The 288358-nt window shown below is 41.8% G+C and overlaps 1 protein-coding gene and 3 long non-coding RNA genes across 5 annotated transcripts; 2 read left to right on the forward strand and 2 right to left on the reverse strand.

Annotated features, from left to right (window-relative positions):
- Positions 1–3377: 3377 nt before the first annotated feature.
- LOC128326491 (uncharacterized) lies at positions 3378–80232 on the reverse strand. Of its 2 annotated transcripts, XR_008308079.1 has the most exons (4): positions 80067–80215; positions 54591–54757; positions 28286–28338; positions 3378–3921 (listed from the first exon to the last, which is right to left on the reverse strand). It is a non-coding gene; the product is annotated as an uncharacterized LOC128326491 (long non-coding RNA). The 2 variants fall into 2 exon arrangements; XR_008308080.1 differs by lacking the exons at positions 3378–3921; positions 28286–28338 and having other exon boundaries at positions 54512–54757; positions 80067–80232.
- LOC128326492 (uncharacterized) lies at positions 68874–83333 on the forward strand. The gene is made up of 3 exons (XR_008308081.1): positions 68874–68924; positions 75290–75415; positions 83059–83333. It is a non-coding gene; the product is annotated as an uncharacterized LOC128326492 (long non-coding RNA).
- A 6597-nt stretch (positions 83334–89930) lies between these two features.
- Positions 89931–117616, reverse strand: SLC38A4 (solute carrier family 38 member 4). The gene is made up of 16 exons (XM_053253413.1): positions 117465–117616; positions 109348–109587; positions 106360–106450; positions 105680–105795; positions 103408–103481; positions 102884–102976; positions 101529–101610; positions 101168–101250; positions 100990–101048; positions 99522–99800; positions 98670–98749; positions 97776–97876; positions 96401–96525; positions 93763–93907; positions 91980–92077; positions 89931–91879 (listed from the first exon to the last, which is right to left on the reverse strand). Exons 2-16 carry the CDS (start codon positions 109464–109466, stop codon positions 91778–91780), a joined length of 1647 nt encoding a protein of 548 aa, XP_053109388.1. The 5' UTR covers positions 109467–109587; positions 117465–117616; the 3' UTR covers positions 89931–91777.
- Positions 117617–130748: 13132 nt separating this feature from the next.
- LOC128327529 (uncharacterized) lies at positions 130749–213636 on the forward strand. Its single transcript, XR_008308658.1, has 3 exons — positions 130749–130813; positions 212592–212745; positions 213481–213636. It is a non-coding gene; the product is annotated as an uncharacterized LOC128327529 (long non-coding RNA).
- The last annotated feature ends 74722 nt before the right edge of the window (positions 213637–288358 follow it).

Below are 288358 nucleotides of genomic sequence, written 5' to 3' on the forward strand. Positions count from 1 at the left end.
TCCAGCTACCACTTCAGTCAAATGCTTTGTTCTCCTGCATGTGTAGACCATGGCCTTGTGTCAAGAAAGAAAGTGATCAAGTGCTATTCGTTGCCTATTTATTGACTGAAATGAATACAGGTGTGAGTGTATATGCAAACAGATCTGAATATATACATTCTACAGAGTATGATGCTCTAATTATAACACCACGCAGCTGTTCACATGAGCAGTCCTACCCAAACTTGGGCAGCCTTAGCTGGGTAGAACTGCTCATGTGAAACACCAAGATCAAGGCTGATCCTGGTGCTGCTTCCCTGGGTAGCCTGGTAATTTCCTCCAGCCATTTACCAGGTCTGGGGTCATGTGTGTACTTGGGCTGTTCACGTGGTGCATTTAGGAATATCTGGAGGCCCGGCTTCATTTTCCTGGCCTCCAAAGCTCTGTGCTGCTCAGAGCAGCGCAGATTGTGTGGGCATGTGAGCCGTGCTCCACAAAGAAGATTAATAATAATCTGGGGGCAAGGTAGGTTCTATGCTGCCTTCCTCCTCTCACCCTCCCTGCCCCAGTAACAGTTGTGTGAACAACCTTCATGTCTGCTCTCCAGGCAAGGCTCTTGTTGGTGTGATGTGACTTTATACAGCTTCTCTACATTTATAAAAAGCTCCTTCCAGCTTTTCATATTTGTTTATTGTGTGTTCATATAGGTTGTGTTATTTATGAACAAGTGGATTGTTGCTACAGAAGCATGGGTAATTTGGTCTCCACCTAACTTACTGGCCACCATGTTTGAAAAAAAGTCGCATGCAAAAATGCAATGTCAGAATTTCATTCATTCATTCATTCATTCATTCGTTTATTGTTAAATTTATATACCGCCTTCATTAAAAACAATCCCAAGGCGGTTTACAAAAGTTAAAAAACATATAATAAAAATGACAGTTAAAAGTATTAAGCTAAAAATATGACAAATCTGATTTAAAATATATAAAATACAAACATAAAAACTGTACATGGATAAAAACACACAGAAGCAGCAATAAAACAATCATGTGAAGGCCTGGATAAAAAGCCAAGACTTAACAAGCTTTCTAAAAACTGTGATGGACTCCGAGAATAATACACTATTTTTGTTTGAATGAAATATTCCAGCAGCTGACTAAGCCAGCATTGAAATAATGTTGAGAAATCACATTTCTCTGCATTTATATCTGTAGAATAATGTTTTGAAATAGGTGAGGTATATGATATTGAGGTTTTAGATTCTGTACCTCAATATTATTCCAGGATGAACAGACATTTCTGATAAAGGATCATTGTGATAGATGAGACTAATATTGATCCATCTAGTCTTTGACCAACATTCCTGTATTATAATTAATCATTATTATCACAATATTTTGCACAATACCTAGAACACCACTGGTATTTAATCAATGTCCGTAGCACTGCTTTATTATATAAAGAACTGTACAACTGGTAATTACACACTTTCTGAGGCAGTTTTTAAATATCAAAACGAAGTGCAGTGTACTGTAGACTTAGGGGAAAAAACCAGAGATCTGCAGCAAGATAACCCAACTTCTCCAGCGTGCCAGCGTGGTGTAGTGGTTAGAGTGCTGGACTAGGACCGGGGAAACCCAAGTTCAAATCCCCAATCAGCCATGAAACTAGCTGGGTGACTCTGGGCCAGTCACTTCTCTCTCAGCCTAACCTACTTCACAGGGTTGTTGTGAAAGAGAAACTCAAGTATGTAGTACACTGCTCTGGGCTCCTTGGAGGAAGAGCGGGATATAAATGTAAATAATACTAATACTAATAAATAATAATAATACCAAAAGGGATGTGAATTCTGTGCTTGAGTCAATTGCTGTGCTTGGGTACTTCAATTGCACACATATACCCAGCCCCGATTAAAGTGTCCACATTACATCCACGTGTGAGCTAGTATCCGACTTCAGTATTTATAGGTCCAATCCAACAATCTTTTCACTGGACTACATTGCCTTGTGTGAGCAAAACATTAATAAATGGTTTGCCATAAATATTTTTTTCTTAAATATCATCACAATTCCTGACTCTCCCACCCACTGTTTTTGTTTTGCTAGAGGCTGCCAGTGTGAACTGGGAAGTTCAAGAATACTAGCCATGATGTTGTTTGGTTGGGAAGCTTTTGAACATATTTTAATAAAGGTGTTAAATGGCTCCAGCCTGCTACACAAACCAGGTCAGCAAGAACTCATGGAGTTCAATTCCCTAGTTTGCAGGGGAAATGCTGTGTTTACACCACCACCCCAGCAGTCACATTGGATTGATACTGGGTTACTGGGACCTGGGTCACTAAACAGCTTTCACAGTATTTTGTTCCCTAAAGCTCTCAGCAAGCGATCCCAACAGGGTTATGGCCTTTTAGCCCAGCAGAAGCATCTTTATTTTTCCTGCAGCGTGTACTGGAGTAGACAAACATACATAAAAGAGAGGAATGGCTTAGCCTAGTGTTCAGCAGAGTGGATTTGATACAAACTCCTAAATAGAGCCCCTAGAAGTCAATATTTGTAAATGCTTTACAGGAAAGATAAATGTGTTTTTAAAAGGAGCAGAAAGTGTTATCCTTATCCTGCACAGAAAGTGTGCAGAAAACAGAGCATACAGTGTCGTAAACACGACACTTAGTTTTCTATTAATTTGAGGAAATGATTCATAAGTAAAACATTCATCTACAGTAAGTACTTCAAGTACAAAACGTTCTGGTGATTGAGTGGAAGAAAGGAAATACTGTCATTTAGGAATTTAGTTAAGTCATTCTTTTTTTACTATATATAAACAAACTAAAAAATCTAAATTGATCAAACTGACCAAGTTAGACCTGCTCTGATAAAAACAATTATGAATGTGATGGTTTTGTGGTGGTCCCCCACCCCAAGTCTAGGCAATTGGTTTTATTCAATTATATTTATTGTCGGGGGGGACAGGCATTTCAGAGGATTTGATTTTGAAAAACTATAAAAGTGGTGTGTGTTTTTTTTAAAAAGACATAGCAGAGAACTGGGTTCTCTGAGCTGCTGCCCAGTTACATTCTGATTAATCCAATCCAATCCAATCCAATCCAGTCCAACACTGATATGGAGTGCTCTGCAGTACAAACTCTGTTGAAAGTAATGGTCTTTCCATTACAACTAAAATCTCTCAGTGCACTCCTAAAATATAACAATTCGAGAGGATTTCTGCTATCAGTTTTGGTGTGATGGGAATCACACCAAAAGGCATATTTATTTATTTATTTGGCATATTTGCTTAGCATATTTGTATATCGCCTAAAACTCAACTTCTTTGGACAGTTTACAATAAAATGCAGATTTAAAACAAAGTTAGAACATTAAAACAATTTGAAACAATGATATATTCTATAATTATATTTATTTTTGTATAGTTATACAAGCCTAGGCTCATTAAGTCAGTACAGATATGGAAATGGATAAAGAAATACAGCAAAAGCTACAATACAGGTTGCAGTTAAATACATACACCTCTTGAGCTGATTTCAGTGGAATTTAGAGAATGCCTGTTTCTGGGAGTGTAGCCATAAAATCACTCACAAGCAAATGTTTTCAGCTTCCTGTTTTTCCTTGTACCTTTAAACCTCTATTGATAATAGACCCCATTGGGTGTAATTGCAGATGGCACTAAACTATTGAGGTTAGGGAAATCCAAAACAGATGGTGAGAAGCTCAAAAGGGATCTCTACAAACTCGGAGAGTGGGCAACAAGATGGCAAATTGATTCAATTTAAGTAAGTAATGTAAGAAATGCACATTGGGACAAACCCCGACTCCAGCTTCACATATAGACTGATGGAGACTGAACTCCCAGTGACTGTTCCGGAGAAGGATCTTGGGGTCGTGGTGGTCAGCTCATTGAATGTGTTGACTCAGTGTACGGCAGCTGTGAAAAGGCAAATTCTATGCTCAGGATCATTAGGAAGGGGATTGAAATAAAAATGCTAATATTTTAAGGTGCTTATACAAATCTATGGTGCAGCCACATTTGAAGTACTGTATACAGTTCTTGTCAGCATACCTCAAAAAGGACATTATAGAACTGGAAAAGGTGTAGAAGAAGGCAACCAACATGTTCAGAGGCCTTGAGTATCTTCCTTATGAGGCAAAGCTACAACATCTGAGGGTTTTTTAGTTTAGGATGCCTCTGAATACCAGTTTCAGGGCAGCAACAGCAGGATAGAAGGCATGCCTTCATCTCTTGCCTGTAGGCTTCCCAGAGGCACCTTCTCAGAGGTCACTGTGGAAAACAGAATGCTGGGCTAGATGGGCCTTGGGCTTGATTCAGCAAGGCAGTTCTGATGTTCTTATGTGCTGGACTGGGACCAGGGAGATCCAAGTTCAAATCCCTGTTCAGCCATGAAACTCACTGGGTGACTCTGGCCCAGTCACTTATCTCTCAGCCTAGCCTGCCTGACAGGGTTGTTGTGAGGATCAACATAATCATGTAAACTGCTCTGAGCTCTTTGGAGGAAGAGCAGAATATAAATGTAAAAATAAATAGAAAAGAATAGAAATAGAAGGAGAAACAGCACCAAGATGTATGAGCAGGTCAAGAAGCACAGGGAGTATGGGCAGTGGCTGAAGCAGCAGCAATAGGACTACAAAGAAGTTCATGAAGTCTGAAGGAACATAATCAGTGCATGTATTTCCAGGACTGAATGGTTGATCTAGATGTAAAGCAGGAAGAAGGAACATGAGCTACCTTGTCCATTATAGAAGTAATATGCTTCCCCAGGGTGCTGTCTCTGGTCATTTATACTTAAACAGAACCATTTCAAAGTGCAACCTCAGCATGAGGCTGCAGAACGGGAATATGCACACCAATCTAATTATGTTTCTCAGAGTTTGAATAAAGATAATGGGTGGATCTTGTTGACATAACTGCCTCAAGGGTGATTGGTTGGCACCCCCAGTTTGGGCAAATGTGGGGAATTTATAGCTCAAAAGGGAAGACAATTCCAATTGCCAGCATATGAACTCAAGAAAATCGGCTTGAAAGAGAGGTTTTAATTAAATAAAAAAGAAGTTTATTGAGAGCAAAATAATAAGACCAAGTGTCCCTAGTGTAAAAGCAATAAAAATATGTTTAGAAACAGACTATTGTAAGGCACATTTAGCTTAAAGTTCCAGTTATGTATAAATTCCCAGATGGGCTAGAGAGAGGTACTTAAAGATAGAGGGTTAAGATTTTAGAAATAAGAGAAAGGGATAGATTCAGCCCTGAAGGAGCCGGACAAGAGGATACAGTATATCATCTGCCCTATATCATGAGGATCTGACTCGGGCAGCTGGAGACAAGTGTTCATCCTGTGAGGTGAAGTGGAAAGCAAGAGAGTTGTAGGAATTAGTGTGGAGGGATGCCCACAAGAATGGCTTCTCAGTGGACCCAGTTTCCTGCGCCTGCTAGGTAAACTGGATGGATTTGTACATGGGCCAATCCAGGTAGTGATTTCAGCTCAGGTGGCCTCAATAGAGAGGGACACACCAAGGTGGTCTGCTGGAGTTCTTGTTGCAGTGGAGTCCCAGGTGTATAATACACGAGAAAGCACACTGAGTCATGGGGTTCAGGATACTTATATCCCAAAACACGCCTTGGGGGCACTTTGCTGTTGTCATGCTCTGATGTATAGGGGAGTCCAGACAGGCTTTTTCGGAATACATTGTGTCTGATCCTGAGTAGGAATCGCCTATTCTGATTGTGAGGACTGATTGTGATTGTGATTTGGAGTGTTCAGGTGTGTCCAAGTATCCTGTGCTGGGAAGGGCTTCCCAATAGTTCTATCAAAGATTTTGATGAGCATCTCTTCAAAGTTACCTCACTAACTCATTCCTATTGTAATGGAGTCTGCTGTTGCACTTGTCTTATCTGCCTTCCCTTCCTGGCCTAATTGCTTCATTAGCATCAGGTGTTATCTCTCTTTTATTATTTAATGTTTTTTGTCATTTTGTATTTTACATACCTCTTTCCCCATTTCCCCCCATCCCTTCCCCCCACCCTGCCAGGCCCCAATTCCGAGCCGTGCAAGAGGATGAGGGGAGTTTTAGAGTTCATCCTAAGTCCATAATGACCTCAGATGCCAGATAACTAGCAGTAGCTAGTTCTGGAGTCTGCTTATCCGGGCCCCCACGAAGGGAGAGGGTGTGTGAAGCTAATCCCCTTTGCAATTTGTGTTACTTGCATCCCATATCTAGGGACGACCAGTCCACTGCCAACTACCCCTGCTAACTTGGCAAAGAGGCACCTTTTAACATGGTGATTCTCTTTATTTAGCAGGGGGAGAGTAACTGGCCCTATCAACCCCCAGCACAGTACCTCCAGTGACTGTTGCTGGTGTCTATTGTGTGTGTGTGTGTGTGTGTGTGTGTGTGTGTGTGTGTGTGTGTGTGTGTTTTAGAATGTGAGCCCTTTGGGGACAGGGAGCCATCTTATTTATTTATTTATTTATTTATTATTTCTCTGTGTAAACGTCCCTGAGCCATTTTTGGAAGGGTGGTATAGAAATCAAATAACTAAATAAATAATAATAATAACTAAGTGACTTGTCCCCATGTATAACATAGACTGGGAGCTCACAATGCGGTACAGCTCCTGAGCATAGCAAAAGTGCAATCTCCAAGCCTAGAGATGCAGTTGCAACCAGGGAGGCTTCTGGGAGCAGGCAGAATAAGTTCAGTTTGTAACAATCTTGCACTTCAACCATGTTGTCTCCCATTTATGTGTACCACAGATTGTTTTAATCTACATGTAATGCTTCACTGATTAGAATGTATCTGTATTCTCATTTTATTTTACATTGTTACATTACAATGTAAAAGAGTTTGATAAACTCTCATCTTGTTAATATGCCTTATAGTCCATTGTCCATGTGTGTGTATAAAATGTATAATTTTGCCAAATGTTAGACGTTTCCATCTGGATATGTATCATCAATTTACATTTTTGAAATTTCCTTTCCATAATGTATTTATTGGTAGATGACCAGAATAAGCCTTATGAAGCAATCCTTTCTGACATTCACTAGTAAATCTAAAGAAAAACCCTATGATTTAGTGGAGAAGTCTAATCAACTTTCTTTTCTTTATCACTCTGGATATTTCCCAGCATATGTGGTAAAGTTCAATATTTATTGGTAAATGGCAACAGGCTGAAATTGGTTCATTTTTCACTTAATTATTATCTTAGATTTCAGTCTTAGTACTTCAGATTAGAGTAAATGTCAGGAATGATTGTGAAAAACGTGACAGAAGACACCTTTATGTTATCTGTTTTATGGTATGGATTCTTTTGGAGCAAGTACTGCTACACACTGTAGAAATAGTTGCTGGTCTCAATTTCTTATTCACAGGCTTTTCTTGGTTTTTCTCCCTGCTCACAGTCAGACCAACACTTATTTTATAATATTTTTAAAAAGCTGTCTCTGTTAATTCCTATGCAAGGGAACATGAAGCAGTTAGCAGTAAGGTTACTGTGCTGCAAAGTGTCATTTATATTCATAAGGTCACAACTCATGGAAGTTCTGCAGACAGGGAATCATTGCCAATATACAAATAAAATCAGTTAGGAGCCATGAAGAGGTGAAAGGCAAGCAGGCAGTCTTGAGCAACAGCACTCCAATCATTGCAAGTGGGTGAGCGGGGGCGGGCGGGCGGCCTGCCGACAGACAGACAGGTCAGTTTCTAAAGGCACAATCCATGTGTACTATTCTGTCACAGGATGAGATAAGAGATATGTCAACAGTATGCCATATCCATGCTGCTGAACTGGTTTGTTTAAAAAAGCAGGTTGAGGGCACAAGTGTGCAGGCTTGCCTTAAGATAAATGCCTACTGTGGGACCACCTTTATATTTTTATATTTTTATTTTACATTTTATATCTCACTCTTCCTCCAAGGAGCCCAGAGCAGTGTACTACATACATAAGTTTCTCTTCACAACAACCCTGTGAAGTAGGTTAGGCTGAGAGAGAAGTGACTGGCCCAGAGACACCCAGAAAGTATCATGGCTGAATGGGGATTTGAACTTGGGTCTCCCCGGTCCTAGTCCAGCACTCTAACCACTACACCATGCTGGCTCTTTTGTTACTGCAGAGATTTGCTCCCAGGATAGTTATTCCATAATTTCCACACCAGTCTGCACTCTCTCATAAGAAGTCTGCACAGGAATTTTGGTTAAAAAAAACAGGTAAACATCCTTTGATGAAAAAGCAATGATCTGTACATAATGGATCCATAGGTGTGCACAGGACATTTTCTGAAAATCCTCCCTGGAAGTAGCACTTCATATCTGTCACTTGTTCCTACCAACAAACTTCTAGCTTCATTAACTCCTGAGGCCTCTCCACAACCTTAAGCGTGTGGTGGTTAGCATAAGTAGGCACACAGAGAACAGCTGCAAAGGAAGATTGTGGAAATTACTCAGGTGTACACCTGAAACTTGGGCTTGTAGACCGTGGGATTTTGGCCATTGTGTGAATGAGAATCATGCCACGGAGTCAATGGTTATTATTAAAACACAGATACAGTATATGTCTGTTCTGTCAGTTTTATACAAAAGCATCTTCAAGGGCAACCCCCCCCCGCAACTAGCCAAAACAAAACAAAACCTTCCATAAAGAGCCCGAGTTTTGTTTTTTGTTTTTTGTTTTTTTAATCTGGACAAACTGTAACACTAAATACTCTCGTGCAGTTCTCACTGTTCTGACAATGAGACCATTTATAATGTTCCTTTTGTTTCTGGAGACAGGAGCTTTTACAATGATACCTATTTCTTTTGCTAGGCACTAGAGATCTTCTACTAGTAATGGGTAACTTCACAAGGGCAACACATATGCCTAGAAGAAATGTAAAGGAACAGGTTTCATTTAGAACTGTGAAACATCATTTGAGAAGCCACTTTTGCAAAATTTACAAATTCAAATACACTAAAAACCAGGGAAGGAAGGAGGGCTTGTTTTCTCAGAACGTCCAGTTTGTAAGCAGAGTTGTGACTGAATATGCAGTAAAAAGAAACAAAGTCTGAAAGTTAATACCCTAGGCGCCAAGTGCATGTCTGTGAAAGAGGAATGTAACCAGGCATTTCCAATATGCAATACATTAATTCCTAATGTGTTTATTATCTTTTATAAAGACCTACATTATCATGATTTGACTGGAACGTACACAAGAACAGTGGACTTTTAATGTACATATATTAAATGCACACTCTGCTCTTCATTGTGTATGGAGTTAAAGCAATTGTACATGAGGTGGTTTCACATTTCTGATCAGTCAGATGAAGAGATGTCTCTGGTCAGGTTCAGATGAAATACAAAACCGGAGGTCCATTCACCTCCAGTTTTGCTAGCCGAAAGTCCGAATCTGGGGAAATAGAGTTAAAAGAAAAAATGGACCCGCAGTTTCCCTCCCCAAACTCCATTTGTCACCTTAGGTTCTCTCTAAGTTTCATTGTCCCAGTCTCTGGTTTGCCTGCACCAGCTGTACGTTCAAACACTGGCACCTCTCCCAAACCAGAGTTGAGGGAGGAAGCTCCTCCCTTGCTCCGGCTGCTATTGGCTGTGCAGGCTGTCCTTCAGCAAAGAAGGAAGCTCACACAGCCAGCTCCCCCGCCTCTCTGCAGTCTCATTGACTGCAGAGAGGATGCTCTCCAGTAGGTCTGAACGTGGACAGGAGAGTCCACCGGAACCCCGGCTCCATATTTAATCTGAACAGGGCCTCTGTCTTGCCTATGCCTGCTACATATTTCCTGTGTTCCTGTGTAAGTCCTGGATTTACCTTCATTTTGCTCAGAAATAACAAATTATTTGCTTTCTGTAGTTCATGCTGAGAATGCAGAACAAAATAATGTCAGCTGCAATGTAAGCAAGAGAAATCGTACAGAGGAACTGGCCTCTCTCTGGGCTCATTCATTTAACTTGTCTCAATGAAAAATGCTAGTAGGGCAACCTACAAATCTACAACAACATAGCTTGGTTGCGGCTTTCCCTGATGTGTGTTAAGCAACTTTCAGTCCTACCATAGATATGGATACCCATATTGTGAAATGGCACAATATTATTTCTTGTTTACACAGACAGGTGTTATTGACTGGTTTGTTTTATCCAGACATCGAGTCCTTCCCAAGGACCTGGGATGGTTGAATCTTATTGTCAATGTTGTTGCTGTTGTTATAGATATCGCCGCAGAATATAGGCTGCTCCCAGTAAAGCTGCTTTTTGTAATTGGCTGATGGTGATTTCTATGGCCCCTATGGTGTTGAGGTGCTCTTCAAGCTCTTTTGGAACTGCACCCAGGGCGCCAATGACCACTGGGATTATTTTGGTCTTTTTCTGCCACAGCCTTTCAATTTCAATTTGTAGGTCTTTGTATTTTGTGATTTTTTCTATTTCTTTTTCTTCTATTCTGCTATCCCCTGGTATTGCTATGTCGATTATTTTAACTTGTTTTTCTTTCTTCTCAACTACAGTTATATCTGGTGTATTGTGTGGCAGATGTTTGTCTGTTTGTAGCTGGAAGTCCCATAATATTTTTACATCTTCATTTTCTTCAACTTTTTCAATTTTATGGTCCCACCAATTTTTGGCTACAGGTAGCTTGTATTTTTTGCAGATGTTCCAGTGTATCATCCCTGCTACGTTGTCATGCCTTTGTTTGTAGTCAGTCTGTGCGATCTTTTTACAACAGCTTCTTCTTCTTCTTCTTCTTCTTCTTCTTCTTCTTCTTCGTCTTCTTCATTTGATTTGATTTCTATACCACCCTTCCAAAAATGGCTCAGGGAGGTTTACACAGAGAGATAAATAAATAAGATGGTTCCCTGTCCCCAAAGGGCTCACAGTCTAAAAACAAAACACAAGATAGACACCAGCAACAGTCACTGGAGGTACTGTGCTGGGGGTGGATAGGGCCAGTTACTCTCCCCCTGCTAAATAAAGAGAATCACCACGGTAAAAGGTGCCTCTTTGCCCAGTTAGCAGGGGATATGCAAATGAGAATATATGATTCACAAAAAACCCATTCACACATTATGTTCAATACTCATAAAATGAGTATATAGTGTATACGGATACAGATCTGTACACAGGTAAGTCATATACATGTTATGTTGAATATAAGGACAGACATATGCTTCTTATCTGTACCATGTATTTGAAGGGCCTGTATCCAAGTTCACTTTTAAAATGAACACAGGTACAGTCATTCACACAAACAGGCATCTGTACACTCATACAGCATAATGTCTGGATTGGGCTCAAGACATAGATGAGACTGATTTTGGCTGGTGTGTTCTCAGTTGTTTCACACTCTTAAAATGTGTCTATAGGTAGGGAAGACCTTGTATGATGCTGGAAAATGCTTTGCTAACAGATTTTTCAAATTGTTCTTTTTGTTGTACCACCTCACAGATAAAACCTATTTACAGATCAAACCTATCACTTCGTAGATTGCCTCTTTTTTCCTTCTTATTTTTACTCTAAAGTGTTTATATCTAAAAGAGATTTGTTCAACAGTATTACCAACTGTCCAGACAAGGTTTTACATGAACTGAGTTGATGGATCAAAACCATACTTATTAGTTCTTCTATATGTTATGTAGCACAATGAAGGTTAGCAAGAAATATAACTGCATGCTTATTAGGACATATAATAATAGAAAACAAACAACACAAACCATCTCATTTTGCAAGCGTTTAACAAAAAAGAGCTTTGATTTATGCTTTTATAACTTTTTTAAAAAAAGGAATACATTTCCAGCAAATTCAATTATACTAACCTAGTTTTATTGGTTTTACTTTCAGTGTGGCTCAGGCACTACATCATTATGGAGGGGAGCTTACATCTATCTACCTCTACTTCAGCCACAATCTGGCCATGCTTAAGTGCGGCCAATTGGTCTCAATGTGTATGAGCACAGTTTGCTCTGTATTGGATTGCAAGTTTCAAATGTTGACTGATAGATCTTGAATGCCAGCAACACCCATCTTGAATGGCTTAGACTCTCGTGCTTCCACATGATTCATGGTGGAGCTCATGACACTACTTCATTAGCCTCTGAGATCTGGTAATATGGAGCAAGGGAGTTTGACCTGTCAATAGACTTGTTGAATCTCTCCTTAGTTGTTTCTCCACATTTTTGAATTTTCAACCTCCTTCTAAACTTCCTTCATCTTTTGGCCATTGCGCCTGGAGCTTTACAAGCCATTAATCCCATAGGTCTGCATGCAGAGATTGTTGCATGTATTCCACCTTTTGCTATGTGGAAGGATCTGTCTGTGCGCAGGAATCTAACTCTGGCAGTAGATGATAAGATGACATATCCAGCTCTTCCAAAAATGATCATTAGAACAAAGCAGCCACTGTTCCTGAGTATCTTTCTTCCAAAACCTGTTTGAATTTGAGATGATAGGACAGTGGGGTGCAGTGATTCCCTGCATATCCAATATTTTTAAACTTATCCAGTTCTTGGCTTGTGGGGATAGGAGGACTCCAATTGTTCAAGGGTCCTTTTCCACCTCAGAATCTTGCACTTCCCTCCCTCCAGGTATCCCATCCAGGTGTCCCACAACCATCAGTTTTGAGAATGGTTTCACAGTACTCATTGGTCTGTACAGTTTTTCTCATGGGATAAAGAGCAAAGGCCCCAGGGAAATTCACAGCACCCTGACTCCCATGGGACCTTATGAAAGCCTAAAAGATTACAAAATACCTTGGGAACTGCAGTAAGTTCAGGTGTGAAGTGCAGTTAATCCCATTGGTAGATGTCCTTGTATGCTTCTCAGTTGTGGGACAGTTACACAACATGTCCTGGTTGCATTTGAATGAGTGACTACATGTGAGCACTGTAAGAAATTCCCCTTAGGGAATAGGGCTGCTCTGGGAAGAGCACCTGCATGCTTGCAGGCAGATGGTTCCAAGTTCCCTCCCTGGCATCTCCAGGATAGGACTGAGGGAGACTCCTCCATGGCAGCTGCTGCCAGATTGTGTAGACAATACTGAGCTAGATAAACTAATGGTCTGACTCAATATATGGCAGCTGCCTATGTTCCGATGAGCAGGATGAGCATTAATTTTCTTTAGGGAGCTAAATAACAAACAATCATGTTCCTTAAGCGTCACCAATCAACTGTGGGGTACTGAGACATTGTCTTTCATTACAGCCCAAGATTTAAAAAAAAAAGTGAAACATTGGGTGTTGATTTCTAGAGTTCAGAGAACCTTCTAAACTTTTTGTTTATCCACCTAGGCTTTGAACCTTGAAAGGTTTAGCCCTAGTTTCTTTGCATTTCTTTCTTTTTAAACAAACTCAAACCAGTGGATCCTGCCTTGGTACAAGGCACTGGGTTAAACAGCATTTAAGGTGCCTCGTCTGTTTTAATAATTGTCAAAACCATATGTGGTGATGATAAAAATCTGATGATGAAATCACCGGTCTCAGAGTCATGGCCTTGGAATTCTGTGAAATGTACAGTCATTCTCAAATACAGCTACATGCCAATTCATGACATGACAAGACCTATGGAATCAGACAAGTTTTAAAATAAGTCATGTCTATACAGAAATACTTCTGAAACAAGCTGCTCATTTCAATTTGGCTCCCACAGCAAAGTTTTGCTGTAAGAAATGCATTTTTAACACTAGAAAACTACCAGGCCTACTGTGCCTTCAGGCACATTTCTAACTTGTGACAAAACTGGGAACACACCAGCAAAGTTGTGCAACACTTTTGGGTTCTTTCCTATATGTCCTGATGAAGATCTACTAGAGTAACTTCGGAGAAAACTCCCCAGGAATGGTTCTTTTGGGATATTAAATGTGAGGAAAATGGCTAATACTTAAGATGGTTTGCACTAGAACAAGTCATAAGAATATAAGAACAGCCCTGCTGGATCAGGCCCAAGGCTCATCTAGTCCAGCATTCTGTTTCCCACAGTGGCCCAACAGATGCCATTGAGAAGCCCAAGGCAAGAGGGGAGGGCATGCCCACTCTCCAGCTGTTGCTCCCCTGCAACTGGTATTCAGAGGCATCTTGTCTCTGAGGCTGGTGGTGGCCTATAGCCTATCCTCCATGAATTTGTCTAAGCCCCTTTTAAAGCCATCCAAGCTAGTGGCCATCACCACATCCTGTGGCAGAGAATTTCATAGATTAATTATGCACTGTGTGAAAGGTACTTCCTTTTGTTGGTTCTAAATTTCCTGGCCTTCAGTTTCATGGGATGACCCCTGGTTCTAGTGTTGTGAGAGAGGGATAAACATTTCTCTCTGTCCACTCTTCCAGCTCCATGAATAATTTTATACATTTTGAGCATGTCTCCCAATAGTCTCCTCTTTTCAAAACTAAAAACCCCAGATGTTATAGCCTTGCTTCATAAGGAAGGTGCTCCAGGCCCATGATAATCTTGGTTGCCCTCTTCTGCACCTTTCCCAGTTCTACAATGTCCTTCTTAAGATAAGACCAGAACTGTACTCAGTACTCCAGAGGTGTCCGCACCATAGAGTTGTATAAGGGCATTATAGTATTAACATTTTTATTTTCAGTCCCCTTCTTAATGATCCCTAGCATGGAACGTATGACTGACCAAGCCAAATGCAATACACTAGACATATGTGTTTTGGCCTTCCAGGTGAAATGCCCCCCTTTCATTTTTGGAAGCTGCTGTTGGAAAGTTCCTAAGTTTGGATTGAAGCTCTGCTTACTGTCACCCTCTGTGGAAGCTTGCTAGATTGAAGCAAGCATTTGAGCCTCCAAGGGTGTCTCTGAGGGGTGGGGGAGGCAAGGGAAGGCAAGAAAAAGCAGTTTCACACCCAGCTGCCCCTCATGTCTCTTTAATCCATCTAACATGTGGGACCAGTGGCGTAGCAAGGTTGGAGTGGGCCTAGGGACAACAAATGAATACGGGCCCCCTAATTCCCCATCTTCTTTGTTTTCCCCCTCCCCCATATATTTTTTGGCAGAAAAACTGTAAGGACATGATGTAAACAAGATTCTTAGCATGCCCTCTCTTTCCCTTCTGTGCATATACTACACCCTCTTCATATATGCATACACTTTCACACACATACTTGTGCATGCAAGTATTCTCTTAGCTCAGAAACATTTTTTTAACAAAATGCCTGCTACTGTGATCTGATTTATACATACATACAACCCTAGCAATGTTCCTATCCCTAATTGCCCATTTGTGCGCTCTCTCTCTCTCTCTCTCTCTCTCTCTCACACACACACACACACACACACACACACACACACACACACATCAATGTGAGAAGGAGAAAAATACACATTGAGGCTATTCACATGATGGGAGAAATTCAGGCTAGCAGAGGCTAGCCCGATTTCCTCCCATTGTGAGAACCACCGGGCTTGGCTGTGAACCCGGTGGTTCTTAATCGGGTCACCCGCAAATCCAGGTGAAGCGCTCTGCAAAAAGCACTCCACAAACCCGGTTTTTCTGATCGTGAGTTGCTGTGGCATGGTTCCGCGCTGCAGCAACTCATGAGGAGACCCCTGGAGGGGAGGCAGAAAGCCGCCTTCCGGCTCAGGGGTCTCTCCAGCATGCCCTGCACACTTGTGCAGGGCATGCTGGAGCTTCCGGGGGCTAGTCGACCCCCGCTCCCCCCAGCACCCCCCAGCACCCCCCAGCTTTGTAATGGAGCCAGCAGTCATGTGGGCGGCCGGTTCAGCCACCCGGAACAGACTGCTGGGCCGTCTGCTGGAAGAGTGGGCACTCTCCCTGCTAACCCTCTCTAGGCAGCTCCCATGGATCATGGGAACCGCCTCATTGGCTTCTGACGGGAGAAATCACATTCACAGAAAAAACAGTAAGAGTTATTTGTTTGTTAGACTTTTCTTTGCAGCTTTCCTTGTGGCCATGCTTCCTTCCTGCTCCCTCGCCAACTCTGCATTGAATTGCCGAACAGGGGAGGAGTACAACTTAAGGAGGACCAGTCAAAGACAGCTGCTGCTGGGCTGGTTTGACCGTTTCCTTTCTCAGCAATTGTCATTGTCCTCCTGTCTGAAAAAAGAGAAACAGCTCGCTGGCCATGATTGGGAGTCATGCAGCAGGTGGGGGAGAGGGAGAGAAAGAGAAATGTTTGGAGGACAATGTCATATCCTGGCCACGGATCTGTAGAGCCTTGTGGGGCCCCTTGACCCTCTGGGCCTGGGGGCAATTGCCCCCTTGTCCAACGGTCCCTACACCCCAGTGTGGGACACACTTGTTCACCCTGAAATGCACATTGTCCTTTCTGTGTCCCCCTCAATTTCCCCCCAGATGCTGCCACTGTCCAGGTTCTGAAAAAACCCTGCCCAAAAAGGCATGCATTTGTTCTCTTTACCAAAAGAAGGATATAATAAACTTCCTGTTTGAGGCAGGCCTTGCCTCACTTCCAAGTCTTCTCAACCCTGGAGGACTATATTTGCTTATTTTGGCTAAACTGGTTGCCATCCTCGTCCCTATGGTTGTTCTTGACCATAGCTTGCTGCTTGACCCCTGGCTCCTGATTTGTGTGCTTGGCTTGATCCTTGGTTTGTTCTTGACCATTATCTTGCTGGTTCTCCCATTAGTCTCAATTAATGTGTTCCATTGATTTCAGTGGGACATTGGGCTACTTTTCACAAACAGCAGGTACTAAGGAGTAAACTTGTTTCTTGATTGCGACAGTGAATAAACAAACTGGATCACATTTCTCAGTCCTTCTCCGTTAAAAAAATGTTCCTGCACATAGAAAACTAGAAAGAGATTAGGCCATTATCCATCTTCCCAACATGTCGGTTTCCTCTGCAGAGAATGCTTTGTAGAGAGGAACAATCATTTGTGACAGCTCCACCTGCACTGAAGTAGTAAAGTCAAGAAACAGGTTTTCCTGTTTATCTCTTTTAGAAAAATTAGGCCTTATTCACGACTAACTTGAGCTGACTTTGACCCAATGTATTTGTTTAATTAAACTTAATAGCAACATTCATGGTGTGTGTGGACAGAGTAAAACACAAATATGTTTGAAAATACTAAAGTATCATACTGACCTCAGCCATAACATGTGCAGGTCACTTCTGCAATCCATGTTTGTCTGGATGAAAGCTCCTATTCTGACTTTCTGTGTGGTTACCACAAAGAACACCATTTTGTCAGTAATATACTTGCTTTGATTAGGAAGACATGGAAGTCTTCCTAATCAAAGGAAGATTTATTATGTTCTATTCAGTTGTTTCAGTTCTGTGGAGGCAGTACCCAGGTGAAGTGTCCATGGAAGCACACTTGGAAAAAAATGGATCAATCCAGCCGCTCGCTCATAATGCTTACAGTGCTTGTCTGAAGAGGCAAGCACTCTACTCAGGGACAGTGTGACCCTGATCACTTTGTGACCTGTGATTAAAATGCTGCCCCCCCCAAAGCATTCTGAATCACATGGAGAGGCTTTCCCCACATACAGCCTTTGTCTCTTCAGACAAGCACTGTTGTGGTGAACAGGGAGTGAAGTTTCAGTGTTGGCTTGGGGTGGGATTTGAGGCATGCTTCGTAGACACTCTTCAGACAAATCTTTCTTTGATCTGAGCAAGGGGTGGGCCGGGGTTTAAAACTGCATCACCATAGGGCTGGGCCTTCAAGGTGTCGCTCCATGGATGATGCACCTGAGTACAGCTTTCATAGAATCTGAACCCCTGAATGTATCTGATTTAGAGCCTTCAGATAATTTGACAATGAGGGGCAATAACCATTTCTTCCTAATCCAATCTTTATTGATACAGTCACAGACCAGCAAACATTTCTTCCTATAGATGATTCATAAATTAGGCGGTACAAAAGAGAGTGACAAACCTATTCAACTGCATATTCCCACAAACACACAATATCTTCTGTGCCTCGTTTTTTAAGCCTTGACTAGGCCACACCTTTGCCCTCCACTCCCAGGATAAGGTGACTCATCTGGAAAATTCCTAAATGTACAAGTATATTGTGTTGACTGGAAATATCAAACGTTCAGGTTTAAAGTAGTCTTAATTTTTGGTGGCACCAAGTGCCATGGTTTATAACACATGATTTATAACTACATTTGCCTGTAGCTGTAACTCCTGTAATTTGTGATTTATATGGTCCTGAACTAGTTAGTGATCATAGTGTTGTGTGGTTGCCAATTGCTTCTGCATGGCTGGCAAGCCATGTGGCTATGGTAACATTTGAATTGGAGTCCCGGTTATGTAGAAGTTCAGGCAGCAACTATACTGTTTCCTGGTGTGTACTGTGATTGGTGGGCCCTCTAGTCTGAGCTGACTATTATGTAAAACTAGCATTGCCTCAGTGCTGTTCACATGAGGAAGTTGTTCAAGAAGAAGAGCATACACTCTAACTGACAGTAATATTTCATAGCTCCTGTTTTCTTGACATAACACTTTGCCAGCATGTTTACACAATTTTTAGCATAAATTGTGTTGTGGAATACATGTGGCTTGAGAAGTTATCAAATTCTTCTGCGTACTCAAAAATATTGCATCATCCTGTAGCCAGTGAATGAAGTACAGAAACATTGCTGCAATCGCTACCAATTTTGCAAGGCTGAAGGCTCATTTGAATTAGCATGTTCTCCATTACTAGCACTGAGTAGTGAAACAATTCAAACATGCTATTGTCGCCTTCCCTGCATTGTGATCTTAACATTAGGCTGCTTGTTGATTGTTACTCAATGGAAGGGAACATCCGAGCAATCTGTACAGTTGTATAAGAGAAGTGAAAGTTGTTTAATATGTAGAAGGGTGCCATTGAATATAACCTTTACTCTGGTTGTATTTTGCAATCATGGATGATGAAACTACATAGACGCAAATCAACCTGGAACAGGAGTGTTCAGTTAATGATTTATAAATGAGACACACGCAGTTCTGCCTTGGAGTATTTACAGTGTTCCATGGAAAGGAACATTTATTTAATTGTGTCATTCATCATTTAACTTTAAAATGAAAGATGTCAGAAGCAAGCCTGATTTGAAAGAAATCATGTCCACCAATTACTCCCAGGTAGTGGAGATGGATTGTGATTTCTCTGTGGTGATTGATAGGCACTTTGCATATGCTCAGAGACACTTTTATTATTTCTTTGTATGCACCAGGACTCAGTCCTGGAATTGACACACATAGCTGAAACTATTAACAGTTATGGATTATATTAATTTTCATTTTAAATTGAGTCAGTTTTTGTTGCATTGGCCTATAGCTAAATATAATAAAAATGACTTGACTTGGATTAGGATTCAGCATAAGTGACATAACTTTTTAAAAAAGCACTTATCTTAAGGTTTTCTTATAAAGTGATCTTTGGATGGGAGTTTTTAATAATAATAATAATAATAATAATAATAATAATAATAATAATAATAATTATTATTATTATTATTATTATTATTATTTTGATTTATATACTGCCCTTCCAAAAAAGGCTCAGGGCAGTTTACATCAAAATAAAAACAATTAAAATTATTAACAGTTAAAATCAAAATTATAAAAGCAGCATAAAACTAATTAATAGTTAAAACATTTAAACAGTTAAAAACCCTGAAGAACCAGGCCGAACTCTTACAGCAGCTAAAAACAATTTATAACAAATTAAAAACCCTGAAATGCCAGACCAAACAGATAAGGGCTGTTTTAAGGGCTCTCCTGAAGGCCAGCAATGAATTCAGATTACGGATTTCTTCTGGGAGTGCATTCCACAGCCTCGGGGCAGCTACAGAGAAGGCCCGCCTCTGATTCACCACCAGATGAATTGGTGGTAACTGGAGAACGACCCCCTCAGATGACCTTAACGTGCGGTGGGGATCATTTAATCAAAGTCATTTGTTAAAATGTCAAATATTCCTTGATCTCCTTTCTCTTTCTGAATTTGAAGAATTACTGAGATGTTTTGCACGTTATCTATTCATGGAAGACAACTTTAGCATGTTTACCAAGAGCCAGCATGGTGCAGTGGTTAGAGTGCTGTACTAGGATCAGGGAGACATGAGTTCAAATCCCCATTCAGCCATAAAACTAGCTGGGTGACTCTGGGCCAGTCACTTCTCTCTCAGCCTAACCTACTTCACAGGGTTGTTGTGAAAGAGAAACTCAAGTATGTAGTACACCGCTCTGGGCTCCTTGGAGGAAGAGTGGGATATAAATGTAAAAATAAAATATAATATAATAATAATAATAAAAATAATAAGTTCCACTGAGTTTACTGAGTTCAATCCCAGTAAATATGCACACAGATTGTAGCCTTAGTAAATGAGTATTTCCTTAACAGGCTTGATTTAGAAATGGGAAGTATGAACGCATAGAACTATTTGTACCAGCAGAGAAATCAATCTTGCAGTATTAGCCTTTAACAATTATTTTTTATCAATAACTTGTTTCACATTGGCATTGAGCTTCCATCTGCAATATCCTAAAGATGAAGTATATTATATTCTTGGTTTTGAAGATTTTGTGCTTGTTCTTTTTAAACTGGCTTTATTTACATTGGCCTGCATCCAAAAAGCCTTGTGGTGCCCTTGTCTCTCCCTCAAACTTCTTTGTTCCCTCATTCCAGACTGCACATTCATTGTTGGCTTCAGGGGTGTAGCTATAATTGAGCTGATTGTTTCAAAGAACCTGGGCCCTCAGTTCCTGAGGACACTCCAGCTCCACCCCTCCCTCTTCATTATATCTCTCTTTCCAAGGTCCCCCACCCCCGGATAGGGGTCAATACGGGCCTCTTCTCCCCTAGCTACACTCCTGGCAGGCTTCCTTTGTTTACACCTCACAGTCTTGTGTCTTTGCCTTCTATCTGCTCACCATGGGCACAATCCATAACTTTGCTGTGTGGTGCTAACACAATATCCTCCAGTGCCACTACAGACAGTGAAACCCTAGTAAACCCAAGAGATACCTGGGAGTTGGGATACCATATGACCCTGTGGCCCACAACAACCAGAACTATGTAATTGGTTGGAGCAATTGCATAAGCTCTTGCCCAGGCCTGCACCTGTCTGTGGGAGGAATGGGAGCCAGGCCATGAATTTGCATCATCAGACTGAGCAGCTGCTTTGATTTGTTGCACCAGCATGAAGTGGTGTTACTAGGGCTGTGCATTCATTTTGGAACAAATGAAAAATGGAACCAAACTGAACCCATTCACTTCAGTTTTTGTTTGTTCCAAAACAAATGGCCAAAACTCTGAAGGAGTTAATATTAATCACAGATGGGTTTGTTTTCATTGCACATTCATGACTCATTCAGAGTGAGGGCAGCTTCCAAGCAACAACCGAGATCTTTTCAACAACTGCCCCCTCATGCTATCATTTTGTTGTTCTACATGTCCTGGATGTTACTACTACCACCGGCAGTGGATGGGGGGTGGGGGGAAAGGAAATGAAAACAAACCTGGATATGAAAATGTTAAAATGAAATGAATTTCAAAATGAATGTGAGTACAAAGAACTAATGATTAAACAAATGAGGTTTTTAATATTGAAAATAAATGGAATAACAACAAAATTATTGTACTCCCCTAGTTTTTCAGGGCCAGTGGTTTATACAGTATCCTCATTAGAATTATACCGTAGTACATAAAGGGTAATGGGTTGTGTCTAAAGTAAGCAGTATGGCAGCAGACATGAAGGCTGTTTTTGGACGTAATACCAAGCCAGACGTAAACGTGACAGAGGTTGAGTGTGTGATAGTCCAAAAGCATGAAGCCATGGTTTTGTCACCCAACTGCAGCTCTGTTTTAACTCCCAAACCTGAATTTGAACCTTCAGTTTGTACTGAGTTTTGCTACTGAAACCTGAGGTTAGAAGGGAGCATTGTGTCATCTGAATTCTGTTGCCACTTTAACCTGGGTTTTGCATGCAAGCTCCTCCTGCCACCATGCTCAGAGCAGCCCATAAATGTTGAGTTCCAGGGTAGCTGCGTTTCTTGCAGGGGAGGTGCCAGACTGGAGGGCATACCCAAAGAGTGTGGGAGAAGCCACCAGTTCCCGGACCACACAATAGCCAGGGCTGCTCATCTGGTACTCTAGGAACAGATCTTATTGACTTCCTAAGAGGGGATATTATATTAAGGCAGGCAAAGGATCCTGGGGATTGGTTCCCTGTAACCAAGGGTGCCATCAGGCTTTCATACCCAGGCAAAGCAGTGAGAAAGACCCAACACACTCTGGTCATGCCGGCTTGCAGGCTGAGGCCTTCTCATGAGAGGGCCAGTCCACCAGAGAAAAACTAATGTGTTTCAGCTCTCTGTTTGACTGTACATGAAGGAAAGCTTCTAACTATAAGCCCCCCCCCTTTGGAGGCTCCCAGTACCACTGATTAACAATAGAACATATTCCATGCCTTCCCCATTCCACCTAATCCTCCTGGACTTAAAACTGGTCCGGATCACTTTGTGTGTTTGAGTGGTTCTGGATTAGCTGGGTAGACAAGGAGAGACCAGGGATGAATCCAACTCAAGCTAATCAGTACTGGCTGGGCCAGATGCTGCAGCGAATATGAACCAGCCATCACAGGCCACCCTGGGATGGGATACCCGTGCATTTCAATGGTCCCTAGCCAGCCAAATGACCATGAGCAGCAAAACTGAGCATGGAGATGTGTTGCGGGGAGACCAGACTCTTTTAAGGAGCATTTATATTCTTGGTTCCTGACAGTTGCTATGACTGGGAGGGATATTGCTGAGGGACCCTACCCGGGGCTTTGGTGGAACCTTACAACCAGGTAAAAGCCTTCCAGCCCGCATGTGTGTCTCTGTGGCCCAGCACTCTCATGAGAGTGGTCCACTCTGGAGCAATATCTGTCTTCATTGCATAAGAAGAATCTCTTATGTGATTTAATCCTGCTCTAGATGGACAGTTCTTCTCATGAGGTTTGGCTGAGACCAAGCATGCATGCATCAAGGGGAAGGTCTGGGCCCCACTTCCCCTTCTTGTGCAAAAAATAGAGCAATACAACAAAAAATTGAAGGGGCTGAGTAATCGGACCCCTTTCCTAGAAGTTTCATCCTGTCCATCCATTCATACACAGGATAGGGATGGAGGTCTAGGGGAAGGAAAAAATAGAAATCCCTGGAGAAATGGGGAGGGGGGCATGCGTCATGGCATATCTGCTGGAGAATGGGCTGGTGTGGTGTGTCACAAATGGCCATTGCTAGTAAAAAAACAATTCTGCGAACATATGAGGAAAAGTAAAGGGATGGCTTATGCAGTCTGTCTTTAACCAAAACAAGTGGGAAGAGAGGGGACCAATCCTCTCTTCCCAGGGGAGGAAGAGGGGTCACAAGACGCTTCCTCCCCAACTGCGGAAGACAGTGCTGCGAGCAGTGTGAGGGAAGGGTTCAAATGTCTTTCCTTGCTGAGGGCAGGCAGACACTGGGACACTGCTGCAAAGGCATGATCACACTGAGCATGCCCCCTCTAATGTCATGGCCAATGGCTGTATCTTCACTAGCGTGCTGGCACTTTGCCGATGGTCTGGTGATGTGGGAGGAATGGAGCTTGCTGTTATGTAGCCTGGGCAGCCTAGGAAGAAGGAGGGTTCCTCTGCCCAGAAGCTGGAGGTTGCCCAACTGAAGTTGATCAATTGTCTGTTGTATGATTTTCGGCTTCACAAATTAAGCACAGCTTCATCTACCTGAGGTTTCATGCTATGTCCTAACAGGGCCAAATGTACTGGGCCTGTAGTCCCCCCCCCCATGACTAATAGCAGCTACAAGATGTTTATTTGCATTGGAAAATTAATGTGGGGGCAAAGAGATAACCCAGATCATACCCAATCCAAATTGCCCACCATGGCTGCTTTTGGGACAAGAAAAATATGTTGGGGGCTCTAATCATGGAATTCGTATTTAGCTTGACCCTTGGAGTGCTTCTGGAAAACATATAGGCACAGACTGAGGTGAGTATGTAGAAAAATAGAATTTGACAGGTAGTAGAACAAAATAACCCATGTTGTATGTTCTGCATTGTAATGTTTGAATCAATTGTTTCAATCATTGGTTGTTATTGGAATGTTGTTGTTTTGTGCTTTTTAAAACTTTTGACTATTTTTAGATTTGAATAATTCTCAAATTTAAAAAAACATTTATTCTAAGATTAAATATTTTAAGAATACAAGGAAGCTACCAGGGATGTAACTATAATAGGGCAAGGGGAGACAGTTGTCTGGGGGCCCACTGCCTTGGGGGGGGGCAGAGGCAAGTCACATGACTGACTCCCCCAGCTGTGCACCTGCCCGGGCTTCCTTCAGTTGTATTCATCCTCCAAAACTGATGTGAGTGTTAAGACCTGGAGCTACCAGAACAGCATGTCTTTCTCTAGTACCATTAAATGACTTGCATCGTCCCCATTATACAGTACATACATACATATATAAAATTTTATTATGTTTTTTGTTATCACTAAAAAAAAAAAAAAAGAATACAAGGAAGCTCTTCTCACATTCAGTGAGAAGAACTTCTGGTGGGTCTGCGGGGAGGGCGGGCTTAGCCTGCTCTCCCTGCAGACAATCATGCCTGCAGCCCTGGATGGCTGGTCGCCCATATGACTACCGGCTCTGTCATGGGGCCATTGGGGGCTGCGGGGATCGGGGGCCGTGTGGCCCCTGGAAGTTCCAGGATACCCTGCGTGAGTGCATGGGGCATTCTGGAGAGACCCCCGAGGCCGGGAGGCTGGCTGCAGCTACCTGGTTAGGGGTCTATCCAGGTGCTGCCGTGCGCTGCAGCAGCACACAAGCAAAAAAAAAAAAAAAAGAAGTTAACAGAGTGCTTGCTCCGTTAACCTCATTTAAGGGGAGGGGGAATTAGGCAGGCTAGCTGCCTTGGTGGTTCCCATGATCAGTAGAAAGCGGGTTAGACTCCCTTAGCCCGCTTTCTACTGATCATAGGAATAGCTTCAATACTGAGATTACAAGGTAGTTAACATTAAGGTGAATATTTATAGGAAAGGGTGATGTCTAGGGAACACAATGCTTTAGTTGAGCTTATTAAAATGTGTTATATCTTTTGCTGGATGGATGTTGAAGGAGCGGAGACTAGCAAAGGAGACTAGCAAAGTTCAGGAATCATGAATATGAACATTGTAACTGCATGGCAAATATTTCAGAGGCTGCCATATCTAATTTTCAATGTAGAATGTGGGCATTTTGGCCTTATTCAGCAAACATTTGCACATGGTTCAGGCTGGACATATATGTAGTTGATAAGAATATCTATGTGTGATAAAATTATTGAGGGCTCCACAAATGCATTTATGGGTCAAGTGTCTCATATCTCTTCCAAGAGATATCCACCTTATATTTTCTTTCATGCTCAAGAAATGTATTGGATAGCTTGCTTAAATTCTTCAAGAACAACGCCCTTGAAGGACTGTGATGTTTGGCCCTTGCCATGTTTCTGGAGGCTTAGAGGTAGCTAGCTTTGGCTTCCTATCCTTTTCGCTGCCTACAGAGCATGTGCTATGACAACAGTTGCATGCCTCTGCGATATCCATAATGCTCAGGCCATGGAAATAGATAGCTTAATTTTGATAGGCAATGAGAATGTTTGTTTGAACTGCTTTAATTTGCATGTACCAGGCTGAGCCAAGTTCTGCTCCATGGGAACACGATTTCATCTTGCAACTGGAAGAAGGATTTAGTGAACTCATTTCTAACAAAACTGGATTACTTTTCTCCTTTGATACTGCAGTGTTTAAGGGAAATGCTCACATGTGTGTCCATGTGCCTTTTAAAATGATATGTAGTTAGTTTATTTTAGTTTCTATGAATCATTTTTCTTTGCATTGTTTTGGATTATTGCAATACATATAATGCTTGCTTGCAATTCTGAGTTGCAGGCAGATTATGATTTGCTGTAAACTGGGACCAGAAGTTTCTAATCCCGGTATGCAAGGAGACAACATAGGTGGAATCAAGAGTGCATAAGCCCACAATTCATTTTTTCAATGTCAAACCATGGTTTGGTGTTACATCTGAACGGTCTCTTTGAGTGAGGACAAAACTACTTTGGGTAGTGGCAGAGATGCATAACCAAGGTACTGTATGCCTTATTAGTTCCTGCAGTGTATTCTACTGTGATGAGTCCTCTAGGCAAATGTGTTGATATGATCAGAGTCAGACACTTAGAACCAAGGTTCCTTGTTTTGTAATTAATCTTCTACTTCATTCACATTTTAGTAAATTAGATTACTCGGGGGATAAATTGGATTAACCTCTGGGGGACATTTCCATTTGGGAAATGTCCCCCAGAGAGAAATTTTGGGGATAAAGAGAGAGAAATTTTTGGGATAAAGCAGCAGTCTCATAGCTGAGAGACCCACACTGGCACTGCCTTGTTTGTTTTATTTATATACCTCATTTCATCCTAGACCCCAGAGGGGTGTACAAAAATCTAAAACAACAAAATTCAAAATATACATCCACCCTGAGAGAACTAAATTAGAGAAAGCAAAGTGGGAGGGAGCCCATTGACCGATGATGAGGAAGAAAGGTGTAAGAGCCAATGCTGTTGATTCCTCAGTGGCAGCAGTTCTGTCCACCCCATTGGTACATGGGGGCATATGCAGCAACAGTGGCAGTTTGAAAGGGGACCTGCTGCCATTCTGTGCCCATTCCAGGGAGGGTGTGGGGAGAACCAGTCCATGCCTGCAGAGGAGGACCTGTAAGTCCCCTGAGGAGAAGGAGGTAGCCCAGCCAGCCAAGCAAGAAGAGTTGTAGCTGCTGCTGCTATAGCCCAAGCTGCCATTGATTTCTCACTCACCAAAGTAAACTGTCCCTGCAGGGGCTCCAAATCAGAGCTGGCCCTGATGGAATATGACTGGTTCTTTAGGCAACTGGCTAAACTCATTGCAAGGGTCTTGGAATTGCCGACAGAAAGAATGTAGGCAATTGTGAAAGGCCAGGTGGGACAGGGCTGCATCTGACAGACAGAAGCAGAATTATATTCATATGTGGGAAAGACTCACAGAAGCTGCAGACAAGTGATTTCTTAGAGGAATAATTGATTCTTTGGTTTCTGTGGAAGCAGATCACACAGCTGCACATTCCTTGGCACTGCCTCTATTAAAATGAATGTAGACACAGATATGGCAAATGCCACTAGTTTAAATTGCTTTTAAAAGGTTTAGAGAAATAGATGGAACTTGTCTGTCAATGGGCCATTTCAGACCTTAATTTTGGGCTGATCCATCCCATCCCATCGAGGCCCAGGGTGCCATCCCTTTCTCCTCCACTTGTCCCCACCATGCACATACAGGGTGTGCACATAAACCCTAACAAACATAGGCCTTTGTGATATAGTCAATTTCCCAGATTTCTTCTGGAAGCTGACTTTGTGATTGAGGCTTATTACACATGTAAGCCACATTCTTTCTGGATGTGTGGGAATGACAGGCTAGCACACAAGCCCTCCATCTGATAGGTCAGATTATCCTGAAGGTATCGTCTGAGCCAGCCCAGTAGTAATTAGCTATGATAGCTAAATGGAATCTCACTGTTCTTTTGAAGTGTTCTTTTTCCGAATGAACATATGTCTTTGCATTCCAGATGAATGGGACATGCATATGGGAACGGCAGTCTGGTGTTACTTTCATGCCTGCTTATGTGCTTTCCAGAGCTGCTGTTGGATATGGAATGCTGGATTAGATGAACACTGGTCTCATGAAGGCAAGCACTGGACAGGTTAGGATTTCAAGTGGATTTCCACAGATTCGGGTAGAAGATTGTGCAGAATGCTAGGACGCAGGAGCAGTGCAAGGAATATTCAACAAAGAGGGTACATTATCTTGCTCAGTGTTTTGGTTTAAAAAATAATAATTTGTCCTGTCTCATCTATATTGCTACTTGGAGGATGTAAGGCTATTATTGCTATAAAAATGCTTAAAATTTGGTAAAGGTAATAAATAATATGTAAAAAGCACTTCAATTATCTTTATTACAGCACTCTCTATTGTTCCTAGGATCTTTGATTTGTTGTGAAAGCCATTCTTCACACTTTTCTATTGGACTAATTTACCCTAATCCTTGGATATATCAAATCAAATCAAATTGTTTTTAGTTTAGCAGATGGGTAGAGATGAAAGTTAAAAGTTGTATTAAAGGCTAAAATAAAATACTACTCAGTTCAGATTCATAGATTGCCTATGGCATGATTCCTTTACATTTATTAATGTGAAAAGTAAAGCAAATCTCTAAAATAGCTCTGGAAAGCTTTAAAAAGACAAATCTCTGAATAATTTCCCACAAGAATGAGAACCATACCTTAGATCTTGAATAGCTGGTTGATATTTGATCTTGATAGCAAGTTGTTTCTTCTGTTTGAAGCGAGCGATAAAAATATCAGTTAGTTATGTGACACAAAGAGGAAAGACATAACGAAAGACAGGCTGAATTCAAGAAAACCACATGTTTAGCAATTTAGGCTTTTTTAAAAAACAGTAATCCTCTGTGTTGCATCATGACAAACCTGAAACTTGAGGGACTCTTTGGGGCACACACACAGACTTCATGGGGCCCTTGGCAACCTACTCTTGATGGATCACCTCCTGAGCTCTGAGACAGTTGCACCACTACCACTAAATAAAGGCCATAGTGTAGGTCAGGGATCAGTAGTGGGCCCATCAGCAGATGTGCTGTCATGCTGACACCTGATCCTGGACCTGGACTCACATGTAGAAATGGTTTGTAGAGGCTGTTTACTGTGGTACCAGGATTTTGCTTTTCAATGGCAGGGAACAGGTTGCAGTTCCAAATAGGGTGGAACCATGCTGGGATCTTTCCGGAATCCAGCACATTTCAGTTAAAATTGTGGAAGCATGTGAAGAGCCTCTGGAGTGTCTGCAGCCTGATAGATTAGAGAAGTTTAAAATGCAGAACTGGCATGAATGCAGAACTTAGCAACTTCAAGACTGGCATTTTGTTTTGCCTAGACATGGGTAGCAGTTCCGCTGAACCACAACCAGAGTAGAACCCAAAAGTTGTGTCTACCTTTAGGCAAAACCTAAGAGCCATTTTGGATAATATGTCCAAGCTAATTCAATCCACTACATGATTAGTGATGAGCACAGCACATTCCACTCACTATTCTGGCTTCGTTTCCCCTTCTTTTTAACGGGTCATCCAAACCACCTCATCACACATGATCTAAATACTTTATTAATGTAATGTAGATTGTATGTGATGGGATGGTTCAGACAACTTCCTTTCCCAGTTAGAAGAAGGAGAACGGAGCACCGGGAGGGGAAATAGGACATGTTCATGATGAACATCCCTAGCAGTGTGGCGGGCAGAGCCAGCTCAGATGTATTGTCAGAACCGGCCCTAATTCTTAAACCTTCAGTATATTATAATAAATGTCATTTGGTGGTTTTCCAGTATACATCCAGTATGCATCACTTGTGCCATTATACTCTGGATAGAAGGCAGAAATGGAGTAAATTCAGTAAAGCCATACAGCTTTACTGAAAATAAAGGCTCTGAAATATGTCAGTAATCCCTAGTTATTCAGACATTTCAGGTTTTCTAATCACTTTATTGACCAATTTAAACCAAAGCCAAGCTTCATGTGTGTAACCACTCATCAAGCCTAACAATAACCTATTAATTCAGTAGACTAGAGCTGATATTTCAAAAAAAAATACTATTTATTTATTTATTTATTTATTTTAGACTATTAACTACTCCATTTAGGCTTCTTATTCCCTTCAAATTGGATGGATTAAGCTCCCAAACTACTTAGGCAATCTGCATGGAATGTTAGATCTGGGCTCATAATGTTGATATATGGAGTATGAACCTAATAATGCACTGATTCCCAAAAGACATTCACACTTTCCCTTTGCCTGCAGTGGGTCAGATATCTGCCAGTCCTTCTAAAAAAGAAATCATAGTACTTCCTATTCATTCTATTTTGTTAGCATCTCCTAATCATAATACTCTTAAAACAAAAGGGTGATTCACAGAGCAATGTTTTGTGTCAATGATGTGTTTCAAATAAAAATAAAGGGACTTTTTGTCCCTAAATGCACTGGGATTGCCCAAACATAATGGAAAGTACTGGCACATTTATTCAATAATAATATTATGAGTGACAAGTAGAAAGCAGACACTAAAGGGGAAAATATCAATCTTTGAGAAAATAAACATTCCAAAAGTAACTGGTGCTGAATTATAAGTGGGGAAAAAACCCCTCTACTTACATTGTAGAATAGCCTGTTCGCTCTTCTGCTGATTTGCAGACCTATATTTTCAGAACTAATATTTGATGCATTTCCAACATGGATATTCTGCTTCCTTTTAAGTTTGCTGCCTATGAAAGGGAATATAGCAGCAGCACAGCAACTATTCCAAGGACGTTATTTTAAACTCCCTGGATTTTGGTCTATTTACACAACTATGCAAGACCTGCTAACACATTCCTTTAAGGTAAAGACATGAAAGAAATTACTTATGGAAAATTCCACCCTTAAAACATTATGATGTGTCCATTTTCTCAAAATTATTATCAGGTTTAATGTCTACATTGTGTTTTTATTATTCTCTGATGTCTAATGTTGCTTTAGGAACTGTATTTTTCTGCAGTTTAATTTGCGCCAGAGGTGCTAGCCAGAGTTCAGCTCTGCTGCTAGAACCTCTTAATGAAGCCATGCAGCCTTCACCCCAATGAGACCCTGAGCACTGATCTCCTGACAAAAGATCACATAACTGGTAGTAGGGCTTGTTCACTCTTAGCAGGAATACTTTCTTGTTTGGTAATTCTGCACATTTCAACCTCAGTATTGTCACTAAGGTAAAGTGTGCCGTCAAGTCGATTTCGACTGCTGGCACCCACAGAGCCCTGTGGGTTTCTTTGGTCAAATACAGGAGTTTACCACTGCCTCTTCCCATGCAGTATGAGATGATGCCTTTCAGCATCTTCCTATATCGCTGCTGCCCAATATAGTAGCAGTGGGGATTTGAACTTTTAAAACAGTAAAACCACAAGGCCAAGGATGGCGTTTCCTATACTTGATGATTCGGAGATGCCTACTGGGGCTGTGTAAGAAGCATGCTCTGCTGCTGTTTTTGGAAGGACTGTAATTTGTGTATCTATGTCCATTACCATCTGGGGCCACTAACAGCTGCAGGGTTGGGAGAAGTAAGAGGATCATGACTATAATGGAGGCACAGGGTTAAAGACCCTCGCATCTTGTCATAGTCACATCCAGATCAGGGTAATTAGTGAGTGAAATATACTGTAAGCTTGTAGGTGCTGATAATGGGCTTCATGTAGCTGGTAGGTTGGCCCAGAGAGAGCACAACTGAGAGAGATTTTGCTTCATTTGCCAATGGCTGCGCCTGCACTGTTTGGTTAGAGCGCCTATAATCTATGTTGTGGGATTGCATTTGTTTAAACTGTCTTTTCTGTTGGTTATGGTTATGCAGTACAGCTGAAAAACAGAGATATGAATGTGTGTTTTGTAAGACGACGTGAATACGAATTTAAAGCAAGAGATAAATCTTAGCAACGGGTGGGGTTTTTTATTTCCTGTTTTTTGTGTCTACATCCATTTACAGCCAAATCAATATAAAATGTTCATAAGTATTGTTAAAAGTCAAAATATAGTAAAGCAAAGCTTTATCTGGATTTTTTTGGGAGTGGGGAGTAATTCTCTTTCTGCAGAACCAACAGCAATTATCAGGGCTATTGTCTTCTTCCATATGAATCCTTTTTGCTTGCTTGCTTTGTTTTTGTTACAATTATTTCATGTGGGCTTTTTGTCCTAATTTTAATGGGCATTTTTCTCATGGAACACACGACTTCTAAGCAAAATAATAACTTTTTGGCCAAACTAGAATAATTTATTTTGAAGGTTTTGAAGAAATACCAGAAATCTACACAGTGAAGGAACAACATGATGTGCTTCTTGCAGTATCCAGTAGGAATAAAGGGGTGGATGTCGTCGGCAGAACATGTATGTATGTATGTATGTATGTATGTATGTATGTATAATCTATCTATCTATCTAATATTTATTCACTCAACATTTATTTATTTATTTATTTAATATTCATTCATTCATTCAATTTCTATACCGCCATTCCAAAAATGGCTCAGGGTGGTTTACACAGAGAAATAATAAATAAATAAGATGGATCCCTGTCCCCAAAGGGCTCACAGTCTAAAAAGAAACATAAGACAGACACCAGCAACAGTCACTGAAGGTACTGTGCTAGGCATGGATAGGGCCAGTTACTCTCCCCCTGCTAAATAAAGAGAATCACCATGTTAAAAGGTGCCTCTTTGTCAAGTTAGCAGGGGCCAACATGTTGCTGGCAAATTTAGGGGGCATTCAAAATTAGCCTCGTGCTTCGGTAGCTATAGCTTTCAACCAGTGATTCTCACAGGACACACTGGTGTGTTGCGAGATGGGATGACAGGTTCCATGAAAAGCCACCATGCTGGATGCAGCCACTACTTCCTGCTCCTCAGAGCAAAGAGGGCTAAGCAACACTGGGGGTGGGAGGGGAAGCCTCCGTGGATCCCCCACCCCGCTACCTCCAAGAACTCCCATGAAGGGGATAAGGTAATTTTTTAATTTTTAAAAATAAAATAAAATAAAAATCCCGAAACCTCCCCCCTCCCAGGCCGAACCTAACCAGGGGGTGGGGGTTCAAAGGGGTGCTGGACTGAACTGTCCTGGTCTGGTTCAAGTCCATGCACACTCCTAGAAGATGGGCACAAATAACTCATTTAGCTTCTCTGCAACCTCCATATGCTCCTTAATAATCCCCTTCACTTCTTCATTGTTCAAGGGTCCAACCACCTCCCTGGCAAGTTTCCTGCATCTGATGTATTTAAAGAAGTTTTTAAAGAAGTTTTTAAAGAAGTATTTAAAGAAGTTAAACTCTCTTTTTGCCTCCCTTATTGTCACCTTGCATTTCTTTTGCCAGAGTTTGTGTTTCTTTCTGTTCTCTTCATTTGGACAGGCCTTCCAGTTTTGGAAGTTTTCTTCCCTCATATGGCTTCCTTGATGTTACCTGTTATCCATGCTGTCATCCTCCTGGACTTAGTGCTGCCTTCCCTCCTTTTGGGTATACAGTCTAACTGGGCTTCTAGTATTGTGGTTTTGAGTAAACTCCATGCATTCTGGAGCGAAGTGACTCTCCTGATCTTCCCTTTCAGCTTTCTTTTCACCATACTCCTCATTTTGGAGAGGTTTCCTCTTCCGAAATTCAAAGTGTCTGTGTTAGCCTTCCTTGGTGATTCTCTTCCCACATGTATGCGGAACTCCAGCTCACTCAAGCATCTTGGCTCGGAGGCTTCTGGCATTGGCATATAAGCACCTATACTCAGAATCTCTTACCTGGTGTATGCTATCTTTCTTTTGACTCTTTGACCAGCTGGTACAGGCTTCTGTCTGCTCTTTATGTGGTTCTGCTCTGTCCCCTTTTGTTTTATCTGAATCCTTTGCACCCTCACACTTTAAAGAATGGCATTTGCTGAACCTGATAATGTCCAGCTCCTGTGGCTATTCCCCAAATGTCATTTTAAAAGCTGCTCTGCAAACCTTTTGATTTTAAGCGCCAGCAGTCCCTTTTGTACAGGCCTTGCTTGCTCCAAAATGTTTCCCAGTGCCTAACAAATCTAAACCCCTCCTCCCGGCACCAATGTCTCATCCACCATTGAAACCCCTCAGCTCTGGCTGTCTCACTTTACCTGCACTTGGAACAGGTAGCATTTCTGAGAATGCTACCTTGGGGGTCCTAGACTTCAATACACCACCTATCAGCCTAAATTTGGCTTCCAGGACTTCCAGACTACATTTCCCCACATCGTTGGTGCTGCTGTCTCCTCCCCAGCACTGTCTAAGAGCCTATCTAGATGCTGTGCAACCTTCGCACCAGGCAGGCAAGTGCAGTCAACACATGGGTCACAAACCCATCTCTCTATACCTCTAATGATCGAATCGCCCACTACAAGGCCCTCACCACCCCCAGAGGAATATCACCTGTGTGAGAGGATATGGACTCATCTTCCATGGAATGGGTCCCCTCTAAAGAGCATTTCCCTCTTCCTCAGACAGATGTCCTCCTTCCCTGAGACCTTCATTCTCCCTGACAGCAGAGGAGCTATCAGCCCTGGAGTGGGATGCCTGTACCACGTCCCTGAAGGTCTCGGCCACATGCCTCTCTGTCGCTCTAAGCCTCTCCAGATCTGCCACCCTGGTCTTGAGGGAACGAACGTGTTCCCTGAGAGCCTGGAGCTCCTTGCACCAAGCACACACCTATGACTTCTGTCCATGGAGCAAATAGTCATACCTGTGGCACTCTGTGCAATACACTGGGAAGTGCCCCCTCCCCTGCTGACTTTCTTTCTTCATACTAGTTTTGTTGGCTGTTTATAGTATTTAGAGATAGTTTATTAGAAGGATAGGTCTCAGCTGTAATGGTCAGCTATTTAACTGTCCAAGCAGACTTTCTCAAGAATATGAGGGAGAGATCAGTAATTATATGAGGGATTCCCCATTACCTTCTCTTCTTCACTGGGCTCCTTGTGATCCCAGGGGCTTGTTGCAGGTTCCCCCACACACTTTCTGCTAAACTCCAACGTCCTGTTTGCTATCCCTGTCTGCTATGCTCTGTTCATTATGCTCTCAGGCCTTCACCTCTTATGTAGAGAGTAGGCTTCAAACAGAGACACAGGATGTGGATCAAAGGAATCTGGGTCCTCCCACAGCTCTAGCTGACTCCACCCGCTCCAGGCAAGGACAAACAAAAACACTGGAGTTTGCTAGCCCTGTCAAATAGCACACACACAGACTAGGACTTTTCCCTTAAAGAGAAACCAGCCCCTCAAAATTTCGCCTCCTCCTCTTAGTTAGTTTGAAGGGCGGAAAGGCTAGATGTTTAAAGGTGGTAAAGGCTAGATGTTTTTCTGTTTAGAAAAGTTTGTTCACCTCCTGAAGTTGCTTCTGCTCTTCCCAGAGTAGGCTTCAAACTGGCAGGACAGGGGGAGTGCACTGCTTCTCCCTTCTCATGGGGTGCGTTTGTCTTTGCAAGACTTTCTAGAGTTTCTAGAGCTTTGCAAAGGGGTGGTGGTGATGCTCCCACACTTTTGCAAAGTGTTTGGGGGAGGAGGCTGTGGGCAGCTTTTTATCCTCATGTGGTGCCCTTCGTGGATTCAAAAATTTTAAAAGGCCACTTGGGGATGATCCCACCCAATCTTTGAACGGCTTGGCATGCAAGGTTAAAGAGAGGAGGCTGCTTGCTGGCAGTTTCTTTTTATTGTCTAGCACCCTTGCCAGCCTTGAAAGTGGCGGAGATGACAAGAAGAGCCTGCCAGAACCTCTTCTCCATATATTCAAAATTCAGCAAAAGCAACAGAAAAGCTCTATTAGTTTTCCACTTTTCAAAATAAAGAACATAGTTGTTTCTAAAAATTGCCTTCCATAGTAGCCAACACCTACAGGGATGTTTGTGGCATTGCATGAAAACTGGAACTTCTACATGTCTGAAGTGGAATAGTCACAAAATGCTGAATATATTTTCAAGAATAAACAAATTCCTTTTCAGCTGACTGTTTTGTTTGGAATGGTTACACCTTTCTTGTCCTTGGAACATTAAGGCATGAGAAACTTGGTGAGCAGAAATATTTCTGTGCAAAAGTCTACAGCAGTATAGTGCCCTTGTGTTCAATAAGTCATGTTCCCACCAAACAAAAACTTGATATAGGAGTGTCAACAGTATGGAAAAAAGAGTGGGAGGAGCTTTTGAAAATAAACAGGAGTGATGGGAAGTTTGTTTAAGGTAAGTTCTTCCTCAGATTTTCCAATGAACTTGTGGGATCTGAGTTTTTAAGTTGGCAAACAGTGTTACATCACTTAGGGCAAATTTGTAATGACAGCGACTTTACTGTGACTTTACTTTGGGAGGGTGGGTGCGCGTTCACATATCGGCCAGATTTACCCTGAAGTCCGTGCGATATTTCAGAGAGCACTTCACACATGATTTGGGTTTCCCCCTCTGTATTGGAACCTAGTCTGATTTATGTCCGGGGTAACAAAACAATGAACTTTTTGTGTCAGAATATCTGTTATGCCCCAAACATGCAGTAAAGCCTTGCAGAAAACTTGTGGTAAAGCCTGCTGTCTGAAAAAGCTCCTGGAGATACCAGAGATTGAACCCAGGGCCTTCTGCATGCAAAACAGGTGATCTATCACTGACTTATGGCCCATCCCCTGAGGGGAATATCTTACTCAGTGCTCACATGAACCAGTAGTTATTGATCCAAATGAAAACCAAGACAAGTTAGCAAAGGGGACAATTCACACTTGCTACCGCGAGACCGTCATAATCCCCAATGCATCTACATTCTATGTACAGTGTGCACATATATAGATCTGTACACACATACAGTTTTTCATATATTATGTTCAATGCACATACAGTAGTACACTTCCTATCTGTACCCTGCAATTGAAGAGGCCTGTACCCAGGTGTGCTTTTACAATGAACATGTTTTCAGTCATTCACACAAAACATGTATGTATGTACATGCTGAGATTTGTTATAGCATTGTCTTTGTTCTTTGTATAGGACATGCTTGTTTATTTGAATGTATCATTGCACTGGCTTGGGGGAGAAGTCTGGATTTGTTTGTCTGCTCCTTACTTGCTATCCTGAATTCAAACTGAGAGGTCTCCCTCTCTCTGCATAAGACTGTTATTCTGTTTATTGTTTTCTCAGCCTATGCTTTAGTTAGTAATAAATATCAAACTCTTGTTTCTCAGTTAAAGTTGCTTCCTGTTCAATTACTTATAGAAGATAAGTAATTTCTCTGCAACAGTACAGGCACCTATACTCATGTACAGCATCATGTCTAAACAGGCCTATAGTGTGAATGGAGGGTTGCAGAAACAACATAAAGTTGGTGTTTCCCTTGCTTTCCATAAACCATGTGAAATACAAGAGTAATGAAAATTCTTTAAAAGAAGAAAATTGAAACCTCTGCTAATATTAATATAATATAAAAATTCTAAAACAGCTATCTAAAGCACAGAAAAAGTTTGCTGTGGAATGTAAAAGGACCCATATTGTTCAGTTGACAGTGGAAATGAGGGCCATAAAATTGTAAGTGGTCCACCTTAAGTGGCGCAGCGGGGAAATGCTTGACTAACAAGCAGAAGGTTGTCGGTTTGAATCCCTGCTGATACTTTATCGGGCAGCAGTGATATAGAAAGATGCTGAAAGGCATCATCTCATACTGCACGGGAAGAGGCAATGGTAACCCCACCTGTATTCTACCAAAGAAAACCACAGGGCTCTGTGGGCGCCAGGAGATGAAATTGACTTGATGGCACACATTACCTTTACCTAAAATTGTAAGTGACAGAGAGCAGAGCCCATGAAGTAGGAACTCTTGTTTTACCTTTATAGAAAGGACAAAGGTGAGATAGAGAAATAATCACCATCAAAAATCTAGCAAGAAGAATGTGTTTCCAAAGATCATAATTGTTCTGTGAAACTCATTGTAAGACTGTAATTGTTGGCTTGAGTGAGTGGCTGGCCAGCCATCTTACCGGCTTTTTTCATGGGTGCGAGGTTTCCATGCAGGGTGGGAAGAGATTTCAGCAGAGAAGAGAAAGATTTACAACAAGGCTTGATGTTGAATGTAAAAAGAGAAATACAAGTAGCAGTGTATTTTATGAACATTTGGTATGATTACTAATTTTTAATTTTGTACTTATATCAACACAGGGGTGTGTGTGTGTGTAGGAACTAGGTTTATGCCTGTGGCACACCTTGCTAGTTTGCTATAGTAATCACTCATGCCTGTCTCTGACAATCTATGGATTAGCCAGTAAGCCTGTTACTTGCCTGTACGACTTCCATTAACAAAGATAATGCGTGCATATGGAAAACTGGATGTCAGGGAGATGTATTCTATACTAGTGTTCTCCCTGACATGCTAGTTTCCTCTGTGCAGGTTATATATATATAGAGAGAGAGATGGGGCGGGGCTTTCAGTTGTGTGAGCCCCACCTACAGTATGAAACTGTACAATCAAGAAACACACTTAAGACTGAGTTGTTTTTTCCTCTGTAATGGGTGTTATTTGGATAAAGACAATTTCTTAAAATGTCCAGACTAAATATCTGAAAATTTAAAAGCTTTAATTGCTTTCTCCAATTATTAATTTTGATGAGAGAAGTGCCAGGGTTTTCTGTAGGTGTGGAAAGTTTAAAAATACTCTGTACATGCTTAGAGGCAGTTTCTACTATGGCACATGCAGCAAGGATCAACCCTAGTCCAAAAAGACTCTGGGGTTGATGCTCTGGTTCATTACTGAAAAAACAATTGCCTTATTTGGTTTCATATTGTGCTCACATTTAATGCTGCATAAATTGTTCAGTACTTATGCTTAATGCTGCAGTAAATATATTGGTTATGTTGCCCATGATAATACCAGCCATAATAAACCAGCTCATATCGCAGATGCTGCAGTACCTCTCTGCCTTTTGCTACTACCAGTGAACACAGCTACTCTTCTTGAAGGTTGCCTCCTTCGTAGTGTACAAAGAATGCAAAGATATGCCTATTAAAAATGTGATTATCTTGTATTTAATAACAGACACATCATACAACGGCTTTTTGAGGAACAAGCTGAGTGTCCTTTGGAGGTTCTTCAGAAACAAATCATGCAGAGTGAGTAGCCCCTTCCTCTTCTGATTAGAAAACATACAGTCTAGATAGCAATAGACAGTGACAGTGAATAATTAAGAGAGCAAAACTTACATTGCTGCACAAGTGCACAAAATATCTGAATTTCTAGCTTCTGGCATTAATTCTGCATTTAATTGGCTTGACCTTGCATGCCATTGTTGCTGCATCAGTCATATGGTAATAATGAACACATTAAAAACTTGTTTGAGTTTAAGAAAAATGAAGACATTATTGCTTTTTACGTAAAGACGAGCATATCTTGTGTATAGAAGAATTAGTTTAGGTTTGGTTGACGCAGTTGGTTTGGTTTCAAATGTCAACTGCAATGAAGTCACAGTTTTCCGGAATCTAGTGCATCCATTACCTTCTGCGGTCAGTTGTCCAACTTTTATTTCTGAGACCTTTGTTCAAGTGGTAAGGCTAGACTAGACAAGTGTGGTGCACGCACGCGTGCACCCCCACCCTCAAATTAGATATGTTGTTGCTCAGGCACAGAGAAGTGCATCAGCAACTCTCAACTTCCATAGGTGGAGAGGAGGGATGTTCATTCCAGCTGTCATCAACTTATTCAAGGTGAAGTCGATGGCTCAAATGTTATATGGGGCACAGATGGAATCCTATGTTAACTATTCCCTCCTGGAGTGGGTACAAGCCAGGTTCTTAAGAACATTATTTTTGACCCCCAAATGTATTTCTAATGACACTCTGAGACTGGAAGCAGGTATTATCTTGAAAGAGGCCAGAGCTTCGTATTTAATACTAATAAACAGGGCAAGAATCAACTTAATGCCCTCTGGTCTCCTTCCCTTGTTATTATTGGATAGGTACTGCTCGAGTTGGTGGGAGAATTGTGTTAGGAAATTCTGTACCTATGGTCTTTCGCTTGAGGCAATTCTCTCTGTGGGATTGGTTAGGGCCAAATAAGTTATTAAACAAGGATCTGAGATAATGAGTTTCAGAATGACCTGTCAAGGACATCTAGGTAATTCCACCTGCTCAATGGAGGGATGAGTACTTGCCCAGCAGATTATTTATTCCTCTTCATCTTTCCTAAACATAGATGGGCTTTCTTGAGGTCCCGTTTGAATGCCATCCCTTCGAACTACTGGCTGGCAGATATAGCAGAATTCCAATTGAGCAGAGATATTGCCCCTGTAACTCTGAGGAGGTTGAGTCAATTGCACATGTACTCCTGCAGTGTGTCTTACATGTACGTCTTAGGCGAAGATGAATTGACCTTGTTTTACATAACCTGCCAGGACGATCGGACGAATTCTATGTCAAATATTTGTTAACAGATGTGAATCATCTGTCACACACACAGTTGTGAAATTCTGTTGTTTTGCAATACAGGTTCGATGCGTTCTGCTCGCTGACAGTTAGATCCAGTGTACGGATATGTTAATATGGCTATGTTTAAATTTTACATTTGTTTTAGATGTTTTGATATTGGTAAAAGACTGTAATAAAGATGGACTGACTGACTATATCTCGTTCTCCTGGAAACCAACTTTTGCTATCTTCTGAATAGTCTAGTTTTGCTTTGAGATCATCCTTTCGAGCAGTTCTAGGCAAGGCAGAGCCATTTCTATTGCAAGATTCTTTCATTAGTCCTTGGGTCACTCAAAAGTAGATGAGGAGTCTTTCTCACTATCTAAAAAGCAGCCTGTCCTCAATCATGACATCTGCCTCCTGGCCTTTGATCCTTGTCTATCTGATCCAGTACTAAATCCCAGCCTACCTTGACCAAATGCTGCCTCTGGCCCCTTTGATCATTGCCCACCAGTACTAAATCCCAGCCCAACTTGACCAAATGCTGCCTCTGGCCCCTTTGATCATTGCCCGCCTGTTTCGGAATCAGACCCTTTACCAGGCCTTGGCCTGCCTTGGAGTTTGGCCAAGGCCTGACAGTTGCAGTCATATTTACCTTTTCTCTTCTGGTAGCAATCCTCTGAAAAGCCTCCCTGAAGGATGGTAGGTCCAAAATCAGGACCCCATGTGGTATGAGGGGCTCTTGCTCCCCATATGTGATTAGCATGCCCACATGGGCTTCCCTGGATCCAAACCATTATCCTTCGGTAGTTCATATGGAAGTAAAACATGAATGATGATTTTTATTCTTGTCTGTCACACTATAAATCTGTTCTATTTTAAGTAAAGCATTTTGAAGCTCTGCTCTCTTAATTCACACTGTCATTGTCTGTCCCAGTTGTTGATTTAGTAGCTTTTCTGATGTAGCCTGGGAATGATTTCTTTTGGGCTTTCACATTATCATATTACAACATACAACCCAGACTATTTATACTGGTGGTTAATGACATTATCTCAGTGGAATTCAGTGGACTTTATCTATACAAGATAGGATAGTTGTCTTTTGTAAATTAAGAACTACTGTGCATCATTCTTATCATTAGAATTTAGAAACCATAATAGTTATTGGAACTCACAATTTTGCCTTATATTAGTATATCCAGAGATATTGAATGCTGGTGGAAAAGCAAAAAACAAAACAAAAACCTAATGCCTTTTAAAATGGCAATTAGATACTGTTTCTGTTTGGTTAAATAAAGAAGCTAGGTAAACCAAAAATAGATTTTAAGTGCTCCTAAAGTTATAATGAGTGTCTATTCTGATATATTTATATTTTTATATATTTTAAAACATTACATGTCTTTTATTTGTTCTAAATTTAAAAAGAAATCCAGCCAAAAGGACAGTATATTTTTTTGCTATCAATTTAGGGGATTTCGAATCGTTTTGAACAAAAGATAGGCAATGAGGCTGTTGAAATACGACAGTGGCTTTAAAATAATGCTACGGAAATATTACATTTGCTCATTGTGTATAAACTGTTGCAGCTCTTGTTTGGTTAATGTTTTCAAGCTGACTACAGATATTTCAAAAGAAATGTGAGATCATGACATTGCATAATTCAAGGACCACTGGGCTTTAAAAAAGATCAGATATAATACAACTCATAAACATCTGACATATGGCAATGCTGCATTGCACGTGTCATTTTTTTTTAGCATCATGAAGGTCTTTTAGTACCAGACATCTAAAGGAAAAACAGATATGCAGTGATGTTTTCATGGTTTCTAACAACGGAAAACATCCAGAATACATATGTTTGTAATTAACTCTCCTTCCTTAACTATGGATACAATCTACCAGGAATGTCTATTGGGCAAGTCCCACTGAATAAATTAGAACCATGTAATAATTTTTGATGTGGAAGCCATTTTATTCATAACCATGGCTCTCTCATCTTCTTTTGTGGTGGTTTGACCAAAATGATACACATCACAAAGAAGACAATGCACTTAAAGCGCCTCAGGATCTAGTTTTCTAAAAGAGATATAGCTGCAGCTGAAAAGAAAAGAAAAGAAAAGCTAGCTATTACCTGGGGCTGCACATTTTATGTTATGCATATGCAGAGGTCTTGCACATATGGGCTTCCCTATTTATTTCAGTGGAAGTAGCAGTGGTGTGTGCATTCCTTTGTGTGCATGGGGCTTCCCCTTCCACTGAACTGAATGGCAAATCCTGTGCTTCCACAGAAGCCAGGTGCATAGTGAGGCGAGAGGGGGCTCATGTTCACTTTTCTCCTTGGTGGCACCTCATGCACATCAGCCACTACCCCTATATGTAATGTCATATACAGGGTGCACGACCAGCCTCTGAAAGGGCCTGCATGGCCCTCAGAGTTCATTTCCCAGCTAAAAATGAAGTGAACGGAATGTTTTCTTCATTCTCTCCCTCGCTCTGAGCCTATTTCATTGTTGGCTCAGAAATGGCCTGGCTGGCCTTTCCAGGTGCTAGTCATGCCTCCTGCATGCATGTTACATACAGAGGGCATGGCCAGCATCTGAATGGGCCAACCTGAGCTCCCAGCTGTCTTTCTTGCTGGCTGTGTGTTTCCTTCATTCCAGGGGCATAGCTAGGGGAGAGGGGGCCCGTGTTCATACCTCTCTCTGGCAGCCCCCCAGAGTGAGGGAGATAATGAACAAAATAGGGAGGGATGGAACTGGACGGCCCTCAGGAGCTGGGGGCCCATGTTCTTTGAACCCTTTCACTCAACTATAGCCATGCCCCTGCTTCATTCTCTCCCTCACTTGGAGCAAGGGAGAGACTGAAGAAAAGAGGGAAGGGGGAAGGGCTCTCAGGAACTGGTGGCTCGGGTTCTCTGAACCCATCTGCCCAATTATTGCTCTGAGGGGAGCTCTTCAGGGGCAAATGTGAATTACGCACATACAGTGAAAACTGCCACCTTAACAAGTGCTTCAGATATTCTAAAATGTATATACTTTTTATATCTGTTCTTGAGCCAAATAGGATATCCTATATGTCTCAAAAGATCTAAAATACTTATATTTGGAAAACAACAATTCTTTTCTTGAAGCTTAATTTTAGTTTTAAAACCTCTTGTGTAGTTCCTGTAAATCAGGATCAGGAAACACATTTGTCCCTATATGGAATAGCAGCAGTAACAGTTACTATTATTATAGAAAGCAGCTGTGCTTCATGAACATATGAGCAGGTGTTCACATGTTTACAAATGCCCAAATTCTTTTCATATCTCACTTGGTGATTATAAGATTGAGGAAAATGTGTTATTGTTTTATCACCTGGGATTTATTTTTGAAAATTGCCTCAGCGATTTATATTACCTCAGTACAAGTAAAAGTGAGGCAATTGGGAAATGTTTGTTTACTTTGCTCATGTGCAGGCAAAGGAAATTCTCTTAACATCAAAAAACAATAGTTTCCCACTGGATTAGGTGTACTAGTAATATTTAAAAAGAGGATTAACAAGAACTCTTTCAATCGCATGAGGAAATGAATGAATGAATGAATGATGCCTCAGGCTGCCCCTCATTTTATTTTGGTACAGTGCACAATTAAAATACACTTGACATATCAGCGTCACCACATGACACAGCAAGGCAGGCTTCCTTAATGCTGCTGCATAGGAAATGTGTACATGGTGTATGACTCACATTCATGCATATCAACAAAAGGTAAAGCAAAGAGCTGGGAGACAAGACAGGGCAGTGTTGTTCAATAGTGTGTTGACAAATGGTAATGAAAGCAAACGTTGTTGTCTTCAGATTCCCCCCTCCCCCTCCCCATGGAACCATCTCCATTGGCAATTTGCTCAGATAACATGCACGTATGAGCACAACACTATAGCTGTGATTTTAAAACCAAGTGTGTAGTTTCAACTTTATTTGTGTGGTTCATTCCCACTGCTGAAAAGAAAAGCTGCTTTTTCAGCTGAACCGTGTCTTGCCCCTTTGGCAGCAAGAGTGTTTGTTGTAGAAGCAGCAAGCAAACATCTAGCAGTGTGCATGTCTCCTTCTCACATGCACATATTACCTTTTTGGCTCATGGCTGTGTCTCTCATTTAGAGATGTTTTGGGGCACTGTAGCTTAGTTATCCCTGCCTACTGTGTGCTGGTGCTGGACAGCCATTTTATATGCCATGCCTTAGGGCTGAATGATAGGTTCACATGTTCTTGTTCTGCTCTGTTTGCAAATGTTCATCTTCACAGACTTGTCTTGTCTGTGACTTTTGGCAATGTTTGGTTTGCTTAATTTGCTTTCTGATGAGCTCTAATCCCTGTTTAGGTGCTTTACAAAATAGGTGCAGGTACCTGAGTACAGGGGGAACAGGAACACAGGGACTAGCCAACCTCCTATGTTGATGTGTTGTGTAGCCTTGTGCCCTGTTCTCCCTGGGTCTTATCTGCAAGACTGAACCTAGGAGAGCCTCGTATAGCCAGGGGTTCAGCTAAGTAATTTTGGACCCTGGACCAAAGAGCTTACAGCCCCACCTTCAAAATAAGCATCCTCTCTCTGTGTCTACACACACACACACACACACACACACACTCTGCCTGGCTTTTTGTTTCTACATATCTATCTCCCTAATTGTTAGAGAGCTCGGTAGGGGAGATTTCTTTATCTGCCCCAGCTAGAGTGGGAGAGCACAGGTAAGGGAGCACTGCTAATAAATATTGTCTGGAGACATGGAGTTAAGGTTCCCAATAGTGTATTTAGGAAACCCATTAAGGAGATAGATTAAGACCTATATGCCTTGCTGCTAGCTACATACAGGAAGAGGAGAAGGAGAAGAAGGAAGTCTCTTTCAGATGAGATAATGAAACCTGAGACTATTAGTCTAACAAAGGGGAATCAATAGAAGAGAAAGCATGGTTGAGTGGGGGAATGCTCATGCTCTGGCTATCTCTATGCCTCTTGCCCCTAGTGGTCAGAAGGGTTGCTGGTGATGAGTCGATGCCATCGGGAGCTGCATCTCCAATACTAATGTCGGTGTAATGTCATTTATCTCCTGAATGTCATTGTGTCCTTAATGTCATTGTAATGTCATTGTGATAATGTGAGCAAGTTTTTTTTAATTATTCTTATTCTTGGCTTTCATTTTTTATGGTTTTTTTCTCTTTCTTTTTCTGTTTTCTTTCTCCTTGTTAGCTAATGAAGACTCAGTCCCATAATCATTGTGGCTGCACAACCGCCATTGATTTCAGTCTGGCTTGTTCAGGAGTCCCTTGGAAATGAAGAGAAATTGCCCTGGAGAAGCGTTTGTATATTGAGCTTCCTTAAAGGCATCTCTTAAAACCTTATCCAGAGAAAATACAAGAAAAGGCCTTTGTTGAGGACTATGTACAAGGAGAGGGAAGAGAGCTGGTCTTGTGGTAGCAAGCATGACTTATCCTCTTAGCTAAGCACGGTCTGCCCTGGTTGCATATATGAATGGGAGACTTGATATGTGAACACTGTAAGATATTCCCCTCAGGGGGTGGGGCCGCTCTGGAAAGAGCATCTAGGCTCCCAGTTCCCTTCCTGGCATCTCCAGGATAGGGCTGAGAGAGATTCCTGCCTGCAACCTTGGAAAAGCCGCTGCCGGTCTGACAATACAGGACCAATGGTCTGACTCAATATATGGCAGCTTCCTATGTTCCTATGTTCACAGAAAACATGCATAGTTCTGATTACTTTTTAATGGCATCCCAGAAACAAATAACCATGAGGACACCACAGAATTCCGCTGGGAAAATGTGCAAAATTGACAAAACAGAATAACTCTGATCGTAAGCACATTGCTTGGAAAGTCAGCTCACTAAAATAAATCCGAAACTTATCTAGAAGTCCATTTGATACATTAAATCAATAGGACTTGTTTCTAAGTACTGTGTTTGAGATTAACTCCTTACATACAATGCCCCAGTGAAAATCTTCATTAGAATGGTTCATGACAATACTTGAGAAGCATAAGTCTCATTCAGATGTTATTAAAAAGGACTGTGTACATGGTCACCTTAAGTGGCGCAGCGGGAAATGCTTGACTAACATGCAGAAGGTTGCTGGTTTGAATCCCCCCTGGTACTATATCGGGCAGCTACCTATATCGGGATATATTATTATTATTATTATTATTAATTTGATTTCTATACCGCCCTTCCAAAAATGGTTCAGGGCGGTTTACAAAGAGAGATAACAAACAAATAAGATGGTTCCCTGTCCCCAAAGGGCTCACATTCTAAAAAGAAACATAAGACACACACCAGCAACAGTCACTGGAAGTACTGTGCTGGGGGTGGATAGGGCCAGTTACTCTCCCCCTGCTAAATAAAGAGAATCACCACGGTAAAAGGTGCCTCTTTGCCCAGTTAGCAGGGGATATAGGTAGATGCTGAAAGGCATCAGCTCATACTGCACGGGAGAAGGCAATGGTAAACCCCTCCTGTATTCTACCAAAAGGGCTCTGTGGACTCCAGGAGTCGAAATCGACTTGACGACATACTTTACCTTTACACTGTCCCAAGTGGGACAGATGTCCCGCCCTACTCCTGCTTCTGTCTCTCGCCTCCCACCCCCTCCCAGGACACTCACATGTACACAGCCTTTGTATGAAGCAGCAAAGGCAGAAAGTGTGATGGTGGGCGGGTGCATCTCTGAGCAGGAGATCTGAGCACCCAAGCCTCCTGCTCACGGAAGTACCCTCCATCATGCTTACAGCCTTTGCCACTTCAGATAAAGGCTGTGTAAGCATGAGCACCATTTAAAAGGGCTCTCTTATATTTGTTAGGAGGTACTGTCCACAACACAGGGTCCCTCCCACAGTATCTGTTGCTGCTGTCTTCTTTGTGTTTCTTTTTAGATTTAAAGCCTCGTCAAGGCAGGGAATTTTTTTTTTAATCCTTTGGCTGTGTAAACTGCTTTGAGAAATATTAATATAAATATTAATTATGTTCTAGTTCTATGTCTAGTTTCATATTTTCTCCTTGATGTGAATATTAAGGTCATCATCGGCATCCAGACATCCTGTAGCAGCCAGCCTTGTTTTTATCTATCTATCTATTTATTTATTTATTGTTAAATTTATACCCCGCCTTTCATTAAGAAAATCCCAAGGCGGCTCACAATAAAATTTAAAAACACAATGATAAAAAATACACATTAAAATATTGAGCTAAAAAGTATAAAAACAAATCTGATTTTAAAAAAATAAATAGAACACAAGCATAAAAACCTGTACAAAATACTAGAAGCAGCAGTGGAGACAATCATATAAAAGCCTGGGTAAAAAGCCATGATTTGACATGCTTTCTAAAAGCTGTGATGGAGACTGAGGAGCGGATACCCACTGGGATAGCATTCCAGAGGCTGGGGGCAGCAACAGAGAAGGCCCTGTCCCGAGTGCACGACAACCTAGCCTCCCTCATTGTCGGCACCCAGAACAGAGCCCCCTCAGATGACTGCGTCAAGCAAGCAGCAGCCCTTGGGAGCAGACAGTCCCTCAGGTATCCTGGGCCCAAACTGTTAAGGGCTTTAAAGGTCAAAACCAGCACCTTGAATTGGACCTGGAAATGAACTGGCAGCCAGTACAACTCTTTCAGAATGGGTGTGATGTGCTCCCACGAGGCAGCTCCAGATAAAACCCTAGCTGCCGCGTTTTGCACTAGCTGCAGCTTCCGGATATTCTTCAAGAGCAGCCCCACGTAGAGCACGTTACAGCAATCCAGCCGTGACGTGACTAAGGCATGGGTAACTAAGGCATGGGCAAGGCATGGTTAAGTGGGACAGCCACATTTCTAGGTGGACTTTTTCTTTTTTGCCAGTACATAGCTGCAACCAATTCCCCCTCGCCCCATTTCTGGAGGATAGTATGAGGGGGAAGCTAAAGTCAGTAACGTTCCTCCTTGCTTCTCAGTGCAGAGAAAAGTGGAGTTAACAGAAAATTCATTATGAATACCAGGAATTAAATTACTGGCATTTTTGTTTTTTTGATAAGGACACTAAGCTTTGCTTTGGTGCTGGACCAGATATCTCAATTTCAGATTCCACTCACGTGAATAACAAACTTGTCTATATCACAACTCCTAACAGAGAGGAAATAAAGACCTTGGAGTGTGTTGTAACTCCTCACTGGAAGTTCTTCATAGGAACATAGGAAGCTGCCTTATAAAGAGTCAGACCATTGGTCCGTCTAGCTCAGTATTGTCTACACAGACTGGCAGCAGCTTCTCCAAGGTTGCAGGCAGGAGTCTTTCTCAGCCCTATCTTGGAGATGTTGGGGAGGGAACGTGGAACCTTCTGTTTTTCCCAGAGCAGCTCTATCCCCTGAGGGGAATATCTTACAGTGCTCACATGTAGTCTCTCATTCTTATGAAACCAGGATGTACCCTGCTTAGCAAAGAGGACAAAGTCATGCTTGCTACCACAAGACCAGCTCTCCTCCCTTCTCTCCTTCTCCCTTCTAGTCTTTTTTCCTGCCTGCCCTTTAGATGTTCTTTCCTCTCAGAAAACCAGGGAAAACTTTTAAATTGCTTGTGATATATAGGACTAACTAAGCAACTGGAATTTTTTACTGGCTGCTGGGTAGAATATTCCGGTCAGAAATCCCGAGAAGTTGCACACATTCAGGGGGAAATCAGAAATAATAAAGCAAGTGGTGCAACTCTAGGGTGCCTGAAGCCGTGGCCTGAGTACAGCCTAGGTGGCCAGCCAGCCCTGTGCTTCCCACATTAAAAGGTGCCTCTTTGCCCAGTTAGTGAGGGTTAATATCCATCTCATAATATCCATCACCTATCGAATAAAATCAAATTCTAAATGCATGCCAACTGGGGATGTGCACGAGCTGTTCATGCAACCACTGGCAGGGTGGGGAGCGGTTCACTTAAAAAGCAGGTAAGGAACTTTTTCAGTGGTGCTGCCACATGGTGTTGCTGACCACGCAAATGTGTGCCAGCCATGTGCATGCTGATGCCATGCATACGCTGCAGGGAACAGTGCTGCAGCCATGCACGGCCTTTTGGAGAGCGGCGGCATCTGCTTTGGAGAGCGCGTGCCGCCAGCAGAAAAGCAGTGGTGTGGGGATGAGCAGGTAAGGAGTAACTTGCCTGTTTTTAAAGGGAATCACTCCCTGCCCTGCTGAGCTCGGTGCCCAAGCCAGTGCAGTACTTCTCAGAGGAGCATGGCCAATTCATTCTATTCTACTACATTGCACATTCATTTTAGGCAGATTTTTTAAAAAATCCAACAGCACATGGACAAGAAATAAAACCAAATTTGCAATTGTATGTATTGGTCCTTCACGCGAATGCCCATCATCTATGGCTGTACTCCAAGGTTCATACCGTCCTCTAAAGTTACTGTTCTCACACCATAACTTGAAATAGTGCAGCAAGGTTTATTTTCTGGGAATAACGACAGGGACATGATGTGGATGAAAGGGTCAAGTCAAGAACAGCCCTTCCTTCCTCTATATTCCAAAAATGGAGTTCTTAGCAAGCCATAGCAGCAGGTTTTGAAGATTCAGTGCTCAGCTGAGTTTGTGTTCTAGGATTACAACTCATTCTTCCTTCCTTGAAATATTTAATTACAACTAATTTGTTTTTCCTCGAAACATCTGTAATTTGTTTATGTATGTATGTATGTATGCATGCATGCATGTATTTAGTATATTTGTACACCGCCCCAAAAATCATGTCTCTAGGCGGTTTGCAACACACATAAAACAAATTTTAAAAGAAACCAAAACATTAAAACAGTTTAAAACCACAATTCTAATTAAAAAGCTTGGATGAATAAATGCATCTTACGAGTCTTTTTAAAAGCTGTTATTAAAGCGATCATGCATTGGCTCCTCCCATGCAATCTTAATTTTCTTTTGTCACTGTAGGGCCGGTGATACTTGTACTGGTGACTAACCAATCCTGCAATGTTAGAAGTAGCCCTGGCTCATTGTGATTATGAATCTGCATTAGGATCTATTCCTTTTAATCAATTAATCAGTCAAATTCTGAACAGATTCTCACTAGCTGTCTCCAATATATGCATTGCTTTTAAATCTATTTGATGATAAGAATGATTATCCATTTTAGCTGTCTTTAATGTAGCCTTTTCTGTGTCTGTAGCAATTTGTCTGTAAAGGTTCCGTTTTCTATGAATAAATGTAAAAGAGGAACTACAGAGCTCCTTCCTCCTCTAAAAGGAGGAAACAAGAGCTTGCCTCAGCCCTCAGGGGGATAGGAATGAGAGGGCGAGAGACGATCATGAGGGCCCTTCATGGGCAAGGCATGCTCTCTTATGACATGCACCCAGCCTCTAAGCCAAGGAACATATAGGCTGCGGTTCGCATCCAGTGCCATCTAGGGGCACACACACAGGGCTGCTATTTAGAGCGGTAACAAAGTGTGCTCTTTGGCCTAATGAAAGGCGCCACAGGCTGGTTGGCAGCATTCCTGCAGCAGACAAACCAAGGAGCACAATCTCTTTTCTCCCTATGGTGCTGGCTCAGGAAAATGTCACATCCTTTTTAACCTTGTCTCAGTATAGTTAACTGGAGACTTCAAGCTAATATTTAGGCTGGCAGTTTCCAAGACACACAACCCTTCCTCCTGCTCCTTAGATCTGATTTATACAAGATGGGGACATGGTAAAAGCCTTCCACGTACTCTTGGTCATGTTTTACTAACATAGTAGCATAGGAAGCTGCCATAAACTGAGTCAGACCATTGGTCCATCTCGCTCAGTATTGTCTACACAGACTGGGCAGTGGCTTCTCCAAGGTTGCAGACAGGAATCTCTCAGCCCTATCTTGGAGATACCAGGGAGGGAACTTGGAACCTAGATGCTCTTCCTAGAGCGGCTCCATCCCCTAAGGGGAATATCTTACAGTGCTCACACTTCTAGTCTTCCTTTCATATGCAACCCCGGCACACCCTGCTTAGCTAATGGGACAAGTCATGTTTGCTACCACGAGACCAGCTCTCTTCCTTAAGTACTGACTGCATGTACTGGCTAATTCACTGGTAACATTAGCATGTGAGCATGGTGTGCTAACATTACATGCAAAAAGGCAAGCATGCATAGAATGCTTCCATGGGTAATGGCGTTACTGATAACCACTATTCTGATGTTCAGATGGTTCAGAAGCTCCTCAGCTAATATCCATGGTGTTCTCTCATTAACAGAGATTTAATATAATGTCTCTTCCACCTCCCCCTTTCTCTTCCTCATGGGCCTGTTCATTGTAATTGTTAGCCTGTGGGCAGGGTTTTATCAATGTTAATCTAATGTTAGTCAAATTCTGTACATTGTTCTTAGGTGCTTAAGAAAGTAATAACAATAATCCTGAATGATCGTATCGTAATAAACAGATGGTGCCAGAACTTTTCATTCTCTCCTCCATCTAGCCCTGTCCACTGATGAATGCTTTGTTTTGATGAGCTGTGTTTTGTTCTTTCACTCCACTTTATGCCCTATCTCATACATGTTCCCAAGTCTTCTATCTCATGCAGTTATCTGAGCAAACAGGCACCTTTTAAAAGTGGTGATTCTCGTTAGCAGGGGGAGAGCAACTGGCCCTATCCATCCCCAGCACAGCATCCCTCCAGTGGCTGTTGCTGGTGTCTATCTTATGTTTCTTTTTAGATTGTGAACCCTTTGGGGACAGGGAGCCATTGTGTTTATTTATATCTATGCAAACTGCTTTGGAAACTTTTTTTGAAAAGCAGTATATAAATATGTATTGTATTTGTATAAAATGAGTCAGTACATTACTGATCTACCTTGCAGGTTTGCTAGGAATCAATAAGCACAATACTGTAAAGAACTTTGAAAGTATTTGTGATAATACCTGTTCTGAAAGGGCAAATGCCTTTGATCAGTACTTGTAATGGTATAGAACATTTCTTATGAATTAACTTTCCCAATGTCAAAACAGTTCTTAGTGTTATTATTAGTGTTATTATTATTATTATTATTATTTTGCTCAAACCTGGATTTGCCAGTGGGCATTTTAAAAGCTCTTTGTTCACAGGACATTGCAGTGCTTGCTGCATTGTTTAGAACAGTCTGGAGAACAATGCTTGCAGTGTGAAGTATGAATGGCTTCCTTTCCTGCAGTGTGATGCTTTCTGCAGTCATCTCAAAGGAATGCAGATATCAAGTAACTCAGGGTTTCTGGTTGCAATTGGTAAAACAACTGTAGTGGAAAAGTACCCAGTTGCTTAGGTTTGTGTATCAACACAAAGAGGAACAGGATGCAGCCAACTCCCTTGTGGAAGAGCAGCATTTAGAGAGTGTTGCATTTAGAGGCTAGAGACCCAAGTTCATTGTGGCCAGGCCTGTTTCAGATGCCCACATACACAATAACATTGGAGGTATGCTCAGAGTCTCAGTGCAGGACATCCCAATGTATTCTCAGGGTATCCTTTAATCACATGATTAATCATCTAAATTGCCCCTCTGCATATGCTCCAAAACCCTGGGTTTTGGAGCATGTGCAGAGGGACAATTCAGATAATGCCCCGCTCATATGATTAAAGGATGCTGCAAGGGTGTGTCAGGGACAGCAGTATGGGTGCACTCTTGCCGTGTCCCCAGTGTGGCAGTCTATGTCCATCTGTACCAGCCCATTGTGAGTCAACAAATCCAGAGGACCGCCAGGCATTTCTACCATTTCTGTGTTCAGGATGGCTCCCCTGTGGTGAATGGGACTTCTAGCTCACTGCAAGTACAAGTGGCCAGAAACAAACAACTGTACTTCAGAGCTACTGCTTTTATAGGTTGGGCCAGTTATACTTTCTAAACACTGTACTAAGTCAGCCTCATGTAGGTCACACTATAGTGGTTCAGCCTGGAAATTATGATAGTATGTCTGACAGTGGTCAAGTCCTTTCTGCTCAGGAGAAGGCTCAGTAGTCTACCAGCATAAACTGGGGAAAAAATGCTCCCAGCCAATGTCACCACCTGGAGGTTTTTCACACATGGCTTTATGCCTCGGGGTATCTGAGGAGCGAATCTACTTCACAGCTGCTTCGAGGCAGTTTAATTTGGGGAATTAGATGGACAGTTCACATAGCCATTGGCTCCCCACTTCACTCGCTGCCATCTTTCTCCTTTGTGCCTTCTCACGGATTGCTCTGGGTTTTTTCTCCATTTCTCGCATGATTGGGCTGGGATGTTTGGAGAAGCCGGTGGTGCTCCTGGAGTCTCTCTTGCCATGGAGGCAAGGTGGGGGTGTTGGTGAAGGGTAATAGCGTGGACGGGGTTGCCTGGCAGGGAGGGCATGCCCAGACCCCCAGCAGCAAGGGAGGAAGGCTGCAGAAGCTCCTCAAGGGAGGAAGGCTGCAGAAGCTTCAACTTGGCACCTCCCTGCTGCTACTGTGGGTGCATCCCTGCGGTTCTTGCTCGGCGCGGGGAGTCGATCCCCAGCATCGTCCTGGTTGGTGTGCCCCAGCGGTGATTGTTGTCGTTGCTGCTGCCGCCACTCCCCAACCCATGGTCCGATACAGCAGGCGGCCAGAAAAACAAAACAGGCACACCCTACAGGTGAGAGGGAGGAATCAAAGGCAGGCAGGCGGGACGCAGGGAGGTCTTCACAGCCCAGAGGTGCTTTGTTCCCAAAGCACAAATGGTGAGCAGGGAAAGGAGTCACATGGCGGTAGCCGGGCTGGCTCTGCTTCCCACAGCAGACCAGAGATGCAGGCAGGCAACCTCCTGACCCCCCAAGGCAGGGGGAGGCTGTGAGGAGTATCAGCAGATGCTCCAATCACATCATAGACCGAGGAGGAGGTGAGTGAGCTTGACAGCTGGTTACGGAAGAACAGTTTTCAGCAATCTGCCACAACCCTTCTACCATGCCCCAGCGCTTTCAATTGCAAATCACTCAGAGTAGACCATAATGCGAATTACTGCCAATGGCCAACCTACTCATCAAAGGAGAAGTCCTGTGGCATTCAAGAAACCTCAGATTTTCAAAGAAAAGCTGATACAAATTGAGGTTTCCCCCCCTCCAGACATAATTCAGGCCAAGCTAGAATGCACAGTAATTTTTAACAGTAATTCAGGGAAAAGCAGAGTCAGTTGTGTACTTGTACAATAGCTTGCAGGGACTTCGGGGTTAATTCTGCTGATATGTGGACTCGCAGCCTCCATTCAGGAGGGGATGTGGGCTAAATGTCATGTGTGAAAAACCTCCTTGGCATCCGGGAGCAATGCCAGTTGTAGTAGCACCCCAAAACTGCAAACCTGATCCTTAGGGGAACTGTAACCCTGTCCAGAACAGAAATACTCCAAGGCCATCTGATTGCCCAGCTATCAACACCTCTTTCTTGTTGTCTGGATTAAACTGCAGTTTATTTGTCCTCAACTAACCCATCACTGGTTCCAGAAAGCAATTTAAAACCTCAGCTGCCCCACCAGGGATAAATAAACTACTGATGACATACTGATGACAGAACATTCAAAATGTCTACACAATCTCACCCAGTGGTTTTATGTGGAAATTAAATGGTCTGGAAGACAAAATGGATGGAATGTTGCAGCACCTTGCAAGGCAGTGGTCCTAGGGTAGAGCAGTAGATTCCTATAATCATTTTCTGAAAGTTAATGAGAGGCCAGGAGAACCAATCGGTTACTGATATGGAGCACTTCTTCCTTTCTTCTGCATCGTCTCCAAACTTAGGTCACAATGAAGATGAAGGTAACTTTAGTCCTGAAACCAAATATATAAGTTATATCCAGTGATATGGGTTTTCCAGAAATTTTTGAATTATAAGTTTTCCAGGTTTTCAGGAAAATTTCCCCATATAATATCTCCTCATTTGCATACTATTTGCATAGCTTTTCTCAGGAAAAAAAAAATCCTGTGTGGTTTCCCCCCAACTAAATAGATTATAATCTGATTAGGCGTGCTATTTGACCTAAATATTTTACTTTAAAAATACTTTAAAAGCCTTATCATAATTTTAAAGTAAAGATAAAGTGTTCCGTCAAGTCCGTTTCGACTGCTGGTGCCCACAGAGCCCTGTAGTTTTCTTTGATAGAATACAGGAGGGGTTTACCATTGCCTCCTCCTGTGTAGTATGAGATGATGCCTTTCAGCATCTTCCTATATCTCTGCTGCCCAATCTAGTAACTTTGGGAATTAGAACTGGCAACCTTCTGCTTGTTAGTCAAGCATTTTTCCACTGCACCACTTAAGGTGACATATAATAACTGTTTAGATATTTCAAGTGCTTTTAAGTAGGTATATTCAGTTCATATTCATATTCAGTCACTTTCAGTATGATGGTGCCAATTGTCTTTTCCTTCTTCTTGCATTATTTGCATAAGTCTTTTAGGGATGCGCATGGAACTTGCAAGGGGTGGTTTGCAGGCAGGGGGCATACCTTTAAGGGTGGGGGAGGGTGCCCTTACCCCTCCCGCTGCGTTTCCCCACCTGCCCCTTCTTCTCAGCTGGAAGTAAAAGGAAGTGCCTGGTACATGTGCGGACGCTGGGCGTGCACACGCACATTGCACTCACTTGTGCTCATGTTGGGCCTGCATGAGCAAGCAAGCGTGACATGCACGCACACATGCCCGGTGCATGCACGCACACCAGGTACTTCCTTTTACTTCCGGGCGAAGAGAACACCAGGGCGGCAAGGAGATACACTGCCTCCCCAACCGAGAGTTTTTAAATGGAGCATAAGCGGGGGAAACGTGGCAGGAGGGGTAAGGGCATAATCCCCTGCCCTTAAAGGTATGCTCCTGCCATCAAACTGGTTCTGAGGCCAATAAAGGGCCTCCAAACAGGTTCTGTGCACACCCCTAATGTCTTTCTACTATATCCACAACTGCCAACTATCTTCCGTCAATCCACTACTATAATGAAGCCATGTTCAACTTAGTTTTCAGATTAGGCGTTATGGCTATGTATACCAAAATAATCCAAATGCAAAAACCTACATGAAAATAAACCAAAATCAAATTTCACCAAAGCCCTAAATAGATTGTGATCCAATCTGACAACTAACTCAGTGTTTGATTCCACCCGCCACAGCTCAAGAAAAGAAACAAGACACTGTTCTGTGCTTAGTGCTGGGTTCCTTTTCAGCTATCTGATGCAATCACAAGTTTAGTTTTTGTTTTCTTTTCAGTTGCAGTAAGTTTTAGAAGTACATTTTTTTCTAAGGAAAAATGCACCAGTGGCTTATTTCCCATGGAAATGTTTGGTAGCAAAATTTCTGCAAATTTCATGTGAAATCATCAGTGACTGACATGAGGAAAATTACTCAAAGGAGCCCCATTGAAATTAAAAGGAAAAGTTAGTTACACTTTAAAATTTACTCCCAAGTAGGGATGTGCCTGGAACTGCTCCTCCGTGTTTTGGAGTTGCTCCCTTAAGGGCAGGGGAGGGTGCACTTACCCCTCCTGCCGCATTTCACCCGCTGGCACTCCGTTGTATCAAAGTCCCTCGGGGTGGCAGCGTACCTCCCTGCCGCCCCATTGCCATCCTCGGCTGGAAGTGGCTGGATGTACCAGGTGTGTGTGTGGCATAAGATGATGCAGTAAGAGATGATGCCTTTCAGCATCTTCCTATATCACTGCTGCCCGATATAAGTGCTTCCCATCATCTGGGAAACATACCAGCGGAGATTCAAACCGGCAACCTCATGCTTGCTGGGCAAGTCATTTCCAGCTGTGCCTTTTGAACAGTAGCTTTCTAGAATTTTCCCCACTTTAACTCCCTCGACACACACAGACCCCTTTTCCCTGAGAGTGTGGCACAGCGCTTCCCTTGCTTGAGCCATCTAGGTTTAATCTCCTTAATGTATTTTTGTTCTTTAAGCACTTTCAGTGCTGTACACCTTGGGCACTGCTGTTTTCAGTTTATTGCATTTTTTAATGTGGATGAATGATCCTGCCTTAGTTGAGGGGATTAAGGAGAAGGATTGGGGTGAGTGACCTTCAGAGGCATCTTGGCTACATAATTCTATAATTTTATAGCTTCATTTACCTTCCTGCACTGTTTGCTAAGCTGTTAGCGGAATATCAGGTTTTAATTGATTTACTTTCCCATCTGTGATATTTACCTGGCCAAGATAAACAGAATGTTCCTGATCCAGAGTTAATAGTTACCGAATGAATAAAGTCTACATAGACACTGTCATTTTCCAGAGTTGATACAAGCACCAGAGTATGATGACGCAGAAGCTGACATCAGCTCGTCCATTCTAAATAAGGAAGGAAGACTTTTACTTGAAATGATTTCAGTTAATTTGCAGAATGTTGTGGGTTTTCTGTATGAGAGAGAGAGAGAACTCCTCCTTGAGATGAGACTTGGAGACATTTTGTATCTATGGAATGTTCTTTAAATCAAAGTCTCTTGGTGCAAGAAGGATGTCCTTTAGGGTTGGAAATCTACTAAAAAGCCTTAATATAATGTTTTAATTTGGCAGAACCCATACTGTGGGACCAGTATTCTCGACCAGGTTTGTGTGTATACACAAGATTCTGATAGTCTATGTCCATCATCAGGCCAATTACACACACAAGAAGACATGCTGAAACACAAGGCCTTTCAAATTACAAAACTAACCGGCATTGGTCTTTCATCATCTATCTGGAATCTGAGCTGTTCCCTTATGCCAAGATATCTGTCTTTGGTTCAGTGCTCCTACTTAGTGGTTCTGCTTGGGTATTCTTGAATACCCATCATGGAGTAATTCTATAATGGCTATCCCAATCATTTTCATGGCAGTTGTCTTCTCCTGTATTCTACTTTCCACAGGCAGCCCCGAGTTACAGTCTGTCCTTGTACCAAAGGTTTTGTGAAGCCTACATGCCTCTTCTTTTGCTTTGCCTAGTGAAGAATGAGAATGAGAAAGCAACTGCTTGGCAGTGGACCATTGCTTCTCATAGCTGAGGCTGGTTTGGGGATGTGTGAAGACTCGAGTCTGGCAAAACATGTTGATCTTTTCTTATACTTTTGAGGTAATAGTCATTGATATTTTAAAATAATAATTATTTCTATTTTGTTAGCTGTAACATTCATGATGAGCCACCTAATGGCACAGCAGGGAAATGACTTGACTAGCAAGCCAGATTTGCCGGTTCGAATCCCAACTGGTGTGTTTCCCACCTATATTGGGCAGATACTGAAAGGCATCATATCATACTGCACGGGAGATGGCAACGGTATACCCCTCCTGTATTCTACCAAAGACAACCACAGGATTCTGCGGTTGCCAGCAGTCGACACAGACTCGATGGCACACTTTACCTTTAACATTCATGATTCTCCTGTCTAATGGAACAAAACTGTATTTGCAGCACTGAAAAGGGAATTACCAATTTAAACCTAGAGAATGGAGGAGAGAATGGGTACAGACTAGAGGGCCATATGGAAGCTGCATTGAAATGCATCGCATCTGTTCACCCAGGCTTTTAATTAATATTGTTTTAATGGTTTTAATGCTGTTTTAAAATATTGTTTAAAAATTTTTAAATTGTTGTAATTTTTTAAACTTTTTGTTTTTGTTTTAACTAATGTTTTACTTTCTGTTTTTATTTTTTTGTAAACCACTCAGAGACGAAAGTTTTGGGTGGTATAAAAATATGTTAAACAAACAAACAAATAATAAAAATAAACTGTACAAGTCTGTGCCTGAGTTCCATCTTGAAGATAGCCATAAACTCTCAATCCTTCTGTGTTTCAGTGGCACATATATATAGCAGCTGCTGCTAGAGATTCAGACCACTGGATACAACCTTTTCCATTTTAGCACAGGGTTTGTCATTGGTTGTATTTGTGTATTAAAAATACTCCTCCTGCTTGGGAATTTTGCTTATTTACTGTTCACTTTGTTGGGCTTACCCTTGAAACTAGGATGTGTTCTTCAGGGATTGGCTCAGATCCTAATACATTATGCCAATTAAGTATGGTAACTGTGTTGAGACTGGCATCTAAGAAGTTGGATTCCTAATAGTAGCATTATGATCTTCCATCTCATAATTATCTCAGGACATCAAAGAGGCCATAAAATTGTCTTGCATATCAAGACAGCATCATATGACTATAGAAATATTTCAGAGACCTGCTTTCAGAGACTTCTGCTTGCAAGTCTGTGCAGGAATTCCTTATGTATATTACTCATCCATATAGTACCTTTGCTCAAATACACTAGAAGTGAATCATGAGAGTCATTCTATTTCTGAAAGGTAATGCGAGATGAGACTATGTGCATTGAGTTATTGATAGCTGAAAATCAGCCTCTTAAGACTAATGTATGCAGGGAAGGCATAAGAAAACATTGCTCATATATATATATATATATATATATAGATATAGATATAGATATAGATATAGATATAGATATAGATATAGATATAGATATAGATATGCAGCCCATACCACCCCATGGGCTGAGGCAATGTAACAATAATTTTACAATCATTGGAAGGGAGTAATGCCCTTATTTATGAATGTTAGTAGTGGTTTTCATTATATGATGATTAATGTTCTGCTCACCAATACCACAGATTCAAGAAAATAATAAGAATCCAATGCTGAACTATCACCTGAAAGACAACTTGTGAGGTTTTGACATACCTATAATGATTTTATTTACTATGTTTTGCCATGGTTTCTGATAGTTGGACCACTTACTGGTCCTGAGCTCAGCCTTGATGATTTTAAAATGGCATTTGAATCACAACATCACCATCTGTATCTTTGGCAAATGCTGGGACACTTAGCAGAACACAGTCAGCTGCAGAGTGATGTTGTAGTCAAACGCTAAAAATAGAGGTGAATAATTTTCATTTTAAATGGGACAGTGGTTCAGATATCACTTTGATAACATTTCCATGCGGTAAGGGAAAACATTCTTAATGAGGGAGATAATCTTGAAGGCCACATGATTGTATTTCTCAGGAACACTGTAACTGATGACACACTGACATTTGTTGTGTAACCATTGGACATGGATTCAAACTCCACAATTGTTACTGAGTCTGATGCCAAGGTGTCCAGCAGCTCTTCTTACGTGATAACCCTGGATCAATTTTGGTTTGTGACTCCTGAGGATGTGGATAAGTTGCTCGGAATGGTGCAGCTAACCACCTGATCTCTTGATCCTTACCTGACATGGCTTATACTATCTGGCAGAGAAGCTGTTGTAGAGGGCTGGTAGAGATTAAAAATGCTTCTCTGAGGGAGGGCAGGATGCCTCCTTGTCTTAAGGAGGAAATCGTTAGACCGCTTCTGAAGAAGCCTGCCTTGGATCCCTCAGAGGCAGTAATGGGCTGGATGAGGGATAACAACTGAGGCTGAATCCAGATAAGACGGAAGTACTTATTGTGTGGGGTCAGAACTCGTGAGACAGTTTTCATCTGCCAGTTCTGGATGGGGTCACGCTCCCCCGGAAGGAACAGATATGCAGTCTGGGGGTGCTTCTGGATCTGAACCTCTCCCTGGTGTCCCAGGCTGAGGCAGTGGCCAGAGGTGCTTTTTATCAGCTTTGGCTGAAATGGTAGTACATATGCTGGTAACCTCTAGGCTGGATTACTGCAATGTGCTCTATGTGGGGCTGCCTTTGTACATAGTCTGGAAACTGCATTTGGTCCAGAATGCGGCAGCCAGGTTGGTCTGTGGGTCATCTCGAAGAGAGCATATTATCCCTGTGTTGCAAGAACTATACTGGCTGCTAATATGTTTCCAGGCAAAATACAAGGTGCTGGTTATTACCTATAAAGTCCTAAACAGCTTAGGCCCAAGTTATTTAACATCTTCTTCACCATGAGTCCCACCGCCTGTTAAGATCATCTGGAGAGATTCGTCTGCAGTTGCCCCCACCCTGTCTGGCAGCTACTTGGGAACGGGCTTTCCCTGTTGCTGTCCCTGGACTTTGGTATGCTCTCCCTGTTGAAATAAGAGCCTCCCCATCTCTGGCAACTTTTAAAAAGGCACTGAAGACACATTTATTCATCCAGACCTTTGATTAGATTTATAGTTTTAATATTTTTAATGTTGGGTTTTAAATAATCTTAATGTTAACAATTTTAATGTTTAAATGATTTTAATTGTTTAATTGATTTAATGTTTAAATGATTTTAATTGTAAACCGCCCAGAGACACAAGTTTTGGGCGGTATAGAAATATGTTGAATCAGCAGGTACACCGTTACATATGTCTGAGTAGTGGCTCACAGCTTGAGCCACCATGAATACTGACTCAGAAAGGCTAAACCACTTCTGGATAACCTTAGAATAATAGTGTTGGAGAAGGCCACGTAGCTTCAACACTTGCTCAGTGCAGAAGATCCAGAGCTAAAGCATTCTGAACAGAAGGGATAGCTGTCTAGCTTCTGCCTGATGACTTTCAGTGTGAGAGAACCCATCATGTAACTGGTCCTGGTCCTATTTTCAAGCTGCGATTACCATTAAAAAGTTTCTCCTAATGATGAACTGAAACCTATTCAGTACTAACTTGAGCACATTAGCTCTAGTCCTACCTTCTTGGCAGTAGAGAACAACTCTAGAGGACAACCGGAGACGTAAGTTTTGGGCGGTATAAAAATATGTTAATTAAATAAATAAATAAATAAATAACGCCTTGCCCTCTTCTGTGAGACAACCTTTCAGATATTTGAAGAGTGCAGCTGTGTCTCCTGAAGACTTCTTTTCTCCAAGATAAACATATTGTTCCTAGTTTCAACGTTCTGCCATATATCTTGTTTTCCAGAGACCTCACCATTTTTGTTGCACTCCTCTGAACCTGTTAAAAATTGTCTATATCCTTCTTAAAGCTGGCACTAAGAACTTGATGCAGTACTCCAGATGACTATTCTGACTAGTGCAGAATAAAGTGGAACTATTACTTCTTGCTTCTTGAATCTACAGTTCTATTAATGTAGCCTAAAATCACATTAGCCTTCATTGCTCATGACTCATGTTCAGCTTGTGATTATCCATAATAGCCTGAGATCATTTTCATATGTACTACCAAGCCAGGCATTCCTCATGCTGTATCTGTGCATTTGATTTTTTCTTTTTTCTTTTGGCCAAATACAGAATTTGCTTTTGTCTCCGTTGAATTTCATTCTGTTAGTTTCAGGCCAATTTTCTATTCTCAATGTAATTTTGAATTGTATTCCTGTTTTCTGAAGTGGCTGCTGTTGCTCCTAGTTTTATGTCATCTATAGATTTGATGATGGTTCCTTCCATATCTTCACCCAAGTCATTGATTAAAAAGCTGAAGAATATGTGGGGCCCAGGACAGATCCCTACAGCAAACTACTTTAAACCCCTCTTCAGTTTGATGATAAGCCATTGGAGCATTTTTTGTGTATGATTTTCCAACCAGTTGTGAAGACTCCTAATATCAATAGCACAATACCAGGTGCTTCCAGGTATTTTGTGGCATCATAACTGGTCATCCCTCTGTGAAAGGAACTTAAGAACATAAGAACAGCCCTGCTGGATCAGGCCCAAGGCCCATCTAGTCCAGCATCCTGTTTCGCACAGTGGCCCACCAGATGCCATTGGGAGCCTACAGTCAGGAGTTGAGGGCATGCCCTCTCACCTGCCATTACTCCCCTGCAACTCCTCTGAACTTGACTAGCTGGTGCAGAAATTCATACATGTTGGAAGATATGGCTTTTCAGTGTGGAGGGAAAAAAGATGAAAGTGAACTATGCTAAGGTAGGTCACTTCTCTGAGCAAGCACTTCTCTGAGCAGAACTTCTGTGATGGACCTGCATGGACACCCTAGCAGACAACCACAGGGGCATAGCTATAATTGAGCGAAAGGGTTCAAAGAACACGGGCCCCTAGCTCCTGAGGGCCCTCCAGCTCCATCTCTCCCTATTTTCTTCATTATCTCCCTCACTCTGGGAGCCGCCTGAGAGAGGGATGAACACGGGCCCCCTCTCCCCTAGTTACACCCTTGGACAACCATTTGACCTTGGTTCTGCTACAAGCTACACATTCCAGCCTGGTGCACAAAGTGAGAGCATTTAAATCGGGCTGGAGCCAAATGGAATGCTGGCAGAGATAGTTTTCCTGTGAATCACATCATATTCAAACTGATATTCTTCCTCCTTTCATTGCTTCTCTCAGGGTTGGTAATATTTGGCACATTCAATACTCTTTTTAAGCAATTACAGAACACAAGTGCACGAAACAATTACTTTTGAAAAGTCTGTCCACATAACATAACAGAGAGCAAGTGTGGTGTAGTGCTTAGAGTGTTGGACTACGACTGGGAAGACCTGAGTTCAAATCCCCATTCAGCCATGAAACTTTCTGGGTGACTCTGGGCCAGTCGCTTCTCTCTCATCCTAACCTACCTCATAGGGTTGTTGTGAGGATAAACATAACCATGTAGACCACTCTTGGAAGAAGAGTGAGATATAAATATTGGCGGGGGTGGGGAGAGAAATGAGAAAAAAAAAAAACATTTTCAGAGATAGTCTGTGAGTAGGATCTAATAGGCATTTAGGTCTTAATAAAATAATCTATCTTAATGGAAGTGTCTAGGGTCACTTCAGAATAGCTCCAACTGGGAATGAAATTTAATGTTAATGCAATTGGCTTTGAGTCCCTCATACATTTCCAGAAAGGTGCATTTCCCCTTTCTTTTCCACTTTGAATCATATCAGCACTACATGTAGGTACTGAAACATTCCTGAAACATTTGGACCATTATCAATACAATGACATTGAACCAAATAGGCCTCAGATCTAATACAAGATGACAAATCTCACTCAATGCTGTCATGAATGAGAGGAAGAAGGTGATGTGAAAGGATCCTGCATTTGATGGTCAGGATTTCTGATCATGATTTGATGATCATTAAGGCCTATAATGTCTCCCAAATCGTAGGTAAACAAATCTTCAGGGCCCTCATAAAGGTTCAGGCATTAGAAATACTGAGAGCTGCTTCACCACTACATGTTTATAGGTACATGTACAATATTTTATGTGTGCCTCTAAAACTGTATTGTGTGCTCATGGCAGACTCATGTTTCTGACTGTGTGAATCTCATAGCTATGCATGCTAGAGAGACTGATTGTCAGTTCAGACCAATAACAGATCTGGCCTCACAGCTTATTTTGTCTTGGCTTTAGTTAGTATTATGTAAAACATAAAGTTCTTTCCACCCGTGGTACAGCTGCTAGCAGGCTTAGCCTTGGGAACAAAGTGTGAAATACAGCAGCTAAGGAACTCTGATTATGTTTCTTTTTGTAGCCAGTATTTTAGTACAATGTAAAACTAAAGGCATTTAGTCTTCATGCATTTGCTGTTTGTTATCTTTTCAAGATCTTAAGTTGTCAATATGGAATAGCAGCAGGAAAACAATACAAAAGATGATGGGAGGGAAGATGATAAATTATAAATAATTCAAGAAAATGAATATGACACAATGTTCATTATCTAATAAAATGCAAGAACTAGGGGTCATCCAGTAAAGCAGAAAGGCAGACGGCTTAAGACAAACAAAAGGAAGTACTTTTCCACACAGAATTCCTTGCTGGCTCCAAGATTCTCCGACAGAGACTTTCAAAGCTATGGGTGGAGTTCTTTCCCCTTTCCTCCCTCTCATGAACCTTAACACGTTTTCCTCAGAATTTCTGGTAATAAATGTGTGACAATATATCATCGCACTCCCAATTTCCTCATTCTCAGTCGACTTCATTGACTGGAACACATAAAGTGCCATGCCATGCATTTGTATTATTAAACTTTGCCAGGAGGAGGGGATTCCAAGCTCCTTTCTTTAGCCAGATCTCCATGTTTGCTATTCTAGTGTAAATTTATATGGTGATTAGTGGTTATCAACATGATAATAGCAAAAGAGCAACCTCTGTGTTCAGGGGCAAAGCAACTTTTGATTACAAGCCACGCAGCACAATATATAGGAGCGGGGGTGGGGTGGGGAATAAGTCCATTTTGGATTCTTGGGAACTTCCTATGAGGTGTTTAACTGGCCATGGTCAGTGGCAGATTATTGAGCCACAAGGACTACTGTTTTTGACCCATTACCAGCAGTCCTTGCATTCTTACCTTATATGAAAGCTCTGGCTGAGAGGATGGGCCCCAAGAGAGAGTATTATGTTGGATTATGGCCTTGGTTTTCAACCACCAGTAGCCAGGCACTGCTAGTATCCTTACAAGCCCACATGGAGAAAAGAAAAATGCTGACTCATTCCCTCCATGTTTGCTCAACAAAGGCTGTTCCTTTAAAATGTTACAGTTCCTTGGTAGTTATATCACTTTCACCACACTCACTTTTAAATAGAGTTTAATCCCTCCCTGGTGTGGGTGAAATTCCTGGGAAAACTCTCCTTCTCTTTGCCAATGGAAAAATACAAAAACCCCTCCACGTGCAGCTCCCACGTGGTGAGAAAACTTGGTAGGTTGCTGAACAATTAACACTGAGGCATGTTTGCACCAGAGTAAAACCCCTTTTCCTGAGTTAAAAATCCACTCAGAGGCAGGTAGAATACAAAGAACAAAAAGAGAAAAACTTTATTCAAAATAGTACAGACTGCTTCAGTCTGAGGCTCTCTCAGCTTTAAGCTACAGGCAGGGGCGTAGCAAGGTTGGAATGGGCCCAGAGACAAGATTTTAAAATGCCCCCCCCCTCAAAGTCCAGGGCCTCCGCACACCCCAGGCCCCCAAGGATTTAAGTCTGATATTCCAAAATAAGTATGCTGCCTGGAAATACATTCCACTGAATACACACATGCACACGTCACAATATATAGAGATATACATTGAGTACTATACATTTGTTTTACTTTTAATGCCTAGAACACACTAGAAAGATGAATGATTAAAATGGACCCCTTCCTGCAGATTAGCAAAGGAGACTTTCAACCATGCAGGGTGAGCCTATGTTTGTTTTCTCAGAATTCTGAACAAATTCAGTCAAGTTCGATTCCAGGAGGTTTTTCACAGGAGGCTTTTAAAGCCCTTTAACACACCTCTCCTCCTCTGGAATAGAGGTGCTGCATTCACATGTTGGCCAGATTTACCCTGAAGTCCCTGCAAGTTATTGGGGAGCAGTTCACACACAAGAAAAATAAAATAAAATAAAATCACAACACATGCTTCACAGTTCTCACTCAGACCTTCTGGGTTGCAAAACAACTTGAACATAAGTGCATTTATAAATGAATGAATGAATGAATAAAATAAATATAATACTGTTTCTTCCAGAAGTTTTTGTAATTTTCTGCCATGAAACAAGCCACTTATTTTAGATAGTTTTTTTTAAGCCAGCAAATTTTCCAAGCTGTTTCAAAATAAATATTCAGAGACTTCTCAGTCCCTCCCCCCCATATCAAAGCCCTATGGCAAGCAGATGCCTATATATCCGGGGCGGGGAAGGTAACCACAAAAAGGAGTTCACACTCTACCTGGCAAATGCTGGGCTGGGCAGCAGGGGGTCTGCTGCAGAGAACAGTGGTGGCCACTCTGGCTGCCTCCTCCTTCCTGGCTGGCTTGGGCCCTACTGGAGTTCAGGCTTCACAGAGGCCTACACGGAGGCCTCCGTGGAAGCACCGCCCACCCGCCGATCAGCTGAGAGGTGGGAGAAAAGGAGCTCTTTGCAGCTTGTCTGCTGCTTCCATTGCGGGCCAGGAGAACAAGCAGGAGAGACGGCGAACAGGGCAAGTGGCTGAGGGGCCTTGGGGCTGGGCAGGGGGCAATGGGGAGTCACGTGAGGTGCCTCTGGGGGGCCCCTCCAGGCAGTGGGGCCCCCAGACAACTGTCTCCCCTTGCCCGATCGTTGTTACGCGCCTGGCTACAGGTAAAAGGAATACTCAATAACAACAAGAATACTTCAAAAAGCACCCTCAGATGATATTGGGGCAGCACACTTTAAAAATCATGGTTATCCAGTAGTATAGAACTTAAATGCAAGAAAATACAAAAAGCCCTCTTGAGCATTTACAGAGACTTTTACAATGCCATAGTTGGAAAGGGGCATTGGCTCAGTTTGCCTTGATTTGTTATGTTACAAAGAAAAACACAATAAACCAGTTGTAAGGATTTGCATAGCAAAAAAGGAAAGAAATCGAATGCGCTCTAACAAACTGTTCCCTCACTAGACCCTTCAGAAGCCCCAAATAGGGATGTGCATGGTCCGGAGCAGTCCGGACCAGCACCGAAGGGGGGCCTGCATTTTAGGGCGGGGAGGGCTTGTTTACCCCTCCCGCCTCTTTGCCCCCGCCAGTGGCCGTAATCTATGGTAAAATTGGGGCGCTGGAAACCAGCCGCCCCAGCCGCCGCCGCTTCCGCCGCCCCCCCCGTGAGCAGATTAGAGAAGGAAAGGCTACTGCCGCCCTGCCGCCCTCCCGCCCCGCCACCCCCCCCCCACGAGTGCTCACCAAGTTTAAAGAAATTAGAGAGGAGCTCGCGAACAGAGCTCCTCTCTTATCGAAGCCTCCGGCCCAACTGGGGCTTTGGGCGCGCGTGCGCGCGCGCTAAAGCTCTTTATCCGCTAGAGCTTTTGCCGGAGCCCGGTCTACCCGCCGGGAAGAAGCCGGGTAGACCGGGCCTCCGGCGATCGGAGGCCCAGCAGGTAGACCGGGCCTCTGATCGCCGGAGGCCCGGTCTACCCGGCTTCTTCCCGGCGGGTAGACCGGGCCTCCGGCAAAAGCTCTAGCGGATAAAGAGCTCTAGCGCGCGTGCGCGCGCGCCCAAAGCCCCAGTTGGGCCAGAGGCTTCGATAAGAGAAGAGCTCTGTTCGCGAGCTCCTCTCTAATTTCTTTAAACTTGGTGAGCACTCGTGGGGGGGTGGCGGGGCGGGAGGGCGGCAGGGCGGCAGTAGCCTTTCCTTCTCTAATCTGCTCACGGGGGGGCGGCGGAAGCGGCGGCGGCTGGGGCGGCTGGTTTCCAGCGCCCCAATTTTACCATAGATTACGGCCTCTGACGGGGGCAAAGAGGAGGGAGGGGTAAGCAAGCCCTCCCGCCCTTAAAGTGAGACCCCCCCACCCGGACCTGGACTGGCCCAGTCCGAACCGGTCCGGCAGTTCGGAGGCCATTAGAATGGCCTCCAGACCGGTTCGGACACACCCCTAGCCCCAAAGCCCCAGCTTCCTTCCCCCTTGAAACTCACCCCAAACGCCAGGAGAGATTTCAAGCTCCCTGTAATCCTGTCTCTCAAAGATCTGCAGATGTCCTTCCATGAGATAATTCTTCAGGCTACCTTTTGATTATGAGGCAGCAAAAGCTCCATTCAGCCTTTTGCCTGTCCTCTCTCATCCACCTCCTAGCTCCTTCGGAGGATTAAGACAGCCTTCACTTCCTGCCACCAGGCCCTCTAGGCTCCGGCCACTGTGTGCTGAGTGGCTGATCCCCAGAGGTCACTGCCTGTCAGTCAGGACAGAGTTCACTTCCGGTTCACTCTTTAGGGGAAGGGAGGGCTGATCATTACATACCTTTATTGTGCCAGGAATGAACATTAAGCCTTACAATGTTGTCTTCAAATATGATAGGAAATTAAAAGTTCCTTTGACTATACTGCACCATAATTGTTAATTTCCAACAGGCTGAAGCCTCTTTATAGAGTCTGGCCACGGCCAAACCAAAGTTCCCAGTCTTGGGTTTCCAAATGTTGTTGGACTACAGCCATTGTGGGGATGGGGATGGTGAGAGTTGTAGCCATACAATATCTGGTGATCCAAGGCTGGGAATGTCTGTGCACGGAATGGGATTTGCGTTCTGCTCTGTGCTTGGAATGGAATGCAAATCCTTGGAACATTCCATTGGAACAACCCGTTGAGCTGGTTGTTCTGACAGAATGACCTTGTTCTGAGTCAGAATGATTTGAGTGTTCAAACCCATGAGCTCCGTGCCAGGATGGGTGGTGAGGTGTGGCAGGAGGTAACTTTATCAATCATTACCTGGCTACTGCTGAGCCCCCACAAGCAGCAGAGCTCCATCCAGCATCTTGCACTGAGGCTGTCCCACCTACAGTGCTCTTGTGGCCTCTGTGCACATGTGGCAGCTATTTGTATGGCTGCCGCACATGCAGACCAACTCCCCGCCCCCCCCCCCCCCAGGTTCAGGAGGTTCACAATTTTTTAAAAAATATTATTTATTAAAATCTATCTTTAGTCCCTTTGGTGGGGGGGCTTCCTTAGGCCACTGGGGGGAGGGTCCATGAACGTCCTCCCTCCCCCCACCAGCCTCTGTCATCACCCCATCTGGCTGAACTCCTGCAAAGATCGGCATGGTGGCCATGTTGCCCACCACCCTGCTTGCACAAATGGCCTCTGTTGTGCATGCGTGGTGGCCATTTTTAATTTTTTTTAAAAAAAATGGCCACTGCACATGCGCAAATGGCCTCTGTGAGGCCCTGGGCCATGCCAGGTCTCGCAGAGGCCATTTGCGCATGTGCAGTGGCAGGCAAGATGGCCACCGCGCCTATCTTTGCCAGCCCAAACAGGCCAAAGAACCAACTGGTTCGGCCGGAGGGGGTGATGACCAAGGCTGGTGGTGGGAGGGGAAACCTTTGTAGACCCCTTCACGGCCTAAGGAAGCCCCACAAAGGGGCTAAAGGTAGATTACAATTTTTTAAAGTTAAAAAAAAAATCGCAAACTGAACTGGGGAGGGGCGGTTCGAAGGGGTGCCGGACCAAACTGGTCCGGTCAGGTTCAAGTTTGGTCTCAAACCGAACTGGGCTGGCCAGTTCTGTGCACACCCCTACACCCTCATGGGCTGAAACATTTGAAATGTTTCAACTTGGAATGTGATCATTCCATTTCAAGCTCGAAATAGACCCTCCATTTGATTTGTTCCATTTCGAGTTGGAACGTTTTGAGCTCAAAATGTTCTGCACATCCCTAGTGTGGTTTGAACTATAAATCTGATCATTTAATGGAGGCAGCCAATAGAATTATTTTATGCTGCTGTTCAGAAATCACTCAGCATACACCTAAGACAGATGAATGGACAATCACCAATTTAAATGATATTGGATTGTATCATGATTATTATAACATATCCTTCTTTGGTTTCTAAGTGTAAAAACAGAGCAGAAAGGACCTCCTAGCAAAATGAGCTGCCCGCCCCACAATTCTTATCTCTGACATCTACCTTCACCTCTGAATTTGAAAAAAGATGACCAATATGAACCTGAAGTAAAGACAGTCAAATGCTATTGAATGCCATGTTTTTTATACCATCAAATACCAAATGCCATTGCAGGTCATATACAGTATAGCAAGTATGTCAGCTAACAAACAAGAGTCACAGACAAAAAATAATTGCATATCAGCTATCAGATAGTATTGAATATAAAATTCTATTGTATGACAGCTTTCAAACAATCCAAAATGAAATGTTGATATCTAATTACTGCCGGGAGTGTGTAGTTTTGTGAAACACTCTCTGTGAGTGTATGTGATAGGAAATATATAATGCCAGCAAATGTCAGCTATTGTTCAATATTGCTGAAGATTTGAAAAATCACTTTCTGAGGAGAATTTCAACTCAACAAGCTTCTATCCTTTAATTCAAATTTAGCACACTTAACCTCTGGAGCTGAAAGACTCCAGCTGCCAACGACAGCCTTTGCTGGCAATAAGCCACCATTCTTCGGCTAGGCAGCCTACTCTAATTGGCAGAGGGAAGAGTATTGTCTTAAAAGCTGGATCCAATGCTAGTGAGATTGCCTGGCTCAGCCCTGAAGGGAAAAAATATGGACAAGCCCTGACTGGAGAAGAAGAGGCCCAATTCAGAATATTATTTTCTTTAAAAACAAAACAAAAAAACTTGCATCAGGAATGAGGTCTTGAAGAGGTCAGGGAGTACAAGGCTTGTATGGATCTACCTTATCCCCTACTCACCACCTATGTTTTAACCTCTTGTTGTCTTCTATAGTGCATGTCATGTTTCGTTCCTCATGGTATAGCCACCACCCTTGTTCTTCAGTGCAATGAAAGAATGCTATAAGATATGGCAAGTGGGAACTAACACAATGAAAGTGGTAGTTATTGAGGTCGTTCTTATGACCAGCCCTAGAGCTGCTCGTGAGAACTGCCAGGATTGGTCTTGATCCTGGTGCTCCTTAATTGGGTAACCTGGGTTTTTTAACCTAGGTTAAAGGTGAGGTTAGGAGGCCATGCGTGCCCTCCTACCCTACTGCCTGGTCATGTGGGTGCATGGGCTGCCACCAGCCATTGAGATTACATATACTAGATGAAGGAGTGACCAAGCCTCAGGGATTTCTATAAATTTCTGAGCAATGCAGTGCATTGTGGGATTTCTGGAGGTTGGGCTTCATCCCCCCTGTCTCCTGATCACTGTACTGCTTACTGCAGTGGTGATCATGAGGGTGTGGAAGTGGTGAGGCTTGTGGAAACCACAGATTATGTGGGGGAAGGTAGGAACAATTATTGGCTGACATCCACCAGGACAAAGAACTGCATGTGGAATGAGCAAGTTTTGCTAGCACTAGAGGATGGCTTAGTTGCCCTAAAAACCAAGGATTTGCAGAATTGTGCTTATAGTGTTCTTGTGCAAACATTCCCATTAAAACAAATGAGGCATGCTCAAAGCATGAGTTGGGCCTAATTTGTTTTAATGTCACCATACAGTGGAATTCTGTGCATATCTCACCATAGCAAGTAGTTTTCTGTATGATGCAGGCTGTGTATGTGTGTGTGAGAGAGTGTGTGTATACATTAGGCATGTCTATGTAAGCCTTATTCTCAGACTATACCTATAGGCAATTTAGAAGGAATGTATAAATCAGGAACTTTGGCTAAAAATTGGCTGCATAGACAATTTACTTTACATATTTACTTACTTACTTACGTATTTATTTAGTTAGTTAGTTAGATTTATATGTCGCCCTACTTCCATAGGACTCAGGGCAGCTTACAAGCAATAACATACACAACACAATTTCATAAAAATATATCTTACCTAGCCTTATAAACCACAACCCCATACAATACTCATTCCACATGACATAATAACCATGGATTACAAGATCACTCTACGACCAGCTATATCAGCAAACGAACACCTGGCGGAACATTTCAGTCTTACATGCCTTACGAAAGGCCAACAGATCATGGAGAGCTCTGATATTAGCCAGGAGACCGTTCCATAGAGTCGGGGCCACCACTGAGAAGGCTCTGGCTCTTGTTGATTGCAATTTAATATCCCTAAGGCCCGGGATCACCAAGGCATTACTTGTGGCTGATCTCAGGACCCGGGGAGGGACATATCGAACCAGGCAGTCTTGGAGGTATGGAGGGCCCATACCGTGTAGGGCTTTAAATGTTACGGTTAATACCTTAAACCTAACCCGGGACTCAACTGGCAACCAGTGCAACTGAACGAGCAAAGGTGTCACATGTGCCCGCCAAGGCGCCTTAGTAAGGACCCTGGCCGCTGCATTCTGTACCAGTTGCAATCTCTGAGTTAAGCACAGTGGCAGCCCCACATAAAGTGAGTTCCAGTAATCTAACCTGGAAGTGACCATCACATGGATCACAGTGGCCAAGTCTGGAGGGGACAGATAGGAGGCCAGCTGCCATTTTTGGCGTAACTGAAAGAAGGCCTTTCAGACCACACAGGCTAACCACTCAACAACATGTATTCAGAAGTATGCCAAACATAAAAGTTCATTCATGCTAGGGATCGGGGCCAATCCCGGTGATTCTCACGAGTAGCTCTACTCGGGTAGGGCTGCTCTAGTCCAGGTAGGGCTGCTCAGAAGAATGACCTCAATTACTACCATTTATTTTCATTGTGTTGGTGCCATATCTCTTATAGCATTCTTTCATTTCACTACGAGTTTCACTGCTCTTGTCAAGATATTTCTAAGCAACTCTTATGGCTATACCACGAGAACATTCCACCTTGAAATGGGTCGGAATGTTTCATGGAAAGGGGTTTAGCATGAATTATTGTACAGCTCCCATCAGTGGCACAGTGAGGGCATAAGTGGCCCATGTTCTGATGGATAGCCCCATGTGGTGATGGCTCCCTATCCTGGTGGTGGTCTCCTCCCCATGTCGATGGCGGCAAGCTTTTACCACCCACACACTGCGCTCAGCCAGCTCTGATTCCAAAGCAGCCCCCTGATGCATGCACCCTGGTGACACCTCATTTCCAGCCACCTTGGATTCAGAATTCTGAGCAGCTGCGAAGTGGTGGTGGGCCGCAGGGCTGTGCCACTGAGGACTGGCAGCTTGTCATGTCATGGGGAGAAGTGCCGTGGTGGGTGACAAGAATGTGGTAGATGCCGCAGTAGCAGTAGTGGGTGGCCAGTTGGCTTGCAGAGGGAAGGTAAGTGAGGTGTGCGCAGAGGCAGCCTGTGTTCTTGGGACATGTCTGCTCAATTAGCTCCTCCTCTGGCTCCCATTCATTCAACAGAGTATGTATGGGAGAACCTCTTGCTGAACTGTGCCCATCCAGTCCTTTTAACACATGATCTCCCTCCATCTCTCCCTCCCTCCCACAGTTTGAATGATTTAAAATAAGAGTTAAAATAAAAAAAATCATTATGGGTAAAATGATTTGGTTCTAAAGCTATTTGTTTATCAGAATGAGAAATGAAGCACTCCAGAAGCCTTACAGTGCTGTGCATCCTGGACAGTTGCTGGCACTATATTAGCCTAGAATAACAAGCTCTCAATAGTTAGCTTAACTTGAAGACTTAATGAGACTTGCAGGAGCCAGGAATTTCCTAAGAATCCATAGCAAGCATACAAAGCCTAAATATAGAGCTTTAAGGAATTCCAAAGTTAAATAAGTATGAAATATTATCATTGTTGAAGATGCCTAAATGAGATGGAGAGATATGTGAGTTATGCTGTCTTAAACTTCCTTAGACTGAATACCTTCGACAATATATTGGTTTGGAAGTTTCCCCATTATATCTCACCTAACCACATATAAGTCGATAATCTATAGACAATTTAACATACCCTGTGGGGAATTAGGTAAAGGCAATGAAAGGATGTGTACAGTGATGCATACAGGCCAAATATACACAACCATTTTTGTTAATTTTTGTGTGTGAAGATCTTATACCAGATGTACATGAACATTTTATTAATCAATTTACACAGTTTATCAGTGCAACATTTATTAGCTATTAGATTATTATTGTGGCAATAATTGTCATTGTGAGCTGTGGTAAAAACTTTATTGTCACGATTGAAGATCATTGTGAGCTGTCATTGTGAGCTGTGGATGTAGATTATTCATGCATATGAATAAATATAATCAATGTTTTGATTGCTAAAGTTGCCCCTTCTTACTCTACTAAAAACAAAATATTTCATTTTTTCAAAATATAAAGGACGCTTAAGGTAAGGACTATGGTGTCTTTTCACCCCACTATCAAAGTATGTTGTTGATTTAGTGTCCAAATTCTTGTTAAACTAACTTTAAATTTAATTTCTTTAAAATTCCAAGTGAACTTTAATTTCGAAGTCCAGAGCGGAGGGCTGGTCTATCTGCTAACCCCGATTGGTAGACCAGCCCTCCACTCTGGACTTTATGCATTGGCCTGCCTTGAAGGTGGGCCAATGCGCTAAGTCCAGGGCGGAGGGCTGATTTACATACCAACTCCAATTGGTAGAACAGCTGTCCCTGGAAAAAATGGCACTTGAATCACTTGAAACGATTTAAGTGATTCGAGGTTGTTGCATTCAAGCTGACTGTTTCAACAAATCAACTCGAGAATTGTGTGATCCACTTCAAGCTCAAAGAAATACCATACCAGGAAAGTGGGGGGAAATTCTCCACAAATTGAGACTTAGAATTCTTTAGCCCAGAGCCTGGAGAGAACATTCTCTTGTTGAGGAAACAGGAAATCAAGGTAGCAGGGGTGCAAGTAGAGAAATCTTATTTGGGAAACTTCAGCATCTGGAATGGGATCTTTTCTAATGTCCTGGCTCCATGCTTTCAGGCCATGCTTTGCTTTGGTGTAATCTTTAACATTCATGAAATGAATCATGAAATGAAATATCCACTGGATGTATCAAAAGGAATGGATTTGCTAGATGAAAGAGCCTGACTCAGGCTCTTTGGATTTATGCCAGTTTAATCATCAAAAGAGGCTCAGGTTTGGGGGTGAGTAGGTGGGATATCTAGATATGCGAAATCACCTCTAGATTTATTAACTCTGATAATCCTCTTTTATGTCCAGTAAAATGAATGTTGATCTTTATGGAACGTTCAGTCTGGGTCTAATGGACTCGCCACATTTCTCTGCTGGCAGGGCTTCCCCTACCAAGAAGAAGGATGAAGTAGATCACTGCAGCCAGCCAGCCCTGGGCCAGTTCTCAGGGGAAGCACAGCAGCCCACTCCATGCTCTCCCTATAGATGACTTGCAGAACAAGGAAGGTGAATTGGTCGTGCTGCTTTCCCTCTTACCTTTCCAATAGAAAAGTCAGAGAGAGAGATTTGAAAGAAGGCAGGAATTGGGGATGTGATTTTAATAGAAAGAAGAGAAGGGGGTGTTCTCTGCTTTGGACAGCAACATGTCATGGGTAAGCATTGTTTGCAAGGGTTTCTAGTGGTTATTGTTGGACTAGGACCAGGGAGACCCATGAAACTCACAGAGGGCCCATTCAGACATAACTCTCAACCGCAGGCAGGAGTACCTGAGGTTAAGTGCTGAAGTGACTCTAGGCCAGTCACTTATCTCTCAGCCTAACCTACCTCACAGGGTTGTTGTGAGGATAAACACAACAAACAGGGTTGTTACTAACAAAATCCTTGGAGGAAGAGCAGGATAGAAATGTAAAAAGAAATAAGCAGAAATAAATCAATTTATGTTGCTCATCTGTATTGTCACTCTCTTAAAGGAAGAGTCTCTTCCATACATGGGCCTCAGGAGTGGTGCTTTTCCTCTCCTTGAATTTATTACTAGCAAGAGTGTAGCAATTAGGGACTTGTACTAGTTATGTGCTCAGCTAGACTGTGAAAGGCATACAGCAGAATAATGTTTCCATTCGACGGCTTTTTGCTTAATCCAAACAGTATCCTTGGCTGTCCATGCAAAGAGTGAGAAACCTCTTCATGCAGCCAAATTGTGTGTCTCTGTCAAAATTTGCACGGTTGTTACAGTGCCGAGGAATAATTCTCTTCCTCATCAAAAGATGTCTTCATAAGGTAGTGGAGTACTAGTGCTAACTAAGCTTTTACGTTTACAAGCATTAATTTTCTGTGGGAACGCTGCTGTGCATTTTATAAATGCTCTATGCAGTATTTGATGGGTGTGACAGAAAACTGGAAATCTACTTGTACTGTCAGCAATTTTTGTGACAAATCAACAAAGCTGATATTTTGAGGGCTTGCAGATTTTGATAGGGACATTCTTGTTAATTTCTTGCATCTTTTATAGTTCTCAGTAATCTGCAGCTCAATTATTTCAGTTTTTAACTAGACTCCTGGTGTGTAGAGGGAGATCATTGATCAAAGGATAGAAATGTGCAAAATGTAAAATTTACAGGCAGATCAGTTCTCAAAGAGGTTTTGGGAAATGCACTGCAATGACCTAGTTACCTGAAGAAACTCTAGGCTTGAGATTCTCACAGACACTGGCAAGAATATCACCTGATGTAACACATTCACAAAAAATTCTGTCCTGTCTGTGTTCGAAAGTTCAAAATCCAGAACTGAGTGTACAATGCAAAAATAGTCATTTAGACTTAGATTATGTAGAAAACCATAAAAATCTGGTCACAATTTCTGATAAAGCCTTAGAAGTTAGAAAAGACTTCTTAGAGTTTTGGGCTTAATCAGCTTCTTATATAAATCACTTCCATTTTCAAAGGACAATTTCAAAGACATTATTTTCCCGTTTTGAACCAGAACATTGTAAATTATTTTATAGATGCTATGGAACAAAACATGAATTATTTAAATGCATAAATATAATAATGTATGCCTACTCTTATGTGCCTTAAGTTGCAATCATGTGCATACTTACATGGGATTAACTTACTCATGAGTAGTCCCACTGAGAGTGATGGGACAAGTTAGTCCTGGCTAACTTGTACCATTAATTTCAATGGTACTACTCATGAGTAGTAGTAGCAGCAGCAGCAGTAGTTTTATTATGATAATAATAATAATATTATTATTATATTAATATATAAAAAGTAGCATACACAAATTAGTATTATGGGCCTACAAAACAGGAGCAAGACAAACTGCTCAGTTTACATATCTTGATTGAGTGATTGATTGATTGATTGATTAAGTGCCATCAAGTTGGTGTCGACTCTTAGCAACCACATAGATAGATTCTCTCCAGGATGATCCGTCTTCAACTTGGCATTTAAGGTCTCTCAGTGGTGCATTCATTGCTGTTGAAATCGAGTCCATCCACCTTGCTGCTGGTCGTCCTCTTCTTCTCTTTCCTTCAACTTTCCCCAGCTTATACTACTTGATAATAACAATAACAATAACAATGTATATAACCATTAAAATAGGGCTGCTTAATCAACAATCTGCATCAGGCACAAGCAGTTGCACAAAACGTGCCCACTTTATCTGTAATCTGTGAGTTCTGATCAGAGAGAACAACAACAACAAAAAGATAAAATTCCTCTATTCTACCTGGATTTTTTTGTAGAAAGAGTGTACTAAAGTCTGAGTGCATATCACAATAAACAGGGCAATGTAAAAGGATAAGCCCTACAGATTCCGTGGGTTCCCCCGCCACCCAGCACAAGGACATATACATTCATGATGAGGACATATACTCTCATTCCCCCCCCCCCCACCCAAGAGCAAATGGCAACACACTGAATCAGGCTAATGTAAACGCCCTGAGGAATTTTGGAATGGTTAAGTTGGTTAGGTAGCTAGCAGGTGCCAAAGCATTCCTAGTCCCTAGGATGGGTTATCCAGAAACTAAACGTAAATGTTTCTGTAATTCAGTGTCCCATCATGATTGTTTCAGAATGGTTTTAGCTTTGTTGTATCCCTGGGCTATTAAAACACTAGGAATAAACCCATAGGTCAAAAGTTTCTCATCCAACGATTTTCTCCAAGTTGACTGGAAAGGTCACTGGTGCCAGTCCCACCATTTAGAAGTTTTAACCAGAAATGGCCATGCCTGCCTCCAGAGGCGTAACTAGGGAAAACGGCGCCCGGGGCAAGCACTGAAATTGCGCCCCCCCCGCCGCGCCCCCTGCCACCCCCAGAAATATGGAAATGTGTCACAGCCATAGTCAAATGTGGATTGTGGGCTGCATCCGTGCAAGTATACTGGGTCAGGAAAAAGGAAACATGAGGCTACAAGGCTCTTTAGAAATATATATTTTAAAGAAATGTCTTGCATACTAACAGCCTAAGTTTGCAGTCCTCATGGCCAGAAAATAAATGCTTTTAAACATAGTGATAGGTTTTGTGTCCCAAAATGGAAAAGACAAGACAGGTATTCAGAGGCGTAACTAGGGAAAATGGCGCCTAGGGCAAGCACTGAAATTGTGCCACTGTCCAAGCAGGAATGATGGGACTTGTTGTCAGCAATATCTGGAAATCCCTGTTAAAAGGAACACTGTACCATCTAGACATGGTTGTTGATCAAAACCTGAAAACATGAGCCATCTCTGTAAAAGACTTAGAACAACTGTCAGGATTTATGCTAGGATTCCAAGTGTCATTTTCTCTGTCTCCTCTCATTTTTTAAAAAACATGACTTTGTCCTAGAGGATCACCTGCCCAAATAGCCACTAGCAAAATAGGGGAAGAAGAAGGTGGTGGGGTGTGTGTGTGTCTATAAACCAGTGAATGATTCCTGCCAGCCTTTGTCTTATGATGACTGTTGACTCATGATGGGGTATATGTGCATTCACCACACTAGTGCTTACTTTGACACCAAGAGGGAGGAGGATACATTAGTTTGCCACACTAGACAGAGGAATTTGCAACAGGAGCAGATAGCCAAGTTCTGCCAGGGCCAAAACCAGCCCCTGCCAGACTAAGAAATCATTGTAATTTGCCCCTTCCTGTCACAAGCAGTGTGCTGTTCTTTTGTTATTGACTCTAACTCTCAGATATCCCAGTCATGGATGGAAAATTCAGGGTCAATTTACAAGACACACATTTTCTACATGGAAGTTTCTTCTGTGCAGGTGCTGTGCAGAAACTCATGTGTAGTGATCAATACATATGTAACTATTCCGCCAGGGGCATAGCAAGGTTGGAATGGGTCCAGAGACAGGATTTCAAAATGGGCCCCCAGACCCTCAAAGTCCAGGGCCTCCACACATCCCAGGCCCCCAAGGATTTAAGTCTGATATTTCAAAATAAGTATGCTACCTGGAAATACATTTCACTGAATACACGCATGCACACTTCACAGTATATAGTGATATACATTGAGTACTATATATTTGTGCTACCTTTAATGCCTAGAACACACTAGCAATGCTAATTATTAAAATGGACCCCTTGCTGCAGATTAGCAAATGATACTTTCAACCATGCAGGGTGAGCCTATGTTTGTTTACTCAGAATTCTGAACAAATTCAGTAAAGTTTGATTCCAGGAGTCTTTTCACACCAGGCTTTTAAAGCCCTTTAACACACATCTCCTCTGGAATAGAGGTGCTGCATTCACATGTTGGCCAGATTTACCCTGAAGTCCCTGCAAGTTATTGGGGAGCAGTTCACACACAAGAAAAATAAAATAAAATAAAATAAAATAAAATAAAATCACAAGACATGCTTCACAGTTCTCACTCAGACTTTCTGGATTGTAAAACAACTTGAACATAAGTGCATTTATGAATGAATGAATGAAAACAAATAAAATATACTTGTTCCAGAAGTGTTTGTAATTTTCTGACATGAAACAAGCCACTTATAGGCCTTTTTAGATAGTTTTTGTTTTTAAAGCCAGCACATTTTCCAGTCTGTTTTAAATTAAATATTCAGAGACTTCTCAGTCTCGCCCCCCCCCCCCCCCAATATCAAAGCCCTATGGCAAGCAGATCCCTATACATGGGGGTAACCACAAAAAGGAATTCACAGCCTACCTAGCAATAGCTGTTCTGGATGGTCTGGTCTGGGCAGAGGGTCTGCTGCCTGCTGCCTGCTTCCTCCTTCCTTCCTTCCTTGCTTGGGGCCTACTCAAGTTCAGGCTTCAGGGAGGCCTACTCGGAGGCCTCTCTGGAAGCCCCGCCCACCCGCCAATCAGCTGAGAGGCGGGGAGAGAAGAGCTCTGCAGTTTGCAGGCCTTGCCGATCCTAGGCCTCTTTGCCGATCAGCTGGAGCTGGAGGCAAGTGGCTGAGGGGCCCTGGGGCTGGGCAGGTGGGCAATGGGGTGGGGGTGGCAGGGACTGGTATGGCGCCCCCACCTCAATGGCGCCCGGGGCACGTGCCCCCCCTGCCCCCCCAGTTACGCCTATGCCTGCCTCTAGCCTCATACACAATAGTAGCATACACAAATTGCCACAAAGTGAGCCATGAATTCAGTGGTCATGCAAATGGCCTCTTTGCATGCGTGGAGAGCAGTAAAATAGCCTCCACACATGTGCAGAGGCCCGAACTGGACCAAAGAAGGCCTGAACTGGGCTACCACTGGCCTTGCCTACTCCAGGGGAGGCCAACAGAGATGGGGAATAGCTGCCGCCTCCGCTGCCTCCCTGTGGGGGAAAGTAGTTGCGGTGTAAGTAGTTGCTTACCCTTTCCCGCCTGCTCTACCTTTAGGGAAGCCCCCCTGCCTCACTTCAATGGATTCTCCTTTACCAGAAGGGCTCTGAGCTGTTTTGAACCAGCTTGTTTCAAAATCGAACCATGTCTGGTTCAAGTGAGCTCAAAACTGAGCCAGTAAAACCAATTTTGTGCATATCCTTGACACTCATCCAATTGATAACCATACAGCATCTGGGCAAGAACCTTAGCTACAAACACCTGTATTGCTGATGGATTATGATACCCCGCCCCTTGTGTACTGAGAAATCTCGATAGGGCTGAGACACTCCTCTGAGCATTCTCTGAAGTGTGTTTAATACAGGCTCTCCAGGAGCCAGAGGAGTGAAAAACAGCTCCTAAATACTTGTAGCTTGTCACTTGTTCAATAGGTTCCCCATTAATTTACCATCTGTGTTTGACTGGCTTTCTAGCTAAGACCATGATTCCAGTCTCATTATAATTAATTGTTAAAAGTTCATAATTGTAATGAGTGGCAAGTTCCCTTAGAAGACACCTTAAATGGATAATCTTCCTCAATAGAAGTACTGTGTCCTCAGCATAGAGGAAAGGGTCTATTTCCAAGTTTGGGATGGTGAAAACTAGTACCAACTAAACTTTTAACCAAAGAATTGATATGAAAATTAAACAAAGTGGGAGCCGAAACGGAACCCTGTTTAACTGCTCTAAAAGCGGGAACAAGAACTTTCAAATGTCTTGGCATGGCTGCATCTAATTCGGAACTGATAGTTTTCATAGAAACGGTGAATAAGTGCCTACAGATGCCTATTGATGCATCTGATTTTCTCGACAGTCTGTCCCTAGGTATAAGGCTAAGTGCTGATTTAAAATCATGTGGGGACACACATTTTTACACCAGGTGTTGAGGAATTAAGCCCTGGTCAACCATTGAGTGACCCGTTCTGAAACCTGCCTGTTCATCCACCAAACTACTCATGAGTAATTTAGTCTGAATGTCAGCCAACAGTAGTTACCTCATAGAACTGTGCTGCATATCATTACAAGGGCTGAGGTTTTCAACCATTGAAGATATTAAATACAGAAATGTAGGCTTTCTATTAATCTAGGCTCCTCCGGTATAAAATGGCACTGTATAAGCTGCTTGTTTTAGGCTGTTTTTCCACCTAGTATTTTAATATTAGTATTTTTAGTCCACTTTTCCATATATAAAGGCCTTTAAGTGGCTAACACAAAAAACATAAAAATAATCACTAAAAAGAATGACTAAATCATACCACCACCATCAGCAAAACCAGAATCACAGCAACATGTGAAGCTAGGAAGACAGCTCAACTCAGGTCGCATGCTTTACAATACAAGAAGGTCTTCACTGTGTGAAGTGTTTTGCAGTGTTTTGCAAGTGTTTTGATGGAAAACCTACAGGCCATGCTGCAAGCTTCCAAGGGGAAACTCACCATTTTACAGCCTATGCAGCTTCCTCTTCCTGGGAGCTTACATGATAGAAACACCGAATGCTTCCTAGATGACACTGTTTAGGTTAGGGTTAGGGTTAGGGTTAGGGTTAGGGTTAGGGTTAGGCTTTCTAGATGACACTGTCGTAGGGGAAGATGTTCCTGAGCTCAGCAGAACTCAGGCTCTAGAAATATCCCTCGCATTGAGGTGAGGGCTCTCTAAGCCTGAAGAATTTGTTTATCAACTGAGGCAAGCTGAGCCTGGAGAATTTTGCTGGCATTCATGTGGGCCAGCACATGTTTGCAAAGGAATGCTTGGCCTTCACAAATATATCATATTTTGAGTCTTAAAAGAGCTTGTAGAATTAAATGTTCAAAACGTTGTTTTATACATCAACCAATCAGCTAGGATGCTTAGCAAAATAATGAGGAAATTTGGAGCTGCAGACATCAATCGTTAAGTAATATGGAATACTAACACTCGCCCCCCTCGCCTCAAATTATAAGTGAATTCCACCAGAGGGCAGCATTGTCACAGCTGAATTGGGAGTTTTCCATCAGGTTGCTAAGAAAAAGATGGGGAAATGCCGCTTAGGTTGTTCCTGGGGACGGGATGTATTTGTGTGTGTGTGTGTGTGTGTGGTTATATAGGAGGAAATGCTGTGAAATATTAGGGATGATAATGCAAAGACTGTGAATGTGAATATGTATTTCTCTCTGTGTGTACTAGGTCCAAGAAGCTGTTGCCAACTATGGCATCTGTTTCATATGTACATGCAGTGAAATACATCCAGGCATAATGGTCACATGTGGTCTAGATATGGGCTGCAGATTATTTCCGTTGCTGAAGTGTTGAGAATACTGTATGACATATAACATATGAAATATGCTTGTGTTTTTATAGGAATGCCAGCAAAATTCTCCAGGCTCAGCTTGCCTCAATTGATAAACAAATTCTTCAGGCTTAGAGAGCCCTCACCTCAATGCGAGGGAAATTTCCAGAGCCTGAGTTCTCCTGAGCTCAGGAAAATCTTCCCCTACGACATGCCGGCTCACTACACTTAATTTGCATGTCGTCTTGTCAGCAGGGAGTAGAGCGGAAGAATCACCAGCAGTGGCACCATTGTCTCATAAGGATGGACACACTTTCTTTTTCTCTGCTGCTGGCTTAAAGTTGTGCCATCGAGTCAAGGCCAGTGCTGGACTATTTTGCACCCTAGACAAGGCTAAGTATTTTTACCCCCTCCCCCCGCAATTTCAACTTCGATTTTCAAAAACAGATGTTCTGTAGAAAAAATGAAAAGTACAAAATTTGAAACTGCTAAATTTATTTTAAATTGTAAGAATAGGTAATACGTCAATTTCTGATTATCTTTCTCAAATACAAAAGAAAATATTTTGGCATGCAAATCATTTTGATTAATTTGATACACTCTGTGCCCCTCTAAGGTCTGTGCCCTAGGTGCTTGCCTAGTTGGCCTAATGATGGCACCGGCCCCGCATCGTGACGACTCATGGCAACCACAGAGCCCTTTGGTTTTCTTTGGCAGAATACAAGAGGAGGTTACCATTGCCATCTCCCATGCAGTATGAGATGATGTCTTTCAGCATCTTCCTATATTGCTGCTGCCCAATATAGGTGTTTCCTATAGTCTGGGAAACATACCAGCAGGGAATTGAACTGGCAACCTCTTGCTCTCTAGGTAAGTTACTTTCCCGCTGAGCCATTAGGTGGCTGCCAGGGTGTTTTCCACGCAGCAGGCTGAGAGGAGAGCTGGTCTTGTGGTAGCAAGCCTGACTTGTCCCCTTAGCTAAGCAGGGTCCAGCCTGATTGCCCTTGAATGGGAGGCCACATGTGAGCACTGTAAGATATTCCCCTCAGGGGATGGCGCTGCTTTGGGAAGAGCAGAAGGTTTCAAGTTCCCTCTCTGGTTTCCCCAAGATATGCAATCCCTGAGAGAGATTCCTGCCTGCAACCTTGGAGAAGCTGCTGCCAGTCTGTGTAGACAATACTGAGCTAGATGGACCAAGGGTCTGACTTAGTATATGGCAGCTTCCTATGTTCCTATGTACTGCAAGTTTGAAGTTGCCCCAACAAACCAACACAAAAAGTGGATATTCTTTTACCCCAGACATAGATTGGGCTACACTCTAATGTAACCTGAATCATGTGTGAAGTGAGTATAGCTCATTATAGGACTTTAGGGTAAATCTGACCGATATGTGAATGCATACCCTCCATTCCAGAGGAGATGGGAGCTAAAAGCCCTGTGTGAAAAATGCCTGGGAGTTTTTCCAAATGGCGATTGAACACAGCTTCACTATACTTAGGCTGGCGGGAAGTTCGTACAAGGGAACCATGTACAGTGATGCCAGGATGGCGACAGAAGGTGCCGGTCATACAGCCAATGGCATTATTCAGTTTTGCTCTTGACAATTTGTTGTGGATTATATGACTCCTTAAAAAGTAGTACTTTATATACCTAATATATTATGTAAATTAGAATAGATAAATATTTGTCATATCCATAACTGGTGCAGTGCTCAAAATGGCTTAACTTCCTGCCACACACCTGGGAAAGTTCCAGAGCAATGTAGAAATGATGCTGTCCTGGGTAGGGGAGGAGGGAGGAGGAGCTCAGAAGCCTTTTCCTTCTCCCTCCCCTTGTTGCTCTGATTAGGGATCTGCACAAACTGTTTGGAGGCCCTTTTATAAGCCTCCAAACAGGTTCGAAAGTCCGGTGGTTCAACCTTGCCGGATACTTCTGGTCACTTCCGGTCTAAGGAGGCAATGGGGTGGCTACGTTGCCACCCCTCTGGACACTTTAAAAATGCAGCGCTGGTGGGGGAAACACGGCAGGGGTGTGTGTGTGTGTGTGTGTGAGAGAGAGAGAGAGAGAGAGAGAGAGAGAGAGAGAGCACCCTCCCCAGTCCTTAAAGGTATCCCCCCAACACCCTCGAGCTGCCCTCCCCAGTTCCATGAGCATCCCTAGCTCTGATATGCTGCTCTTTTATCTCATGTCTGCTTATACGTCAAAACTTTAATAGTTAGGGTTGCAATTGTTACTCAACCAACCAACCAACCAACCAACCAACCAACCAACCAACCAATCATTTTATTATGGTTTGTCGCCAGTCACCAAGTATGTGATTGTTAATAGTTTCATGTTTCCACAAGCCAGTCTTGATATTATTTCCCTTTCTAAGCTGAGTCATAGTCATGTATGTAGGAGCTGATATGATTGTGATTGTGATTGTGTGTGTGTGTACATATGTAGGGTGTGTGTGTGTGTATGTGCCACAGTTCTTTTGAGTGAATGGCCAACTAGCGATAGTTCACATTAAGAAGTGGCATACACTTCATATCTTTTTCAGTTATGAAAAAGAATGGAAATCTACAAGAATGAGGAAGAGACAGGACAATGAATAGAGATCTTGGGAAACAGCTGTGCTTTCCTACAGATTCTAATGATAACGTGTGTGTATGTGTGTGTTGGTCTATTAAGTCAAAGAATGGAATATCTGAATGCACGCCTGCACAATTTGTTAGTCACCAATAGAACTGGCAATGTCAAAATTTCTGATACCTTGGCAGGGCCTCGAGGGTAAGAGTCCTCTGGGTCGAGAGTCCTCTGGGTCAAGGGCTGGAGCCTAGAGCATGTCCAGGAGGTGAGGGCGGCATGGGGGGTGGAGCCCTGACCATGGCTTGGTCAGCTTTGCAGATCCCAGCTCAAAACTGATACAATCACCTATGATGGGTCACTTTACAAAATAGCGAAGGGGAAACCCAGATTCACTGCTTGCTTTTTGAGAAATTAGACCGAAAGGCAATCCTATCACCAAATCAAAGGCAGCCATTAAGGATAGCCAACTGTGGAGAAGATGACATTAAAGGACTGGAGGATACTTTCCAATTTTGTCTCAGTGATCCATGAGAAGGTCCAATTCCCAGCCATGCTGCTTGTCTTGGCTGCTGGCGGGAACTTGGGTTTTCTGAGGAAGGGTTCCATGATCCCCTTTGCTGATGATAAATTAGTTGGTACATTGTTCCTCAGTTACAATGGCTTCCTCCAGACGCTACCATGACTGATATAGGAGCTACAAGCTAGCAGACCTGGCATCATATGGTAGCGGGTCTACCCCGGAGAGGTATGAGACATGATACACAGTAGTATGGCGCCACTGCACACTGCATCAGGGCTTCTGTAGACTCGTAAGGCAGCCCTGATGCTGTAGAGAACAGGTGGCTGCTTGAGCAGCAACATCTCTCCAATTCACAATAGCAGCTCCATACTGCTGCGTATCATGTCAGCCACTGACCACAATGGACTCACCTTCTGTTCCCTCTGCTGTTGCCAGACACCTCTTGCTCTGGGAAATGGGAGATTGCTCTGAAGGCCTCTGTGGCAATTCTTTCCCCCAATCCGGCCACTCATCAGTTGTGCCAGAAAGCCATGCCCCATTGCCATCATTCCCAGTGAGCAATGGCAGCTTACCTGTGTGACACTGCAATACTCTGGGGACCCTCTTCTCCCCCAATGAGAAAGGTGCCAGAGAGAGGAGAGCTCTCTAGCTCTTTTTGGTCCTCTTTGTCACAACAGGGTTGAACGGAGAATGAGAGAGTTGTGTTGCTCTGGTGCCCCTCCAACCAGGAAATGGGAGATTCCATCCCCCTAGGCCTCTAGGACATTGCAGAAGCTTCTGAAGGATTGCTCATTTCACCGTAGGGAGGGGCAAGGGCGAGTGAATCAAGAGATTTCCTCCTGCTATTGCGAAATCAGAGATCTCCAGAGTGCTCTACCATTTCCCACTGAGGTTGCTTAAAGCATTCTCAGAATATTTTGGCTTGAAAAACCAAACCATTTAAATAAGATTATTAATTACAGGTAGCCCTTGTTGTTCCTCTAGGTTCATTTTTCACCTGTAGGTGCAAATAAGGAATTAGCAGATAATGAAACCTTGCCTCTATGGGTGTCTAGGGGTTAGGTTTTCCTAAAACCCCCCACAAAAGATACCAGGAAAGCAAGGGGGGCAGAAATAAGAGGAGAAAATCACATTATCTTATTCTCCAGCTCTCCAGCAATGCCCCCTTAAACCCTGAAAATGGTCAAATTTGGATGACTATTCGCCATTAAAAACCAAACCAAAGCACAGAATGGCTCTCAGCTGTAAAATGGCAGCCAGAAATGACATTGGAAGTCATTTCCAGGTCATTTCTGGCCACTCAAAACTGTGGATAGGCAAATTTCACCTATTTTTTTTAACCTGTGGATAAAGAAACGGGGTCTCTTAAGTCCCAACTGTGGATATTATTATTGCTAGCCAACATGACGTGCTGCATTCTGGGGCTGGAACACTCTGTGCCAGTTTGCTGCAGACATGCAGGCAGCCCTGACACTCTTGAGAACGTACTGCTGCCCGAGTTATTCCCATTGTGGCAAATGGGAATCGCTCTGATAGCCCTGCTTGCTCCATCACTTGTTCTTTATAGTGTCAGAGCTGCTTGCATGACCACAGGAATAATCATAATGCCAGCCAGGAATGATATTGATAATGATAATGTGGTTAGAGTGCTGGACTAGGACTGGGGAGACCCGAGTTCAAATCCCCATTCAGCCATGATACTTGCTGGGTGACTCTGGGCCAGTCACTTCTCTCTCAGCCTAACCTACTTCACTGGGTTGTTGTGAGGAGAAACATAAGTATGTAGTACACAGCTCTGGGCTCCTTGGAGGAAGAGCAGGATAGAAAAAATGTTAAAATCAAAAAACCCCAAAATAATCATCATTGTAATTTATAATGGGGGAGAATAGGGAAGGGACCCAGGGACACCTTGGGGTCTGTGAATAACCTGCAGTCCTATTAAGTAGGGTACAGTGGTCCCTCGACCTACGAACTACTCGACTTACGCTGTTTTCGAGGTACGAATGACAAAAAAGACCGGAAGTCATTGCCGTTTTAGATGCGGCTTACTCGACCTACGAATTTTTAGATGCGGTTTCCTCGACTTACGAATGTTTTCAGACCTCCGTGGATGCGCTCTTCGACTTACGAAAATTTCGACCTCCGAACGTGCGTTCGGAACGGATTAACATCGTAAGTCGAGGGACCACTGTATTTGCAAACTGTTTCTTCATAGATTCCTTGGTGCTTGAAGAAAAGCACTGATGAGACCTGAGTGAACAGGAGAGAGAGAGAAGTCTCAGTGCTGCTAGAGTAAGGATAGGCCAAACTGAGATTCCAGGAACATCTCCACTGTTGCAGCTGGTGTTCAAGATTCCCTCCTCTGACTTCATCAGTTTTTCTGCCTTTGGAGGCTGCTTGCCAAGTTGGACAGAATTAGAATCCACTCAAGTACAATTCAGGGATTCTTAAAAGTTTTGAATGCTGAAAGACTGAGAAGTAAATGTGTCTAACTGCAGCGTAGGCTGAACACAGTTTAATTATTCTGAGTATTGGTGGATTTTCACCCATGCTTTCAGCGTATGTTTAACCCTAATTCTCTTCTGCCTCTTCCCTTTCACCAACATTGTCTCCTTTTCTCTTTTTGAAATGGATCTCTTCTGTCCAGGGTTATATCCCAGACTTGCCCAACTGACCTGAAGTGGGTTAACTTACTTGAGCCATCCAGTTTTTTTAAACTGATCAATTTTTCACAATGCCTCTGAGTTTTGCTTTAAACAATATAATATCCCTTAAACTGCTTAACAATTCAAGGTCTGCAACCACATGACAGGGTCCAAGAACACAACTCCTTTCCGTGTCATCACACAGCTAGGACTGACAACAATATATTCATGGTAAGCACCCATATATCATGGCTGTGGGCCTTTTTATACTTCAAGAGGTGTCATGGAATAAACCTATGGAAAAGCGGCTTGCATATGTTGGTGGCTGACATACTGCACAAGGGTACATCAGCCCAGTAACGTTGTGCGTATGGATATTGTACGAACAGAAAGAATTGTGCAAATGATGTTACACAAGAGTAAACCCACTAGAAATGGGCTGACTCTTGTGTAATTCTACTTGCACAATTTGGCTCATCTTGTTGATGCGATGTTACTAGGCTGATGTATCCTTGTGCAGTATGTCACAACTTGATATTCATGGCTGCCATCTTTTTTTTTTTTAAACCAATGTCTGCCTTTAAAAGTTGCAGTGTTATTGTTCCTACTAGGTAGAAAATGAACAAGTGAAGCTTTCCTTTACTGCTTTCCATGCTGAGAAAGATGTCCTTCTTTATCTGTCATGCAGCTGTAAAAGTTAAATCCGTCCATCAGCACAAGAACTATTTCTACTAGATGTGATAGATGAAGAAGACTGTTTATGATTGTTATTGTTCTCTACTCTACTTTTTAAAAACCGTGCCTAGAGACTGATGCTGTATAAAAACAGAAGTGACATCTTAAATGAAATGTTAATTAAGATTGAAATTTTCAACATGCTAACTAGGATGTCTTACTAAAATCAGTTTTACTTCCCAGTAAAGCAAACCAAGTTTTTAATTTTTTTTAAAAGCAACAAAATAAATAAAAAACCTCCCACACCCCTAATCCCATTCCCAGCTAAGAGGAAAGATGCCTCTGAATACCGGTTTTAGGGGAGCAACAGCAGGACAGAGGGCATGCCCTCACCTCTTGCCTGTAGGCCACTGTGAAACAGGATGCTGGAGTAGATGGGCCTTGGGCCTCATCCAGCAGGACTGCTCCTATGTTCTTAAGTACTGAGTTGGAAATCTGGTCTAAGTCTAAAAATAAAAATTTGAACAAGAGATTGACAAAAGCAGGGAATAACCCTGCAGTCTTGAAGTTTATTGTAACTCCCTTTGGTAACATTTGGCTGTCTCATTTCCACTTGGGTGATCTTTTGGAGTTTCACAGATACATTTCAGGCACGGATATATAAAGTGATATCTAGTTGTTATTTGTTTGCTTTGGTGGGGTTCAGCCTTTTTGAGTCCCACCAAAGCAACTTCTTTCCTTCAAGATGGTAAAAAACTTGAATCTATGAGAACAAATAACAACCACACAAACAAATATATAAAAATCAAAAACACTGTATCATACATGAATATTCTGATAGAGAATATGATTATATACATAAATATATAGTACATAGCAACGATCACATTACTGCACCAACGGTTTATCAAAGAAAAATCCATTAAACAATACTGGCTAGTATGCTTTCACATTCCTTGTGATCTCCTTACATCCTTCTGAGTTATAGTGGAAGACAAATCATTAACAAAGACCCAGCTTGTTCAGTGTTTTAAATCTAAACAGATGTGTATTTGCAGGATCAGACTCCAGGCTGGTTTATATGTTGTGTTTCTCATGGGTGCTCCACCACAACCAGTCTCCTTGTGAAAAGTGAGCCCTGCTAGCCGTAAGAGTTAGAATTGCTCACTTCAGAGTTGAGGGTTGATGGAGAGAGTTGATGTAGAGAGCTGTAGAGGGTTGATGTAGAAGGTTTATTGTTAATCCTTTATAATGATTTCTAAATTATATAGCGGGGATTAGGATTATTCATAAAGAGACTGTTTTCAGTTACATAACATTTGTATCATCCCTTAAAGGGCTTTTAATGCTAGTTTTCCAATGATGGGCACAACAGGTAGGCATAAAGCTGTAGCTTGATAGCATTAAACTGAAGGCCCAGCTTTACTGAATGGCTGGCCCAGATTCTCTTGAGTGTAGTGTTGCCAACTGGAACAGATCTCAAAATCACTTATGGCAAGAAGTTATTTTATTGGCATGGCTACTTTTTGTGATAACAATGGCAAACTGCTACTAGTGATGGGCCTGAAAGTCCCTAGAAACCAGTGGCGATGAATTCTTGTAACAGATAAAACATATATTGGAAAGATTGTTGAAAGTTTGTATGACAAATAATGTATCAATTTAGTGCACCTTTACTGCTGAATATTCCTGTGATATAACAGTCGTTATAGTAATTTATTTCTTAAAAGTAAAGTACTTCCGGTGCTCACAACTTGTGTAAAACCCTGATTTGATTGTACTTGTTAACTTTATGGACAGTCATTTTAAAAATTAATTTATTTTCTTTTTCCTTCTGTTTATTTATATACACTATACATACATATATACATGCTAAATTTGGCAACTGCACTCGAGATTTTAATGATCTCGACTTTCAGACAACTTATAAATATTCCAGCATTTCAAAATGGGGTATAATATATTACACAATAGGCCCTACACACAGGCCATTTAAAAAGGCACTAGGATAACCTTTGAACTTCTATATTGTCTTCCAATATTCTAGAAACTGTGGTTATCAAAACAATAATAACAGTAACAGTCTGTTTTGAGGACTAAATACATAATTAACTCTATTCCTCCACCAGCACATTTCATTTCATCATATACCAGAAACGTTTGGCACAGGCTTTGATTCATAAATAACTATCCCTTATAAAAGGGCACTTTAATATTCCATAGGTTCCTAGTGGCAGTACTAGTAAAGTCTTTGGAATTTTCCAGTTATTGATAAGAAGTAATATCCTCTTCTACTTGTCAAAAGTCTTTTTTGGATGATGGCATTCAACCGTCTCCAGTAGAAAAGGGGAAAAAAAATACTTTCAACTTTCTTTAAGATTAATGTTGTTTAGAACCTGGAGAGTTGTAAATCCAGTCCAGGAGAATTAGAGCCATACTTCCAAACATGAAGATTATGCCAACAATGAGGAAAATAAGGGCCTGTAATTGAGAAGGCAAAGACAAACCCAAATTAGCAGTGAACAGACATGAAGATTCTGCAGTATTGAACTGTAATACTGACTATGGCTGGCCCACTTACTCCAATCTTCTGAGGTGACCTCAGGGGCTCTTTCTTGACAATCCGAAGGTAAAAGGCAGCAGGAAGAATGAAGATTAGCATTGTGGCAGCAGAGGCACCTAGAAAAAGAAACACAAATGGTTACTTACAGTAGGGGAGGGCATGTTTAGGAAAAAATACATCAATTAATATATTTATACTAATTTCTTTCTGCTGAACAATGTCAATTTAGACTCCCAAGAAATTATGCCATCACAACAAGGAATGTTACAGAGAAGATGGAAATCCCCATAATAATGTTCAATATTATTATAATCTGTTTGTCTTCTCAGAGTCTTTATGGGAAATCTAGAACACATTCTCTTACTAGAATACAGTACAAAGAAGTCCAGAATCATTACTAATATAATGACATCTTATTTATCTGGACTAGCTGATTTCCACTGATATTTATCAGATATGTATTATATCTGTTGTATGTAACATATATGATGCATGTCCCCTATATTTCAGATACATATCTAGTACAAATAGTATTTTGACATCACAAATTTGCATGATTGTAACATATTTGTATGTTACTTTCTTGTGATAACAGGATTATGTGAATACTGTATATCAAAAGTCACAAGTCAGTTATCCCTGGTAGAGTTATGTTAAAATGTTACTAGAATTCTGTATCCGTGGACTCAAATAATAGGCTAATATCTGCTGAGAGCTACCACCATAAATGGCTATGTGATACACACACCCTCTGAGGCCCAGTTCTCACTGAACACAGACGAGGTATTAAACCTGTGTCTCTGGACTATATCAGGGCTCACACAATGGAATGCTTTCCCACAAAAAGTCATGCATTTGGGTTTGTTTGGACCCTCAACCAGCTGGTCAATCATGTGAGAAGTATGTGCATGAAACTGTGCTATTCCATTCTTGCATACTTTCATGGGGTAGGGCATAGTGGGGTGGCAGAATATCTGAACTGTTCCTAACTGCATTGCTTAACTATTGCTAAAGTATTCAGAATGGAGCAGTGGGGTGTGGGAGATGCACATGCACACACTCATCCCATGTGATTGGGTGTTCCAGTTGGATGGTTGCTCATAGTCTTCGCAGGCATACAAGTGCAGAACAAGAGCTTTGCCCTTGCAAAGAGCCAATAAACTAACTTTGCTCAGAACTTGCCTTGCAGTGCAGCACATGGTGAGGGTAATGAGAACACAATTTTAGCTTCTGTCTACTCCCTGCAAAAGCACATTTAGTTGCCAGAAATGTGTCCAAGAGAGCTCTACCACCTTCCGAGACATATTCGTGGCAACAAAAAGGGCTTGTGCAGGAAGGGAAGAGAAGTAAAAAATCACATCCTCATTCCCCTTTCCATGTGCTGCACTGCGAGACAAGCCTCGAGCACAGCTGGTTTACTAGCTCCTTGTGAGAATGAACTCTTGCTCCACCTTCAAGGGTTGCAGAGAATTTACTTGGTTTTGATTTTATTGTTAATGTAATTGCTGTGTTGTCACCTCCTTGGGTGCCCATGTATTAGGGTAAAATATAAATGCTTTTAAATAAATACAGAACTCATCTTTTGTTGTGAGAACTGGGCCACAGTCCTGTGGTGATTTTTTACATGTGAAACTAGGCAAGTTTTATGCTCTCCAAGATGAATTTTGTTCTACTCTACCTAGACAGGTATTTCAGATAAATGATTGAACAGAGATACAGTAAGGTGGGAATATTTATTTATTTATTTATTTATTTATTTATTTATTTATTTATTTATTTATTTATTTTTTAAAAAGCTTACCTATGAATCCAAAAATGTCTCTAATAGTTGGGACAAAAATTACTAAGATGTTATTCAATGCAAGAATTATTGCAGCAATCAGGAAATGTCTTATCCAACTGAAAGGTCTTTTGGAGAATAGAAGTGTTGAAACTGATGTACGAATCTGAAAAAAAAAGCATGTCAAATATTTTCTTTTGTTCTATAGTTTTAGATTTATAATTGACTTATATGTGTACTTTTAGGCAGAATATTAACAACAGAGTATGCAAAAAAAGAGTATGTGTATGGGAAATAACTATTTTCAGAGAAAGACTGCCATGGGGGGGCATTCAAGAAATACTAATACAAATTAAATGCATCCCAGAAGAGTATATTGAACCTCAGCACAACAGTGAAATACATGGAGAATCTTCCTCATTCTTTGAAAATCCTTGTTGTAGGTTAATAAAATGAAGATATATTTGCTTTCAGTGCAAACATGTTTTCACTCAATCATTCAATCTACAAATGATACTAGGAAAAAACTATAGAGACAAATCAGTTTCTTTTGTCTCCTCATGCAAACCCCCCAAACCTGAAAAGCATTTCTGCAGCTTTTGTACTGCCGAATATGATAAGTAGGTAAAAGGTCAACAGCAGCTCACTGGGGATAGTGTTACACTGAAGTCTGCTGACTAGCTAAAGAAAGCTTAAGTGCAGAAGCTGGATAGGAAAAGTAGTATTTCTTTTAGGATCAACTGAGAGTCTTTAAAATCAATGGGAGTTTTAACCTCTGATTTCAGTGGCATAGGTTTCAAATAATTTCTATGATTTATACTATTATAATCTCTATATGTAATTCTCTAAGGTGTACCTGTGGCTAATCCTATGTGTGGTAGCTCTCGCTAGAGTTTGTGAGTGAGCTGCCGGGAGGGGGAGAAAAAGGCTACAGCATCAGCGGGGAAGAAAAGGCGAATAGGCAGGCAAATGGATGGACAGGTGGGCAGGCGGAGGGTAAGAAAAAGTGGCGGGCGGGTGGGGGGAGAAAGTGGTGGGCAGGGGGAAATAAAGCAGTGGGCGGGGGGATAGAAAGTGGTGGGTGGGGGAGAGAAAGCAGTGGGCAGGGGGAGAGAAAGCGACAGGCGGGGGAGAGAAAATGGGGGGGGGGAAGCAGCAGCTGGAAGGAATTGAAAGCGACTGGCGATGGGGAGAGGAAGCGATAGGCAGTGGCAGTGTCTAGCCAGGCAGCCAGCCGGAGAGAGGGAGAAGGGCTGAGAACGAGGTGAGGGAAGGAGGGGGAGGGAAAAAAGGAGAACTAGAGGCGCAGATGCTCTGTGCCTTATTATTAATTATATTAACAATTTATACTAATTGACTGTTTTTCTAGATAAAATTGAATCCAGCAATTTAGGATAAAATCCAGAGCTTATGGCTTGTATAGATATTATGTCATACACATCTATGGAGATGCATTATTACCTTATGCATTTCTTTGGGGCTTCACGTGACATTACTGTATGTCTGCATGAGGAAGCATGGAAAGACATGTAGGAGGTTTCCAGACTGTAATAAAGTATGAGATCTGCAAAGCATTTGCACATTCGAAGTGATATTACACCTTGTACAGATGTTCCTTCAGCTTTCCATGCCTCTTCCTAGCAGCTTATCCTTTGTACACATGCTAAGCAGGGACCTTGTACAATTTATGCCATGTCACTTGCTGGCAGCTCTTGCATTCTGAAAAAAAACCCCACTCTGTTTTCCAGTCTCCACAAAAATAGTAATGAACAAGAGTGGGTTCTTCTTGGAATGCAAAAGCTGGCTGGCAAGTGGCACTGTGAAAACTGCATGAGGTCCCCCTTAATATGTGGTCAAAGGGTAAGATCATCCTAGGGAGGAGTGTGGAAACCTGCAGGAGTGTCTGTATGATAAGTAAGATTGCACTTGAAACTTGCACAAAAGCTTTGCAGATCCCACATTTTATTGCCACCTAGAAACCCTCACAATGTAGCCTTCACAATGGAATATTAATTGAACAACTGGGTATAATTGCAGTTAAGAGGAGCTCAAAACTGCTGGTAATTGTAGTATGCAAGCTGAGACAAGTGATCACATAGTGTTGGGGCTGTGTCAGTGATTCCGAGAGTTGTCTGTGCACACCTGCTTGGAGTCATCTCCCTGAAGAAAGCATACTTTTGGAACAGGAATAACAACAAGTGTCTAAAAGACAGCTAGTGCTCCAAAACCTGGGATCAAGCAGGCTTCTATCTCCTTATCTTGCACCTCAGCCAGTTCCCCTTAAACCTTTAAGCCTCACCAAAAATAATGGAAGCTGCCAGCACTGCAATCCTTAAGGTCCAACTGCTATCAAAGCTTCTCTATGACAGCTCAGAACTTCATGCGAAATACATCCAGAACAGCCTGAAGTATCCCAAGAAAACTGTTGAGTGTTCACTAGCTCTGAATGTCTAAGTTATCCATATCTACACGTCACCAGTTAAAGTTCATTTTAAAAAAAAGAATGTAAGGCTTGGTTTGTTTAAATGCGAAACTTTTGCAGAATGAATGCATTGCTAGCTGAAGAAATGAATAACAATGAATCGAAAAAACAATGAATAATCAGAGTTCTCAGGAATGGGATGCTTAAAATCTTAACAATGGTTGTGTTTTGACTTACAGGGAATAGGACTATCGGCACAGTTAGGGTTACAGCCACAAGTACTGCAAGGCGAACCATCAAGAGCAGGGTGTCAAAAGTGTGCACTTTGGTGTAAGTATGAAGCAGCTCATCTTCAACTTCTCCTACAACAAAGAAATGAAGTAAGCATATCATGTATTCTTTCATTCACTCATTCACATAGACACACAACACACAAATGAATGGAAACTATTAGAATACTTCAGTAAAGAAACAATATATGGTTTAACAGAATGGACAGCATGACTCAGCCACAGGATGTGGTCCATTGCACATCAAGTTCTTAAACATGGTCAGCACTAGCCATTCTTTTTGTTTTTGTAACACAACTCTGGTTCAGATCCCACATGAACAGTGAACTCATGGTTAAAGTTGTTGCAGGCATGTATGGAAAGGCACTAGTGAGAATTGCTTGTCACCTTGCAAGAACAGGTACTGCAGAAATGAGGAAACTGCCTCAATGATGATTTAAGAATTCAGATATTAAATATAGCCATGGCTAAGCATCATATCTGTTTTTGTCTGGAATGGCATCTCACTCTAGGGATATGCATGAATTGAGATTCATGCACAGATTTGAAGCACAAATTTGGTACCTTTAAAAGTGAGGAGAGCAGTTCCTTATCTGCTGCTCTGCCGCTCCACCAAGCTTCCTGCTGTGATGGGGTGCTTCCCCTGGCAGCCCTTATGTGATGGTGGGATGGTAGTGTCATGGTCATGTGAAAGTCATTCACATGACTTTCATCCATTTGCGGAGGCCATGTGTATACCGCTGGTGCACAAGGGCTGCTGCGGGGAGAGCCGCTGGTGCACGCACTGCTTCAGCAGGAAGCTGCACAGAGTGGTGGAGGAGCAGGTAAGGACCTGATCTCAGTTTTAAAGCTGCCGTATCTGTACTTCGAATCTGTGCACAAACAGAGATTTGTGCACATCCTTATCCCGCTTTGAGCACAGTACTGTGGACTCACAATTATTTCATTAATTTCATGAATATTAAATTCATGAATAAAATAATATTCCTTCCTGTACCAGAAAACACTTCACCCAAGCAGAAAAGGATGTCATTTAAGTGAAAGAGAAAAGAGAATTCAGTGAAGGGAAATGACCCGTATAAGAAAGCAGGTTTGCCTTAATAGGAAAATCTGTATAGAAACTGCAAGTGAACATTTTAAATTTTATTTTAGAGTAGAAACCCTCAATTCTGAAGTGAAAGTGCACTTGAATGGGAAATGTTTGAGAACTTGGCTTGAGACAGTGAGAGACAAGAACACAAGTGGAATGAAATGAATGCTGAGCTAGACACCAGCTCAATCTCTGAGAATATCTGCAGATTAGTACAATAAACTAGACTAACCATAGAATGTAAGGTAGCCAAACAGTGCAGCAAGTAGATACATGATAAGCATCCCAGTGATGGAGACATTGGAAACAATTTGCATCCGTTTTCGTGATCGGCTGCAGGGAAAAAAAGTGAAGATAAGTTCAGTTCATAATGACATATGTTTATTATCAAATGAATAGCAGTTATAGTTTCAAAAGACTGTCTGATCAGGTGAGTTTATAGATTGCAAAGCTTATTATAGAGATTTTATTCCTGACTCATTCCATTTGATATCTTTATTTCAGCATTCACAGTAATTCTGTATAGAGTAGGTAGCACTACAATGGCTAAAATTGTCATGCTAATTTTAAACTTCTTTAATTATCATTTCCCCCCAAGGAAATTGTGAGGTAGCTTGAAGACTGAAACACAGAATTCTTGGTGTCTCACAAAATACAATTTCCTGCCTTTTCCTTATTCTGTTGTATAACTTTCTTTTATTCACTTTATTGAAACAAAAGGAGGCTTCTCCTCTTCTGGGGCATCTATCTAGATAGATGTTTTAAGAAAAGGGATGTGATAAATAGGAGCATGTTCATTTTCCACAGCAAAACTATTCATCTCAATCTGTTATACAGAGACCAGATAGCATATTATTGCCAGTGAAAAGGCCAGGTTAAGCAAAGATACAGATGGTATATGCTTTGATATTGTGAAAAGGTAGGTCTAGAATATAAAACAGACATGTCTGAAATTGAATAATATAAAAATAATACCACATGCAATCAATCAGATTAATAATGACCTAGCAGGAAATTCATTCGTGCATTATGCACTAAAGTCAGAAAATTGGGGGGAGGACCTCAGTATTGTTGCTAGATAAAGTACAGAAGTCTGAAAGAATAAATCTTTAAGAAGCAATCTTACTTTTTAAGTTCGCTGTATATGGGTAGGACTTCAGGGTGGCACACAAATGCAAATGCCAGGATAGGTAATGTATAGGCAGTCTAAAAGCAAAACAAAAGACTCAGCTCAGGTTAATGTTTCACTTTCTTAGTGGGTGATCTGAATTCAGTTTATTTAGCAATGCAAATAGCTTCAGGTTGCAACTGTTTCAGGTGAAGCACTGGATGATGGGCAGGGCAAGAAATTAGCTACCCAGTTAGCTTTCTTATATTGTGGTAGCAGAGAGCCTGACTGTTGAAGGAATGCTTCATAATAGTTTGCAGGAAGGATATACTGTGTTTCTATATACATCTATATTTATATCTATATATCTGCAGAAACCACAAAGGGAAGAAAGAGATGATAGGTGTCATGTGTGGTGTAGTGGTTAGGTGCTGGACTAGGACCGGGAAGACCTGAGTTCAAATCCCCATTCAGCCATGAAACTAGCTGGGTGACTCCGGGGCAGTCACTTCTCTCTCAGCCTAACCTACTTCACAGGGTTGTTGTGAAAGAGAAACTCAAGTATGTAGTACACCGCTCTGGGCTCCTTGGAGGAAGAGCGGGATATAAATGTAATAATAATAATAATAATAATAATAATAATAATATAATACCCAAATCATTGTGCAAGTTGCAGAGAGGAGACAAATCCTCCTCAAAAAGAACTGACAATCAGGACAAGTTTGGTTATAAGGAGAGCCCAATGGTTGTGACAAACTGGCCACACCTAAAACTCCAAAGTATAAAACTCTGAGTCGTCTGTCAATCGGGGGAGAACGGACAGCTACAGACATGCAATTTTCTGCAAAGCAAATGATAATAGCACCTTACCCGTGAGTTAAACACAAAATATTTGGGTTGGCACTTGTCATCTTCCTCTCTGTGAGCTTCATATTCTACTCCACTTCGATGTAGCTTATCACTGCTTTCTTCAAAACCCGAATAATGCCTGTTGGTGCTGTCCATCATAAAATTTACTCCTGAATTGGCAGAATCATTTGGCAACATCACTACATGTATCGGAACTGTGGTGTCATTGTATGACCAGTTGCCAGCATAATTGTCCAGGAGTGGGAGAGGGCAGGGTATTTGAGATTTCTTGTAGATTACCTAAAATAAGAATATAAATAAATAGTCAGAGATTGAATGTGCAAGTTGGCAGACGAAATTTTGAATCTTGTTATGAAACATTGCTAGCATTGGCTGATGCACTGTGCAATGGTATGCCTGCAAAACTTGTGCAAATTGTGTTACACAAGAGCAAATCCATTGGAAATAATGGGCTGATGCTTGCATAATGCATGATGCTTGCATTTGCACAACTTGTGCCCATGTCACATTACAAGGCTGGTGTACCGTTGTGCAGTATGTCAACCACTCACAGCCTCTAAAGGTAATATTTTGTTAGATTATTTTTTTATTGGCCTGTATCAGTGACTTTCAAAGTGATGTTTATTAGTCTGTATATATCACATTAGTCTGTATATATCACATGGCTGAAATTTTCATCCTGCTTACTCCTAGTAGCCCCATAGAAATCAAGATAAAAATGTTTTAAGAATGAACTCACCAAGTATTTCTGGTAAGACTGTCTTGATTTTCTAAAGTCATTTTTTTCCTAAATACACATTTATGTGTCTTTATGATATTATGTGTATTTAGCTTTTAAACTAAACTTGTGGTTTTAAATTGTTTTAAGGTTTTAATTTGTGTTTTAATTTGTTTTATTTTTCTGTAAACTGTCTAGAGATGGAGGTCTGGGGCCATGTCATAAAATAAATATATACACAGTGCCTACAAATAAAGAGTTACTGTATCTATCAACAAATTGGCGGATGGAAGCTTTGGGATTTAAATGGTCCCAATGTTTTTTGTTATCCAATATATCTAATATTAGTTTAATATGTACTGCTCCGAGAACCGTAGGTCGAAGAGAGAGGCACACAATGAAGAAAAGCCATGTTTAATTAATGTTGCTTAGGCAATAGGCATGTAGTGGTGTGGCTAGCCAGTGTACTTCCATCTCCTCTTTATGTGTTTATTTGAACACCTGAAGAGGTCTATAGTGTTGAAAGATTTAAACTTTTGATGCAACTAGGAGTTTCAGGTCCTTAACAATGTAGACATACATGAAGATCCACAAATATATAGAAGACATATTAGAATGGTTTGTTAGACAAGTGTGGAGGATTATTGCAAAAACTTGGAGCCATCAACTATTTCAGTAGCATGTTGATAAATGCATTAATAATGTAACAGTCCTCTATATATCAGCCCCACATTTTATAGAATTACTTACCACGCTCAGAAAAAAGACCATGCAGGTAAGTGAAAACCCACTTGTATAACCAAGATATCCTTAAAGAAAAAAAGAAAAAAGGAATGCGTAGTTAATCCAGAAGTGAAATCAGCTGATTAATTCAAATGTCTGACAGATAAATAATTAAATTTGTATTTTTATAAGGTAGCATTTTTACCTAAATTTTTTAGAAGTGAAAGTGGAAGAATAACTCCAATGCTCACAAATATCACGAGGTAGTTTCCATTGAGATACCATTCTCTAAAATGAAAAAAATAAAATGCTAATCTATTAATCAGTTCTACATATTGATCTACTGGCTTTTAATTAGATTTACAGCTTTAATAGTTTAACACTTTTTAACATTGTCTTAAATTTTAAATTGTTTTAATGTTTAAATTTTGTTTTAATTGTATCTTTATTGTAAACCGCCCAGAAACATAAGTTTTGGGCAATATAGAAATTTGATACATACATACATACATACATACAAGCAGATGGCTAAATTTTATTTAATTTTTTAGAAAGCAAAGCCATACCCAGAATTTTCTTCAAGCCCCAGAAATGCTCTGATTACTTCTGGAAGTTCATACTTAATAATAAAGAGGTAGCTTGACATTGCTGAAATGACAAATATATAAACTTAGAATTAGTATACGATGACCACATTGCCTAAAAAAATGCATCTTAAACATTCAGATAACTGGATTTTCAGTTAAACAGATCTATTGGCTAATATCCAGACTAACACAATACTGGCTGAAAAGTGTTCTGTGCGTGCAACAGGAGGCGGGTGATATTTGCCATTACTCTCTTCTCTCTGCAGGCACCCGGATTTCCCAAAAACAGATCTCTGAGAAAATAGTTTCTAGGGTACTTGGTAGTCTTTTGGGGTAGCTGCAATAGCCCCAGAAAAACCTATAATTCTCAAGATACTCTGTGCATTTTCCATAACAGCAGGGCAAGAAGTAAAAAATCCCTCAATTCTATTGTAATGCATTTTAAAGATGAAACTGCAGAAGCCGTTTCGGTAAACTTGGGGTTGGGGCAGCGGTGGGGAAGCAACAGGATAGAAGGACTAAATTGAAGAAGGCTGAATTCAGTCCCAGGGGGTGGAGCCACCACTGGGCGAATGGATTCAAAGAACCCGGGCTGCCACCAATAAGGGGCTGCGAGTGCAGCCCCACACATGCCCTCCGCATCTGACATCAGAAGCAGGGAGCATTATTTTGGTCCCAAACAGGGACCGCGTGGCCCTGTTTGGAGCTGAAATCGGCCCACGCTGCATTGGCCGTAAAGGCAGGGAGAGCCGCTCCTGGTCTCGCTGCCAACACAGTGGGGGCCGATCAATCTCCCTCCCAAACGGGGCTGTGCTGCCCAATGCAGCATGGGCCAATCTCCCTTCCAAATGGGGCTGCTCGGCCCCGTTTGAGAGGGAGACCTCATCCCTCGCATCTGATGTCAGACATGGGGACATGGCTAGCTGGGCCCCTGCGTCTGATGTCAGACACGGGAACGGGGTCAGGGGGCTGCAGCGGCTGCCTCACACGGGCCGCCACCAGCCTCCCTACGTTGCTGTTCAAATCAGACTGGCCAGTGCTTCTATTTGGGTCAAAATGGACTGAAGCAGGCCCAGGATGCCTTCTTCAATCCAGCCGCTGAAGCTTTATACAGCTTTATAATGTAATTAGCTGTTGGTATCAGAAATGTCATTCATAGTAAAATCATTACTCAGTTACTGTACTATATTAGAAAAATGCAATTAACAGACTTTTTATTGTAAAGCATTCAAGAAGAATGTAACATTGATAGAAAACACTTCCCCCACCTTTATTGTGAAAATTACTGTGAAAATTATTTAAAACCCACTCATTAAAAATAATTTCCCACTTACCTCCAATATTTTGCATTGTAAGAGAAATAAAAGCACCAATTTTTCCAGGCCATCCAAATGCCTTTTCACCCAATTTTTCATATATTAGTGAGCCTGGCAGCAAACAAAAACAAAAACATTAAAAACACTGTTATTGGTCAGTTTTGCCATGATATTTTAAGGCAGCGTATGCAGAGAGTTACCTTGAACAATGAGACAGGCAATTGGGGCATGATCCAGTGAAACCTAAGTGCTTTTAAAGTCCATGGATTTCAATAGGGAAATTAAAAAGAGCTCAAAGCTTTCCCACTGAAATCAGTGGGAAATAAAAGTGTTTAACTTATTGTTCCCATGTTATGGCCAATGATGACAAATTTGCCTGTAAGAACTCAGCAATGGAATTGCTGTATTTGTCCTTATCTTTTGCCCATTAAATAGTGTGCAGATTAGCCCTGAATTTTTGTCTGTCTGATTTGGTTGTGCACACCTAATATGTATCTGCCCTTGCCCTCCTAGTTAATAAACACCTAGTTTGTGCTTCATACCTCCTTCTTTGGCTGTCTTCAGTAACAGGTGAACCGAATAGAGAGACATTATGGCTACGCTGAACAGTAAGATTCTGTAAGAAACAACAAAAGTTAGAAATCTGTAATGGAGAATAAAAATGATCTTTGGTGTCAAGCTTTTTAAAAACTAGAAGGCATATTTTGGGATTACAGGGGTCAAAATTGTAGCTTTTCACATTCATTGCCTCAGGAAAACTATATCCAGAAAGATGGTGTAGAGTCGTATGATTTAATACACAGGGGATTTGCAGAAGTTAACATGTCTTAAAACACGTTTTCTAAATTAAGCTTCAGCTTTCATCTTCAGAAGCTCATTTTTGAGAATCCCATTGGAAACCATGGGATAAATGATTGTTTTTTCTCTTTGATACAGAGATACATCAATGCTGAGAGTACATGCTGTCTGGCATCTGTGGGGCTGCCCTTCGTTTTGATGGATGGAGACAATTCAGGGATGCCTGTGCCCACACTGAATGTCCCTGCCTTTGACAGTGATCCCAGCTTGTATCTTTAAAAGCAGTTGCCTACATTCTGCACAGCGGAACCACTTGCAGCCTCCCGGTTGGGAGTCTACTAATGCGTTACCGCGCCTGACACACGATCAAAAAGATGAGGTTAATGGCGCATGAGGTTAAAGGGAGGGGTACTTTGGGAGGTTTGCTGCTAGGAGCTGTGTGGCTCCCATTGCAGCACACTATCGCCCCAAAGCGGGCTAGGCTCCCTTAGCCCACTTTTGGGCAATCGTGAGAATAGCCTCAGGGTGTCGTGCAAGGAATAAAATAGTGGTACTTGGAAGTAGTGCTGTGTAACTGTGTGATTGCTGATTTAAGTGTTGTACAACTACAGTGTTGCATAATACTGTTGGGGCTGTCTGATGTGTGAGTCTCTAAGACCAGCATTCCAATCTGCACAATGTTGGCCAGTGTATTGTGTATCAAAGCAACGCAATCTTCTTTATGTTTACATGGGACTCTTTGAAGAATACCACCTGAAATGGTATCTGTATCCAACTTATTTTAATAGTAATTCAAACTTTGTTTTCAGCCCTTTCCCCTCAAATCGGGAGGTTTTAAGAACCCAGACACAACTCTTAAAATCTGTTTCATTTTGATTTGTTGAACTGGAACATGTTATGAAAAGTTGTGTCTGGGGCTGATAGGTATAGCTGTATTTTAGAAGTTGTTCAGAGGCAGCTGTTCTTGTCTGTCAAAGCATATACTGTATAGATAGTATATGTCAGCTACATGTCATTAGTGTTAGCAGTGCTAAAACATTTGCCATGGTCAGATTGGAGTGACAGCAAAGTCTGTAGCCACATTTCTCTACATGCAGTTTTAGATTCAGTGCCATATGGATACAGCATTATTTAGTTTCCCCAGCCATGGTAGTATCACTCTAATGACACCGATATATAATTAGTTGAGTTATTTATTCCTTCGACAGATTTGTCCCAGTTGGAATTAATATGCTGCTTGTTACAGATCTGCCATTTTTATTTTTACATGTTGCCTATGCAAATATAAATAAATATCAGAGATGCAGGCAGAATAGTTAATCAATAATAAGTACATTAGACGGACTGGTGTTTAAGTATTTTCATTCCAGAATTTGTTTTGCTAAATTTTTAAAAGACATATCACTTAATGGGGTCTCAAAGTGTGATATAGGCTACTGAGTTTATTTTCAGAAGTGAATTATTCTCTGCTTTTTCTTTTCAATTGCTCAGAAACACTACCTTTCCTCCATAGCCGCTCAAGTCTACTTAAATGAAAAAATGGTGAGTATTACACAGCACACATATATTTCTGATTCAGTTCAATGCATATTGCATTATATATTTAATGTGTATCTGAGTACAAAAAGTGGCCCACAGCTATTATATAATGAGAGTATTACAATGACTGTCAAACTAGTTGACAGTCTTATTATAATGATTTTCTTAGGATCTTAATCAGGGCCGGACTGGGGGCACTGAGAGGGCGGTGGAATGTATGTGGTGAGGGCACTGAGTTTTGAGTAGAATAGGTAATTAAGGGTGAGAGTTGGGACGCAGGGGGCAGTGAGGGGCGCCACGCGGCTGGGACGCACCAGGAATATGCCCTGTTGCCCTGGGGGCCAGTCCGAGCCTGAACTTAATCTACAATCCAAAATGTAGGATTGTAATCATTACAAACTGCTTGTAATGATAAGGATGAAACACGCTAAACCAGATTCTCCCCATTTTTTCTGAACCCACTTGCCGGGTACCTACATGAAAAGTACAATTCCAGTGTTGGCCATTGCATAGGACAGCCCTAAGATGCCACTGCCCATGATGGCATTGCTCAGATTAAATGCTGACATTCCAAATGAAGTATTTCCTGGATGCTGTTGGAAAACAAAAATGAAGATGTGATTAGTTTTGCTGTGTGTCAGTGATAATATCCTCAAACACATTTCTTTGTTGCTATTTTATCTGACCATTTCTGCAAAGTGATTTTCACAAGGAATTCTTAAAATACTTGTTTCATTCCTTCTCTCTGTAATTTGAATATACACAGACTAGAAGATGTATATATAATTTAAATTTGGCTCTCTTCTGCACCAATAATGTATTAGCAACAATTGCAAGTGAACTTCCATCTACTAAGGCTAAATTACATAAGTGACACACTGCTGTCCCTTAATGCTGCTTAAAACCTGCTTCCTGAGGCAACCAACCCACTCTGCCTCCAGAGGGGGTTGGCCTTGGCTGCATAGCGCTTAACATAACGTTGATGCTCAACCACCTTGGGGTTGTCTTTTAATGAAAGGCGGTATATAAATGTAAAAATAAATAAATAAAAAATAAATAAAATACATGACAGATGATAATAATAGTGGCAGCAAGCCAATCCAGCTTCCAAATCCTTCTTTTTATGCAACAATGTCATTAGTTAAAAAAACACTTACATATTCATCCGTATAGTCTTCTAATTTCTTTTTACTCAGAAATCCATTGGTAAGGAACTTCTGACTTTCTGCATCATCACCAACAAACTGACTGAAGTAATAAAACAAAACAAAACAAGAAATAAGTACCACTGCACTTGAGAAGTTCTTATTTAGGCAGTGCACATCATTCTCTTGCTACTTCCAATTTTATCTTCACAATAAAGATAAAATTAGGCTAGCTTGAGAGATAGAGAGGCTATTCCCATGAGCACTGGAAAGCAGGCTAAGGGAGCTTAGAACCACCGGGCTCGTGGGTGAGCCTGGCGCACCCAAGGTGGCTAGCCCGCCTAGAACACCTTCCCCTTAAATGAGGTTAATGGAGTGGGCGCTCTGTTAACCTCATTTTGTTGCTCTCTTTCACCACGGCGTGCAGTGACACATGAGCAGACTCCCAGCTTGGAGGCTGCAAGCAGCCTCCAGGCTTGGGGGTCTCTCCAGGATACTCCATGCATTCTCCCAGGAAAGCAGCCTCCCGGGCTCGGAAGTCTCTCCAGGATGCCCCATTCACTCGTGTGGGGCATCCTGGGACTTCCAGGGGCCATGCAGCCCCCACCCTTGGCAGTCATGTGGGCGGTCGATCTGGCCACCCAGGGCTCTGCCAGCGATTGTCTGTGCGGAGAGTGGGTTAAGTCCGCTTTCCCCACAGACCTCATTGAGGCGCTTCACAGCAGTCATGTTAAGCGCCTCAGTAACTGGCCAAAGGTAACCCAGTTGGCTTCACAGATAAGTTCATAGAACCTAGGTCTCCTGAATCTTAGTTCAACAATACTGCATAGGTTCTTCAGTGGATAATCATCTATCATGAAAGCAGAGGTGTTGGGTGGAAAGTTTTCCAAAACAAAACAAACAGTACATCAACATTTCCGCACTTAATTTTTCCATGGAATATTTTACATTTCTAAAAAATCATCGGCCAACATCCAAACTAGCATTGTGCAAATGCAGCAGTGCAAGTTCAAGAATATCACTGTTGTCCTCAGGGACATATTTTGGTGACAAACAGTGGGCTCCACAAGAAAGGGGAAACCATTTTCCACTCAAGCATCAGTTCAGGGGTAGTATGGAATTTGTACTGTTGCATGTGAACAATGCTTGTCCAGATTTCGATCATTGTTTCATAAAATTCATTTGTTAATATTATGCAAATTCAGCAACTTCAAAGTTGCAGTTAATATTTTTCAGTTGGTTATTCCTAGGAAGTGTGTGAGGGAGTACATATATGTTTTAATGATTTATTAGTATTCTGCTAAAAATAATTTCTTTTTGCTTAAAGCTTTGAATTTGTTTCAGTATAACATTTAAACCACATTACGTATTTTTTACTGATTCCTCTGCAATCAAATATTTCAGTTCTACTTGGCTATTTGAAAAACTTTTAAGATACAGCATGGAAAGACAATATAGTGGGTTGTCACCCCACTATATTAATAGGTCACCCCAACTAAATAAATAGGTTAGATAACATGCCAAATCAGATCATAATCTAGTTAGGATATAAAGAAAATGTGCATGGTAAATTTTTCTGAGGAAAATAAATAATGCAAATTTTATTCAAAAGAGGAAACATTTTCCAGAAAGTTTACCAATTCAAAATCTACCAATTCAAAATCTACCAGAAAACCCACATCTCTGTATGACAGGTTAAACAAATTGCTCATAATGTACACTAAAATCAACCTAGTCATATAGGGATACAACAGTGAAAATAGCCCACTAGTTGCAATCATCATCACCAAACAAAGGGCTAAAGTTAGTAAAGTTGTGCCATTGAGTTGGCATCAACTCCTGGAGACCACAGAACCCTGTGGTTGTCTTTGACAGGAGGGGTTTGCCATTGCCATCTCCCACGCAGTATGAGATGATGCCTTTCAGCATCTTCCTATATTGCTGCTCCCCGATATAGGTATTTCCCATAGTCTGGGAAACACATATCAGTGGGCATTCAAAACGGCAACCTCTTGTTCCCTAGGCAAGTTACTTCCCTGCTGTGCCATTAGGTGGATATGCGCAGGGCTAGCCCAAGGATAAATAATGTCCTGAGCAAGGAATGCCTTTGGCATCCCTCCCATTATACACTTGGCAAATAGCAAGCTACTACATTCAGCCTAGAGCCCCCTTTGCAGGCAAGAGCTTTTGGCAACTACCCAGCTCATGCATCCCTATGGTCAGCCTATTCCCACATGTTCAAACAATGCCTGAGTGGGAAACGGAAGCATGCTGGCTAGTCACACATCCCTGATATGCTGGCTAGCTACATCCCAAGGCATCTGGGCATTATATGGAATAGCCCTTGCCTGCAAAGGTAACTGCTAAATATGTGGTGCTTTCTCCATACTACTTAGAATCCTGGCAATCTTTCTTTTTATATGTAGTGCTTGCCTTTGCAAAGAAGTGCAGGGTTTTCATGGCTAGCTGGTGTGCTCCCGTATGCCTGCTTCCATGCTTTTAGGCATAACATCTGAAAGGTGATACATATCTTGCTGGGCTATGCCATTTTAAACTGCTGGTGGCAAATACTAAATGTTTGAATACTCCTGCACCTACATCTTCTTTAAACATGCAAAACTAGTATGCCAGGGAAAAGGCTAGGCTAGAATTCTCTTCTTGTCTCTTCTACTTCCTATTGCAACTGCATGTTAAAAATATGTAAATAGAATGAGTATGGAATTATTCATTCAGAACCAACTCTGCATGGACAGGTTAGGCAACTCTTCAGAATGGTTTTAATATCATTGGAGAGGGAAACTTCCCAGGCTCAACTCCTACAACAATCTAGGCGCCTGTGTTTAACCCATTAAACACAAACATATGTTTGCCCAATAACCCAGTCCTCAAAATTTCATTCATTCTAAGCTAGTAATGTGAATGCAGGGTGGCTTATGTGAAATTATAACACTGTTCTTATATTTTTTGTCTTGCCATTCAGGCAATTAAATTTTCTCATACCTGCTAATAGTAGCCTTCTCTGGATCTACCATCTCAGTGTAGTTGTCTTCAGTGCTTTCTCCACTGTTGCTCTCCTCATCAAGTTCTATGTTGACTTTTCGCAGTTCCATGCGATCCATTTAAGCGGTCAGCGATTTCCAGTACACACACAGGCTGAGGCGTCTTCAGTGTCAACAGAACTGTACTTTCTGCTTTAAAGGTTCTGCCTCCACAATATGTTGACTCTCAGGACACTCTGTTCTATAAACAGGACACAACATAACTCATTTAAATCTTCTTCAAATTAAATGAGTGAGAATTGCTCTTTTTAAAAAATAACACATTAAAAGGAACTATGTTCTTGTCTGGGAAAATACTGAATAAATAAAAGCAGTCTATAGACTTTCTTCTCAACATGCTATAAAGAAGAGTTACTTCTAATGTACTATAATCAAGCTATTTTCCTAGGCATTATTCATTTATCATTGAAATTTATCATGAAAAAAATTATATATTTATATCCAGATTTTTGCTCAGAAAATGGGCCACAAAAAATAAGAACAAGGTTTTTAAAAAAGGCTAGTTAAAACAAATAAAAAAGCAAGAACAAATAATGAGGTCATTCACACAATCGAAAACTGTGTTCTACCCAGGTTTGGGAGCTGTGTGTACTCCCAATTTTTGATTGTGTGGAAGCAAGGTTAGAGGAAAACCTGTGTAGAAGTGATTGTGTGGAAGCAAGGTAGGGAGAAAAAGCTACCCAGGTTTTCCTCTTACCTTGCTTTCACACAATCACTTCTACCCAGGTTTTCCTCCTACCTTGCTTCCACACAATCAAAAATCACAGTTCCCAAACCTGGGTAGAACACAGTTTTCGATTGTGTGAATGACCTCAATGTTTAGCAGAAGTAGATCTCTAAAAATGTAGTGTGAAATGCTCAGAATAGGAAATGCACCTTAAATTGTTTGCGGGTGAAACTTGAAAACATCTGCCTAAAAAGAGGAGGCTTGAAGTACCATGGCCAGGCCATTATATTATAGTCTGCAATCAATTAGAGATCAGTGTCTATATTTCACATGTAATGGCCCACTTATTAAAGTATTCTATTTTAACTGACAGTGTAGCAGGCTTGATTCAAAGAGTGGGATGGCCATATATGGTTTCAGCTGAAATATGAAGCTGAATAGTATCCAAGCTGGCACCAAAATATGGTGAATATTGCAATACATTTTAAAAATTATTTTATAAGAGACTATGTCTTGATGATTTTAGCTGACATCTTGACTAATGAGTCATGAGTGCTACTTCTCATCCTATGGCTTACCCCTCTGTAATACCTATTCAAATACCTGCTGATTCTGCTGTGAATTTCAATGAGCTTCCCTTGCTCTTCCCTTGCTCACACTGTGCCACCCCAAAACATGTCCCTGAGGGCTGCACAACCATTAGGGATATATATTTTGGGTGGCACAGAGTGATTTTAAGGAAAGGGGATGTCACTGAAAGTTGCCCCCTGTGCATGCGCCAGTGCTGTGTTAGTGGAAAACATTAGCACCAGTGCTTCTCACATGCTTATTAGTCAGGATGCCGGCCAGTGTGTATTTGCTGCTGGTTTATTAATTTATTTTTATGGGTAATTGTTTTGATGTCTTAATCTGCTATCATTGATACAAGCCATTTAGGTTTCACTTTCTAAAATAAAGCAGGATGCAAACCTTTTACAACAAAACAAAGTTTATGATCCTCATGTCCAAATTATAATCAAATTAATTTTATGAAGAAAACCTTATTCTCTTGAAATCTATATTCTGAAATGCTGATATACAATAGGCATTTGATTTAAATTTCAAAAATAAAGAAAATCTGGGTGACAGCATATTACCTGATAGTATTAGCAGGCACAGCATACTATTTATCCACTGTAATATATATTTAACTCTATATATTATGATAAGATTATAATTGTTGACTGTTACTTCTGCATGACATCACATCTGAGAAAGTGTCACCTTCCAGTACTATCAGCTGAATACTCTGGCATCCTCCCAGGTTGAGGACTACCAGTGATAAAGATATGTGCAATACTATGTCATAAAATACAATTGTTGGGTCTAGTGTAATACCTGAAGAGCGAAACTCATAAGGAAAACGTGCAAGGTCAAGAAGGACTAGTGCAATATACACTGCCTAAAGTAGGCTATATACATGTTTAATTCATCCACTTTTGTGTATTTGCTTTGCCTCTTCCTTCCATACTACTTTTCTCTGTATTCTAAATGGGTTTCAGGTAGAACGTCCCTCAGAAGTTCAAGGTTGTCTCAATACCCCCATATGGATATTCTTGAAGTCATTCCCGATTCCACAAACTGTGAATCCTAAAATGACTTATTTCACTGCCACAAAGTCTGCTCCTTCCATGGTATGGTTTCCCACCTGACCGATTGGTTAAATTGTCCTTCCCTAATATAAACAGTATCTGACTCCCCTGCTGAAAACACCTAAGTCTTTAGCTAGAACACTTGTTCTCTCTGCTTCCTATCTCTTTCACCTTTCAATCCTTGCCATCTCCTTTTCATCCAGGGCTCAGGAAGGTCAGATGACTTATTTTAAGAGCCATCATCTCTCTGTATTACCACAGTACGTAAATGTAATAGAGTCCGTATAAGACTTTTTAGCATTACTTTCAGTCTGGTTGCCCAGCACTTTCATTGATTTCTTAGGGCGGGTTTAGAACCCACTGAAAGTCTGTTTCCTGAGAACCTCTGCACCCTGGGGAGTGTGTGCTCCTAGCAGGCATGTTGTCTGAAACTGCCGGCCTCTATTTTTTGAGCCTTTCACCCAACATGTGTCTGACATTACACTCAGCTTCAGATATAGGTTACATATGGGTGGAGAATGTCAGATAAATTTGGCCAGAAGGCTCAGGAACCATAAGTTGGCAGGTTTGGATAACACATACCCCAGGAGCATGAACTCCTTGGGTACTGGACTTTTGATGGATCATCTGAACCCACCCTAAGAAAGCATGTGGAAGCAAGTCAATGGAAGTGTAATGCTAAAAATGTTTTTAACCCTTTTAGGTTAAAAGCCTTTTAACCTCTACACACAATGCCCAGTTCCAGGAAACCAGACTTTCAATGAGTCATCTGAACACACCCTTAGTGTGTTCCTAAGGTTCGAAACCACTCATGTCAGGGTTAGTAGGTTATCATTGTATACAGCAAGAATAAACCTAGAATACAATACAACCGATTTGATGTAGTGTCTGCCTCTGGGCACAGGAGCTCAAACATAGATTTTTAAAATAAGTACAGAACTGCTCCTTTCACTTAAATTAATGGGAGACATGTGCACAGAAGCTCCTTGGCCAGCATCTCGACAACAAAGGTGTAGCATTGCTGTACAAGCGCTTTGGGGGGAAGGGGCTCTTTTCACTGATATCTCCTTCTCCCTGAAGCCTACTAGTCTGAAAACAAGTCCCTGAAGGTCATGCCGCCCTCAGGGACATATTTTCAGGGGTCACAATTGGGTTGCTTCACAGGAAAGAGGAGACTGGCGAAAACTTCCCCTTCTATGGAACATGAGCTCTGTGGGAGTACTTCTTTAGTTGGGATGCCAGCCCACATCTCTATCAGAACACTGACTAGATTGGGGTAACTATGCATCATCATCATCATCATCATCATCATTATTATTATTATTATTATTATTATTAAAATTTCTATACCACCCTTCCAAAAATGGCTCAGGGCAGTTTACACAGAGAAATAACAAATAAATAGGATGGATAAATAAGAGGTAGCATTATACCACTTGATAAAGGGACATATAAGGACATTGGGGGCATGTCCATGTATACCACTGTGAAAACCTTTTTTTTGTTGAATGTGTCTTTCCCCTAAGCAGTCCTCTGAGCTTTCTGAAAAGCCCTTGATGAAGGTTGAGGGACCCTTAGGACACCGTGGGTACGATGATGCGAGCAGGTGCAGGGGAAGGAAGAAAGGTAAGTGAAAGCACCTCCTCTGTTAGTGGAGTCTGCCCAGTGTCCAAGTGTGTTTGCCTCCCACCGAAGCAACCTGCCTTGCAGCCAATGCCATTGCTGATGGTCCCTCATTGGAGAAAAGTAGAGGCTTTTCAGGAAGCCTCAGTGGGTTGCTTGGGGAGGAAATAATGGTTGTGAAGACCATTCCATTGGAGTCACTCTATGAGCCAGTGTGGTTACTATAATCTCCACATGACAATGTTCACTTAAGAGGTAAGGGGGAGGGGTGGATGTAAACAACCACAGACATCTAATTCACTATCAGGCACCGTCTTTCTCTTCACTCCCCTAGGAAGTGAAACAGAGACAATTTATACTAATAGGTAATCCAAATGATATAAATGAGATTTTAAAAGTATAATCATCATGGGAATCACCTTCACACAATTATTACAAATTTATTGACTAATTTATGCAAAAAAACCCCAACTCTTTGTTTTCTATTTGATGAAATAAAGCATCAATAGGCATGGCCATCACAGCTAGCATTGTAGCACAATGCTACAAGAACTTATTTTCATGATCCAAATGCATGGGTACATGCTAAACTAATTTTATTATTCATATGGGATTTTGAATACTAATGAGTGAATTGCATATTTTTCAGTGGCCCAGGAACTATTTCATTACAAATAAGCCAAATATTTATATACCACTTTTCAACAAGAGTTCCCAAAGCAATATATATATACTTATAATGAGAATGATTGCTTAAGAAAAATCAATGTCCATACACATGGTAGGAAACTGAATCAATTATTAGCCATAGAACTATCAACACATGACACTTAATTCTGTTTCTGCCAATATAACACATTAATGGATAGTGTGCAGGAAAAGCACCATGAACTTGAAAGTACTACAATATATTTGGAACTTCAAAATTATGTTCAAAATATTACAGATTTAGCAGTGACCATTTGTAGTTTCTTCCTCTCTTTAACTCCATATTTGATGAGAATGTCCTTTTACCAACATGGAGATTAGTTTGGTCACAAAGCTACTACAAAACCAGAACCATTCTGTTGTGTATAAACATGCCGTTCCCAACAAACATTCAGTCATAAATGTATTTATAGCATGACAGCACTGAAGGGGATGTGCACACAACTCATACATATTTTTCAGTACCAGCACAACAGCTAGAAGTTAGAAGTAGACTTTGAGTTGGAAAGTAGATAGCAAAAACTGGGGTTTAAAAAATCTAAAATAAGTACAAAACACCAAAGAGTTTGATATGGTTTCCTACCAGATACAGCCGGTCTGCATTTTCTTCTCTGTGGTCACTCCAGTCTTGGAACTGAGAATGATCACCTAATCTGGCATGAGGCCAGAGAGAGCCTTGTAGCTTGGCATTAGGCCAGAGCCTTATATCACAGGAATTAGGCCCCTTACTGGAGGGGCCTAATTCCGGAGGTACACGGAACTCCAGTTAAAGCATTGCAAAACTGCTCTGCCTTTGTTGTGCCATAACACCAGATACTTTGTGCTTTAGCAAGCAGAACAATTTCACATAATGCCTATTTACTTGTTTAAAATCTATACCCAATCTAAAAAGATTATTAAGTGTCATTGCAAATCTTCGTAACAAAGTTAAAAGCACACTGGAAGAAAAACTAGCCACAAAAAAGAAGTAATCAATACTGCCCCTGCACACACTTTAATTATCAGTTCAGTTATATTCATCTTGCAGGGAAAAATAGTTATCTCTCTCTGTTATTCAGGACACAAATTTAGTTTAATGTATAATTGTATATGCCAGCCAGAGTCACACTTCCTGTCAGTGTTTATTTTGCTTTTCAACTATAGCAATGCCTCTGGCTTACAAAATACAATAAAATAAAGATAATCACCACCAGTCGGCTAGAGAGATCTTTGCATGTAGCCATGCTCTCTCATACACGCCTGATGTGGCTAAAAATGCACATCATGTTTGCTGGCCTCATAAGTGGCCAGATGCAATTTTCAATGTGAATGCAGATGTGTTGCCATCTAAGCCACTAATTATTGTGTATTGTGAACACAATTAGAGCTGAATTGGCATCAAACCTTTGGGACTGACCTTATAACAAAGGGCTTGTTTTATATGATTGACTATCCTGATTTAAGAAACTATTAACTTGCTTCTGTCTTGTAATCATTTGCACAATCAGGAGGTTAATCTCAAGCTGAAGTGAGTTCAATGAATGGAAAACACCCCTGGGTAAACATGGCCACTTGCCTATCCTCCGTTCATCACAGGACAAATGACCATGGCAACATAATCAAGGTCATGCATTACCTTGGCTATGCAAGAAATTGGGTAGAATTCAAAATTCATACAGTACACAGTGACTTAAGTTTAAATCAATATGTTGAAAAGAGGATGACAAAAGCTACACTCATAAGAATTCTTAGTTAGCAGCCAGTCCTAGTGAAATGTGGTCTTTATTTCTGAGTAAGCAAGGGCATCCTGAAATTCCCTAGCTGTGTATATTAGGCAAGCCTGATTAGGTAAGTTAGGCAAGCCTGAGTTAATAATCTTAATTAACAAATTTCCTATTCTTGGGCAGCTCATGAAAGCTTCAGAATTTACACCACCTATGCACATACAGAATGCACTTGCATAATGTACTGCCATTAATACATTATCACAGTACGATGTACATCCCAAAGCAAGAGAGATGTATTCATGTTGCAGTGCTTACAACAACAACTACTACAACAAATATTCAGTCTATTAACCTACTATTTGTAAAAAACATATTTGGCAAAATGATGGGCTTTTTTCTTCTTCAGAGGCATAGAAATATTAACACTAAGCAAGAAAACACTGCAGCAGAATTTTGTACAATGGATGAGAACTTCCATGTGCATTCCTCATGAATTCAAGCAAGGATAATGATCTGCCTTGATTCAGCTTCATAGGTGGTAGCAGTATTATGTGAGTGAGTGTGTAACGAGTGTTTAACGAGCACATCTTGTGTCTACATAATTAAGGCTTGCTTCAGACATGACATGGAACCACGGGTCCAATGAACTCCTATCCCATCCCACTCTCCCATCTGTTTTCGGGTGTGCAGGAGAGCTGCCTCTCTGCAATCTACGAGAAGCTCAGCGAGGCAGGGGAGCTGGCTGTGCGGGTTTCCTTCTTAACAGAAGGACAGCCTGCACAGCCAATCATACTGGAGTGAGGGAGGAACCTCCTCCCTCAGCTCTGGGTCTGTGGGGCCAAAACTGCCTTGCCTGTGTTTGGATGTAATGCTGGTGCCGCAGAACCAGAGTTGGAGGCGCCCAAACGGCAAAGGTCTGAGTTTGGGGAGGGAAACTGTGGGCCCCTTTTCGCCTTCAACTCTAGTTTCCTGATTTTGGATGTGTGTCTAAGGAAATGGGAGGTGAAGGAATTTGGTGCTAGGCTTTCTCTATGGAACGAGGCAGCTGTCAGTGGACTCCACATCCATCCTCTTAATACTGTTCAGACTTTATGAAGGACAGGCAAAATATACATGAAATAATAAAATCATCTGGATTATATCCACTCTAAATCTAGAATAACTGGACTGACATTATTTATTTAATTCATTGAATGTATACACTGGTTTTCTATAAAAAACACAAAGCATATTTTTATCACTAAAATCCACATAAAACATTAAAAATTTAATTGAAAAACAGTTCAATGTGTTCATAATCAATGTAATTAAATATGTCAATGCATTTATTATTCAATCTGACTGCAGAAAGATTTCTGAAATTGTCACAAAGACAACCATTTTGAGAATTGTATTTAAAATTTTGAACATGAAGTCTTCCACAACTTCCATGATGTGATGAGCGAAATATCACGTACATTTTTCATTATTCATGTAATGAATTGGTTACAGAAATCTGTTTTAGACAAAAAAAATCTTAGTAGACAAGTAAATTTTCTTTCAAAATTTAGAATCAAATACTGTATTAAATGTTCTGTCAAGATCCAAAATAAAACATGACTTCCGAAGCAAGTCTGCCAACAAAACAATAATAGAAAATCTTAACTGCTATTGATATTTTCATATATTTATTAAATATGAACTATTTCATATCATAAGTATAATGAACTTCACAAAAATTTACCTCAAAGCTTTTCTTTTTCTTCCTTCCTTCCTTCCTTCTTTCCTTCCTTTCTTCACACTAAGCTATAACTTATTTATTTAAAAAATGGCACTTGTCTCTAGAGTTTGCTAATATAAGACCTTCTACAGTTACACAATGATTTAAAGGCAAATGGGAGTGTATCAGATAAACCAATCAACAATAAAGAGAATGCAACACCTCCCTTTGTCAGACTTGCGTCAGCTCTTTAAAAAAGGGAAAAGGAAAAGATAAAAGAATTCTGGTGCTCATTCAGGACAAACATCACTGTCACTGGAGCTATTTGCTTTTTAACTTGGCATTATTACAAAATGCACATCTGTAGAAAGTCTGACACAGACTTTTGTCATGCTCTCAGGATACTGTAGATGGCCTCTTATACTAATCATGGCTTTCAGATAAGAGGCACAAGAATTATAAGGCAATTTTTCTAAATATCAGAATTGTTGCAGCGTAAACTGAATACTAAACCATAAAGATAAATGGACTTGAAGCCAGTAACTACTTTTATTTCCCCCTTATTTCAACAATAAAAGGTAGAACTTTTTAATTCCGATAGTACCACAAAGGTTTACAAGGCATTTCCATTTCCTAAGAGTTTGTAAAGTAAGAGAAACAAAAGGTGACAATCACACAACACAGCATTAATTATGGAGGATGCTGCTAGTACAAACTGCGTCTGGAAAAAAATGGATATAAAGAAAGAGATAGCTATCATGGTAACAATACCAGAAGAGAACTTTCATATTTAGAGGCAGTATACCTCTGGCTAGCAGATGATGGGGATTAGCAACAGGGGACCAACATCTCATGTCTTCCTTGCAAATGTCTGTGTCTGTTCACACTAGGAAGACAGGGTGCTCAATTAGATTAGATTTGTGTGTTCAAGCACAGGTTTTCTTTCAATTTCAAAGTGCATGAGAATTACTATTATTTGAAGTTTCATAGCTGACATAATGAGGAACATTACTCAAAGTAGTCTCATTGAAATTAAAAGCATGTTAAGCAATGCCAGTGTCTACAGTTAAAAAAATAAATCAGTGCTATGAAAAATGAAAGACTGTTCAATAGATCCTGTCTTCAGATCTTGTCTAGATCCTCAATTTTGTTATAAAAAGAACTACAACAATTATCAATCTTCAAGGGCAGTTGTCAAAAAAAAGTCTATAATACACTAGTCTGCAAAATAAATTTGTACAAGGATCTATGTATAATGAATTTCAAAGAAACTAGATCCACAAACACTGAAATGATAATTCTCTTGTTCTTGTAGAAAGAGTTGTTACACATTCTAGAAGAATGCTCAATATATAATCTTAATGCTCCTTACAATGTAAACGACTATGCATGAACTAAATCCACAGATGTATCTGTATTATACTGAGAGAGTTGAGACAAACCTATCTTTTCCAAGAGCTTTATCCCCTCTAGGGGATTAACCCTTTGTACAGTATCTAATCATGAGCACAATGTATATACACCCCCAATATAGTCTATTGCTTCAGTTTACAACAATGACCCAGTGACTTTCGTCTATACTGGGGCAGGAGATACAGTGAGCCCAATCACACAACTGGGTAACTAGAGGGTTCTCCATGGAACTGGGGGATACAGGATTCAACCTTCCTTCCACCAGACAATCCTTCTTTATCCTTTCAGTGTGCAAACCATGCACCCACACAATCTGCACTGCAACAGAGGCCAGGACTTTTCCCCTGGGCTCTGCAAATGCGGTGCCTTGGAGTATTCCCCCATCAGACGGGCATTCTAGAATCCCATCTCTATTTCTCCTCGGCTCCGTGGATCTGAGGAGAAACACAAGCCCAGCAGCCAGGTTAAGGGGGTGCTTGCTCCCTTAACCTTGGCCAAGAGCCAGGCTGAGGAGCAGGATAGGCTGGGAGGGAGTTTCTGGATCTGCATGGATCCTGACACTCCACACAAGCAGCCTAGCCCAGGCTAGGCTGCTCGTGAGAAGAGCCTCAGTATTTTCTTAATCAAAGTGCTTAAATAGTAGTAATTTTTACAATGATTTTTAAGGAGCAATAAGGTTATATATTAAGTAGATCGTTGTTAACTGAATTTAACATAGCCAACTGGGTTGAGTATATGTTAGTTTAATACAATCATATTTATATGTATGCAATAGGAGGCTTGCTGCATATATGTGTTGTGGAAGATCAATTATTCCTGAGGATTCTTCTAGAATCTGTAACAAGTCCCTCTACAAGAACAACAGACTTATAATTTCAGTGTCTGTCCACTTGAAAAAGAAGTCACATCAAAATGAAGGTCACCAGGTCTTTGTTGTGGACTGAAGTAACAGACACTAGAAGACTATATTGGGGATGTATATACTTTGTGGTCATGGTTAGATACATTTGTGGATTTAGTTTACTCACAGTTGTTTACATCATATTTTGTCTTTTTAGTGCCCATTAGATTAAAGATTTGTTGAACTGTATTTTCTGGATATAGTTTGTAATGCACTAGTGCCATTCCAATTCCATGGAGAATTCTACACATTCAGAAAGACCAGGTAGCACAATTTCAGGACAGTACAGATTCCAATTAAACATGAAGGGATCATGACAACTGAACACACCTTAACATGAAGAACTCCTTGTAGATGGAAAACTAGCACATTAAAAGAAGGATATCTAAGCCCCTTTCTCCTGAAATGCTAATTTCCCACATGCAATGCCATTTTTACATGGGGTGATTCATTAAAACGTCTTGTACACTTAGTCTGAAGTGGTAGATCGCACAATGTGATCATTTTCAATGTATAGCCCAGATCACACATGATTCAAATAAAATGAAGATATGAGTAAGTTGGCCACAAATCTCATACCAGTCTCCTTTCTCTCAAGAGTCTGTATCTGTCTTGGATAAATCACCTCTATGTACAAGAACGACTACTAAACAATGACACTTGCAAGTATGTGTCAAACTGTAAGAGAAAAGGATCCACTGGGAGACATCTTTCTGAGCAAAAGTGACAGGCCATGCACAAGACATCTTTTTGTTGACATAAAATAGAATTTTCTATGCAAGTGCCCACATATTGAGATGAAAGTGCAGTCCTGCCGATATACATACACATTTGAAAAATTAAGAACACAATACTATCAATGTTGACTGAAAAGCAAGTCACACTGTGTTCAGTTGATTTACTTACACGATAGTGTGCACAGACCTAATATGTTGAAAGACAATGTGCCTTTCTTGTTGCTCATGACCGCTAATGGTCTGGACAAATAAAAATAAAGCAATATTCCATTGGACTGCAGAAGAACTGCATGAAGCCTATAGTCCATTAGAAAATATGTATTCTCATCTCCCATACTCTGCTATGGTCTCAATAAAATAAAACAACCTCACAGATATGAGCAGAAGGTTTCAAGTTCCCTCTCTGGCTTCTCCAAGATAGGGCTGAAAGAGATTCCTGCCTGCAACCTTGGAGAAGCCGCTGCCAGCTTGTGAAGACAATACTGAGCAGATAGACCAATGGTCTGACTCAGTATATGGCAGCTTCCTATGTTCCTGTGTTGTTCCTAAGGATCTAAGAATGACAAATTTCTATGGAAAGAAAATTTAGCAAGCACTAAATTTCAGTCACTTGATGAATCATCCTCATTTTTAGAAGCTGGCACCCACAACTTTGAGTTATAAATTAAGCACAGTTATTTCTAGTTATAATATCTAGTGATAGAAATCATCACAATTTATACAAATAATTCAAGCATATGTTAATCTGAGATTAAATCTGGTTAATGTAATACATTAACTGTAATTAAATATCTTTAATATATTTATTTATGGATCTGTTTGGGCTTTTGTTTGACTAGAGCTTAGCCCTACAACTTGTTTTTAGTGCTATGGTCCAATAATATATGAGAGAACGATGTGCAAAATGTCAGTCCCTCACTACTCTGTAACTACAAGCAAATGGCACACTGGTGTAGTTGTAGTTGTTTATAGAGCAGGAAATGTGACCTCCGGGTCAGTTTAAACTCCAGCATCTAGCTCTATAGGGCACAAAGCTAGTAGGAAGATGTATGTGCAGTGCACTCTTAACATGACACAAAGTTAATGCTTAATTAATGTGCTGACTAATGTGTTCTGGTGAATAAAAATATCTAACCAGTCTGCATGTTGCCAAAAGACCATGTTTGCCCCAGCACCCCCAGCTAAGCAAAGATTTGAAGCCATGTTTGTCTCTGCTGCTTGGCCCTGTCCAACACCTGATCAATACATGAAAGCAAACCACACACTGTCCCTGCCCCCGCCAATACACACAGATCCACAATAAGCTGGACAATGAAAACCAAATGATGAAGTCTGGAGGCAACCTTTTGGACACAGGATAGCCCAGAGCTGAATCAACAGCAAAGTATAGGCTTTGCTTTCGGTCAGTAAAAGGAGAAGGTCATCCGTTCAAAAGTGAGGTAAACTCTGTGAAGCAACACCACACATCTGTTATGCAATCAGGTGCAGATTGGAAAGGCTGATTCCATGAAGCTGCATCCTTTCTATGCTCCCCAAAGGCTCCTTAATTATGCTGAGCTCTAGCCCTTTTGGTTATATGGCTTCGGCCAGTTTCATTCATTGCAATCTGCCTGGCATATTGACTCTTACACATTCACTACTTGTCTATGGACAAAATTCAAAATTCCAGTCTATGGAATTTTGCTGGCAGGATTGGGGGAAGGTTGCATTAGTGGGAAAGGGCTCCAGTTCTTCCTTGTTTGTTTGTTTGTTTGTTTATGCATGCATGCATGCATGCATATTTGTATACCATCCCAAACTCATGTCTCTGACATCTTGCTTTGATATTGCTCTAGTCACTCCCCACTCACTTCTAAAACTGGACCTTCCATCCACTCACCACTAGTTTCTCTAGCCTGGTGAGCTCAGGCTATGGTCAGACTTTAGACATAACTTTGTCCCTTGTGGCAACTATTTCAATAATGGACAAAGGGCAAGGAGGAAAATCAGCCTTTCACCTTTCTGTCCACAAGTGGTGTCAGTACCACAAGTACAATGAGATGTCTTTCTTTCTCAAGTCAGCTTCTAGCTGGGGACAGGGGGTGGGATTACCCTCCTCCTCCCGGTTTCTCCAGCTAGATCCAAGCATTCGGAAAGGGACAAGGAGATGGAAGGTAGCAAACCGGCTATGGTAAAATTATTCTTTTTCGTGTTACTAGTAGTTTGTTGCATTTGAAAAGTTGTATTTTAATTTGAAAACCACTAATCTGGGTGTAAAAACTGCCAGTTAAACTCAGGGCTAAACGATCTGGAACAGGGCTGTCAATCACATTCACATATCAACTCCACTCACATATAAAGGGGAGTGGGGAAGTGTCTTACTTTAGCAGTAAAAGGAACAGGTCATGTGAGGGAGTGCAGACTCTTCCATTTCCTGTATTCTGTCTCCCAACAGTCCATTGCCAAGTACTTTTCTCCCTTCTTGGCTAAAATATTAGAAGTGAGCTGGGAATAGATAAAAGTGTATAGACCAACAGACTGAGGGCAGGTAAGGTGCACGAGGGGTGTAATATTCCTCAACCTCTTTACTGTTAAACTAAGACCTCACCCCACTATGTGTGCATAGAGTAGACATGCAAAAAGAAACATATCTGTCACAATCATGCCCATTAGTTTCCACTCTATAAGTTGGAAAGTCATTCATAAGAAAAAAATGTTTTAGGTTGGCACACCATGGTTAAATGCCCCCAAGAAATGGTAAAAATTGGTATATTTTAACATATATGCCTCTCTGCTTAATTTATTACTGAAGAGTTGTGCAAAGTGTTCTGGCTTTGTAGTGAACTAGGAGATTGTTTTCTGGCAACATCACAAATAGAAGTGGTTGTACTATTGCATATATGGTTACAATAAGTCAAAATGGTGCCACTCAGTTGTTTATACAACCTATGCAAATGGGATGACTGGTCAGAACCTATCTCTGTAGAAACACAGGAGGAAAGTACGGAAGACAAATGAGATTAAAGAATGTGTCTGCTGAGGAACCCCTGTGCATTGCAGAAGATTCTGGGGTCTTAGGGACCATGGTCTGTTTATGTTCATTTCAAGTGCTGGCCAAGCTTCTTGGGCCTCAGGGTTGCTCTGCACAAGCTGACTGAGGTTGACTGCAGAAGCTAAGGTGCAACTTCCAAAAGCTGAAAGTCAAATGGACAGGTGCAGCTTCAGAGTGGTGTTCAGAAATGCACATTTATGATATGCCTGGCATGTTCTGAAAACAGTTTCTTTCAGGGCCAAAGGGGTTTAGAGTAGGACATTTAAAAAAAATGAATTGCTTTAGCTATTCCTTGCTATCAGAAAAACATGGAAAATCCTGAAGAATGTGTTGTATATGTCACAGATCATAATAAATGTGCATTTATAAGTATCGGTCTAAGGCTTCACCTGTCCTTTTGAATTCTCAACCCTAGAATACACCTGACACTCTTCTGCATTGTTTATTGCAAGGGAAGATTGGATGTGGTTGGTAACTCAGAAAGCCATTATAGATCTTCTTACTGAGAAACACCTGAGAAACTTAAAAGCATTCTAGGGCTTTTCAGAAGAGTTTGAAAATAACGGGATCAGCAGACATTTGAGGTGGTGCTCTGAATTTTAGACTAACATATTTTCAATTTCTCTAGCCCTTATTAATCTGAATTTCTGGAGGTTTAAAAGGAAATTTCTCTGTATTACATTTTTCCTGAAATAAATGTGCAGTTGTCTGTCATTAATTTGTTGTGGGAATCCACATACATTCCATTCAGGTAGTTCTGTTGCCAAGATGGGAGAGGAGAGCTGGTCTTGTGGTAGCAAGCATGACATGTCCCCTTAGCTAAGCAAGGTCTGCCCTGGTTGCATATGAATGGGAGATTAGAAGTGTGAGCACTATATAATGGGAGAGGAGAGCTGTTCTTGTGGTCGCAAGACTTGTCCCCATAGCTAAGCAGGGTCTGCCCTGGTTGCATATGAATGGGAGACTTGATGTGTGAGCACTGCAAGATATTCCCCTCAGGAGATGAAGCCGCTCTGGGAAGAGCAGAAGGTTTCAAGTTCCCTCCCTGGCTTCTCCAAGATAGGGCGGAGAGAGATTCCTGCCTGCAATCTTGGAGAAGCCGCTGCCAGTCTGTGAAGACAATACTGAGCCTGATAGACCAATGGTCTGACTCAGTATATGGCAGCTTCCTATGTTCCTAAGATATGCCCCTCAGGGGATGGAGCTGCTCTGGGAAGAGCAGAAGGTTTTAAGTTCTCTCCCTGGCTTCTCCAAATTGGACAAGATTTTTGATAGGACAAGATTTTTTCATTGAACCAACAAACTACCAAAGCATACAGTACGTTGCCAAAGCACAATTAAATACAAAGTGGTGGTTTGTACATGATATATCTACAAAGATTTACACACAAGGATTTGGAAACCCACAAGGTTATGAAGTATATGCAGGTAGTACTGTAACTCGCAGGTGGGGGATTTCAAGGCACATCAGGTAATGGGGGGGGGGGGTTACGTCCAACGTCCATTTCCACAATTTGTCCCATTGCTGTTTAGAAGAGATACTCTTGTCTTTTTGCACATAACCATACAAACTTTTCCAGAAGAGATTTACTGTCTCATCTGCGTGAACCTCTTGGTCGCGTCTTCCCTCCCTATTCCTATGCAGGAGCATTGCATAAATGACATACAGGTAGGCATGTGCACGGACCGGTTCGGAGGCCATTCTAAAGGCCTCCGGACCGGTCCGGACACGCGTGGTTTTGGTTCGGGTGGGAGGTTCTAACAAAGTACGGGGGGGGCTTTACTTACCCCCCAAAGAACGTCACCGAATTCTTTTGAGTAAGCGGGCGGCATACCTCCCTGCCGCCCGCTTCATTCCCCCTCTGGCGCGGCTCTGTCTGTCTCCTTTAAATTCTTCATCGGGCGGCAGGGTATCTTCCAGTCCCTGCCGCCCGGCTCTTCAATGTCCCCGATCGGCTGGCGGCCGCCCGCCCCCTGTGCAGCCTCAAGACCCCTGCCGCCCCTTCCCTTCCCATTTCAAGGGGTCGGCAGGAGAACTCCCCTGCCGACCCCGTCCCCTTCCCCGGCTGCGCTGCAAATGGCTTCTAGGAAGCCTTTTGTGCGCCTGCGCAAAAGGCTTCCTAGAAGCCATTTGCAGTGCAGCCGGGGAAGCGAGCGGACGGCAGGGAGTTCTCCCGCCGCCCACTCGCTAAAGTAAAGTGTAAACTTTAAAGTGTAAAGTGTAAACTTCCTAGAAGCCATTTGCAGTGCAGCCGGGGAAGCGAGCGGACGGCAGGGAGTTCTCCCGCCGCCCGCTCGCTAAAGTTTACACTTGTAAAGTGTAAACTTTAGCGAGCGGGCGGCGGGAGAACTCCCTGCCGTCCGCTCGCTTCCCCGGCTGCACTGCAAATGGCTTCTAGGAAGCCTTTTGCGCAGGCGCACAAAAGGCTTCCTAGAAGCCATTTGCAGTGCAGCCGGGGAAGGGGACGGGGTCGGCAGGGGAGTTCTCCTGCCGACCCCTTGAAATGGGAAGGGAAGGGGCAGCAGGGGTCTTGAGGCTGCACAGGGGGCGGGAGGCCGCCAGCCGATCGGGGACATTGAAGAGCCGGGCGGCAGGGACTGGAAGATACCCTGCCGCCCGATGAAGAATTTAAAGGAGACAGACAGAGCCGCGCCAGAGGGGGAATGAAGCGGGCGGCAGGGAGGTATGCCGCCCGCTTAATCAAAAGAATACGGTGACGTTCTTTGGGGGGTAAGTAAAGCCCCCCCCGTACTTTGTTAGAACCTCCCACCCCAGTGCCGGACTGCTGCTCCGCAGTTCCGTGCACACCTCTACATACAGGTTTACTTACCTGATTACGAGAAGGGAAATGTTCCAATTCCCTAGTATGAGGGCACCCGTTCCATCCCGTTTCCTTGAAGGTTTCTTTCTGGGACCTCAAAAGGAGGTTCTATCGCTCAAACCCGAGGTTAGTTCTTCCCAAGTCTGTTTTTCCAAATCAGGCCACTCTAACAGCTTGCTTACTCCCTGCCACACTCTTTTGGCTACCACACACTCTTTTAAGAAATGTGAGTGGGTTTTCCTGAATGTTTTACCTAGCTCACTAGCTTTCTGTTTGCAAGTGATTTTAGGGCACTCTTGCTGGTCCTCTGGGAGCCATGGCTTAGCTGCATTAAGTGGTAGTACTTGATGGTATAAGCGCCACCTTGTTTCCAATAAATGGAAAGGGACTTTTTTCTCCTTAAAGAGAGCAATAGGGTGATCAGGTTGCAACAAGTACTGTGAAGTGCGGTGTTTGTAGCGTTTACGTTCTAAATCAGGTTTTAAGAAACCCACTTCTAGAATCTCTCCATAAATTGTTTTCCTTAGCTGCTTAACTGAGGAGGATCCTTTAAATAGATCCTCATGCTGACTTGCGCCAATGCAGAGTGAAAAGCAAGACCCAGGTTTTTTGCAGGAGGTTGGACATATTATGGACATTCACGAAAATCCAGTTTCCAAAATTGTAAGACATGAATTCAGTTACAAAAGAGGGTTGAAGGGCAGGTAGGGCTAGGCCTCCCCGCTCGACCTCCTTCAATGCTACCGCATGGGCCAAAGGGAAGGACATGGTGTGCCATACTAGACGGAAGATCTGGCTTTCAACTCTCCCAAGGAGATCGAGCAGGGGAGGATAGACTACAGCCAGTTATGCACCGGGGGTATCAGGTAAGTCTGGATGTAAACCACTTTCTGGTACATGGCAAGGCTCCATTTTTTCCACATCGTGTTTTTAAGCATTACTTTTTATTCCCAATCTGTCCAATTTCCGCCCCAGGCTTTTTCCTTAATCCCATATTCAATCCCCAAAATGTGTACTGTATCTACCCACTTCAGTTTGGACTCTGGGGCCCCTTCGCTTTTACATTCAGATATGGGTAGGCACGAGAGTTGCTGGTGTCCGGGGTCCATTTTAACAAATACACTTTTGTCAGCATTTAATTCTGAGCCCAAGATCTTGCCATATTCCCAGAAGAAGTCTAGTATTACAGAGATTTCATTTTCATTCAATAACAGTAATGTAACATCATTGGCATGAGCTACAAATTTTACCCTAAACTCAGTAAGCGGTTCTGAGTGGACAGGTGGTTCGGCTATCCCATCACTCTCCCTCCTCCTCCCTCCTGGGAAGATCTCGCAAGGTAGAAGAATAGAGACAGAGAGTCCTTGCAGATGGGGTTCTCTCTGAATCCTGATCAGGATCGGACCCAGGGCAAAAACATAAAGTAATGGGCTCAGTGGGCATCCTTGGTGGACACCCGAATGCAAAATGATCGGGTTGCCCCGCCATCCATTAATCTGTGGCGTCACCTTTGCATTCATATAGAGCAGCTGTATCCAAGTAACAAATAGGGGTGGTATACCTTTAGCTTTCAACAATGTCCACAGATAATTGTGGTTCACTTTGTCAAAGGCCTTAACTTGATCCAATAAGAGGAGGTGACCTTTCCAACTTTCATTCTTTCATAGAGTAAAAAAGTTCTCTCAGCAGACACAATGAGTCTGTCATCTTTCTTCCCGAGATAGTGCTTGTCTGCAAGCTGTGGACCAATTTATGGGCCACTTTCGCCAATCTATTATTTAGGATTTTGGCAAAGATTCTGTAATCGATATTTGTGAGGGTAATCGGTCTCCAGTTTTGTGGTAAAGTGGTGTCACCTTTCTTGGGGGGGGGGGAAATTAAGAGGCCGTCCCCAAAGGACCTATTTAAACGCCCACTGTCTAGGACAAAATTAAATAATTTTACTAAAACTGGTAGTAGCTGGTCTGTGTAAATCTTATAGAAAGGCCATGTCAGACCATCAGGCCCCGGGGCCGATGTGTTCTTTCCTGCTGAGATAACTGCTCTGACCTCTTCTATTGTTACAGGATGGGTCAAAGAGCTCCCCCCCCCCCCAGTGAGGGAATAGCCAAGACCATATTCATTCAGACTGCAGAACCTATCTAGATAGGATTGAATGTCCTTTACAGAAATATCCTTCAATGCATACAAGTTTGTATAAAACTTGGCCATGATCTTTAACATATCGTGGGGGTCGGCCATTAGTGGGCTACTTCCATCTGATCGCAGGCCTTGGAATGTCAAACTAGATGCATGCATCTTGTCCTTTGCCCACTCCCCTTTTTCAACTACATACCCTTTGAAGCGATACCGCTTATTTTCTAAACGCCTGTGCCGCAGCTCATTTTGAAATGTCCTGATTGTCTCTTTGTAGCGGCGGCATGATTCTACGTCGAAGGCTTCTCCCCTGTTCATCTTATCAACAATCCTCAGATGTTGGGTGATCGCTTTCTGATTATTTTTGACCCCTATCTTATATGTCCGGCTGGTCACTGCCCTAGTATGGCAGCCCACCCTCTTTTTAAGTGTCTTCCAGGCTCCCAAAAGATCATCTTCTGCCTCTAATAGCCGAGGGGTCTGTCGCCTCAGTTCTGATAAAAGGACACCTTTGAGATATTCATCACTTAACATTTTTGGGTGTAATCGCCACAAGGGCTTACCATGTGGAATTACCTCAGAGAGATTACAAATAAGTCCCACAGCCGCATGGTCTGACCATGGGGTAAGTACTAGTTTACACCTGTAGACTTCAAAAGAAGGGGGAGCCCAGAGTCTATCTAGCTGGCTAGCTGATCTCGGGTGGTAATATGTAAATTTGACTCCGGTTTTAAATTTATGTCTATACTGCGATTTAAAGTTCTCTTCGTGACGGATTGGGGAAAAATCCAAATCATTATATACCCCCAAGGCCTTATCATCTAAACCCAGAGTCTCACTCAGAAAACATTGGAGAGCTTTTTCCTCATTCAATAGAGAGGGACTTGAGGGGGAGACTGGGAGGCCTCCCGAAAAGGCTTTCCTGTCGCTCAGTTGGGCTCTGTTATTAAAATCCCCCACAATCAGGAGGTGGCGCTTGGTGTCACATATATCTTTTAGTTTAGCCCAAAGAGCCTTCCTAAGGTGTGATTATACCGGGGCATATATGGCGCAGAGTCTAAAGGCTTGGTCGAGCCTTAGAGTGGTTGCCGAGCTTGGGTCACCCCTGACAGTAAAATCTACATACATTAGCCTGCCCTGATCAATTTCCAATACCCTCTCGATTTTGAGATCAGGTCTGTCTTTAAACAATATCGCTACCCCTGCATTGCTGCTCCCATCGTAGGACCAGAAGGATGGGCCCGCTGTCCATTGCTGTTGTGCTGAAAAGCGGTGGCTCTCATTTTCGAAATGGGTCTCTTGTAGAACATAGATGTGATAGTTCCATTTTGTTAAAAAGTGTAGGATCTCTTGCCTACGATTTGGTGACCTTAATCCATTAACATTCCATGTAAGTATATTATAGGAATTGGCCCGACAACCCATAATAGGAGGGTGTTATGTGTAAGCCATGGACCCATTCAGTCAAAGAGTTGCTGTTCGCGTAGAAGCAAGGCAATAGAATAGTAGGCATTTGTTCCTTAGATCTCAGATCGTGTCAAGTATTGTTCAAAGGGGCTTATTGGCATAATTCAACCCTTACCTCCATGTCTTCCAAGAGGGCTGAGAGACACTACTGCCTGCAATCTTGGAGAAGCCGCTGCCAGTCTGGGTCGACAATACTGAGCTAGATGGACCTATGTTCTGGCTTAGTATATGGCAGCTTCCTATGTTCCTATAATCACATTCTTCTATCACTCACACCACAAAGTTGTCAATGATCATGTGGGAAAGATAGTGATGAAAATTCACTCTATAACTATTATAAAGTGAAAATTTTATATTTTAATATGAGAATAATTATTTATAAAACATTATGCAAATAGAGTAAAATCTCCAAATTTATTTCTTGCAGCCATATAGCACTTTTATTTGGTATGTCATGACATTTATTACCTACTCAGACTGGCTATGAAAAAAGACCTTGCAGCAGCAAACACATCTATCCATTTAAGAAAGCACTTGCACTGTTTATTACATTCTTGTGTAATTTTGTGTTAACACTGATTAGATAAATCTCAAAAATACAATTTCCAAGGTTGTGTCCATGACCCTTTGGGGGGGAAAAAAATCCAATTTTGAGGCTTTGCAACAGATGTTTGCTTAGCTTAAACTCCACAAGTGCGGCTGCCCAGTGCTATGGTACATATTTATTCCTGAATCCTTTCTCAGGGACACTATTTAAATATGGTGATGCACCAGAGTCGTTATTTTGTTGCTGTTGTTGTTCAGCAACCCCCGCAAAAGACTGCTCAGATAAAAACGATTTTTTCAATAGCAAGAAACAGATCATGGTAAGTGAAATTACAATTCACATTAAAACTAGCATGTTGGATACACTGTCCACTTATTTTCCAAATGATCACATCAGTCCCTATGATTCCTATTTTAAATTGCTATCCAACAAGCTTGTGGCAGGGACACAACTGATGTAAGAAGAAAACGAAAATATTGCTGTACATGAGGCTTAGGTGCTTCCATATGTCTAATCTAAAAAAAAAAATCATGATGATTTTTAAGATAGATAGATAGATAGATCACCATTCATGGCATGACATAAATAATGAGAGACAGTCTCTGCTTCAAGGGCTTACAATTTGTATAGCAACACAGAGGAAACACCAGAGGAAGAGGAAATGGAGGCAGGGATGAGCAGGAGAAGAATATGCAAATATTTCCATTACATGTACTTGAGTATAGTTAGAATAGGAAATAGGAATACGGCATTGTACTAAAGAGTTCACGGAAAAGGTAAATTTTAAGGAAATAAAAGACAAAGCATCATGTTAAGTATTTCAGGATGCTAGGTATCTGCTGCTTGTTTGAAAATTCCTGAGTTCAGGTCAGAATGCAATCAAGTATCACTAGTAAAAGGATATTCAGTGCTGAACAAACTATTATTTAGTCATTTATTATTTAGTCATTTAGGGGCCAGCGTGGTGTAGTGGTTAGAGTGATGGACTAGGACCGGGGAGACCCGAGTTCAAATCCCCATTCAGTCATGAGACTAGCTGGATGAATCTGCGCCAGTCACTTCTCTCTCAGCCTAACCAACTTCACAGGGTTGTTGTGAAAGAGCAACTCAAGTATGTAGTACACCGCTCTGGGCTCCTTGGAGGAAGAGTGGGATAGAAAATGTAATAATAATAATAATAATAATAATTTTCATATGGCTATGGAATGTCTATTGAACATGGCTTTGGCAGTGTGCTAACCTGAAGGTTTCTGTTTCTGGTGCTCTATTGCATCCAGGTCTTGCTAATGCTAACATTATGATGTACAGTATAAAACTTTGCAGGCTATTTTTTTAAAATGAAACTCAGTGCACTCTTCTGGTAATGGGCAAGGTGGCACTGTGATCAGGAGTCCTCCCATTCCTTTGTAGTATTTGCTGAAACTGGTAAGGTAGACAGCTGCGACCAAGATGCTTTCTTGTGGAATCAAAAGAGACCTGGGGCTAGTAGAATATACTCTTATGTCACCAGAAAGTGTGGGGTTATATACGATTACAGTTCTAGATATTTTATTCATACTACATATTTTATTACTATTACTGTGTTTTGAAAACCAACTTAATGTCTTTAAAATGAATTCATTTTTAAAAAATGCATTGTACTCTAGTTTAGCAAGTAAGGTAAAGTGTGCCATTGAGTCGATTTTGACTGCTGGCACCCACAGAGCCCTGTGGTTTTCTTTGGTAGAATACAGGAGGGGTTTACCAGTGCCTCCTCCCACACAGTATGCAACGATGCCTTTCAGCATCTTCCTGTATCGCTGCTGCCCTATATAGTACTAGCAGGGATTTGAACTGGCAACCTTCTGCTTGTTAGTCAAGTATTTCCCCACTGCGCCACTTAAGGTGGCTAGTCTAGCAAGTACAAACTCATTATAAAATGACCTGACTCACTGTTCTGACTCACTTATGGACTATAATGTAGTCTAAACTATTGTTTATACATATATTGTTTAAAAATTGTTTCCAGTTAAGAATCTGCTTATGTTTTACATGACTGAGCATAATTTAATGTAGTCAAAGCATAATTAAACAAATGAATAACTGCTGCCAGAAGCTTTGTTCATATAATACATTATTTGGTCATATTGTGTGGCTCTTTATTATAGACCCATGATTCTCTTGCCTGCTTCTATGAGCATGTGTGTCATGACGATTTCCAGAAAATATCGTTTAGGAACCAAAACAGTTTATCAAGCAAATACTATATGCAATCCATTCGCCATAGTCAATTATTCTTGAAAACTAGGAATGACCTTCAAGCCATATTATTTGGGGTTGGTAAAAGAAACAATTATTTCTGTAGGCTAGGAAGACCGTAAGAAAAGTTACAGTAATTTTTGTTTAGGAAAAGTAGTTTCAAAGAATAATGTCGTCAACTACTACTACTACTACTACTACTACTACTACTACTACTACAATTCACTTTTAAAAACACTTTTAATACAAAATGTATTTCTGCTGGTATAAACACTCCTTAGCATTAACAGAACTCAGACAAGATCACTGAATGACATACAGAATTAGTCAGAAATCAGATGTCCATGTATCAGTGGGTGAGTATAATATTATGTGTATAATATTAACTATGAGTTAATAATGGGTATAATATTAACTACAATACTGGTAAATTTCTGTTTAGATAAATAAGGTTAGGTAATATAATCTGAACTTCTGCAGAGTTCTGACTTCTGTGTGTGTAGTGTGCATGCGTGCCAAAGAGTTATGCCTATTCTATAATAAGTGCAACAAGTGTGGCATAAATCAGTATTGTATATATCTGTGTTTTTCCCCAAACAGGGAGGCTAGAGTCCACTGTGCGCTGGCCACCTTCAATTCTACCCTACAGTGCCTGCCTAACTGCTTCTTTTCTGTTCAGCATTACTGATTTCTGGGGAAAGATGTTTGCTGCTGAGTAGTCCTCAGCAGCAGCTGCCCGTATATTCACTCAGAATAACAAGTGTTCATTCTAATGCCATAGAAAAACTAGGAAGACTTTTAGTTGTATCTGTTGAAATATACTACAAAGCCTACCGTGTTACTCCATTGGAATATACAGAGTTCCTTGGTAACATATGAAAGAATACCTGGTTAGGGATTACGTAACTGTGTAGCAGTGTGTAACAAAATTTTTGATTTTGTTCACAAAAAAATAACAGTGATCAGGGGTGACAGTTAGTTTGTTCCAAGTATTCCACCCTTCACAAATCCAAAAAGCAAACAAAACAAAACGAAACATATTTCTAACAGATACTTATTTCTAAAAAATATCAGTGTAATATCTTGTATTCTTCCACTTTCCCATGTCTGCTGTGAGGGCAAGAGAAGGCTCAGTTTTCCTTCATGTCTGAGAAGAACATGGTGAGCCCATTCTCCCTTTGTCCTTGATGGGGGTGGGCAAGGAGGGACTCAGCCTCTTTTGCTGGGGAGGGAACCTGACACTGCTGTGTCAGCTGAAAAAAGTGACCCATGTTCACTTCCGTCAGCCAGCATAATTAATACTATCTTCTGTTTTCTGTTCTGGGTCTGTCCTCTTCTTCTGGGATATTCCTTGGCATGAAAGGGAGGTGTGCATACACCCACTTGTGGCTGGAATCATGTTTTATTTTTTGGTGGGGGGGGGAGAGGCACAGGGTTTGATCTCCCAACATTTCCCTGACAGAGGAAGGTCCTTTACCTTCTCCTACTCTGCCTCCATCTGCTTAGGCTCTCAATATGTAAAGGGACTGTCTTCAGAAATTATATGTATATATTCATGCATGCTCTCAGCTGCTAAAAATAAACACGCATACTGTATTTACCCAAATAGAAGATGACTCTGAATTTAAGATGACCCCCTTTAAAATGCAGATAAAATACAGGTTATGTCTGTATTTACCCCAAAGGAAGAGGACTCTAAATTTAAGATGACCACCACTCTAATCCATTTTTAATATCAAAGAACTTGGAAAAAGCCTACTCTTGGATTCAAGTAAATACAGTTATTTGTTTTTGAGCCACAGAATTATTTTTTTTAAAGAAATAGACACGGAGAGCCTACTTTGCAAAAGTATATAACCATATTGATTGATTGATTGATTATTAATTAATTAAATTTGTAGACTGCCCCAAATTTCCATTTCTGGGTGGTTTAAAACAACATAAAACAGATTAAAAATGAAAACCTTAAATCAATTAAAAACACAGTCAAATTAAAAAGCTTGGGTGAAAAAACAATTTAAAAAACAACCCCTCCAAAGAATTAGAGACTTTAAAAAAATTGTCAGAGATGGGGAGGCTCCTATTTTAGCAGTGCTTTCAGGGGAGTCTCAGGGGAGCAAAAGAGAAGGCCTGTCCCTGTGCAACCACCAGACAAGCTAGTGGCAACTACAGACAAACTTCGACAGATGATCTCAATGGAAGGTTGGGTTCATAGCAAAGAAGACATTCTCTTAAATATCCAGGGCCTAAGCTGTTTAGGGCTTATTAGGTTAATACCAGCACCTTGTATTTTGCCCGGAAACTTATTGGTAGCCAGTGTAGCTCTTTTAGTATAGGAGTAATATGGTTTTTCTGAGATGACCTGGAGACCAACGTGGCTTCCACATTCTGTACCAACTGCAGTTTCTGGACTATGGATAGAGGCAGCCTCACAGAGAGGACATTACATTAGTCAAGTCTGTTGGTTACCCGCATATGTACCATGTTTTTAAGTCATTTCTCTCAAGAAACAGATGCAGCTGGTATATCATCCGAAGCTGATGGAAAGTACCTCTGGCCACTGTCTCAACCTGGGATACCAGGGAGAGACTTGGATCCAGAAGCACCCCCAGACTGTATACCTGTTTCTTCTGGGGAAGTGTGACCCCATCCAGATATGGCAGATCAAAATTGTCTCCCGATTTCCAACCCTGCATATTATGTATCTCCGTCTTATATGAATTTAGTCTCAATTTGTTATCCCTCATCCAGCCCATCACTGCCTCCAGGCAGGCATTTAGGAGGTTATGCCTTCTCCTGATCAAACTATATTCCCTCTCACAATACACATTAACAGATTAATCTATCCATCACCACAGATGCACAATAGCCATTCATTTTAATAAGTTAAAGTGTCCTAGGCAAACATTCTCAAAAGAGGTTGTGCAGCAGCAGTACTTGGTGGAATTGTATCCTTTAAGTAAGCATATTGCACATGAGATCCATTTAAAACACATCTATAATATAATGTCACTAAATAGGTTGATTCTATTTTTAACTTTCTTGTGTGTGTGCTTCACATCAAAACAAGAAAAGGGAGAGAGTAGGAATTACTGACAACCTCACTGAATAACAGCACTAACAGAGATGGCTGTTTACTTTGGTACAGCATTAAATAAGGGATGTGAACTCACCATGGCAACCTCTGCATCAGATAGCTGTCATGCAGCTTCTAAAAAACAGATAACCCTTTCTGAAGAAATATAAACAAATGTTTGATAGCTCTCTATCATTTTCACATTATCAGGATAAATATTTTGCTGCATAGTACAATAAAAACTATTCCATTGCTTCCCCCTCTCAACCTGTTCTTTTGCATAGAAGAACGGAATACAATCTTTTTTATTTTCACTATTCTCTGTATCAAAGCATTTCCTGTACTAACAGTAAAGGTAAAGTCTGCTGTCGAGTCAATTTCGACTCCTGGCGCCCACAGAGCCCTGTGGTTTTCTTTGGTAGAATACAGGAGGGGTTTACCATTGGCTCCTCCCACACAGTCTGAGATGATGCCTTTCAGCATCTTCCTATATCGCTGCTGCCCGATATAGTACCAGCGGGGATTCAAAAAGGCAACCTTCTGCTTGTTAGTCAAGCATTTCACCGCTGCACCATTAACAGTAGGGCCATAAAAATATATTCAGTTTCCGGTGATGCCGTTTCTCAAAAGTTGCCCTTTAAACTTCCTGACACTTCAGCAACCATGTGATTTTCACCAAGATCTCCTATTTCTGCAAAAGTTCATTTTAAGGGACAAAAACTCCTAATTTACTTATTTACATAGTGCAGGCTAGTAAGTAAGAATCACCTCTGGCAACGAAGCAGATGCTTTATAAATTGGAAGAGTGCTGATTTTTTATTTCTTTCAGCCCATCAGTAGACTACAAATAACTATGAGTTGTCAGTGAACTTGGCTGGCTAGTAATTTTGTATACTTATATGTAAGGCTGTCTTAACAGCAGCACTAAAGCATAACATTAAGACTGGTTCAATAGCCAAAAGACATAGGAATTCAAAACTCAGCGATTCCTGCCTTCCAATGGCTTTACAAACTATTTACTGCTTTGGAATATTCCATGAGGTGTTACTATCAGTCCTCTTTTTACCATCTATAACATATTTTAAGACAAAATCCAAAGAATGTGATACTTGTTCCATATGGCCAAGAAGATTTTGGACTTCTTTTCTAAAAAAAGATGATCCCATGCTTTGTGCCAAACTGAAATGAAGGTGAATTTCAAAGCTATTGGTGATATAGTGGGCAAGGCCTTCTTCTTCTTCTTTTTTTTAAACAGGTGGAAATAATACAAAGTGCAGGCATTCTGTTGGTTAAGCCTTCCATGACTCTTTAGATCCCAGCCATTGTATTTAACCCCACACTTCAAAAGAATATTCCTATATTAGCTGAACCTGCACAGAGCATCTGTGTGGTAGTGAACTGAGCCTGTGGCATCCCCCCTCTCCACACCACCACACTAGCTCTCTCTCTCTCCCCACCACTCTCTCCTCCCCACCACTCTCGCTTGCTCTCTTGCTCACACTCTCCCCCCACCACTCTATTGCTCTCTCCCCCCACCACTCTCTCGCTCATTCTCTTCTCCCAACCACTCTCACTAGCTTTCTCGCTCGCACTCTCCCCCCACCACTCTCTCGCTCCCCCACTCTCTCTCTCTGTGTGTTCCCCCCACTCACTCACCTGACTCTGGCTGTCCTCCTTTCTTCCTCCTTCCCTCCTTGACCAACTCCCCCAGCTGCGCACCTGCCCAGGCTTCCTTCAGTTGTATTCATCCTCCGAAATTGATGTGAGTGTTAAGACCTAGAACTACCAGAACAGCATGTCTTTCTCTAGTACCATTAAGTGGGCCCCTAGACAACTGTCTCCCCTTGCCCTATTATAGTTACACCCCTGCTGCCAATTCTGCCTTCCTCCCTTGCTGCCGCTCCCTCCCCAGGCAATGATTCCAGGCATCCGGACACATCTGGACGTAGTTCTCCTTCGGGTCGGCCATAAGAGAATTATATAGATATAGATATAGATATGCAACTTTTGCAAAACTGTGTTGGCTCCTTTGGAAACACACTTAAAATATCTCAAAGAGATGAGAGTTCAAACTGTGTTGCCACAATGAACAAACAGCCTCATTTTAACGTGATTATTGTCCATTATGATCAGCACAACTGAAAAACTGGTTTATTGTTTTGTGTGTGTTTTTGTGTAAGTTTCCAGTACAACTATTTCCAGTACAGAGGACTCTTTCTTCTTTCCCCAGCAACTTGGTGTGTGCAGAATTTATTTGTTTAATATATTCATGTTTTGCCTTTTAAAAAGTATCATTTACACAAAGAAATATATTTGGAAATATATCAGGCAAATATATTTACAGACAATGAGGGGCTTCTGCACACCTTCCATACTGCCATCTATTCCCATGCTATTCAAGTTACTTGAGATACAAACCATGCCCATATCATGTAGCTTATACGATTTAACATAACAAAACATGAGAAACATAGCAGTTTCAGAGATCATCCTGACTGACTGTAACTACTAAGCCTCTTGTACTAAAGATTTACAATATTAAACCTGGAAGAAATTTTTGCTGAAATTCATAGGGCTTGCTTTCAAAGAAATGTGTGTAATCTCAGACTATAAATCAGGCCTGTTCAACATTGGCCCCCTAGCTGTTTTTGGACAACAACTCCCATAACCCCTCAGCAACAGTGGCCAATAGCCAGGGACTGTGGGAGTTGTAGGCCAACATCTGCAGGAGGACGGAAGTTGAGCAGGCCTGAGTATAAATCATCTTCTAGTAGCATGGGTTTCAAAAACATAAAGGATGACAGTTAAGGATTTAACACCAGAGGAAAACCAACGTTGCCAGTACCACACTGACACACCACAGCTGAGAAGTGCCACACTGACAGACCTGCCACTGGCCTCACCTCCAAAAGTGGAACATCTGGAGAATAGCTTCTCAAAATTAGGCTAGTGCATGGGTAGGAATGTGGGAGGAACATAGGAACATAGGAAGCTGCCATATACTGAGTCAGACCATTGGTCTATCTAGCTCAGTATTGTCTACACAGACTGGCTGCGGCTTCTCCAAGGTTGCAGGCAGGAATCTCTCTCAGCCCTATCTTGGGGATGCCAAGGAGGGAACTTGGAACCTTCTGATGCTCTGCCCAGAGCAGTTCCATCTCCTAAGGGGAATATCTACAGTGCTCACAGTTCTAGTCTCCCATTCATATGTAACCAGGGTGGATCCTGCTTAGCAAAGGGGACAAGTCATGCTTGCTACCACAAGACCAGCTCTCCTGGAAGAGCGGCTTCATTCAGTTTGTGCTAGGGCTCATCTCTACCATTTGTTTTCAATCTACGACTCAATAACCCTGAAACATATATTTGTTTCTTTATTTAAAAGATGTATATGCTGCTCCTCCAGTGCAATACTGCTTGGGGCAACACAAAAAACTGATAAAATCAGGAGATATTAAGTACTCCAAGTGTCTCTTTTTCTAGAAAATAAACATGGAATAAGGCCCTATCCATCTATATGCAGTGGGCCTCAATCTATTATAGGAAGGTATACTATAGAATGCAGGAGTATTCTGGAAAATTCCCACATGACTTCATGGAACACAATTTTGTGTGTGTGATTAAAGTGAAAAATGATGCAGAAATTAGGAATGCATCCCATCCCATAAAGGTCACTTAGCACTTTGTGACCACCACATATATGCTGATTTGAATTCTTCAATGTGGCAGTCCTTATAAGCTAAGCTATAGTTGTCTGGGGATTCACTACATTTGTTTAATTTTCTCCATACCTGTACAAACTGCTGAAAAAATCTCTGCTGAAACTGCTGAAAAGTTTGTATTGGTACGAAGAAAATTCTCCACATTGCACAGTAGGTCACTGCACACGAACAGTGGATGCTACCTAAAAGTAATAGTGTGGGGATATAACTTTTTTTTTTTTGAAGAGTGAATACAAAACTATAGCCACATTACTGATGGGAAGGAATACAAAGATCCTCACTTCTCCCAGCTTTAATGGGAACACACAGCTGCTTTCTGAAGGAGCACACATCTCCTTTTGCAAACCTTGAAGATAGCAGAGATCTTGACACAAGATAGCAGAGATCTTGACACCCGCCCACCAACTCCGCTCCCTCTTTTTCTGGTGGCTCTTTTAAAACAGGAAGCATACAGTTTGGGGAATTCCTGCTTAGGAAGAGCTGCTGCTTTCATTTGAGGGCAACCTTTTTGCCTCTCAAATTAAACATGGTAATCACTATGGGATGCAAAACATACCACACTGCAACGGGTACCCCAAACCTGGACGGCCCCTTTGGATCTCTGGGTGACAGATATGAGTGAGTGTGTCTTTTGCTCTGCTGCACTCCCTAGAGGGAGAGGATATGTGTGTGTGTGTGTGTGTCTTTTGCTCTGCAGCACCCCCCTAGAGGGAGAAGCCCTGTAGAGCAATTGGGCCGGTCTAAGCCATCCGCCAAGGTGTCGTGGACTGCAACAGGAGAGGACCCCCCTCGCCACCGCCCCAGGGCCTCCTCCCGACACACGTGCACCACGACAATGCTCACGACGCGAGATCAGCTCTGACTGAGAGTGTCTCTCCACAGCACCGAGAAACAGAAGCCACAAAAGCAACTTCTCCACAGTTCTGCGCGAAAGCAGAGCTCAGCCTAGCTGCTGCCTCGAAGCGGCCAAGTGAGGCCAAGAGCGCCTCCCGCCCGGAAACAAAGGAAAGGAACCTCAATGGGTGGCCCGCCCGCCCGCCGCCACGCCACACGCGTTGAGCGCACACTATTCCCCGTGGATTATACGGCAGCCTCCATCATTGCTTAGCATTAACACACACACACACAAACAAACCGGGCAGCGGCGGCGGGGGTGGGGCATCAAGGAAATCCACGCTTTTTACGCCGGAGGAGAGCAAAACTCGGCAAAAAGTCTAGTCCACTCTACTCCACGCTTACCTGGGAGGAAGGGAGTAAACCTCATCGGGCACCAATGGGACGTACTTTTGAGGAAGTGAGCACAGGACTGGGCTACAAAGCAGCTGGGCTTGCAGTTTGTGTCACGTTAAAAGCTTTGCCATGACCCTGAGCCTGACTGCTATTAGCAGCTCGCCGATCAAAGGACAATTAAAGAAGCCCCCTTTCTCCGCCCGGGGCCGCAATCAATAGTGTAACGATCCTCCACCCCCCGCGCGCCAGTTCAGCCCAGAACTCCTGTGCTCCCCAGTATGTCTTGGCAAAAGCTCGCCACTTCCCTGCAGCGCACGTACCCTACAAAGGCACGACGCGGCAGCAACCTGAGGGGGGAGCCCTTCTTTGCCCCGCGCCCACCTATTCCACTTCAGGGCCAATAGACAGCTGCTCCCTTTCCTGGCGAGCAGCCATTCCCCGCAGGAGCAATCTTGCGCCCATTTCCTTGCCACGCCACACCAACCTTTGCTCATTTGTTCCTTGCGCCTTTTCCTCCTCCCCGCCGCCGCAACAGCCTGCCCAAGAGCGAAAAAGTGACAAGGGAATTATCTTTGTAAAACAATGTTTCTCCCCCTAATGATGGTCACGATTCATGACCAAAAGCCGCATAAGGGCTCCCGCGTTTCTGATGGCTTGAATCCGGCCTCTTCCCCACCGCCCTGTGCCTCAAACACTAAGTAATGCCGCGCCAGCCTTTCCCATTGATCAGAAGTAGCTGCCAGTCCACAGAGCATCACACCGCCGCGACCCATCCGACGCGGGATGGTTTGAAATGCTAAAAGCCAACCCGGGATCCCAGGAGCCACCAGCTTCCTAGTCACACATTCGCCCTTCCGCGCGTCCTCCGTGCAGGAGCATGAGCACCGTGCATGCCCTCGTATGGGGTGGTATACCTGTAGATCGCTCACGTCTGTTACCTGGGCGAGTCTGATTCTGGCAGAAAAATTAGCACGACTCTTGTGGGGGCTTCAGCACTGCTTCGTATTCCGTCAGGAAAGAGAGCGAGCAAGGTCTCTAGTTGCCCACCTTGTCTTTTGCCAAATTCTTTTAGTAAGAGAGGCACTTGCGACATGAGGTGGTTGTTCCTCAGAAGAAGGGCAAAGAAGAAACTGTGGGCTGAGTGAGACCCTCTCCCTCTCGCTCCTTTCTTTTCTTTCTCTCCTTTCGGAAAGAGTGGAAATTTCCATCATGTGACAGGGGGCAGCATCCCCAGCCTCTCATTCCAGACAGACCCCTCCTTTTCAGAAAACACCCACCAATGGCAGCGAGCGGGCAACCTGAGATGTAAACAAAAAAGCATCCTCTCCAGGTGGACTTGTTCAGCTGCTCAGAGGATGACAGACAGACAGACAGACACACACACTGGTGGCCTACTGAGTTCAAAACAGCTGATAACTGCTTCAGGTATACAGGTTGAGTGGTTGGGTGGTTTTTTTGGGGGGGTGGGGGGGTTGCATCTGATTTGCCACCATAAACCTGCCTTCCTCAGGAAGCTGTAAAAAAACAAAAAACGGGAGCACCTGAAAATATTCCACAGAAAATATTCCATTTAATTGTTTTTGTAATGTACCCTCCCTGCCACCTTCTGAACTTTCCAGGATCCCTAGCTCTATGCCAAACCACCAACTCTGTTGGTGAGCTTGAGGATATTCTGCTGCACAAGATCAAGAAGAATGGATTTTGGCAGGAATACTTCCACTCCATTCTTGCCCGGCAAAAGGGCATGCATGGCTTGTCTGGGCTTTGACTCAAGGGACAGGAACTGAGCAGTTCTTTCTCTAAATGTTGTTTGCAACATTCTCATTTCAGAGTCAGAGGGTGAGCAAGCAAGAGAAAGAGAGAGCCCTCAGATATCAAACAACCTGCAAAGTTAGGAATAACAAACCTTGCAGCTCTCTTGCAGGTGATCTCACAACCCCCTGTGACTTCTTGAGGATCCTAACCTAATGTTTGAGGACCTAGATTGATGGCTATATTTAACTATGTTTGGCTTACCTCATAATGGCAGCCTACATGTGAGAATGCAAACAGTGGTTAAGCTTACTAAACCTGAATTGGTACAACAACCTGTAGACTTTCCCATCTGATGACACTGGTGCATTTTGCTGTGTGAACTCTTGCTGAAATGCTACATTTGGTTGCAGCTTCCCAGTCTCTTCAAATATGGAAACTAGTTTCCAGTGCTTTTCCATGTAAGAGTTTTGTTATGTGGCTCTGTTGAAAGTGCATATCTGTGAAGGGTTTTTTTTTTCCTTATTAAAAAAACCCCACATCCGTCCAGCTTACACAAGATATGCATGCAAAAATGTGTCTGCCCTGATCATGCTATTCTGCATGATGAATGCTACAGCGGATCCAGTCTCAGTATAGTTGCCACTGTGCCACAACCTGGCATAGCAAGGGCAGAGGAGGCCTGTGTGTTCAGTAAATGAACATTGCCCTGCCCACAAAATTTTTTTTGGTGGTGCCATAGGTGCAGCAATTTTAAATTTATTTATTTATTTTTCACTTTCCTGCCATCACCCCGCTGCTGCTTGCGGAGCCTTGCTGCCATTTCCACCATTGCTACTTCTGCCTGCCACTGCCTGCAGAGCCCTACCACCAGGAGTGGTCAAACATGACATGATGGTGAGTGGTGGCTGTGGTGGAAGAAGGAGGCCAGAGGTGGTGGGCAGAGAAGGCAGGAAGAGCTGAGAGAGAGGAGGCAGCTCCTGAGGGCCCAGACTGATATCCACAGAACTCCTGAAAAAGTGAAAGTGGGGTCATGAGAGTTGTTTAATTGAAAAAAATCTCATTTGCTATGATAGAATGAGAATTCAGTGTGAATTCTCATTCTATCATAGCAAATGAGATTTTTTTCAATTAAACAACTCTCATGACCCCACTTTCACTTTTTCACACTCTCAATTACTATGAATATGAGGAAGTAATCAATTTAGCACACTTCACCATATGAAGACAAACCTCAGTAATCCACCAAAATTCACCCCTCTGCCCAATCACTCTGAAATTGGGGATGGGTGGTAGCCTCCACCCATTAGGCACTATCTACCAGCCCACCCCACTCCTTTGGGGCAGATCCACTTTCTGCCCCCAATCTGCCCCAATGACACCAAAACTTCAAATATTCCCAAAAATCATCCCTCTGCCCAATCCCCCTGAAATTGGGGTGGTAGCCTCCACCCATTAGGCACTACCACCCCACCCCACTCTTTTGGGGCAGATCCACTTTCTGCCCCCAAACTGCCCCAAAGTCACTAAAACTTCTAAAATTCTCAAAAAATCAGCCCTTTGTCCAATCCCCCTGAAATTGGGGTGGTAGCCTCCACCCATTAGGCACTACTACCCCACCCCACTATTCTGCCCCAGGCCCCACTTTCTGCCCCAATCTACCCCAAAGATATGAAAACTTCAGAAATTTCCCAAAAATCAGCCCTTTGCCCAATCCCCCTGAAATTGGGGTGGTAGCCTGCACCCATTAGGCACTACCCCCCACTCTCTCACTTGCTCTCCCCCCCACTCCCTGCTTCATGACCCCAGCTGGCAAACTCCCTGGTTTTCCGAAGTGGTCGCCGACACTCCTCTCTGGCTACTGCCTTCTTGCTTTCTGAACTCTTGCACACTTTCAGCCAATTGCCTCCCTCCCATCAGCCAATCGCCTCCTTTCCTCCCCCCTGTCAGCCAATCACCTCCTTTCCCTCACTCATTCTCTCCACCCACAACTCCCTCGCTCGCTCTCCCCAACTCCCTTGCTCGCCTCTTTCCTTTCCACAACTCCCTCCCTCACTCTCTCTCCCCCACAACATCTTTGTTTGCTCCCCCCCACAACTCCTTCGCTCACTCTCTCCCCCCAACTCCCTCGCTCGCTCTTCCCCCCCATAACTCCCTTGCTTGTGCTCTCCCCCCACAGTTGCTTGCTCCCCCCCCACAACTCACTCACTCATCCCCCCGCCCCACTCCCTGCTTCATGATCCCAGCCGGCAAACTCCCTGGCTTTCCGAAGCAGCCGCCCACACTCCTCTCCAGCTGCTGCCTTCTTGCTTTCCAAACTCTCGCAAACTGTCAGCCAGTTGTCTCCCCCGCTGTCAGCCAATCGCTTCCTTTCCTCCCCCTGTCAACCAATTGCCTCCTTTCTGCCACGTCCCCACCCATCACTCTCTCCCCCCCACAACTCTATCGCTTGCTCTCCCCCCACAACTCTCTCGATTGCTCCCCCCACAACGATCTCGCTTGCTCCCCCCCAACTCTCTCAATCACCTGTATCAACCTGTCCTTCTCCAACTGTCCTTCAGTCTCCATTTCTCCACCAGCAGGTGTGGTGGGCGTGCACTAACAATGACCTCCCTGCTGCCCAACCGCTTTCTGCAGTGCCCTTGTGGCAGCCTCAAGCTCCTTGGCACATTTTGAGGCAGTGAACCTCCACCTGCCCCCTTCTGCCGAATTCCCTGGTGATTTATGTAGCAACCCACCACAAACCCCTTCTGTCCCCAGTCCCCGAACTCCCTGCTTCATGACCCCAGCCGGCAAGCTCCCTCCCAACGGTGGGTGTGGTGGGTGGGCAGTAACAACAGCCTCCCTGCTGGCCCTCCACTTTCCACAGCACCTTTGTGCTGCCAACCCCAGCTGGCAAGCTCCCTCCCGACGGCAGTTGTGGCAGGCGGGCACTATCAATGGCCTCCCTGCCACCCAACCGCTTTCCGCAGTGCCCTAAAGCTCCTTGGTGCATTTTGAGGTGGCCTCAAGCTCCCTGGCGTGTTTTGAGGTGGAGCTTCCCTTCTGTCCCTGGGCCTCCAAAAACTCCGTCCCCAGTCCCCAAACTCCCTTCTTCATGACCCCAGCTGGTGAAATCCCTGGCTTTCTGAAGCGGATGCCTGCACTTCTCTCCAGCTGCTGCCTTCTTGCTTTCCGAACTCTCACGTGCTTTCAGCCAATCGCCTCCTTTCTGCCACGTTCCCACATATGTAATGTCCTATATATAGAGGATTTTCTTCTCTGCTAGCCCTGCTTTTTCAAGAAAAATTATGCATTGTCAACGAACCCAATGAAGGTTATGTCTTTTAATGGGCAGTGCATAGGAGAACACTAGGGACAATTAGCTTAATTTTTTACAAAAAATTATTCATGCAGTCAAGAACCAATGGTTGACATCCTGACTAAATTACTCAAGCGCATTCCTCAGGAATTACTTGAAAGGATTACTAAATGTCAACAGTGCTAGTTTCTCTAGTCAATTTCGTCAGGATGTCAGCCAGTGTACTGTGAAGTGGATAGTGTAGACTGTGTCTGACTTTGACCATGGGAACCCAGGTTCAAGTCTGCACTCAGCCATGAACCTCACTCGTAGATATGGTTCCTATCGTTCATCTACTTTGAAGGATTATTGTGATAACAAAAGGGGAAGAGATTGCATGTATTGCCCTGAGCAAAAATGAAATCTTACCATACATGTAGTAGTTATGATAATTCCTCATCATAAGAAGAGAAAAATGATTTCATCACCATGCTTGACATGAACTCTCCCTAATTCCTCAGTCGGACTAGAATGAGGTTGTTTCTGCTTGTCCTGACAATAACCCCCACTGTAAGTAAGGGGTCTTCAGGATGGAGCAGTGTCCCAGGAAGTGTGAGAGATTGATGCCATATGGAAATGGAAAAGCAGTGTGCTTGTGGATGTTTAGATTCAACCTTTGGGTTTTTTCCATCTCACACTGGAATCCTGTTTGTTGTTTGAACAGGGTGATTCACGGTACAGCCTCTGTGTCAGGAAACAGAGGATTGCATGCACAAGCTTGCATATCATTTCTGTTTGCAAAGGGCCCTCACATTATTAAAACCGAGAGTACTGTGGAAGTCTAAATTCCTCTGGAAGATTTGCAGTGTTTTGTTTTTTTTTAAATGGCCCTGCTTCTCTATAGAGTTCAGTTTCCCCCCCTAGTTTGTTTCACTGATAGTAACTAGTGCTCATACGGGTTCAATTTCCAACAACATTCAACATTTTATAAAATTACCTTCCATTTCAACATTTGACAAACTGAAAACACATAACGTGATTTACATATATACTTCCTCTAATAATAAATCTTCTTTTTCTATTTTCTTTAAGATATAAAAAGAAGCAGTGGAATGGGCAGCATCCAGGCTAGATAGTCATAACTAAGCACCACTGAAATCAGTGAAACAAGTTAGTCATACTAACTTAGTTTTGATGCTGCCCATTATCTGTCACAGAAAACTTTCCAAGCTATTATTGGTATTTCATTCCTATTTTATCAAAATATTACTGAGTTTATGACAGTATTATTAAGGATATTAAACAAATGCACCTGGTAGGAATCCATATTTATTTTCTTTCAGTTGTTTCTATTCCAATTTTTGTAATTTACAGGGGGTGGGGGCATTGTTTCCATCACTGCTAGCTTTGCAAATGCATCCTGAGTTCAAGTCAACTGTGCTGGGGACTTTTTTTTTTTAAACTCATGCCAGAAAAAATATGGACAACAATTCCTGTTTCACTCTCACAGTCATGGAGTTTCTTCAGGATTAAGCAGTAAAAACATCTCTTTTGCAAGCACCGTAAACAAGTATAATTCTGATAGTAACAGATGCTGCTCTGTTCTCAAAGAGGCCTCTGCCAGTCTGTCAGGTTCACTAATGCACAAACCAAAGACAGCAGTTTCTGTTAAAAAGAAAATGGCTACAAAATAGTATCACATACAAAATGTTTCATAAACAGTGCTACATGCACAAAATACAATAAAATAACCACTTAGAATACAGCATATGGAATATTGGTTATAGTATACATAGAACTAATGCCAGTAATAGGACCCACAGAACCAAGAAAGCATCCCAGATATAAAAATATACAACTGTATTCAGTCAGTGGCAGTGGACAGGATTCAGACTAAGTTAGTCATGACTAAGCACCATTGAATTACTATTAGCGTAACTAACTTAAGTTTTCTAACTTAAGTTCTATTAATTTCAGAGGGATATAGCTGTGACTAAAAGCCTTAATCCTCCATCCTCCCCAGTAACTTAAATTATAATGCATTAAACCACCAATTAATAGATAAATGCATTAAATCACAAATTGTCTCTTGGAATATTTCCCCCAGGGAACCTTTAGGAGTCTGCTACACCATAAGGAACCTGTAAAATTATATTATATTATATTATATTATATTATATTATATTATATTATATTATATTATATTATATTATATTATATTATATTATATTATATTATATTATATTTTAACTCAGCTATGTTAACCCACTAATTCTGGCCTTAACAGGGCATTCCAACAGGATTTTGGTGTCAAAGCTAGTTGGGGGGGGGGAAACAACCTACCATAAGTAATTAAAAATTCCTCCCTTTTATGCAGGGAGAGCCCTCTTAATAGACTAAGTAGTGAGATGTTCTGTACCAAGACTGAAGAACCCGTTAGTCCGATTCTGAAATTACATTGTATGTGTATACAAGTGTCTGTATACATGCACATGTTTTTGTGTTCATTTTAAAAGTGAACCTGAGTACAATCCCCCTCAAATGTGTGTTTAGATCTGTTCATGTGTACACTGTGCAGAAACCCAAAGAGCCCCTGGCGGCGCAGTGGTAAAACTGCCGCCATGTAACCAGAAGCTTACAAGTTCAATCCTGACCAGGGGCTCAAGGTTGACTCGGCCTTCCATCCTTCCGAGGTCGGCAAAATGAGTACCCAGAATGTTGGGGGGCAATATGCTAAATCATTGTAAACCGCTTAGAGAGCTTCCAGCTATAGAGCGGTATATAAATGTAAGTGCTATTGCTATTGCTATTGCTAAACTGCATGCTGGTTGAACTTAACATGCAAATAGGAATCATGATTAATATTGTAGCGGTGTGCATGGATGATACACGACTTGTTCGTCTTGCTGCAACAGACTAACATTGCTACCATTGTTGGCCCATGGCACTTTGCTGCTTGAAGCAGCACCAAATAGTATATCCCCCCCCCTTCCCTTTCTCTCGCTCTCTTTCTCTTTAAAAATAATAATCAAAAATCATACCCCCAGGTCCTTTCTTCTGTCATTTTTCTCTTCTTCCATCCTTTTCTATAAAGAAGGAAAGAGGAACGGCAGCACATCCAGTGCCATCCAAGCTGGGTGGCTGCCATACCACTGCTGAGAAGTGGTCCACAGTCCAATGCATAAAGTAGCCTACTTCACCCTCTTTCATTGTAGGACTCGATTTCATGGCTACCCTTCTAGAAGTATTATCCTATGGGAATGTGGCAGGATATGTTGGCTGAATATGCACACCCATGAATATACAGTATTTGCATATCAAATTGGTGACCTGAGTGTGTCCCATTGAGTTTCCACTGACCATTAATTTAAGCTGAATTGACTTTGAACCACTAGATCCTATATAATAGTTTGCTGTGTGATATTTTTAAACTATTTTCTTATTTGGAACATCTTATGACTTCTTGTTCTTGAAGAAAATGTATGATTGAATACATTTATAATGGAAGATGTTATCTGTGACTGAATATATTTGCACATTTCTATTTGTGGTGCTTTCTTTTTCTATGGCCACTGAGTTCGTAAGCTACCCACTTGCTCCCACTTTTTTCCGGATCAGGAGACAGTGGCTTACATTCAGACTAAGTTACTCTTGAGTAATCCTATTGAAATTAAGTAGTCCTTTCAAGTAGCACCATTCTGTAAGTTAGTCTGGATGCCAGCCATTGAGCTCATTCTATTGAGTGAAGAAGGAGATGTGACAGGCATTGAGGAAAACCTGTAATAACTCACCAATATATTCACAATAGAATCACAGATACACATTCATTCATTCATTTCTGGTAGCAACCTTTAAGCATCTTTGTTGGCATCGACTGATATCTGCTAAAAGGAAAAAAGGCAACCCCAGTGAACAAAGCTGCAGACTGAGAATGAGGTTTTAGGCAGCTTGTCATACATTTGTGGTAGTGGAAACAAAATGATTTCTACAGAAGTCTTAGGAAATAAGGAAGTTTACAGAGGCCAACAGAAGGGCATAGTTAAAGATTGGGCATTTAAGTGCAATGCAGTCCAGAATTTCAAAGTATATGTGTGGTTTCCATGTTTTGTGGTTTCATATCCTTTGCTGCCAATTAAGAATAATGGTTGTTTGAGCATACCTTAGGGCTAGACTTACTGGAAACTGAGAACAGAAGCTATTAGGATCAGAGCTATGGACAGCAATGTTTCTCACATTACAGATGAAGCATTCCTTCTGAGGCAGGTGCATGGAGGCTTATAGCTTGTACAGGCTGCCTCAGACTACACAGGATCCAGACGGGTTCACTGAACTGCATTGGAACATTGCCATAAGGATGGGCAACATATGGCCTGCATGTAACCTTCCCAACATTTCTTTTTTGCTCTTACCCCCCTCCCCGGTAAAATGACATTATATGCACCCTGGCATCCTGAGGCCATGTCAGCTGTAATTACACCTACTTTACAAATCGTGATGTCATTTGTAATGTGAGGAGTTCGCAACCTAAAGTGGGCAGTAGGTAGAAATAATGGGAAAAATTCATACCTGTTTCCCAATCAAGGTGGAGAGAGAGAGAGAGAGAGAGAGAGAGAGAGAGAGAGAGAGAGAATTAGTTTTAACAACAGTAGACTTTTTATTTTACTTTATCTTTGTTCATATGTTTTTAACTGAGTTTGTTTTAATTGCTGTGTTTTATTTGTCCTGTTATTTAAACTTTATATTACTCTTACTGTTGTGAGCTGCCATGAGCAGTATTGTACTGGAGGGGTGGAATATTAATAATGATAATGATAAATGAGAGCGAGAGAGCGAGAGAGAGCAATTAAGCACTCTTCATTTCTGAAAAACAAGGCTTACCATATTCCTTTTCCACTGTTACAGTAATAAATGAAAGCAGTGAAAAGTGAAACTGAGTTTGAATGCACAATTCTACCTATGCACAGGCTTTAAGAACAGTCATGGCTTTGAGCCCTGTGTAACGAAGCACTGAGAGAGCAGAGAGCATCCCATCAAGGAAAGCTTAGCATTGGTTCTCATCCTGTATGCAGGGACAGCATCAGGGTCGGCATAACTGGTCACAACAGAAGGGCCCACTGCTGACCCCTGAGACAACCTCTGTGCCTATAGAGTCATCCCTCACCAACTGTGAGGGTTCCGTTCCAGAAAAAGCTCATGGTTGGCAAATTTGTGGTAGACGAGCCATTGGAATCAATGGCAAACACGGGGTGAGGGGAATCGCAATCGCGGAAGTACTGCAAAATACAGTTAAAAAAAGTTTTTAAAAACCCAGAAATCACCCCCTGGCCCCGGAAATTGAATCCCCCCCATAATAATATTTTTTTTTTGCCCAACAGCAGATACTCAGTTCACAGTTGGTGAGACCTGCCAAAATTTCCCAGTCACAGATACTTAAAACCGTGATTGGGAAATGTGCACTTGGCAAGGGATGACTGTATTTATAGACGTCATGAAGTGATGCCAGAGTAACTCTCTTAGGGTTTACACAGGTAGGAGGGTCTTTGTAGAGGGCAGTTTGCCAAGAGCCCCTGAAACTTGGAGCTGGCCCTGGCTGTATGCAATGGTTTTGATCCTCAGTCTTCTGTCTTCACATTAGATCCTTACAAAATTCATAATTCAAGGAACTTAAAATTAGCTCTATAGTGTGCCTATACAGAACCATGGAGTTACTCAGGTACTCTAGTCTACACCCACTCAAGTACTCCAGCCCCACTCTGGGGGGATGAGTGTCTATTTCAAATCTTATCTCAGCCAAGAACTTACTCAATGGTCTTAACAGGTCCCTATTTTTTCAACCTCTGCCCCAAATACAATTTGGACATAATAATATTGGCATCCCTTACATGGCTGTTGTAAAGATTACAGAGATCATGCATATGGGTTGCTCTGAATACCCATAATGCTCTATATCGATGCTCTGCCCCAAATACAATTTGGACATAATAATATTGGCATCTCTTACATGGCTGTTGTAAAGATTACAGAGATCATGCATATGGGTTACTTTGAATACCCATAATGCACTATATCAATGCTAAATAATAATAATAATAATAATAATAATAATAATAATAATAATACCCATAGCACTATATTGATGCTAAATAATAATAATAATAATAATAATAATAATAATAATAATATAAACAACTATCAAAACAGTTCAATCACATTATGAAAGGCGGTGATATTGAACAATGGCTAACAACTGGGAAAACTCATCTCATTATGAAAGACCCAGCAAAAGGTGCAGTTCCAAGTAATTATAGACCGATAACCTGCCTGCCAACCATGTTCAAATTATTAACTGGAATAATAGCAGATGAAGTGATGCAACACTTATTAACTAACAAACAGCTTCCAGTTGAACAGAAAGGAAATTGCCCAAACACCAGAGACACAAAAGACCAGCTGCTGATTGACAAAATGATTTTAGAAAACTGCAAGAGAAGAAAAACCAATCTAAGTGTTGCATGGATTGACTACAAGAAAGCCTTCGATTCATTGCCTCACACATGGATACTAAAATGTTTAGAAACAACTGGTGTCAGCAAAAACATTCAGATATTTACTAAAAAAGCAATGAGCATGTGGAGTACACAGTTAACAATCAATGGCGAGACACTTGGACAGGTTAGCATTAGAAGAGGCATTTTCCAAGGGGACTCACTGCCCCCTCTATTGTTTGTAATCGCCATGACCCCACTTTCACAAATACTAAACAAAACAAGCCTCAGATACCAAACATCTAAAACATCCAGTAAAATCAACCATCTGCTGTACATGGACGATCTGAAGTTGTATGGAAAGTCCCAGTCAGAAATCGAATCACTGCTAAACATTGTCCGTATATTCAGTAGCGATATAGCAATGGAGTTTGGACTAGACAAGTGTGCTGCATTAATAATGAACAGAGGGAAAATGACAAAAACAGAAGGAATAGAACTGCCCAATGGAAGCAAGATCAAGAACCTGGAAGAGAAAGAACGTTACAAATACTTGGGCATTCTCCAGGCTGATAACATCGCACACACTGAAGTTAAAAGAAAAATTGGAAGTGAATACATCAGGAGAGTCAGAAAAATCCTCAAGTCCAAACTCAATGGCGGGAACATCATACAAGCCATAAACACTTGGGCTATACCTGTTATTAGATACTGCAGGAATAATAGACTGGACCCAGGCAGAGCTAGAGACGCTAGATCGTAAGACCAGGAAAATCATGACCATCAATCATGCTCTGCACCCCTGCAGTGATGTAGATAGGCTCTACCTCCCTCGCAGCTCAGGTGGAAGAGGAATGCTGCAAGTCCATCAAACAGTAGAGGAGGAGAAAAGAGGCCTTGAAGAATATATCAAGGACAGTGAAGAAGATGCACTTCAAATGGTCAAGAACGTGAAACTATTCAACACCAATGAAACAAAGCAGGCCTACAAGAAAGAACAAGTCAAGAACCGAGCAGAAAAATGTAGAAATAAGCCCCTGCATGGGCAATATTTACACAATATAAGTGGAAAATCAGACATCACCAAGACCTGGCAATGGCTTAAGAATGGCAACTTGAAGAAAGAAACAGAGGGTTTAATACTGGCTGCACAAGAACAGGCACTAAGAACAAATGCAATAAGAGCAAAAGTAGAAAAAGCAACAACAAACAGCAAGTGCCACCTTTGTAAAGAAGCAGATGAAACAGTGGACCACCTGATCAGCTGTTGTAAGAAGATCGCACAGACTGACTACAAACAAAGGCATGAGAAGGTAGCAGGGATGATACACTGGAACATCTGCAAAAAATACAAGCTACCTGTAGCCAAGAATTGGTGGGACCATAAAATTGAAAAAGTTGAAGAAAATGAAGATGTAAAAATATTATGGGACTTCCGACTACAAACAGACAAACATCTGCCACACAATACACCAGATATCACTGTAGTCGAGAAGAAAGAAAAACAAGTCAAAATAATCGACATAGCAATACTAGGGGATAGCAGAATAGAAGAAAAAGAAATAGAAAAAATCACAAAATACAAAGATCTACAAATTGAAATTGAAAGGCTGTGGCAGAAAAAGACCAAAATAATCCCAGTGGTAATTGGCGCCCTGGGTGCAGTTCCAAAAGACCTTGAAGAGCACCTCAACACCATAGGGGCCACAGAAATCACCATCAGCCAATTACAAAAAGCAGCTTTACTGGGAACAGCCTATATTCTGCGACGATATCTATAACAGCAACAACATTGACAATAAAATTCAGCCATCCTAGGTCCTTGGGAAGGACTCGTCTGGATAAAACAAACCAGTCAATAACACCTGTCTGACTGTGTAAACAAGAAATCATAATATATTTTTTAAAAACAGTAAGATTTGATATTATGAAATATTGTAGACTTGATCTCAAGAAAGAGTTGAATGATATTGGTATCCCTGAAGATTATAGTACTCTGCATAGTGCTTTTGTGGTTATTCATTTAGGAAAGGCAATTGTTACAAAGCCTATACTGCACGGCTTGTTTTTGTCTGTGTGAATGACCTCTTTGTGTGAAAGGGATAAGAAGTCTATGTGGTGATATTGCCAGTGAAAAGAATGAAATATGGAACACACAGCTGAAAACAAAAGGCTTTTCTTTCATTTTGATTTTATCCCAAATTAATAAATGATATTCATAACAAGAATTTTTCATATTTTCAAACTTTTACAAATTTACATAGTTTTGTACACATCTTCATTAATAGCAAAAGCAATAGCACTTACATTTATATATCGCTCTATAGCCGGAGCTCTCTAAGCGGTTTACAATGATTTAGCATATTGCCCCCAACATTCTGGGTACTCATTTTACCGACCTCGGAAGGATGGAAGGCTGAGTCAACCTTGAGCCCCTGGTCAGGATCGAACTTTTAACCTTTTGTGGTATTTGCATTATATCTAGTCTAGATGCTGCCTACTGCTTCTTTTGACACCTTAAATCACACACTTCACCGCAGTGATGTGAGGTTGCACTGTGCCAGTCTTTGAGGTCATCCACACATCCAAAAACTGTGTCCTACCCAGGATTGGGAGCTGTCTGTGCTCCCAGTTTTTGATTGTGTGGGTGCAAACAACTAGGTAGGAGGAGGGAGAAGTGATTGTGTGGAATCAAGGTAAGAGGAAAAGCTTGGTAGCTCCCAAACCTGGGTAGGATACAGTTTTTGGTTGTGTAAGTGACCTCTTTGTGTGTGAAGAGAGCCTAACAAGGATGAATGCTTTAACCATGACAAAGAAACTATAAGACAGAGTTATTGTTGAAGAGATTTGTTTAGTCAGTTCATTATGATTGTGATTATAATACTGGTCTTCAATACTAACTTACAAAATGCCTTAAAGCAAAATGCCATCATTTTCAATGCTGCTGTGTGGTAGGTTAATATTATTCTAATTCTACAGATGACGAGCCAAGGCCAAGAGTAGCAGTTTATCTAAGGGCCCAGGCCATCAAGTGACTTCACACTTGAGTAGAAATTAAATATTCCAATTCCGGGCCCAAATATTCCAATTTCACATTTATTTATTGCATCATTGTGATTTACATTATATGATATGAAACGAACAAATGTATATCTTTCTGACTCAGTTGTGCATAGTCAAGCTGCTGGAATTTCAGACAGAGCTAGAACTTTGGTAGGAATTTGAGTATTATTCTAGAAATGAACCAATGAACTATTGAATTTTGCCAGGGAAAGTCATGGCAGCTCTAAATGTGAAAGGTGGAAACAAATCGATTGAGGTCATTCACATGACCTGGTGGAGGGCAGGAGGCAGGGATGTGGGTGGGAAGAAGGCTTTGCTTCACTTACCTTGCTCCCAGACAATTTGCAAATGTTGCTGGGAGTGCCGTCCACGCTCCTGTGATCCATTTTCAGAGAGTAGGCTGACATGTCCTGGTCTCCAGGTATCCCACGGTGCATGAGCATGAGCACTGGGGAATTCTCCCAGAGGACGGGCTCTCTAGCCACTCATCCCTGTGTCTTTTTGAGCTGAATGCAGCTCAGGGATACACACAAACTGGAAACCTGGGTTAAGGGAGTGCTCGCTCTCTTAACCCCAACTAGAAGCTAATCTAAAAAGCCGGGCTAAGTGGTGCTGCCCTGCCAGGACTGGGCCCGATCCTAGTGGTTCTCTCACACAGTGTAACCCAGGCTGGGCTTCCCTAGCCTGGGTCAGGCTGCACGTCAGAACAGCCTCATTGAATATTACTGTGATTTGGCTGTCTTGTTGGTCATTTCTCCTCTAAACTGATAGAGGTTCTTAACCTTTTCACCACATCCAGTGTTAATTGGATCTGGTTCTTAAAGAACAAAATGTAACACAAGTAGAGAATGTGCACTCATTGAGAGGAACAGCTGTCATAACTTAATCTTGTATTTAATACAGAACGCACAGCCAGCAGGTTTGCAAAGTATTTGTTTGTAATGAGGGACTTCTCAAAAACATGCCTGTTTATATAACCTGCAATATTGACTTTGTGTTTGGACAGTCAGTATGAGATGACCTATGAGCTGTCACTTCTCAGAGTTGAAGCATTAATGTGATGGGTGATGATTTGAAAGGCTGCTGCTCTCAGGTTATTACTTCCATTGTTGAATGTATAGTAATATGTCTCTGAATATTCACACTGACTCAAGAGTGAAGCATTGTCTCTGAGGTGATGTTTTTTAAATCTTTGAAGACTCATTTGCACATGCAAATCACTATACTGGCACTGATAATGTACACCCCCCCCCCCCAAATCCTGCTATGCTGCCTCATCGTAGTGGGGGTGGGGTGTTCCTGGGATGGATGAGCAAAGTACGCCAGGAGGTATACTCCCAGTAGGGGCACCCAAAGTGCAAAGGTCACCCCAGCTGCCAAGCTAAAGCAAGCAGGCACCTATTTTGAGCAGCAGCGAAACTGGAAGGTGCTAGAGGTGGACGGTCACTGAGCAGGAGAAGGCAGTGGTAAACCACTCCTGTCTTTTACCAAGAAAACCACATGGATAGACAAAATGGAATGATTGTCGATGTAGTGCGGGATGATGGCCCTCTCAGGTCGGATGGTACTCAACATGCTACTGAGGAAGAGCTGAGGATCTGTCAGAGTACCAATGGTGTTTATGACACAGTTAGAGTAAAGCCTTTTGGACGTCTAGTGGCTGATGTTGCCATGGGGGAAAAGAAAATCTGACACTCCAAAGACAGAATTACAATGGGAACACTGAACGTAAGAAGCATGACTATGGGAAAGCTCGACACAGTGAAAGATGAAATGAATCTACTACAGATTGACATCTTGGGCATCAGTGAATTAAAATGGACTGGAATGGGACAATTTCAGTCAGAAAACCATACCATTTACTACTCAGGACACGAAAACCAAAGAAGGAACGATATTGGTTTCATAGTCAGGAAGGATATAGCAATGACAGTACTTGGGTACAATGCAGTCAGTGATGGACTAATAACAACAAATATTTATATAATGCTTTTCAACAAAAGGTTCCTAAGGAGTTTACATAGAGAAATTATAAAACTAGCAAATAAATAAATAGAAAGAAAGAAAGAAAGAAAGAAAGAAAGAAAGAAAGAAAGAAAGAAAGAAAGAAAGATCTCTGTCCCTAAAGAGCTCACAATCTAAAAGAAGAAACATGATAGACACCAGCAAAAGTCACTAGAGGTACTGTGCTGAGGATGGATAGGGCCAGTTACTCTCCTCCTGCTCAATAAAGAGAATCGCCTTGTTAAAAAGGTGCCTCTTTGCCCAGTTAAGATGGGTCAATGTAATATCAATTAGATTTCATGGACAACCCTTTAAGATGATAGTTCTTCAAATCTATCCCTCAACGACTGATGTAGAAGAAGCAGAAGTTGATGAGTTTTATGCTCAAGTCCAGTGTGAATCTGACAGAACATGTAAATAAGATGTTATGCCAGTGGTTGGAGACTGGAATACCAAAGTTGGAAAGGTAAGGAGGAAAACACAGTTGGTCTCTATGGGCTAGGAAACAGAAACAAAGCAGGAGAATGACTTATTAGTTTCTGTGAAGCCAATGATCTCTTCATTGCTAACACATTCTTCAAACAACCAAAGCAGTGCCTATACACATGGACATCACCAGATGGAGTACATAGAAATCAAATTGATTACATTATTGGTGCAAGGAAGAGCTCAGTTATAACAGCAAAGACATGGCTGGGGTCCAATTGTGGAACAGATCACGAACTGCTCATGTGCAAGTTCCAAGTCAAGCTAAAGCAGAAAAATCAAAGCTATCCAGCTTCTACGATATGATATTGAGAATATACCCACCATTTTCAAGGAGAACATCAGAAACCACTTTGAAGTTCTGAACCTCATTGATAGGGAAACAGAGGAGCTGTGGAATGAAATCAAAGAAGTTGTTAAGGACAAATTGTTAAAGACAAATGAAGTTGTTAAGGACAAAAGAGACTGCCAAAGACCAAGAAACAGAAGAAAGCAAAATGGATGTCAGAACAGACGGTGGAAATTGCCCAGAAGAGGAGAGCAGCCAAAGTCAAGAAAGACACGACCTCAGGAAGGAACTTAATAGTGAATTTTAGAAAGCTGTTAGAAGTGACAAGGAGCAGTACTATGACAGCTGTAAAGACCTTGAGGATGGTAATAGACACGGAAAAACAAGGCAAGAGGATGGTAATAGACACGGAAAAACAAGGCAAGTGACATCTGAACTCAGAGGGAGGTTCCAACCTCAAATTGGTATGTTAAGGGATGCCAAAAGACAGATAGTAACTGACTCAGAGAATATAAAACAGAGATGGAAGGAATATACTGAAAATCTGTATAGCAGGGACGTCAACATCCAAGATACTCTAGAAGATATTCCTTACCTGCTACAACTTCTAGTTAGGAAAGATGAAATTAGATCAGCACCCCGGTCATTACCAAGTTGGAAGGCTACAGGGATTGATGGAATAGTTACAGAAATATGGCAACAGAAGAAGAATCAGTCAAGGCCCTAACCAAACTATGCCAGCAAATCTGGAGAACAACACATTGGCCAACAGATTGGAAGAGGTCAGTCTACATACCCATATCAAAGAAAGGAGACTTAACAGATTGTGCAAACCATCACACAATATCTTTAATTTCACATGCTAGCAAAATAATGCCCTATGTGGAAAGGGAAATGCCAGATGTTCAAGCTGGTTTCAGAAAAGGACAAGGAATAGGAAACATGATTGCTGATGCACCTGGATAATTGATAAAGCCAAAGAATACCAGAAAGAAGCCAATATGTACTTTATTGACTACAGAAAAGCCTTTGATTGCATTGACCATGTCAAGCTGTGGAATATCTTGAGGAAAATGTGTGTCCCAGAACACCTCATTGTTCTCATGAGAAACCTATGCACAGGACAGGAAGCCACAGTCCAGATGAAACATGGTGAAATAGACTGGTTCCAGATCGGCAAAAGAGTAAGAAAAGGCTGTATACTTTCTCCTTCTTTATTCAATTTATATGCAGAAGGTATCCTGAGAGAAGCTGGATTGGAAGAAGATGAGCATGGTTTTAAAGTTGGAGGAAGAAACATCAATAACCTGTGCTACTCTGATGGCACCACTCTGATAGCTGACAATGCAGATCATCTACAAGCTCTAGTAATGAAAGTCAAGGAGCACAGTGAAAAAAATGGGACTAAAACTAAATGTAAAGAAGACTAAACTAATGACAATGGGTTTTCCAGCCTTAGAAGTGACAATAAAGACATTGAAGTGGTGAATAGCTTCTGCCTTTTAGGATTGACCGTCAATAGTAAAGGATCGTCAATAGAAAAGTCAAGAAATACGCTGCAGACTAGCACTTAGGGTTGCAATGAAGGCCTTGGAAAGGATATTTAGATGCTGTGACGTGTCTACACCTACAAAGATTGGAATCATTTGGACAATGTTTTTCCCCGTGACACTGTTTGGATGCAAAAGATGGACTTTGAAGAAGCAAGATAGAAAAAGCATTGACGCTTTTGAACTTTGATGCTGGAGAAGACTTTTGAGGATGGATCATAGGAAAACAAACAAATGGATCATAGAAGAAATCAATCCAGAATTCTCACTCGAGTCACAAATGACCAGGCTCAAACTATGATACTTTGGACACATTATGCGAACATCCAGCAACACTGAGAAGTCCATCATGCTGGGGAAAGTTGAAGGAAAGAGAAGAAGAGGATGACTAGAAGCAAAGTGAACGGACTCTATTATGATAGCAATGAATGTACCACTAAGAGACCTCAAAGGCCAAGCTGAAGACAGATCATCCTGGAGAGAATCTATCCATGAGCTTGCTAATAGTCGACACCGACTTGACAGCACTTAATCAATCAATCAATAAGACTGCATGTCCCAGTCTTAGGGATAGTGGACACAACATGGATGTCATGAGAAGGAGCTTTAAATAGGCATCTCCATGCAGTAAACTATTTATATCTATGGCTTGCAAATCTAATAGACAAAGATATCTTTGTCCCGCAATAAGACTCTGCACACAACTGTGGCAGCAGCAGGCAGGGTGGGTGGAGGGCAAAGCAGGGTTGGACCTACCCTCCCCCAGTTGAGCAAGCAGCTGCTTTTTGGCACACTGTTGCATACCAACATGATCCACACTGCTCCTGGCAGTGCATATCTCTGGAGGCCGGGGAAATGAGTCCTGGCCTCTAGGAATCCCATAATGCACTGTGTGATGAGTGTGGATGGTGCATAGGGCATCTAGAGTGCAGGCTCAGGCACCCGACTTTCTGAAGCTATTCTCATGAGCAGTAACAAGCAGACTAGGGGAGTCTAGCCCGGTTTTTGATGCTCATGAGAACTGCCAGGAGACGTGTGGCTCCCGGAAGCACGGCAGTGACCCCTCTTATTTGGCCCGCTGCTTAACCCAGGTTTTGGGTGCAAGTGTGCCCAAACACCGGGCTAATTGGTCATGTGTCTGCCACAGCTGCTTGCAGCCACAATGGACACACTCAAGGGAGGAAGGGGGGTCCCTGTAATGCACCGTGCACTTGCTTGGTGCATTATTGGGGCTCTGGGTGGTGGGGTGCTGCGTGGTGGCGCTTCCCTGTGCCTGACCCTCAGAGCTGCTGGTGAGCCAGAGGCAGCCCGCAGGGACCCACCACTCGTCTGGGTGGGTGATCTGCCTGCTCAAAGAACAACTACTGCTCATCTGTGTGGAAGGTAATGTTCACTCTCCTTCCCCACAGTTAGCCCCAAAGCTCTTCTCGCTAATAGTGAGAAGAGCTTCTATATGTGCTCAGGCTGCATGCACCCTGAGCACACACACAACCATTTACCTGGGTAGAAGGGCGTAAAACTCAGTGGGTAAAAAACCCAGGCTATCCTGGAAGGTGTCAGCAGGATTTGGGCCTATCCTGGCTCTCCAAATGAGCAGCCCAACCCAGGCTGGGCTGCTTTAGCCTGGGTTGGGCTGCTTCTGTGAATAGCCTCATAGATTCATTTGGGTTTCTCGCTTCATGACATTGCAAACCCTTTTACAAGTTTCTTGGTAGTATGGATAAATGTCTGCAATCCACACAAGGAGAGAGCTGCCAGAATTGTTTCTTATTTTTGCTATGGACACTTAGGAATATGAAGGGGGAAAACGTTTTTTTATTAAGTATGTATGTCCACAAAGGATGCCAGCATGAATACAGGCAAGAAGAGAATGGAGCTGGTTTGAGCACAGAAGCAAATCTTGTATATTCTGGGTTGTAGTTAGCAGTAGCATTGTCCAAAGATGACATACTACATAGAATATTGGATGAAGACTTGGATTCACATGACATGAATCCCCTTGGATGGTACTGAGCAGATCATAGACTTTTGTCCATGATTGTTGTGAAGTTGTGAAGGTCAACCATGAAGGATGAGGGGGATGCAAATGACATGAATGAAAGAATGAAGAACATACACAAAACAGAATGTAGAGACCAAGCATCTCTTTTAAAAAACTATCTGAATAGAGCTAAAGACTTCTCAAAAACTATCGCAGTACAGAACTCTAGAACACAGATGCTCTACCTGAATTTGGTGGGAAAACATAGCCAAGGGAACAATCTCACTCCTGCTAAACTGGGCAGTGACATCTTTCAAAGTGGTGACTCGCTTCTACTTAGCAATGGGGGAAGAGCAACTGGCCCTATTAGCCCCAGCACAACATCCCTCCAGTGGCTCTTGCTGGTTTATGTCTTGTGTTTCATTTTAGACTGCGAGCCCTTTGGGGACAGGGAACTATCTTTTTATTTTTTCTTCCTATTTAATTTACTTTGAGAACTTTTGTTGGTTACAAAGTAATATATGCATAATAATAGTAATTCATACTTTGGTTTACCCCCACCCCCTTTCCCCAAAACGAAGTTAGTGCCACAACGAAGCCTACAGTATATTGAAAGCATAATAGCTATACACAACCCAACAGAAAAACAACAAACAAATGGTAGAGCAACACCAAACGACATATTGAACAGCCTTCAAAAATGAAAATCATCCAGCTGTGGAAGTAAATACCTGGCAGTAAGCCCAAGTAATCACCAAATAAGAATGTATATGCTAAGTAGTCCCATAGCTTATCCTGACAGCCAAATGAAGGGAGTTTGTGATTATGACTGCATTTAAAGAACTAGCAATAACACTCTTTCTTGAATAGTCAGTTTGTTTTGTATTATTGACCATAGTATCCTTCTGGAATGTCTGAGGGTGTTGCGGGTGGGAGGCACTGTTTTACAGTGGTTCCGCTCCTACCTCTCGGACAGATTCCAGATGGTTTCGATTGGAGATTGTTGCTCTTCAAAATCTGAGCTAAAGTATGGTGTCCCTCAAGGCTCCATACTTTCTCCAATGCTTTTTAACATCTATGTGAAACTGCTGGGAGAGATCATCGGGGGATTTGGAGCTGGGTGTTACCAGTATGCTGATGACACCCAGATCTACTTCTCCATGTCAACTTCTTCAGGTGTTGGCATATCCTCCCTAAATGCCTGCCTGGAAGCAGTAATAGGCTGGATGAGGGAAAATAAACTGAAGCTTAATCCAGATAAGACGGAGGTACTTATTGTGAGGGGTCAGAACTCTAGAGACGATTTTGATCTACCTGTTCTAGATGGGGTCACACTTCCCCAAAAGGGTTTGCAGTCTGGGAGTACTTCTGGATGCACACCTCTCCCTGATTTCTCAGGTTGAGGTGGTGGCCAGGGGTGCTTTCTATCAACTTCAGCTGATACGCCAGCTGTGCCCATTTCTCGAGATCAATGACCTCAAAACAGTGGTACATTTGTTGGTAACCTCCAGACTGGACTTCTGTAATGCGCTCTACGTGGGGCTGCCTTTGTACGTAGTCCGGAAACTTCAGTTGGTTCAGAATGCGGCAGCCAGGTTGGTCTCTGAGTCATCTCGGAGAGATCACATTACTCCTCTGTTGATGGAGCCACACTGGCTGCCAATAGGTTTCTGGGCAAAATACAAAGTGCTAGTTATAACTTAAAAAGCCCTAAGCGACTTAGGCCCTGGGTATTTAAGAGTGTCTTCTTTGTTATGAGCCCCTCCGCCCATTGAGGTCATCTGAGGATGTCCGTCTCCAGTTGCCGCCAGCTCGTTTGGTGGCTACACAGAGACGGGCATTCTCAGTTGCTACCCCGAGATTGTGGAATGCTCTCCCTGCTGGGATATGAGCCTCCCCATCTCTGGCAATTTTTAAAAAACTTCTGAAAACACATCTCTTCAAACAAGCTTTCTCCGCTTTTTAAAACTTGTTTTTAAATCATTCTGATTTTGTGCTGTTTTATAATTTTTGTTTTAATTAATTGATTTTAATGTTGTTTTAATGTAAACTGCCCTGAGCCTTTTGGAAGGGTGGTATAAAAGTTTTAACAACAACAACAACAGCCATCCGAGGTCCTTGGGAAGGACTCGTCTGGATAAAACAAACCAGTTAATAACATCTGTCTGACTGTGTAAATAAACAACAACAACAACAACAACAACATTAGTGGTTGTTGCCTGTCTGAGTTTTGAATGCACATCTGTTCTAAGCTGTTCTAAGCTGTCTTTAGGATGACTAGTTCTGAAAGAAAAACAGCAAGGCCATTTATTGAAATGTGATGATCCTGAACCTGATCTTCCATCTCTCAGTGCAAGTCAGAAATCGCTGTTTCAGAAGACACGTCCTGGCAGAATGTCTAAACTCCTGTTTCTGACATACCAACAGAATCCCAGAGAGTCTTGTAGTTTATTTGTGGTTACAGTTTTCTTCTGCACATATATGATATTTCTAAACACAACTAATTTAAAACAGCGTTCTGGATAGAAATCTTATGGGCTATGTCTAACAAGCAAAACCCAGTCTCACTGGCGTAGCCAATGGAGTGGCAGACCATGTTCTGCCCCTCCAGCTTCCCATCCTTTGTGCGTGATGTCATGTACAAAGGGGGCGGGGCCCGGGCTCAATGGGAGCCAATGCCAGCCCCCTCAATGCCATTTCTGGTCAGTGCTTTCTGCTGGCTGAGTTTATTTCTCATAGCGAGGGAGAAGAAGGAAAATAAATGATCCAGTCAGTGTTTGAAATGAGATTGGGAGGACTGGGGTAGGCCCTCTGGCAATTGAACCATGCCCCCTTTACATGTGATGTCACTTGCAATGGGTGCTTCAGCGGCCCTTTCCATTGGCGGCCCGGGTTCTTTGAATCTGTTTGCTCAGTGGTGGCTCTGCCTCTACTCAGTCTAAGACAACACAAGAGGTCTTGGGGTGTGTGTGTGTGTGTGTGTGTGTGAAGCAAATTATTATTTATTTAAATTATGAATTTGCTTCACACAAAGAAACAAATTGCACACACTAAGCACACCAAATTGCATATTTCATTTGTGTTATTGGTCTGTGACCTCTGTAATTAATGTGAAGATGGTGTGTCTCAGATTTCTAACATACCATTCCAGAAAGAATGGATGGATAGGATCTGGTGGGCAAGATAGTTTTGGAAAGGGAATCTTTCGGAAAGTAATGTAGTCATGAAAGCAGAGTCCAAGAAGTTTGAGACTTGCTCCTAGTACGGATGTGCACAGAATCAGCGAGGGCCAGTTCGACGGCAGGGTGTATCTAACTTTAAAGGCGGGGGAGGTACACTTACCACTCCCCCACTGCATTTCCCCTGCTGGTGCTCAGTTTTCCAAAAGTCCTTCAGGGCAGCAGCATACTTCCCTGCCATCCCATTTGCCCCATTGTCCAGATACGACCGGAAGTAGTGAGTGTGCCTGCATGCATCGGGTGTGCATGTGCGCGTGTGCACAGCACACTAGTGAGCGTGTGTGTCAACGTACGCAGGCGCACTCACTACTTCTGGTCATATCTGGACAACGGGGCAAACGGGGCAGCAGGGAAATATGCTGCTGCCCCGAAGGGCTTTTGGAAAAAAGCGCTTGCAGGGAAAACATGGCGTGTGTGTGTGTGTGTGTTTGCGGGGTTAGGGTTAGGGTTGCACCCTCCCCGCCCTTAAAGTTAGACACTCCCCGCCATCGAACCAGTGGAAACGCCAGTCTGTCAAACCGGTTTGGAGGCCCCTAAATGGTCTCCAAACCAGTTCTGTGCACATCCCTAGCTCCTAGAGCTGCTGCAAAGGACAGAGAATGCCCCTGTTCCCAGAGGGTACCTTTGTTTATTTTATCCTGAGCAATAGCACACCAGTTCCACAGCTCAAGCCATGCTTTCTGATTGGCAGCAAACTTTGGGAGTTCTCTGATTGCTCACTCAGAAGGCCAGAGGTACTTTGCAGAGATTCTGAGTTGCTCTTTTCTATATTACTGATTCGCACTTTTCAGAGTTGACCCCAGACGTTCAAAACAAGTTTCGCAGCTGAACAGGTTTGCTCCCTCACACGATTAGGAAGAAGTGTATCTTCCCATGGAGGCTCATGAAGTATGCATGACCTTTTTGCAAGTGGTGGACTGGGCAGATGGAGTATCATTTGAACTCTCCTGTATACACATGCGTCCTGAACACTTTATGTGAATTGACAGTGATTATGAATTCAGCAGTGGCTGAGGATATTTGCAGAATGAGAGTAATGGATGGCTACTTAATCATTTCTGTGTCTCCCTGTCTCAAAGGGGCTATGAGGGAAATATGAGGTTGGCGATCAACTGCCTTTTATCATACTTATATATCCTTAACAAAATATACAACACTAGCATTTAAAGTTATTATTTCTTTGCATCTTATGTTCCCCCATCATTTGCACCTATGAAGCTGCCATATACTGAGGCAAAGATTGGTTCATCTAACCTTCATCTAACTTCGGATTGGCAATGGCTCCCCAGAGGTCTTTCCAAACACTGCTAATCAGTTCTTGTTTAACTTCAGATTGAAGATTGAACCCAGGACCTTCACAAAGCATGTGCTCTGCCACTGACAGCTCCTCAGAGCAGTTAACTACATTTGCAAGAGATGTGCACATTAAAACCTTGATACCACTTTAAAAGAAAAGAAAAGCTGCTTTGGGAGAAATTGAGGGCAGAGAAGCTGGGGTGAGGATCCATCCCTTTTCTCATTCCCCCATTTCTCCCCATTTCTCATTCATTCTCATTCACCCCATTTCTCATTCATAATTGCCCCCTACTAGTTTCCCTTCGGAATCTCAAGTGAGTGCTTCCTCTTTCCCTGCCACTGCTATCCATCAGCTCTTTCAGAAGTGATTTTTGTTATAAAGCATCAAACAAAATTTTGATTCTAATATACATCTGTGAGCATAACATAGCAGAAGAAAGTAATAAATCACGTCAAATTAGTAAGTGTTGCAGAAAGTTACAAGATCTCTATTTAAAATGTTCTATTGGCCCTCTCTCTCTCTCTCTCTCTCACACACACACACAATCTTAAGTGGAACACTTACCCGTTTCATATGTTGTATTACTGAGCACGCTTAAATTTGACATAACCTGCAATTTTTTAATACCCTGACTTTGATCTGAGGGATAATATGGAGACTGAGTTGGTCTTGTCTAATGATCTCATTTCATAGACAGGCAGAGGTTAAGTATTCACACTGATTCTGTTAGTTCCATCAGCAACATCTGATCGTCTTTGATCATCAGTTGTTTGTTAACGCACCAGTGGACACTTTCTTGGATAGGCAGTATTGCTTTCATGAGGTTCTGTACCTTCTTTACAGAGAGACACCCTGGGGAAGGATTCAGTTCAAAAAAATACATTCTTTATCTGGAATTCAGCAGGGTTCTAGCCTGTCACCATTCCTGCTCAGCTTGAATCTAAGGTCACTAGGGGAGATATGAGATGATTGGGATTGCAATACGATCAGTGTACAGATGACTCTTGGTTCTGTTTCATTTTCATAAAAAGCCCAGATGGTTGATGAAAGAGTTTATTTGCTTTCTCAGTGTCTGGCTGAGAGTGTTGGCTGAACCCCCAGTCTCAAGAAATCAGAGATGATTCAGCTTGCAGAATGACAAATAAGGGTTGCAGTTTGTAAAGTAAGTATTGTTTTTCAGTACTTATTCCTCCAAACGGGAGGAAACTGATTTCCTGGATCCTTGCCAGTCAGGTTTTAGGCCACAGCGCAGCACTGAAACGACATTGGTCGCCCTGTGGGATGACCTGTACCATAACCTTGATGTGGGAAGTGCACCTCTCTTGGTTCTTCTTGAACTCTCTGCGGCCTTTGATACCGTTGACCATGCTATCCTTCTGGAGTGCTTAAGTGGGCTGGGCACTGGGGGCACTGTTCTTCAGTGGTTTTGATCCTATCTCACTGGGTGATTTCAGTCAGTGTCGATGTGGGGTGAGTGTTCTGCACCCTGGCCCCTTTCTAGTGGGGTTCCACACGGTTCTGTCCCCGCTCCCATTCTCTTTAACATCTACATGAAGCCACTGGGCTTGGTCATCCATAAGTTCAGGGTAAGTTTTCATCAGTATGCTGATGATACTCAGCTTTATATCTCTACCCTAGGCCAAACAGGTGATGCCGTCCATGTGCTGGCTCAGCGCCTAGAAGCTGTCAGGACCTGAATGGGCCAAAACAAGCTCATGCTCAATTCCTCCAAGACTGAGTTGCTCTTGTTCAGTTTGAGATCTGGCCAATTGCCATGTGTGAGTCTATCTCTTGATGGGGTTGCACTTCCCTTGAGAGAGACGGTTCATGATCTGGGGGTCCTCCTGGACTTGCAGCTCTTGCTTGAACAGCAGGTAGAGGCCAAGGCCAGGGGTGCCTTTGCCCAGCTGGTTCACTAGTTATGGCCTTTTCTCGCCCGGCAGGCCCTGGCAACAGTAACTCATGCTTTTGTTACCTTTCATTTGGATTACTGTAATGCACTCTACCTAGGGTTCAACTAGTCCAGAATGCAGTGGTCCGCCTCCTTATGGGTGCCAATAGATTTGATAGTGTCACACCACTTTTACGGTCACTGCACTGGTTGCCTGTTCGCTTCTGGGTCCAATTCAAAGTGCTGGTTCTCACCTATGAAACTTGTATTTTTCCGGGATCACCTCTCTTGGCCAGTTGTATCCTGACCTGTGAGGTCTTCCCAGGCCCTGGTGTAGTGCGTGGTGCCTGGGCCCATAGGAGGGCCTTCTCTGTGGCCGTCCCTCTTATTTGGAACAATCTCCCCCCCCCCAATTCATTCAGCCCCCTCCCTATCTGCTTTTAAGTCCCTTCTTAAGACCCACCTGTTTCACCAGGTGTTTGCCCTATTTTTATTATTTCTTGTTTACACAGTCAGACAGGTGTTATTGACTGGTTTGTTTTATCCAGACATGGAGTCCTTCCCAAGGACCTGGGATGGCTGAATTTTATCATCAATACTGTTGGTTATTATAGATATCGTCGCAAAATATAGGCTGTCCCCAGTAAAGTTGCTTTTTGTAATTGGTTGATGGTGATTATTATTATTATTGTTTACACAGTCAGACAGGTGTTATTGACTGGTTTGTTTTATCCAGACATTGAGTCCTTCCCAAGGACCTGGGATGGCTGAATTTTATTGTCAGTGTTGTTGCTGTTGTTATAGATATCGTTGCAGAATATAGGCTGTTCGCAGTAAAGCTGCTTTTTGTAATTGGCTGATGGTGATTTCTGTGGCCCCTATGGTGTTGAGGTGCTCTTCAAGGTCTTTTGGAACTGCAACCAAGACGCCAGTTACCACTGGGATTATTTTGGTCTTCTTCTGCCACAGCCTTTCAATTTCAATTTGTAGATCTTTGTATTTTGTGTTTTTTTTCTATTTCTTTTTCTTCTATTCTGCTATCCCCTCGCATTGCTATGTCGATTATTTTAACTTGTTTCTTCTTCTTCTCGACTACAGTTATATCTGGTGTATTGTGTGGCAGATGTTTGTCTGTTTGTAGTCGGAAGTCCCATAATATTTTTGCATCTTCATTTTTGACAACTTTTTCAATTTTATGGTCCCACCAATTTTTGGCTACAGGTAGCTTGTATTTTTTGCAGATGTTCCAGTGTGTCATCCCAGCTACCTTGTCATGCCTTTGTTTGTAGTCAATCTGTGCAATCTTTTTACAACAGCTGATTAGGTGGTCTATTATTATTATTATTATTATTATTATTATTATTATTATTATTATTATTCATTGTTATCAGTATTTTTGTTGTTCACTCCCTAGAGACTTTGGAGGAGGCAGTATATAAGAAAATCTAGATAAATAAATAAATAAGCAAGCAAGCAAGCAAGCAAGCAAGCAAGCAAGCATTGTAATGGCTGGTAAGTTTGACCGTGCCTTGAACCAGTGGGATGGGTAATCTCTCCTCTGCTCACCTCATAATTAATTCCATATTTCTGAGCTTTCTAGGGTAACTGAAAAATGTAGGGTCTTTCTGAGAGTTGGTCAGAAAAGTTAGGGAAACTACTGAAGACAAATCCTAGGGGAATTTGCCCTGTTTCTTTTTGCCAATGCTTGCCCTTTTCTAACACAGATTTCCCTTGAGTGGGGAAGGGGCAACTGGTGACAGGAAAGGATTTGTCGCCCTTATCCTGAAGACTTAGATGCTACTGGATATGCACAGCAGTCTCCTTTGCCACCACAATGCATGCAAATTGTAGTTTACAATGCTTTCCAATTCAATGAACTGGCCCAGGAGAAATAGGAAGTGACAATTCCCACGCTTTCCACCCAATACAGAGGCACTCATGAGCATGCTCAGTTTTGTTTAGATCTTCAGGATGGGGTCTAGAAGGCCTGTCCTGTTGCAAAGAGCAACAACCTCTTCCATAAGCAGAAGATTGCTTGGAAGGAGAGAGCTCTGGCTGGCAACCAGCCCATCGCAACAAGATTGACCCAAACTTCATAGTAACTGTAAGTTTACATCATAATGGGGCTGGGATTTTTAAACTAGAGGAGTTTATTTCAGGATCTCCCAGTTTTTAAATTTGCTAGTATCACTACTTAGAACCTTACATTGATCCAGAATTTTGAAGGAAACTGGGTCCTGTTACAGCATCTATAATATAAAGCTGCTTGGGTCTCACTGACTGACAGACATTGAAACTCCCAGACCAAACCACAAAAGATAGAAATATTCTGTTTTCGCAGGTAGGTTCTAGACCTTGCCCAGACTTCCAAAAATATCCCAAACCCTAGGGAAATTCATTAATGTTCCAGGAAATCTGTAAAAACTTTCCCATTGGAAAGCATGGGGAATGATACCTCATAGAGATAGCAAATGACTCGAGTCACAGAGAGCTAAGATGTTAATATTCTTGCAAACTGCCAGATTTCACTGACTGACATGAAACTCCCAGACCAAACTTTGAAAGATAGATATGCTTTCTTTGCGTATGCTTTCTTTGCTTAGGTTCTGGTCCTTGTCTAGACTACTAAAACAAACAAACAAACAAACAAACAAACAAACAAAACCCCAAGCCAAGGAAAAATAATGTAATGTTTCAGAAAATGTGGGAAAACGTTTCAATAGGCAAAACATGGGGAATGAAATATCATAGAGATAGAAAAAGACTAGAATAACAGTGGGATGAGATCCTGCGGTGTTTTCATATGACACACCTGAAACATACCTATAATGCTGTTTTTGTAGTGACTCACAGACACAATTTCAACCCGTGTACTAAACTGTTGAAGCCATTTTTGAATTCAAAGCAATTTGTATCAACTTTGGGGTGTGAGTAGGTCTACTGAGCCCACCCCCCAAAGCCATAAGAAATATTGTCATATGTGAACAGTCCTAAAGATTCCTATGTAAACAGTCCTAAAGATCTGCTTCCGCTGCAGTGGAGCAAATCTAAGCAAGACCATGCTTCTGTGACCTACTTGCCATGAAAAAAACACTAGGAAACCCATTGGCATTTACTACTCTAAACTGATAGCACAGCATTGTGCCAGTACTGAAGATCCATCCCTGCTCCATGGGCCCTTGATTGATTAAGTGCCGTCAGGTTGGTGTCACCTCCTAGTGACCACATGGATAGATTCTCTCCAGGATGATCTGTCTTCAACTTGGCCTTTGAGGTCTCTTAGTGGGTTATTCATTGCTGTCATAATCAAGTCCATCCACCTTGCTTCTGGTCATCCTCTTCTCTTTCCTTCAACTTTCCCGAGCATTATGGACTTCTCAAGGGAGCTGGATGTTCGCATAATGTGTCCGAAGTATGATGGTTTGAGCCTGGTCATTTGTGCCTTGAGTCAAAATTCTGGATTGATTTGTTCTATGATCCATTTGTTTGTTTTCTTGGCTGTCCATGGCACTCTCAAAAGTCTTCTCCAGCACCAAAGTTCAAAAGTGTCAATGCTTTTTCTATCTCTTTTCTTCAGAGTCTCACTTTTGCATCCTAAGCGTGTCATGGGAAAAACCATTGTCCGAATGATTCTAATCTTTGTAGGTATAGACATGTCACGACATCTAAATATCTTTTCCAAGGACTTCATTTGTATTAGAGGGTTGCAATTTGCAACCCTACCAAGTGCTAGTCTGCGGCTTATTTCTTGACTGCTGGATCCTTTACTGTTGATGGTTGATCCTAAAAGGCAGAAGCTATCCACCACTTCAGTTTCTTCATTATCAGCTCTGAGGCTGGTTGCTGTACCGTTGTCATTAGTTAAGTCTTCTGTACATTTAGTCATAGTCCCATTTTTTTCACTGTGCTCTTTAACTTTCATTCCTAGAGCTTTCAGATCATCTGCATTCTCAGCTATCAGAGTGGTGTCATCTGCGTAGTGCAGGTTATTGATGTTGGTCAAACCATGGTTGCTCTATCCAGCTGGTTGCTCTACCCAGCTGGTTGCTCTACACATTGTCATTAGTTTAGTCTTCTTTACATTTAGTCATAGTTCCATTTTTGCACTGTGCTCTTTGGCTTTCATTTCTAGAACTTACAGATCATCCACATTCTCAGCTAAGCATATTCCATTCCTTACTGGGACTCTAATACATGATCTTCTAAGCCACTACTTGAGTGCAACTGTTCACAAGATTAGGCAGGGAAAAGCTATATCTTTTTGTCAGTAAAGAACGCTCAGTACCAGCCACCTAAATATCTTTAATCAGGTCTTATAGCATGTGGTTTATATTATTTGATATTTTTTAACTTTTGTGCATGTTGCGACACATATCTGACTGGGGCTATTTAATGGGGAAATGGAACAGCTTTACACATTCTTAGACACTCCGTGGCCCAGCAGCAAACTGATGTTTTATTGCTCTGTCTTAACACGCAGTGGGTGAATGGCTGAGGGTGCTGGTGAAATGCTGCTGAGAACTCAATATATTGCAAAATCGCATCACCATATCTCTTGCACAGGGCTCTATGTGATGCTTTAATAGACATGCAGGTGTGAATATGCACTGAAATACAGATGTACCTGGAGAAGTAGCTTATTGGTTTGGTTTTTATTAAAGATTATGTCATCAAATGCAGGAAGAAACATTTGCAATCAGTAATGAAATATTTATGGAAGAATTCAAATGAAGAGCTGTAAAAGTGATTATATTTTACAAAAAGAGTATAATGACAGATAATTATGAAGCACTAAAACAGTTGCAGAGATGTGCCATTTTGAAGTAATCAAGATCTGTAGTGTGATAAGTTTCCAAATTAAATAGCTATCTTCCTTTTTTATTATCATTATCTAAATAATCAAAAAGATGTTGAATGGAAGGAAATATCATAGCTAGTTATCAACTTACTTATATACACCTTTTCCAAGTTGAGGAGGTAATTCAGCAGAAGTTCCTCAGGACATGGTTTGAGAATGCAGCCACTTTGCTGACTTAGCAGGACTAGGTCCAGTCAATGCCTATGTGAGCAACCATGTGGAAACCCACAGATGCTACTATTGAATTCTATTATGGACAAAGCTGGATAATTTTAAAGAAATATTAAAATCTGTTCTTGATTTTCCATAATGTCAATAATTAAAATTACCAGTTTTACAAATAAAACTGGATAAGATACCATAAAAGGATAAGATACCAGTGATACATCATTTTGTGGTGATTTTCACTGAGATTGGCACAAGGAGAACTTGATGGACTCTTGTAAAGATATTATTCCAGATTTCTTCAGAAATAGAAAATCATTGTTTCCCAGTCATTTAGACATAAAGGTGTTGCTGAATGATTTTCTGTTTCCAGCAATACAATATGTAGTTTTGACTATAATTCTTTCATTATGTCCAGAACAATAAAATACAAACTTTGTTAAAGATTAAGTTTACTACCTCTTAAATTTGGTACCATAATCCCTTTACTGAAAATACTGGAACCATTGTACATTTTCATTTTTCATTTTACATTGTAGTTTCCCCCCTTTTAATCATCTCTTTAAATCTGTTATACCATGAGTAATCCAGTGTAGTTTATTTTCACCTGGATAAGAACTTTGATGAAAGAGCAATGAAGGCAACAAGGAAATTGCAGGATTTGGACAAATAACCTTGTTTCAAACAACTAAAGTGGACTTGAGAAGATTATCGTAAGGGGACTGCTGGAACCAAAGAGATATCTCAATGTACCGTCATCTCTTACCAACCGCTAGGGTTCCATTCTGGCAAAACCCCGCTGTTGGCAAATTTGCAGCTGGCAAGGCATTAAAGTTGATGGGAAATAGGGGGTTATGGGAACCATTACCACAAAAAGACCTATAAATAAAGGGAATAAATTGCTAAAAATAATAAAAAATCATAAAAATCCAAGAGTCACCAAGAAGAATGAGCAGATTGAACCTCTGGACACTTTTTGAACCCCCTCCCGCAATCACTCAGGCATTTTAAATTGGCAAGATAAAGCAACTTCAGCAAGGGTTAGCAAGGGTCACCAAGAAGAATGAGCAGATCGAACCTCTGAATCCCCCCCAATTGCTGAAACCCCTCCAAGACCACTAAAAAACCTCGCCAAACATGGATACTCAGGTTGCAGTTGGCAAGACCTGTCACAATTTCCCATTCACATATACTCAAAACCGTGGTTGGTCAAACCATGGTTGGCAAGGGATGAGTGTATATACTTAAGCACTCTAAGAACAGATACTGGCTGAGTCTGCCTCTTTGAGTTCAGACCTCTGCACTGGTGATCCAGCCTCTGGTGCTAGCTATGCATGTGCTTTCTTACTGTGCTAACCCTCACTGTTACACTAGGGTACAGGAAATGGATGACTAACAGCAGAGACTATAATTAGATTCTATAATACATCTTCCATGTTTCCCAATTAAGGTACTAAACTCATAGCAATTATGTTTGAAGTTGCCAGTTTATTAATATACTATAGAAAGGCTCTCAGTTTGCAAGCATATGAACATCTTATTACTTGGTTAATCTAGCCTTTTTCTCTGTCTATGATGTATCATTACTCATGCTTTCCAATGGCATAATTTTTCCACATTTTGGGGGACATTAATGGATTTTCCCAGGGTTTGATTTTTTGTGGTAGTGTGGCTGAGGTCTGGAATCTACCTGTGAAAATGCCATGTTTCTATATTTCATGGTTTGGTCTCCCATGGTTTGGTCTCTATCTTTCGTGGTTTATAATTTGCAAACATATGAATATCTTATCTCACTGTGACTCTAGTCTTTTTCTAGCTCTATGAGGTCTCATTCCCCATGCATTTCAATGGGAGACCTTTTGTGGATTTTCTGGGATATTAACACCCGGCCCCGGGAGGTGGGCTTGGATATTTTTGGCAGCCTGGTCAAAGTCTGGGAATCTATCTGTGAAAACATCATGTTCCTATCTTTCATGGTTTGGTCTGGGAGTTTCATATCAGTCAGTGAGGGCTTGCAGTTAGCAAGCATATTAATGTCATTGTCTTTTACTTTAAGCATTTTGCTTTGTTAAAACACACACACACACACACACACACACACACACACACACACACACATGAAAACCTGAAGTTTCAAATACCTTCAAATAGTAAGAACAGTTTAACTTTGCCTTACAAATAACATTTTTAAAAAAGCCTCTTAACCAGTTAAATGATTCATGAAAATTTCCGCGATTAGGCTAAGCGTTAATTTCTACTGTTAAGTTCTAAAACTGACCTCAAATCCAGTTTGCAGAATAGATGTTTTCCTGGTTTTCTTCATACATACTTTACCTCCTGTGTTCTGAGATCAGGTTCAGAGCATGAGAGATAGTGGCTTTCCTAAGGCAACACAGTAGTGAGTTCATTCTGAGGTAAATTTTGAACTAGAGACTTCCCAACTCGTATTTTGCATGCTTAACTACTGCCATGGGTCAGCTCTTTGACAGTGCCCTACAATGTTCATTAGCTATGAAAATAATAGTAGATGTGAGCCAGGACCATTAAAATAGACTCATGATCATTAGAGTTAGAAGTGGATGGTACCAACCACAACATTAGGTAAGTAGCCACTGGCTATGGAATCATTATGCTCAACACAAGTCCGATATATGAGAACAAAGTTTGGAGACATATACACATTTATGTGAGATATTGACATCTGTTTGCTAAAATGATCACAGGAAGAGCATATTTAGGGTGCTTGAACTAGTTGGCCCTTAGCCCTTCATGGCTAAGGAAAGGGGGTTTTTGTGTGGGAAAAGGAGGAGATTGTGCCTCGCATAATGAGGCTATAGACATTGTTCAAAGAAGACATGCCATTGATGAGAGTTAGCCCAGGATCTCCCATACCTAGACAACCATCTGGGCAGCCAAGCAGCACAAGCTTAAACAGTGGAGCATAGTGGGCTCTTGAAAATCCACTCTTTGAAGGGGTTAGGAGCAACTTTATTTGCTATTTGGCTATGGAACTAACATGGGTTTATGTGTTTGTCTTCCTAGGGACTTCATTTGGGATCTGTTAAGAGATTGGATTTGGCTGTTTTGTTAATCACTTGATCTTTCTCTCATCACAACTTTGGGAAGATGCACCAGTGTAATATGGGAAAACACCAGTAGTAAGGGGACCATGGTGAGGGTCATCATAGATGGGACGAGGGACAGCATTACAGGGCAACTTGCAGGTCTCAGGTGGGGCTGTTGTCTTTGGTGACAAAGGTGTGATACAACGGGGCAGGGACAGTGCAAGACATTTTGTAGCTTGAAGTGAAGGACAATATTGCCCTCCATCTGTGGTAATCTCAGCATTTTCAGGCCATGCTGCTGAGGCAGCAGTGATAACACACAAGCACTATGTCACCAAGCAGGGAACACAGGCACAGCCAGGCATTCCTAGCTCAAATTGGGTTTGGAAGAGGTATGTCCCTGTGGGGCAATGAACAATGTACCACAGTAGGGTGCGAACGGATGGTGGGGTGGTGCCTGGGGTGACATGGACCTGGCATTTGACACCCCTACACCTATGTTTGAGGTGACCACCTCACCCTGCATCTTGTAAGGGGCTAAGCACTTCCTTGGACCTTTACATACCTTTTCCTGCAAGGATAATGGGTAATTTATGGGTGAACTTCAGGATGAGCTGAGTTGTGTCAAGGGAACATCTCACAGAACTTGACACACAGTCACATACATGATACTGCAGTGGATCGATTACTGGCCTGATTCAGTGAGTCTGCTCTTATACTGTGTGTTTTTCTATGTTCTATTAGGAAATTGAGCTAAGATCTTTTTTTAAAAGTAGCATATTAAGACACGTAGATAAAATTTCATGTTTCAAGGAAGTGTTTTTAAAAAAAATGTATTTCATAGTTCACCAAGCATGCTGGGGAGGAAAACACCATAAAGTATGCATAATCATTGTAGGAATGTTGCAATTTTTTCCTTACATTTCCGAATGTAGATCCTGTATCAGCTATAATGAAATAAAATATGCAGTATTAACAAACAGATTGTGCAGGATTTACAGATGACTGTGCTCATGTCATTTTGTGAAATATTGAATTAATAAGCAAAGGACAGAAAGCACTAAAGATGATGTCATGGCTTAGTGGTAATTACTTGAGAGTTGCTTGTTTTGGGCATGATACTCATGACAGCTACTGAATGTATTCAGGATATTCCTACATTTATGGAATTTTCCACTGAGCTCTAAATATGCAGATCACACACTCAGAGTTAGATTTCCAGCTGTGGCAGTGCAGATAAAAGCACGGCAACCCTGCATCATTGGCAGACAAGTTTCTTTTTTGTTTCTTTTACAGATGGATGGCTTCTCCATGCACTATTATTAGATAGATTGCTTGCAAATTGCTTACAAATTACATTATCACAAACTATAAAACAGTGTGTTGCATTACCATTTTATAAAGAGTAAGCACAGTTGTCTGCAAACCAATGATGCCTGAGATTGTCCAAGCTATTCTATCACCCATTTCTATGGCATGTTGTGGCAGCCTGGTAAATGCTTAGGTTGGATATTATTAGACCAACACTGAAAACATATATGCTGATGTAAATATTTAGGACTAGTAGGTGAGATCCATTACTGACTGGGCATAATCATTTTGTGCAGATTACACTTCTAGGCAAGTTCAAGAAATTAAATATATGTAATAGAATATTTGTTATTAATGTGCTTGCAAAAAGGAAATAAAAGAACAGTTTGAAATTTGTAGGGTTTCAACTTCAAATATTATTCATTTTATTGTATAATGACCATATATGGTAAATTTGAATCAAATTTTAAATTTGAAAAAGATTTTAATCTTTTAAATTAAATTTGAAAAAGATCTGCTTTTCTTGGTCATGATGTCATTTGTAGGTCATCTGTAGGTCATCTGTAGGTCATCAGGAAACAAATTCTTCAAAATATGTAATGGATAGGAAGGATGCTCATTGATTTGTAACTAGTTAATCAAATTTTATTGAACTGGGATATTTGCATGTAAGTGAAATTATTCCCTGATCCAGCAATCTGCCATGCATGTAGAAGCTCTAGGGTGAGAGCTCATCCACTAAGAAGCCAGTCTCTGCATTGGCATTTATAGGGAAGCCTGCTTTCATGCAACCACTGGAGCCCACATGGGGCTCTGGGATATACACATTATTTTTGATTCTACACTATAGTAAAAAATAATGTTGAGAAATACTTGCAGTGTACCAGACTAGGCATTTAGACTTGAGGAATGCCTCATATTGATAGCCTTAGATAGCCCTTGAGGAGATGGCTTAGATTACCTATGCATTTCAGATGCAGTGTTTTGCAGGTGATCAGTACTGGGAACCAGAGTACCAGTCATCGGCAACCCAGATATTTGGATGCTGAACTCACAGTATGGTATGAAGGCATATGATGTAGCCACCTTGCTGAAGCTAAGCAGCTTTAGTTCTGTTCAGTGACCAGTTAAGTAACTGCCCCATGTATGTTGTCTATGGAAGAAGATTGGAAATAAATGCAGTATTATAGAATTTACTTCCTGGGAAAATCCATAAGGCCCAATCATTAGTTGCTTTCAAGAAGACAGTGAGAGCCCTCCTGGTTTTACATGGCTAAGATCAACTGATATGATTTTAGTTGGTTCATGCTTGCTGCTATTTTTAATATTTACTTATTTATTTATTTGATTGATTGATTGATTTCTATACTGCCCTTCCAAAAATGGCTCAGGGCAGTTTACATTAAGAACTACACTAAAATCAATTAACTGTTAAAATCAAAAACTGTAAAAACAACATAAAACCATTATTAAAGCAATTAAAACAGCTTTTAAAACCCTGGAAAACCAGGCCAAACCTTTACGGTTTAAAAACAGTTTAAAAACCCTGGAAGGCCAGACCAAATAGATCTTAAGGGCTCTCCGGAAGGCAAATGATGGATTCAGATTATGGATATCTGCCTGGAGTGCATTCCACAGCCCAAGAGTAGCCACAGAGAAGGCCCGCCTCTGAGTCACCACCAGATGTGTTGGTGGCAACTAAAGATGGACCTCCTCAGATGACCTTAAGGTGCGGTGAGGATCGTACTAAAGAAGGTGCTCTTTAAGATAACTTGGACCTAAGCCATTCAGGGCTTTAAAGGAAATTACCAACACTTTGTATTTTGCCCGGAAACATATCGGCAGCCAGTGCAGCTGTTTCAAAATGGGCATAATATGGTCTCTCTGAGTCTCCCCAGAGACCAATCTGGCTGCTGCATTTTGAACTAACTGAAGTTTCTGAAGTTTCTTAGAAGCCATTTGCAGCCGAGCAGGCAAAGGGGCGGCAGGGAGTTCTCCTGCCGCCCGATTTCTAAAAGGAGCAGTTGTTCCTTTTAGAAATTGGGCGGCAGGATAACTCCCTGCCGCCCCTTTGCCTGCTCGGCTTTTGAGCAGGCAAAGGGGCGGCAGGGAGTTTTCCTGCTGCCCCTTTGCAATGGGGCACTGGGGAGAAGGGGGCGGCAGGGGTCTTGGGGGTGGCAGGGGTCTTGAAGGGGGTGGCCGCCAGCCGAGCAGGGTTTTGAAGGGGGCGGCAGGAAGGTATCCTGCCGCCCGATTCTGAATACTTCAGGAGGAGCCACAGCCAAGCGGGGATTGAAGCGGGCGGCAGGGAGGTATCCTGCCACCCGATTGCTCTAGGAAATACGGCACGGTTGTTGGGAGGGGTAAGTAAAGCCCCCCCGTCCTTATTGGAACCTCCCACCCCAGTGCCGGACCACAGCTCCGCAGTTCCGTGCACACCCCTACACCACACTCCCATCAGTAGTGAGTGTCTACTTCCCATGTAGGTTAAAATAAGCTGATATTGGGTTGTGTCATCCATACCCACCAATCTTGACTTATTCTAATCTACTAGTTTCTAATAACCCAGAATCTTTAACTTACTTCAAATCTTAGGTACAGATATTTGAAGCAAGCAGGCTAGAATAAGAAAAGACTGGTGGGTTTGGCTGACACAACCAATCTGGACTTATTTTAACCTAGATAGGCAGTAGACACTTGCACGGGGGTGGGAGGGAGGAGCATGTGCTGCTGAGGTTCAGGGACATTGTGTGGCTCTATCTAAAGTTACACATGGCCTCACCATGGTGTGTGCCCAATGAGTCACTTCGTATGGAGGCAGAGATTTCCAAAAATGAGACATGGCAATGGCTAAGCATCTTTGCACCCAGCATGTTGTGATAATAAATCTTGAGCCTGATAAGAACATAAGAACAGCCCTGCTGGATCAGGCCCAAGGCCCATCTAGTCCAGTATCCTGTTTTGCACAGTGGCCCACCAGATGCCGCTGGAAGCCACAGACAGGAGTTTAGGGCGTGCCCTCTCTCCTGCCATTACTCCCCTGCAACTGGTACTCAGAGGCATCCTGCCTTTGAGGCTGGAGGTGGCCCACAGCCCTCCGACTAGTAGCCATTGATAGACCTCCTCCATTATGTCATCCAAACCCCTCTTAAAGCCATCCAGGTTGTTGGCTGTCACCACATCCTGTGGCAGAGAGTTCCACAAGTGGATCACGCGTTGTGTGAAAAAATACTTCCGTTTGTTGGTCCTAGACCTCCTGGCAATCAATTTCATGGAGTGACCCCTGGTTCTAGTGTTGTGTGAGAGGGAAAAGAATTTCTCTCTCTCCACTTTCTCCACACCATGCATGATTTTATAGACCTCTATCATGTCTCCCCGCAGTCGTCTTTTTTCTAAACTAAAAAGCCCCAGGTGTTGTAGTCTTGCCTGATGGATGGTTATAGTAGGGTGGATGTCATTCTGGAGTCTTATGGTGGATTTGCCATGCTACTGCAAGTGTTGAGGAGTAATGAAGTAAAATGGTTCATATCTGTGTTCTTAAATACAGAATGTTGTTGAGATATGCTTGTAAAAGAGTTAGAAGCCATTGGATTAAGTGGGGCTCAAAAATGAGGTTTGAGTTTTTTCGTAATTCAAAAAGGTCTGATGCGAAGTATTATCTCCAAAAATTCAGTAGCTGACAAACTGAGGAAAATTACTCAAAGTAGTCCTATTGAATAAAGAGACAAATTAGGCATCACCTAATTTGTCTTTTTAATTGTAATAAAACTACCTGTAAGCCACCATCATTGAAGGTGATGTTTCTGTATGGATTTCCTTCCTCCTGCCCACACGTATAGCTGTCTTAATTTCATCTAGAAAAATAAAAGAATGTGCTGAAACTCATCCTACATATGGTAAAGAGCACAGATTTCTAATTTGAAAATTCCTCAAGAATGTTATTTCTGTTTTCAGTTCTGTTTGCAAGAACAGAATGATAATAAATCTTCTCTTTAAAGTATAGAGGGCGGGGGGAAGTGAACTGAGGACTTGGTATACATGCACAGTAATGGATTTAGTTAACTGTGTACAGTAGCACTTCATCGTGCTCAAGCAGCCAGTTCAGGCCCTGATTGATTGATTGATTGATTAAGTGCCATCAAGTCAGTGTTGACTCTTAGCGACCACATAGATAGATTCTCTCCAGGATGATTAACTTGGTCTTTTAGGTCTCTCAATGGTACATTCATTGCTGTTGTAGTTCAGTTCATCTACCTTGCTACTTGTCATCCTCTTCTTCTCTTTCCTTCAACTTTCCCCAGCATTAAAAAGCACATATAATAGCACATATAATAGCACATATAAAGCACATGCAGAATTCTTTTTTGTATCTTTTGGCTTTCTCAATTATCCATCGTGCATCTCTTGTTCCTTGGCCTTTTCTGAAACCAGCTTGAACATCTTGCATTTCCCTTTCCACATACTGTAGGGCTCTAATCTGCATTGGATGATCCTGAGCATTATTTTGCTAGCATGTGAAATTAAGGATATTGTGAGATGGTTTGTCCAATCTGTTAAGTCTCCTTTCTTTGGTATGGGTATGTAGACTGACCTCTTCCAATCGGTTGTAGTGGTGTGCTCAGACCGGTCCAGAGCCATGGAAAAGGCCTCCGGACTGGTCTGGAATTTGGCCGGTCCAGCAGTCTGGCAGTGGGGGGGAGTGTCACTTTAGGGGTGGGGGGTAGTACTTACCCCTCCCACTGCTCTTCCCCCTCCGGCGCTCGTCTTTAAACAAATGTTTTTGGGGCAGCAGGGTTCCTCCCTGCCACCCCTGCCCCCATCGTTGGCTGCAAAGCTCTAAAGTAAGTAGAAGCTGGCGCTATGCATGCGCCCAGCACAGCATGTGCGCACACCGCATACGGCACGTGCACACCAGCAGTGACAATGGGTGTGCACGCGCCACCCCGGGCGCATGCGTAGCGCCAGCTTCTACTTACTTTAGAGCTTTGCAGCCAACGATGGGGGCAGGGGCAGCAGGGAGGAATCCTGCCGCCCCAAAAACATTTGTTTAAAGATGAGTGCCGGAGGGGGAAGAGCAGCGGGAGGGGTAAATACTACCCCCGCCCTTAAAGTGACACTCCCCCCAGTGCCAGACCACGCCTCCGTGGTTCCGTGCACATACCTAATCTGTTGGCCACTGTGTTGTTCTCCAAATTTGCTGGCATAGTTTGGTTAGAGCCTTGACTGATTTTATTCTATTGCCTGCCTTATTTCTGTAGCTATTCCAGCAATTCCTCTAGCCTTCTGACTTGGTGATGACTGGAGTGCTGATCTAACTTCATCTTCCCGTACTAGAGATTCTTGCAAGTAAGGAATATCTTCTAGAGTATCTTGGATGTTGATGTCCCTGCTGTACAGATTTTCAGTATATTCCTTCCATATCTATCTGATCTTCTCTGAATCATTTACTATCTGTCCTTTGGCATTCCTTAACATACCAATTCGAGGTTGAGAGATTAGAGATCTTTTGGAAAAGGTTCCTTGTTTTTCCGTGTCTATTACCATCCTCAAGGTTTTTACAGATGTCATTGTAGTACTGCTCCTTGTCTCTTCTAACAGCTTTCTGAAATTCCCTATCAAGTTCTTCCATGTGGTCTTTATCTTTCTTGACTTTGGCTTCTCTCCTCTTCTTGGCAATTTCTACCATCTGTTCTGACATCCATTTTACTTTCTTCTATTTCTTGGTCTTTGGCAGTCCCTTTTCACATTCGTCCTTAACAACTTCTTTGATTTTCATTCCACAGTTCCTCTGTTTCCCTATCAATGAAGTTCAGAACTTCAAAGTGGTTCCTGATGTTCTCCTTGAAAATGATAGGTACGTTCTCAAGATCATATCGTGGAAAACGGATAACTTTTATTTTTCTGCTTTAGCTTGACTTGGAACTTGCACATGAGCAGTCTGTGATTTGTTCCACAAGATGTCCCCCCGGCCATGTCTTTGCTGTTATAACTGAGCTCTTCCACCTTCTTATACCAATAATGTAATCAGTTTGATTTCTATGTACTCCATCTGGTGATGTCCATGTGTATAGGCACTGCTTTGGTTATTTGAATAATGTGTTAGCAATGAAGAGATCATTGGATTGGCAGGAACAAATAAGTTGTCCTCCTTCTCCATTTCTGTTTCCTAGGCCTTACAGTCCTACTGTGTTTTCCTCCTTACCATTTCCGACTTTGGCATTCCAGTCTCCAACCACCCGCAGCACATCTTGCTTGCATGTTTACTGGTGCCCTGAAGCACCAGTAAAAAGTACTCTGATGAAGTATGCTTTCCAAGAAGTCCCAAATTTTCACAGTGATCCTAAATGAAAATGAGTGTTAGAATACAAAACTAAATTTTATGTTTCATATTCCAAGATAGATCCTTCCTTCCTTCCTTCCTTTTGTATATCTCCCCAAACTTACATCTCTGGGTGGTTTACAGTAAAATAATACAAACAAAAAGCAAAAAAATAATAAGGTTAAAAACATCACAAACAAAAAAATTACAAAACAATACAAAAAAGGTTAAAACGTTACAATAATTTAAAATTTAATTCAATATTAAAAACTATTTAAAATATTTAATTAAACAGTATCTAATTACAATTAATTTTTTACCAGATAAGCCTGTGAGCAATGAAAAAAATGGACAAGTCACAGTCCTTGAATTTTGCCTGTGAAAGCCCATTGAAATGAGTGGAAGATGCCTGCACATAAACGTATAGAATAAAGACATACCAGCAATGCCACCAATAACACAGAGAGTTATATTAATAAATAGTAGATTTAATCAATCATTGAAACGTAAGTGCTAATGTGAACTAACTTCAACAAAAGTGTTTTTTTTTAACCTACAATTTTGCAGCCTTATGGAAAAATACAGCTAAATTTCAAATATGAGGGTACTTACAATATTTTAATCTTTAGAATGAAATACATCAGTCCAGGAAGCAGGGCTTACCAGGGGCTAGAACTTGTGAACTGATAAGAAAGAAGAAATGGCTGCTAGATATTTCTCTTATTTCTTAGTATCTGCAATTTACATATGGGACTAGGAAGAAGGCTTTCCTTCTTTGCCCTTCCAATTGTAGGCATGTAGACAAGAAGCTCTGTGTAATTTCATCTGTGTAAATCCTACAGTTTTCAGGTTGGGGTTAGAGATGTGCACGGAACCACAGTGGGGCGGTTCGAAGGCGGCGGGGGTCTCCCTTTAAGAGCAGGGGAAGGGTGCACTTATCCCTCCTACCGCTTTCCCCCCCGCTGGCATCTGTTTTTCAAGCAGCCCATCAGGTGGCAGGGTACCTCCCTGCCTCCCTGTTGCCCTTCTTTTCTGGATATGACCAGAAGTTGCTGACACCCCTGCATGCACCAACATGGGCGCGTGCAGGCGCGTCAGCAGCTTCCAGTCATATCCGGAAAAGGAGGGCAACGGGGTGGCAGGGAGGTATGCTGCCACCCCGATGGGCTACTTGAAGAACTGACACTGGCAGGGGAAAGCGATGGGAGGGATGAGTGCACCCTCCTCCCACTCTTAAAGGGAGATCCCCACTGCCTTCGAACCGGCAGAACCGCCTGTTCCATGAGCATCCCAACTTGGGATGGCCCATTTTGTCTAAGCAAACCAGAAGTAAAAACCTGCCTCTGGTAATGGAGGAAATGCTATCCTGTTCTGTCCTGTCAGGTATAGCATCCTTGACGCAATCCTACAATATCAGTTGATGCCAGAAAATGTTATGATATTCTCTGTGGTTGAAATCCCTTAAAATGTGTGTTAAGTGGCCCTGCTTCCTTTTTCAAATGCGTCATTTCAGCTCACATTACCACCAGTGGATGTTTTTGTCCAGTGCTCAGCAACAACCATTGGAGACTCACAGCAATTTTGGGCCTCTCCCAAGTATTGGGATGGTTTGCAGAATGTTTATAGGCTATTGATTGAACATAGAGGCCTGTTTTGGCCCAAGTGTGATGTAACTGACAGAAACTGCATCTCTGACCTCTTTGATTGTGTCACTTTTTCCTTAGGTAGTTCTCCAAACACTTTCCTTTGCACAATTGTCAATCACTTTATACATATGTTGCATTTCAAAGGGATTTGGAAAAATGTAAGATGGTTATTGGTTAATATCTGGGTCTGCTTGTGCAGCCTAAATGAGCTTGTCTTTGGATTAGGTGCATAAAGCATGTTCCGTGCCCTGCTATGCAGTTGCAATGTTTTCAAATTCCCTTTTCTTCTTTCTTTCCCGGGGGGACGGGGAGGGGCAGGTAGAAGAGGATCCTCTTTGAATTTGGATTTTGTTAAGACTGCAATAAAGTCTCTCACATGACAGAGCACAGGGCCTGTGAATGACTGGAAGAAACCTGGGGAGATAATCGGAGCACTTATTCTGTTACAAATAGACCCTTTGGGGGTTACAGATGGCTTTTGTTTTTTGTTTGACTAAGGAAAAAACCAGGTATAGATTGTTTAGATCTCTGCAACTCAACTTTGGGTGGTAATTATTCTTAATCTATCTATCTATCTAACATATTTTTTTACCACCCAAAACTTCCTTCTCTGGGTGGTTTACAATTAAAACCATTTAAACATCATTTTAAAATCATTTTATGCAAAAGATACTGGAAATACATAGTGGTTGTCTGTCTGTCTGTCTGTCTCTCCCTTATCATAAAAGCTGTAACATCACCAAGCCTGTGTCCAGAATAGCTGTTTTTCATGCAATTTGCTAAATAAAATTGTACAAGGAGGTTTGTGCTGTTTTATGTGCTCTGTCATCATTTGTTCCTGACTAGGTATCTTGCTTTTCTTATGATTGTTCCTTATTAAAAAGAGTAATAAACTTCCCTATGGTACATTTGGACAGAAACCTCCTGTTGTCTGTATCTCTCATTATCAGTGTCTTTCTTTTTCTGTGTGCCGTTGTGCTGACACAACTGTTAATTAAAGACTAATTTTGCCTTTTAGTTTCTCTTAGCAGAAGTGAAGGCCAGATACTTCATGATCCCAGAATCCAGCCACTTTTTCAACTGCTGGCAAGGTGCAGCAAATGGATGATTAAGGGGTGTATGGATGTATGCATGCACTTGTGTAAATTAAGCATTTATTATGGGAAAAAAATGGAGCCTGCAATCCCAGGAGGAGGACTCACTCCTCTCTTTATGGGAAATACGCAAAGATTAATTCTGAGATGATGAAGAACATCATCATTAAATGAAATAAAATGTGACAAGGTGCTAAATGGTAATAGCTTTGCAGACCTGAGGTCTGTAAGAATTTATTTCCATGAGCATAAGCATGGACATATACAACCTGATAGGTCTCAGAAATAATTCCCTGCAAGAAACAGCACCTACTGTACTATCCACAGCAGGCAGCAGCATAATGACTTTGATGAAACCGAATACCACAGATGGTAGTTTCAGTGTAATGATTTCTATTAATGCAATGGAAAAGGAATACAACATATTTTGAGAACCAGTCCATACAAATGATGCTGTATATTAGATGATAGTGATAGTCAAAGCTTCTGAGCTTCTAAACTGGAAAAGATTCCTTATCCTGTTTCAGAAGAATATACTTTATACTCCAGAGGAACATGGTTTAAAAATGCAAATAATATTTTGGGTCTTCTGATTTGTGGTAGCATGCTTGAGTTAGAAATTCCACTGCTGCAGTCTTCCACTCAGTGTAATTATTTAATCTCTTAGAATAGCAGTCTGCAACCCACTTCTTGGTGTTGATGAGCAGACTCAGGTTCCCTTGAACCCCTAACATGCTTACATTCAGAGAAGTGAAGAGAGTGGCATCTAAGGTTTTTAAAAAGGTACTGCATATCAAGAGACGAAGCTGCTTTAGTTCTAAGCTATTTAGAACACTGGTCTATCTAACACAGTAGTGTCCTAAAAGGAAAGGTCTGCAGCACTTTGTGTGATCTACTAATAAAGTGGAAACCTTCTCATCGGGTAACCAGCCATACTGTTTGTGTGAATGTTGCATTAATATTTATTGACTGCTAATAAAACAAACTTGCACTCAGGTTGGTTGGTTTGGGAAAAAAAGATAGCCTCATTAGCTTTAGGCTTTTAGGGTGGCAAGTCCAGAGTGCCTTTTCTTAAAGCCTTGCTTTTCCATTTTTTTTTAATTGCTTGTTGATCTTGTGGAATATCGCTCTATGCACCCACACGGTGCATTTTGTTTCCCTCATTTAATAAAATGTATCTCTTGTTTTTTCCTTTTGAAAAGCCTCCTGACTCTGACTCCCAGTGGTATTTTATGATGAGCATAAGAAAACTTTTCTTAAAGCCTTGCTTCTTTTGCTTTTTGCTTTTCTTTTACATTTGCTTGGTGATCTTGCAGCATTGTTCTATGCACCTGCACTGTGCATAGAAGGAACCGACAGGAACCCTCCATGTGAACAGTCCTCAGGGTTCTTCCAATTATCTTTATTATGCTTATATGCAGCTAATATATTACCTCATAGCTCACTCTACTTTACCCCTACTTAATCCAGTGGTTAAGTCCGCCATCTGGAATAGACCCTAGTGGAAACTTCTGGTACTTCCAGTTTGTACTTCCACTTATTTCAGTGTCATCTGAAGCTCTCTGTGCCATATGAAAATAAGTCCCTGGGGTCTCTTCAACTCTTGGGGACATGTTTTTGCGTGGCACAAAGGGCTTCTTGGGAAAGAGGAGAATGTCCAAAATTGCTGCTTCCCTTCTGTACTGGTGCAGTTAGTTGTGAATTTCTGTTGAGTGGCTCTCTTGCAGTACCTGTGCTTCCTTGCTCTGTTATGTCACTTGACTGTGTGAAAGTGCTATCACAGAGCTAGGTATAAATAGATAGAAAAATCACTTGGAAGTAATAATCACATAACATAATAAAAACAAAAACTTAGAAGAAGAGTAAATTATAAATAAGATGGAAATCTTTACTTTAAACTGCTCAGTCCCATAGGAAGTAAAAGGAACGAATTCACTAAAAATTACATGTCATCTTGTAGTTTGGATTGACAATGATATAAGAATTAAGGAATGTTATAAAAATTATGAACAATGCAAAGCTCAAATAGCCAGTTCAGGCCACCTATGGCCAAGTGCCAATCTGCACATTATATTGGTCACTCATTTTAATCATACTTTTACAATTGCAAGCTCACATGGCCAAGCAAGAAACGAAGTGGTTCACAGATACACAAAAGCCAATTTTACAAAGTGTGCACCACACACTTTGTTTATTTACCCCAAATAGTCTTTCACGATCTAACATGAATTGAAATGAATTGCACATTTCTAGTTCTGAGGTTAAAACAGCAATTTATATTGTTAAAGACATTCCATACTAACAACTATTAGTGGTTTCCTTTCCTTTCCTTTCAAAAATGGCCATGTACAATAAATCACTGAGTTATTATCCCCCACCCAGCAGTTATATAAAGCCTTTGCAACCCTCACCAAACTGTCTGATCTCACTTAGCCTCTTTCAAACTCAGGGCCAGTCTTCTATATAAATAAATGGACAAATATCAGAACTATTAGTTTTAGAAAGTACAGTTAATGATTACTGAATGATCTGCACAACCGTGTGTCTGTGTAGAGCTGAATTCTACCACCTTAACAGGAAAGTTAAGATCGACCCTTTTACAACCTTTACAGATATGCAATATATTCAGTAGCATTTAGGTTCTTTTCTCTGTGTGTATGTATGTGTATATATCTCTATCTCTAATCTATCTATAGAATTCAAAGAAAGGTTTATTTACTTTACGTTGCTCCAAAAATTGCCACAATTTTCTGATTTTTACATCATTAATTGATTACATGACATGTAATCAGTTAGTCAAGTGTACTTTCAATTAATTTGTTTATATAGCCTGTGAATCTCAGATATTGCATTCCTCCAGAATTATATGCCATGCACAAATTTGTTAGAGACCCACCTATAGGAGATCCACATATATATTCATGGCAATGACTCAAAGAATCATGCAACCTTGTATGATTTAATGCATGCAATTGTAAACAAACTTGTAATTTCTCATAATCTCTTAATGAGTTAAAAACATCTGGCTGGTGCATTTTTTAAAAAAATGATGTTTACATTTAACACTGGTAACATCATAATATCATATATTACTAATGCAATCATGACAAATTGCATTAATTATATTATTCCCATGGTAATCCATGATTGGCAAGAATCATGTACACACATGAGCACACAGTAGCAGAAACATGAACATACATGTGCAGACAGTAGCAGAAATGTGTACACACAGTAGCATACAAACACACACTTGAGTATACAATTTATTTATTTTTTTAATTTTTCTTAATTGTTAAATTTGTATACCGCCTTTCATTAAAACAGTCCCAAGGTGGTTTACACAAAAATTAAAAACAAGACTATAAAATTGACACAATTAAAATATTAAGCTAAAATATCAAACGAATCTGACTAAAAAGATTTAAAATACAAGCACAAAACCTGTACCAAATACAAAGAAGCAGCAGTAGAGACAATCATATAAAAGCCTGGGTAAAAAGCCAAGATTCAACATGCTTTCTAAAAACTGTGATGGAGACTGAGGAGCGAATAGCCACTGGGAGAGCATTCCAGAGTCTGGGGGAAGCAAGAGAGAAGGCCCTGTCCCATGTGCATGACAACCTAGCATCTCTAATTGTCGGCACCTGGAGCAGAGGCCCCTCAGATGACCACATCAAGCGGGCAGCAACCCTTGGTAGCAGGAGGTCCCTTAGGTATCCTGGCCCCAAACTGTTAAGGGCTTTAAAGGTCAAAATCAGCACCTTAAATTGAGCCCGGAAACAAACTGGTAACCAGTGCAGCTCTTTCAAAATGGGTGTGATGTGATCTCAATGGGCAGCTCCAGATAAAACCCTAGCTACCACATTTTGCACTAGTTGCAGTTTCCAGATATTCTTCAAGGGCAGCCCCACATAGTGCGTGTTACAGTAATCCAGCTGTGACATGACTAAGGCATGGGTAACTGTGGCCAGATCTGCGTTCTCGAGAAAGAGACACAGCTGGTGCACCTGCTGAAGCTGTGCAAAGGCACCTCTGGCCACTGCCTCCACCTGTGCTTCCAAAAGCAGAGCCAGGTCCAGTAACACCCCCAAGCTGCGTACTAGCTCCTTCAAGGGGAGTGCAACCCCATCCAGAACTGGTAAAATCTCCTCATCCCAATTGGCTCTGGATTCAGTATCAGTTTATTAGCCCACATCCAACCCATCACAGCCTCCAGCCCCCGATTCAGGACATCCACCGCCTCCCTAGGATCAGGTGACAAGGAGAGATAGAGCTGAGTGTCATCTCCATATTGCTGACAACTCAGTCCAAGTCCCCGGATGACCTCTCCCAGTGGTTTCATGTAGATGTTAAATAGTATGGGGGACAAAACTGCATCCTGTGGGACCCCACAGGCCAATAGTCATGGAACCGAGCAGTAGTTCCCCAGCACCACCTTCTGGACCCTGCTACCAAGAAAGGACCAAAGCCACTCCAACTCTGTACCTCCAATTCCCATACTCAAGAGGCAGTCCAGAAGGATACCATGGTATTGAATGCCGCTGAGAGGTCAAGCAGAACCAACAGGGATGCATTCCCCCTGTCCAGTTCCCGACGTAGGTCATCCACTAGAGCGACCAAGGCAGTTTCAGTCCCATATCTGGGGCGGAAGCCAGATTGAAAAAGGTCCAGATAATCCGTATCATCCAAGACTCTCTGCAGCTGGGATGCTACCATGTGCTCTATCACCTTGCCCCAAAAGGGAAGGTTAGAGACAGGTCTATAGTTGTTTGGGTTGGAGGGGTCAAAGGTGGACTTTTAAAATAATAGCCTTATCATCGCCTCCTTGAGGCATGATGGCATCCTGCCCTCGCTTAATGAAGCATTAATAATCACCTCCAACCATCTGCTTGTACCCTCCCTGGAAGCTTTTATTAGCCACGGAGGGCAAGGGTCAAGAGCACACAATGTTGCCTGCACACTGCCCAGTATCTTGTCCACATCCTCAGGCTGCACCAACTGAAAAGAATCCAACACAATAGTACCAGATGGTACCAGAGGCACGTCTGCCGGAACTGCCAAAATTTTCAAGTCAAAATCAGCACAGATGTGAGCAACTTTATTTGCAAAGTGACTTGCAAACTGATCACAATGGGCTGTAGATGATTCTTCCCCCCCATTACCTGGGGGGATGTGTGGAGCAATGTCTTTGCTACACGAAACATCTCCGCTGGTCTGCACTGAGTAGATGCAATGGAGGTGGAGAAAAGGCATTTCTTTGCCCCACCACCACGGAGTAGTCCCTAAAATGGTCTCTAGCCCGTGTTCGGTCGGATTTATCATGACTCTTCCTCCAGCATCGTTCCAGCCATTGCCTGAGTTGTTTCATTGCCCCAAGCTCTGAGGAAAACCAAGGAACAGAACAGGCCCCACCAAGCCGGAGAGGGCATTTAGGAGCAACCATGTCAACAGCTCGGGCCATCTCTCCATTCTAGAGATTCACCAGGGTCTCGACAGGATCACCAGCTCTGGACACTGGAAACTCCCCAAGGGCCACCTGGAAACCAAGTGGATCCATAAGCCTCTGGGGCGGACCATTCTAATCAGTCCACCATCCTTGCAGAGGGCAGACAGAGCAGTAAAACGAAACTCCACCAGATGATGATCTGTCCATAACAAGGAAGTTATCTCAAACTCCCCCACCTCCAGATCATTTATTCCCCGGTAGGCAAAAACCAGATCCAGAGTATGTCCTGCCATGTGGGTAGGGCCTGATATCAGCTGAGAAAGGCCCATGGTTGCCATGAAGGCCATGAAATCCTGAGCCACACCTACTGGGGGGGGCCCCTCAGGGTGGACACTGAAATCATCCAAGACAATAAGTTTGGGGGAACCCAAGGCCACCTCCAAGACCATTCCCACCAGCTCAGGTAGGGAGACTGAAATGCAGCGGGGTGGTCGGTACACCAACAGAATCTCCAGCCTATCTTGGAGGCCCACCCTCAAGGACAAACACTCGAAATTCTGAGATTGCCTGACTGGGCACCTGGAAATGGGAAAGATCTCTTGATAGATGACTGCAGCGCCCCCTCCCCGACCCTCCAGGCGGGGCTGCTGCATGATCAGGAAACCTGGAGGACAGAGCTGAGAGAGACCAACCCCACCCAGCTCATCCATCCAGGTGTCTGTCACACATACCAGGTCAGCATGCTCGTCCACAATCAAATCGTGGATGAGAGATGTTTTAGCGTTGACCGACCTGGCATTCAACAGCAGCACGCTAATCCTTGAGGGAGTGTTCTCAGAGCTCCCTGGGGCCACAGGGTTGGGAGAAGAGCTGGAAAAAGGAACATTCCTCAATTGCCTGGATCATTTCCCCCTGTAACGGCCTGCCCAACTCCCACTGCCATACCTCCCTCTGCCCGCTACCTGTGATATTACTGCCGCCATAGTATCCCCACTTTCCTGCTCTCCCAGACACATCTCCTCAGCCCGAGCAACCATAGCTCCTCTGTTTGATAAAAACCAGGTCCAGGACTCATGCAGTCGAACTCTCGTGCTGGCTTCTTGATGGAAAAACGAAGGGAAGGTCTTCTGAGGCCTCAGGCAGGTCACCCCACAGTAGAGGACCATAAGAACAAGAACCCTTATGCTCTTGCCAAGAGGCTCATGCCCTTGGCCCAGCCTGCTCTTTGTAGCAGGAGCAGCAGCAGCCCTACAGATGACACACGCCTGGAGCAAGGTGGGGCAGAGGCAAACACCAGAGTCAGTGCCCTGCTCAAGCTGTTCTCTCCTTCTTGATTGTTTTATTGTATAATATCTCTCTCTCTCTCTCTCTCTCTCTCTCTCTGCATAATTTATTTCATTTATAACAGCATGCTTTTAAAATAAAATTAAAAACAAAGGGGCTAACAAAGTAATAATAATCAAGATACGATTAAAATAAGAATAAAATTTCATAACAATGCATAAAACAAAACTGAGGAATACAACACAATATAACACAGCTATCAACAAGATTACAATTAAAAGTATGCCGGAAAAGACATTTTTGGGTTGAATGCCTAAATGGGTAGGGAAGAGTCTGCCAGATCACCATAGAAAGGGTGTTCCACAATCTAGGCACTGCCATGGAAAAGGTTAAATTGACAGAAAATATTCCATTGATAAAAGTACCCCTACTTAAGATTCATCATCAAATGCTCTCCGGAACAAAAACAGTTTGCATCATGTCGAGAACATTTTCAAGGCTCAGATGAATGTCCATATGAAGAATATTCCAAAGCTCGGGTCGTGGTGTCTAAACTATGGAGGCTCTAAACAGCCTAGGTGAATAGATAGAAAAGCTTGAAAGTAGTAATAACAGAATATAATAAAAATAATTTTTTTTGGTCAAAATAGAATATTATTGTAGGTTCTTGCAAGGGCTTCCTAGATTTTAACGTGAGAAATATTTTTTAGGCCTTTCAATTAAAAAACAAAACAAAATCCTAACAAGAGTTGATTTCAGGACAGTTATAAAATGAAATGTCAATGCACGGCACAAGAAGGAAGGCCTTGAGAAATTACGCCAGGCACAGTGTTGTAATTTGCTTGGCTGTTGGCTAAATGCATGATGTCCAAGTACTTTTAGAGGAACGCAGCAAAGAGGACATGGCATACACACTGTTATCATATTGATGTCTGTGCAGCAGCACCATGCTATGTCAAAGCAGGAGGTATTCCTGTAAAACAGGCATTCTCAACCTGTGATACTCCAAATGGTTGCTGAACTACAATTCCCATCATCCCCAGCCACGATAAATTGTAGCAGGGGATGATGGGAGTTGTAGTTCAGCAACATTTGGAGTACCACAGGTTGGGAATCCCTGCTGTAAAAGATGGGCAAGACTACAGAACAATGTATTATTGATCATTTCTTCCTAATGATGGAAAACCCTCCTACCTGTAAACATTGACCAGCCATCATAGCCGGGGGACTATTGCTCAGCTCTGTGGCCATTGGCCTGTGGGGTTCCATAGGGTTCAGTTTTGTACCCCATGCTGTTTAACATCTACATGAAACCACTGAGAGAGGTCATCTGGGTACCTGAACGAGAGTTCATAAGGATTTTTTATTCAAAGCACAGAAGCCCCTTATATGATAATATGGTTAAAATAATGTGATAAAGTGATTATATATGGTATATTTTTTATTTTATTTTATTTTATTTTATTTTATTTTATTTATATACAGCCTAGTATAAAAATCTCAAGGCGGTGTAGAGAATTAAAACATCAGCTGACTGGGCGTATGGCGTCTGCTTCCCTAGTTCGACTCCTCCGCCTTCAGCCCCATCTCCCTGACTCTGTCTTCCGGCGGGTGTCTCTAATGCCTGCTCAGCCCGCTTCTCTCCCTCCCTGCCAGCGGTTTCTCTTGCTGGTTTCTCCGTCCCCTCCAGCTGCCACCTCCTCTTCCTGGTGGGCCAACCGCTTCCTGAACCCGGTGGGCACGCAGGCTGCCACCTCACCGCGGCTGGGGCCACCACAGCCACTGCCTCCTCACCATGGCCACCGCCATTTCTCCCAGCAGCAGCTCAACGGCCTCCTGCCATGAGTGAGCTCCCACTGTCCAGCCAATCCGGTGCCTCCGCTGCCCAGCCAATCTGCTAGGTGCCGGGATGTATCCCCATGGGCACGTTTTCAAGGATTAATTATAAAGATTAAACAGAATTAAAACACAAAATATAACATAAAACATTTAAAATTCATAAAGAATAAAAATAATAATAGATAAAAAACACATTAAAATTTAAAAGTTTAGTATAAGCTGAAGGCCTGAGAAAATAGGTACATCTTCAGGGTCCTCCTAAAAACAAACAGAAAAGGAGAAGCTCTTATTTCAGCAGGGAGTGCGTTCCAAACCCACAGCCACAGAGAAGGCCCGGTCCTGAGTTGCCAACAAACAAGTTGGCGGCAACCATAATTGGACCTCTTCCAATGATCTTAATAGGCGACAGGGTTCACAACAGTGAAAGTACTCTCTTAAGTACCCTGGACCTAAGCCGTTAAGAGCTATATAGGTAATAACCAGCACTTTGTATTTCGTTCTGAAACATAGCAGCCTGTGCAGTTCTTTTAGAATTAGTGTTATATGGTCTCTTTGGGTAAACCCAGAGACCAATCTGGCTACCGCTTTCTGAACCAATTGTAGTTTCTGAACTACGTACAAAGGCAGCCCAAGTAGAGTGTATTACAATAGTCAAGCCTAGAAGTTAACAGATATGCACCACCATTTTAAGGTCATTTGTCTTCAGAAATGGATGTATCTGGTGTATCAACCGCAGCTGATAAAAAGCACTTCTGGCCACTGCCAGAAGTAATAATGCCATATGCAGTTTTGATAAGATTGCTGTTGAATAGTTTGCCACATTACTTTGATAGTGTGACTAGTGCCTTGGAGTCAAGAAAGATGCAGACTTACAATTTGTAATTAATCATCTAGAGGACTCTGATTTGCACAGAAGGGATGATAGCCAACCAAAGTGAAGAAAATGTTTTTAGAACCTTGCAAAGAAATAAGAAATGCTTTATTTGTGGAAGCTCCAAACACTTGCAGAATAAGTGTCCAAAGAGTTTGCAAACAAAAGGCAAGCAAAACAAAGTTGCAAAGAGAGTGAATCATCTGGGAACACAGTGTAGAGAACTTACAAGCAATCAGGGACTAAAGCTAATGAGTAAAGGATATACCTTGCAAGAACAAATTAAGTTTTGGAAGCTAAGTTTGAGAAATGCGGCATTGGAATCTGCATTGACTCAGGTTCTACAAGCAACCTGATTAGAGAAAGGGAGAGATTTATAAACCTAGATACAAGTTGTAAAACCCCTGTATATCTGGCAGATGGAAAACTGATGTATGCAGAAGGGAAAGGATCTGTGCAGTTGCTCTGCAAACTGGAGAAAGGAGAAACCATTGAATTAACAATTGAAGAAGTTTTGTATGTACCTACTCTAGAAACAAGTCTGATGTCTGTAAAATATGCTACAGAAAGAGGCTATGAAGTAAAGTTCAAAGGAAGGCACTGTTTCATTACTCATAAACAGGAACTGCTTATGAAAACAGTTTTACAAGAGAATGGATTTTTTGAAATTTATTTTATTTTAAAAAAATGCAGTCAATGACCAGACAATATTAGTGGCAATAGATGTCAAACAAATAATCTAAGACTTTGGAGAGGCTTAAAATAACAATAACCCAGTTAATCCGGTCGTAGATTACAGACAGCAAAACAATATTTTGCAACATTTAAAGAAATGGCATCATTAATATCAGACAATAAAATCTGCAAATAGAAAGCATCTGACTGCCCCGGATATTTTGACAGCAATGGTAAAATTAAACGAACTTGAGCATCTCTATAATATGGACAATTGTTTGAAGTAGAATGTGTGAATAAAAAGGCCAAAACTGTGAAGGAATGCACACACAAAGGATGTCTGAATTTGTGGCACAGAAGGTTAGGCCATAGAGATGCCAAAAATATGTCAGGCTGAAAAGCTGGATTTGGTAAAGGGTCTAAAAATAGCCCCCTGCAACACTGAATCACAGTGTAAATGCTGTATAAGAGCAAAGACAATATGGCCTGCTTTTCTTGCATGCAATCTGATTCTTTGGATCTGATTCATAGTGATGTTTGTGGACCTATGCAAGTTAAAACATCAGGAGGAAATAAATATGTTCTACTTTCATTGACAACTATTCTAGATATACCTGTTAAGTGAAAAGGGATAAGTACTAGGAAAGACTAAAAGAATCTGTTGCAAGAGTGAGCAAGAAGTTTGGGAGAAAGCCACAGATCCTGCACTCTGATAATGATGGCGAATACACAGGAAATGATGTCATAAGATTCCCAAAGGAGAAGGGCACTGAACATCTAAAGACTGTTCCTTATACTCCAGAGGAAAATGGAGTGGCAGAAAGAAAGAACCACACTCTTATGGAAATGACAAGATGCATGCTTGTAGATGCTGGTTTGGCTACTAAATTTTGAAGAGAGGGAGTGATGACTGCTGCTTACCTTCAAAACAGATTGCCAATAAAGGCCACAGGAACAATGCCACATGAGTTATGGCATGGCAACAAGGCCACTTTGAATTATATAAGAGTGTTTGGATCTAAAGCATACATCTAGATACCAAAAGCCAAACGGACCAAAAATACTTGTTGGCTATTCCATAGTATGTAAAGAATATAAGATTTTAGATTTTGCCACAGAAACAATTAAAATATGCAATGTAGCATACTTCAGTGAAAATGAAAAATCAAGCACTAGTGAACTGCCACACTTAGAGCCCAGTTTTCAGTTAGAGAAAGAATCGAGGCAATATGGCCAAAAGGAAGGATTCACTGTAAGTTTTACACCTGGCAGTGATTCAGCAGAAGAGAATGCTGATGACAAACAAAGGGTGTGGCATCCAACACGACAAAATAAAGGAGTTTTGCCTAAGAAACTTTCCTAAATTGCAAAGGGAGAAAGGTTTCAAGAACCAAGCATGTGGAAATAAATTGATAATTTACCTGCAACTGAAGCACAAAACTGGAAGGAAGCTGCAAAAGAAAAAATGGAATCATTGCACAAAAACAACACATGAACACTCACAGAACTACCTGAGGGAAGAAAGACTATGGGGTGCAAGTGGATTTTTAGGATTAGGCAGAATGCAGAAGGAGATGTCCAGTGTTACAAAGCAAGTGAACAAATGGTAGCAGAAGTGCTAACTAAGCCGCTTCCCAGGGATCATTTCAAAACCTTGAGAGAGAAGTTGCGATCTATAGACAGCAGCACGAGCTGATGAGAAGGAGTGTTGGAGCTAGGACCCTGGCAGCATCAGGTCTCAGCTGCGGTGTCTCATAGTGACCACTGGGGACTCCTCCCCTCTTTGTTCTTCCAGTGTTAGTCTCCATTTTGTCTCTCCAGAGATGGCTGTTTTAGTCTTTCCCCATTTCAGCCTCAGACTCAGCTTTCCTATCCTTTTGTCACTTCTAAATATATCCTTGTTGTTCTTCAAACAAAGAACTGTCTCCAGACCTCTTGCTTGGCTGAATTCTCCCCTGGCATTGCTCTGATAATGAGAGTTGAACTGCCATTCTTCTATACATACAGCTCTTAAGAGAGGATGCCATGTCTCCTAAAGGGCCTTCCCAGCACTAAGAAGAGCACTGTACTGTGCAGAAGTCAGCACAGTAGAAAATGGCTACTGAAATGGCTAAAATGGAAGGAGGAGGACTCTTTGCCAAAGTGACTCCTACTTGAACAATAATGAAGACCACTGCTTTAAGAAGTATGCTGCTTTTTGCACAAGGGTCTGTAGTGCTGTTCTATAGAACAGCACTAGTACATTCTCTTCTTCTGCTCCTGGTTCTTTGGACCCAAGTTATATTTTATGATGCCTGCATTTTATTGGATTGTGCTTTATGATGTAAATAATCTTATTGCCATTTTTTGTCTTTAGGAAAAAATAGAAATCTGCATGCCCTTGAAGACTGTCTTTTGCATAAAATGGTGAATATGAAAGTATCTTAATTTTGTTTTGTTGAACAAATAGTTACAAATTAAGGAAATAGAAGAAAGAGTCCCAAGGAAGAATGGAATCCAAGATTCACAAATGATAAACCCATACTTCAATAGCAGAGCATGCAATTTGCTTTGGTGTAGTATTCTAATAAATAATTCTGCTGTTGACAATCTTAGAGACAAAATGCACAAGTTAATGGTTTGAAAATCTGATTGATGCCAGTGGAACTTAACGTCACTAACCCTGTCTATAATATAAATTGTATTGTAATTATAATGACTGAACAAAAACAACAAAAAGAAACCAATAGTTGCTCTTATGGTTTATATGGTAAAACTTGTAAAAGTAAGATGAAGAGCAAAATGTAGTTTAAGTTATAGAAAACAATGTTATATTGGGTTGTGATTGATCTCAGCCTTCACAGTTTGCATAATTATTTCTTTTTTATTTTCAAAATTAGGCAATAAGGTGTTTTAAATTTTAAATATATATATATAATTTTTATTACGGTCGTTGACCAGCACAAGTTGTAAAACAGTAATACTATACAATAAATGCAATATAGAGAGTGTTGCAGTATTACGGAGATTAAAATTGATGTAGCAATAAGACTCAGGGGGAGGGAATCTAAAAATACAAAATTTTAAAGCATGATATAAAGCACAAACAGAATAGGTAAAATGCATGTAAGCTAAAAAGGACTCAGCCAAACACTTTGTTTCAGTCAAAAAGCAGTATAAATCTACATGTATGAACATATGCGCACTAGGATAAATTGGCATTAGCCCCTCATTCACTTCAAATACACCTGGAACTATTGTAGCCATTGGCATTGGCAAAATTTCTTTATTGGTTTGGAAATGATCATTAAAATGCTTCGCATCTCTGGAGTGGAAGAATTCTAATTATTTATAAAGTGCTGCAACAGCCTCTATGTCTTCTGATTGCATTTGTATTCCCCAGCAAAATTAAGAAATAGTAAAACCTGGTGTCAGTTGGTTTCCCTTTACAGTTCTGTGTGGGAAATTGTTTTTTAGTTTTTTTTTAAGCTGATGAAAGTGGTGGGTTGCATCATTACCCGACAGTTGACCTTTCTTTAGCCTTTCCTGAGCAACATGGGTTTTTAGGATTTACGTCTTGCACAAGCGTCTTTATTTGTAGTTTTATTTCTATGTTTGTTCTGAACGAATGTTGCCAAGCATGCTTTGGAAAGGGTTTTTCCTCTTGTCTGACTTTGCCTTGTAAAGGACAGCTATGGCCACAGCTATTCTGAAAAGAACAATATACTTGCTTCTGTTCTGCCCTCTGTCACCGTGCTAAAGATAATTGCTTTATTTCTTCTTTCAAGGGGCACCATCCAGACCAGTTATGGCTAAGAACCTTTGGAAATCAATGATACAAATTAGTCATGACTAGCTTAAATCCCATTAACTTAGTGGTGAGTGACTAACTTAGTCTGGATGCTACCCATGGTGTTTTGCTGAAATGTTTTTCTAAACGTATGCAGAATTTTTCCAGATGTAATAGCTATGTGGTCAGGGCAATGTGGTCAGGGCAACTCAAGAAGCTCTGTAACATATAAGAAAAGATATTTTAATTATTCTATCAGTAATAAAAGGCACCCATAGAGAATTCAAAGTTTTATATCCTTGCTTGGACTCAGTTAAGTGGAACAATCAATTGAGGATCTGATTATGTTGCATTTTTGTAAAGATACGTCTGATAAACAATGTAAGTCTCCTGACACAATTCCTAAAACATTTTGGGTAATTAATGTCAACTATTTTGTCAATTCATATACATTATCAAAGCAGAGAATGACTTTGAGAATCTCAACATCTAAAATCTAAAACATTTAAAACACCCAATCAATGATACAATATAAGGGCAAAATTATCATCTTATTTCAAACAGTACTGAGGATAAAACTCAGCTCATTAAAATTTGTATCATATTCAGAGGTTAAATGCCTTCCTTAAAAATGAAAGTCTTAACAGCCCATCAAAACAGGCTAAAAACTTTCAGACCTGGTGCATCTGAAATGAAAAGAAATGACAATGCTCAATTAGACATAAAAGGCAGGTGATTTCCAAAGGATGAGGCACACACAACAGAAACTCTTCACTAGACCCTAGTGAAAAGGGAAATAGAAATGAGAGTAGCAACTCACAGAAGTAACCCAGAAGCAGGTCGTTTGGGCACAAAGGGCAAGAACTTTGGAATACTTTCCAAATTAGTTTGGAAACAAATTAGTAACCAATGGAGCTTTCGTGATATTTCTGTTATATGTTCCAGTTAACACCCATCACTAATATGACTCCTATGTTTTGAACCAACTGAAATTTCTGAATTGTTTTCATAAGCATTGCACTAGCCCATTCAAGAGGTTATCAAGACATAAATGCCCTCAAAAGAAGACTGGTTGATAAAAATTCTGGAATATGCTGAGATGGCCAAGTTTACAGCACTTATAAGGGATGAAAATTTGGAATCTTTCAAAGAAGATTGGGAACCATTTTTACTTTATTTAAAGAACTATTTTTCTAATATGGACTTTTCAGCAGGGTTTGAAATATAGTAATAACAACAGGTTGGGTTGGGTAAAATCAAGTAGTAATGTGGAGTATCTAAGTCTTGAATTATTATATCAATGGTTTATATGTATAGCTAACGTGAACCGCGCAGAGAGGTAAGTGGGAAGTCAATATTTACTTAATTGTAAGCTATTGTAAAAGCCAATAAAAATTTAAAATGCAAAAGAAAAGAAAAGAAAAAGAGGTTATCAAGACATGAACAATGATGACAAAATCGCCAGTCATGTACATAGATCTCTATACATTACAGGCCTAGTCCAAGCTTCCCTGGTACCTGAGATGGTGTGGTAAGCTCTCTCCTCAACCTCACCCAATTTCCCTACCCTATGTCATTCAAAGGTAGAAAGGCATGGAACGGAGCAGAAGGAAGTATATGGGAGAGCCTTGCATGGAACCCACTCACAGTAGGAAAAAGGGCAGTGCAGTGATGGCATTGGGGTACTACCACACTGCTGGTGGGTGGGGGCAGGTGATAAGAAGGATAAGGATAAGGATAAGTGAAGCAGGCAGGTGGAAGTGACAGACTGATGGTTGCTTGACTATACCTCATTAGTAGGTTAGTTCTGTTCATGTGCAGTTGTGAGCATATAGGTCATGTTAAGAATTGCAGATGAAAGTTCACATGTCACACAGGGATGGGCCTGCCACCATGCTCCTGCTCCTACCCTCAGATGGATCCAGCTCATTCATATTGGTATAACATTGTCCCTCCATTGTCTAATCCACCCTATGTCTCTCAATGTATTCTAGGTTCCCCCTCTGTGACCTAGTAGGGTGCAAACAGGTTTGACTGTTCGGGGTCTAACCGAACCACCCCCTGTTTGCTCCAACCTAGCACCGAACCCCCTTGGGGGATTTAAAAATTATTATTATTATTTTTAAAAAACTTACCCCCTCTGGGGGAGTTGTCCGAGGTGGTGGGGTGTGTGTGTCCCATGGAGGTCTCACCCCTTGCCAGCTTCCCTTATTCGGCCTTTTCACCTCAGCACAGTGGCCATTTGGGAGACTGCCATGCCTGTGCAATAGGCCTTTGTGTAAACAGATATGTTCTATGAATGTAAAAGTGCTGTATACATCTGAAAACAAATATCAGACAACATCCTAAACAGCCATGAATAGGAAAGGTCTAGTATGAATAGAAAAGCCCTGGTATATCAATGGCTAAACATCCATGAACAGGAAAGAATTGTAGTATGTTATTAGGATAAAAAAGGGATATTACCCACCTACCTTGCAGCAGAAACAGGAGACAAAATCTTTGCAGACTGAACAGCTGATGTCTCTCTAGTAACCAAATTATACGAAGTCCCAAGAAGTAGAATAAGAGGTGGTCGAAGCATCAGGAATGAATTATGGGCTGGCCAGGTGGACAGTTCTAGGCTCAAGTCCGGATCTGGTCAATGTCTGTGGGCCAGTTACCTCACCTGCCATTGTCTCCTGTAGTACTGCCTCTGAAACTTAAGGTAGAAGATAGCCATCAGGACTAACAGCTATTGATAGTATTGTTCTCCATGATTTTGTCTAATTCCCATCTTTAAGCCATCCAAGCTGGTGGCCATCACCACAAGAAATTCCATAGATGAATTATGGCAATAAATTCCTTGGCAATAAATTCCATAGACAAATTACGGCAAGAAATTCTTTGGCAAGAAATTCTGTAGACAAATTATGGCAAGAAATTCTGTGGCAATAAATTCTGTAGACAAATTATGCACTGTGTGAAGAAGTCCTTCCTTTTTGTTGGTCCTAAATTTCCTGCCATTCAGTTTCATGGTATGACCCCTGATTCTAGAGTTGTGAGAGAGGAAGAAAAGCATCTTTCTTTCTACTCTCTAACACACCATGAATAATTTTATAAACCTCTATCTTGTCTCCCCTTATAGTCACCTTTCTTTCTAAACTAAAAATGACAAAATACAGTAGTCTACCCTCATAAGGAAGGGGTTCCAACTAAAATTTAACTTTTTTTTTAAGGGCACTAATAATTCTGTAAAGACCACCCATGTTACTACTACTACTACTATTACTACTACTAGTAGTAGTAGTATGAGTATTTATGTACTGCTTTTCAACCAAAGTTCTCAAAGCAGTTTACACAGAAAAACAAATAAAAATGGTTCCCTGTCCCCAAAGGGCTCACAGTCTAAAAAGAAACACAAGGTAGTGATATCAGCAACAGCCACTGGAGAGATGTTGTGCTGGGGTTGGATAGGGCCAGTTTCTCATCCCTTGCTAAATATAAGAGAATTGCCACTTTAAAAGGTACCTCTTTGCTCTGTTTTATTGTTATCATATTGTATTGGTAAATGAATATTTTGGTTCTGTACATGAATATTTTAGTGAATAACACTCAAGCAAACCAAAGCAGTAATAGTGCAGCAGCTGGAAGTTAGTAACTTGAATTCAAAATCTTATTTAACTATTAACTTCCTGAGCTTGGAACAAACCATCCTGCGTCACCCTGAAATTCCCATCTGCAAAGGGAACTAATGGCAATCTATCTCACAAAAGTATTGTGAAAATAAGAAAAATGAAGGTTGGAAAGCTCTCTTCACATCAGGTATGCTAAATAACTGGAAAACAATTTCCAGCATGAATTCTTATCTCTTTGGACCACAGGACATGAATGCAAATTGTTACAATGAAATATGCAACTATTACAGTGGGAAAAATGTACTTCCCTGGCCTCTGTCTAACACAAATTCATGGTATGTTACAGGACTGGTTTATCCAAATTGTCACCTGCACTCTGAATTTACAAGTGTGCTATGCTAATTTGATTTCCCCCCCCACCCCCATTCACCGGTAAGCTAAGAAAGCACACAGTTGAAAATTGCTCTGGGAAACAGAACCTTATAATACATGGAGTGTGCAGTAAAGAAGGTATTGCACTGGCACTCAAGCTGTCCTTAAAATATTGTTGTGGTGATTACTTGCTGCATTTGAATTCCTCGTTCCCTATACAATAGAAGATTGCCTAAAGCCTGCCAAATGCTCTGGAATTATTCCACTTGGTGAGATGGTTGTTTGCAAACATCTCACTAGCAAATCATAGAGTAGAACCGAAACAATAAAAAAGAGGAAGACACTCAGGCAAGGGTCATGGAATTTTCCATTGATCAAGATGGTTTCAAAAGCCTGCAGACAACCTGGAAGACCACAGAAATGCACACACTGTTGGGTAACATTCACCTGTAGGTGAATACGGATACATTTACCTCAGGGGGAAACCTTCCTTTTTAATTACAGACTACAGAGCTTTTGGAAATTGTTACATTCCCATGGCTTTTTGCAATGACAGAAGCAAAGACAGGATGTTTAATGAAGCACAACTTTAGCTCATTGGTTAGTGCAATAGTCACTGCCTTGGTTTAACTCCCATGTATCCCAAAAGCATTTCTTCGCCATCCCTTTCAAAATGAAGCATTCTAAAGCATTCTAAAGTAGGCATACCCAACTTTGGTTCTCCAGATGTTGTTGTGGCTAGGGATAATGAGAGTTGGTTGTAGTACAGCATCTCGGGACCCAAGTTTGGGAAACCCTGTTCTAATCTAATTGGGCCACAAAGATAGTCCAGACACTTGTGGGTGACATTTGGGACAATTGTCTAACGCCTCACACATGGGCCTGGTTTAGACGTAATACTGAACTGCGGGTCCAGTGGACCCACTCTGTTTTTCTGTCCACATTCAGACGTACTGGAGAGTGGGCTCTCTGTAGTCAAAGAGGCTGGGGAGTTGGCTGTGCGGGCTTCCTTCTTTCTTGAAGGACAGCTCATGCAGCGCATAGGATCCAGTGAGGGAGGAGCTTCCTCCCTCAACTCCAGTTTGAGGCAAAGGCTAACTGTGCTCCCAGTGCAGATGAACCTCAGGCACTGCCGAAAAACAGTTTATGGTGGCATAACTACAAATCTAAGATGACAAATGGAGTTAGGGGAGAGAAACAATGGATCAATTTTTTCTTTTAACTGTAGCTCCCCTGGTTTGGACATCTGGCTAGTGAAACTGGAGGTGAACGGATCTCTGGTTCCATATTTCATCTGAATCTGGCCATGGAGAACACAGCACATTGAGGCTATGGAAGCAATATCAAGTAACAAGCAGGTTTGGCTTCGTTCTGTGTGCATACAAACTTCAACCTGACATTCATCTTGGAAGAGTGAGATGAGCTCTGTCTTACCTTGTTTTAACAAATGAATCTCCCTTTGGCCATGACGTGGCAGCAGCAAGAGTATCTTACTGAGGGGATCACATTAGCAATGACAACTAGTACACGTTGGCTGAGAAAATAGTGAATATTGTTTGACACAGGGTGCACTGAGAAGGAAGGCAGGTCTCAAATGAACATTCAGTCTCCATAATCTTCTAAAGCCTTCAAAAGGGCTTAGAATTTCTCTGCTTATTTCAATAACAAAGCAGATATGTGCCCCTTGTGTTGTTGCATAAAGACCTGCTCTGTCCTTCAGCCCAAGCTTCCAAGTGGATGTGTGAAACTGAAGCTTCTTCTTTCTTTCTCCACAGAGTCTCTCCCCAGCAGAGAGATGCATGCATGTGTGCTTGTGTCAGGGATGGGGAGTACCATCTGCATTAGTAAAATATCCCCAAAAGGTACATGTGGACTTTGAGGGCTATTTTTTCTCCACATGGCATTTGCAAATAAATTCTTAGGCTGGAAGGCTCATTACTTGGTGCAAATATTTAGCATCAAGGTGCCAATTTATATTTGTATATCTATTCTGCTAGAAAGAAACAATATATTTGCATGCTGAGTTCTGTTTTGAGACCATTTCCCCAACTGTATGTTAGGGACTGGAGAAAAGTTTCACATTGCTCAACTAGGGACCACCTCTCTCTCTCTCTCCCTGTCTCTCCACACACACACTTCCCTGTATCAGAATCAGAGACTTCTTACCAGATGCACCCAAATTCTGGGGACTGGTGGAATCCTTAGAGGATTGGCACCTTCTGAGGACGGACCACAGGGGGCCATCGTAGCTGTGGTGCCTTTACCTGTGAACACTGTCCCTAGGGAGGCGTACCTGGTGCCTATCTCATTTTCTTTTCAGTATCAGCTAAAGTCCTTTTTGTTCTCTTGGGCTTTTGAAATACTATCTGAAGTAGTTTCTATCCTACTGCTGTCTTACTTTTATCACATTTGCTGTTTTTACTTGTTCTGATTTGTTTAAACCTTTTGCTTGACATGTTTGTTTTAATGTTTTGATCCTTTTAAATTGATCTGTGAATCACACGGGGAACAGAAATATGGAAGGGAGGGAGACACTCTTAAAAATAAGTAAAATAAAATTAGCTAGCTAGCTAGAAATGTCAGTGCTTTTAAATGGTCATATAAAAATAGTATCATGTTTTCTATTTTCATATGATTGATTTAGCCTCTTTGTGCTCAGTTAATATTGAGCAGTTTCACACATTAATTCCCACCCCCGCCACGTATCCTGACCATCCCTGGACATGAATACCATGGAATAAATATCTGTGTACACACAGATGCTGTATATAACACAGACTGCACCAGTCCTGTAATGATATCCTGAGAAATGATGTCTGGTTCTGGCACTATTCAAAAACATCCTGGTTCACACTGATGTTTCTCTATGTCAGGAGTTCTTAACCTGGGGTCCATGATCTCCCCAGGGGTCCAGGGGTATATCCAGGTGGTCAGTGAAAATTTAAAGATAGCCTCCCCCCCATATAATGTATAATCCAATATGGTATGTCCTGTATTTTTCTGAAGATTTAATTATAAAATATAATTATGCTATTATAAATAGGGTGGGAGTCCATGAGTAATGCTTGAGGATCTGGGGGTCTGTAGGTGCAAAGAGATCAACCTATATCCTGGAAATCTACATCCATGATGGAGGCATGAACAATATATCTGTAGCTATATATCTTGCATGTTTGAGCCAGCCTTTTGTGATTTTAGCATGCTTACCTCTTGGGCAGCAGCGATATAGGAAGATGCTGAAAGGCATAACTTCATACTGTGTGGGAGGAGGCAATGGTAAACCTCTCCTGTATTCTACCTAAGACAATCACAGGGCTCTGTGGTTGCCAGGAGTCGACACCCACTGGACTGCACACTTTACCTTTACAGCTTGTAAACAAGATCCATCTGTATCTTAGCTGTTAGTGTGCCATCTAGTGGCATAAAGAATAATATACTACAGTGTTCTTAGGTTTGTGTGTTTTTAGCCAGTAAAAAATATGTATGGCACAGAACGCCCATGAATATTTTGCCTGTTTCATCCTCGCACCAGATAGACTAGGATAATTGTAAATGTTTCTACTGAATGTGAACAAACTGGAATGTATCTGAGAGAACCGATTTGGTGGTCTTCATTCTTTTTAGCTATGTATACTGATTTGAAACAACAACAATAATAAGGTAGAGTCTCACAAGTATGTAATAATGGTATTAAAGCTATTTCTTTTGTTGTAATAACAATGTTATCATTGTGCGCTGTTCCAGTGATACACAATTTCAGTGTTACACGTTCCAGTGATACACGTTCCAATGATACACAGTTTAAATTTCCTTTGGACAGAAAAAACTAGAGATGTAGCGTGTCTTTGGAATATTTGCGTTATTTAGAAGCAGACAGAGCAGAAGCCAGTTAGAAGATAACAGTGCAGCAGGTTCTTGAACAGAGCAATTGCATCCCAAGGATGGTTTGGACAGCTTCTGCTTTTGTAGTAGTTCAAAACTACAAACTGATTGTCTCTCTCACACACACCTATGGTATTAAAACAGGTAAATTGCCCATTTTGGAAAAACAGCCAGTCATTGAGAACCATCAAGCACTGGGAACTCTTTAGGCAAAAACATAGTGATTGATGGGGGCTGGGCTGTAGTTCAAGTAGCCACCAGCTTTGCATGCAGAAGGCCCCAGTTTCAATCCCTAGCATCTCCAGTTGGGCTATGCAAGACTTCATTCTGAAATCTTGGAAGCCACTGCCTGTCAAGGCAGCCAGTACTGAGCTAGACACAATAATGGCCAGACTCTGTATAGGGCAGCATTGTGTGTTCATGAAGCATTTCAGTCAACTTGATCTCATAACAGTATTTCCATTTGCTCATCAAAATACACCAGGAGGATCATTTCATGTGCTTCAACCACACTGATGTTTTCATATATTCCGTTTAAGAGCCATATCCAATGATATGTTTGAATGCTCACTTGTAAGTGATTGATTTGTCTGTTTGAAAATACAGATGCAACACATGCTAAAATGTAGCTATAGTGTAGAATTTTGCAGCTTGAAGTCAGAAAAGCAAGACATAGGGGCCTTAATATTACTCCCTTAGTATTACTGAACAAGTAAGTTGATCCTTTCTATAGTCATGTTCCTTTGTTGACATCGGCAGGCTTTGGTACTTGTCACACACTTGCCTGTGTGGACACAATCTCCAACTACCTCCCTTCCTCTGCTATTGAAGTGGCCTTAGAAGTGCTGGGGAGGGGCTTAATTGTCATCCTGTTCCTCCGCCAGACATCAGGGAGAGGGGTCAGACTGCTCCTCACTGGGAGTCTCTACGGCCAGGTCCCTCCCATCTTTCTTGACCTCCTCATTCCTGGCCATCCAAATCTATCTATACATTTCTATATATTTATTTCACGAAGACAGTCCATGCATGGATGAAGGGGAATGCGTCGTGGAAATCTCGCGAGAGCCTCAAAACTCTTGCAAGGAACTCTCGCAGAGAGGCAGGGGGAGAAGCAAACTGGCCCAGAAGGTTGCCAGGTAGGTGGTGAGGGGGCAGCGGCCGGCAGAGCCGCACCGCGCCCAGCAGGGAAGGAAAGTGCTGCTGGGCTGGCGGGAGGAGAAGGAAAGGTGGGAGCATGCGGGAGGCAGAGCCATGCCACTGAGAGGAACCCGGGAGGGTGGGGAAGGAAAGTGCTGCTGGAGGGGAGGGAAAGGTGAGAGGAGGTGGGTGGCAGCAGCGGGTGGAAAGCGTGGTGACAAACTAGCAGTGCAGATGCTATGCACCGGGTATGCTAGTCTTAAATAAAGCCCTGCAATCACCCTCTCCTGACTCTGCCCTCTCCAATCTAGCTGCTTCCCTCTTTCAGCTGTTGCCTGTCTCGCAGGCTGTTGAGGCCCTGACTTCTCTTCTTTGCCACTGTTGGGAATTCTCTTTTCATTATAGCAGAGTGCACAGAGGCACAACACAGCAGAATTTAGTTAGGCATGCGTGTATGCTAAGAGTAAAGTAACTTGGAGCCAGTTCACAGTTTCAAATCAATATAAATTGTATTTATTAGAGAACTCCATTCTAGATAGGAAAGTGAGGAGTTAGGATCTCTAATCTATCCATCTAGCTGGATGCAGATGGATTCTGCATCTCTGCACACATGGTACAGGGGAGAGCAGCTTGCATGTTGCAAGGCAGAAGGAACAGGAAGAGAAAGGAGAGAGGAGGAAGTGCAAAGCCGGAAGGAAGTTAGTCCCTAAGAGTAGCAATCTACATTCCAAAGGGATAGTGTCAGTGCAGTAGAGAAGGGATGACCAATGTCTTGACCCTCTAGCCCTCTAATTCACTAGTCTGTCCTCCACTGTCTTTGAGACAAGAGACAGCACAAAGTCCTTCACTTCCAACAGCCACCAGAGGGCAACCTGCTGGGCCATGATGGCCCACCCACGGTCTCAGGTCTCCTGGCTCTCTCTGGCAACCAGGGAAGGCCCTGGCCAGCTTTGACTGTACCTGGGAGCAATGGGGCCTCCATCTTCTTGGCCCCATGACTGGGTGAAATCTGGAAACAAAGAGGATGACCCTTCCTTACTATCTTTATTCCCAATGCCCTTAGTGGTCAATAGGATATAAGGTAAAAAGTCAGTGCCACAAGAGCTGTAACAATAACTCTGTTGTATCTTTTCTAATTTTTGTCACATTTCATTGGTTTAGCATTTTAAACAGTAAACTGCCTTGGATACTTTAATGCCAAGGCAGAAAAGTGTTATATAAATGCTGTGAATGAATAAAAATGTTTTTAAACAGGCAATCAAAGCTTATCTAGACACATTTCAAACTGGTTTTCGGGTGGCTTATGGGGTGGAGACTGCTGTGGTCAACCTGATGGACGATGTCAATGGGGAATTGCTGGAGGAAATGTGACTCTGTTGGTCCTTTTGGATCTCTTGGCAGCTTTTTATACTACCAAGCACAGTATCATTCTAGAGTGTCTGATGGGGGTTGAGAGTGGGAGGCACTGCTTTTTTCCCTGTCTCTCAGGAAAATTGCAGGTGGTGTCCCTTGGAGACTGTTGATCTTCAATATCTGAACTTTTCTATGATGTCCCCCTGGGCTCCATATTGTCTCCAATGCTTTTTAACATCTACATGAAACCGCTGGGAGAGATCATCAGGATATTTGGTGCACGGTGTTATCAGAATGCTGATGACACCCACATCTATTTCTCCATGTCAATGTCAACAGGAGAAGGCATAATCTTCCTAAATGCCTGCCTGGAGGCAGTGATGGGCTTGATGAAAAATAACAAATTGAGACTGAAATCAGATTAAGACAGAGGTACTTATTGTGCGGGGCAACTTGGGATATGATTTTGATTTGCCAGTTCTAGATGGGGTTCCAGAAGGAACAGTTATACAGTCAGTGAGGCTATTCACACGATGGGATGAAATCAGCTTTGGCTGATTTACCAGCTGCGTTGGTTTCTCGAGATAAAAAACCTCAAAACATTTGTTGGTAGCCTCCAGATCTGACTACTGCAATGTGCTCTGTGTGTGGCTGCCTCTGCACATAGACTGGAAACTGCAATTGGTACAGAATGTGGCTGTCAGAATGGTCTCTGGGTCATCTCGGAGGGACCATATTACTCCTATACTAAAAGAACTACACTGGCTATCAATAGGTTTATGGGCAAAACACAAGGTGCTGGTTACTATAACTTTACAGGTTACTATAAAGCTCTAAACAGCTTAGTTACTTGTTATTTAAGAACGGCTTCTTCACTATGAGCCCCATTGCCCACTGAGATAATTCAGAGAGGTTCATCTGCAGTTGCTCACTATCTCATCTGGTGGCTACACAGGGGCACACCTTCTTTGTTGCTGCCCTAAAACTCTGGAATATGCTCCCTGCTGAAATAAGAGCCTTCCCTTCTCTGACAATTTTTAATAAGTCTTTAAAGACTCATTTTTTCACTCAAACCTTTTAACTAGACTTGTGGTTTTTAATTGTTTTAAGGTTTTTATGTCTGTTTTAATTTGTTTTATGTTGTTGTAAACTGCCAAGAGATGAAAGTTTGGAGCGGTGTGCAAATTGAATGAATGAATGAATGAATGAATGAATATTTGATTTCCTTCTCTCCTCTCCTTCCCCAGTCATGGTCTTCACCATTCTTTTACTATAAATGAATGAATAACTGTTATGTCTTTCAAAACAGTTGACTGACAGTTTTAAAAAAAAAACAACTGGTGGGATCATAAGAGGAAAATAAGGATTTGCCTCTCAGAATCATCTCACAGTTATCAAATAAACTCAAATAAACTTTATTTTATCACTAATAAATTGTGATAAAATAAATATCACAATTATCAAATAACTGTCTTCCCAGAAGTAGGGAAGAAATAGAGGTCAGTACAAGTGGAATATTTTTCATTCTAGAAGTGACACACAGCCTGTTGTGTTTTTTATTAACCCATTCATTGATCCAGGCCAGCTTTTGAATAGTGCTTTAGTTACTTTTATTCCAGTCCTGGAGTAGAGGTGAAGTGGAGTAGAGGTGGGGCTAACAAACATTCAGCAGCAAGAACACTGAAGGTAGACTGCGCTTGCCTCTTTGTAAATAATATCTTTCTCATTAAATTGTTAACTTTCCTGATTCAACTCTTCTGTTTTGTCCTTGCACACCACAACTCTTTCTTCTGGATTCTACACTGGTGAAGAAAGTGGCTAAGAACCCCTCCATAAACCAACCAACCAACAAAACTCCCTTCTCAATAACAGAAAGCAATAGAGAGAGGGAAATGCCTGCAAGACACAGAGAGGACAAAAGGAAGGCGAGGGACAGAAACAAAGACACACCATTCTTCTAACCAGGTATTCAATTACCCCTGCTAATTGAGCAAAGAGGCACCATTTAAAGTGGTGATTCTCTGAGATTTATCTGAGGGAGAGCAACTAGCCCCAGCACAGCATCCCTCCCATGGCTGTTGCTGGTGTCTGTCTTATGTTTCTTTTTAGATTGTGAGCCCTTTAGGGACAGGGAGCCATCTTATTTATGTATTTTTATTGTTCTATGTAAAGCGCTTTGAGAATTTTGTTGAAGAGCGGTATATAAATATCAGTAGCAGTGGTAGTAATATTTCTATCTTTTCCTCACTTGGAATTCTGAATTTTTCTTTATAGAAATAACATACTGAGGTCATTCACACAATCAAAACATGTGTTCTACCCAAGTTTGGGAGCTATGTGTGCTCCCAGTTTTCAGTTGTGTGGAAGCAAGGTAGGAGGGTAGCTACCCAGGCTTTCCTCCTGCCTTGCTTCCACACAACCAAGAATTGGGAGCACACACAGCTCCCAAACCCGGGTAGAACACAGTTTTTGACTGTGTAAATGACCTCACTGTAACACAAGACTTTTGTAGTAGCCTGTTTTTGAGTATAGCAGCCATCTTATCTACTGCATAGTCTCTTAGCTCTGCCTGAGGGAGTGGGGTGGCAACCATTCTGAGTGCTTCTTTTGTATCTATCTCATTAAATCGTTAATATTCCTGATTCAACTTCTCTGTCTTGTCCTTGCATACCATAACTCTTTCCTCTGGATTCTACACAGCTGTCCTTCTTCTGTCCTGTCCCCACCGCACCCTGTCTTCTTGAGGAACAGCTCAGAGGAAAGAAGAACAAATGGTGCTGGAAACAGTGCAAGGAAATTGGAAGGCCGCTGCTGTTCCTCTCTTGGCAGAGAGAATAGGAAAAGAACTAGCTGCAGGCGGGAATAGCTGGAAGTGCAATGGCTACTGTGAGTCATGTTCTTCTCTTCCAACAGCTCATAATGGGAAAGAAGCAATACATAATGATCTTGGTCTCTGGCATACTGATCTCCCATTTGTTACAGTAGCAGTAAACTCCTAAGCAGCACATAAATATATCATTAGATTCAGTTCCTTCTTGGCACAGTGAGGAAAACACTGAACGGGGAGTCCTGACTGCCTCCTGGCTGGAAATCCTATAAAAGAATAAAGAAATGGTGCTTATGACCCGAGTGATGTTTCTGAATATGTTCTCTATGTACTAAGCCTGTTCTGCTCTACACTGTATTGCAATTTCATCGAGGAAGCAGGGCCCCCTGGGTTTCTGACAAACTCAATCCATTGTTTGTGGGCCTGCGACCTAAGATTTCCATGCCTTCACAAATTCTGTTTTGAAACTACTTCTGGAACTGGCATGACATAGAACATGGAGTAGAGTTTCAGTTAGGCAGAGGTGGCCTTTTAATCGACAAATGGCTTTCAGCATTTCATACTGCTTCCAGTTCTCTATTTGTATATTCTAAACTCTGAATGAATGACTTAGACTATGACACTGATACATGTTTGAGAGTGAAGCAGTTTGATGTGAATGTATGAAATTTTGTTTATTCTTTAGCATTTTGAGCCCAGTAAAGCCTCTTGGGAACTTCAATGCTGGGGAAATTTCAGCCATTTGTGTTTTCACAGATGGCCAAGAACTCTTATTATTTATATCTCTACAGAGAGGCAGTAATCTCTTTCGCTCAGGACAGCAAGGAACGGAGTCAGTTTTGGGGCCAAAGATGACGTTAACACAAGGCCCAGAGTAGTCTCACCTACCCTCCCGCAGTACAGTAGCATATTTTGTAAGCGCTCCTGGAGTTGAGTGCAATCGCATGAACCAGTCATGAGAGGTTGTAGTTTGGATTTATCATATGCAGTTCATTAATCACTTTCTGTTGATCCACCACCCAGTCCCACATGTTCTCCTGGTTCCAAATCACTCTCTGGTTTCTCAGGTTGAGGCAGTGGCCAGGAACACTTTTTATCAGCTTCGGCTGATGTCAGCAACACCCAATTCTGTAGGCAAATGACCTTAAAACAGTGGTACACATGCTGTAACTTCCATGCCTGACTACTGTAATCTATCTATCTATCTATCTATCTATCTATCATATTTTTATAGCGCCTGATATGTACATATCTAGGTGGTGTATAAATTTTAAAACACAATATAAAACAGAGTAAAAACAGTTAAAATTTCACAAAATACAATTAAAACAGTCAGATAAAATAAAAACAAATTAAACAGTTTAAAATTAAATAGTGTAATGAACTCTGTGTGGGGCTGCCTTTGTACATAGTCTGGAAACTACAACTGGTACAGAAGGCGGCAGCCATCCTGGTCTCTGGGACAACCTGAAGGGCTCATATAACATTTTTAAAGAATTGCACGGGCTGTCAAAACATTTCCAAGTGAAATACAAAGTGCTGGTTATTATCTATAAAGTCCTTAATGGCTTGGGTCCAAGGTACTTAAGATAGCGCCTCCTTTGTCATGAACCCTGCCACCTATTAAGATCATCTGGGGAGGTCCAGTTATGTTTGCCACTGGCTTGTCTGGTGATGATTCATAACCGGGCCTTCTCTGTGGCTGCCCCAGGGCTTTGGAATGTACTCCCTGTCAAATCAAGAGCTTCTCTATCTCTGATTGCTTTTTAAAAGACCCTTAGGACACACCTGTTATGTCAGGCTTTTAACCATGATAATCACCACAACAGTTTCACCGTGATGTCCGAAGGTTGGAACATAAAGCTTTCCAAAATGAAATTTGAAAGAGAATTTCAGGTTTGCTCGCAAGGAGAAATATTGCAGGTTCCCTGCTTCCCCCCCACCCCCAGATTTTTCTCCAGCAGATCTTTGGACTAGGTGATTGATTGAAGAGCCAGTGCACACAGCATGTTTTGTGCACATTTGAGCAATCCTAACTGCTTCTGGGCAGGTACTCATGAGGACAAACATCGTATGTGAACTGAACAAACAGAGATATGGCCAGCAGCAATTATCCAGAAGAGAGTGGCACTTTTTCCAGCAACCATTATTACAGTAATTGCTGCCTCTGATATCCTTGATTACCCAGTTAACACATTATGCACGTCAACATGACTGTCTGCCTGAGAAAGTGGAACTCCTTCTGTGTGCACATAAAGTAGAATGACAAACAGCTCCCAGTCTGTCTTTCTAGGTAAACTTAATTAGAATTGCCAGATGTGTTACATGGCGTTAAGCTGCATCAGTACTTAGAAGGAGATGAAACAATGCTTTGGTGCTACAGAAAATACTGGAAGTGTACAGCTTGCTAATTTGTCCTTCCTCTCTGGAATTGGGGCTGAGCAAGACAAAATATTGGCAACAGTGGCTGCAGAGAGAGGTTCAAATAATTCATACACATTCACTATGCAACAATATTTAATCTTCGTGCAGCTCTTATACTGCTCTGATTTTGATGCTGCCATTTCTTTTTAGCTGCATCAAGCCACTAGAGGGACCTAAAGTCCACCTAAATATTTGTGTCTGAGAGAAAGGTGGTCTTTTAAAAACCCCTTATATAAACTGAATTCTGATTTTCTTTCATCTTGCTCCTTATGATTGACATTAATCGATGTGAGCGATTAATATTAAAGTGTAATGTGTAATTTCTCCCCATGTGGAGGAGAAAAACAATAAATGTCTAACAGGACTTGGAATGAATGAAATGCCAAACAAATCATTAGGTTACTCCTGGCTAATAGCAGCAGTAAGTCTTAAAAAGGATCATTCACATTAGGTTTGTCCTTCAGCAACAAAGCCCTTGTATGCCATACTTGGTCGTGTCTGATTTGCATATTAAAGCCTGTGAAAGTGGGCAAATGCCAGCCAACTGCCTGACTATAAACTTGAAATAAAGACTCGTTTGTTTGAACTCCTCATTTTCAGGGGAAAAAGTCACATAGAAACTGGAACAAGTAGAATTATATTTTCAAAGATATTTCCTTTATCAAAGAGATTCTATTTTCAGGTTCAGATTTAGCATCAGATTTAGACCCTTTGGAGGGTCCTAACATTCTTCAGTGTGGGCTTTCCTGGTATAGAGTTTTTGACACATTTATTGCTCTTTTAGCACAAATTAGCTGCACATGCAGCAGATGGGATAATAGAATCCTAATAGTCAAACCATTTCAAACTGCCATGCTACTTCTGAATGCTTTCTCATGTAAAAGAAACCTCCACACCTGATAGTCAACCCGCAAGTAAAAATAAAAGCACATAGCACAACATGGAGAATGTACTAGCTCACCAATTTTTTTTTACTTGTTTTGGGAATTGTTTCCGTCTAGACCAGGGACGGATTCTCAACTTTGGGTCTCCAGATGTTATTGGACTTCAACTCCCATAATCCCCAGCAGCCTCGATGTCCTTTGGATCATGGGGATTCTGGGAGTTGAAGTCTTACAACATCTGGGGACACAAGGTTGAGAACCCCTGGTCTAGAGGAACATTTTTTAAAAAAAGGTTCAGCCTGAAGCAGTATACTCAATTATGTTACCTCATTCTGCTGTCCCTTCGTTCCCACTAATCCTGCTTGTATGTGTAGACCGGGCCTTATTCTTTAAGTTTAGAAGGGGAAAGAGCTGCCCCTAAATGGAGTGCTTCTATTGCCTTTCAGGAATATCCTTCTTTCTGTTAAATAAAAAAAGAATAGCTCTTCTTTGTGTGTTTATGTGATAGGCAAGGCACAAGAGGTGACCGTTTTAAAAAAATCTTTTTTTCTCTTAGCTACTGTAGGAGTTAGTTGATTTAACATTTGAGATATAGAATTTGCATTTGGTATTCCCAAAGGAATAATAGCGTTATATTAGTCATGTTTTAAAACAGGGAGATAATTGAGGTATAGTGACATTTACCAGTCAGCTAAAAGACAATAAGTAAATTTTAGATTCCCAAAGAAATTGACAGATTATCTATAGCTGTATTTAAATTAGGGACATTGTTATAAAAATTGTTACCTTTAAAAATCCCAAGTAAATATAGCTCATTGTTTCCATTGGAATTTCTTTTTTCTCTTTTTCCTCTCTAAATATTAAAATATGAGCACATATGAAAAAGGTTTAGTTAAAGGGAAAGGGTCTGCTGAAGCTGGAATGGTGGGGGTCAAACCTCAAGAAAAGTTGTTATCTTTCTATATTTTGTAATCTAAAATGTTACTGATTACTCCCAGAAATGGATTCTTCCTTAATAGTGATCCCGAAACGTATTGCATAAGTTTATGTCTTTTCCTGTACTGATAAAAGTTAATACTAACGTAGATGAGGTTTCTTTCTCTGTATAATCTGAAATATCATATACAATTGCTGTACTTGGAAGCTCAAGAGATGTAACCATTTCCCCATTTCCCCTTATTTCTTAAAATAAAAATTCTAATAAAAAAGAGGTGACAGTTTTTGCTGGTGAGAGAGCACAAGCTTTCAAGCTATCTGGCTCAGTAAGGCATGAACAGCCACGGTTTAGCCAATAATTTGTTTGGGCCAGCTTTTCTGCAGTATAGCAGCTCCAAAGGGAAAACCTGAGACAAGATAACATGCTTTGCCAAGGGATGTGGAGTTGAGTCTCTAGCTTTCCTCTGAAAGGCAGACACTGTGGAAACTAATCAGGAATCACTTAAGCGGAAATGTGTGCTGAACATCAGAGCAGCTGATGCTGTTGTGATGGCTGACAGACATGCCTGTGCTCCCTTTGGCAATGGGAATTTTACCACTAGCTTCAGTAGGAGCACAACAACATTGAAAATAAGAGATCTGTTCTGTTCCTTGCAACAGTTACTGTAATTTTTTTTAAAAATGAAATGACAGCAATGAAACTCAGATGAAGAAAACAATGCTTTATGTTATTGAGCAGACGTTTTCAAACTGTGCTCCATGGACCATCAGTGGTCTGTTAGGTACATCCAGATGATCTGCAGGTACATCCAGAATATTTGTGATTCCCTCTGCACTTGATTTAAAGATGAGCTATGTGCTTTTGATGTGGGGGAAAAAAAAGTTTATTAAGTGGTCTTCCAACATCCCAAGCAATTTTCAAGTAGTCTACAAAAGAGCAAGTTTGAGAATCTCTGTTACAGAGCATTTAGATCAAAATCTAGATTTAGTTAGCTGGAAAAAATGATGGCCCTTTTTCTTTAGTGAACCTGTGCTTTTCCTCTAGCATTCTCTGACATAATCATCATCATGTAATAAAGTATTTCACTGTATACAACTGGTGCTTAATGAGAAAAAGAAAGAGAATAATAGCAAGAAGAATTTTGTATTACATCTTATGTTTAAAACGTAGCTAGAAAGATAAGAGTGGTTCTGAAGAGTTTGTTTACTACAAGTAGATCTGGTTATTCATTAGGGATGAGTGGGGTGTTACCATGTTTGCTCAGATGCATGATTGTTACCACACTCGGTGACTATGCATTTGGCTGATGTGAGCGAATTTGCTTGAATGGGGTTCAAACGTGCAATCAGCAATGATATGTAAGGTGACAAGAAATCTGGCTGTGGGAAAAGGCTGTCTCCAAAATGGGAGCAACAGAGTCAAGACAGATTTATTTGAAAACAAAGCCTTTTCCTCTTTTTGGTTGGTTGTGCTGTTGAGTTGGCGTCAACTCCTGGTTACCACAGAGCCATGAGGGGTTTTTTGGTATAATATAGGAGTGGTTTAGCATTGCCTTCTCCTCTTCAGTATGAGATGATGCCTTTCAGCACCTTCCTATATCGCTGCTGCCTGATATAGGATTTTCCCATATTCTGGGAAACACACCAACAGGGATTCAAACCAAAAGCCTCCTGCTCTCTAGGCATGTTGCTTTTGCCACTGTGCCATTAGGTGGAATCTGGGTAGAGCATATTCTACCATCTCCTACCTTAATGTTTGCAAGCACATGACAAAAAATCGGGAGCGCACCCAGCTATCCTACTCAGGATACGAACTTCTCCTATCCTGCCAGCAGTCATATGGACAAGGGTATTATGTCCGAATAGGGCATTGGTCTTTGACTTGCCTTTTAATTTGATCCATAGATTTGCCTCCTGTTCCATATCGATCTTTCATCATTGGATAATCCTTATGCTGGTCAAAGACCTCAATAAAGATATTGACTGATTCATTGGATAATGACTTTTGGCTTTCCTAGTGAATGCTGAACAATTAATATAGCAATAGCAATAGCACTTACATTTATATACTGCTTTATAGCCAGAGCTCTCTAAGCAGTTTACAATGATTTAGCATATTGCCCCCAACATTCTGGGTACTCATTTTACCGACCTCGGAAGGATGGAAGGCTGAGTCAACCTTGAGCCCCTGGTCAGAATTGAACTTGTAACCTTCTGGTTACAGGGTGGCAGTTTTACCACTGCGCTACCAGGGGCTCTATATCTCTAATATCTCAGACTTTTCTGCCCATCTATAAGGGATTCTCTGCCTGCTGCTGTGATCTTCTCGGCTTATGATATCTGTTATTTTGATGTATGTAAAGGTAAAGTAAAGTGTGCTGTCGAGTTGGTGTTGACTCCTGGCGACCACAGAGCCCTGTGGTTGTTTTGGTAGAATACAGGAGGGGTTTACCATTGCCATCTCCCGCGCAGGATGAGATTATGCCTTTCAGCATCTTCCTGTATCGCTGCTGCCCGATATAGGTGTTTCCCATAGTCTGGGAAACATACCAGTGGGGATTTGAACCGGCAACCTCTGGCTTGGTAGTCAAGTCATTTCCTCACTGCACCACTATAACTGAATATTAGAGAGAATGCCACACCTTCTTATTAGGCAGGGTTGGTAGAAAACATACATGGCCAGGTTGCTGTGATTGCCTCAGCCATCTGGTCATCTATGCTCGCCAATGTGCCCTTAGGGTTGTGAGCTGCCTAGCTGGGACAGGGGAATGAGACTGAACCCATCAGTGACAGGAGTCTCAGTCTATCTGTCCCTTTAAGTAGAAGGCTTCCATTTCTTCAGTCATATTTAGCATCAACAAGCTGGAGCATCAACTCCCATAGCTCATAAAAATGGATGTCTGTTATTTCCACCCTCCTTCCAGAAAACAGAGTAACTGTCCTCTATGCATTTCAGCTCCAAAATAACCTATTGAAATTGTAATTTAGCTACCCGAATTAGAGGATATGGACGAAAGGGCAAAGAACCCGAGCCCATTCATCTCAGGTGAAGGAGTACAAGGTTTTGTAACTCAATACCTGCCTGCAAGCAAAATTGTTTTAGAATGGATCATATGTCTCTGCTCTGCTTCCTTGAGCTGGGATAATTGGTAAAGCAAATGGTGAGCAAACAACCAGCAGTTAATTAGCTGCTGCACACCATGAATGCTGAAGAAGGAAGCTGCAAACAGAAGGCAGCCTGTTTTTCTGACTCTGCATTGCTTGTTGTGTTAGGCAGATTTTGCGGAAGCTGAGAAGAACTTGACCCAAAGAGCATCTGCAGCAACATGTATGTGTAGCTATAGGAAAAACAAAGTCGTAAGTGGAAGGCAGGATTCCTATAAAATGCTCTGGCCTAAAGAGCCTTATGACTGGGAAGGGTTTGCAATTCGGATACCAAAGGAAGTTTTAGTTGCTATTTGAATACCAAAGGAAATAAGGCAGAGAGGAAGGATAGGAAATTCCTCAGGTTAGTTCTGATGTTCCTTTGGTGATATAGTTGCTACTAGGAAGCCAAACTGTGAGCCTTCTCATTAGTCACTGAGGTCATTCACACAATCAAAAATTGTGTTCTACCTGGGTTTGGGAGCTTGTTGTCTGAGTAGCTTTTCCTCCTACCTTGCTTCCACACAATTACTTCTACTCAGATTTTCCTTTTACTTTGCTTCCACACCACCAAAAATTGGGAGCACACACAGCTCCCAAGCCCAGGTAGAATGCAGTTTTTGATTGTGTGAATGACCTCCTTGCCTAATGGCAGCAGACTCTTATGAAGAAGTGCCAGGCCACCATCATTCAGGCCAATTTTATTGACACTTTAAAAAACAACAGTTCCTCTTTAGAGGGCATCCTAGTATGGTTATAAATGGCCCAAACTGCATGGGTGGAATGTCAAACTAAAGGAGCAGAGATACCAATTTGATTTGCTGTCTTCAAATTAATTGAAGTAACATCTGAAGAAGGCAAAACTATTTTCACTTGGAAGGAGGAATGCTCATGTTTTTGAGCTGGTCTCTGAACAACTCTTGGGACTGCCAGTGCCTGAGTCATGCTGATTTAATCTGTTGTGCTATGCTTGATTTTAGTTTGTTTTTCGTTCACTGTAACATGTGACTAAATTAAACTGCCAGAGTGGGATTATTTTGGGGAAGGGGGCTGTGTTTTATATCAGCATATTTTTTTGGACCAATTCTGTTTTGTCATTGAACCAAAGTTATGAAGGCAATGTTCATCAAAGAAAGAATATACCAAACTTTCAGTAGACAGTACCACATATTATTTGGACATGCCACACAGCAATGATGCCACTACCACAAAAGCCACAGTATTTTGTTCATGTGGTGAACACTAATAGTTCATTCTCATGACATTTATAACCTAGGGTATCTGTCATTTTTGGTTTGCCCACTGATTGATTGATTAAGGGCCATCAAGTTGGTGTCAACATGTTAGCCCATATGATGCCATAAAATTTTATCTATATATTTATTATTTATCAAATGTATAGACTGCCCCAGACTTGCACCTCTGGATGGTTTACAACAACATAAAATAGATTAAAACAAAACTGAAGACCCCAAAACAATTTAAAACCACAATCAAGAAACAACCTGCAAAGAAAAGCACAGAAAAAATACCTCCCTCAACCCAAACAAGAAAGGAGGCCCTATTTAATGAAAACTAAGCCACTTACCCCTCATTGTCCTGAAGAATCTTCTACCCCACACACACTGGTCAGGGGGAAAAGCCCTTATCTGAGCAGTGGCAGGCTGGAAGCACACTCAGCCGGGGCCAGGCAGGGAGGGCAGAATGGGCAGCCAAACCAACCAACAAACCAATGAAAAGAAACACTAAATAAAATAAAATAAAAAGCTGGTGGGGGGAAATGTGTGGGAGGAATAGGTCAGAAAAAAGGAAGGGAGGGAAAGAGGACAGAGGGGAGGCAGCCACTGCACTGGAGTCTGGAGCAGGCCATGTGCTAAGCACAGCAGGAAAAGGGTTACAAAAGAAAAGCACAGCTGCTCCAGAGAAAACAAGACCCTCCCCCCCCCCAAAAAAAAATCCAAAATGAAATAAAGCAGCTGAGGTTGCTGAGCTGAGGACTATTCAACTCAGCCCAGAATTAAAAGCCTCCAGTCAGTTTAAAAGCAAGTGGGGGCAAGGGGTGAACCAGGGAAATGGGCGAGAGGCCTCTCAGGCCAGTGGCCCCTCTCAGACCCCTGGCAGGGGGCACAGAGCATGCAAGGAGAGAGAGTCACTCACTCTGGGGGGAAAATTCCAGCAAAACACACACACACACTCACTCAGCCACAGAAAATTACTTTGAAGAAGGAGGAGTGGGGAGGGGGGAAGGTCAAAACAAACAAACAAAACAAAACAAAAAAACACAACCCAAACAAGAACCAGTCAGAGGAGACTGGGGAGAACTCAGCACCAGCACAGAGTCACAGAGGCAGGCAGGTAGCACAAGTCTGTAGCCAGACTCTCTCACCAGCAGCAAGCAAGCAGCAAGAGTGATTTTTGCAAGGCAGGCTTGCCTTTAAATAGAACTTGAATCTCTTCCTTTTGGATCCCCCACATTTTTCCTCCCCCCTGGCCAATAGGGTGCCAGTTCTCAAGGCCTGGCAGCACTGGAAAGCCTACCAGAGAGCCAGACTCATCTGGCCAATCAGGGAGGCAGGAGCTTGGCAAATGAAATCAAGCAAGACAAGTGACACAAAATGCCCGCTAGCACCTAAAATGGAGGCTCAAGCCTTCAAGCCTCTTCAAACCAGTTTGAAGTGAACCAGGCCCATTTGGTTTGAACTTGGACCAGCATTGCCAATTCAATGCCCCGTTGGGTCTGAGTTTGAACCTTCGAACCAAATCAGTTAGAATTCGAACCTGTTTGCACATCCCTACATTCTAGTACTAGAACATTGATATTCCCCATTGTTCTATACTTCTAGCCTCTTAACTTTCCTTGGAACATCCGTACTATTCCTACATATGCATTCATGTTCCCATGATGCTGCTTCCACATTCTTCATCTGTGCTTTATTTGATGGAAGAACTTCATCATCATCTTTCTGGATCAGAATAAAATACTCCATAGCTTCCATCCCCTGGAACAAATTACATTCCCAGTTGAGAGGCAGCTGTTGGTATATACTTACTAAGCTTGCTTTCACTGAGAAATTTAAGTGTTAGGAATGTTAAGATTATGATAGCTGATCATAAATGCCCTGACCATTTTACTAACTCATTGTGTAACTGAATAACATGAATTGTGTAATCAGGCACAAGCGTTAGCAAACCTTTCATCATCGGTTATACACCTATGCTGCAATTGCCACCTCTGTGGTAATTAAGTTCAGTAAATAAACTATTTTCTAGTGTAGCTGCTATTGGACCCAATTCCAGCTACTGCTGGTGTTACCCATAGAGTATACTGCAAGGCATGGGAACATTTTACTTGACTTCTGTAGTATATTTCAATAGCTGCTCATTTCCACTGCATGTTGGTAGTTAGCCACGAGAGGAAAAGAAGAAGAACCCGTAGCAACATCTAGCTTACAGAAGCACATTAGAAACATAGTTCCATTGTTGACACTTTTCCAGCTGTGACTAAATCTCAAGACAAGCAAATCAATAAGCCAAACTCTGTGCCATCTGTCTCTGTGGTCCTTGTGGCAAAGAATCCAACACCTCCCAATTCCAAAATACTCTGGAAGAATGAGATTCCATACTTGTGGCAGTTTTAATGTTTCACTGCATAGTGAAAGAATAAGGCAGTCTTAATAATGTCACAAAAAATGAGGTCTGGCATGGCAGTGGTCTCTGACATGAAGTTGGCTCTGTACTCCCAATGGCTTTGTGTTCCTAAGCACCTCACCTGGACGTACAGACAGAAGTGCCACAATACATACAGTAGTCCATACCAATGTCTCCATATTTTTTGGATTGTCTCTTCCCTTTCCTTATTTCCTATTCTTCATTGACTACCCCTGCCAGAAGAGTGCATCTTGTGACTGCCTGGCAACTATAGAGTTCCTCAGCCTGACAAATCTAGAAAAAGAGCTTGGCCAAGATAGCTATAAAGATTAAGCCTATCAATTTGTGCCCTACCAAGCTCATCCACACAGGAGCATGCGGTAAGAGGATTTAAATGAGTCAGTGAGGCTATTCTCACAACCAGCAAAAATCGGGGTAGGAGAGCCTAGCCCGATTTTTGCTGGTCGTATAAACCACCAGGCTCACAGGCAAGCCCGGTGGTTTACATGCCGCTAACCTTCTTGTGAAGCCCTCCCCTTAGCCTAGGTTAGTGGAGCGAGTGCTCTGCTAACCGGGGTTTCCGGATCATGTGTTGCTGCGGCGCAGCTCCACGCCACGGCAACTCATGAGTAGACCACCGACCAGGAGGTTAAAAAGCAGCTTCCCGGCTTGGGGGTCTCTCCAGCATGCTCTGCGCTCTTGCGCAGAGCATGCTGGAACTCCCAGGGCTGCATGGCCCCCCAACTCCCAGCCCCCACTATCTCTGTGATGGAGCCGGCAGTCATGTGGGTGGCCGATCCGGCAATCAGGTGGGCGGCTGATCCGGGGAAGGCATAATAATCGTTGGAAGGCTTAGCCCTATCGATCGGAAGGCTTAACCCACTCTCCCCGCAAACCCTCTGGAGGCCGGTCTCACCGATCATGAGACCTGCCTCAGTGGCTTTGTGGAATGTTTTAACTGATAAGCACTTTGCTATGTCTAGTGTAATGTCTAAAACAGATCTGAGGAGAGAGCTAGCTCCTCAGAAGTTTTCCTTTCTCATTTTTCCAGCCACTGTTTTTTCCACCCTTTTTGGATCAGAGGAACAGGCAGCTGGTATTCAGTTTAACCTTGGTCCCAAATGCACTTACTTGGATATAAGTGCTATTGAAATAAATGGGATTTACTTCTAAGTAAACATGTCCATGATCAGAATTTAATGGCACAATTCTGTATATGTTTACTTAGATGTAAACAGTGTCTTCAATTGTTCTTAAACTGGAGGTCCCTTCATCTCCGGTTTGAAAACCTGAACATTTGAACCAGGAATTGGAGTTACAAAAATGAATGAATGAGTAAGTAAGTAAATAATGGGCCCATGCTTTCCCTTCCCTAACTTCATTTGTCACATTACGTTTTGCATTAAGTTATGCCTCCATAAACTCTATATTGGTGGCGACCAACATACGTCTGATTCGGAGAGTGCAGTTTGTGTTCACAGCAAACCAGAGTTGAAGAAGGAAGTTCCTTCCTCGCTCTGTCTGCTACTGACAGTGTGGGCTCTCCTTCGGGAAAGAAGGAAGCCTGCACAGACAGCTTCCCCACCTCTTCAGTCTCACTGACTGGAGTAGTTCTGAACATGGACAGGAGAGTGGGAAGAGCGGACAGCGGAACCATGAATCTACTGGATCCGTGGTTCTGTATTTTGTCTGAACTGGGCCATAATTTAAGATTGCCGTATCTCCTATCTAGTTACTAGATAGCACATTTACCAGTTGGCTTTGTGGAACTATATGGGACTTATTTGTGCATAAGCCTGCTGAGGATCATTATGTAAGCCTCCCATTTTAGAACTGCACAGCAATCCTATGCAAAACCCTCTGTAGCAGTTGTTCCATCCCTTATTCGGCAAATCTGTAAACATACTCATTCTTTTGCGCTTGGCACATTGACAATTTCCCCACTTTTAGATCTTTGGTTTGATTGATATGTCTGGCATGTTCTGAAGCTGACCTTAACTGCAGATTTGTGTGTGTGATCCTAAAAATGAAACTTTAAGTGTGAATAATTAAAGCAGCAGATTTGGGCTAATAGCCTTCCCCCCCCTTTTTTTTTTGCATAGGCAACATTGCAGCATGATTGAAATGTTGAGATAGAGGGCGATGAAGCAGCAAAATACCAGCTGCCTATATATTTCTTATATACACAATATCTATAGATAGACCAGTACCAAACTTTTATTATACAATCACACATTTTCAAATTGAATCACTCTTTTCTAATATTAAAAAGATTTTCAGTTATCTTATTAAAATAGAAACAATTAAATAATGGTAGAGCTAGCCCACATAAATCTTCCCTCCTTCCCCATCCATTCCATCCCCACCCACCCAACAGAGGCAAAGGGGGAAAACACACACATAGAAGACAGCAGCCTGTCAGAACAGGCAGTAAAATACATTATATGAACAAAGAAAAGGTAAGTATGGAAGAATATTGAACCAATATTAAATACTAAATTGATTGTGTTGCCAGCTGCTAAACTACCTTGTAATTGCAACTGAGGCTCAAGGTACACATAATATTGGGAAACCCATGGTCTATCTCCTGACACATCTTTCCCCAATAAAAAGTGTGTTTAAGGACAGCAAATTTGATTGTAGTGGCAGTGCCAGGAAGGTCATGATTACTCGTTTCCCCATAGGCCAGCTTTGCCCTCAGAACTGTCCTTCTCTTATGGCTCTCCCACCATTTTGTAGAGTGATTTTGATTGCAAAACTGGCCTTTGGGGAAAGGTTAGTCACACCTTCCCCCAGTGCTGATGCTGTGATCAAATTCTCAGGCTGAGTTTGCATTTCATTGCACGTGCGCGTGCGTGCACCCACCCCCACCCCCCCGAAGCTTCTATGTCTTTTACCCTGCTAAGGGTGGGTGATCAATGCCAAAAAGGCATGATTGACTGGGCATGCCCCCTCAAAGATTGTGGCCACTAGCTTCCACTTTACTGATGTCCTGATGCTTTGCCCGTGGTCTAGCGGTGCAGACAGTACAGAGCTTGCTGGGATGCAGCCTTGGCAGACCAGGAAGAGGGAGGGTTCCTCTGCCCAGAAGCTGGAGTTTGCCGAACCACTGTTGAACAATCTGCTGCGGGATGATTCCTGGTTTCACAGACTTTCCACAGTTTCATCTACATGAGGTTTCAAACTGTGTCTGAATACACCCTGATTGTGGATGCCTTGGTGTGCTGTATTTGGAGCCTCACTTGGCTGCTGCACTATTATTTCTTGTTTACACATTCAGACAGGTGTTATTGACTGGTTTGTTTTATCCAGACATTGAGTCCTTCCCAAGGACCTGGGATGGCTGAATTTTATTATCAATATTATTGCTGTTGTTATAGATATCGTTGCAGAACATATGCTGTTCCGAGTAAAGTTGCTTATTGTAATTGGCTGATGGTGATTTCTGTGGCCCCTATGGTGTTGAGGTGCTCTTCAAGGTCTTTTGGAACTGCACCAAGGTTGCCAGTTACCACTGGGATTATTTTGGTCTTTTTCTGCCACAGCCATTCAATTTCAATTTGTAGATCTTTGTATTTTGTGATTTTGTCTATTTCTTTTCCTTCTATTCTGCTATGCCCTGGTCTTGCTATGTCGATTATTTTAACTTGTTTTTCTTTCTTTTCGACTACTGTTATATCTGGTGTATTGTGTGGCAGATGTTTGTCTGTTTGTAGTCGGAAGTCCCATAATATTTTTACATCTTCATTTTCAACAACTTTTTCAATTTTATGGTCTCACCAATTTTTGGCTACAGGTAGCTTGTATTTTTTGCAGATGTTCCAGTGTGTCATCCCTGCTACCTTGTCATGCCTTTGTTTGTAGTCAGTCTGCGATCTTTTTACAACAGCTGATTATGTGGTCCACTGTTTCATCTGCTTCTTTACAAAGGCAACACTTTCTGTTTGTTGTTGATTTTTTGACTTTGGCTCTTATTGCATTTGTTCTTAGTGCCTGTTCTTGTGCAGCCAATATTAAACTCTCTGTTTCTTTCTTCAAGTTGCCATTCTTAAGCCATTGCCAAGTCTTGGTGATGTTTGATTTTCCCATTGTTGTTGTTGTTGTTGTTGTTGTTGTTATTTATTCAATTTCTATACCACCCTTCCAAAAATGGCTCAGGGCAATTTACACAGAGAAATAACAAATAAGATAGAACCCTGCCCCCAAAGGGCTCACAAACTATAAAGAAACATAAGATAGATACCAGCAACAGTCACTGGAGGAACTGTGCTGGGGGTGGCTAGGGCCACCTCATGTACACCCAAAGGAAGTCAATCTGCCAGCTCTTTGTGCCTGTTTGATATGTTTCACTCGTTTCCCAGTCAGTTTGTCATATTCACATTTTACATTTTAGGTGCATACTTACAAAAGTGTATACCTAAAGCTATAATGTGTGAAGCAACCCACTGAGAACTGATATGATTGTATCCTTAGATCATATAATGATTGAATATTTTGCAGGGGAAGCATTTTTAAACAGGTGGCTAGTGTGGTAAGCAGTGTACCAAGGTGGGGGGACATTCATGCACCATATTTATCATTCTATTACCTTTGGGCGGGGGGAGCTTGCTGAATGCAGTCCAGTTCATCTGTGTTACTTAATTGATCTTTCCTCTTTGCCTGCTCCATGCAGTCTTTAAAAGTGAATTGGCAGTGAATTGGGGTGGCAGGTAAAAGATATACCTCTACCCAATAACTCTAGGGCTTAGAGAAGAAAGGTTTGCACATGTTCAGAGACTGAATTGTGGGACCCTTATAATAAGTTCCGCCCTACCAATATAGATTCTTTAGCACTTAGATAAAGAACCCCAGGAGTATCTGGGTAATTTCATCTGAACTCTTGTAAATATAGTTCATGTGCATATGATCAAATTCCCCATTAACGTTCTCTTCTCTCAGTGTGGATGAAAGAATAGGTGTATTACTTGAATATCTAGACAACAGATTTATTATAGAGCTTCATGAGGAATATCTTTCATGCTTTCTTGTTCTGATTATAAAAAAGTTGGCACCTACTATATCTGTGAATAGCTAAGTCACAGTATCACTAAGGTTCATTCAATTATCAGGCTATCCATTTCATAACATTTTGAGAGCTGTTTTCATGGTGTGTATTTTTTAAAATAAGTACTGATTAATAGTATGACTGTAGTTTATATCTGTTCCCCCAAGGATGCCAGATGGGCTGTAAAAGTGAAAGGGAGGGCTGAGTAAACAAACAGCTTGCACCTCCCCTTTATATGCCATTGGAGAAGGTGCTCCAAAGGATAAGGATCCTGGTTAGCATACTCCTTTGTAGGTTTCCCCTGAAATTAGTATATGGATTTATATCCAGATTAACAAACTGTGGTGTGAAAAGTGCTGGTATTGCAGCAGTTCTCATATGAGGTGGGGGCCAATTTTCAACAACCTCCCTTTTCCCCAGTAGCATTCTGTGCCAACCATGCCCTCTGGAAATAGATCCCCAAGAGCTGAGTGTCCTTCAGGGACATATTTCTTGATGGCACAGCGTGCTTCCAGGGAAGTGACCCAAGCTGAATCTACCCACTTGGCCAGATCAGCTGAGAGAGCTCTACTCCACATTCCGACACCAGCTGAGACCTCTTTATTGAGCACAGGAAACAGCGCCTTCTCAGTTGTTGACCCCAGACTGTGCAACTCATTCTCAGCAGAGATCCGCATGGCTCCCTCTCTCTCTTCCTTTAGGAGGAAAGTGAAGACTGCCCTGTTTATCCAGGCTTTTGGCCAATGAGTTGTCCTTTGCTCTTTTAAAACTTTTAGCTGTATTTGTTCTGTTTTATGGAATAGTTTTTATCTTGTTATTAACTGCCCAGGGGTCTTTGGATGAAGGGCGGTATATAAAAATAAATAAATAAATAAATAAAGTGGAGGTAATTGGAAATTCACATCCCTACATGACTGCCTGGGCTGTGTTAGTGGAAATGTAATTCTCATATAACTGTCATGCTTTATTAATCTGGATGTCAACCATAACGTTGACTAAGTTAGATCATTGGTCTGTACTAGTCCAACAGATCTCTTCCCAGTCCTGCTATCTGAGATCCTTTTAGGGATATGAACTCCTGGGACCTGGGATGTGTGTGGGATATGTGCCAGGGATGTGAGCCTGAGCCTGAGACTTTCTGCATGCAGCTACTGTGCTTTACTGCTAAGCTTGGCATTAACTCACAACTAGAGAATGATCTGAAAACATGACCAAAGACGTTTGTTCCTTTCTCTGTCTTGCTTTGTGTCATTGTCACTTTCTGTTTATCCTGAAGTGTCCGGACAAGACACATAGGCGACTGTCTGCCATTGATTTGATTTTCATTGCCTTGTGCTAATAGCAATGTCATTTATCTTTAAAGACTTCATTCAATAAAACTCAACCTTTTCATGGTGTGGATGGAGAACACCGTCTCTTTAACTGAAACTATATTTTTGTAGATAAGTACTTTGATCTCAGTCCAGTGCAATTAAATTAAAATCAGCATACAATTGACTTTGGAGACTTTCCCAGTTTTGTATTTAGGTTTTCAATTTTTATGGAGCTGGAGATTTTTAAATGGAATTTAATTGAATAAGAAGCATATATATGAAGTCTGAGTTGAATCATCTTCCAGAATCCATATAAGACTTCTGTTTTGGCGGGGGTAGGGGAGTATGGCTAGGGATAAGGTGATAAAAAGGTTTTATTTTAATTAAGACCTTGTATGGTTATATTGTACTTGTTTTTTAATCTTTTAATTAGAGTTCTCTCTCTCTCTCTCTCTCTCTCTCTCTCTCTCTCTCTCTCTCTCTCTCTCTCATATTTCTATACTGCCTGATATGTATAACTCTAGGTAGTGTACAAAATTTAAAATATTTAAAAGTCACAAATTAAAATACAATAGTCACAATACAATACAAAAGTCACAATAAAAACAATAGTATAAAATAGTTATTAAAACAAGTTTTTTAAAAATTTATTAAAATTAAAAAATATTAAAATCAATTCTAATTAAAAGCCTGAGAAAACAGAAGGGTCTTGAGGTTCTTCCTGAAAACAAACAGAGAAGGACATGCTCTTATTTCTGCAGGGAGCTTATTCCCAAGCCCTGGGGCAGCCACAGAGAAAGCCCAGTTCTGAGTAGCCACCAAACGAGCCGGTGGCAACTCTCCAGAAGATCGTAATAGGTGGCAGGGATTATGGCAAAGGAGGTGCCCTCTCAAATAGCCTGGACCCAAGCCATTAAGAGCTTTATATGTAATAGCCAGTACTTTGTATTTTATCTGGAAATATATTGGCAGCCAGTGCAGTTCTTTTAGAACCGGTGTTATGTGGTCCCTTCATGTTGTCCCAGGGACCAATCTGGCTGCCGCATTCTGTACCAATTGTAGTTTATGGACTACATACAAAGGCAGCCCCACATCGATCGCATTACAGTAGTCAAGTCTGGAGGTTACCAGCATATGTACTATTGTCTTAAGGTCACTGACCTCTAGAAATGGATGTAGCTGATGTATCAACTGAAGTTGATAAAAAGCACTCCTGGCCACAGCATCAACCTGAGAAACCAGGGACAGCTTTGGGTCCAGGAGCACTCCCAATCTACGAACCTGATCTTTCAGAGGGAGTGTAACCCCATCTGGAACAGGCAGATCTAAACCATCTCTTGGGTTCTGGCCCTGCACAGTCAGTATCTCCATCTTATTTGGATTCAACTTCAGTTTGTTATCCCTCATCCAGCCCATTCCTGCCTCCAGGCAGGTATTTAGGGAAGATATACCATTGCCTGATGAGGTCGGCATGGAGAAGTAGATCTGGGTGTCATCTGCATATTTATAACACCCAGCATAAAAACTCCTGATGATCTCTCACAGTGGTTTCATGTAGATGTTAAAAAGCATTGGAGACTGTATGGAGCCTTATGGAACTCCACACTTCAGTTCTCGCTTTGCAGAACAACAGTCTCCATGCTACACCATCTGGAATCTACCAGAGAGGTAGGAGGGGAACCACTGTAAAACAGTGCCACTCAATCCCACCTCCCTCAGGAGGTCCAGAACGATACTATGGTCAATGGTATCGAAAGCCTCAGAGAGATTCAAAAGGATCAGCAGAGTCACACTCCCTCTGTTGATGGCCAGTTGGAGATCATCCATCAGGCCAACCAAGGCAGTCTCAACCCCATAGCCCACACAAAAGCCAGTTTGAAATGGGTCTAGATAATTTTTATATTCTAGCTGATATTTTAATTGTGTGATTTTTTTAGTCTTGTTTTAACTTTTGTGTGAACCTCGAGATTGTTTTAATGAAAGGCAGTATAGAAATTTAACAACAAATAAATAACAATAACAATAAATACTTACCAACAAAAGGTTTTCTATTCAGAATGCATGCCATCACTCTAAAATGTCTTTGTTGCCCTCAGTGTCATCAACATATAGATATATATGATTGTCTATGTTATTATAACACCATCACATTCACTCTGTGATTCCTGATTGGCTAGGATCATCTATGAATAATCCAGGAAGCATTGGCATCCCTCTGAATAGAAATTGTTTTGCTCACAGTGATATCAGCACATATCCAAATCTGATTGGTTTCCTAGCATCATGTTATGTATTCACTTCGTAATGTTACTATGTAATCCTATACCATAAAAGCCTTTGGTGTGCGGCCGTGCTGCCCGTGTCTTTTTGGGCTGTTCTGGGCATGCGCAGAGCGCATGCCCAGATCGGCCGAAAAAGATATGGCCGCCCAGACACGGGCGGCCATGTTGGCCTGAACGGCCCATGCAAGTGCTGCCGTGGCCGCCCAATTCCTTCTTCCCCACTCCCCCCCACATGATTAAGGGCCTAAATGGCCCCAAAAAATTCTGCCGCCGCTGCCGCAGCCGATCAACCGCCCACCCTCCCAGCTGGCCGATTCTTCCTTCCCTGCTTCCCCCCCAACATGACTAAGGGCCTAAATGGCCCCAAAAATGGCCCCGTGGCCGCCGCCGCCCGACCGCCCACCCTCCCAGCTGCCCGATTACTCCTTACCCGGAAAGCAGTCCCTATTCTGAATAGGAGAGAGGAGCTCGCAAACAGAGCTCCTCTCTGTGCAAAGCCTCAGCTCGAACTGCCGCTATGGATGCAAAGGACGCAATAGGCATCCTTTGTGCCCAAAACAGCAGTTCGAAGAGAGGCTTTGCATAGAGAGGAGCTCTGTTTGCGAGCTCCTCTCTCCTACTGACGCGGGAGGACTCGGGCATCTGGGAGGGAGGGAGGGCGGTTGGCGGCGCCTGCCGCGGCGGCAATTGCAGGGGGGGGGAACGGGGGAAGGAGTAATTGGGCACCTGGGAGGGTGGGCGGCTTCACCACTTAACAAACCAAGTGAAAGGGTATTTCAGCTGCTTGCTGATAAATATTGGGAAGGTGCAGTATTGCAATCTGGATGGGTACATATGTTTGTCTTTTCCACCTTTGTTGTACATTATTGTGGGTAAAAAGAGACAATTATTTTCTATTCTTAGGATTAGGAATCCAACCAATCTCATTATCACACGAGAAATTTCTGTAGAGAACAACCAATCGACTTGGCGTATTAACCATAAACCTGTCACCCTCAGAACGGTAGAGGAAGAGGTTTCAGCCTTAAATATCCAAGCAGGCAATCTGTGCCAGTTTCTTCCACAGGTATGAGAGGATTTCATTTTTAAGAGAATGTAAACATTAGCTCTGCATTTTAAGTTCTACTGAATGATCCGTTAAGGAAATGCAACCAAAAATTTTCACCAAAAATGTGGTGTATAAAGAAATACTATGAGGGCAGAAGGGCGGGAAACCACGAAAGAAAAAGAAAAAAAACATTAAATACACAAAACAAAGCCTCATAAGTATGTAAGAACGAAATAAGGGAGAAGGAAGAGCAACAAAAATAAAAACAGGAGAGACACAGGGACAAGGGAGAGGGGAGAGGGAACAAAAAAAAAGGGGCGGAGGAAAACAAAGACAAAGAGAAAGAGAGAAAGATACAGAAAAAGAGAGACAGACACACAGGTAAACACACACACACACACACACACACACACACAAAGGAAAAAGCAATAAAGAATGCTTAAAGTGGGGGGGAAGGCTAGCGCCCGTTATTATAATGGGCTTAAAAATACTAGTCTATTGTATAATTGGCTTGGATCATCCATGTGAGTAATGCTCAAGGACAAAGAAGCTCTAACCAGAAAAAGATACTATGTCTACAGCACCTGGGGAAGTTTTTTCAGAATTCTGGCACTTTTTCAGGAACAATTTTTTACATTCAGCCTGCTATCCCAGTTAAGATACTTTCTGTTCAAAATTAAAATGGGAGAATGTTTGGTTTTATGTTTTAGATTGTTGTTACTTGCTTTGAGATTTATGAATGGGTAAAGCCACCAATTGTATCAATTTATTAGTAGTGGCTGTGGACAGTTTTCAGTATGTTTACATCTATTAACCTTTGATGGTGTGTGTGTGTGTGTGTGTGTGTGTGTGTGTGTGTGTGTGTGTGTGAGAGAGAGAGAGAGAGAGAGAGAGAGAGAGAGAGAATATACATTGGCCACATTCACATGTAATGCGGAACTGCGGGTCCATTGGACCCACTGCTCCGTGCCCCTGCCCCCACTCTCCCATCCGAATTCAGATGTTCAGGAGAGCTGCCTCTCTGCAGTTGACACACCCAACTCCAGAGAGGCAGGGGATATGGCTGTGCAGGCTTCCTTCTTGAGATAAGGACAACCCACACAGCCAATCAGGCCAGAGTTGAGGGAGAAGCCCGAGGTCACAAATTTGTATGTCCTTCAGGCTGCTGGGAACCTTGGGTTGAGGCAACAAATCTTTATTCAACCCAAGGGTTCAGACTGGAGTCAGAATCTTGAACACTTGGTTTCATTGCAGCACCCACCTGTGGTTCCCCACATTCAGACGTAATGTCCATGGAACTGCAGGCCTATTCAATTGCAGTTATGCATTATGTGAGAATGCTGCCTCTGAATATGTCTTGGTGTCCCACCAAACATTGATTAATATCTCTTGCTGTGAGAGTTTTCATATTTTGTTCTCATGGGTTTATGTCTGTTTAATACTATATCTAGAGAGCTCAAAGAGCTATCTGAGAAATGAACTTAGGGCACAAGGGAAACACTCTATTTTGCAGTGTCCTTGAAAGAGAGTTTTTTCCTTCTTTGCTACTCTGCTTGCCAGAATATACCTAACATTAAAATGAAATTCAGGATGACATTGTTAGTTTCCTTCATATTTATATGATACATCAATAATTGATATTGATGGGTTCCTTAGCTGGATATGCATTACGAATTCCACAGCCTGTATCTTCTCTTAATTTGAAGATGTCATTTTTATTACTAGTCTAGGATCTAATATAGATGGAAGTTCTTTCTTTTAGGAAAGAAGATTAAACCTTCACATTCATCATATCCAATCCATTATGCTGCAGGTCACACTTCACAACCAAAGTCTAGCACTGGAAATGGAAGTAATAGACTGTTTGGGGAATATGTAGCCTTTTATTTGGGAGACATTCCCCACATGGCCATTTCCCCTAAGAACTGCATGGAGGAATGTTACCACTTTCCTCTGATTTGGGAAGCTATAACTATCTTTATAACATCAACGGCCATTACACCAGTCCTCATTTTCATCTCGGACAAGCCTGCCAACTAGTATATCTCAAGGCCAAATAAATGAGGTGCTGGAGGTCCATGATCAGATCTTCTGTCATTCATTCATTCATTCATTCATTCATTCATTCATTTATTTATTTATTTATTTATTTATTTATTTATTTATAGTAAGGAGTGGTGGCAAGTTGGAATGGGATCAGTGCTGCAGGGAATGTGGGCTTATCCTTTCGGATTTTCCAAATGTAAATCACCCCTCAAAGTTTCAGTTTGCCCTGTTAGGGTCTTAGGGGAAATTATTTGTCTAGTTTGGCCTGAGGTAAAGGGATTAAGAGCATATTTTGTAGGCAAAGAAGTGAATGACACAGAATTGTCATTCTGTGTCATATAAATTGGCATATAAAGATAAGGAACAGAGAAGCTCTTCTGTATACATTCCCACCATTGGGTAGGCATTTTGCAAATTTTATTATACTGATCAAGAAACCTCTGCCCTGATAAAAAATGCTTCCTATATTTGCTTGCTCCTTAGTTTCTCCCAGCATCCAGCACTGCAAACTGCTAAAGGATTTCAGACTTGTGGGAACAGGGTTCTCAGCAAACAATCCAACATACAATCATTCAGCCACTGTTACTGATGCTGTGACCGACCATGTTCTAGAATATGTCATAGTTAGAGCACAGTCTGAAGGCACATACTATAGCAACTTTGCTGAAACTAAGCAGATCTGAGGCTGGGCAGTACCTGGCTGAGAGACCATCTTGGGTTCCATAATGGAGAAAAATGTGTGATACAAATCATACACACATACTTTCTAAACATAACAGATATTATGGATATGGGTAGGTCGTTTGGGCTTCTTCCTTCTGATATTACTGGAAAAGTACAATGGCTGCAGTGACAGTGATGCAATGTCAGTGATTGAGTGTTCAGCAGTGTTGGATGAGGACCTGTAAAAATAAATTATCATGTATTATGAAATTATTATGTATTGTTTTAAAATAAGTTATATCTATATCTATATCTATATCTATATCTATATCTATATCTATATCTATATCTATATCTATATCTATATCTATATCTATATCCATATCCATATCCATATCCATATCCATATCCATATCTATATTAGCTTGCTCCCCTGTCCCATGTTGGAATGGGACACTCTCTGTACAATAATTTCTTTTCCCCTGTACAATCATTTGACTATGAGATCTCTATCTTTCATTACTGAATATATGAAACTACAGAGCTTACAACACAACAAAATTATTTGCAAGTTATTCCCCTTTCCATCTCCAGTGCAGCTCTCCTCCAACGGCTGTTGCTTGCTGGTGTCTCTCTTATGTTTCTGTTTTAGATTGTGAACCCTTTGGGGACAGGGAGCCTTTCTATTTATTTATAGCTATGTAAACCACTTTGGGAACTTTTGTTGAAAAATGGTATATAAATATTCGTTGTACTTGTATTTGTATTCATATTCCAGTGTATTTTATTTTATCCATTTCTGAAGATAACTAGCTTATTATTTCTTATCAGTCAATTAGGTCTTATGTATCAAATGGGGGAAGAATGAAGCCTGGAGTAGTCAAACCCCAGGCAACCAAACTAAGAAGGATTAAATAAAGATCTCCCTCTTCAAATAGAGAAACACCAAATGTTTCCCACAGCATTCTCTCATGTCAACGATCATACCAAAATAAGCACTAAAAGTGTCACAATGTTAAAAGGTTTAATTAAGATTTCATGCCTACCCATATAATATGAACTTGGTATTTAAAAGTATTCTCTATTCAGCCTGTTTAAATCTTCACCAGACAAATAACATATAAGCTGACATCCACTGCAGTGCAGTGAGTGAAGCACTGTGCTACCCGCAGGGTTGTATTTTTGGAATCACAGTTAGCTACAAGGAGAAGGGGAGAGCAACAAAAACAGATTTGTTCAGTAGCATACACAAAGTTGCTGCACACATGCTCTGGCTTTTGGCCATAGTGTTTTAAGAATACATCATTAGTTGTATATTAATTCATATTCTTACAATGATGCAAGTGCAAATGAATTTCCTTGCCCCATTATCCCCACAGCAGCTGCTCCTGAAGGTTTGCAGACCCTGAGGAATAAGATATGATGGGGAGATTCCCCCAAACACCATTTGTCAGTGGTCTCAGAGTCAGGACAAATATTAATCAGCTGGGGGAAATATCAGAAGACAGAAGGATAGGATTACCCTTACCTTCAACAGTTTTCCTTCATCATGTGATGACTAATTTTATTTATCAGTTAAGATCATTTGAATTGCGGAAAAATGTGATTTATTATTTCTATTACTTATTGATAAAACATAAAGTATTATTTCATACAACAATCTTGTACAAACAATTTGAAGTTTCAGACCTCTTCTTCCAGTACTAGCAAGTAAGTTAGTTTGTTTTCCATGGAATAATATGAGGAACTGAGATAGCGATGAGAATGTTTCTCTTGTTCTGCTAGCTTTCCATATGCATGGCATTTTGCCTGAGGACAAAACAAGGGAGCAATTAGAGTTCTGAAGTGATGTACAGCCCCACAGGAGTTGTATCATGTGGCTTTTGTGAACAAATAGTTTGGCTCTGTGATTAGCAATGAAAATTGTTGCCTGTACTTTGTCATATTTTGCTGATGAGCACCCCTTGGATTGAATTCCTCCTTGGTGAGTGTTTGGAGAGAGCTTGTCTGAATTTTCTCCAGCTCATAACACTGGTATATGCACTGAGGTGCTTTGCGCATGTGCATTCTCATGTTGCTCCCTATGAACTGTACTTTGGTTTCATCTGGCCTTAGCACCAGACATGGCTTGACATTCAGCCCCTCCCTCAGACAGACAACCACCACGGGCAAATCAAAAATGTTTTTGTTGTTATTGTTGGTCTTCCCTCCTTGTTTCATTCCCTGTATTTTCTGTCTTGTCCCCCAACTGGGAAGCTGCTTTTAGATCATGACAGTTTCAGATCAGCCAGGGTTCTTGAAAAAGTGTGCCTCATGGACCCTCTCCTACATTGGAGGCTCCCTATGTTTTGTGGTGGGTCTGTACTTACCTTGGCACTATAGGAGGGAGTTACCTGCTGCTTCAGCAACAAAACACTTACTCCATCCACCCCCGCCAACTCTTCTGTCCTCAGGGCTAAAAGCACCTCTCTTCTCATTCCATCTGCAAATAGGATGTTGAGAGCAGTTGTTCCCTTCTGCAGTTCCTTGGGAGAAGGTGATGGACAATGGATAAGCCCATTTTTCTAGATTTTGGGAAGCGTCAGAAGGGTCACGAGTAGAGAAGGACTGCTTTAGCCAATGAGCGTTTTGATGTTACATAGGAGTGTTAAAGTCCCCTAAACTTTAGTTTAGTTTAGAATATATTTATTTACAGCTTTTGAAGAAAAAATGTACAAAGCCTTTTTATATAAAGAGAAATGGGTGGGGGGGGGGGAAGGTTCCATACCTGGTCACAACTGTTTCGTTTATATAAATGATAAAATGAAGCTTTTAAACATTTATCAACTGAAACTTCCATTAGTGACTGCTATACAGCTTACTTCACTTTACACACTGTACAGTCCATCCTAGCACTGCTTCAAACAAAAGTGAAAAATTAGCTAAAGCTGGATGCATAGATGGGATTGCTCCTCCCTTCAACTGAATATCTTAAAGGAATATACACAAACTAATTCAACACATATATTAACCCTGCTAACTTGTTAAAGAGGCACCTTTTAACATGGTGATTCTCTTTATTTAGCAGGGGGAGAGTAACTGGCCCTATCCACCCCCAGCAAAGTACCTCCAGTGACTGTTGCTGGTGTTTATCTTATGTTTCTTTTTAGATTGTGAGCCTTATGAGGACAGGGATCCATCTTATTTATTTATTTATTATTTCTCTGTGTAAACTGCCCTGAGCCATTTTTGGAAGGGCGGTATAGAAATTGAATGAATGAATGAATGAATGAATGAATGAATAAATCCAGTTTTCATTATTTAATTGTTACCCAATCAATTAACCAACCAACCAACCAGCCAACCAACCAATTAACCAATCATTTTTATTACAGTTCCGCCCAGCATAAGATAGAACAGGAGAGCATGTTTTAATATAATAAAATAATAAAAACAAATTACGGAACCATAAAACTATAATAAAAACAAATTATGGAACCATAAAACCATATTACTTTAAAATTACTACTCTAGTAGTATAAAGCTATATTATAATACTGTAAAGCTGCTATCCTTAGAAAAGAGGGTAGCGATGAGATGATAAAACAACCGTATTTTTAAAATTATGATCATATAAAATGTGAAATATATAGGATGTAAAAAGCGGTGGCTAAAACGGGGTATACAAAATAAGGTGTCTAAATAGGAATACTAAAAAAGATATAATAGTCAGCGGTTTAAAACTATGCAGAGGTGATGCAAGGGAAAGGCCTGGCAGTCATGACCCAACAGATCCTACTCGCTGCCACGCAGAACTTGGCAGTGTTACTCGTGAAGGCCAGGTCTTCATCCGAAAGCAGCAACCAGGTATAGACACGGTTTGGGCAGCCTTGAGAAGTAGCGGAAATATAAGCTTGTCCCAAATGTCTCTGTAAAAGGGGCAAAAGAGGAGTACACGTTCTGTGGTTTCTACTTCCCCAGTGTCACAGGGACAAATTCTCTCTGCAATTGGGATCTTTCTATATTTGACTTCCAGTACAGTGGAGGGAACAGCATGACAACGGGCTAGGGTATAAGCCCTTTGGTGGCTTGGGATTTCTAGCTGTGACAGGTACACAGCGGAGGAGGCAGAGTATCTGAGCCTTTCCAAGGACAGGAAGGATGGAACCCTGCATAGGTGAGCCTGGTGCTCATTATCCTCTGTTTGATGACTGTTTCCACCTGGTCACGGCCCAGATCCAGTAAGGGTGGGGGGTAAAGCCCAGGATGGACAATTTAGTCCACACGGCCATTTCCCAGGAAGATTGAAAATTGTCCTGTAGGATCAGAGCAACTAAGCCCTGAGGGTTGAGAGATAATTTAAGCCAGAGATTAAGAATGGACAACCACACTCTGGCCTCAACCTTTATCATATCTGGTTCCAAGCATAGTGTGGCATTTGAGACACAGAGAGGCACCTGGAGGGCCGCTCTTAGAAATTTGGACTGCACCAGCTACAAGGGGGCAAGATTGGAGGGGGAACCCGATTGGGCACCAACGTCTTGGCCTCAAATATTTTGAGCACTGTGGGTATGTACTGGCCTCCTCTAGTCCGTAGGAATTTTAGAATGACGATGGACCTCCTCTGAGCAGTGAGGGTGACATGGTCACAGTGGGCCTTTCTTGAGCCAGAGGCATGTAGAACCTCTATTGTTCCAAATATAGCCTGGTGCTTCAGCAACTTATTGAAAAATATTTTTCCAGCAACCCGCCCTCTCTTTACACTGCCTTCATTCATCTTAAGGCCGCTTTTGATTCCATCTCCCGAGTCAAGCTATGGGAGAAGTTGGAAGCCATGAGAGTCAATGTAAGTAAAGAGTGAGGCCAAGACTGGAGCCCACCACTCTATTATTTTTTATAAGCTCCGGAGGGATAAGGTCTTCCCCACTCTCATTTGGGAATTGAGAGACTCAATCTCAGCCATAGAGATTAGTGGCCACCTGGGCAAGTCCTCTACATCTGGTAAGTGGGTGGGTGGGTGAAATCTTCTGCATACAGCTTCTGAAAGTGCATTTTCCTGATCTCGGATGCCTGAGGCTGAATCTGGATATATGGAGGCTGAATCTGGAGTTGATTTTGCTAGGCAGAGGCCCGTGTAATATGATCTCTCGTCCTTAGGTGGGGTGGGGTGCTTGGACTCCAAGCAGGGAGGTGGAAAATGGTGTCAGGAGAATAGGGTGTGGTCATCAGGCCCCCAGCCTGGCATTGAAGTCACCCCCCCCCAACACCACCAGTGCTTCAGCATTGGCCAGCACAAGGACAACTGTATAATCTTCAAGTTCTTCCCATGAAGAGCTGATTTCAGGTTTTTGATGCTGTGGCAGGAGATACGCAGTGAGCTGCACCCCAGGTGAATTATAATAGCCATAGCAGTTTGTTTAAGTGGGCTGAAGTGTGAGAGGTGATGTTGCATGCAGGGTAGAGGAGATTAATATCACCAGGCCACCTTTAGGTCTCCCTTGGCCTGCCCCAGGAACTGCCCCAACTTTGTACGAGTGCTATCCATTAAGTGTAAGGATATGCACTGTCCAAGTTTCCTGCACCAAGATTATATTGAACTGTGAGAAGAAGCTGGTGGAGTCTGCGTCTCTGAAACAGAAACACCCAGCCACATTCCACAACAGAACCTTGACCTTATGCTGGTCTATGGGATGTCACAGGGTCGAGGTAGTAGTTGAATTCTGGGCTGGAAAACTCTGTATAGGAATCAGCAAATATCTGGTGGCCAAGCTGAGGGACTGGGGCTCTTACCAAGATGGGGAGGGAGGGGGGCATCTGCTAGTACCTGCCCTTCTGGCCCGGGGTGCATTGGTGAGGCACTTGATTGTTCCAATACCCTTCACAGAAGCCTGTTGTCTTGGGTTCAGTCCAGGGAGGTCAGCAGGGAAGACCTGAGTGCTGACTGGCTCGGATAGGCTGCCTTGAGCACTCAGCTTACTAATGTTCTTGAGATGAGAGTCTCTGTTCAAAGATACACCAGATCCCAGACCCTGAAATGTAGTGGACGTTTCCACATATTCAAGGCCTTGGGTGGTGCTGTGCCGTTGGGCCTCTTGATGAGGAGATGCTGTATGTGGGCATAGGTGGGTGGGTGGGGTGCTGCTGCATGGCTCTGCCCTTCATTCTCATTGAATGCCAAAGGACTTGTGTGAATCGGTTCCTCGATCCTAGAAGTCATCTGCCCTAGAGTCGAATGAGGGGGCACCATGGGAAGGATCCAGGAGACCTGTGGTGCGGACAATCTGTCTGGGGTGAGATCAGTAACACTGTTGAAATGTGGATCAGAAGCAAGGAGCACTCCGGGGTGCATACCTTGCGGAGCAGAAGCCCTAGAGTCTAGGAGGCAATATGGGGAGGCAGGGATAAGCCTGAGAGACAGAGCTCCAGGATTGTCTCTTTCACTGTCACCTTCACTTTCACTTTCAGTTTCTGAATAAAAGTCTGATGGGTGCACTTTCAGTAGCCTTTGCAGGCAGGGAGTTACCTCCATCAGATTGGTCTAGCTGTGTACCTCTGAAGCATGACTTGATTTTGGAGTTGAGGGGCTGGAGAGTCTTGAGATTGTGTATGATATCTGAATTTCCATATCCTGTTCCAGATCCAGATCATTTTCGGAGTCTGAGGCTAGGCACAATACCCCTTTTGATCTTGGCTGCGATCTTATATTTTGCATAACTGCAGTAGGTTTATTTTTTTAGCTGGAGCAGTTCATCTTGGATGGGATTGTGAGGCTGCAAATTAGCTGTCTCTGTGAAGGGAGTTAGTTGAGGCTTGTCTTGACTTGAAAATTTATTGTGATTGGGATTAAATACTTTGACAGATGGCCTGTGAATCTCTTGGCGAGAGAGAAGGTTGCTTAAAGGCTTTTGGAAAAAACCCTCTCTGCTTGTCACAATATAGTAAATTTGTAGGCAATGTGTCAAGTGCGTCAGTTTTGAGACCATTGCTGCATTTTTAAAGGTTAGAAAGAGTCTTTTCACATTCAGTCTGGAGGGGAGATAGTTGTATGAAACTAATCCAATAATTTCTGTCTGTGAATCTGAGAGACAAAACAATGAGTAAATAATTGCCTGGCAGGTAGCCCAGTTGCAATAATCATATCTGGGAAATTCAAGGACAATCTGAGATCTTTGTAGAGCTCTTTGGAAATTTGGGTAGCTGTTGATTCCTGAAAGCCCTAAAAGCACCTTACATGTGTGGTGTGAGTCAGATGCAAGGGGAGGGGCTGGTCAGGAGTTGATGATGTCACCTGTATTTTTAACCCCTGTTGGTTCTTTATGATGAATTGCTCAAAAAAACCTGTCTTAAACTGTCCATTTTTTCAGCAATGATGTTAAGCCTGCCAAGGATAATGATTAAGGATTCTGCTGAAATTAAACAGGCATTGCTGAGTTGCTGAGTGATGAGGTCAGTCGAGGGGTGAGGTGCGTGGCCGGAAGCTATGGGATCCCTGCCTTCCTGTTTTGAGGAGCTTCCCTGCTCGGCCTTCCAAAGAGTCAGTATCGGAGGAGTTTGATTTATAGCTGCCTTCCGAGATGCTGGCTTATATGAAGTGGCCTCCTTGGTTGAAGGGGAGGGAGATTCCGTGCCCAGAGCTGTAAATCTCTCTCCTGCTGCTACCTCTGAGGGGGAAAGGAAGACATCGGTTTTCATTTGCTTCTTCTTTTCAATGTGTCCTCCATTATCATTGGCAGGACTCTTGCTGGCAGGGCTCTTGTGGGATCTTGCGAGGGCATGCCCAGGATGGGGGGTGGGAGCTCAGGTTGGGGCAGGAGCTTGTGACCTGAGCTGTTAACTGGTTGCCATCTTGGTGTTGCCCTGTTACCCTAACAGAAAACCGTAATGTACATTTTTAATATTTAATGGGGCTATGTGTGTGAATAGGGAAAACTGGGCTAAGGAAGCCTAGCCTGATTTTCCTGGCTTTTGTGAATCTCCAGAAGCCAGCAGTGGCATGGCAGAAAACCTGTTTAGGGAGCCCACCCCTTAGCCCAGGTTTTGGGTGCATGTGTGCCCTTAAATGGGGCTTAGTGCTTATGTGTCAGTGGCACATGGCTCCACATGGCACCTACATGCCAGTAGCCTCCTAGCCAATACTAGGAGGATCCCTATAATACACTTCATTCTCACATGGGGCATTATAAGAATTCCAGGGGCTTGGAAGATGCATCCCAGCCCCCAACTCTTCATGCTGCCGGCAATCGTCTGGGCGGGAGATAAGCCCATCCAGGAAGGAGCCCTTGACTGTCTGCCGGGGAGTTAAGAATTTTAAGGCTTCCACCTCTGCAGATCGGAGACCTTTCTCATCAGTCATGAGAAAGGGCTCAATGTATGTTGATCAAACGAAACCCCAGTGTTTATCATTTAACAAAGAAAGCCCCATCTTAGTGAATCCTTGCTTTTGTAGTAATAGCACTACATTGGGGTTTCTTTTTAATATGGATAGTTATTTGTTTCTTTAATGCATTTATATAGTCCCCTATATAAAATCTCAGGGTGGTTTACAATTTAAACAAATGGTAATTAAAACTGAAAAATCATATAAAACTTTGAAATTACCATAAATGTGCTGGATGAACCTCAGTGAAGGATGAGGCTGGATGGGCTGGATGAGGTATACCAAAATAAGACTGAATCCAAATAAGATGGAGGTAGCACTGTAAGATATTCCCTTAGGGGATGGAGCCGCTCTGGGAAGAGCAGAAGGTTCCAAGTTCCCTCCCTGGCTTCTCCAAGATAGGGCTGGGAGAGATTCCTGCCTGCAACCTTGGAGAAGCCGCTGCCAGTCTGTGTAGACAATACTGAGCTAGATAGACCAGTGGTCTGACTCAGTATATGGCAGCTTCCTATGTTCCTATGTACTTATTGTGTGGGGTCGGAATTCTTGAGACAATTTGATCTGCCAATGGGGGGTAGTGTCACACTTCCTCATATGGAACAGGTATACAATCTGGGAGTGCTTCTGGATCCAAACCTCTCCCTGGTGACTTAGGTTGAAGTGGTGGCCATAGGTACTTTCTATCAGCTTCGGTTGATAAGCCAGCTGCATCCATTTCTTGAGATAACAGACTTCAGAACACTGGTATATATGCAGATAACCTCCAGACTTGACTACTGCAACACACTCTTTTATATGAGTTATGAATTTATATGCTGCCTAGTATAGAAATCTCTAGGTGATGTATAGAATTAAAACATAATATAAAACATTTAGAATTAATAAAAAGATAAACATCATTATAGATAAAAGCACACATTAAAATTTGATCTCAATTGAAGGCCTGGGAAAATAGGTATGTCTTCAGGGTCCTCCTAAAAACAAAGAGAGAAAGAGATGCTCTTATTTCAGCAGGGAGCACATTCCAAAGCCCTGGGGCAGCCACAGAGAAGGCCCGGTCTCGAGTCGCCACCAAACGAGTTGGCAGCAACCACAGCAGGACTTCTCCAGATGATCTTAACAGGCGACAGGGTTCACAACAGAGAAGGCGCTCTATTAAATACCTTGGACCTAAGCCATTAAGGACTTTATAAGTAATAACCAGTATTTTGTATTTTGTTTGGAAACATATTGGCAGCCAGTGCAGTTCTTTTCGAATCAGTGTTATATGGTCCATTCTGGTAAACCCAGAGACCAATCTAGCTGTCGCATTCTGAACCAATTGTAGTTTCCGAACTAGGTACAAAGGCAGCCCCACGTAGAGTGCATTACAGTAGTCAAGCCTAGAGGTTACCAGCATATGTACCACGGCTTTAAGGTCATTTGTCTCCAGAAATGGACATATCTGGCATATCAGCCGAAGTGGATAAAAAGCACTCCTGGCCACAGCCTCAACCTGAAAAACCAGAGAGAGTTTGGGATCCAAGAGAACTCCCAGACTACGAACCTGATCTTTCAGAGGGAGTGTAACAAACAAACAAAACGTTAAAACTTTAAAGCTTTAAAACACTAACTACCTTGCCCTAGAATCAGGGTAGATTTGATTTGAATTTGATTCAATTTGATGAAGATACAATGTAGCATCAGAGAATCTAATGTGTTTAGTTTATCGGATGTTACATTACTTCGACATAGGGATTTATGAGAAAAAGTTATTTAACACCAGAGAATCTAAGATACATAAAATTTTTCCCAAATATTACCCAGGTACCCCACTGCCTTGTGGCTTGGGTGGTAGTTGGCACCCCTACTGCCCTATCTCCATACCCATTCTGGACTACCTAGGTGCTACCCACAGGGAATAATGGGGCTGCTTCAAATTCTCATTATTCCCTATGGCATAAAAATACAAAATCACTTAAAACTAAAAGAAACCAACCCTTTAAAAATCACTTGTGTGCCCCACTGCCTTGTGGATTGGGTGGTAGGTGGCATCCATGGGACCATACCCCCCAACCTGCTCTGGAATACCTAGGTGCCAAGGCACTTTGGTACCTAGACACAAGGATATGGCTGCCTCAGGGACTCCCCTTCATCTGCCTCCAACACTCCCTTTCCTTCCCCACAGGCAATGCTGGCACAGTTCCCCTGGCAACACAGGATTTGCAGGATAAGAAGGCAACCATGAAACAAGGGACATCACCAGCCAGTTGTTACACACTGCAAGGAACCAATGAGAGTGGCAGAGAAGCTCAGAGGGACATGATGAAATGACAAAGAATGAGAGAAACTTGAATTTCAAATCAATTTGAATCAAATCTGGGGAGATTCAATTCAAGTTCAAGTTCTAATTTTGCCAGGGGTGTCAGGGCAGATTCATTTCGAGGTTTAATCACTTGAATCGATCAGATTTGAGTTGAATCGATTCAACTGCAAAATGATTTGCACAACCCTGTTCCAGAGTCTCAGGGCACTTCTAGAGAAGGCCTGGTTTTGGGTCGCCACCAAGTGAGCTAGTAGCAACTGCAGCTCGACCTACATCGGTTATTAATTATTAAATACAGAGATAATGAAACAAGATTGAACCTTGAATATACTGATGTACTGGGAAATGTTCCACATCCTGATTTCACTGAAAACATCTGGGGCAAGTCATCTCTTTGTTGCTCATAAAAATGCACTTCAAATGGGAGCAAATTATCAAAGAAAAATATTCTCTACAAGTTAGATTTTACATTAACAGTATACACCTATGTCTTATGGACATGCAACAGTAAACAGTGAATATTATTGCAAGTGGTACTATGAAAGACATTTGTCTTCAGTTGTTGCAGCAGTTAAGGAAAGTAAGCTTAGGAAATCACCCAGTATTCTGTGTGTCTGTGTCTGCCTGTCCGTGTGTCTGCGTGTCCCCCTCCCCATCAACTTCAAAATGCCTGGACCAATATTAACCAAATTAAGTACAGTTGTAGGGACACATAGGGACACCTCAGTGGCATAGTTTATGATGATGTCATCTACCCTGATTCAAGATGGTGGACATGCAAACATTTGTGGCACAAGTGGGCTAACTTGTGAACTGCCTAACTGATTTGAACCAAATTGGCTACAGCTGTAGGGACACATAGGGACACCTCAATGGTATTGTTTGTAAAGATGCCATGCACCCCACTTCAAGATGGCAAATGCATGAACATTTGAGGGGCAAGTGGGCTAACTTGTGGATTTGAACCAAATTTGGTTCAGTTGTAGGGAGTGACACATAGGGACACCTCAACGGCATAGTTTGTGATGATGTCATCCACCCCAATTCGAGATGGCAGATGCACAAATGTTTGAGGTTCAGGTTGGTTAATTTGTGAGGATGGTAATGATCAATTAAGATTATTATGATAGGAAAGTAGGCAGACTAGTTCTTACCAGAACAACTTGTTATTGAAATATTTGCCTGACAGCAACCACCACCAAAAAAAGATAGAAAAAGACCTAGACATTGCTCCCATGCCCAATACTGGGACAGGGAGGGTGGGTGGGTGAGGGAGTGGAAGTCAGGATTCAACTCACCTTCCCCCAGACGATTGATGTTTGTGTCTTCAGTACGTGATCCATGCAACAGCACAATCCCTGCTGCCGGGAGCAGCGTGGATCAACAGACCCTGGACTCATTTTCCCAGCCTCTGGATATCCCACAAGGCACTGCTAAACGAACACAGTACCTTGGCAATTCCCCCATCAGACAGGTGTTCTGTCTGTCTCCTTGGGCTGTGTGCTGCCCAAGGAGACACATGATCCCGGCAGCTGGGTTAAGGGAGCATTCACGAGGGGTGTGCACAAAACTGGTATGCCAAGTTTAATTTGAGTCTGAACCAGAATCAAACTGGACTGGGCATGTTTGGTTTTGTGCACACCCAAACACCCCTGAACAATGCCCAGTTCGATCCAAGTTCGGGGGAGGGGGAGGGAAATCTCCAGAGAACTCCCACGACTGCAGCAGCGCCCCAGGAGGTTGTAAATTTCAGTAAAAATTTTTTTTTGTAAAGGTAGAACCCCCAAACTGCCCGGGGCTTTCGACTCGAGATCGAGCTGAACAGGGGCAGGTTTGGTTCGAGGCTGGCTCAATGCTGAACCCTCAAACTGGGCATGTTCAACATCGAGCTGGTTCAAATTTGAACCTGTTTGCACACCCCTGTTTGAACCTGTTTGCACACCCCTAGCACTTGCTCCCTTATCCTCAGCTAAGAGCTGCTCTGGGCAGTGGGAATCAGCTGGGTGGGAGAGCTGGTCTTGTGGTAGCAAGCCTGACTTGTCCCCTTAGCTAAGTAGGGTCTGCTCTGGTTGCATATGAATGGGAGACTACATGTGAGCACTGTAAGATATTTCCCTTAGGGGGTGGAGCTGCTCTGGGAAGAGCAGAAGGTTCCAAGTTCCCTTCCTGGCTTCTCCAAGATAGGGCTGAGAGAGATTCCTCCCTGCAACCTTGGAGAAGCCGCTGCCTGTCTGTATAGACAATACTAAGCTAGATGGACCTATGATCTGACTCAGTATATGGCAGCTTCCTATGTAATGTTATTTCAAAAAACTGCATTGTGATAATGAGAATATTAAGGAACTCACTTATTCCTGAGAGTGTCAGCAGCAAAATTATCAAAGACTGTAGAAGCCGTTGGATATATTAAGAAAAGTGATGCAATTTGTTTCTGTGAGGCATTCAGATTAATGTGCAAAACCATAAAAGAAATTCCATTCTGAAATTTATTTTCCTGGCCCAAGGCAATTGATCTCTATGGGAAAATTGCTTTCAGATTCTGGATGGTTATGCTTGCAGTGCCATCCCTTTTATACTAGAAGTTTTCTGCTAGCATCATAGGTTTCCCCCAGGTGTAATGCATTCTTACTTGGCTCACAGATACACCATATCTGTGGCTTTGTAATCTTAAGGCTACATAAACATTTAGAGTTCTTGTGCATTAGACATTAGAATGGAATAATACCGTAAATCTCCTGGATGAACGCACAGTGGCAATTGAACTTTATATATGCACACAATATATGAGTCTATCTATCTATCTATCTATCTATCTATCTATCTATCTATCTATCTATCTATCTATCTATCTATCATATTTTAATACCAACTGATATGTACATTTCTCGGTGGTGTACAAATTTTCATAAAATACAATAAAAATAATATAAAATTAAAATTCTTAAATTTAATTCTAATTAAAAGCTTGCCAGAACGAGAGTCTTGAGGGTCTTCCTGAACACAAATAGAGAAGGAGACACTCTAATTTTAGCAGGGAGCATATTCCAAAGCCCTGGGGCAGCCATAGAGAAAGCCCGGTCCCGAGTCACTACCAGATGAGCTGGTGGCAACTGTAACTGGACCCCTCCAGAAGATCGTAAGAGGCAGAAGGGTTCATGACAAAGGAGGCACTCTCTTAAATAGCCTGGATCTGAGCCGTTAAGGACTTTATAGGTAATACAAATGCTCTTAGTATTTCAGCTGGAAACATATCGGCAGCCAGTGCAGTTCTTTCAAAACCGGTGTTATATGGTCCCTTCATGTTACTTCTCATAAATCAACTATTTATTGCTTATAACTCACTGGAAAGACCAAGTGAAACTGCTTCCTTCAGTTCTCATGACTTTTCCTGTCTTGACTTGAGGCCTTTGGAGGCTTGCCTCTTAAACAGGCAACCGTAGGGCTCCAAATGGCAACTGAAAATCTCTCTAAGCGGCTACAGAAACCTCAGTTCAAACCATAGTTTTCTTATCTGAAAATCATGACACCCAAGGCCCCATTCACATGTAATGTGAAACTGGAGTTGAAGGGGCCAGAGATTGCCAAACCTGAGTGTCCAAATGCATGCAACTCTGGTCCCATTCGCAAAGTGACCTGAGGTTTTGCTCGCCAAACTCCAATTTAAAAACCTCAGGGTGTAGTGAGTTTTGCCGCTCACACCCGAAGTTCCCAGTTGCCTGAAGTATGCCCAAATGCAGAACTGCAGACTGGGCTAGCTAAAACCAGGGTTGAGGAAGGAAGCTCCTCCCTCTATCTGGCTGTGATTGACTGTTCGGGCTGTCCTTCATGCAAGAAGGAAGCCTGCACAGCCAGATCCCCCTCCTCTCTACAGTCTCCCTGACTGCAGAGTGCCTCCTGTCTGTTTTGTTTGAATGTGTGGACAGGTGAGTGTGGTGGGGTGGGGAGGGGAACCACACGTCTATTGGACCCATGCTTCCGGGTTATGTGTTAATATGGCCTGAGGAACAAATGAGTTTATCCAGGGTATTTGGATTTAGTTGAGTTAGCCCCACACTGACTAAATCTTGCCATGTCAAGACCTGAAATTTGACTTGTGAATACTTCTGCTGGTATGTTTGAAACTTTGGTGTCTGTGAGAGAGACTTTGGGTTCAGTGAACTTTTAAAAAATATGTCTAGTGAACCTTCAAAAAGATCCGGTGAACCTTCAAAAAATATAAAATCTAACCCAGCTGCCACTGTAGTGTCTGTACTACCCAGCATTTCAGTTCTGTCCGTCTCAATGATGGCTGTTACCTATATTCTCACCCCTTCTTCCCGGTCAGGCCTGTAAGGAACAGACCCAGCCAGCCAACGCACGCTGAGTCACTCCTCTCTGCTACCTGGCAAACTGACTGGGTTCTGGTTTTAAAATTAATTAAAAAGAAGACTCTCTGGTAGATTGTCTCGCTGCCACCAAGTGCTCCTAGGTTAACAGAGTTACCTCTGACAGGATTAGGAACGCGAAAACTTCCTGTCCCCTCTTTACTTTTCTAGCAGGCAAATATAAGAACGTGGTACCCTTATATATGCTTAAGTGGAGAAGTAGCAGGCTTTGCTATCCTGTTTGAGGGCATGTGGACTAGAAGCTTCTCCTTCCCCTCTCCCAGAGTCAGTCAGACACTCTGAGAGGGCTTACAAAAACAAAGAAAACAATTTATTGATTCATTATTTTAAAAAGAGAACAAGCCAGTTCAGGATTTCACACTTAGCTCTTGCAGATAATGGACTGGGTCTCACAATCCGCACCAACCTAAAAACCAGGTTTGCGGAGTGCTCGCTTCGCAAACCTGGTTTGGGGGCAGGGGTTCTTGAGTGGGTTACCCGCTCCAGAACTACCGGGCTTGCAGCCGAGCCCAGTGGTTCTGACGATTGGCAAAAATCGGGCTAGTGGAGGCTAGCCCGATCTTTGCTGATCGTCAGAATAGCCCCAATGTTAGCTTAGTGGGTACAAGAGGATTCAAAACGCCCAGATGTTGTCAGGCGGCACTTAAAGTAGTCAGTCCCTAGATTAGGGTTGAAGATAGGTAGTTACAAGCAGATACTTGGGTATACAAAGCAACACATATAAAAGAAAAATAAATTCTAACACAAGGCTTACTAAAACACATTCTTCTAAGGCTATCCTTCTGAAGCCATGAACCGTGACTTCCTTCCCTTGGACCTCACTGGGACCTCTGTGAGACCAACCTCTGAAATCGCAAACCAAATCAGGTACAGTTGTAGGGACACATAGGGACATCTCAACAGCATAGTTTGTGATAATGTCATTGACCCTGATCCAAGATGACGGATGTGTAAACTTTTGAGGTGCAAGTAGGCTAATTTGTGAACCACCTAACCTATTTGAATCAAATTTTCTAAAGTTGTAGGGACACATAGAGATGCCCAAATGGTGTGGTGTGTGATGATGTCATCCACTCCAATTCAAAATGGCAGCCACATGAACATCTGAGGCACAAGCAGGCTAATTTGTGGACTGCCTAACCCATTTGAACCAAATTGGGTACAGTTGCAGTGTGTTACACACTGGGACACTTCAATGGCATAGTTTGTTATGATGTCATCCACACCAATTCATGATGGCAGATGCATACACTTTTGAGGCGCAAGTGGGCTAACTTGGGAACACTTAACCAATTTGAACCAAATTTGCTGCAGCTGAAGGAATGCATAAGGACACCTCAATGGCATTGTTTGTGATGATGTCATCTACCCCAATCCAAGATGGTGGATGCATGAACGTTTGAGGAGCAAGTGGGCTAAATTGTGGACTGTCTAACTGATTTGAACCAAATTAGGTACAGTTGTAGTGAGTGACAGACAGGGACACCTTAGTGGTGTAGTTTGTGATGATGTCATCCACCCTGATTCAAGATGGTGGAACCATAAACTTTTTATGCACAAGTGAACCACTTAACCGATTTGAACCAAATTTGCTAAAGTTGTAGGGACACATAGGGAAACCTCAACGGTGAAGATTGTGATGATGTCATCCACCCTAATTCAAGATGGCAAACACATAAATATTTGAGGCACAAAGGCATTAAGCTATGGACAGTCTAACCAATTTGATTCAAATATACTACAGCTGTATGGACACATAGGGATGCCCCAATGGTGTAGTTTGTGATGATGTCACCCACCCCAATCCAAGATGGCCGACATGTGAACATTTGAGCTGCAAGTGCACTAACTTGAGGACTGTCTAACCGATTTGAACCAAATTGTACATTTGTAGTGAGTGACACACAGGGACACCTCAATGGAGTAGTTTGTAATGATGTCATCCATGAGCATTTGACGTTCAAGAGATCTAACATGTGGACTTCAATCTGAACCATATTTAGACCAGCTGTAGAGAAGTGAAAGGAAAGTAGGCTGATTAGTTCTTACTAGAACAACTTGTTTTCTTTCAGATTATGGCAGGGCTGCACAACTTCAGTCTTCCAGCTGTTTTTGGACTACAACTGCCATAATCCCCAGTCACAGGGGCCAATAGTCAGGAGTTATAGAAATTGTAGACCAACATCTGCAGTAGGGCCGAAGTTATTCAGCCCTTCTGAAAAGGAAAATGCAGAAGTCTATCATAAAGGAAATTGTTCCTATGTGTGAAACTGAATTTATGTTTCTGCTTACAGTCATGCAGGAGACTTGCCTTTGGAGGTTTATACACATATATGAGTTGGCAAGATTAATCTTGATGACATATTTGGCTTGGAAAAAGGAAGACGTCCCCTGCAAACAGTATTGTATTCAATGAGAGATAAGTAGATCCAGGGGATAAAGAAGTTTTTATGGTTGAGCAAATGCAACATCTTTTAGTGATCTGTTTAAGTGAAATTTTAAGTAGTTTATCTTTGGCTCTGTGCTATGCCTCAGATGCATGTTGCACAAGGTTGCTTTTGTCTGTTTGTTTAAAAAGCCATTTCACTTACATTTTTTATATCAAACCAGTGCAGTCCTTTGTTTCAAAGTAAAAATTCCTCAAAGAAAGAGGGGGGAGGGAGGCTATACCATCTGATATCTCTATATAAACTCTCTATTTAATGAACACTCCATGTAGAAAGCATTATCCAAATACCTATTTGATATAACTGATGGTTTTAGGTCTGTATTTGTCTAGTTCTCCGATTTTCCAAGGGCGTATGTGATAATGGAAATGAACTTTCCTACAGATGTCTATTATTTCTTTACCTACTATGCAGTACAATGGTTAAAGAAAGAAAAGGAGGCGCAGAGGCAATTCTGCCTAGTGGCTCATGCTTAACTCAAACATGGAATAATCTTCATTTAGAATCCATTTTAGCTCGAACACTGTCCATGTTGAGTTTTGCTTTGATGAAGAAATGCAAAATAGAAAAAAAAACACCTATGGATATAGTCATCCAGTCAATAATTAGAGACTGTACTAATTTATTAGTATCTTTCAGCCCTTAAAATTAGTTACTGTACTAATTTATTGTCCTTTCTCTGCCATTATATGGAAGTATTCGCTATAGAGTATTGCTTGCTTGTCTATACTAGTTATCCTTGGCTCCCACATAGTCTACTTTTCAGTTTCCATTGTTATCTCTTGCGAGACTGATCTAACATTTCAGTGTCTGGATTTGCTTCTTCTATTTCTGTTTTGTCACTGACAAGCTGACAAATATCCTGAGGTATGTCCTGAGGTATTTGATTCCTTGCCAAGTTAGACAGATTATGCATTGCTGTTTTTACTTAGATATATTTCCCAATGTATACTTCATCTTCCCCAGAACCATTCTGCATAGCATTAGCTCACATTATCTTCCGGGAAGCAATTGCTTTTCTGGTATATTGAAATGCTAATGATGACTTTTAAGCAACGTATACACCTAGATCCCACAGTTATTACTATATTTAAAGTGAAGGTAGAGACGAATTGACATTCCTGGCACATATACCAGGGCTAGTAGTGTCTGGAGGGACTCAAAAGGCAAGCAGGTACAGACAGTCTGAGCAGCTTCATCTTCACTGAAGCCATAGATTGCTCTTACTGGGGAGCCAGGTCACACTAAAAGGTGGTTTTAAAAGCCATGTAGAACACTTAAAGCCCCCATGTGGACTGTCCTACAACTGTTAAACTAGGAGCTGCCAATTACAGTGGTGGCAATCAGAGGCGTATCTAGGGAAAATAGTGCCTAGGGAAAGCACTGAAATTGCGCCCCCTGTCCAAACATCTGACACCCATCTTTCAGATAACTTTACCATAATATCAGCTGAAAAGTACAAGTCAAGCTCGTTAATCTTTTAATATTTCAAAAACTATTTAGCAGTGGACGTAGACAGACCAAAAACGCTGGAAAACTACAAATTTCAGTATGCTGGGGCTCATGAAATACCCAAAAACTATGTGGAGGTGTACTTGGAAAACTAAACAGATGTGCCTGTCTAATTCTCTACTATGCATTGTAGCATCACTATTACATAAGTTTTTAAAATAAAGAGAAAATTTGACTTTTCCCATATACTCTGAAAATAATTAAAGGATATGCAGAGTAAACTGTGTCACTGCTTGGAATATATTCTAGTATTTTTTATTTTATTTTATTTTATTTATTTATTTATTTATTTATTTTTATTTTAAAAAAAATTCTTTACCTTCCTAAAGCCATGGGGGGTCTGCAAAGGTTCCCCTCCCCCAACTGGCCTCTAGGGCCTCACAGGGACCATTTGAGCATGTGCAGTGGCCATTTTTTAAAATATTTTTTTAAAATGGCTGCTGAAAACAAAATGGCGCATGCTCAAATGGCCTCTGCAAGGCCTGACATAGCCTAGGGCCTCACAGAGGCCATTTGAGCATGCACGGTGGCCATTTTGTTTTTGGTGGCCATTTTTAAAAAATATATATTTTTTTAATTTTTAAAAATGGCACCCCCTTCAAGTGGTGCCCAGGACATGTGCCCTGCCTGCCCTACCCTAGATACGCCCCTGGTGGCAGTTGAGTACAGCACGGAACAGCAGTTCCTTCTTTCCACCCTATCTTTCAGCCCTTATTTCTAAGGCTGGCTCGGTGGTGGTGGGGGCGCGGGGGCAGGGTATGCAAGTGCCCCATCAGAACCTGCCATTTTATCTGTTCTGAATTTCTGTTTCAGAAATCTAACACATGGGACACCTCTCACTCATAAATGCACTTTGTCCTTTATATGTATGTATAAAGGTCCTGGGTATTTAAGAAAATGTTTTCTTTGCCATGAGCCCTACTGCCTGTTAAGATCATCTGGAGAGGTTCATCTGCAGTTGCCGCCAACTCTTCAGGCGGCTACTCGGTAACGGGCATTCTCCGTTGCTGCTCCTGGACCTTGGAATGTCCTCCCTGTTGAAATAAGAGCCAATCCATCTCTGGCAACTTTTAAAAAGGCACTGAAGACACATTTATTCACTCAGGCTTTTAATTAGATTTATAGTTTTAATATTTTAAATATTGGGTTTTTAATGTTTTAAATGTTTTAAATGATTTTAATTGTAAACCGCCCAGAGACCCAAGTTTTGGGCGGTATAGAAATATTTTTAAAGATAATAAATAAAATATCAGTGGCCCTTGTTAATTGCGGTATGGAACACACAGTTCCGTGTGTCCATGGTCAGGACATATAGACCCGACCTCAGTATGTATAGTAGACTGGTCTCATGTATCCATGGTTTTTGTTGCATGGATCCATCCATATATGGTTGTGCTTTTCATGCATGTGCTCATGGGTATGAGTGGAGTATTGAGGAGAAATGATTTGTTGTGGTTTTTGATTGTTTTTTGCTTTTTTAAATAAAAGACCATTTCAAGAGCATTTGGAAGCCTTGATAGCCTTTGCTGTCCTCAAGGAGCCATTAAGAGCTTTTAGGAGCCATTGCTTTATAGTGTTTGGAGACTTTTTCTGTTTTTCTATGGAGCCTTCGCAAGCCTGTAGGAGCCCTTGGGAGCCTTTCTTCAGCCACTCCTGTGCAGTTTCATGAAGGTGCCTCTTGCAGCACTGTGCAGCCCTGGTAAGATGCTAATAATAATTTTAATCAATTTAATTTTAATTTTTATGAAATTCGATTTTTAATTGAAAAATTTAATAAAAACATTAATTTTAATCTTGGTAATTAATTATAGTACTTTGTTGTATCATGTAACTGTACTTAATTTAAATTGCAATTAAAATTTAATTATCCATTGGTATTTGTGTTTAAGTACGTACTGTACTGCGGCATGCACTATGAAAATTTATTCTAAGCATCCATTGAAAATTGATTTTTAATATTGTATCCATTAAAAATTGATTTCAAGTAAGCCACCTAATGGCGCAGTGGGGAAATGATTTGATTAGCAAGCCAGAGGTTGCTGGTTCAAATCCCTGCTGGTATGTTTCCCAGACTATGGGAAACACCTATATCGGGCAGCAGAGATAAAGGAGGATGATGAAAGGCATTATCTCACACTGCATAGGAGATGTCAGTGGTAAGCCCCTCCTGTATTCTACCAAAGACAACCACAGGACTCTGTGGTCGCCATGAATTGACACCAACTTGACGGCACACTTTACCTTTACTGTACTGTATCCACCAAAAATTGATTTTATGTATCCATTCAGAATTGATTTTAATTATCATTTCTTCACTGTCGTGTGCTATATATCAATTTTGTGGGGGAGCTTGCACAATTCTTGCACAATTACTATACTGTACCATACATCATTGTACAAATTTTGTTTTCCTCCAAGTCACAATAAACAAGCACACAGTGAGAAAGTGAAGCTTCTAGACATGTTGGCTTGTGGGGACAGCGAGGCATCCGTAGTACGCCATTAAGGCATCGATTCCACTGACCACTCATTTTGCTTTTTAAAAGATCCTTGACACACCTGTTTTCTCAGGCTTTTAATTAAAACTAATTTTAACCTGTTTAATTGTTTACTCTCTGAAATTCTTTTAATTGTTTTACCCTGTGAATTCTTTTTAATTGTTTTTATTCTGTGAAAGTGTTTTAATTGTAACTTGGATTATGTACATCACACACACACACACACACACACACACACACGATAAATGGATGAATGAATGAATGAATGAATGAATGAATGAATTTTAAAAAGCAAAACCAGTATCCGTACAAGTGTGGTATCTGGCATGTCTCAGAGTCTGTAGGTGGCATTCCATCCACGTTATCCCCACATGGAACAGATGAGAAAGGCCCTCAGTTTGTGGAGGATCAGTCCCAAAGAAACATTTCACTGAGTGGACCAGTCAATTGAGATAAAGCGCTGTGGCTCTGCAGCTGGTTTGTGGCAGAAGGCAGTATAGCGGTAGAAGCAGCATTTGCAGACCACAAGTTGGCACAAAGATTTCCAGTGGAGTTCCAGTAGCTGATTGAGTCCAGAGGGTATGGCCTGAGCAGGTCTTCAATGCTGATGAGACAGACGTGTTCTTAAGCAGATGCCATCCTGCTCCTTCATTAGCAAAGAAGTATGAACTGACTGGGTCCACAACTGCTTTCTGCATGAGGTGCATTGATATCTGGCCTCCAAGAACTTGTCCTTCAAGGTCCTCCTGGTGCTCAACAATGTCTCTGGCCATCCTGAGACTCTGAAGTTTGCACAGCCAGACCTGCAAATTGTCTTCTTGCCACCCAACATAATGAGTTTTTACCCTACTTTACTTAAGGAAAGCAAACTTATATCACATGGCACACAGTGTGTGTGTCTGTGTGTACCCCCGCCCACCCAACTTCACAATGACTAGACCAATATGAACCAATTAATCAATCTTTATTATGGTTACAGACCAGCATACAATACCAAATTGGGTACAGTTGTAGGGACACATAGAAACACCTCAGTGGCATAGTTTGTGATGATGTGATTTACCCCAATTCAAGATGGCAAATGCATGAACATTTGAGGTGCAAATGGGCTAACTTGTGAACCACCTAACCAATTTGAATCAAATTTGCTATAGGTGTAGGGACACATCAGGACAGCTCAGTGGCATAGTTTGTAATGATGTCATTCATCCAGATTCAAGGTGGTGGATAAATGAACGTTTGAGGCATAAGTGGACTTGTGACCTGCCTAACCAGTTTGAACCAAATTTGGTTTGGGTGTAAAGACACATAGGGACGTCTTAACGGTGTAGTTTGTGATGATGTAACCACCCCAATTCAAGATGGTGGACCTGTGACTGTTTAAGGCTAACTTGTGAGGATGATAATGATCAATTAAGGCTATAGCGAAAGGAAAGTAGGCAGATTAGTTCTTAGGCAGAACAACTTTTTAAGCTTGATTTTTGCTGCTGCAGTTGGGTGAAGAAACTCCCTCGTGTGCATTTACTTGAACTGAAACCTTCTGTGCTGCTTCTTTGGCTGGCCTACCAACCAGACAGACCAGGGATTTTATGCTGCTAAGTATTGAACTTCAATTGTGGGGTGGGGAAACTTCACTATTATGCATTACTGGGGGCCACTGCTGGAGCACCTGAGAGTGGGAGAGACTGGGAAATTGTTGAAGTGCATGCTAGCTTATTTGTCATTTGTAAAGAAAGGAAGTTCCAGATTCAGGACCAGATTATAACATGCTGAGGCCCTAAGCTATGCCAAGCTTAAAGGCTCCACAGCATTACCAAAAAAAAAAAAAAAAAAGTATTTTAACAAAAAGGATAAGGAGAGTACAACAAATAAAGCTTTATTTTAGTTGGTAAATATACATAAAAAACTAATAATCTAACAAAGACAGTTATCTTGCAATAAACCTATTTGCATTAGAAATAAAATGAACATACGAGGGGGTATCCAAAAGTTTTAATTATCACCATGAAATAAAAAACATACAATAGTCACTTGCAGTGGTCAAAGTTAGTTCTTCTCCACATAGTCTCCCTGCAGAGTCACACATTTTTGCCAGCGTTTCTTCACCTGTTTCAAGCCCTCTTTGTAGAAGTCCTCCGCTTTGCTCGAAAACCACTGTTCCACTTCGAAAATGACATCCTCTCTGTCGTCAAATCGCCGACCACGAAGTGGTTTCTTCATCTCGAGAAAGAGGAAAAAGTCGCTTGGCGCAAGATCAGGCGAATAAGGTGGATGCTGCAAAAGTTCATAGCCTAACCGGTGGGCGGTGACAACGGATGCTTGGGCCGTATGGACGGGTGCATTGTCGGCCAGGAGACGGACGCCTTTGCTGATCATGCCACGACGTTTTTGTTTCAATGCATCACGCAGTTTCTCCAGAAGGTTGCAGTAGTAATCGCTGTTGAGGGTCTCGCCCTTCGGAAGGTAATCGGTTAAGATTACCCCGCGGCTATCCCAAAAAACGGACAGCATCACCTTCCTGGCAGATTTCTGGACCTTCGCCTTCTTGGGAGTGGGGAAGGATGGATGTTTCCACTCCTTGCTCATTTCTTTGGTCTCCGGATTGTAGAGGTATACCCACCACTCGTCCATAGTGATGAGACGAGCAAAAAAATTGTCTTCATTCCGCTTCAACAGAGTCAAATTCTGCTGGGAAAAGTCATGGCGAGTTTGCTTTTGAAGAGGTGTCAACAAGCGAGGTACCCAGCGTGCAGACACCTTATTCATGTGCAGTTCCTCATGAATAATAAAGATTTGATATTTGCACAAGTATGCATGGCAATGACACTGATTATGCACAAAAAGTTTCATGTAAATATCTCTATAACTTCTTTATTATAATTAAAACTTTTGGATACCCCCTCGTACATTATGTAAAACTTGAAATCCAGTCATTTTTAAAAATATTTGGAAGCCTCTCACAATGCACTGTCCAGATTGGATGCACTGCACCCCAATATTCTGAATGTCCCACAAACATTTCAAATAAGCTTTGTGGTATTTTTATGTTTCTTTGTGGACTTCATTCCAAAATTCCTCCCCGCCCCCCCCCAACCCTGCCCTGACCACATTCTGGCTAATCAAGCCATCTTACCATACTGAAGACTGGAAATGCATCTCTAATGCCCACAGATCACCTCAGCTACAATTTCAGCTTGGGGTGGATAGAGCTGATTGCCAAATTTGTGTGGAATGTGAAATCTTAATCTGAATTTTTGCTTTCAGTGGGGGAAAAGACACCTGGTTTTTGCAGTACTAGCTCCTAAAGGCTTTCTGAACTTCTTGTTTTGTTGTAAGTCTCCTAACCAGTGGCACAGAAAGATACTATTAATTGTTTCTTTGTGTGTATATGAAACATTACTGTATTTCAGTATTTTTCTGTGCCACCCTTTGTACAATAACACATATTTGCATTCTCATTATTTGAGTTTTACCAGTTTGCACTAGGCATCCTTTGCAGCTTTATACATGAGAAATCCTCAAACACTGAGAAAATTATTTCTAATTTTAGCATAGCTCTGCATAAAACCCCTTGTTATCTCTAGGTGGGTTTTGAATAGGCCTCCAAAGTATGTTTGTCATGTCATATCATAGCTAATGGATGAGCTTCACCTAACAACATATGTTGTGCTCCAAAGGTGATCCTTACTAAAAGAATAAAAGTACTAGGGCCAAGTCTACAGAAGTTCTGGCTAATTTCTATTCTGGCTCCTTTCTACTATCTGGTACAAACAGTAGATTTTTTTTACAAAATTTAATTCACCCTTCAATTGCACTGAATTTTGCATGCTGATGGTTTCATAACTTCTTAGAAGGCTTTGCAGAATAGGATACTTGAGGATAGACATTGTTATAAGATGTTTTGATGGTCATTAGTACATATGGGTCTCTAGGCAGTGAATAAAAATGATTCGTGAGAATAGGTCCATCAATAGCCATTTGCTAAGTAAGAGTAGCCTTGGATATTTAGAAGTGTTACATCTAGATTTACAATGTGCTGAAGACAAACAATAAGAAATGGCTATCTGCATTGTTTGAAGCTTGCAAGTGGTCTAGGCTCATCTAATTACCCATTGGTCTGATCCAGGAGGACAGTTCTTACCAGTTTATGTACTTTGCACTCCCTTGGGAAAAACATGCATTGGATTTAGGACCTCCATTGTAAGGTGCCAGCCATATGCTCAATACAGTCTTCAGTTTTAAAATGACATATACTTTTGCTGAATTTTATAATTTTCACAATAGAAAATTTCCTTGCTGCAGAATATTCCTATTGCCATGAGAATTAGTCATGTGTGAGGACATGGAAATGCTGTCAGCTTCAGTCTTTAAAAATGAAAATAATTTCAATGGCTGACAGCAGAGCTTAGAATAGCACACTATCTTAGGCATTGCTCCAATCCCTTCCGTACTCTGCCCTTATGCTTCTCCCTTTTCTGCTTCCCAGCACTGTCCCATCCCTTATTTCTTGCTACATTAAAAAAAATCCTACCATATCACTTGACTGCTGCCTCATTCATCCAATCAAAATTAAATTAAATTTGCAGATGGATGTCAAAGTTTTGCAAATCTCACAACCCTGAAGAGTTCTAGAATTTGAGGTGTTATTTTGCAGAGTATATGAGGTCCTCCAATTTCCTCATATTGCCTTTTTCATATTCTGCTTTGAATCAGGCATGACCAGGACAAATTTAGAAAGCATATGTTCAGACTTAATCAGGATGGAATAATTAACCCACCTGAGACTCTTTAGTTGTTCACCTAGTAAGAGACTGTCAGCTTATATTTATTTTCACGCATATCCTAGATACATCTGAGATTCCTATGCAAAACCCAACATGCAAAAGAGCATTATAAACCTGTGAGTAGGACATAAATAGACTGATCACATATGCAGTTTCTCCATGGACACATTGATAAAGTTATCCACTCTACTAATTTGTGCACAGTAAGGTATGAAGGCAAATGGGTGGAGTGCAGATTGTATCAGTGAAGTGTAAGAGCAAGAGGCGCTGCTGATATGAACAGGTGGGTGGACCCCTTTTTAGAAACAGGGCCTGCTCCGAGACCCCCAAAATCCAAAAGGCTAGATTGAGGCCTGTGTCTGAATTGTCAATTTGGCAGAAAGCTGAAGCCTGACTTTAAGTCAAGCCAGTGAACAGAAATGCTATTCTTGAGAGCCTGAGAAAGAAGGGGAACCCCCCCCCACTTGCTCCCAGCCTTGAAGTTGTTTACAGCCTTGCAAAGAGCCTTGTGTAGTTTGTTGCTGTGCTAAAAACCAGTCATGAGAACTAGTTTGACATGTCAAGCATAATCATATCTAGCTGATTTAGGATATTATAAGAAACCACATATAGATAAGAATGCCTACGCCGTGCTATGGGGGCTAACACATTCATATAGCAATAGCAATAATAGCACTTACATTTATATACCGCTTTATAGCCGAAGCTCTCTAAGCGGTTGACAATGATTTAGCATATTGCCCCCAACAGTCTGGGTACTCATTTTACCGACCTCGGAAGGATGGAAGGCTGAGTCAACCTTGAGCCCCTGGTCAGGATCGAACTTGTAACCTTCTGGTTACAGGGCAGCAGTTTTACCACTGTGCCACCAGGGGCTCTTATATAACACTGAAACACACACATCCCTTGCTTATGTAACATTCTTTGTCCCTGGGCTGAAGAACATTTCCCTGGGCTGAAGAACATCAACAAATGGCTACACACCAGGGCCAGCTGGACCAGCTGGAAGAGACACTCTGAGTAGATGAAGTGATTATTTTGGCTTTGATAGGTGGCCAAAAAGGTATAAAAAGCTGCAGACAGCCATTCATGCAAAGGGTAGGCATGGGCTTCTTCATGGAAGAGGCACCATGTAGCCCCTCCCTGTATCTCCAGAGCCAGTCACCCTCCCACCAGAGAAGCCAGCAGCGATCTCCTTCCAGCCTACCTCGAAACTGGTAATTATTGCCTAGAGCCATGCCTCCATGAACCAGCCACTTCTGACTAACACTTCTTCCCCCTCCCTCTTTTCCTCTTTGTCCCTGGATCTATCTCTTACCTATCTGAGCTCCAGCGAAGCCACTGCTGCAGCCATTATTTGCCAGCTGGCAGGACACAGCGTCTGTCTTTCTCCCAGTGGCGTAACTAGGGAAAATAGCACCTAGGGCAAGCACTGAAATTGCGCCCCTGTCCAAACAGGAATGATGGGACTTGTAGTTAACAATATCTGGAAATCCCTGTTAAAAGGAACACTGTACCATCTAGACATGGTTGTTGATCAAAACCTGAAAACATGAGCCATCTCTGTAAAAGACTTAGAACAACAGTCAGGAGTTATGCGTGGATTCCAAGTGTCATTTTCTCTGTCTCATCTCATTCTTTTTAAAAAAACATGACTTTGTCCTAGAGGATCACCTGCCCAAATAGCTACTAGCAAAATAGGGGAAGAAGAAGGTGGTGGTGTGTGTGTGTGTGTCTATAAACCAGTGAATGATTCCTGCCAGCCTTTGTCTTATGATGACTGTTGGCTCATGATGGGGTATATGTGCATTCACCACACTAATGCTTACTTTGACACCAAGAGGGAGGAGGATACATTAGTTTGCTACACTAGACAGAGGAATTTGTAACAGGAGCAGATGGCCAAGTTCTGCCAGGGCCAAAACCAGCCCCTGCCAGACTAAGAAATCATTGTAATTTGCCCCTTCCTGTCACAAGCAGTGTGCTGTTCTTTTATTATTGACTCTAACTCTCTGATATCCCAGTCATGGATGGAAAATTCAGGGTCAATTTACAAGAGACACATTTTCTACATGGAAGTTTCTTCTGTGCAGGTGCTGTGCAGAAACCCATATGTAGTGACCGCCAGGGGCATAGCAAGGTTGGAATGGGCCAAGATGAGATTTTAAAATGGGCCCCCAGCCCCTCAAAGTCCAGGGTCTCCACATACCCCAGGCCCCCAAGGATTTAAGTCTGATATTTCGAAATAAGTATGCTGCCTGGAAATACATTTCACTGAATACACACATGCACACTTCACAGTATATAGTGATATACATTGAGTACTATATATTTGTGCTACTTTTAATGCCTAGAACACACTAGCAACGCTAATTATTAAAATGGCCCCCTTGCTGCAGATTAGCAAAGGAGACTTTCAACCATGCAGGGTAAGCCTATGTTTGTTTTCTCAGAATTCTGAACAAATTCAGTAAAGTTTGATTCCAGGAGGCTTTCCACACGAGGCTTTTAAAGCCCTTTAACACACATCTCCTCTGGAATGGAGGTGCTGCATTCACATGTTGGCCAGATTTACCCTGAAGTCCCTGCAAGTTATTGGGGAGTAGTTCACACACAAGAAAAATAAAATAAAATAAAATAAAAGCACAACACATGCTTCACAGTTCTCACTCAGACCTTCTGGGTTGCAAAACAACTTGAACATAAGTGCATTTATGAATGAATGAATGAAAATAAATAAAATATACTTTTCCCAGAAGTTTTTGTAATTTTCTGCCCTAAAACAAGCCACTTATAGGCCTTTTTAGATAGTTTTTGTTTTTAAAGCCAGCACATTTTCCAGTCTGTTTTAAATTAAATATTCAGAGACTTCTCAGTCTCGGCCCACCCCCCATATCAAAGCCCTATGGCAAGCAGATCCCTATATTGGGGGGGGGGGTAACCACAAAAAGGAATTCATAGCCTACCTGGCAAAGGCTGTACTGGATGGTCTGGGCAGAGGGTCTGCTGCAGGGAACTCTGCCAGCCTCCTTCCTGGCTTCCTGCCTCCCTTCGGGCCTGCAGAGTTCAGGCTTCAGGGAGGCCTATTCGGAGGCCTCTCTGGAAGCCCTGCCCACCCGCCAATCAGCTGAGAGGCAGGGAGAGAAGAGCTCTGCAGTTTGCAGGCTGCTCCGATCCTAGGCCTCGCGGATCAGCCGGAGCTGGAGGCAAGTGGCTGAGGGGCCCTGGGGCTGGGCAGGTGGGCAATGGGGTGAGGGTGGCAGGAACTGGTGTGGCGCCCCACCTCAGTGGCTCCTAGGGCATGTGCCCTGCCTGCCCCCCCCCAGTTCCGCCTATGCTTTCTCCCCTCCTTCTGGTTCCTCCTCTTCCCCTCTTTCTAAGTTGTCTTAACAGACATTTCTCTTGCCGGTCTCCCTCCCTCCCTCCCTGGAAACTGCACTTTAGCCTTTTCCTCTCTGCCAACACAGCTTCTAGGATTGTTTGGGAACAATCAGGAGATAGCAAAAGACCTTCAGCTACTTGCTCCTAATGAAATGAAACTGTTTTAAACTATTCAGCATTTAGTAGAAGGGTTAGAAAGGAGTGATTTTTCTGTTAAGAGTAAAGGATGCCGGACATTTATTAGTGGTATAAGTTAATTGTCATAGAAATTATTAGACCAAATTAAAGGGGAAACACTGATTGAATTGCCAGGTTGGGGAATTATTTTGTCTTGTTGCTACGTAACAGCAGATAAGGCGCTCTTGCACACAGAAGAATTTCTCAGTTTACTGATACACAACTGTCTGTTTCTTGGTGAGGCCAAGACTCTTTCCTAGTTAGCAGCTCTGCATTTTGAGAAAATGATTTTAGGAATGTATTTAGTTGTTACTGAACACTGCACTACAATCATAGAGAAATGAAATGGATAACTACTTGCCTATATGCCTAATCACCTACACTTGTAATCATTAGCCTTAATAAAGCTCATTTAAACTCACAGTTGTGAGTATGCGTGTGTGTCATCTTTCCTTCTTCAGAATCACCCATGAATCTCAGAAATGAATCCTGAGACAGCTTGTGGGCTGCATGTGATAGGATAAGGGGCAGATCCACCACCACTCTTATTGTATCACTGCTCTCTTGCAAGAGTCCCTTGCAGCCATGCAGTCCTGCATAAGCACAATTACTGGTACTGGGGGACGGAGAGGGGTGCTAGTTTTTTGTTACTCTAGGAAGGGATCACGATGCCTTCCTAGGAGGAAATATGTATACGAGGGCAGGCTAAGGATCCTTGGGTTTGGTCAACTGTGACAAAGGATGCTCTTGGACTTGTAGACCTGGGCGAGGCAGTCCAGGAAGCCCCAACACACTCTTGACCCCAGGTCAGCTTGAGAGGGCCAGTCCACTGGGAAAAACCAGAGGCAACATGTGCTTTGAGTGTCCATTGGACTGCATTCTCACGAGGCAGGCAATGGAACTATAGGGGTCCGTCCTGATTTGGGGCTCCTGGTATCTCTGGCGGGGAGGCAGGCTCCTATCTGCAACCCTGGAAGCAGGCTCCTATCTGCGTCCCCGGAGGTAGGCTCCTATCTGCACATGAGCAGATCATTCAGAATGGCTCTGCCATGTACTTGTGCAGCACATGAGCCACGCCACAGCAAGCAGCAGACCAGGCTGCCGGAAGAGGAAGTCCTCCAGCATCCTTCAGTGCACCTTGCCACGAGTGCAGTGACTTGAGGGAGTTCCCCTGAGCTGGGCACTCTTGCAGCCTGACTGTGTGCACTTAGACTGCGTGCAGTCCGAGCAAACACATGGCCTGGCGCTGGGGTTGAGGGCATGCTCACGCCCTCTAATCCCTGTTAAGGGTCAGGCTCCAAAGGCAGGGTCAGGCTTGTGGCAGAGGCAATGCTGGGACCAGCCTTGATCCCGCTGCTCCACATGAGCAGCCCAATCCTAGCCTGGGTTGGGCTGCTTGTGTGAACAGCCCCACAGTATGGAATGTTTTGGTACTTGAAAGTGCTATACAAATGGCATGTATTACTGCAGTTTTCTCTAACAATACCGAGTGCTTCAGATATATTACATAGCATGGCTTGTGTTTCCTGAGCATTTTTTCTCCTTTTTGCCTGACAGCAAAATCACTCCAGCCTGGCTGTTTTAAATTCTTTTTTGGAAAAATCCTCTCTGTTTAGGGCTCTTTAGAAGGCACTTAACACTATATATATCATGGAAAGTTTAGCTTCTGAGATTATTACAGTATGTATATCTGTGGCTTATACTTTTCCCACATAAGATTTAAATCTTTGATAAAAAGCCTGAGATATTATTTTGTAATGTGAACACAGTATGAATGAGCTAAATATACAGCAATCTGAATATGATCAAGTGTGCATCGAATACAGAATAAATGTTTGAAATGTTTGTGTGAATGACCTTCTCACTAGAGCTCATCATGGTTCAGAACTCAGAAACCCTGGGGTCCCGATGGTATGAGTTATTTATACATCGATTATTTCAGGTTTCTGTACTCAAAAACTGCAGATGACCACAATACTGAGGTCATTCACACAAGCGGAAACTACCCAAATCTGGGTAGAACACGATTTTCGCTTGTGTGAATGACACAAGCGGAAACTACCCAAATCTGGCTAGAACATGATTTTCGCTTGTGTGAATGACCTCATTGTGTTTTTACATGCAGCAAAAGCAGCATGACAGGGAAATTATGCTTAAAGTTGGTTGGTTTGAAGTTCTAGAAAAAAGGGACAAAGTTACATTCACATGATTAAATCATTGCTGCGGTGGTGGGGAGTGTAAGAATTGGGGTGTGTGTGTGTATACACACATGCATTTCTGCTTGAGTAGTGTAAAAATGGTTCAGCATTCATGCAGTCATTGTTTATTCCAGCCAATTTGTTCATTTGAACTATGAGATTAGAAATTAACATTATCATTGTGGAATTCTTTTCGTTAACAAATCTGTTGCCTGGTCTGTGTGATGACAACTAAACAGCATGAGCCAAGGGTTTTTCCTTTCTCTGCCACTATTAAACAATCTTCTTATTTCCAGGATTAAAATAAATGTCGTCAATGACATTGAAACAACAAATCTTTTTTAATTTTCTCTACAAAGTGAAAGGCAGTATTAAGGCTTAGCACATTCTCAGAAATTTAAGCTCTTCCATAAGGTTACAAGCTGATTGGTTCTTTTTCATCTCTTAGAGCTGTATGAGAGCACTTTCTGTCTGGTGAAGGGAAAGAAGAACTATTCTGCTTTTAAAACCACTGTTGAACAAATTGTTAAACTAGTGCTAATAATTTTCTTGTGCATTCTGCAGATGAGTTCATCATGATTGGAACAATGAGCAGTCCATAAACCAGTTCTCCTCCTAAACCTCAGGCTTCTCAACTTCTCTTGTAGTAAAAATAGCATTGAAGAATGTCCAGTTTGATAGAGTAAAACAGAACTTCTTTTAGCAACTACATACAGTTAAGCCATGCCAGCCCTCGCCCCCCGCCCCCAAGGAATGCTCAGATACATTGCGAATCAGACACAATTTATCTTTGAATAGTTTATACAGTGCAAATTATGGGGAAAGATAATACTAGCAATTTTAGTTGGTAAATTTTATGAAATTGAACATTTCCCACTGCTATACTCTTCCTTGGACAATTCTCTATTTCTAAAGATGCCTTTTTTCATGCAGTTAATTGTAATGTAATACATTCATGAAATCTCAGTCAAATTAGGCAGTTTCAGTGTTTACAGATGACTGTAGCTAGGGATGTGCACAAAACTGGGTTGCCTGCTTTGGCTCAAGTCAGAACGGCAGTAAGTCTGCTTTTAAATACCCCTCTCACACACAAATTTAATGTCCACGGCACCCCCAAAATGGCCCAGGATGGGGGTTGGCTCAACCCTGAACCGAGCTGGTTCGAGGTCAAGCCGGCTTGCACATCCCCAGCTATAGCCCTCTTCTGAGGTTTCATCCACTTGGAGTGGGATTATGTGCCCCACTGTGTTTCACAGGTCTCCAGGTGACCAGCGATGCCCCCCAAAAGTCCCACATGTGGCAATTTCATGCAAAAAAATTGTTTAATTTTTTTAAAAAACAAATGAGCCACAAAATGGCTCATCTCCTGAAAATGGTAGCCGGAAATGACCTCAGAGATCATTTCCAGCCACCCCCAACCCACAGATATGCAAAATTAACCTTTTGCTGACTGCTTTTTTCTGTGTATGCTGAGGTCAAGTGTCAGTTACACAATTACAGATACACAGAACTCCAGATGTTAGGAATGGCAATATCTGCCTGTATTTCTTAATCACCTAATCTTCCTTTGGGGTATCATGGTAAATCTCTTTGATGTCAATGTGACCCAACTACAGAACGACAACCTAATTGCATTCAGGACTGCAACCCTTGACAGTACTTGAGAAAATGGGAAAGGCTATACAGTAGTTGGCTGGTGGAGGAAAAAGACAGTCGAAGAAAGGTAGCCAGCCATGCATCCACATTATAAATAAATTATAAAGCCATGGCAATTGTATATAAGTGAATTATTGTTTCAAAATCTTCCTGCAACATTTCCATTTTATTGAGTTTGTTGATAAATAATGATCAGTCTTCCAAATATCAGATGAAAGCCCAAATGAATAATATGCAATATTATACCATAATTCACTTCTTAGTAATGGATTAAAATGACTGAAAACACAATTTGAAAATAGATTGTTAGTTTTATTTTATAACATCTATCTGACAAAATGGCACATTAAGCACATCTGAAATTCTATGAACTAGTGAAATTTTATTATGGAATCAGAACTGGATCAAATATCTTTGTTAGTTTGTCTGGGTTTGCAAGAGAAGAGGAGATGGAAAGTTTGTTCTGTAGTAAATGGCAAATGCTTGTTGAAGCTGAAGCAGAAGATGCTTGTTATTTTCATGACTGATTTGAAACAGGTCAGATTGAAAGGTCTCTCTGGAACTGTAATTAAGTGTGTGAACACAGAGAGGAGAGAGAGTGGGGAGGGGGGAGTGAGAAAGCGATTGACAGACAAAACAGAGATGGAATTTGCAGTACTATTCTTAACATCTTTACTAAATAATGCCTTTTCTGTAAGCGCTGAATAATATATGAGCAGCCAACTAATGAAATCAGCATGGCATTGTAGAACATATGGGTTGTGGATCAAATTCACTGAATTGTGAACAGTTTATTTTAAGAATTACAATCATGAAATACTATACTGAAACCTTTCTTCTGTGCCTAAAAATAAAGGGAACAAATAAGCATATATAAATTGCAGCTGGACCAAATAATCCCTTCCATGGAAGAAACATAATGAACTGGTTCATTATGTTGTGCAAGGAAACATGGTGGTTCTGAACCACCCGTGCCACTGTGGGCATCTAAAGTAATATTCGTGGTGTTGTGGAACAGGGCGCATCTGCTCTTACTTAACATTGCACCAATGGATTCCGCAGCATTATGACTACTGGAAATAGTGCCTGGAGCACTCTGGAGTGCGATTCCGTAATTTTAAGTGGTAGTGGATGAGCCTTGTTCTGAATATCATATGCGTTGGTTTAGGCACTTGCAGTGGCATGGACACTTTAGCATCACCCACACTGCCTTACACAACATGTAAACCACTGATGTTCCATTGATTTTAATAGCTGCTTTATGTATATGCTCAAGGCAAAAGTATATTAAAAACTGTCAAGCATTTATTTTAAAAGTGATAGAGGAGAAGGCATAGGATCATAACCATATTGTAGTAAAGTTAGCCATCCCTGCTAACTGGGCAAAGAAACACCTTTTACCATGGTTATTATCTTTATTTAGCGGGGGGAGAGTAACTGGCCCTATCCATCCCAGCACAATATCTCCAGTGACTGTTGCTGGTGTATATCTTATGTTTCTTTTTAGAATGTGAGCCCTTTGGGGACAGGGTTCCATCTTATTTGTTTATTATTTCTCTGTGTAAACCGCCTTGAGCCATTTTTGGAAGGGCAGTATAGAAATTGAATTAATAAAATAATAATAATAATAATAATAATAATAATAAGTTTAACAGAAAAGCAACAAGAACTAAAGCAAAAAATAACTGAGCACCTGAACCAAATAACCACCAGGGTTCGACTTCCAGCTCTAAAAACAGTTGCCAAAAAACAACTTGCTCAGGCATTAAAAGATGTCAATGCTGCACTTGCAGAAATAACAACCAATAATTTGCACGAAACAAACCAACTAATGTACAGTGCAGCAACAATAACAACACAAGAGCTTGGATATAAGATCAATGGACCTGTAAAAAAAGAAAGTAGTACATAACCTAAATAGAAGATTAGATTAGAAAATAAAATCTCCAGGCTTAGATCAGATGCTAGTAAATTGAAAGATATGAAAGACAAGAAGCTGAAGAATGAAAACACCAAACAGTATCTGATCCAAAAATACCACCTAGATTCAAGGAAAATTAGAGAAGTCCTGGAAATAATAAAGCAGCAAATAACAGCAGTGTCAAAGAAGATTAGCAGATACGAAGCCAGAATTACACAACACAGGCAGAATCTCCAATTTCAGTCGAATCAGAGACATTTCTACCAAAGCATAGAAGGAGAAACTGCAAAAAACATAGAAACACCAAATAAAGAAGAAACAGTGCAATTCTGGGGGAAATTATGGGACAATCCAATAGATTATAATAAAAAAGCAGGCTGGATGAAAGAGGTCAAAAATGTAACTAACAAATGCAAGATCTAATAACACTAGAATTAATACGTGAAAGAGCAAAGAAAATTAAAAATTGGACTGCGCCAGGCGATGATGAACTGCATGGCTTTTGGCTTAAACACCTAACAAGCCTTCATAAACAACTGTCAAAACAGTTCAATCACATTTTGCAAGGAGGTGATATTGAACAATGGCTAACAACTGGGAAAACTCGTCTCATCATGAAAGACCCAGCAAAAGGTGCAGTTCCAAGTAATTATAGACCGATAACCTGCCTGCCAACCATGTTCAAATTATTAACTGGAATAATAGCAGATGAAGTGATGCAACACTTATTAACTAACAAACAGCCTCCAGCTGAACAGAAAGGAAATTGCCCGAACACCAGAGGCACAAAAGACCAGCTGCTGATTGACAAAATGATTTTAGAAAATTGGAAGAGAAGAAAAAACAATCTAAGTGTTGCATGGATTGACTACAAGAAACCCTTCGACTCATTGCCTCACACATGGATAGAAAATGTTTAGAAACAACTGGTGTCAGCAAAAACATTCAGATATTTATTTAAAAAAGCAATGAGCATGTGGAGTACACAGTTAACAATCAATGGCGAGACACTTGGACAGGTTAGCATTAGAAGAGGCATTGTCCAAGGGGACTCACTATCCCCTCTGTTGTTTGTAATCGCCATGACCCCACTTTCACAAATACTAAACAAAACAGGCCTCGGATACCAAACATCTAAAACATCAAGTCAAATCAACCATCTGCTGTACATGGACGATCTGTATGGAAAGTCCCAGTCAGAAATTGAATCACTGCTAAACACTGTCTGTATATTCAGCAGTGATATAGCAATGGAGTTTGGACTAGACAAGTGTGCTGCATTAATAATGAACAGAGGGAAAATAACAAAAACAGAAGGAATAGAACTGCCCAATGGAAGCAACATCAAGAACCTGGAAAAGAAAGAACATTACAAATACTTGGGCATTCTCCAGGCTGATAACATTGCACACGCTGAAGTTAAAAGAAATATTGGAAGTGAATACATCAGGAGAGTTAGAAAAATCCTAAAGTCCAAACTCAATGGCGGGAACACCATACATGCCATAAACACCTGGGCTATACCTGTTATCAGATACACTGCAGGAATAATAGACTGGACCCAGGCAGAGCTAGAGACGCTAGATCGTAAGACCAGGAAAATCATGACCATCAATCATGCTCTGCACCCCTGCAGTGATGTAGATAGGCTATACCTCCCTCGCAGCTCAAGTGGAAGAGGAATGCTGCAAGTCCATCAAACAGTAGAGGAGAAGAAAAGAGGCCTTGAAGAATACATAAAGGACAGTGAAGAAGATGCACTTAAAATGGTCAATAATGAGAAACTATTCAACACCAATGAAACAAAGCAGGCCTACAAGAAAGAACAAGTCAAGAACCGAGCAGAAAAATGGAAAAATAAGCCACTGCATGGTCAATATTTGCACAATATAAGTGGAAAATCAGACATCACCAAGACCTGGCAATGGCAACTTGAAGAAAGAAACAGAGGGTTTAATCCTGGCTGCACAAGAACAGGCACTAAGAACAAATGCAATAAGAACAGAAGTTGAAAAATCAGCAACAAACAGCAAGTGCCACCTTTGTAAAGAAGCAGATGAAACTGTGGACCACCTAATCAGCTGTTGTAAAAAGATCGCACAGACTGACTACAAACAAAGGTATGACAAGGTAGCAGGGATGATACACTGGAACATCTGCAAAAAATACAAGCTACCTGTAGCCAAAACTTGGTGGGACCATAAAATTTAAAAAGTTGAAGAAAATGAAGATGTAAAAATATTATGGGACTTCCGACTACAAACAGACAAACATCTGCCACACAATACACCAGATATAACTGTAGTCGAGAAGAAAGAAAAACAAGTTTAAATAATCGACATAGCAATACCAGGAGATAGCAGAATAGAAGGAAAAGAAATAGACAAAATCACAAAATACAAAGATCTACAAATTGAAATTGAAAGGCTGTGGCAGAAAAAGACCAAAATAATCCCATTGGTAATTGGTGCCTACGTGCAATTCCAGAACAACTTGAAGAGCACCTCAACACCATAGGGGCCACAGAAATCACCACCAGCCAATTACAAAAAGCAACTTTACTGGGAACAGCCTATATTCTGCGACGATATCTATAATAACAAGAACAATATTGATGATAAAATTCAGCCATCCCAGGTCCTTGAGAAGGATTCGATGTCTGGATAAAACAAACCAGTCAATAACACCTGTCTGATTGTGTAAACAAGAAATAATAATAATGAAAGATTTGGAGAAGAGAAGGATTAAGGGAAGAGTATTTTGGTGTATGTGTGTGTGTATATATTTCAAATTACTTATTTATTTCTATGTAAACCATCTTGGGAACTTGAAAAGTGGTATATAAATATTTGTCATATTCGTATTCTCTCTCTCTCTCTCTTTCTTCACATACAGTAATCCCAGAGGAGCAGGGGCTGTTCCCTGAGATGTCATAATGAAATTCATGTGTAGGCAGACTGTATCTCTGAATGCAAGTTATGACAATGCTTTCTCTACACACTACCTGATCTTACTCCAAAGGCTAAGGGTTCTCTTCACTACTATTTCCAAGAACGGCTTCAATTAAATATATGAGGGGGAAAACCTCACAATACAAATAAAAGCAGAAAATGGATATAAGGTTTGCTATTACCACTGTTAAAATTCTGTCTCTCTATTCAACAAATATTTTTTACAAACAAAATATTGGTTCAGGGCATAGTATATACTCTGCTTCAGGGCATAGTATATACTATGCCCTGAAGCAGATCTTTGAAGTTGTTATTGCTGTAACCATTGAGATAATGCTAAGTAAAATATTTTTTCCTCATCACCATGGCTTAGTAGGAGCCTGTGGAGACACAACTGTGTTTCACATCTGTTTTTGTTCTCTAATACAATGGAAACCAGAAACAGTAAGGTTTAAGAGTAGCACATGCTTCCATACAACACTTCAATCTATGAGTGCAAAGAAGTCCTTGCAGGTATTTGTGGATTTCTAGGCAACTGTGGATTTTATCCAATTCATGTGCATTGGATTGTATATCATCACTCCAGCACCTTCATCACAGGCAAAGGTACAATAAATGCCCCCCCCGCCCATGAAATCACCTCAATCTATTTCAGCAAAAGGAACAGCAATGCAAAACCAAGTTCCGCATTGTTGATAATGCAGAATGAATCTGTGCATGCTTTATTTTGCATGCAGATTTTCTCCCTTCATAGAAAATTAATAGGAAGTTCGGTGTGTGGAAGAGATGAGTGTGTCCATCTGAGTGCATTCAGACCTCTGCTTGATAACAGGAATGAGTGCATTTGAAGGTCAACTGATGAAGTAGGCTAGGAAAGAAGCTACTCTGAGTTCATATCATAGTTTTAGGGGTAAACAAACCTTGATGGCTCAATGATCCAGAACAGGCATGTATTTTGGAGATTCCTTCCTACCCCCACTCACCACACAAAAGATTATATCAAAATTGCCCCAATTAGCATTACTGCGCACAAAATGTGTTCTACATTTAACTGTTCATTATGATCAAGTCAATCAATCAATCAATCTTTATTATGCTTTTAGACCAGCATAAGGTAAAAAGAGCATGTAATATTAAAAACAATTAAAAGCAGATAAAAAGTAGATAAAAATGATAGAAATGATAGAGTCTATACCTGTTAACACAGAGACCGTAAGGTATAAGAACTGCTGTAGGATTACTGAAAAGCTAAGAACTATGATCACCCTTTTCTTCTATAAAAGAGAAGAAAACTCTTTTTCTGTAAAAGAACTGTAAAATTGCTAAAACATTAGCATGTGTCTATGAAGTCACAGTAGGGTTAAAATCTATGAGATGCTGCTAAAAGTTACATGCTATAAAAATACTGCAACACTAAAAGTGAGGTAATTCACACAATTAAAAAAACTGTTCTACCCAGATTTGGTAGCTGTGTGTGCTTCCAATTTTCAGTTGTGTGGAAGCAAGGTAGAAGGAAATCTTGGATAGAAGTGATTGTGTGGAAGTAAGGTAGGAGGAAAACCTGGGTAGCTTTTGCTCCTACCTTGTTTCCACACATCTGAAAACTTGGAGCACACACAGCTCCCAAACCAGGTGGAACACAATTTTTGGTTGTGTGAACGACTTCATTGTCTATAACATATTGAAGATAAACTGATACCTTAAAAGCAGTAGGGTTGGATGATTGGCGGATTAGTTCAGGCTGGCGCTCAGAGCCCAGCGAATACTGCATGAATTCTGCATACAACTTGGAAACATTGTATGTTATAGATGGATTGCAGTCTGAGAGTAATACGGAGACATAGTATTGGCCTGAGAATCCTGGTGACCTGACAGGTAGCAGAACGGCATTCCGTACATCTCTGTAGAACAGGCAGGGGAGGAGGACATGCTGAATAGTTTTGACTTGCCACATGCCACAGGGGCATAGAAGTTCCGTGAAAGGAAACTTCTTGTATCCTCCTTTGACGTCAGCTGAAGGATGTCACAGCAAGCCAGGGTAAAGGATGTGATTTGGTACTTCTAGCTGTGTGACATATCCAACAGGTGACTTTCAAAGAGAATTCGGAGATATATCTAAGGATGATCTGGCATTCTGCAACAATTATGCACTATTTGATAAGTGTTCGGGCCTGCTCGTAACCCGTGGAAAGAAGGTGGGGAGGGGAGAGTCAAAATAAAGATAGTTTTTCAGATAGAGATCTCTTCCATGTGGATCAGAAACTGTCAATCTGTGCTGTGGGGGCCAGGCCCATTGGGAGGAGGGATAATTTCTGTCAGTAATTGAGTATGGACTGCCAAATTCTGACCTCCACTTTCACCAGGACTGCTTCCAAATGCAGATTGGCATTAGAGACACAATGGGGGACTTGCAGTACTGCTCTTAGGAATTTGGATTGGACGTGCTGTAGGGGGCCATTGTTAGAAAAAGGCCTGAGCTGGGCATGTACAGAAGTTGTGCCATCGACTTAGCTTTAAATAGCTTTTGGGCTGCGGGTATGTATTGGCCTCCTTTTAATTGGAACAATTTTAGAATGGCAGCAGTGCTTCTCTGGGCATTTTGGGTAACATATCCGCTATGGGTCTTCCTAGTTCCAGAAGCGTGGAAAACCACCCCCAGGAATTTGAAGCAAGTGACTTGGTCAATGTAATTCCTGTTTATATGTCAGGAGTGTGTCTTAGGTCTCTTACTGAAGACGATGATTTTGGTTTTATGATAATTGATTTCCAGTAGGTTTTCCTTGAAATAATGGGCAAGGGCCATCAGCACTCTTTTAAGTCCTATGGGGGTCCTTGAGAGGATTGCCAGGCCATCAGCATAAAGCAGGGTGGAAACCTGGTTCCCTGCCAGGTTTGGAGGGTGGAAGTCTGGGTTGTTTATGTGGTCCACCATGCCATTAATAATCTATCTATCTATCTATCTATCTATCTATCTATCTATCTATCTATCTATCTATCTATCTATCTATCTAACACATTTTTATACCACCCAAAACTCACATCTCTGGGCAGTTTACAATAAAAAATAACATTAAAACAAAATTAAAATATTAAAACAATTTAAAATATAAAACATGTTAAAAGCATAGGTGAAACTGGGGGGGGGGGGCAGCCAGAGTGCCATTGGAGGGGGTGCCCGTGCCATGCTGCTCCCCACCCCCTCCCCATTCATGGATTTTTTTAAAATAATTTTTTTTTAACCTATAGCCCCTTCGGGGGGCTTCCTAAGGACTGCGGGGAGGAGGGTCTACAAAGGTTCCCTCTCCCCCTATCGGCCTCTTAGATCACCGCCACAGCCCGTCCCGGACCAATTTTCAGGCCTGTTTGGGCCTACAAAGATCAGTTTTGTGGCCATTTTGGAGGTCGCCGCACATGCTCAAAAGGCCTCTGAGAGGCCTGGCAATAGGACCTTGCAGGGACCATTTGAGGATGTGCGGTGGCCATTTTAAATTTTTTTTTTAAAAAAGGCTGCTGAAAACAAAAATGGTTGCTGCAAAAAAAGAAGAAGAAGAAGAAGAAGGCCTCTGCTCAAATGGCCTCTGCAAGACCCAAGTCTAGATTTTTCCCTGATCTAGGGTGTCAGAAGAATGCAAAGTTGTTGACAAGGGACCCAAGCATTTAAAAAACAGATATAAATGGCACAAAAGTAAGTGGACAAAACATCCCTTAAAAAGACAATGTTGGTTTAATACCTGGTAAGCTGGACAAAACTGAAGGGTGGTGGGGAGAGGCAAGGAATAAAATAGAAATATTCACACACATGCTGTTTAATTCTCTATACAGAGCTCTATCTTTATTTGAATATTTGTCAAGCAATCTGATTATAAGGTTTGTGAGATTTCAAACTTGGAAAGTAACTTGTGTGGTGCTTTTAAAAAACAAAACAAAACTGAATATCACATTGTTTTGCTGTTCTGTGGCTAGTTGCAGCTTCCACCTTCGTCCTGATCAGGCTACTGGATCCAAGCCTATGGTAAGCTTCTGGATAATTTCAGATTGTTTGGGATTTCCCTAGGATTTCCCATTGCAACCATCTCCCTTTAAGGTAAAAGCTGTTTGGACAGAAAAAACCCATCCCTAAATTTCTTGGAGGCAGCAACCTGTAGTGAAAGCTCTATGGACGCATGCCCAGCACATGGATGTGCTGCGTTTCCCTGGGAAGGCGACTGGCACATATGTGCCACGTGTGGTTGTATGTGTGTGTGTGTGTATGCATGTGTGTGTTGCTTACAACCTGAAAGTGTCTGAACTTTTATTTTTGAGCTGATATTATGGTAAAGTTATCTGAAAGATGGGTGTCAGATGTTTGGACAGGGGCGCAATTTCAGTGCTTGCCCTAGGCGCTATTTTCCCTAGATACTCCTCTGGTTAAAAGTGTTAACTATTAAAATTGCAAATCTAATTAAAAGCCTGGGTGAACTGGATGTGTCTTGACTAACCTTTAAAAAGTTGTCAGAGATGGGGAGGCTCTTATTTTAACAGGGAGCACATTCCAAAGCCTCGGGTCAGCAACAGAGAAGGCCCATCCCTGAACAGACTTCAGGTGGCAACTGAAGACGAACTTCTCTGGATGATCTTAACGGGCAGTGGTGATAGAAGCTGATATAAAAGAACATCTATCTTAAGACAAACTCTAAAAACTAATATAGAAGCTGAAAAGGACAGGAGTAAGTATGCATCCTTTTTTTATCCCCTTGTGGATCAGGATGGTGTTAAATAATTGTCCTTGGGGGTTGCATCTAACTTTCAGGGATGTGTCATTGTGCAGAGTATGGATAAGGGACAGCAGGCATCAGACGGTCAAGGAGGCTTTCAGTTTTTCTCGTGCTTTGGGTCAAGAGATGGAGTCAAAAGCAGACTTGAGATCAATGAAGGCTGTATATAGCGAGACTGAATTGCGAGTGGAGTATTTTTTGATTAGGTGCTGGAGGACAAGGCACTGGTCAATTGTTGTTCCAGCCAGTCCCTTAGTTTCCAGCACAGGTGACTAGTATATAGTTTGCTGATTGTGCTGAGCAGGCTGATAGATCTATAATTGGCTGGGTTATCCCTATTGCCTTTTTTAGAGTTGGGAAGTATGACTGTGAGCCCCCAGTCCATATGTCTGTGCTTGTCAATGGATGTGGACAGCATGGCTGGAATCAGAGCCCACTATGCTGAGTTGGTTTTGTTAACCTCAGGAGGAATTTGGTCATTGCCAGGAGGCTTCTTGGGTCTTAGTTGGGAGATCAGATCCATAATCTTAGCTGGCATCACCAATGGCTCTGTATCTTGCTTAGGGCATCTGTGGTCCACCTCTTTGCCTTTGTATAGTTTTTTGAAGTGCTGTTCCTAGGATTCTGGTGAGATGAAGCTGTCCAGGTGTGTCAGGCCTTTGCTAGGGTGGTCCACAGTGATGCACCAGAATATGGCTGGGATTTTGATTTTGACTGCTCAAATAAGGCATGACCAGGCAGCTTTCATAGCGTCTCTTTCCCTGTGTTTGAGTTGTTGCTTGTGTTTGAAGAGGTCCTGCGCCATCACTAGACTTGTGTTGGCCCTGTGAGTATTGTAGTTAGTGATGTAGTTAGTGATAGTTTGGAGCAATGCAGGAGTGACTTGGGGTGGCCATTGTTTCTGCAGGTTAAGTGCTTTTGTAATTACTGCATTTGGTTGCTGTAGTTTTCAAGGATTAAGTCAGTAGCTGCCAGTGAGAGAGCCGGTGGAAGAGCTACGAAATGCACCTTTAAGAGTAAAAGAATTTGTGCTTACCTCCACTCTCGCCACACCTGAATGCTGCTCGGAGAAGCAGTGTGCCACCCAGCACCCCCTGTGGCGGGGGATCACCTTCACCACTCACCTGGCTTCCACAGAGCCAATCCCCTGCCCGTGGCCAGGTGAGTGGCGGAGGCAATCCCCCACTGCAGGGGGTGCTGGGTGGCACACTGATTCTCTGAGCAGCATTCAGGTGTGGTGAGAGCGGAGGTCAGCACCAATTCATTTACTCTTAAAGGTGCCTCTCTCCACCACTCCACCAGCTCCTTCACCAGCTGCTACCGCATTCTGCAGAGAGCAAGGACAGGCGAATGGATTGAAAGTGTTTTGAGGAGAGTTGTTCCATTATTGCATTGTCCAGTTGCACCTGAAATTTGTTTTGAGCAGCAGCGCACCACCCTGCACCTCTTGCGGGCGGGGGGGATTGCCTCTGCCACTCACATGGTTGCTGGCAGGGGATTGGCTTTGCAGAGGCCATGTGAGTAGCCGAGGCGATCCCCTGCCACAGGGCATGCTGGGAGGCACGCTGCTATTTGAAGCAGTGTTCAGGTGAAGTGACAGCGAAGGTAAGCACCTAATAATTTCCACTTAAAGGTCCCTCTTGCCACCATCCCCAGCGGTGCCTGCACTGGCTGGCCGTGACTGTCCACCACTTTTCATACTCAAAAAGAAATTGGAATGAGCAAAGTAATTTGGCTTCATTGTAAGGTTGCAATATAGCATGGTAGAACTCATAAAGAGAAGGATGTGTTTCACAACTTCAATCACAACCAGGTCAGTAAGCTGGGTAGCACTGTCCTTAGTGAGGACAGTGAGCTGTGCGGAGATGTGGGACCCCAGCAGCATGGAGATTCCTTACTGGAATTTCCCCACCAATTTATGGGAAAATATTTATTTCCAGTCAATTTAAATACATCTACAAAGACATTTTTTTAAAAAAAAGTAGAACACTTTTACAGAAAAAAACATATGCCGTACAAAGTGAGAATATAAATACAAGAACTTGTAAAGACAATATTAACACATCTGCCTTTTCTGCATATCACTGTTTGATCCTTTAAGGAGTTAGAAATGGAAAGTAAAAACAGTAAAATACATTGAAATGGGAACATGTTTTGCTTTATATACCAAAGCTCTTCATTGATCCAAATTAATTTTAAAATTTGCTAATGGTTACCGATTTCCACAACAAAATTCTTCTAGTGTTTTTGAGGGATGCATGATTTAATTCAAGCCAGGGAATACTGGCTTAACTCTAGAACCTATTTTCGAGGCTAGGGTTTAGCTCTGGGACATGTAAGCTTATAAAGAAAAAATATCCTTAGTAGCACAATCAGAGTGCATTTCCATAAAAACAACCAGGCCTCTCCTGTCTGAGATTTGGTAAATGCCTTCAAAGTCAGATGCTATGGGTTTTTTTTTAGCTATGTTGAGCCCTCAGACAGCTCATTAAAACACCAAATGGGTCATATTTATGCCAAGCCAGAGACGTGTATGTTAACGTACTGGACTGCAGTCAAACATTTTCAGCAATGTGGGTGCAGAGTTGGTATCTTCCTCTTGTGCAAAGCACACCGGCTGCCATGGAAATTAATAGGTAAGTTAGTCATTAACTAATTTTAATGGGACTTCTGTTGAATAATTTAATCAGGATGTCAGCCACAAGTTCCCCCCATTGCACTTTTAGCAGTTCATATTGGTTTTGACAGGATTTTTTAAGTGGCTCAAAAGGTCCCAATTGATTGAGCTAAGCACTTCAGAGCATCTAAATCTTCCCCACCAGATAAGCCACTGTGATAAGACACTTGACTGCAAAGATGTAACTTGGGGCCTGAGGCCAAATATAGTCTGGGGTCTTCCTCCTGCACTTCCCAAATGCTGTTATATAACTTAACACGTAATGCATATAGGCTACCATTTCCCCCCAGTTCAAGAATTATTGTTGAAAATGCTTTTTCCTTTGCAGGATGTCATTACCCCTGCTAACTGGGCAAAGAGGCACCTTTTAATGTGGTGATTCTCTTTATCTAGCCGGGGGAGAGTAACTGGCCCTATCCACCCCCAGCACACCCCCAGCACAGTACCTCCAGTGACTGTTGCTGCTGGCGTCTATCTTATGTTTCTTTTTAGATTGTGAGCCCTATGGGGACAGGGATTCATTTTATTAATAACTAAATAAAATAAATAAAATGAATTTATCATTTTAAAATGAATTTATCTGTGTAAATGGCCCTGAGCCATTTTTGGAAAGAAATCGAATAAATGAATGAATGAATGAATGAATGACACTCTTCTAGCACCCATTTCCTTTTTTATAAAAAGGCTTTCTTTTGACTGAGCAAAAGTGGTTAATTTTGCCATTTCAAGGCCAGGACCACAACACCACTGTGCATGATACGTTGCTCCTGTTGCCCTGAAGCAAAACTGATAGTTTCAACCTTTATGGTATTTCCACAAGCCATTCAGGAACAGGGGTGCTTGTTTTTAGATAGTCTAAGCAAAAGAGCAGAGTCAGAAAAGGGGAGTTTATTGTGAAATTGTACTTTGCTTTTTCCTTATACATCTTCCCCCACTTCTGGATTAGCTTTGCAGCACAATAAAGCCAACCTTGGGCGGGGGGCGGGGAAGGACTTCCATCTGCACACCACCTCAGGAACTGTATAGCAGTTCAGTTATTCAATTCTTCTGAATAAAATGCACAGCCCCGCATATTTGATAAGTATAATGAGCAAATGTTTGATAAATGTACAGTGACTGTGCATGATTGAGACAAGCTTGTGTGGAAATGTTTAGTTATTTGACAGTATGTTAAAAAGATGCTTCATATCCGTAACAAAATACATCAAGCCAATGAAGACAAAAAGCCAGTCCACTCAAACTAGCTAGTCACAACCTGGTCAGTTTATAAAGTTCAAAGACCTGAAGCCTAGCTGGTGTCAGTGTGGAAGTACAGAGCTCTGTTGCCCAGGCCTGCTCAGCTTAGGCCCCCCAGCTGTTTTTGGATGACAACTCCCATAATCCCCAGCCACAGTGGTCAATCGCCAGGGATTATGGGAATTGTAGGCAGGGGCGTATCTAGGGTAGGGCAGGCAGGGCATGTGCCCTGGGCGCCACTTGAAGGGGGGTGCCATGTTTGAAAATTAAAAAAAAAAATTAAAAAATGGCCACCAAAACCAAAATGGCCACCATGCATGCTCAAATGGCCTCTGTGAGGCCCTAGGCCATGCCAGGACTTGCAGAGGCCATTTGACCATGTATGGTGGCCATCTTGTTTTCGGCGGCCATTAAAAAAAACACATTATTTTTAAAAATGGCCACCGCACATGCTCAAATGGTCCCTGTGAGGCCCTAGAGGCCAGTGGGGGGAGGGGGAACCTTTGCAGACCCCCTCACGGCCTTTAGGAAGCCCACCAAAGGGGCTACAGGTTAAAAAGAAATATTTTTTTTAAATATAATATAAGTCACTGTACACATATTCAGATTGGCACTATGTACAGAGAATCAGGGCTTGTGAATACTGAGCTGAAACTTATGAGCTAGGATTGTATTCATTTGCTCTTATTTTGCTTCTTGTGATAAATGAGTTAAATGTGATGTCTTAATAGAATGGCTATTAATGTTGAGTTTGTCTTTGAATCAGTGTGAAATCCTTAGTATTAAGGTCCACTGGGAGTTTCTTGCTCTCTTTCTCTCATTTTAACTGTCTTTCTGAAAGACTAGAATATATTCCAGGCAGTGACACAGATTACTCTGCATATCCTTTAATTATTTTCAGAGTATCTGGGAAAAGTCAAATTCTCCATTTATTTTTAAAACTTATATAATAGTGATGCTACAATGCATAGTAGAGAATTAGACAGGCACTTCTGTTTAGTTTTCCAAGTACACCTCCACATAGTATTTGGATATTTCATGAGCCCCAGCATACTGAAATTTGTAGTTTTCCAGCATTTTTGGTCTGGATACATCCACTGCTAAATAGTTTTTGAAAGATTAAAAGATTAATGAGCTTGACATGTATTTTTCAACTGATATTATGGTAAAGTTATCTGAAAGATGGGTGTCAGATGTTTGGACAGGGGGCACAGTTTCAGTGCTTTCCCTAGGTGCTCTTTTCCCTAGATACACCTCTGATTGTAGGCCAACATCTGCTGGAGGGCCGAAGTTGAGCAGCCCTGGTTTAAACTGTCTTTATCAATTTGGATGCTGACATTACAAACTAAGAAAACCGAAAGGTCAGTTTTACAGCATTGTTAGGAAATGTCTGTACAGCTTCACATTTAAAATCAAGAGTTAATAATAACAGAAGCACTAAGAATTTACAATAATCACTGTTTTTAAATATGAGGTTGACATGTAAATAAACATGTTGTTTATTTACAAGCAGTTGCTACAATTCCTTTTTTTGTGAGGTTAGCTTCTCCCCACTTTCACAGCCCAATGGATAGATGTACTTACTAGCAATGCCAGTGCTGATTCAGCAGTCAACATTGCCCCTTCCCCATCCTTGAAATAGACTTGCTTTCTGTCTTTTTTTTTTAAACGCCACAGACAGTGAACCATTCTGTCTCATTTTTTTTTTAAAGGGGGGAAATCAATATTAAATCCATTGCAAAACTGTTTCCAGGATAGGTGTGGAGCAGAGCCACCAACTAGTCAGTGCTGTGCACAGCTAGCTTCTGAATCCATTTCCTCTGAGCTCAGCCCTGGAGAGACAAGATGCATTGATAAAAACATGTGAGTGAGCTTTCTGAGCAGCTCTGCTACATACCACTGCTTAATTGATGTTTGTTTATACACAGCCATTGCTGATCTCATCCAGCAAAACTTTCTATATTTCTATAGGACTGATTAATCATGGAGCCAATGATCAGTCGTTTCTATGATAAAGCTATGTGATTCAAGTGACAATTTCCCCTGCAGAGTTTGACAGCAAGAATGGAATGTGCTCCTTTTAATATAGGGACTGGTTTTTAATTTAATATCAAGTTATCTAAGATGGGCTATGGAAAGAGCCTCTTGTGATTTTTCACTCCATTCTGAAAGTCTTGATTAACAATTAATTAAAAGAAAAAAACTTACTCTATGGCCGCATATGCATGTAATGTGGAACCACGTGTTTAATGAAGCTTTCCATTGGTCCGAATTCAGGTAGGAGAGCAGGGGCAGGAGGGGGAGTAGAACCGTGGGTCCATTGGACCCATGGTTCTGATCCTCCTAACCCCGCTTCTTTCATGAAGGACAGCCTGCACAACCAATGACAGCCAGGTTGAGGGAGGAGCTTCCTCCTTCAACTCCAGTTGGAATCAATGCAGCTGTGTTACATTCGCATGTAACACAGGCTATGTAAAACCTCAGGTTGGAGTGGTGAAACTCACTATAACCCCAGGGTACAAATTAACTGTTTGGAGAGCAGAACCTTGGGTCAATTTCCTTACAGAACCAGAGTTCCACGAGCCAGGCCTGCATTTGGACATAATAGTCTGGTAACCTCTGCCCCCTTCAACTCTGGTTCTGTGTTATGTGCAAATGCAGCCTCTATCACTAGTTCAGTAGTGCATAAAATGTGTATTGAATTCATCTGAAAGTAATGGAAAAAATTTCATTCTGCATAAGCCTAGTTGAACTAAAAAAGATTCTTAATGGGTCTCTTGCAAACACTTCTGGTAAATTGTGCCTAAACCCTCTGATGTGATGTGATGGCTTTTCTGCCTAAAGGCATCTGAACTGATCATAATGAGGCCAAATGCTTAAGACACAAACATTGCTGTTACCACCAGTCTCCCATGCTGTATCACAAAATGTTCCTTCTTTACAATAACTCATTTCCTTCTTGTACAGTTCAATTTGTCCATGCACAGATGGCACACAGCAGTAAATCCTGTAGCTTCTTTTATCCTTCTTTCCAATGAAAGTCAACTTCTTAAGCAACAGACAATTTCGTAAAAGGCTAGGTCATGCGTTTCTGCAGGTCAGCTAGAGAGATAGTCCGTACAGTTTCCTTGAAGCTTTTACATCAAAAGGAATACTCTGACCTATACAACTATGCACTGGCAAGTTATCACTTGAGAGGAGGTAATACCTGGAATACTGAGAAGAGGATGTTGTGCCAAGCTGGTCAGCTAAAGCATGAAATATTGATTTTTCTGCCTAAGTGTATTATAGCAGGGATGGACATCATCTAACATCATCTAACTGAGGAGCTCCTAGACATAAGTGAAATAGCTTTCTAGGCTTTTAGACTTCCCTTCTCTTTCTCTTCCAGCCAATGCTACAAATCTTATTGATTGAGTAGCCACTTTTAATCTCTCTTTGCATGCTCAGGGTTACTTTTACTTTCTCTTCAATTAATTTCACGTATTTCTATTAATTTATTTAACATTTGTAAATTGCCCACTACCGAAGTCTCTGGATGGTTTACAACAATAAAACAAACTAACAAAATTTAACAATTAAAACATAAAAATTAAAATTAAAATGACCCATAAAAACTACTAAGTAGCTAAAAAGCTTGGCTGAAGAGATGTGTCTTTAGTTGTTTCCTAAAAGCTCTAATCTCAGCAGGAACTGCATTCCAAAGCTCTGGTTGCCTACAGAGAAGACTCACCTTTGAGTCGTTGATACGATAAGTGGGTGCCCACCCCCTCATCGTATCATCGTCACCAGATGACCCAGGCTGGTGGAACCCTCAGGTGAACCTCTCCTGAAGATCTTAACAGCCAGCAGGGTTCATAACAAAGAAGGTGTTCTCTTAAATATCCTAGGCCCAAGCTTTTAAGGCTTTTATAGGTAATAACCAGCACTTGGTATTTTGCCCAGAAACCTCCTGGTAGCCAATGGTTAGCCTGAGAAGTGAGGAATTGGTGTAATAGGAGGCTGATGAAGCATTTTGAGAAATGGCTTGTTTAAACATCTGGACAGAGCCGTAATGTACTCTATTGGACATACACATTTT

Source organism: Hemicordylus capensis, chromosome 5 (genome assembly GCF_027244095.1).
Source record: "Hemicordylus capensis ecotype Gifberg chromosome 5, rHemCap1.1.pri, whole genome shotgun sequence".
Taxonomy (NCBI): domain Eukaryota; kingdom Metazoa; phylum Chordata; class Lepidosauria; order Squamata; family Cordylidae; genus Hemicordylus; species Hemicordylus capensis.

Bases quoted from the DNA above. Each gene is read 5' to 3' on its own strand.
- SLC38A4 (XM_053253413.1), bottom strand. From the start codon at position 109,466: ATGGATCGCATGGAACTGCGAAAAGTCAACATAGAACTTGATGAGGAG. The intron at 101,251-101,528 runs GTATGGCTTTGC...TTTTCATTTTAG, and splicing joins GGGCTTGAAGAAAATTCTGG to AGAATGGTATCTCAATGGAA. The intron at 101,049-101,167 runs GTAAAAATGCTA...TTTTTCTTTAAG, and splicing joins TTCACTTCTAAAAAATTTAG to GATATCTTGGTTATACAAGT.